General features: G+C 35.7%; 10 protein-coding genes and 1 long non-coding RNA gene across 23 annotated transcripts in view; 5 read left to right on the top strand and 6 right to left on the bottom strand.

Annotated features, from left to right (window-relative positions):
* The window catches only part of LOC125679532 (microspherule protein 1-like), a 16,295-nt gene extending 9,730 nt beyond the window's left edge, over positions 1–6,565 (top strand). Inside the window, exons 8-13 of the mRNA XM_048918811.2 lie at positions 281–356; positions 473–501; positions 913–1,005; positions 2,880–2,962; positions 4,316–4,531; positions 6,020–6,565. Of these exons, the coding sequence (XP_048774768.2) occupies positions 281–356; positions 473–501; positions 913–1,005; positions 2,880–2,962; positions 4,316–4,531; positions 6,020–6,106 (584 nt within the window). The 3' untranslated portion in view covers positions 6,107–6,565. The remainder of the gene's footprint in view (positions 1–280; positions 357–472; positions 502–912; positions 1,006–2,879; positions 2,963–4,315; positions 4,532–6,019) is intronic.
* Positions 6,566–11,880: 5,315 nt separating this feature from the next.
* LOC125679916 (uncharacterized) lies at positions 11,881–12,453 on the bottom strand. The gene has a single exon (XM_048919367.2). It carries the CDS (start codon positions 12,451–12,453, stop codon positions 11,881–11,883), a length of 573 nt encoding a protein of 190 aa, XP_048775324.2.
* Positions 12,454–45,048: 32,595 nt separating this feature from the next.
* Positions 45,049–49,185, bottom strand: LOC125680777 (actin-5-like). Its single transcript, XM_048920545.2, has 2 exons — positions 48,802–49,185; positions 45,049–46,775 (listed from the first exon to the last, which is right to left on the bottom strand). Exons 1-2 carry the CDS (start codon positions 48,925–48,927, stop codon positions 45,771–45,773), a joined length of 1,131 nt encoding a protein of 376 aa, XP_048776502.2. The 5' UTR covers positions 48,928–49,185; the 3' UTR covers positions 45,049–45,770.
* A 4,150-nt stretch (positions 49,186–53,335) lies between these two features.
* LOC130046417 (actin, cytoplasmic-like) lies at positions 53,336–58,014 on the bottom strand. Its single transcript, XM_056153963.1, has 2 exons — positions 57,854–58,014; positions 53,336–55,376 (listed from the first exon to the last, which is right to left on the bottom strand). The coding sequence occupies exons 1-2, from the start codon at positions 57,977–57,979 to the stop codon at positions 54,372–54,374; spliced, it is 1,131 nt and encodes a 376-aa protein (XP_056009938.1). The 5' UTR covers positions 57,980–58,014; the 3' UTR covers positions 53,336–54,371.
* Positions 58,015–63,275: 5,261 nt separating this feature from the next.
* Positions 63,276–67,840, top strand: LOC125680778 (actin, cytoplasmic-like). The gene is made up of 2 exons (XM_048920547.2): positions 63,276–63,722; positions 65,801–67,840. The coding sequence occupies exons 1-2, from the start codon at positions 63,597–63,599 to the stop codon at positions 66,803–66,805; spliced, it is 1,131 nt and encodes a 376-aa protein (XP_048776504.2). The 5' UTR covers positions 63,276–63,596; the 3' UTR covers positions 66,806–67,840.
* Positions 67,841–71,205: 3,365 nt separating this feature from the next.
* On the top strand, positions 71,206–73,756 carry LOC125680776 (uncharacterized). Its single transcript, XM_048920544.2, has 7 exons — positions 71,206–71,359; positions 71,541–71,777; positions 71,864–72,022; positions 72,370–72,561; positions 72,653–72,836; positions 72,923–73,137; positions 73,463–73,756. Exons 1-7 carry the CDS (start codon positions 71,314–71,316, stop codon positions 73,600–73,602), a joined length of 1,173 nt encoding a protein of 390 aa, XP_048776501.2. The 5' UTR covers positions 71,206–71,313; the 3' UTR covers positions 73,603–73,756.
* Positions 73,757–78,292: 4,536 nt separating this feature from the next.
* LOC125680774 (serine-rich adhesin for platelets-like) lies at positions 78,293–158,806 on the bottom strand. Of its 3 annotated transcripts, none has more exons than XM_056153959.1 (36): positions 157,975–158,806; positions 126,956–127,030; positions 124,425–125,040; positions 116,550–121,709; positions 114,904–115,355; positions 103,235–103,308; positions 102,413–102,574; positions 99,978–101,422; positions 97,918–98,094; positions 97,255–97,473; positions 96,149–96,796; positions 94,983–95,115; positions 94,492–94,509; positions 93,733–93,976; positions 92,401–93,145; positions 89,404–89,571; positions 88,855–89,090; positions 88,410–88,463; positions 87,654–87,749; positions 86,459–86,684; positions 86,146–86,300; positions 85,616–85,911; positions 85,365–85,509; positions 85,066–85,211; positions 84,737–84,893; positions 84,109–84,275; positions 83,872–83,981; positions 83,210–83,379; positions 82,696–82,847; positions 82,212–82,525; positions 81,950–82,089; positions 81,512–81,667; positions 81,182–81,340; positions 80,890–81,011; positions 80,566–80,721; positions 78,293–79,980 (listed from the first exon to the last, which is right to left on the bottom strand). In XM_056153959.1, exons 1-36 carry the CDS (start codon positions 158,141–158,143, stop codon positions 79,894–79,896), a joined length of 13,749 nt encoding a protein of 4,582 aa, XP_056009934.1. In that variant the 5' UTR covers positions 158,144–158,806; the 3' UTR covers positions 78,293–79,893. The 3 variants fall into 3 exon arrangements, with proteins under 3 accessions (XP_056009934.1, XP_048776496.2, XP_056009935.1); XM_048920539.2 differs by lacking the exon at positions 157,975–158,806 and adding an exon at positions 153,938–154,956; XM_056153960.1 differs by lacking the exon at positions 157,975–158,806 and adding an exon at positions 153,938–154,956 and having other exon boundaries at positions 124,503–125,040.
* On the top strand, positions 123,160–134,306 carry LOC130051660 (uncharacterized). The gene is made up of 2 exons (XR_008799933.1): positions 123,160–124,092; positions 133,724–134,306. It is a non-coding gene; the product is annotated as an uncharacterized LOC130051660 (long non-coding RNA).
* Positions 145,132–147,067, bottom strand: LOC125672000 (uncharacterized). Of its 3 annotated transcripts, XR_007368804.2 has the most exons (3): positions 146,434–147,067; positions 146,075–146,199; positions 145,132–145,501 (listed from the first exon to the last, which is right to left on the bottom strand). XR_007368804.2 is itself a non-coding variant. In XM_056153961.1 (2 exons), exons 1-2 carry the CDS (start codon positions 146,870–146,872, stop codon positions 145,266–145,268), a joined length of 675 nt encoding a protein of 224 aa, XP_056009936.1. In that variant the 5' UTR covers positions 146,873–147,062; the 3' UTR covers positions 145,132–145,265. The 3 variants fall into 3 exon arrangements, 2 of the variants coding, with proteins under 2 accessions (XP_056009936.1, XP_056009937.1); XM_056153961.1 differs by lacking the exon at positions 146,075–146,199 and having other exon boundaries at positions 146,434–147,062; XM_056153962.1 differs by lacking the exon at positions 145,132–145,501 and having other exon boundaries at positions 145,527–146,199.
* A 7,091-nt stretch (positions 158,807–165,897) lies between the features above and the next one.
* Positions 165,898–176,739, top strand: LOC125680775 (innexin unc-9-like). Of its 3 annotated transcripts, XM_048920541.2 has the most exons (3): positions 165,898–165,965; positions 171,862–171,930; positions 172,969–176,739. In XM_048920541.2, coding segments are annotated over exons 2-3 (1,269 nt in total). In that variant the 5' UTR covers positions 165,898–165,965; positions 171,862–171,928; the 3' UTR covers positions 174,236–176,739. The 3 variants fall into 3 exon arrangements, with proteins under 3 accessions (XP_048776498.2, XP_048776497.2, XP_056009933.1); XM_048920540.2 differs by lacking the exon at positions 165,898–165,965 and having other exon boundaries at positions 171,782–171,930; XM_056153958.1 differs by lacking the exons at positions 165,898–165,965; positions 171,862–171,930 and adding an exon at positions 171,975–172,089.
* A 10,038-nt stretch (positions 176,740–186,777) lies between these two features.
* LOC125678218 (hyccin-like) overlaps positions 186,778–252,500 on the bottom strand; it is a 70,623-nt gene continuing 4,900 nt past the window's right edge. Inside the window, exons 1-14 of one of the 7 annotated variants that reach the window (XM_056153953.1) lie at positions 251,185–251,266; positions 238,546–238,611; positions 220,892–220,996; positions 217,711–217,845; positions 217,301–217,316; positions 216,842–216,969; positions 215,210–215,254; positions 198,883–198,963; positions 195,718–195,839; positions 192,259–192,354; positions 191,283–191,462; positions 188,168–188,255; positions 187,652–187,805; positions 186,778–187,416 (exon numbers count right to left, since the gene is read on the bottom strand). In XM_056153953.1, coding sequence (XP_056009928.1) covers positions 186,962–187,416; positions 187,652–187,805; positions 188,168–188,255; positions 191,283–191,462; positions 192,259–192,354; positions 195,718–195,839; positions 198,883–198,963; positions 215,210–215,254; positions 216,842–216,969; positions 217,301–217,316; positions 217,711–217,845; positions 220,892–220,996; positions 238,546–238,590 — 1,650 coding nt within the window. In that variant the 5' untranslated portion in view covers positions 238,591–238,611; positions 251,185–251,266 and the 3' untranslated portion in view covers positions 186,778–186,961. Of the gene's footprint in view, positions 187,417–187,651; positions 187,806–188,167; positions 188,256–191,282; positions 191,463–192,258; positions 192,355–195,717; positions 195,840–198,882; positions 198,964–215,209; positions 215,255–215,508; positions 215,594–216,434; positions 216,489–216,841; positions 216,970–217,300; positions 217,317–217,710; positions 217,846–220,891; positions 220,997–238,545; positions 238,612–247,613; positions 247,814–251,184; positions 251,267–252,500 lie in introns of those variants that run through there. The other 6 variants (XM_056153952.1, XM_056153955.1, XM_048916483.2 and 3 more) reach the window with 6 other exon arrangements.

Genomic DNA, 252,500 nt, shown 5'->3' with positions numbered 1-252,500 from the left:
TTTCAGACTTCTGCTCTGAGATGAAGCCATCATACATTCCAGCAGCAAAATTACTCACTATGTAACACCTACATTTATGTTATCTTTGCATGCCATTTGCTAAGTGTCTGATTCCTTGCTCTCATCTCCCCCTTGCTGTTTCATATTTCCAAAACCATTTTGATGATGTAAGAGAATGATTTTGATATAATGTAATAAATGTATCTAAAGTTGCTTTTTAAATCTCTCCACCAATAATAAACCACAGAGTATTCCTCTAATGACATTTTTCTTGGGACAGTTCAACCCATTCCTCGTGGTGATCATGTGCTGAATTTCTCTGATGCTGAGGAGATGATGAATGATGATGACCTGAAGTAAGATATTTTAAGTACATGTGTACTTACCAAGCTTTATTTTGTGGTGTTAGAGGTTTCATTTTAATCTAGAGGAGATTTTGTCTAATCAGAATTCACTGTTGCTTATCTTTTAGAGATACCAAAGATGATGTGCTTGAACAAGGTAATTTTTATTTGAATGACACATGTGTAGCAAGTACACAGATATTTGATTATCATTCAGAAAGTAGAGTATATACTCTACTGGCTCTGTGATATTTTTTATTATACTACAGTACTACTTGTGTAGATTTTTCTATACCTATTTTTGGATCACACACCCACACCCTCACACACATGTACACATGCATGCGTACACACACACATGTGCACACGCACGCACACACACACACACAGAGTGAAACAAAGCTATTTTAACAAGCTCTGGGAGATAAATTTTGCACAGGGTAAATAAACATGGTGAAAAAAGATGACAGGTGTTGGTTTAGACAGGTTTCGGTTTTGTTTGAAATTATCTTTTAATTGTTCTTCGCATGTAATTATAGGTACATCAATTTTGTGGTGTTTCTTGTAGAACTTTCTGTTGCTGACAGAAGGAATAAGAATGAAATTCGTCACTTAGAACAAGAGCTTCCAAAATGGCAGGTTTTGGTGGATAGTGTTACGGGTAAGTAATCAAATACCATTCAATGTCTTTTCTCTTTAGAGTAATGGACAGGCTTAACCCACTGCCACTTCTCTTCGAAATCCTTCATGTTTTGATTCTGGAAAATATGTGAATGCCAGAACTGGTGACAGTTTACAATTTGATCGACATTTTGACTCAAATATGCTTGAATATACGAAGCAGACACAAGAAAATCAACATTTACTTGTTATTAATTTATTTTCACATGTTCTCCATCCAGGGTTTGAATTATGCATTTATCTCTCTTAACAATAGAAATAGTCGAAAATTCAAAGTTGGAAAATTTGGCAAAGTTAATAAATATGCATTTTGGTTCTCGGAAAGCTTTTTGACATTTCAGTTTCATTCAAACATGTTTTTCTATTGCTATCATCAAGAATAATCTTTTGAACTTTGATAAAAAGCTTTTTGAGAACGAAAATGTGTGTTTATTAGTTTTTCCAAATTACCCAACTTCAGATTTCCAATTTTTTTCTACCACCAATAGAGATGCACACATAATTTAAATTTGGGACAGGGAACTTGTGAAAATGGATGAACAGTGAGTAAATGTTGATTTCCTTAAGACAGATGCATTAATGTTAAAGTTGTGAAAATAAACTTGACTGTTAAGTAAATCCAGACTTATTTGAGTGGAAATGGTCAAAGCATAATCCGGCACCAGTTCTGGTATTTACACGTTTTCCAGAATCAAAACATGAAGGTTTGTTAAGAGATGTGTATGTAGGCTAAGCCTACTTCTCTAAAGAGAATATTAAATTAATGCTTAACTAGGGTTTGTTACCATCTGAACACCGTTCTACACAATACACAAGTTAAAACAACAACAGTTTACAGTATGCTGATGGTGCACTATAATTAAAAGATATATTGATAAGTCACACAAAATTTGATTTGATATACTTTATGAAACATGACAGCAATTTCTTAAGAAGTGAAATTAAGAAGTCAATCACAGCCCTCTCTGTGAAATCTTAGAAAATTTAAAGTTTTAGCTCCTTACTATGTATTCTTTTCTGTGTTGTATACACCTTACTATGTATTCTGTTCTGTGTTGTGTACACCTTACTATGTATTCTGTTCTGTGTTGTACACACCTTACTATGTATTCTGTTCTGTGTTGTATACACCTTACTATGTATTCTGTTCTGTGTTGTACACACCTTACTATGTATTCTTGTGTTGTACACACCTCGCTATGTATTCTGTTCTGTGTTGTAAACACCTTACTATGTATTCTGTTCTGTGTTGTATACACCTTACTATGTATTCTGTTCTGTGTTGTACACACCTTACTATGTATTCTGTTCTGTGTTGTACACACCTTACTATGTATTCTGTTCTGTGTTGTATACACCTTACTATGTATTCTGTTCTGTGTTGTACACACCTTACTATGTATTCTGTTCTGTGTTGTACACACCTTACTATGTATTCTGTTCTGTGTTGTAAACACCTTACTATGTATTCTGTTCTGTGTTGTATACACCTTACTATGTATTCTGTTCTGTGTTGTATACACCTTATTATGTATTCTGTTCTGTGTTGTAAACACCTTACTATGTATTCTGTTCTGTGTTGTATACACCTTATTATGTATTCTGTTCTGTGTTGTAAACACCTTACTATGTATTCTGTTCTGTGTTGTACACACTTTACTATGTATTCTGTTCTGTGTTGTAAACACCTTTCTGTTTTCTTTTCTGTGTTGTACACACCTTACTATGTATTCTTGTGTTGTACACACCTTACTACATGTATGTATTCTTTTCTGTGATCTACAGATCACTGCATGCAATAAACATTGAAATACTGATGTGTATTGTTTGTTGACTATTGCTTGTGACTTGTAGGAATCAGTCCCCAGGACTTTGACAATCAGACTCTGGCAGTACTTCGAGGAAGACTTGTCCGGTACCTCATGAGATCTAAGGAGGTAAAGCCATGTGTACTATGAACATTATATTCATGGTAGTCCATACTACTGATATCATTCACTTTTGCATGGCTTAATTTACCAGGTTTAATTAAGATCACAGTATTAAGTACAGCTTCAATATAAGACCAAATAGATCCACAATAGGGATCTAGAGTTTCATGTAAGAATCAGGGTTTGAAATTAACTTTTTCAAGCACTAGTTTGTACAGACTAGTTTCTATTGATTTCACTAGTCTGCCCTTTATATCGTATAAGATGATAACAAATCTTTTTCTGCTTTCTGAAAAATTTCAAGGGAGGATTTAGTCATTGTAGTGTTTGTCCGTCCGTCTCGACTCATATCTCTTAAACCTCTCATCAGAAATTGATAATTGATCACAAATATTCCTTGAGACAAGGACTTTTGGACCAGGGTCTCTCAAGGTTATTGTGGTAAGGTCAAGGTCACTCAGAATATATAAAAGTTCCTTATTTCAACAGTTTTTGAACAGGTATTGATCATATATCATACAAATAAGTAATAGGCAAATGGCGTCAGACAAAGGTCACTCAAGGTCATTTTGTGAAGTCCAAGGTCAACTCAGAACATGTAACTTAAATATTAAAAAACCTTCATTTCAACAATAATTCAACAGTTATTCATCATATATCACACAAATGTGCAAATGGCTTTTGGAGAAATGTCTTGTATAAGAAAAAGGTTTCATATTTCAGCAGTTTTTGAACAGGTATTGATCATATATCACACAAATAAGTAATCAGAATCCTCATTTTTTGTTGTCGTTAGTTCAAACTTTAAAAAAGGATACTGGTGCAGAAAATGATTAACACATGCTTGATATTGAAATTGAGAAGTCTGAATGCACCGACATGTACATAAATCTAAATCAGGAATTTGGGAATGTCATCAAATTCAAAGTAAATCTGATTTGATTTTTCATTATATTTTGTTCATTTATTGTCAAAAAGACAAATACTCATTTTGTCACAATATTATGCTTTCCTATGATATGGAGATAGATGTATTGTATCATACTGGTGTCTCATATCATAAGGTCTGTGTATCATCTTACCCCTAGAATTAAGGAATAGATGAAAATCTTAAATATGTACTTGAAAGAATACTGGGTCGCTTGTTTTTATACACATACATATGTATACTGTAGGTTTTTATATTAAGTTGAAAGGTCAATGATTGAGAAACAAATATATTGAAACAGCATATTCATCACTGACAAAACATTTGTAAATGTAAATATTCCTGTATGACTCAGGTGAGTGTCATGGCCCATGGACCTCTTGTCTTCATTTGGAGTGTCTTTATTCAGTAGAGAATTGTTGTGATTTCAGATAACATTAGGGAGAGCCACCAAGGACAATCAAATAGATGTAGACTTGTCCCTCGAGGGACCAGCCTGGAAAATATCACGTCGACAAGGCATCATCAAACTCCGAAATAATGGAGATTTCTTCATTGCAAATGAGGGAAAGCGTCCTTTCTATGTCGATGGTAAAGCCATATTGGCTGGAAACAAACAGAAACTGAACAATAACTCGGTTGTGGAGGTAAGCTGTGGAAAACTCATTTCTTACAAGAATATTTGAAGATGGTCTATATTTACACAGCAGATAAAACACTGAAGTTATAAACTGACAGGAATCTTTATCCCTATAGTCAAATTAAACTACTAGTGAACTTTGTACTTCAGCCATGTCAAACCTAAGACATAAATAATATATTAGTGATTATTTCTTCACCAAAAAAAGAATCCTCACTATGTTGGCCCCAGGTGCCAAGCATAGGTCTTACTTACAGCACTTCACTGATAGTAGCTTGTGATTTCTCAATATGAGCGAAAAATTCTCAAAGGGGCATAAATCAGTAAACAAACAAAAATTTAATTCTTTATTATTCATTATTTGCAATTTTGCTTTAGGCTAATCACAGTGTGGTTGTTTTAAGGATGTTGGTTTCTGAGTATTAAAGTCTAAAAACATGTTTGCAAAGTACAGTTAATTCTTGAATTATCGCCACTCAATTCATCGCCATTTTTGTTATAACGCCACATTTTTCTAAGAACGTTTTTCCTATTACTTAAAATTCTCATTAAAATGCCAAATTCGCCATTGCCATTCACCACAGTATTTTTAGTACAAAAGTCTATATCAAGGTGTTAATTATCTCAATATTATCTCCATGGGTGCACGTGATCAGTGATGTGGAAAATTGGTCATTATCCATCTCTGGTGTACACCTGGGCAGAAGGAACCCAGTATTAAATAAACAAGATAATTATTTAAGATAATGAACTGTAGTTTTGTTGCTTTTACCTCATCGAAAAATATTTCAGTTTAGCTATGGCTTCGCCACAAAAGAGGTTTCTTTTGAATTTCTAAGGAAACAAGCAAATTTTTGCATACCACGGAGAGCATTCGAAATGTACACAACAGGAAATCTCCAATTATTCTACTGTTTTATGGGAAAAGTCCATAAAAAGGAGAACAACGGGTGGTATTTTGGCTGCAAAGGGTGAAATACTCGTTGATCTTCATCCAGTTAATGGTGGCTCACCTACCAGGAAACAGCCATGCATTGCACTTGTATGTGTATTGTTTTGAAATGAAGCCTTACTATTGATAAAAATATTTTAATCATGTTAGAAAATTTGAAAAATAATTATGAGATATTTTTTCATAAAGTTTGTACGTATAGGAAAGATATACAAGAAAAGTAACTCTTTCTCCCCAAGATGGCAGATATTTAATTCAACGCCATATTCATTATAACTCCATAAATTCCAAAGAACAAAAGGTGGTGGTTTATCGAGAGTTGACTGTATATACTGTAATTCGCGAAATATAATACGCAGCTGTGTTTTAATATGCACCCCCTTCCCCGCCTTTGGGCCTGAAAATTGGGGGGGGGGGGGGGGCTGCACTTGTGTAGAAGAAAATTTGTGTCGGCATCTAGTCATTCAGACAAAGCAAGAAAATAATGAATCTGCATTTTAATATTATTAGGGGCCATAGTTTGACTTTACCTTTGAATTCCAGATCTCATGCCTTCGTTTCATCTTCCTGATAAATCAAGATCTGATTAATGTGATACGTGCTGAGTCTCAAAAACTCATTCCAACCTGAGGCTGAAGACATCAAGTCCCGTCATGCCTTGTGTAAATGTTCGGTAATAAATGTGATCAAACTGACGTCGCTGGCAGACGTGAGCAAGGCAGAAGATTCATAATTTTGTACCTTGCTTTCGTGAAACTGCAGGGATAGTAAGCCGTGCCCATCCATCAGTGGATCTGTCTGATAACTTTAGCCTAGTTGACAACATTGCAAAAACTTTTAGTTCAGTCTCAATATCTGGCATGTACTATTCCTTGTAACAATAACTAATGCTTGGTATTCTGTGAATTGTCTGTTTAGACCCTTTTTAATAGAGGCATTTTCATATTATATATGCTAGCTATGTAATGACAACATTGCATAGAAGGGTCAACCAATGTAAACCTGGTTTTTGGTATATGCTATTCTGTGTTCATGACACATGTTACGTTGATAAAATCCAAGTTGTGTTGATTAAAAGAATGAATTGTTGATGCGTTTTGCGTGCAATTTGTTGATATGAAAAATGGTTGCATTGTAAACTAGGTTTTGATGTCGATTATTTATCTATTAAATATTCCTGGCTCACGGGATTCAGAGTATTTAATTAGGCGGGTACATTCATGTCTGATGACATTAGTGCTACCCTCCTCCTTCCGTCCTAAAATGCATCATGGTTGTGGGAAAAGAGGATTCTATTTTTTTAGAATCTTGAAAATTGTTTTGAAACTGTATTAATTTCTAGAAGAAAAAAAAAATCGAAATTCATATATTGTAAATTTTATTTTCTTGTTTTATCTGAATTATAACTCAATTTCATTTGTTTATGAAAGTTAATATTTATGTACCATTGGGCGTCAGAAAAGGGGGAGCAACTCCAATATTTTCACATTACACCTGCAAAACATTCGGACAAAACCTCAAAGATTAACTTATGTGCCTCCTATTATCTCTGTCAGAATTATTTGAATACATCCGTACTATTTTGAATAATATGTACTCTCCACAGATGTTATCGGTCCCGTTTACGTCATTCAATCGATCTTTTTCTCTCGTCCGGAATGGACAAAAGTCGTTAAAGAACTTCACACATGTCGTGTGTGGATATCTGAAGGACGTCCTCGCGGTATGAACTTTACGTCAAATCGAGATGCATTTTGGAAACTAGCTAAACGCAGAAAACCCCGAACCTCGAGAATTTACCCCAAAATAGAAGACGACAATGGTCAGATACAAAGCAGTGAAAGTCTTTGCCTCTTATTTTGAAAGAATTTAAATTCCTTTAGAAGAGTAGAAGAGGAATATTTTGATTTTTTCAAATACGAGGATGAGAATAAATATTAGCAACATATATAAAAGAATGTGAGCTTGATGTTAGTGACTTACCGGGTGGTAAAATAAAAATTGAAAGAACTCGCATCAAGTATGAATAGTTTAAAGTTACGGAAAGCACTTGGCCTGGAGGTTATAAAACTTTTACCGTACTCATACTCAAACCCAGTCCTGTTTGTTCTGAGTACAACTCCGAGCAAGCTCTGAATCATACTCGAAAAATCTCGAGCATGTACAGTATATGGCCGTAAGTGAGTCATCATTTCATTTTTTCACTATATATTTCATTGAACAAACACGTATTGTGAAGTCAATATCAATCTGATTTCCATAAATTTTTCACTTTTATGCAAAATTGTTCAAATTTCTTTTTGTAGGATGCTAAGCAAGTTGTGATACAATGATCATTGAGAATTATTGATGAAATGATCAAGGCAAAATTTCTAATCTCAAAATACTAAATTTCAATTTCGCATTTGATGGCTGAAGATCACCATAACACCTACAGATAAACTTATTTTGAAATTATGTGAAGAAACTACAAATTTTTTTGTATTTTATGATATATTCCTAAAACTGAGCTACAAATAACATTGTATAAGATTATTCAATAAAAGCATTTTCAATGAAATATATAATGAAACAAGATGTGTTTGTGAAACACAAATGCCCCCGATAATGGCTAATTCCGAAGATGGCCAAGGTCACAAGGACAAATATCTTGGTACCAGTAGAAAGATCTTGTCACAAGAAATGCTCGTGAACAATATGAAAGCTCTAATATTTACCATTTAGAAGTTATGACCAATGTAAAAACAAAAAACAACTAAAAGTAGGTCAAATGTCAAGGTCAAAAGGTTTAGTACCAACGGAAAGATCTTGTCACAAGGAATACTCATTTGAAATATCAAAGCTCTATCACTTACTGTTCAAAAGTTATTAGCAAGATTAAAGTTTCAGACAGAATGACAGACAGGACAAAAACAATAACCCCCCCCCCCCCCCCCCCCCCCCCCCCCCCCCCCCCCCCCGATCTTCGATCTCAGGGGCATAAAAATGAAATTATGACTCACTTATGGCCAGATATTGTACTCCATTTGAGTATGAGAATAATTCTATAAAACTTTTATAACCTTACGTGCTCAAAAAAGTTTCTAGGTCATGATTCACTAACAAATGAGCATATTATTCACGATGGTAAAATTCTTACTTGTTGCCTTAATTCTGAGAACGTTCAATACCTGTAGTCATTGCATGCGGTCATCGTCGGAACCCACCACGGGTTTTCTCCATAAAATGCAGAGAAAACCCGTGGGATGCGGTAGATCTACTACATTCCACATGAATACAAAGGCAGTGACAAATTGAAAGCCATATGTAGACTATTAGTGATAGACCTACAATGTATATCTCTTTTTATTTGCCCTGGGTTTTTTGTTGTTTTTTTAGTGGGGGGGGGGGGGGGGGGGGTCAAAATATTTAAGAAACTAATTCTTTCTGATATCTCAAAGCATATACTCAATAACATGGTTTTCAAAAATATCTAGGTTGTTTAACAGCTTCATTCAATCTACAACTACAAGAGACAATTTTCCATAATATAGAACAGGGCAACATTGTCTATGTCAGCTTTTTGGATGACAGTAAGACTTTTGATACTGTTTGGAGGGATGACCTCGTGTTAAAAGTTATACAAGTTTGACTGAAGGGTAAAACCCGGTCACTAATCGAATCTTGTCATCGGGAATCATCGAGCTCTAGTAATTCTAAATATGTAAATTTAAATATCCCGTTATCCGGGATGCAAAATTTAGTTTTTATTGGCGGGTACATTCGTGTCTCATTGACAACAAAGTGTTACCCCCGTCCTTCCGTCATAAAAGCTGGCCTGGGTGTCTAAAAGTATTTGTATTTTCCCCCTATAATATTAAATAATGTTTTTAAGCAGTGTATTAATTTCTAGGTTAAAAAAAAATGAAATTCATTTATTGTGAATGCCATTAAACTTCATCAATACATTGTATTTATTTTCTTGTTATATTTGAATTATAACTCAATTTCATATGTGCATGAAAGTCAATAGTTACATTACTGGTCGTCAGAAAAAAGGGAAGCAATTCCAATATTTTTTTACATTACACCTGCAGAACATGCGGACAAAAATGATCCCGAATCCCCCAAAGATTAACTTATGTGTCTCCTATTATCTTCACGTTGCGCCATGCCTTCGCTAAGTTCCACATCTTATGGAATTTTATCTCGGGGTTCAAGCGATGTTTATAATCGCCTGTGATTCTCTCCATTTCCCTTCGTTGTGACTTTTCACTGGGAAAGGTTCTTCAAAATACAATATGTCAAATTCCTCAGCGGGAACCTTTCTGACTTAATTAAGTAATCACGTTGTCTATCCGTCTGTAATAATGTGATGCAACTTTTTTGTTTTTATCGTAAATAAGTAAATATATATGTTTGGTGTTCTTTTTTATACTTAAAAGAATGTTCTTTCATATTTCACTTTAGATATATAATATCTAAACATTTTAGAAAACTGTAGATATAAGGACGCTATATACCGTATATGATTTAGGATTAAAATTAAAGTATTGTTTTTTATATGAAAATTTGTTTCATAATAAATATGGTATAAAGGTATGCAACTCTTACATCACTACAAAAAAATTAAGACTGAAAATCTACATCTGAAAAATTTTGCAAAGTGGAACAGGGAAGAAAAGTTATTGCAGTTTTATCGGGAATGGGTAGACTACCTTATCTTATTCCTTTATTATAGCAATTTTCTCCTTGGGGCAAGTGGACACTTGGGGTATGTGGACACTTTTTGATAATATTGTTTTAAACACTGCAGTGGGCAAGAGTTAACAACCCTGTTCACCTCTAATGGTTAAGGAGGGAACAAGTGTGTAAACATTCTAGCCAGGGAAAATTCAAGGTCGGCTATAACATCTAGAAACGAGCGAGCAATGTTACTTCATCCATAAGTAATCTACACGAAACTATTTCTTAGTATTTTAATAGAATGGTACAATGCCATATCAACTTTTCAGTAAAATCTGTTAACCTTTCAGCAACATTTGAACAACCTGAATTGTTTTATCTACGCGGGTATGTTAAGGTCAATCTCGGGGAGATTTAGGTGGTAAAACCACGTATGTTTCATTTTTGGCCAATATTTATTGTAATGGGCCAAATTACGTCCTATGAAGATATTCCTCTTATAAACAAATAAACTTATGACGTGTTGTCTCAGTTTTATAAACAGTGTTGACATCAATGTATTTTTGCATTAGGTTGATTTTTATAGCGTCATTAATATATAAAGAATTTCATCTCACAGACAAAATGGCTACTGACGCTGTCAGATAGCGAATACTATACATAAACAAACAAAACATGACTTGAGACGCAAATGCCCGAATTCAAATAAAGTGCTTTGTTTTGTTTTTTAAATGAATAGATATTGTTTAAAAATATTGTACCAAATAACAAACAAAAAATGAGTATTTTATTGTTTTATAAGGGGGTTAATTAGGAGATATTTTTGCCTCTGCTGTTTTGAAAGTCACGTGATAATGAAAGCACATTCTGCGTATGGATGGAGATGCAGGTCATTTCGAAGATTTATAGTCTAGCATTTATGTATTAAAGTAATTAAGGGTGTTGTGTGACCCAGTAACCCGTGATTAACCCACAGACTTCCCTAAACATTACGCTGTACGACTGTATCTTTATATAATCGTCTTGAATGCTGTATGATGCGTCTGTCGCTGTCAATCTCAGATGCAAGAGTACCTCTTGGCGGGAACTGTCATCGGGGCAACCGGAAGCGGTCTACCAAACAGGTCGTACTGGGGAAGACTCCCCAGATACTACCCCTCACCCCCAACCCCCGTTTTCTCTGAAGGACGGATAAACGGGTCCAATCAGTAATCAAGGTGGGCGCGACACGCCCCCTCGGAGAGACTTATCCAAGGACACCGGAAGACTCCGGCAAAAGGGTCCCAGGTATAATCCCGGAAGAATTTAATTGAGACCTCTAAGGCCCCTACTCGGTGTGGATCAGGGACAACCCTGAGTCCCACACCCCCAAACAACTCCTAACGGGGAACCCCCCGAATTTATCCCCAGTGCAGAGCAGGACAGCCTGTCCTGGGTCACGCACCCTTGCCCGGTGGTAAAGGGAAATCCCCCTAAAATCCACCCCATGTGGACCAGGGTCACCCCTGGGTCTCACACCCAGACAAAAATTATAGGGGTAACAGAGTGACTCTCCGCCGTCTCCCGCCCTGGGACGAGGATTTGTCCCTCCGAGAGCGCTTGCGCTCCCTTCTCCAGCTCTTGGGGGAGAGCCCCCCCCCCCCCCCCCCCTCGGACTCAGCGTCACGTTGTCTCCTACAAAGAGGAAGAAGAGGGGGTGAGTCACCTGTACCCTTAGAGGAACAAGGGGAAACACATAACTATCCATTCTCTCTGCATCTTCCAGAGTCACTCCCACACTCTTCGCATGGAGTCCACTCCTCGCACCTGTCACTCTGAATCATTAACTTGCCATCGTCCGCCTGCCGGTAGAGACAATAGCGCGTTTTCCCCCGAGTTGGTACTCGAAGGTGCCTGCGAAGGCGCGCGGTGTTTACGCGGTCTTCCCCGTCCAAGCTTCTGGGTATGGGTAAGTCCTCCATCTTTGGGGTGCCACCTGGTTCCGACACGGCCTCTATGGGGGTACTTGAGTGGACTACAACATGACACAAGTCCCTTTCTGCTAGATACCTCTCCCTGGCATTAGCAAGCCAACGAGGTAAGTCGCGGTCATCACACTTCTTCATGCAGTCGTGGTTGACCAGCATTACTGTGGTCTTGGTCCTAACTCGGTAGAGGTGAGCACTAAGCTTATTGACCACCAAACTTGGACCCTTCCATGAGGGGCTGAGCTTACGACATTTCTCCTTCACGGTGGCTGTGTCCAGAACATAGACTATATCTCCCTCCTGATAGGCCAGAAACCTAACCCTAAGGTCGTAATCACGCCTCATGCATTCTTCTGTAGTCCGAAGTCGGGCTCGGGCTGTCTCGTGGGCTACCTGGATGGACTTTTCCAGATTCACTACATAATCCGCTAAGTCAAGTTCATCACCTCACATGGGGAACATACATCAAGTCTGCGGGAGTGTTAGTCTCCCTGCCCAGCATCAACTTATTGGCAGTAAACCCTGTGCTGCGGTTCACAGATGATCTCAGGGCGCCTGCTATATGTGCCAAGTGTATGTCCCAGCTATTTTGAGCCTTGTCTATGTAACATCTGACAGCGTCCATCAACGTCCGGTTGTATGGCTCAACTTGACCATTGGCCGAGGGGCAGTAAGGGGTTGTTCGTGCCTTGTTGATTTTCAGGAGCTCACAGACTGCTGCAAAGAGCTTGCTCTCAAAGTTGCGTCCTTGGTCGGTAAATACCTGGAACGAGCAACCGAACCTGGCAAAGAACAGGTTCACTGTCGCTGAGGCGGTCACTTCGGCTGTCTGGGAGGGGAGTGGCACGCACTCGACACACTTAGTGAATTGATCCACCATAACAACCACATTCATTGCCGCTGTCGGTCCTGGACAATGGGCCGAGAAAGTCCAAGTGCACTCTCTCCATGAGACCTCCGGCATGATATTTTATCTCTGCTCGAGCATGTCGCTTAGGATGCTTGTTCCTACTGCACGACCCACAAGTGCTCACAAAGCCTTCTACCTCCCTCATCATGCCATACCAGAAAAAGCGCTCCATAAGGCGGGCTTTAGTGCTGCTGATGGCCTGAAGCTGGGACATCATGGCACAGTCTAAGGACTTCCTCCCTCATTTCCTGGGGAATTACCAATAGCTGACGCTTCGGCTCTTCCTCCCCCATCAACTTCTAAAGGACTTGGTCCTCATCTGCCATGAAAAATTCCCTATCAATCCAGTAATTTTTCAGAGCCGGGCTCGCTAAGCACAGCTCTACCTCCGCCGGCTCTCCATCAGCCGACAACAATTGGCTAAATAGCTTCAAGTCAGAGTCCTGCTGTTGGCTCTGCATCATTTCCTCTGAGGTTATGCCCACGAGGGACAGGGAACCACTGCCAGAGTTGGTAAGCGTCCTAACAACAACTGGTATCTGGGAACATGTGAGCAGATGTACCTGGGCTCTGAACGGACCAGACGCCATGTTGTCACTCTCAAAGTCCACTGTCTGGCAGGGTGGCCCGAGAATCCGGGCTTAAACTGGGTCAAGTTGATAGCAGAGTCCCCGGCCATGCCAACTTCCTCGTCTGACGAAGGCTCTTTTGAGTAAGTCCAAGTTCCTGGGCGGGCAAGGGGAGCTACGTCATCAACATCCTCCACAAAGGTGTTCCATGCCTGATGAACCTTCATGCACATCAGGCAACCCCCGCAGGGCAAATCGCTGGGATGAATAGCAAAAGCGGCATTAGAGGCACATGATGAGTGCAGCAGTCTAGATATAGCATCGGCGTTAGTGTGACGCCGGCCTGGGAGGTGCTGTATTTCCATATTGTACTGGCTGAGCTCCTCTAGTCAACCGGCCAGCTGATCCTGAGGGGACTTGAAGTTCAGCAGCCAAATGAGACTATGGTGGTCTGTGCTGACCCTGAATCTTCTTCCCAGGAGGTAATGGCGGTACATGCGAGTAAACCTCAGAAGCTCCCTCCGCGTGATGCAGTACTTCCTCTGATCTCTATTCAGGCCAATGCTCCCGTAGGCTACTGGTTTCTCAACCCCATCCTTGATCTGGCTGAGCTCTGCCCCTATTGCCTCCCCTGATGCATACGTATCCAGTACAAACATTCCCTCTGCGATAGGCATGGACAGTGTGGGCGGGCTGGTGAGCGCTCTCTTTAAGGCATCGAATGCTGACCGCTGCTCTTGGCCCCATTCAAAGGGCTTTTTCCCCGTCACCTGATAAAGCGGGCTCGTTAACTGGGCATACCCAACTATAAAGGTCCGGTGGTAGTTCGCAAACTCAAGGAATCTTTCTACCTCCTTAACATTCGTTTGGGGAGCCCACTCTCTCACTGCGGTGATGTAGGATTCCCCCATCTCAATACCTTTTCCGCTGACTTGACGCCCCAAGAATTCAGCCTTGGTCTGGAAAAGCTCACGCTTCTTTGGTTTGAATTTCAGGTCGAACTCCCGGAATCTCCGGAACACCGCTCTCAAGTTATCCAAATGACCTTGAAAGTCTTTACCAAGGACTAATGCGTCATTCAGGAAGGCAAGGACTATACTCCACGTGAGCCCCCTTAACACCAGACTCATGGCACGGGAAAAGATCGCCGGTGCATTACACAATCCGAACCCCATGCGGACAAACTCGAAGACCCCATACTTCGTAACAAATAATCATGATTTGGTGAAAGGCTGAGTTGGCGTCAAGCTTCGAGAACCACACATTGCCTGTTAAAGTGTCTAAACACTCATCGATAAGGGACAGTAGGAATAGGTCCCTCCGGATAACATCGTTAAGTTTACGGTAGTCTAGGCACCACCGAACGTGCCCGTCCTTTTTCCTGATCAGCACGGGGGCGGAGGCCCACTCTGACACCGAGGGCTGGATCACACCTGCGTCCAACATCTTCTTATGATGTGCTTCCTCCTCACCCGCGAAGAATAGCGGGGTGCGCCTCATCCTCTCCTTAACTGGACGAGCATCCCCCATGCTCCAGAGCCGTTAAATTGCCAAAGTCGAATTCCCCCTTAGCGAATACGTCCTGGAATTCGTTGAGCAGGTCTGCGAGCATCCATCTCTCCTCCGAGGTCAGTTCCTTAGACGAACGATCAAGGAGGTCCTTCAAGTGTTCGGGGACCTCAGCCCCCAACTCGTTGTGAGGGTAGGTCACACTACAAACATTCCGGACAGGGTCAGTAGTCGGCGCCCGCAGTCCGGTCTCCGAGGCTGAGCTTATCACACTGCCCTCTGGGATGGATACGTCCTCGTCAGAGGCGTTAATAATGCAGGACACTGCTGTCCCCCTCCCCCGGCATGATAAGTGTGCGGCACCAGGAAGACGTCCGAGAGTCCTGTGATCTGAGAGCTAACAACAAAATCTTCGAACTCCTTATCCAAACGACAAGGGCATAGGACGACTGAAGCAGCTGGGTCCCTGATAGACTTCGTAACTGAGACCTGGGCCTCCTGCCCCCCCCCCCCTTCCTGGGCGTCCGAACGTCATAGGGACCTTCTCCTCTCCCAAGGTCATTGTGCCATGCTCCAAGTCTAAATGAGCCTTCTGTTGATGGACAAACTCCATGCCTAGCAACATTTGGTCCTGCAGGGGGGCCACATACAGATCAACATTATGTTTTGTGCCTCCAAGGCGGACTCCCACAGGGCCGATGATGAAGCCCCTCATGCTGGCATTTTCCCCTGCCTGAACCAAGGTCACGTGCTGTTTGATGGGAGGCTTGGGGTCGAGCTCCTTGTAGACCCGGGTGGACAACACACTTACTTCTGCCTCAGTGTCTATCATTGCCTGTAGTCTCACTCCCTGAACTACCATTTCAACCATGAATCCAATGGTTGGACGTATCTGCCCTATTGGCACAGGCGAGTCCTCACGGGATTCTCCCGCATACCGGAATGGCATATCAACTGTTCCGCTCTCGGCTCAGCCACTGACCACCCCAGCCCACATTCCTCATGGGGTTGATCCTGTGTCCTAACTGGCTCCAGACACTCACTAGGCTTGGCGCGGGGTCCGCGCCTACCTGCTCCTCCTGAATGGGCGAGGGCTCCAGATCCGGCAAGTCCTCAGAATCCTCCGGAAAATTCCCCCCGTTCCCCTGGTTCACTGCCCCGAATCCTGGCAGTTCCGGCACCATGATATCCTCAGGATGCCTCTGTGAACCTCACTTGGAGTGTGCCCTTCCTGGAACGGCGCATACAGAAAGGCGCCTGCCTGTGTCCTCCTGCAAACCGACTTGTCCCCGTGCGAGCATCGGACGGCCCTGACCTAACTGGGGAACGCTCTGGAGTCAGCATCCTGACTTCCTGCTGCGTAGGCCCTCCACTAGACTGTGGCTGGCGGGTCTTGGCTCCTCGCTCCCTTGTGCAGGAAGGACTTTCCCGTCATACCACAAATCCTTGTACTTCCCGTGCCCGTCACGTCTCCCCCTGCCCTAGGATACTGGGAGGTGGGCATGTGGGGCACCGGAGCGGGCCCCTGGGCCAACGGTCCTCTAACCCACAGGCCGTTGTGCCAGGATAAGCGGAGAATCCCTGTTGTTGATAGAGTGGAATCAACATGGTAGGGTGGGGCATAGGTGTGTTAGCGTACCCGCCAAGCGTGGGAAGTACCAAGTGCTGGGGATGGGGGGTATTCCCCCAACCCAAGGATTTTGCACATGTGAAGGGTGGGCATGTGTGGGTGGGGACCCTGTAAGCAGATCAAAGCTCTGGCTGGCCTGTGGCGGGGGTGGCAATTCCCATAGGAAATCCCTGGCTCCGAAAATGGGGCGACTAGGGGATACTGTCTGGGAGCGGGACGCTGTGAGCGTGAATCTAAGCCCCCATGGGGGTAAACTCTGACTAAGTTGGCCTACAGCCTGATCGTCAGCCTATGAGCAAGGGAATGGGGCCGAAAATCTCCGTGACCCTGGAGCATAGGGATGCAGGGAGGGGGTATGATGTTCCGGGAGAGTCCCTGAACTAAGTCCATAATCATAATCGTCCCCTAACTGGGGTGAACCTTGCCAAGACATTTGGAATAACTAACCACCATGGGGGATAAGAAACCATCCTCCCATCTATTCCATTCCCTAGACCCCGAGGTGTCAAGTCCAGAGCCTTTTTTGGGTGAATCTAATCCAATTAAATTCTCTGGTGAGTCACGTCGGACGTATACCCCAATCTGAGCTGTCATCCTACCCAGAGCCTAACTGAGTGCCAGAAAACCTCACTCCCCCTCCTGGGGCACCCCTAAACCTACCACCCCTCCCTGAAACAGGAAGGCAAGGACGGCATGACTAAGGGATCGCCGTCAACCAAGGATCTACTTTGGGAAAATGGCTCTAACCAGGGGTCTGACATACCATCATAAGCCCTCCCCCCTAACCCCATGGGTTATCAAATCTAACTGAGGGTAACTGCGAAAGCGTAGGAGTACGACGCGTGAACGCGTGGGTGTCTGGGTGGACTCGTAATCCCAATCCAGACAACGCTTCATCAATAGATGTATCCATAATACACAAAAATGCAAATGTCAATAATCTAAATTGATTCGGTAATTAAATGATAAATCCTAAGTTAATCACAAAAAATCTAAATTTAATTCAAAGTAAAAAAAAAATGTCCAAGTCTAACTTAGACTTCCCGCCAATATGGCGTCTAACCAGCATGGTGTGGAAAAACATCAAAATATAAATCCACCAGGGTTAGCCTGTGGCTCCACATTGGGCGCCAATAAAGTATTTAAGGGTTTTATGTGTCCCAGTAACCCGTGAGTAACCCACAGACTTCCCTAAACATTACGCTGTACGACTGTATCTTTATATAATCTTCTTGAATGCTGTATGATGCGTCTGTCGCTGTCAAACTCAGGTGCAACAGTACCTCTTGGCGGGAACTGTCATCCGGGCAATCGGAATCGGTCTACCAAACTGGTCGTACTGGGGAAGACTCCCTAGATACTACAGTATCAAATGTCAACATAATTTTAAAAAATATTAATTTGAAAGCAGCAAGACCTATTTGGTCAGATAATTTGCCTAGATTAATTAAAACAGTCCCATTCATATTAGCAGTGTCCACTTACCCCAAAGAAAAAAATGGCGCTGGCCAGTGATAGCGGTGGACATTCACCTGAGAAGATTTTTGTCGAGCTACAAAGTGCAGGAATTAGTACACTACCTGTAAGTAATGAGCAACCTTGTGTAAGTTATTCTTGATCACAAACTGATAGTGTTTTCGTATTGTCCTGAAAATACTGCAATAGTGGATGCGGTCATCGGTGGAATGAGCAGAAGTGTGAGTGACAATCAAGTGTATAGTCCTAATGTCAATGATAACTCCGTTGTGTGCAACTCTGACTATACATCTTTTGATAGTGCTCTTCAGAACCTCCCTAAAGACTTGTATGTGCAAAAATTGCTAGAGTTGATATCTAATAATGAACAATCAATTGTAGAATACAGAAATGTCTTACTTGCTAAACTAAGAATATACAGGGGTGTCCATCAGGGAAACTCATCACAAGAAAAACAACCAAAAGCAGCCCCAGTACCACTAAATAAGCTAGACAATGGGGATAGCTCATATCTCTCAAATGTGTTTGACAAATCCAAACTGGAAACAACTATTTCTCTAAACCAGTCGCTAGTTGAACTACGTTCGTTATCCCAGACCTTATTGCAGAGGGTAAATCAACTTGAACAAGCTCAATGCGATAGTATAAAAACCATACAGTCTCTCAAGAAGACAATAGCAGAACTAGCCTTATCAGATGTGGTTGAAAAACTTAGATGTGGATTTACTGCACATGCCACTGGATGTGAGACTTGTCGCAAAACTACTAAATCACACTTAAGAAGTCTGGATGGCCTAGATTTTACAGAATATGAAGTGTTAAACAAACGGTATAATGCCGAAATAGGTAGGCTTCTACAGAAACAAATTTCGGAAATGAAAACACAAAAACCATATGCATCTACCATTTCCCCATCCAGGGCCCCTTCTCTACCCAATACGGAATTGAAAGGGACTTCACACGTGACCGAATATACTAGCAATACCTGTATAGACAATATAAACAATGCTGTCTGTGTTCATCCCCCGTATTCGTGACACAGTTACTACTGACCATGTTGATATTATTGAAACAACCACAGCAAATGTAAACAATCGTCACATCATAAGCGAAAATCAAACAAATAATACGAACACGAACGACAGTGGTGACAAAGCAAATAGCCTGTCCAACAAGCGACTACACAATGCTGAAGGTGTTCGATTGGCCGAATCGTCTAACATTACAAACACTGCAGGATCACAACCAATGCGAATAACAAAGCTGCACGTTCGATCGAATATCAATCCGAGCACTCGTGCACCGCCGGTGATGTGAACATCTTTGAAGGTGAAACGTACAAACGGAATGCGAGATACTACATCTCCGGAATAGGACACAGATCTATACGACTTGGTATGGTGAATTTTCTTAAGCGAAAAGGAATTTCAGTCTCTCACCTTGTGTTTTTCAAACCGAAACATCCAGGCTCTCGTCGTAATGATAAAATAAACGTAGCACCCTCCGATGCTCAAATCGTGAAGATGCCGGGCTTCTGGCCTCGCGGAATATCCTGTCGACCATGGCTAAGTGAAAGAGAATGGGAGAACAAGATCACTCGCAAGAAGGCAGAAAATAGCGATAACGTAGTGGGTGAAAACTGGGAGTCAGAACATAGTGGTGTTGACTAACCATAATTTGTGTGTTACTCTGCTATGTTTGCTGCTTTTTGATTTATTTATATGCCTCAAAACATTAGTATATTGTCTTGGAATGTACGCGGCGTTATATCGTCGTCATTATGTTTATGTGATATGCTCGTTCAGACCAACTGTGACATTGCTGTAATATGTGAGCATAAGCTCAAGTCTACTTGTTTAAGTTACTTAGATACAATAAGTCAAGGTTACTGTAGTATTGTATGTATAGAAAATAGTGCTATTAATGACAATAATGCACTTCAAAAATCTACCTTTCTGGAAAAAGGTGGAGTAGGTATCATGTATAAGAGAAATATACAATTCTCAGTTCTTGAAGTTCCAGATATTCATTCCAGTCGTATTATTGGTATACATGTAGTACTAAAGCGTAAACATTATCGCTCGCTATATATTTTTGGTGTGTATCTCCCATCTGATAATAACGTACAGTCATATGTCAACGAACTGAATTTACTTGAAGCTCTGTTTCATATGGTGATGTTCTAATTGGTGGTGACTTCAATGCTAGCTGTAAAGACAATGACCATCTTCGCTGTAAAAGGCCCTGAAAGATGGCATTGTTCGCAGTGATTGGGGATGCCCTGACACTCATTTTAGTACAACAGGTTCAAAACACACATTTATTCAGACACGCTCTACATTAGACTATATCTTTTGTAACAAGGCCTTGTGTAATCATGTGATTAATTACCATGTATACGAAGAGGGTTCATTTAGTTCCACATCTGATCATCTCCCGATTTATATGAACCTCGGTACTGATATCAAAACCCATGTTTGCATGAACCTAACACCTCCCTTCCAGCCTGGCATAAGGTAGATTACTGTAAGTTCAAAGAGTATGAAAACTATGTTGGTGATCATAGTAAAATGTTTTTGGACAGAAAGTTAAATATTGTCGAGGAGATTCATTTTGCCTCGATCGTAACACATTGTTACATCCTGCTGCATCTGCATCTCTGTATATCCCCAATACAAGATACAAACACTTTTTGAAGCGCAAGTGGAAGTCACGAGTTAAACAATTGCATGATACGGAGCGTCGTTTACGAAAATCATGCTTCTTACAAAAATTACAAGCATGCAAAACGAAACTTTCGAAATGAACTCAATGTTGAGCATGAACGATATATGTCCAATACGTTTAAAGATATAGACGAAGCTTCAGAATGTGATGTTCGACTCTTTTAGAAATTGATAAAACGTTTGCGTCCATGGAACACACGTACATACCTAGTGATAGAATTCAACGGTTGTTCGTACGACGACCCGTCAGGTGTAACTTTAGCTTTTGCAAAGCATTTTTATGATATCTACAATCCACAAGAAAATGATAGCATCGATTCGGACTTCTTTCACGACATCGAAACATCATATAGTAATTTGGAAGGCAGTCTTATATCCTGTTCTTCACCTTGTCCTGGTGGTTCTGTGACCGTCGACGAAATATGCCAAATCCTCTGTGATCTCAAACGAAGAAAACCTCCGGTCTTGACCGTATTCAGAACGAACATTTCATATATGGTGGTATTCAGTTAGGTAAATGCATCACCTACCTTTTCAATGCTGTCATAGAAATAGGACGGGTTCGATCATGCTGGAAAATACTTGATCATTCCCATCTATAAAGGTAGTAACAAACCAAGGAAGTCCCCCGACAGTAACAGACCCATAGCCCTTCTTCCATGCCTCCTTAAAATCTTTGAAAAGTTGTTACTAACCCGAATTCGGACTGTTATCCAGCCTTTAATAAATTTTCCAAATGAACAACAGCAAGGTTTTCAACAAAATCTTGGGTGTATAACCGCGTCCTTCAACCTTCAAGAGACGATTTACCACAATATAGAACAGGGGAATCCCGTCCATGTAGCCTTTCTTGATACACAGAAGGTATTTGACACTGTATGGCTACATGGTCTAATGTGCAAACTACACAGGATTGGGATTTCGGGTTGTATATGCAGTCTAATAAACGATTGTTGTGTAAACACATCGTTCTCTGTCGTTGTTAACCAAGTCAGTTCAGATTGGTTTCCAATTTCACAAGGTGTTAGACAGGGTGGTCTTTTGTCAACCTTTCTCTACCTTGTATTTATCGACGACTTGCTGCACGAAATTCAAAATATGTGTACAAATACTGGTATTTTCAATATCACAAGCTCTAATCCAACGCTTGCGGATGACATTTGTTGTGTTGCGCTCACCCCGCATGGATTACAGAAAATTCTACGCAAAATATACGAGTATTCAACAAAATGGCGTTTTACATTCAATGCAAACAAATCCAATGTACTCTATTTTTATCCAAAAAGGGCATATTATACGGTCACATTATCTTGGCACCTAAGCAAGAATGTCATTCACTCTTCCAAGGAATACACGCACCTGGAAATTTTACTGAATTCCACATTTGATCCCAGTAGCAGAACATCGAATGCTTGCATTAAAGGACGCCAAAGTTATTTTGCACTAAAAACATCCGAACAGCTCAACCCAATCACTATATCCAAGCTATTTAAGAAGGTAGTTCTCCCCCTGTATTATATGGATGCGAACTCTGGTGCGACCTATGAAGAAAAGATGTCGATACTCTCAACACATTCCAACATTTTATTGCAAAACACGCAATGGGTCTTCATCAGCAAACCAGATCGGATATGTGTGTGAAAGCTTCCTGGGTCTACTTTCTATTACTGCGGAGATTGGCATCAAGAAACTGCAATTTTTTGGACGTCTTCGTGAACTGGACACTAATTATCTCACAAAGCGCATATTCCTCACTCGTCTATTTTCGTATATGATGAACCCCTGAGCCAGACATCGCGGATTTATTCAGGACATCATGCCTCCAGGGGCGAATCCAGGAACTGTGGTTTGGGGGGGGAGCACCACTTTATGAGGCAGGGGGTCTGGAGGCCGCCTTGAGGCCCCCAATGGGTTCAAGGTAAAGCTCTGGTGGGCCCCCGGAAGCTCCTGGATTTTACAGACTTTATAGCGCTTAGAAATATGTCTCCTATTTAATCATTTGTACTATTTTCTATCATTACTTATAAGGTGAAATTAATAAAATGACGCAAATTTTAGGGGTTTTCCGAAAAAATTAAGTTTTCCCAATAAAGTAAATCAAGAAATCAAAAGATTGTGTCACTTATCTCTCCGAGAATGGAAGAAATTATTGCTTCTTTGATCGTTTAGTACATTTTTCTAAAGAAGATACCACGATTTACCTTAAATTTGAAATTTTTAGGGGGGGGGGGGTGCGCCGGCTGCGCCCCCCCCCCCCTTAAATCCGCCACTGGCCTCTATTGACCAAATATAATTTGTACCCCGCTTTAACTCGATATCTTGAAAGTGGTGCCTCCTCCTTAAAATCAGAGTGGAAAAGATCTTTTAAATCCTCTGTCATCACTTACCATTCCGATTCCAGACGACAACGCATGCGTGCTGATCCTGACTTTGCCCGATTTATCATTCTTTGCGATGGGAAACCTCAAACTCTGTTATGGAATATTCCGCACAATAATAACGAGATTCTTCTGTGCAAGTTTATTGTAAAATTATGGACTCTTCTGGATACACCACCCGAAATTTGCTCACTGTGCGCGAGACCTTTCACGAATGTGTTTGAACACGTATCCACTACCTGTTCTGAAATAACTCTATAGGTGACAGGGGACAGTTTATTTGGTTCTGAAACATGTGGGTAAGGGGTATACATCAAAGTCAGATTATGACAGACTAATGAAAAATCTTATTTCCCTTTTATGTCAATACTTGTATTTCATATTGGTGTAGTTATTAAATCATGACCCTAAATTACATGTAATCTATAAATGCTGGTGCTGGTGCACAAAACATGTTCTGAGCAGGTACCCCCTTTTTCTCTCATTTGGACTAATCCGCACTACTCCCACACCATCACAGTACCAAGCATGGGGATTTAGACACTATGCACAATCAAGAACCCTATCTGCCCTTCTTAAAAATCTACCTTTCATATGGGGCCATCCACCTTCGCTCTCAGCTACAGACCTTTTGCTGGACCCCGCATGTTTTCATCGGAATTTCTTCAGCAACTGACCACGTGTCTTAGTTTCGTATTTGCACCCATCTATATGCTAGGAATCATGGTGACACCTACATGTTGTATATCAACATTTTTATTAAGCACTTAGCTACATTTGACATGCATCCTAAAATTATTGTATACATTTTTACATATGTAATATCACTTCAAATATGGGGTATTTCCATTTTATTACAACCAGGCCCATAGTGCGAAACTGTCCCCTGCTACCATATCGCGACGCCTGGTGGGAAACTCTAATTGAAGACTTTGATATTTCTCTGGCTGCCGACCTATGTGAGTTGTCCCAATATGACTTGTATTTATTTATCCTCGGCGCAAGAAGCATGATCCCAAACTTCCCGGATTTTGACATTCCAGAGCTACATCTTCTGAACTTTCGTTTTATAAGAGATGCAGCAGCAATGTATTATAACAAACTTCGAGTTACACTGTAACTAAATCTTGTAACTTGTTGTTTAGGTATTTTTGTATTCTTCCTCTCTTCCATTTGTAATTACTTGTATTCCTCATTTGCACATGTCTTCATTAATGCACTACCATTGTACTTGTAAAAATCTCCATCTGGAGGAAAGAAAGAAAGGAATTTCGCATTTGATGGATGAAGATCACCACAACACATACAGATAAACTTATTTTGAAATTATGTGAAGAAACTACAAACAATTTTGTATTTTATGATTATATATCCCTAAAAATGAGCTACAAATACATTACCTAAGATTATAAAAAAAAGAAGACATTTTCAATGAAATATATAGTGAAAAAATGAAATGATGACTCACTAATGGCCAGATATTGTACTCCATTTGAGTTTGAGAATTTTGTAAAAATAATTATAACCTTATGTGCTCAAAAAAGTTTCTAGGTCATGATTCACTAACAAATGAGCATATTATTCACGATGGTAAAATTCTTACTCGCTGCCTTAATTCTGAGAACGTTCAATACAGTCATTGCATGTGGTCATCGTCGGAACCCACGGGTTTTCTCTCCGTAAAATGCAGTTTAACGGAGAGAAAACCCGTGGGATGCGGTACTATCCCACATGAATACAAAGGCGGTGACAAATCGAAAGTCACATGTAGACTATTAGTGATAGACCTACAATGTATATCCCTTTTGCCCTGCTTTTTTTTTTCCCTTCAAAATATTTAAGAAACTGATTTTTTCTGATATCTCATATTCAACTCTGGTATCAAAGCATTTTTCAAATACTCAATAACTTGGTTTTCAAAAACATCTAGGATGTTTCACAGCTTCATTCAATCTAAAAGTAAAAGAGACAATTTTCCATATCATTATATACCGGGTAGCTAATAAATAGTCTATTGTAAAATCTGGAGAATGTTAGCGGTCAATATTTTGAGAATTTATCGAACGCTAACTTTGCGTAAATTGTGCATTTTTACAGCCAACTCGTGCAAATATCCACCAATATAAGTTCAATAACCCTGTGATATAGAATAGGGCAACATCTATGTCGGCTATATACTGTTAACTGCAACGTGTTGCGTATACGTTTTGGGGTACTAAAATCCCGAGTATATTACGATACCAAAATATACATCGGGTTCGTATCCTCTATATAAAAGATTATACTGACAAGAAAACTTCTCTATGAACATCAAGGAAATTGCATAAAATATAGAGAGGTTTATGAACAATATGCTTCATGCGGCTTATTTCGTTATACCATTTCTTTTTTTAATTCATTTGTTTCTCTTTCATATGTTCATGTCTATATCAACATTTTAACAAAACATGTGCCCTAATTATTATCAATATTATTTGCGAAATTAAATATTACCATCATGTTATTATAGCATCTAACATCAAGACGTTGCAGGCAATGCTGGACAGTAAAATACACGATTTTCTCGTAGAGCGTTGCAAATAACAGGAGTATACACTGTATATATATAGGGCGGCGATTCTTATTTTCTCGGTTAGGAATCAATATAAAATGTACATAATGGGGAAGTTTCCCCGGGAAGAGGGTTTTCTTGGGGGTACCATATCAGAGAAAACGGGGCTTTGTTTCTTTGGGGGGGGGGGGGGGGGGGTCTAGCTAAATAAGTTTATTAGACGGAATAAAGCCCTTCTCTATAACTCACGCGTTGCATGCATCGCTCCACAGTAAAACCACCGATTTATGAAAATCAACGCGTGAGTTGTAGAGAAGGGCTTTATTCCGTCTAATAAACTTATTTAGCTTGATCCCCCAAAAAGAAACCAAGCCCCGTTTTCTCTCTATGTACATTTTATATTGATTCCTAACGGAGGAAATAAGAATCGTCACCCTATATAGACTCCTGTTATTTGCAACGCTCTATACGAGAAAATTTGTCATTTATTGTGGAGCATTAGCCTACACAACGTCTTGATGTTAGATGCTATAATAGCATGATGGTAATATTTTAATTTCGTAAACAATCTTTATGATAATTAGGGCACATGTTTTGTTAACATGTTGATATAGACATGTACATATGAAAGAGGATACAAATGAATTTAAAAAAAAAAAGAAATGGTATAACGAAATAAGCCGCTTGAAGCATACGATATTGTTCATGAATATTTCTATTTTTGTGCAATTTCTTTGATATTCATATCGAAATTTTTTCTTGTCAGTTTAATCTCTTATAGAGAATATGAACCCGATGTATATTTTGGTATCGTAATTCATTATATAGCTAATAAATAGTCTATTATAAAATATGTGTCAAAGCATTTATAATAGACTATATTTATTAGCTATATAATAAATAGCCACATTGTTTATGTCAGCTTTTTGGATGAATGACTTTTGATACTGTTTGGATGGATGACCTCGTATTAGAAGTTATACGGGTAATACCCGGTCACATTTCTAGTCATGTCATCACCAGTCATCCAGCTCTATTATCGTATCAATCTTTATGTGCATTATTAATGTTCCCGTTATCCGGGATGCAAAATTAGTTTTTATTGGTGGAACATCCGTGTCCCGACCTTCCGAAGTAAACATTGAGTAAAGTGTGTAAAAGAATTTCAATTTTTTTCCCCATAATATTAAATAATGTTTTTAGGCAGAGTATTAATTTCTAGGTAAAAAATGAAATTCATTTATTGTGAATGCCATTAAAGTTCATCAATACATTGTATTTATTTTCTTGTTATATTTGAATTATAACTCAATTTCATATGTGCATGAAAGTCAATAGTTACATTACTGGTCGTCAGAAAAAAGGGAAGCAATTCCAATATTTTTACATTACACCTGCAGAACATTCGGACAAAAATGATACCGAATCCCCCAAAGATTAACTTATGTGTCTCCTATTATCTTTACGTTGCGTCATGCCTTCGCTAAACTTCCACATCTTATGGAATTTTATCTCGGGGTTCAATTGAATCCAAGCGCTGTGATCCATCTTACTCTTCTATTGTTAACATTTCTCGCCATCATTTCCCTTCGTTCCGACCTTTCGCTGGGAAAGGTTCTCCAAAATACAATATGTCAAATTCCTTAGCGGGAACCTTTCTGACTTAATTAAGTAATCACTTTGTCTATCCGTCTGTAAAAGTGTAGTGCAACTTTTTTGTTTTTATGGTAAATAAGTAAATATATATGTTTGGTTTTTTATACTTAAGAAGATGTTCTTTCATATTTTACTTTAGATATCTAATATCTAAACATTTTAGAAAACTTTAAATTTAAGGACTCTAAATACCGTATATAATTTAGCATTAAAATTAAAGTATTGTTTAATATATGAAAATTTGTTTCATAATAAATACGGTATAAAGGTATGCAACTCTTACATCACTACAAAAAAAATTGAGACTGAAAATCTACATCTGAAAAAATTGTGTAAATTGGAAAGGGAAGAAAAGTTAATGCAATTTTATCGGGGGATGGTTAGACTACCTTATTTTATTCCTTTATTATAGCAATTTTCTCCTAGCCTACTGGTATAGGCTTTTAGCATGCCAGAAAACTGTTATATATAGTGCAATGTGCTTACAAGAAATAGTGATCTTGGATATATGTGTAAGAAAATGGATATAATATGACCAGTACCGTCTAATGTAAATCAATGAAATTGATAACTAATTAAAAAAAAAAAAAATAATTTTGATTATGTGTCGAGCAAACTTAACATATTTCTACTTTTTGAAAGAAAAAAAAATGAAATTGACGAGTAATTATTTTAAAGTTTTGAACAAAAGAAGATTTTATGTAATTAATTTAGAATAAGTACACATAATATATCTGAAGAAATTGGAAGATATGAAGATCATCGAACTGAGCAAATAACTCGAACAAAATGGGATTAAAAAGTTACAAAATACACAAATAATGTTTTTTTTTTTTTTGTTTTTTTTTTTTTTCTTTGTTTTTTTTTTTCAAACACTCATTGTCGATGAAGTTATGGTAATGTGGTAATGCTGTAAGTATAAAATTAGTCTTATTTTCAATCAAAGACCCACATGCAGATGCAGGCCAAAATTAGTCTGGCAGCGAATACAAGACATGAAAATGATAGTACGTGTAACAATAGACCCGCCACATATAATTTCAACTGTTCATTGGTTTCCTTAATTTCCTTTGATAAAGGTATTCTGTAGGAGTTAAAGTATGGATAGTCTATCTGGAAAAAAAACAACAACAAAACAAAAACAAAACCCAACCCAACACTTAGATAATATTCATCGTCGATATAGCCACGGTTACTGAGTCCGGTAGTGCCTATGCTCTGCCTCCGACATAGTGTGAACGTAGACAATATAGGCGTGGCTTGCGACGATGGATGACATTGTATACACAGTCGTTTGTAGTGTTTCTACACCAAGGTATCTACCAAGTAAGTGTTTAAAAAAAAAAAATTCATCAAGGGCTTAATGTATTTTAAAGTATTTTTCAATAATTTCTTAGGAAAAAAAAAGAATTGGGTTCAGTTGTGTTGGACGGGCTGCTAACCGGTGCCTATTCACGGGCGCGATCCCACTACTGCAGAACACGAGGACTTCTGCCTGCTGTGTTTCCACCCTGGGCCTGTACGTCCCTCCTTAGACAACCTGGACACCCTGGGCTCCCCCGAGGTGACCATATTGATGCCCTGCTTAGCGCGGACGCCCGATCGACATAAGTCGCCGGAGAGCAGGACCCCCGCCCTCAAACTGTCCACCAACTCTGACCTCCAAGTAGCTAGATTACAGGAGCACACCACCACTCCCAGTCGATATATGATAAAAAATTAAGAAATATTAATTTAATAATTGGTTGGGTTGACATTTATAAGACACTTTTCCCGTTGTCTAAACGTAAGGAGTCTGTTGTATTGCTAGTGTATGTATTTGAGTATATCACTCTCTGATTAAAAATGCTCGGACTGCCACGTGTACAGAGATAGTGTAAATACCACGGAAGTTCCGGCCTCTGACTATAACGTTATAGTAGCTACATGTATATCATTCGATGCTTGCTTAATTTACAAGTAGTATAAACCAAGAAATACAGAAATACACTCATGAAAACCATGTTAGATCATTGTTCCACATTCCATTTTAAATCACCTACACAGAAACTTCCATATAAACTTTATAGCCTAACAATCGAAGTTACATCGGCGGTTCGTACTTATATAAAGCAATCACTGGAATTAATTAAGAAATAAAAGTTCAACATCGTGTAATAAATTAGTAAATTTCTTACATCTATTGCATATTGATATTATATGCGAGTATATATGTATGTATGTATATATATATATATCTATGTGTGTGTGTGTGTGTGTGTGTGTGTGTGTATTATATATATAATAATATATATATGTATGTATATATATATATGTGTGTGTGTGTGTATGTATGTATATATATGTATGTGTGTGTATATATACTGTATATGTATATATATATATATATGTATGTATATATATGTATGTGTGGAAGCATATGTACGTACATGTATATATATTTATCTAAGTGTTCGTGGTTTCTAATCTGTTTATTTGTTTGCTTGACCCATATGGGTGTAACTTTTTTCCCTACATCCCTCAGTCAGTTTCTCTAAGACGATGTATAGTTTTACACTCTTGTTAGTTCTTATACTTCTTACCTTCCCGTTTCAGACGGGATCCAAAATTAATTTAATTAACTTGGGGAACCGGTAGGAAACATTATAGTTTGCACTCCGTTCCGTTCCTCTCTGTCTGTCAGTAAACCATAAAGTGTCCAATATTGGGTTCGTCAGTTAATTTCAGCACAAGTAAAAGTGTCTATTAAAACATTAATTTTTATTTGAAGTAATTTATTTTTCAAAAAAAAAAAGCTTGCAAATCTTTAAATTGCTAATCAAATACCATTATTTCTTGTATTTTATAAATTGAATTTGTAAATTATTTTTAGAGTATTTTAATTTTTTTTTTTATCTAAATATGCTTGTTAAAGGGAAGTAATTTAAAAAGATTAATGGGGAAAATAAATCGTATGATGTTGTGGTTTTTTTTTCAATACTATGTAGTTTTTTAATCGATATTAGACATTATTATCCCCCTTTTTTTAAATAAAAGACGTGTCCAAGAAGGGTCTATGACCACTCAATGAAGACAACTCATCAAAAAATTTCATTGCTAGTAGTTGGAGGAGACAATTCATTGACGCTCATCGAAACTAGTCTAGAAAAAGAAAAAGAAAAAAGACAAATAATAATTAATCTCGTTTATGGTTTCCCTTACCTCATTTATCGTCGACTGCCCTATTTCGGTGACTGACCAGAATCGGTGAACTTTTGTTTACGTGTGCGTGTTGTCGTTTCCGGGTGTAGATTGCGTCATCAATTTAACCGTACGAAGTGTTTGCAAACATATTAGGGTACGTCTTCAATTTTTTCTCCCGAAAATGAACTACCAGAAGGAGAATATGCAAAAAGTCAACACGAGCACCCCAAAAATAAGCCCATTTACTGCAGTATTACTTTTTCAAGCCAAACTTCAAATTGATATTTTAAAAGTCGCCTATAGATCTATCAAAAGTCTAGAATTCTACACTATGTTGTTTTATTCATTAACGTTTAGTTGCACATTCCTCCTGTATATACGTTTTTTAACAGTTGCAAACTTTTGGCAAACCTATATTAACGATGGTCACCGAAATAGGTGACGTCACCGTTTTAGGAGCACAAAGTGACATGTTTTTATATTATAATTATTCAAATGTCGGAGGATACGCCAAGCTGCACTGAAGCACGAAAAGCGTGTATAATATGTCATCTTAAAAAAAAAACCATGGCTAACCTTGTGCGTTCATACAGCATAGGCGTAGCTTGGGTTCGAATATTACCGAGGCAGGGGGTCTGAAGCTATCGACATTTTAACAACGTAAAAGGTGTTCGGTTTTTTTTACCGAGGCAGCTGCCTCGGTTGCCTCAATGGAAGCTACGCCACTGTACAGGTTCTGGACAACACTCAATGGAGTAACGGGACGTCTTCCGTTTCAATGTTATCTCGTCATGTTTCAAACTTCATGTACGTCTACCAGTAAAGGTTCGCTTAAAGTGTTGTACATCCTCAGCATAACACTTCGCAGCTGCGCAAATATAGTCGTCATCTATGAGTTGTCTTTCTTTGACTTTAGTTGCTTCGGTCCAGTATCGGTCCACGGACACTGAGTAAGTATATAGGTTTTGTTTAGTTGCAGAACTGTAGCTCTCTGAGAAAATATTGGGACAGATCACATCTTTGAACTGCCCCAATATTTTCTCAGAAACCTATGTACAGTTCTGCAGCTTCATATTGTCAGTCTTGTTTTATCAGATTTGTAGTTCAGCAATTTCATGAATTTGGATGCATTTTGGTATTATCAAAATTTTTCCTAAAAGATTTTACCATGATTTTTATAACCAGAAACAATTCAATTTTAATTCTCACTATAAAAAAGCATCAATAATACTATCATTTACGTACCCTGGTAAGAGCACTTAAATCTGAAGTGTTAAAGATATATATAGATATATGAAATATCATTTCATGATAATCTATAAAATAAATTTTTAAGTACTCTTATTAAGGTGTCAATGGGGAATCTTTTAGTACTAATTCAAAAATATTTGATACAGTTCATTCCTTCATTGAAAAAAAAAGTATAAGATTCAGTATTTGATACAGTTGTTAAACATGTATGTCCATTTAATGTACTCACTCAATACTTCACTGTATACAGCTAAACATATTTTCAGAATCCAAAATATTGTATGTATTATTATATTCTTACCATACCTGGAACATAGATGTATCTCCCTTTTTTTTTTTTTTTTTATAATTGTTTCATTTTTTCTCTCTTATTTATAAACCTTTTTTTTCTTCAATCATTTTGTTATACTTTCTATATTCTGTCATATAACTGACCTTTGACCTATGGAGGCACTGTGCCTGCTGCCTAATCTTATTTATGTACATGTATGTATTTTCTATATATACATGAATAAAATACTGTGCAAATCAAATTAAATGATTTTTGTTTAGGTTTCAACATTATACATATGTGTGCGGTTAAAATTGCAGCTTAATACGCAAGTTGTCCAATATATATATAGTTCTTTCCCTTTGTTGAACTCTTACGCACAATGAGACGCAAAACATGCATGTTTTCGTCCACATGCGGTGAGTACAAATGGAATTCGTATATTGCCTAAAGGATCATGCAACAACCCAAACTGCTGGGGCACACAATTTTAGTAAGTTTATGAGTATTTGATAATAAAATAGCTCAAACAAAAATCGATAATCAATATCACTTGTGCAGAAGTCTGAGAAGAGGGAATAAATGATAATTGCATATTTAATTTAATGGCCTAATTCAAACAGATATTATTCATGACATGGTCAGTTAAATGTATACTAACGTCTTATATAAACAAAATTTACGCTTTCATAACTTTTATCTCAAGCTTATTTACATAGCCAGTTTATATCAAACATCATTGCATGACGTTTAAAAACTGAAACATTATTTATTCCCAAATCAGATTACAGCATGTATTACTTAAGTTTTTCCACCAGATTTCATTATCAAAATACAGTTGAATACGGGACGTTCCGGGGGGGGGGGGGGGGGGGGGGTCAGGGCAAAATGGAGACTAATATGCGACCAACAGATCATTGTCTCTTAATTTTTTTTTTACGCCCCTCTAAATGGAAATCCTAAATCCGCCCATGCTTAAAAGACAATTTCCATTGAAGAAGCTAATGTTGAAGTACCATTGATATCATGATGGTATGCAAATGAAGCAAACATGGAGACTAATATGCGACCAACAGATCATTGTCTCTTAATTTTTTTTTACGCCCCTCTAAATGGAAATCCTAAATCCGCCCATGCTTAAAAGACAATTTCCATTGAAGAAGCTAATGTTGAAGTACCATTGATATCATGATGGTATGCAAATGAAGCAAACATGGAGACTAATATGCGACCAACAGATCATTGTCTCTTAATTTTTTTTTTACGCCCCTCTAAATGGAAATCCTAAATCCGCCCATGCTTAAAAGACAATTTCCATTGAAGAAGCTAATGTTGAAGTACCATTGATATCATGATGGTATGCAAATGAAGCAAACATGAGTATTATTAGATTTTGAATTTCAATAGATTGCATTTGTTAAACCAAACCATCTCCACAAATCAATGGGTTATTGATTCGTTACCTCGCATTATGGTAGGGGTATTCCAAATACAATTTTTAAAAAATTCATGCAAGTATTTAGAATAGTTTGATGTTACTTTGAATACACAGTTCAAGAAAAAATTGTTTGTCGCTCTCGGAATGCAGACGATTGGTTTATACTAATAAGGCTGAATTACTGAAAAACTCAAACAGAGACAAACAACGAATTACCCCATTTAAAATATACAGATAATAATGGTGACAACAAAATAGCTTTCTCAGATTCTGAGAAAATAGATATATTAATTAAATATTTTTCCTCCATCTCAAATATTACAAGTGTAGATAAGACTTTGCCTGAAATGTATATGCAATGTCATGAAATAATAGATTCTATTGCGATAGAAGAACATGAAGTTATTGATATAATTTCCGTTTTGCCAGTCAACAAGGCCATTGGACCCGATCGTATCAGTCATAAAATGTTAAAGTCAACAATATATACAATATGTAAGCCTCTGTATTTGCATTTTTAAAAACAAATCACTGTCTGAAAATACATTTCCCAGTTGTTGGAAAATAGCCCATATGCTACCTCTTTTCAAGAAAGAGGACTCTTCACTTTCATCAAATTGCAGACCATTTCTTATGAAGGGTAATCGTGTTCAAAAATCCAAGCATGTAAACTTGTTATCCAAACTTGCAACCGTGTTCATTTTTCAGTTTCAGCTATATATATATATATATATATATATATATATATATATATATGTAACTCAGGGGGTGTACGTTATGTTTCTCAGAAATGTAAACCTCGGTGTTGTACTCTTCATTTGTGTAATCGTTTGATTTCTTATTTTACATTTCTCTTTATAAAAATGCATCATTGTTTCCGAAGTTATACGCGGTCATCCCTACAGTATTTCCGTTTGTAGACTTAGTATTTACATAGCTGTACCTTACAACATCGCATCTTACACATTACAAGTCAACAAATGTTTGTCGAATTTCGATATGACCATATATGGAAGACAACGGAAATTCACGAATACTACCGAGAACCGAAAGAAAATCAATGTGTTTCACGACGGTATTCGCGCGAGATTGTACGTACTTTGGTGAAACGTCACCAATAAACAATATATTTTCTAGAATAATTGTTAACGTACTTTAAAAATTCGAAAAATTAATCATAATAAAGTCATATCTATTAGATCTAAAATAACTTACATATCTAATTACATTACAAATTTTACGAGGCACAACTGGACTGAAATTACACATTAGTTTGGTAGGCTATTTTTTCTTCAATCATATCTAGGGCTAATTTTTAAAAGATAAAATCCAAATAAGTATATTTTTTCATTATAATATGTAACAATATGTAAGGAAGTTGTCAGAAATTTAACTGAACTTAATTTTTGTTGCACAAAGAATGGCAAAGAGTATCAGGCACATAGTGTGGCTTTTCTAAAAAAAAAAAAAAAAAAGGGGGGGGTGGGGGGGGGGGGAGACAGAGGAGTAGTCGTCTAAAATTCTTGATAATCTACCAAAAAAAGAGGGACCCCCTCCCAACACCCATAAAATATGTTGTCTATTCTAAACTAACAGCCTAAGGGAGGGGGAGGGGGCTTAGTCCTTTAATTCATTATTTACTACAATGTACACGTAGTGGGGGGTGTCATCCAATATACCTTAGTTTCTATGTGAAAATAACTTTGCACGTAAAAATAACGGAAAATCAATTTTATAAAAATCAAAAATGTCCCCATTCTGGTTTAACATGAAATCAAGGATATCAAATGTGATTATTTAGTCAAACAACTTCTTTGAGACTTCATCTCCCACAAAATTTATAAAGAGGAACACTTTAGCAGAGATGGGATGCCCCTCATTGATTTTGGGAAAAACTGTTTCTACCACAGCATTCTTTCAGCCTTTTGACTGGCCCAGTGAAGTGCAGTATCACATGACTTCTGCACCTTTAATATTACATACACATACGTATAGGCGACCTCGGGTGATAACCCTACTAAGAACTGATAATTTCTTATGTCTCCCTGCTAAACAGTCCATAATTGTATATAAACAAATAACCTTCAATTTTCATTTTTTAAAAATTCTAAAAAATTACAACATTTATATCTGAATCATTTAGGCATGTTTTATTAGATATTCATATCATGCACCAAATCACAGCGAAATTTGGACTCTAGAATCCTTTATTTGCAAGCAAAATATTTTTTTTTTATATCATTCTGGGAAAAATCATCAAAAAATGATATAAAATAATTGAGAGCTTGTTTCATTCTTTCGATGGTGAAATCATACTTCATAAGAGGTGTTTTAACGAGCCATTAAATAAAATCTTAGTGTAATGAGCTACCTCAACCGGTGCAAAATATTTGTACTAGGATTTTAGATCCATACATATTAAACGTTAGGCCTACATGTCTCTGCACATGCACAGCACGAAATTATATGCTTATTATTAGACGTTGGTGTAAATTCATTCTTTGTAATCTCACGAGTGTTGTACGTTATAATATATGTGTAAATCAGATCATTTTCTGTTTGTAATGCGTACCGTTGATACTGTGACATGCGTCGATTAGTCTTTTTATATAAAAACTTAACAAATTCGAGATGCACATGCGTTGTCAATTTTGGCGCGTGCGCAATAGCCTAATCCTAAAGATGGGGAATTCTTTCGGTTCTCGGTAATAATCTTGGATTTCCGTTGTCTTTCCATATATGGTCATCGAAATTCGACAAACATGTAAACTTGACATGTGTTGACTTATAACGTGTAAGATGCGATGTTGTTAGGTACAACTATGTAAATATTAAGTCTACAAACGGAAATACTGTAGGGATGACCGCGAATAACTTAGGAAACAATGATGCATTTTTATAAAGAGAAATGTAAAATAAGAAATCAAACGATTACACAAATTTTCTGAGAAACATAACGTACACCCCTGAGTTACACACACACACACACACACACATATATATATATATATAGCTGAAACTGAAAAATGAACACGGTTGCAGGTTTGGATTAACAAGTTTTTGAACACGATTACCCTCCATAATTTCTCTATTAAAGGGACTGATTCACGATTTTCCTCCAAATTTTGTTTTTCACTTTAAATGATCAAAATCTACAGTCTAATATGTTTAGAAGCTTTCTCACAAAAAAAATCCAGGATCTTCATTATGACAGAAACTCATTATAGAGAGTTTATTATTTGTTTTGAAAACAATGATTGGGGTGTGTTATTGTATACGGGGTTTTCAAAATAAATGGATTCTGATCCAAGTTTATTATATTTATCACATCTCGAGTATACTTTAGGTAAAATGTGCCATTTAAAAGTTAAAATTTGTGATTGTACAAAATGAAGATGCTCTAAATTACAAGATTAATTGACGTTTCGCTGGTTTGTTTGTTTACATAAAAAGACTGGAGTCTGTGTTTACATAACACAGAATTAAAGCTAAAATATTGCTTTTATCCTTGCATTCAGACAGTCCAAATTTTGGTTGTCAACATTAAATGAGCTATATTTTTCATTTTTGACATCAAAATTGAAAAAACATTTCTTTCAAAAAACGTGAACCAGTCCCTTTAAGTAAGATCCCGGATCCCCATGGGACCATAGGCTGTAGATGTGCTGGAATGTCTCTATTCAAAATAATCTCAGCGAGATTCGTCGAGGTTGGATATTTAAACTGATACCTCCGACGAATCTCAAACAAGTGTCACACAAAGTGATTCGGGAAATCATGTCTGAATTTCGGCTTCTTGTTGCGATTAAAATGGGCTACACTGAATTTCTTGTCTGCTTAAACTTTTTGCCTCATTAAGACATTCTATTAACTGCCTATATCACGATGAAACATGCATTTCTTACCTTTACATAGTGTAAATACCACAGTAAATAAAGTTGGCTAGTTTTTCCAGCCGTTGCAAATGGCCACCATTTGATTTGATACCTTTTCAACGCTGAAGAGTTCCCATAGTCTATTTTATGATAGTTTGTACTACGACTCGAGATACAGAACGTTCTGAATGACAGTTACTTTACACTAAACATTTAAGCATAAAGATTAAAAGCAATGAAAAGAAAACAGTAATTTTTAACCAAACTATTCGATGGCGTCTTAATAGAAAGAACAAATTATTATGAAGTCCCTTTCGGTATAAAAATAACAAAGTATACCTATCTACATCAACCAAAAAGAAAAACAAATTAAAGATTGCGGTCGTCATAAAATAAATGGTATGGTCATAATACGCAAAACTTTGAGGTCTTTGTATCATTCAATTTGCTTCTCCGAGTATGCAACAATATTTCACAACTGGTTACTCACATGTAATGATTCAAATCATTATTGTACCGCAGATGAAGAGACGTTCCTATGCCAATGAGGGATTTTAGGAAAAAAATTGGGTGTCATCACTTTCACAGCTAATGCCCCTTGAAGGAAAAAGCCCGATGGTGTGGGGGGGGGGGGGGGTTCTAGGATTTCAGTATAGGGTTGTTAAATAATGTGGGTTCAAACGTCAGGTGCCTGTGATGTCGGCGCTTGACGAACGAACACTTTCCATGTTTGATGCTGCGCCGGTCCGGGATCTAGAATCAAATCGGTTGCGAAATAAGCGTCCTAACCACTAGATGTAGACTTTCGCAACTAAACTTTTTTGAATTCTGCACATGCTCAAAATGTACACATATTCCCTTTCTCCCATTCTTTAGACCACAAATATCATTAACAATGATTTGCAATATAAAAGGGGAAAAAAACATACCACACACTTGACAGGTGGGAGGCGTAAAATATTTTCGAAAATGGTTGAACTGATTCCCACAGGTATTCCTCTACCACCTTCGCAAACCACGGGTTATTGTTTCTTTCCATTCCACAATGGTTTGCGACGATGTTCCTCTACCTGTGTCACAGTTTCTCCTGGCAGAACATCCTGAATCCGCCTCTAAACTAGATTAATATTTGTATGTTATTGCATGATTAACAAGTTTGGTTTGTATATGCGAGATTTTTTTTTAATTCGTCAAAATGCAGGATGATTATTAGAGTTCCTTCCCTTTTATTGAATCTAATGATGATAAGACTAGGAGAGATATATATCTTTTTCAAAATCAGCTTTATCAAAATTTTACAATTATTTAATTTCTTGGAATTTTCAAGTTAAAATGTGAAAAAAAATTCATTATTGATTAAATGATGTAAAAATTATAATTATTTGTTTATATACAATATTGGGACATTATTTTGGATTAAATAAATCAGAGGAAACGTCACTTTTGTGCTTACGGACGGACGTGGGTGATTCCAGTATTACGATCCTAATTGGACTAATACTACCCGCTTAATTTCAATTTTGTATCCCGTCTAACGGGAAATACATTAAAATGCAAAGATAGAAAGGTGTGGTGCTAGTGTGTTTATATTTAATTCAGAGCATTAAAAAAAATCCATGAAAACAAAAATATATCAAAGGATGCTAAATTATATTAAACAATGCTTTATATGTAGGTTCATACTATATTAGTATATAGGTCCCTGGTTCATACCTATTGTAAAGCTAAGTCTAAGGAATTTCCTTTCTTATTATGACATGAAATTATGGGTATTGAATATTGATGGTTTTGACCAAATACAAGTACGTAAAATATTAAAGATGCTAGGCTAGTGTTTTATTACGACCAGCAAACAACACTAAATATTGACACCACATGTCTTTTGAAACAGTCTCTCAGTAAAGAGTATGTTTATAGTGTATTAAAAGTTGCGTCCCTTCGTTGCATGTATAAAACTAAGCAATATAAAACCATTACAGTAAATTGAATTTTAAATTCCTTTTATGTATACGATAATAGTAAATAAATATGATATATACCTAAAATGACAAAATTAAATCAATTTTTTTAAAATATATTTTCTAATTTTTTTTTTATAGTTTTGATAACTTTTAATAGATGAAAAATCAATAAAATAAATTTTAAATAACACTTCTACATAGTACAGACAGAACGGGCCAAAAACTAGTATTCTGAAACACGAATGCTACCCGTAGAAAGATCTAATTTTGTATTCCGTCAATCTCTGACGGGAGAAATGTGTCAGGAAATTGTAAATAGGATGAATATCGAGAACGTCTATCTGTTGACGCAGTCGGGGATAGATTACGTGAAAGTTTGTTGCCAACTATCTGACAGACTGACAATAACCTAGAGAGGGGGTATGAAGCCCTTTCCCTCCCCATGAACTGTGATAAATTTAATATCATTTGGGTACAATCTGATTAAAATCAGCTCCTCGATCCGCTCCTTTATTTCTTTTGATTTGTCGCTACTCGACATAAGCATTTCTGTCAATTATCAAGATTGTTTCAACACTTTTTAAAGGAAATTGAACAGTCCAAATGAAATATTTTACTCATCAATATCTTGGTTATTTTCCTTAATAAGATTGAGTGTTAACTTATGTACAGTAAAATGTACTAATATTTCTATGTAATATTTCATTACAGTAATGCTCAGTAAAACGTATAATTCAAGTTCTAAACTACGCTCATTGTAAAACATTAAGTTACATATCCATGTCTAATGTAATCTTATTATCCATGTACAGCTAACCCAAATAACAACTGCTCTACATATCTTAAGACAAACCAGTGACCACAAATACTGACAATAACTACTATTAGCCCATAAACATAACCTTGATCTGTATAACTGATACTGTACACGTTCAGATAAACACTCAGAATAACTACATGCCCTTAAATTAATTTAAAAATCCACAGCTTTAACTGTAGATATCTAACAAAAACTAACTGCATCCAAGGACACAGCAATCATACCGGTTTTATGCTGGCGGGTTTCCTAAAACACAGTATGAGAAATGAGGTTTGGAGATTTTGGGCAAAAGCATAATTTCATATGTAGCAAGTCAACGCCATTAAAACAAAAGCGAGATTCATGTAGCTAGTTTAATGATCACTTCATGGTAATTTTTCATATTTTTGAGTTTTATAAATGTTTATTAGATAATAAATACCCCTGCATCCATTTTTTTTTAATGTATGGGTAGGTATTTATGGAATTTAAAGACTAGCGGACATGCTCTTCATTTATGTTAAAAGAAAATATTCAAAGTTATGTCTTTAAACATCAAGGAAATTTCGAAAATAAAATTTTGATGTAATTTTTAATTTCATTAAGTAGAGGTTGCAGCGATATAGTTGAGCTAATTGACTGGTTTGTTTGTTCAGGGTTATTTTATTATTATTATCATTAATATTTTGTTCAATTGTTTTCTGTTCATATCTGATATTGGTATTTGTAACAGGGTGGGGGCGGACTAGAACTTGTGAAAAAAATCAGACCAGATTGATAATTCGATCAAGCCTGAGTGTCATTCTCAAATGAAATCCAATTATCAATAATATTAATCATAATAAAACGTCTATAATACTTTTTAAGTTGTCAATTTCTGAATGATTTTTGTGCTCAGGCGATAGGGGTTTGACACAATAGAAACAAGAGGTGGGGTCTAGCACATTCATTTTAAAATATATTCGCGAATCCTATCCTGAAATAAGCATTCGTTTTTATTAGCTCACCTGAGCTGAAAGCTCAAGTGAGCTTTTCTGATCGCCTGTTGCCCATCGTCTGTCTGTCCGTCTGTAAACTTTTTACATTTTCGAACTCTTTTCCAGAACCACTGGGCCAATTATAACCAAGCTTGGTCGAAAGAATCCTTGGGTGAAGAGCTTTCAAGTTTGTTCAAATAAAGGGCCATACCCCCTTCAAATGCTTCAAAATGGCTTCAAAATCATAGAAATGCAAAAATAGGGTGGGGTTATTTAAAAATCTTCTTCTCAAGAACCACGGGGCCAGAAGAACTGACATTTACATGAAAGCTTCCTGACATAGTGCAGATTTAAGTTTGTTAAAATCATGGCCCCCGGGGGTAGGATGGGGCCACAATAGGGGGTCAAAGTTTTACATACAAATAAATAGGGAAAATCTTTAAAAATCTTCTTTTCAAAAACTACATGTACTGTGCCAGGAAAGTGGAAATTTACATCAAAGCTTTCTGACATAATACAGATTGAAGTTTGTTAAATCATGGCCCCCGGGGGTAAGATGAGGCGATAATAGGGAATCAAAGTTTTACATACAAATATATAGGGAAAATCTTTAAAAATCTTCTTCTCAAAAACTACTGGGTCAGAAAAGTGGAAATGTACATGAAAGCTTCCTGACATAGTGCAGATTCAAATTTGTTAAAATCATGACCCCCGGGAGTAAGATGAGGTGACAATAGGGGATCAAAGTTTTACATACAAGTGTATAGGAAAATCTTGAAAAATCTTCTTCTCAAGAACCACCGAGCCAGAAAAGCTGGGATTTACATGAAAGCTTCCTGACATAGTGCAGATTCAAGTTTGTTAAACTCATGACCCCTGGGGTTAGGATGGGGCCACAATAGGGGATCAAAGTTTTACATAACTAATAAATAGAAGAAAAAAAATCTTTCAAAATTGTCTCCTTAAGAACCATTAGGCTAAAGAAGTTTACATTTGCACAAAAGCTTCCTGATATAGTGCAGAGTGAAGTTTGTAAAAATCATGGTCCCCGGGGGTAAGATGGGGCCACAGTAGGGGATCAAAATTTACATACAAATATATAGGGAAAACATTAAACTTCTGAAAAATCACTGGCCAGAAAAGTTTACATTTACATGAAAGCTTTCATGACATAGTGCATATTCAATTTTGCAAAAATCATGGCCCCTAGGAGTAGGTTGGGGCCACAATAGGGATCAAAGTTTTGCATGCGAATATATATAGGAAAAATCTTTAAATATGAGCCAAGGTGACTCAGGTGAGCGATGTGGCCCATGGACCTCTTCGTTTGAACATTTGCGACCCTGTAGTATAACTTAAATTATTGAAACCTAGAAACAAGCGTCGATTTCTAAACATATCCTTTCCACAGTCATAGCATTAAACTGTGTAATATTCAAAAACAGAGATTGAGACCCCCTCCCCCAGTGCTGGGACCCAAGGGGATATCATTGACATATTTGGAATGCATTGTAAGAATCGGTTGTAAAAATTAAAACGGTCGGCCTTTTTCTGTCTAATTTTATATATGAAATACGCGGCAAGCATATACGACTTTCATTAAACCATTTCCCCGGATTTCCATACGTATCCTTCACATTCGACCGGTGTGAGTTACGCTTAATAGGCACACACACACAGTCTAGGCGTTAACAGTAAAAGAAAACTCAATAAAAGGTGACAAAAGAAAAGACGGAAGAATGGTAAAAAAAAATTACACCCAAAATGCAAAAAAGAACAAGAGGCCCACAGGCCTTATCGGTCACCTGAGTACAAGTGAAACATTTTCACTACTCCCACGGGCTATGAAATCTATCCCAAAAAAATCCTGTTCTGAATATCTAAGCTAAATTTCAACATTCAGCAAAAGTATAAAACAAGGTGTGTTCTTACAACTTCAATACCCTCATAAGTGCATACACTGATGAAAGTCTTCATATAATAGGTGTATTAACATTAAAAGATATGACTAATTTAGACCCATCCTAGAGTGAAAACCCTGGGTTGTGAAATTCACCATTTTTTATACATTTTTTTCCTGCTATTCCTTAGTATGCATTTAGATTTTACATAGCATCAACAAACTTACACATGAACACTATATGCTAAGTTTGGCCCCACCCTGGGGTCAGAACCCCTACCCCGGGGATCATGAAATTTACAATTTTGGTAGAAGCCTTCCTGCTTTACATCTTAATGAATTTAGTTTTTCTTAAACATGTGCGGTTCTAGAGAAGAAGATTTTTTAACTTTGGTCAATTTTGGGTAGTTTTTGCCCTGCTTCTAAAGTCCCAGGGGTGCAGGAATCCTGAAATTTACAATTTATGCCCCCTTGTTCCAAAGATGCTTGAAACCAAATTTGAAAAGAATTGGAATTATAGTTATGAAGAAGAAGTTAAAAATGTATATTGTTCACACATTTAATAACTGACCATTTTGGCCCCACCCTGATACCAAAACTCCTACCCCTGGGATCATCAAATTTACAATTTTGGTAAAGGACTACCTGTTCTTTTTAAATATCTATTTAGTTTTAATATAGTATCAATAGCACTAAAGAAAATGTTCTTTAAGTGTTTTACACATAAACACTATATATATATGTATCAAGATTGGCCCCGTCCTGGGGTCAGAACCCGTACCCCAAGGATAATGAAATTTACAATTTTGATAGAGGCCTTCCTGCTTTACATCACCATGCATTTAGTTTTTCTTAAACAAGTGCGGTTCTTGAGAAGAAGATTTTTGAAAATTGGTCAATTGGGGCAGTTTTTGCCCCGCCCCTAAGGCCCCAGGGGTGCAGGAGTCCTGGAATTTACACTTTATGTCCCCCTTCTTCCAAAGATGCTTCATACCAAATATAAAAAGAATTGGATTGGTAGTTATCAAGAAGAAGTTAAAAAATGTTCAGTTGTTAACGGACGACAACCAATTGCAAAAGGTCACTTGAGTTTACTCAGGTGACCTAAAAAAAAACTTCATAATTTTCTTGATGCAGAGTGTGAATTGATACAATGGTTCATATTTATTGAAGATTTTTTTTCTAACACCCCCTCCCTCCTTTAGAGGAGCATTCTTCAAAATCGTCGGCCATCGAAAGGATATACCATGAAATTAAATTTAAACTACACCACACGAATTAATCAGCGGCAGTTGTGACGACGCATCTTCACATTATATATATTTTTTATTTTTTTTATGAAGAGTGAAACCAATTCCCACGTGATTTCTCAATGTTTGATACTGTGACATGGATTTTGAAAGAAGCCCTACAAAAGTTCTGTGATCTGGCATAATTTTTCTTTGATTTCAATATGTTTTGCTTTCAAATCATTTCAGTAAAAAAAAATTGCAGGATGTATCTTTAAAAGTATAGGTCCATCATGTAATTATTTTCGCATGTTGCATATTATTACTACTCAGTTGTTCTAAGAGAAAATGCTTTTATCACAAAGACTTCAGGAAATCCTCTGATCCTGCTCAATTTTCGAAAAAATGAAACACTCTGGGTTTGATCTAAAGTGACAAAAAACGATATTTTTACAGGTAGGGTGAGGTGTTTTCCCCCCTTTTTGACCAGTTTTCCTCTGATTTCTCAGGAATTCAGTCACATCCCTGTGAGTATAACACGACGAGACGAGCACAATGAATATGCAAGTGCCGCGTGCCATACACATCCGTATCCGTGAAAGGAACCTGAATATTTTGCACCCTGCCTAGAAAGACACACGAGACAGTATATTTAATATTCATATAGAAATTTATTCATTAAGACAAATAACTTTCCATCTTCAGCATAAATTTCAATTTTTTTGTTCGAAAAGTGCAACTTGAGTAAATATGATACATGTGTATATCTTATACCAAAATAAATGTCATAAGATAATACGAGAGAAACCTTTAAGAATGGGAAAGAAAACCATACTTTACATTTTTATAATGATAATAAAAATAGATGAAAAGTCAATTTAAATTCAATAATGAAAGTCGGAGGAAAGGAAGAAGCGAAAAAGTATATTGCATGATACAAGAAGATTGATATTGTACAGTAAATACATAGATCAGACACATAGATATTTCTACGTACGGTAGAATTACACGGAAATTGGTAACTTCGTGTCAATCATTGTAAAATTCAACTGTTGATGGTAAATATTATTCATATATTTTATTTCTAAATTGCCATGGTCTTAAACGATACTTATTTTTGAGATGGGATGCATAGTTACAATATCTCTAGGTATTACGTGCATTGTGAAACCAAATCGTACACGAATATGTAAAAATAATTCATATTCTCATCACAGACAACGTATTTCATCTAAATTCGTCATACAATTGTGACATAATTCATTATATCTGCAAAAGTACAGACTAACATAGCCATATGTCAACCATTTCGAAGTAATATAACATTAGAAAATGATCATCCAATGATTACGTCGAACACTTATGACGTCAGATTAGAAGCACTTCCTGTGGACAATAGCTGGACCAGATTCGTCGTACTCTTGTTTATTGATCCACATCTGCTGGAAGGTGGACAGAGAAGCAAGGATGGAACCACCGATCCAGACGGAATATTTCCTCTCTGGTGGGGCAATGATCCTAATCTTCATTGTGCTAGGAGCTAAAGCTGTGATTTCTTTTTGCATACGATCAGCAATACCAGGGTACATGGTTGAACCACCAGATAATACCGTGTTCGAGTACAATTCTTTGCGGATATCGACATCACACTTCATGATACTGTTGTATGTGGTTTCATGGATACCAGAAGATTCCATTCCAAGAAAAGCAGGTTGAAACAACGCCTCTGGACACCTAAAACGCTCGTTACCAATGGTGATGACCTGACCGTCTGGAAGTTCGTAGCTCTTCTCCATGGACGATGAAGACGTAGAAGTCGCCATTTCTTGTTCGAAGTCCAAAGCAACATAGCACAACTTCTCTTTGATGTCTCTGACAATTTCTCTTTCCGCTGTATTTACGAAAGAGTAACCACGTTCTGTGAGAATCTTCATGAGGTAATCGGTCAGATCACGTCCGGCGAGATCTAGTCTCATGATGGCGTGGGGAAGGGAGTAACCTTCGTAGATGGGAACTGTGTGAGATACACCGTCTCCAGAGTCGAGCACTATGCCAGTTGTACGACCAGCACCATATAGTGAAAGTACGGCCTGGATAGAAACATACATGGCGGGAGAGTTGAAAGTTTCGAACAAGATCTGTGTCATCTTTTCTCTGTTGGCTTTGGGATTGAGTGGGGCCTCGGTCAGGAGGACGGGGTGTTCCTCGGGGGCCACACGGAGTTCATTGTAGAAGGTGTGGTGCCAGATCTTCTCCATGTCGTCCCAGTTGGTGACGATACCGTGTTCAATGGGGTACTTGAGGGTGAGGATTCCTCTCTTGCTCTGGGCCTCGTCTCCTATATAGCTGTCCTTCTGACCCATGCCAACCATGACACCCTGAAATATATGGTTATCATATTAACGATTAATTACGTCTTACTTGTAATGTCAAATGATCGATATCGAGACTGGAATTTCTAAGGGATAAATACAAGATCATCAGTATACAATTATTGACATTTTTAGATCAATACAATGCTTTAGCAACTCAAGAAGTACACTATACACCGAGCGGAGGGGGGAATGATGAATATTGTCCTAAAGCATCGTATTGGCCAGGAAACGTCAATAACTTCTATTTTCAAAACATCGAAACAGGGTAATATATAGACCATCAACTCTATACTCGGTCGGCTATCTTGATATACAACTTCACTGTAAAACATAGTCGAAAATGATTAGTAACGCGAGTTTTTGTATACAATTCATTTATGACTAAATGATTCAAAACATTTAAACCGGCTAATAAAGCAACGAAACTAATCGGTCAACTTTTGATCGGGCTCAATGTTACTAGTATATACATGTAATATCAACAATTATTACTCAAATTCGGGATAAAAATTACCCTTTTTTTAGCACGCTTTAAATAGTGCACGATAGTCGAAAGTGAGTTGAAATGTTGAAACATGGGTTTTCATCGAGTGACTAAATATGATAATCAATCGCCTCAATTTTGTTTTCAATTCATTTTTCGTTGGATAATGTTATATTCATCTCGAAGACACGTGCATGTAGATGTAACTCTTTTTGTTGGATCACGGGCAATCAGAAAGCACGGAATCATTCGATCATACTTGTATGATGGTATTCAATATCCCTTGTCCTGGGTACGTATACTGAATTTGGTAACGGCATATATTGCGATACAAAACTGCATAAAGGAAACAAGAATTCTAAAATTATTACAGTTCTTGATTCTTGAATAAGCGTATTGATTTCTAAGCAATCTCACCTGTAGCTGTAGAACTGTAGCTCTCCGGAAAAAAAATTGACCGGTCTGTCAACATAATTTTTTTTCGGAGAGCTACAGTTCTGCATCTATCTCACGTGATACCAAAATGTTATACATGTATTCTGAAGTAGCTTTATCTCAACACAATCTAATTGAAATTAGATGTTGGATCCGCTTGCATACTCGCTACACAAACATCTAAAAACATCCCATAGAGGGTCACGTCAGAGGTCAAATTCGGTATCACTCTAGACTTATCGGCTTCAACAAACATTCAATGATTTTGCCAGCGGTGATTTCATTGGTCAATCGAATTTGACCTCTGACGTGACCCTCTACGGGATGTTGTTAGATGTTTGTGTAGCGATTATGCGAGCGGATCCAACATCTAATTTTAATTAGATTGATCTCAACAAAAAGAAAAAGCGGAGGGAGGAGGGAGCGGTTCACGGTTTTTTGGGTGTTTTTCTTTTTTTTTGTTTTAGGGGGGGGGGTGGTTGCCTTTTTTTTTTTTTAATTTTTTTTTTTTTTGAAAAAAAACAACTTTTCGTATTTGATATTTGATGTAAAAAAAAAAAAAAATTAAGATATAACTCATTTAAAGTTAACCAAATTTGGACCTTTTTAATAATGAAGGACAAGGGTAATATCTTAGCCTTAACTCTGTGTTAAGTAAACAAAATTTGAGCCTTGTTTATGTTTATAAACAAATTGGTGAAATGTTAATTTTGTAATTTAAAGCATCCTTATTTTTCACAAAGAAAATTTTTTAATGACATATTTTTGATACCTAAAGAATACTTGAAATGTGATATATATCATCAAGTTAGATCGATATTCGATAACCATACATTTTTCTAAATTTTGTAAAAAAAAAAAAATAAATAAATAAATAAATAAAATAACATACCTTACCTTAATCTTTGTTTTAAACACAGCAAACATAGGCAGAAGTGAAAAACAAAATGTTGGGGGGAATCTTTAACACAAGACGATATTTAGATACATGGATTCATTTATAGATATTTTTCACTCAAGTTACGAGATTAAAAAAAAAAATTCTTGATACGAATTGACATTCGTAAATTTAAAATAAGAATGATAAAAATCAAATTTTGATTATCTTACGTGATGTCTTGGACGTCCAATAATAGAAGGAAACACGGCCCTGGGGGCATCGTCTCCGGCGAATCCGGCCTTGCACATTCCGGACCCATTGTCAATAACTAACGCAGCAATATCGCCATCAACCATTTTCACAAGATTTGGTTTCTATAAGTTAAGTTGAATGTGTCTTGAATTCGAGAAGCTTCTATTTCCTCGAGTATCGGTCTAACCATTATATATACACCAAACTACAGAAGATCACATGTCCTTACGTTTCGTAAATTGGGTCCATATATGGCAAGTATTCATTATTTCGCAAATAGGATCCATATGGCAAGTTTGGGTCCAAATATGGGAATCATACCATATAGGGACCGTGTTTAGTTCGGTTCATAAAATACGCCACGACAGAGACTTTTAAAAGTTGTCACAGGTAAAAATAGATGAAGATAACCATGGCTCGATAATATGAGTAGTGAATCAGGATATGATATATAGTTCATCATAATGAAGTATGTATTCTCCTAAACTTATTGATGTCATATTTATTGTTATGCAAATTAAATTATTGTTTACCTGATGAGCATGTGCTTATTTTTTCATTGATTAGTAAATGTGAATCAGACTTCTGTTTTATTTTAAGTCATAACATGTGCATAATTACAGTATTATTGCATTAAGTGCTGTACAACAATTACTAAATAATATGATCATTTAGAATTTTAAGAAATATTTTCTGTTTCGTTTGGAGTTTATTAAAACCCGTTTAAGGTATATATCTTACTGTAATGAATGAAAATAGCTAGGTCATCGGTATTTATAGACTCGCTAGTCATAGTGTAATAGCTAGCACAAACGACTATTTGCTAATGGATCTACATGTTAATACGGTCTAACACGTACAAAAAAAAAAAAAAAAAAAGCCAGTTCGGACACAAATTCCTACCCCTCTATTAGTATTACAAATACAGATTTATTTTGAGATATTAATTCGGTTTTCCATTATTTTGTAAGTAAGCAAATCTCTAAATTCGTTATTTTTGTTAGTATTTCTACAATTTTATTATTCTAAAACTGTATATAGGATTGCTAAACTGATGATCTATATTGAATTACATGTACAATATTACAAGTAGGTCGAAATATAAATTTCAATTTTCATTTATTTTTTTTCGAAACCCAATGTTGCCGCAAAGATGTATGACAATTCAGATGTTCCCCACAAGTGACCTTGGCCTATTACATTTAACGTTGAAAATTGATAGGAAAACGGATATTAGTGTAAGGTGTCATATCCAGCAAGTTGGATAAGGACTGTGGCTTAAGATATTGTACAGTTTGGGAACTTTTAGCTCACCTGAGCTGAAAGCTCAAGTGAGCTTTTCTCATCGCCTGTTGTCCGTCGTCTGTCCGTCTGTAAACTTTTTACATCTTCGACTTCATCGCCAATTTCAACCAAACTTGGCAAAAAGCATCCTTGGGTGAAAGGCTTTCAAGTTCAAATGAAGGACCATGACCCATTTAAAGGGCAGATAATTACAAAAAATGCAAACATAGGGTGGGGTCATTTAAAAATCTTCTTTTAAAAAAAACCTAAGCCAGAAGAGCTGAAATTCATATGAAACCTTCCTGACATAGTGCAAATTCAAATTTGTGAAAATCATGATCCTCGGGGGTAGGATGGGGTAACAATAGGGGATCAACGTTTTATGTGCGAATATATTTGGAAAATCTTTGAAAATTTTCTTCTCAAGAACTACTGGACTAGTAAAATACAAATTGACATGAACGGTTCCTGATATAGTGCAGGTTCAACTTTGTGAAAATCATGATCCTCGGGGGTAGGATGGGGTAACAATAGGGGATCAACGTTTTATGTGCGAATATATTTGGAAAATCTTTGAAAATTTTCTTCTCAAGAACTACTGGACTAGTAAAATACAAATTGACATGAACGGTTCCTGATATAGTGCAGGTTCAACTTTGTTAAAATCATGACCCTCGGGGGTAGGATGGGGCCACAATAGGGGATCAAAGTTTTACATACAAATTTACAGGGAAAATCTTTAAAAAGTCTTCTTCTCAAGAACTACTGGGCTAGGAAAGTACATTTACATGAAAGCTTCCTGACATAGTGGAAATTCAAGTTTGTCAAAATCATGACTCTGGGGGTAGTTTGGGGCCACAATAGAGGATCAAAGTTTTACATACTAATATATAGGGAAAATCTTTTAAAATCTTCTTATCAAGAACCAAAGGGCCAGAAGAGCTGAAATTCATATGAAAGCTTCCTTACATAGTGCAGAATCAATATTGTAAAAAGCATTGACCCTGGGGGTAGGTTGGGGCCACAATAGGGATCAAAGTTTTACATGTGAATATATATAGATAATCTATCATATATATTCTTGCTGCATATGTCAAAGATGCATTGCGTATTCTGTCGGACAAGTAGAGCAGCGTCACCTAAGCGCACATTAAGTGCTAGATCTGGCCGAAGCTGAAAGTAAATTTCCAGACATGAATTATGAAGGATTGCTCCGAGATCTGGTGAAGGCGTCAGTCCAAATATTCAGCCAAGCCGAATATCAGCCGAGATTAATCATCGTGACCATGGTGAAAAGATTCAGTAACGCAGGGTTTCTAGATTTTTGAAGCGATCGATCGATTTATTTTTCTCAAAAACAACATAAATTAGAGCTTTCTTTGTCTAACATATATCGCACAAAATGTACAGAAGTATTAAGAAACAGAATATGCCCCATACTTTGAATGAAAGTAGTAACTTTTCTCAAACACTCGTGTTTAATATCGAGTACCTACGAAAATTCGCACGGATGTTTGCTTCATGGGCTGAATTCAAGGTTTGAAACAATTTGAGAAAGAACCATGATAATATGTCACAAGAATATAAAAAGACATTCAATTTCTTACTAAATTGGGAGTCATAATAGTCTTTATTTTGATAAAATGCTTGAAAATGAAAATAACGCAGGGCAAGAATCCTGACATTAACAATTTAGGTCCCCCTTGTCCAAATCATGCTTCATACTAAATTTGAGAAGAATTGGAATGGTAGTTACCAAGAATTTAAAAAAAAAAATTGTTAATACATCTAATAACTGACCATTTTGGCCCCACCTTGATACCAAAACCCCTATCTATGGGATCATTAAATCTACAATTTTGGTAAAGGACAACCTGTTCTTTCTAAATATCCATTTAATTTCAGTTTAGTATCAATAGCAGCAAAGAAGATGTTATTTAAGTGTTTTAAAGATAAACATTATATACAAATTTGCTCTGGGGTCAGAACGTCTACCACGGGAATCATGAAATTTACAATCTTGGTAGAAGCCTCCCTGTTCTACATCACTAGCAATCTAATTAAAATCATGTCTTCTCTAACCGTTACACTGGAGAAGGATCTGACAGCATTGCATTTGAGGTAATGTTATTGACCCTAGTCTCATGAATAATTCAATAAATATTCAACCAATAACAATAGCTTGACAAGAAATTAAGAACCAATCAGGGATCGTTTTACTGAATCGTATTCGGATTGTAAGTTAACAAAAATGGCGTCGATCCATGAAAAGTTTAAACAAATCCAAAATATCAGTTTTAAAGGAAGAGCAAATATTTTATCATTTCCATTATTGTTGAAATATATTTTTGTGGCATTCTAAAATCGCTCATGGCTGCTGTCATCTTCTTCGAATATTCTACCGTGCTTCTCGGTAATTATTGATTGATTGATTGTATATTGTTTAACATCCCTCTCGAAAAAATTTCACTCATATGGAAACGTCACCATTGCCGGTGAAGGGCTGCAACATTTAGAACTATGCTCGGCGCTTACGGCCTTTGAGGAGGGAGGGATCTTTATCGTGCCACACCTACAGTGACACGGGGCCTCGGTTTTTGCGGTCTCATCCGAAGAACCGCCCCATTTAGTCGCCTCTTACGACAAGCAAGGGGTACTGAGGACCTATTTTAACCCGGATCCCCACGATATCGGTAATTATTGACATGCACATGATAAATACCAAGTATGTTCCGATATCACAGCAAAATTTTCATGTTAGCGAAAGGCGTCATTTGATTGGTCAAGTGTAGAAGGTGAAATAGCATGACCTCAAATGCAATGCTGTCAGATCTTTCTCAAGTGTAACGGTTAGAGAAAATCTTATTTTAATTAGATTGTGTCATTATGTACTAGTATTTAGTTTTTCTTACACGTGTGGTTGTAGAGAACATTTTTGAAAAATGGTCAATTTTTGTCCCGCCCTAATGCCACAGGGGTGCAGGAGTCCTGATATTTACATTGTATGTCCCCATGCTTCATGACAAATTTGAAAAGAATTGGAATGGTGGTTATAAAGCAGAAGTTCAAAATGTTCAATTGTAAACGCACGACGGACGACAGCCCATTGTAATAGATAACTTGAGTTTAAGATCCTCACAAAGGAAATCTTCAGTTCTGTACTACATCCGGTCCATTCATTGTTACAAACTCTCAAAGTCAGACAGAAAAATGAATATCAAAAATATAATCCATACAGCATGTTTGGTTGCATGCGTTATTTATTCTTATGATATTACAGATATTAAGACAATTTTTATATTCCACAAGCGTATAGAAAATAAAACTAACATCTACAAAAGTTTGAAATATAGTTCAAAACGCTCTTGTGCTGGTTTTTACACTGTTTTATGTCCATGATGGGAATGGCACTGTCTGCATGGACAACTTTGTACATATATTCATATATAAATGAAAGAAAAGAGGTGTGCTTTTATATAAATTGATAAATCTTATGACACAAAAAATAATATTCAAATAACACCCTTCCACAACACTGCGAACGTAACAGTCATTTAAACAATGAACCATGGTTTGTTGGTGTACTGGACAACGGAATTATGAAAACTTAAATGACGCTCACAAGTGCGTGGTGCAGATTTTTCTACAATGCTGGCGACCATCATCTTTCCCAATAATGACTTCAAAAACACAAATTGATCTGACTGAAATTGAACGCGTGCTTTGGATCTATGATATACGTGTTTACAACCAAAGAAACATTAAAGACATGACGTAACATAATTTTTTGATTAGCGACGAAAGTTCGATCGGAAGTCTCTTTCTTTTAGATTCGTGTGGTAATTCACAAAAAATTACCAAGAAAATTTACATTTAATTTTTGATTCGTCAGTTTTTTCAAAATATTTCGGATCATGGAAAATATTGGCACCAGCTATCCTTTTCAAAGTCTCGACAGTCGACACGAGGCCCACCCTGATAGAGGTTTGACGTTGTGCTAAGCACTGCCGACTGCTGTACACATCATTTACATATGAACTTTAAACTCGACAACGAAGTTGATAAAAACATTCTATTGAATGTAAATATTTACAGCTATAGATCAAAATGTATTTTACAGCTTTTGATTACATGTTTCTGTTGTTCTGTAACCCCACGATATAAGTACATGCATATTCAATATTAACTGTAAATATTGATCGATATAATATAGCCATTTAAAAGAAACCATCTGAAAAAGATGGCAACACTTTGTGACGTCGGTTTAAAAGCACTTCCTGTGGACAATACACGGACCTGATTCGTCGTATTCCTGTTTAGTGATCCACATCTGCTGGAAGGTGGACAGAGAAGCAAGGATGGAACCACCCATCCAGACGGAGTATTTCCTTTCTGGTGGGGCAATGACCTTAATCTTCATTGTACTAGGAGCTAAAGCTGTGATTTCTTTTTGCATACGATCAGCAATACCAGGGTACATGGTTGAACCACCAGATAATACCGTGTTCGAGTACAAATCTTTGCGGATATCGACATCACACTTCATGATACTGTTATATGTACTTTCATGGATACCAGAAGATTCCATTCCAAGAAAAGCAGGTTGAAACAACGCCTCTGGACACCTAAAACGCTCGTTACCAATGGTGATGACCTGACCGTCTGGAAGTTCGTAGCTCTTTTCTATGGACGATGAGGACGCAGAAGTTGCCATTTCTTGTTCGAAGTCCAAAGCAACATAGCACAACTTCTCTTTGATGTCTCTGACAATTTCTCTTTCCGCTGTATTTACGAAAGAGTAACCACGTTCTGTGAGAATCTTCATGAGATAATCGGTCAGATCACGTCCAGCGAGATCTAGTCTCAGGATGGCGTGGGGAAGTGCGTAACCTTCGTAGATGGGAACTGTGTGAGATACTCCGTCTCCAGAGTCGAGCACTATGCCAGTTGTACGACCAGCACCATATAGTGAAAGTACGGCCTGAATAGAAACATACATGGCGGGAGAGTTGAAAGTTTCGAACATGATCTGTGTCATCTTTTCTCTGTTGGCTTTGGGATTGAGTGGGGCCTCGGTCAGGAGGACGGGATGTTCCTCAGGGGCCACACGGAGTTCATTGTAGAAGGTGTGGTGCCAGATCTTCTCCATGTCGTCCCAGTTGGTGACGATACCGTGTTCAATGGGGTACTTGAGGGTGAGGATTCCTCTCTTGCTCTGGGCCTCGTCTCCTATATAGCTGTCCTTCTGACCCATGCCAATCATGACACCCTGAAATATGGTTATGATATCAAAGATTAATTACGTCATAATGTGAAATGGTCGATATCGAGGCTGGAATTCCTAAGGGATGAATACAAGATCATCAGTATACAATTATTGACATTTTTAGGCCAATGCGATTCTTTAGCTACTACACCGAGCGGAGGAGGACTTTATGAATACTGTCCTTCTCAGGTAGCTAAAGCGTCATATTGGCGGAAAAACGTCAATAATTATTGTTTTGTCATATAATTGAATAATCCAATATATGGAAACCAACGACACTATACCTGTTCGGTCATCTTTATATACAACTAAACTGTAACACATAGTCGAAAGTGATTAGAAACGCGAGTTTTTGTATACAATGTATGATTTAAAAATGATTTAAACATTTATATTGGCTACTAAATCAAAGAAAACGACCTGATCGGTCATCTTTACATTGGGATCAATATTACTATATAAATCAACTATTATTACTAAAATTCGTGATAAACGTTACCCCCATTTTCACACATTTTAGTGCAAGATAGTCAACAGTGAATAGAAACGCGAGTTTCATAACTGTTTACATATGTATATAAGAAAAAGAATAAATGGAGACAAATAGCATTATAGCCTTATGCATTATATTGGAAGAGGCACCTCCACTCTGACCATCTATTTTCAAACAAATCCTAACAGTACATTTTCCTATGGAAAAACTAATAATTATTAAGATATAAAAGGACATCATTAAATATAATTGTATTATTGTTTCTTGACACTTGAAATATATTTCTTAACTAATAAGATAATCAGATTTAAACCAACATCTATATCTACATCACCAAGAATAACATTACATGCATTGAACATAACTACATGTATTTTTCTCGGATAAAATCTTTCAAAGATGACCAAATTATTTTAAGGAAGTCAGCTCCTGATGATTTGAGCAAAACTACGCAGGATGCTTCAACTAAGTATACTGATCCCATTGGTGCAAACTTATTACACATCTATTACTGAACTCTATCCCGTTGAAAATTTTTGTGTCAATTCATCAATTCAAATTTTGAAAGGGTTTAGCAGGGGTTATATTTTGTGGCGAAAGGATTGATTAATCAAAAAGTTCTAAATCTGCATGATATTGCAGTTTCTGTTTCATCCAATATATCTTTAAGATATTTTTATACTCGTATACGTGTGTTTCAGTTTTATAATTTATGATACAAATAGTTCAGACTTCAAATGTTGTAATCTATTGATTCGGTTGATATATTTAAATTTTTCAAACAGAACACCGATTTTCAAAAAAGTTTAAATTAATTTACTCGGAATTTTGCATAAAATTCAGTAATTTTGCCAATAATTAAAAAATTTGATCTTTAACCCCCACTTTTTTAGTTCTATTTTAAGACTAGACCTTGAAAATTATGTGAAATTTTAGAAATTGAAATTACTCCTAATTTGTCCTTTTAATATCAAGTACAGAAAGGTCATTATTTATTTCCATTCCTTGTATTAAACTTTATGATCATAATTGTTAGAAGACATGATTATATATCTGTTTCATGTGGTGACACCAACAGACAAATCAAGTTTAATTGAATAAATCTTGAGTCAATCTTAAGTGCAAAAAGGTCATGTTAGAAAACTGTAGCTCAATAACAAGCATTGCGACCCCAGTTTTTCCTAATTCTTCTTCAATGTATAAAAGATACAGTTCCCAAAAATTTACATTACTCCCTATCTCAGGTGCGAACCTCTTTAACGTTAGAATTTTAAAGTTATTACAGTTCTTGAATAAGCTGTTGATTTCTAAGCAATCTCACTTAGCTTTATTTCAACACAAATTCTTAAAGGGACCGGTTTACGGTTTTTGTTGTTGGTCTTTTAAAAATACTTTTCATATTTGATGTTGAACATAAAAAAATATAACTCACTTAGTGTAAACAACCAAAATTTGGACCTTCTTAATGCAAGGATAAGAACGATATTTTAGTCTGTGTTACGTAAACAAGACTCGCACCTTATTGATGTTTACACACAAACTCGTGAAATGTTATGTTGTAATTTAAGGCATCCTGATTTTGCATTTTAAATGATACATTTTTAATACCTAAACACAACTTGAAATGTGAAATACATGTATATCATAAACTTAGATTGTTAACCATGCATTTTCAAAACTTTGTAAACAATAACATACTTCTATCTTTGTTTACACAAAAAATAATAAACTCTATGATGAGATTATGTCGTAATGCATCACCTTATTTGTCTTTCCTTTGTGAAAACTTTTAAAAACATTAGACAGTAGATAAGTGAAAAACTAAATTTTTGGAGAAATCATGAATTTAACACAATACGGACATGTAGATACATAGATTCATTTATAGATATTTTTCTCTTAAGTTACGAGATTAAACTTTTTTTTCCTTGATACTAATTGGCATTCGTAATTCTAAAAGATAAAAATAATATTTTCATTATCTTACTTGATGTCTTGGACGTCCAATAATAGAGGGAAACACGGCCCTGGGGGCATCGTCTCCGGCGAATCCGGCCTTGCACATTCCGGACCCATTGTCAATAACTAACGCAGCAATATCGTCATCAGCCATTGTCACAAGATTTGGTTTCTATAAGTTAAGTTGAATGTGTCTTGAATTGGTAGATCTTCTATTTCCTCGAGTATCGGTCTAACCATTATATATACACCAAACTACAGAAGATCACATGTCCTTATGTTTCGTACATTGGGCCCATATATGGCAAGTATTCATTATTTCGTAAATTGGGTTCATATATGGGAATCATTCCTTATAGGAATCGTTTTGGTTCGGTTCATAAAATACACCACGACAGAGACTTTTAAAAGTTGTCACAGGTAAAAATAGATGAAGAAAACCATGGCTCGATAATATGAGTAGTGAATCAGGATATGATATATAGTTTATCATAATGAAGTATGTATTCTCCTAAACTTATTGATGTCATATTCATTGTTATGCAAATTAAATTATTGTTTACCGAATGAGTGTTTGCTTATTTTGTTCATTGATTAGTGAATTGAAGCAGACTTCTTTTATATACGTCATAACATGTACATATTACAGTATCATTGCAATAAGTGGTGTACAACAATTAACAGATGATATGATCATTTAGAATTTTAAGCAATATTAAGCAATTGTACTGTTTCGTATGGAGTGTATTAAAATCCGAATAAGGTATCTTACTGTAATGACTGAAAATAGGCCATCGGTATTTATACAATCGCTAGTCATAGCATAATATTTTTCGCTTGCACAAAGGAGTTCTAATACGGACTTACACGTAAAAAAAAGTTCTCGGAAACGAATTCCTACCCCTCTATTAGTTTTACAAATTTTTTATCTAAGGATACTAATTCCTTTTCAATTATTCTGTCAGTAAAGAAATCTCTGGATACGTTGTTTTCTCTGTTTTTTATGCTGTTTTTTTTTTAGTACTTCTACAATTCTATTATTCTAAAACCGTAAATAGGATTGCTAAACTGATGATCTATATTGAATTACATCTACTGTATTACATGTAGGTCGTAATATAATTTCAATTTTCATTTAAAAAAACACCGTACCTTAACCTTTCCTCAAAGAGAGAAAAAATTATTCCGAAATGATGGCGATCGCTCACAGCGTGACAATTCAGATGTTCCTGCACGTGACCTTGACCTTTTATATTTAACCTTGAAAATCAATAGGAAGTCAGATATTTGTGGAAGGTGTCATATCCAAGCAAGTTGGATAATGATAAGAGCTGTGGATTAAATTACTGTAGACAATTCTTGGAGACTATTTTATGATAATTCTTTTTTCACGGTTGTTTATTTTCCTTGTCAAGAATTTTCAGACAGTTGTTAACTCAACTTCTTCCTAGTTACCCCCTCCTTTTGAATACAAGAGGTCAATAAGGCCACATCGCTCACCCGAGCCACCTTGGCCTTACGGTTGTTCAAGGTCAACACCAAAGTATAACGAAGTTTTGCCATATATCGAATCTATATACAAAATAAGAAAGCCCTACCTTAAATAGTTCTGGAAATTTTAGATAGGTCAGGTCTTTCTTAAAGGTCAAACTCCAAGGTCAAAAGATCAAACACAATTGTTTCACAATGTCTTGCCATAGTGAATCTCTATTAAAATATGAAAACCATACCTAAAATAGTTTCTGATATACTTAATAGGTTATGTTTTCTTAAAAGTAAGCTAAACTCAGAGCACAAGGTCAAAAAATATGATATGAAATGAAAGCTCTTGCAATAAGAAATCTTTATACAAGATATGAAAGATCTACCTGAGATAATTCTGGACATATTGAATAAGTAAGGTTTTTATCATGGTTTAATTTCCACGTCAAGGTCGCAAGATCACACATCATTGGATCACATGAAAGGCCTTGACATAAGGAATGTATATACAAATTATAAAACCCCTAGCTGAAATAGTTCAAGAGATATTTTAAAAATATTTCATACGTGTATAAATATCAAAATATAAAACTTTTATCCCCTATTGTGGCCCCACCCTACCCCCAGGGGCCATGATTTTAACAAACTTGAATCTACACTATGTCAGGAAGTTTTCATCTAAATTTCAACTTTTCTGGCTCAGTGGTTCTTGAGAAGAATATCTTTAGATGACCTTATCCTATTTTTGCATTTTTGTGATTATCTCTCATTTGAAAGTAGCATGGCGCTTCATTTAAACAAATCACCTAAGTTTGGTTGAAATTGTCCCGCTGGTTCTGGAAAAGAAGATTTTTAAAAATTTGTCAGTGTATTGTCGTTATAATCTCCCCTTGGATAAGGGTGTTGCCCTTCATTTGAACAAACTTGAATCCCCTTCACCCAGTGATGCTTTTTACCAAATTTGTTTTAATTGACCGAGTGGTTCTGGTGACAAAGCATCCTTAGGTGAAATAGTATACAAATAGTCACTCTGGTATGCAAGGAATTTCCGAGTTTCCAGTCCAGCAATCGTGACCTATTAAAGCCAAGACCAATCCGATAAGCAGCAATTGAGTAGTGAATCTTGGATAAGAAATATGGTTTCAATCTTGATCACAGGAGTGAACCTACGATCGTACATTACACGAGCAAACGACCATACAACCTCATCGTAACTCTCTAACATGGAATCTACTTAATTTATGGGCAGATTTTATTTGTCCAAAATCGGCTCAAAACTGTGAAAGATAATGCTGCCATAAGAGAGTATCTAAAACAACTGAGGTCATGACCTCTGAACCATATACATGTATATTCCTGCTGTAAATATCACGATGCATTGATAACTATGATGGATAAGTGCCCTGGGGGTCATCTCAATCCCCATAAAATTTTTTTACTTCAAATACATTTAAAATGGTGGAGATTCCAACCCTTAAAGCAAATATATTCTTGTTGCACGATGCACTGAACACCAGGTTTTTGTTTGTCATTTTTTCCACCCAATTTGCTCCTCGTGGTAAAAAAGAAAATTATTAAAACTTATTGCACAGAGAAAGGACCACCAATCATCTCCCAAAAGATGATTTGGCTACTGCAAAAAATGTATGGGCAGGTTTTATTTATTGAAAAAAGTCCTTTTTCGACCCCCAATTGGGCTACAGGGTGAAAATGAAAATTCCAAAACCTTATTGCACATATACAGGACACCACCAATCATCTTCCAAAAGATGATTTGGCTACTGTATAATATGTAAGAGGAGCTCTGGGAACAAAGTTTTCGTAGAAAAACGTCGTTTTCGACCGTATTTGCCCCCTCCCCTCCTCCCAGGTGAAAATGAAAATTACAAAACTTTATTACACATCTGCAGGACACCATCAATCAATTTGGCGATTACGTAAAATGTATGAGGAGTTCTGGGAACTAGTTTTTTTTTTTAAATAAAACTTTGTTCATTTACCCCTATCTTGCCTCCAGGGTTAAATTGAAATTTTCGAATCCTTACTGCACATCTACAGGACACCACCTATGATATTCTAAAAAGATCAATTGGTTACTGCTTTAGAAAGTGTCGGTATAATAAACCGGTGGAAAAAATGACGGAACACATTGCAATCGTTCTTGCCACTTTTATAAAATATATTGAAATCATCCAAATCCTTGGCATGAAATGTTGAAGATAACGAACAGTGATCAATCTCATAACTCCTATAGAGAATACAAAATTAAGAGTAGGGCAAACACGGACCCCTGGACACATCAGGTGCCTAGGAGGAGTCAGCATCTCCTGTTGATCGGTCAAACCCGCCGTAAGCCATATATTTCGATTAAGTAAACGGAGTAATCCATAGTCAACATCAGTGTGTAAAGAAGCCTAACAATTGGTATGAGATACGTCAGACAACATTTGACCCAATAAAGGGTTGTATTGGTAAATCAGATCGTTATAACGACCATAAAATTTGCAAAATGCTGACTTTAATCCAGATTGTTTAAACCACTGTAACATCAACTCATTTGTCAATAGCCTGTCTCGATTTAAAAACTGATCATACGCAAAACAAGCTCTTGTGTATCGAATCAGTTGAGAAACATAAACAACATATGCAGGTGATTATGGAATATTGCTACATAGATATGGGAAGCTGACGATGAGGAAACTGAAGTCATCCCATTTGTCATAAAGTCGAGTTGTTAGTTTGCCGTTAACATCTATGTTCATTCAGATATCTAAGTATGAAGCAGCTGTCGAAGACTATGTGGTGTCTTTTATTTCACTGGGATATATCGAATCGAAATATGAACGAAAATGATTATTGTAAATAGATAAACGTCGTCAATATATCTAAGTGTCAAGTTGAAGGCTACAGCAAGAGATTTTTTTCTCGAAAGAAGTTTTGAAATAAATTCTGCCTCGTAAGAATATAAAAACAGGTTAGCTAAAGGAGCACAACTCGTGCCCACGGAAATTCTAACAGACTGGTGGAAGACCTGGTCACTAAATACTAGGATGATGTTGTCAATGAGGAACTCCAGCATCTTTTTTATATCATCTTCAGAGTACTTGTGCGTAGAATCAGATAGGTGTATAACAAAGTAATTTTTTGAATGACTGATCACTAGATATGAATATTTCCCTTTTCATTGAAGAAGCAACTGTCTATATGTCAAAAAGTCTAGTCTTTTACTTATTGCGAGTAATGGTTGTAAGTGTTGAAAATTCATACGTTTTGATGTTGTTGATTTGGGAAAAAAAGATTTAAATTTTTTTTTTATTTTTTTTTTTTTTTGAATCCACATTCGATTCACACCTTTTCTGGCATATGTTGTGGCACAATATGTTTGAAGTTTCTCCTTAACAGCATGCAGTTAATATTTTCGTAAGGAGTAAATATTGGGTTTTGGTAGAACATTTACTGGATCCAGCAATGTATCTCTGTTTGAAAGGGATTTTGTGAAGTTTAGGAAATCCAGTATCAATATGACAACTCATGTTATTCGTCCCATTGATTGGGATATCAAAGTGTTTAAAACTGAAGCATGGTTTTGAGGAATTTTATGTTTGAAAGAGGAGTTGGAGTATAAGTAGGATTGCCAAATGTGGAATTATTGCCATATATATATATATATATATATATAATTTGGCAATGTAATACTAACATTTTCAAACAACGCAGGTGATTGCACAGATAAAGGCTGTATATACCACAGACACTTGTTTCTGTAAATAAGTTATGACCTCTGTATACTAATAATACAGAGGTAATAACTCATTTAAACAGAAACAAGTACCTGTGGTATATATACGTACATTATGAGAAGTACGAAAAAGGGCATGTTACTCTCTTCACCCTGACAGCAATCTTTCTAAAAATACTGATATTACTTCAAGATACCTTATTTGGATTTTAAGTTGGCATTTAAATATCCAAAAATGGATGAAGTTCACTGCTATGCACATATCTAAAGTTACTGGTAGTTACGTGTTATCCTCAATTTAGTTCTTTTTATTTATTTTTGCACATGACACAAAATACTCCGATCAATACCCCGATCCATCGTGGTCCCTATTAGGAATACTTGCCATATATGGATCTGCTTTACGAAACTTAAGGACATATAATCACCCGTTGTTTAACTGTAGTTTAACGTATATAATGGCTAGATCGCTTCCGGAGGAAACAGAAGATTCACCAATTTGAGACAGATTAAACTTAATTAAATAAGTTATAACATAAATCTTGTGACAATGGTTGATGACGATATTGCTGCGTTAGTTATTGACAATGGGTCCGGAATGTGCAAGGCCGGATTCGGCGGAGATGATGCCCCCAGGGCCGTGTTTCCCTCTATTATTGGACGTCCAAGACATCAAGTAAGATAATGAAAATATGATTTTAATTTATCAATTACATTTTAAGTTGTCTGTAATTTCCTATTTTTTATGTTACCTGTTAGAAAATATATATCTATAGAAATCATACGAGAGTCTACTGCTGCACATGGTAGATACATGTACTTACGAATCATTTACAAATAACAATATGAATGATGAAATACATGTATACGGATGTACATGTTTTGCATGTAGACGTATTGTAAAACACGATCATTCACTACGTAATTCAACTTCTAACAAATACGACGAATGTTTGAAGTTTTTTAATGATAGAGTAATTAAATAGGTTTTGTACATGGGTCTGTGACGAGAAGTAAAAATTCAACCGATAAAAACACTTTCGATGAAAAAATACCTATTTCAAAACTAGATTGAAGCAGATTTTATGCATATTATATACTCGAATTAAATTGATAATTGCCTAAACGAATTATATAAATCTATTTAAAGAAGCATTTTCTTTACTGAGTACTGGTACTACTCGAGAATGATTGTTTCGTGTGTAAAATTAGATGAATTTTCTGAAGACTTTTCTCGATAAGTTGACTTGAATTTAAGTGTGGTCTATAGTGCATATATAAGAAAGTTTCGAAACAAGATACCTGAAAATATACTTAGTGTAAAATGACTTTGACCTTTAGGTTAGTAACTTTTAAAATCACTACATACTATATTTGCTTTAAAGGGACTAATTCACGATTTCCCCCAAAATTTTGTTTTTCCCTTTTAATGATCAAAATCTACTGTATAATGTGTTTAAAAGATTTCACATAAAAATTATGGTTATACATTATCACAGAAGCTAATTTTAGAGAGTTTATTATTTGTTTTGCAAACAAAGATTGCGGTATGTTATTGTTTACGAAATTTAAAAAGAAATGGATATCGATCTAAGTTTATTATATCTTTCACATTTCAAGCATTCTTTGGGTAAGATGTGTCATCTAAAATTAAAATTTGTGAGTATGCAAAATTAAGATGCTTTATATTACAAAATTAACATTTCACTGGTGTATTTGTTTACATGAAAAGACTCTAGTCTTTGTTTACATAACACAGAATTGCTTTTATTCTTGCGTTCAGAAGGTCAAAATTTTGGCTGTCCGCATTAAATCAGTTATATTAAAATGTTTAACATCAAAACTGAAAAAAAAAATTCAAAAATCGCGAACCAGTCCCTTTAACAAAAAATTCACGCGAAGTTCCATGAAAAAGTAATTAGGCATATACACGTGTGAAACAGAGCAGAGGGAATTTATACATGTACAATGACGACGGATGCGAGATGATCCAAAATTTATCAGATAAAATGAAATGTAAGGAGCCACCTTAACGCTAAAATACATACATCAGGGTGTTAATTATTCATACAGGTGGGGAATTGTGATATAGATGTGTTGTACATGTAGAGCATCAAAAGTAAGCTTCGTGTATCTATACTGCTCCGGTATCAATACTGCTCCCGGTATCTATACTGTTTTCTTTGTGATGACCCTTTGAAGCCCCAGTGTGTTGATTTCCCCATATACACTGTACATGTACACTTTTGGATGTAAATATTTTCGTGCAAAATAAAAGGTCAACGGGCGGGAACTATGGAAATTAACATGCATTTCAATTTTTATTGGGCAGTATTTTTTATTATTATTATTATATTCATTTTTATTTCAAATACTGTATAGATAAAAGGAATCATTATTTGTTTTTGTTTGTAGGAGTGATTAACAAGAATGGAAAATGTGATGATTTACATAACGACAAAGCCGTTATGGATAAATTATCACGTTTTCCAATGTAGTTAATCACTTCATATACCCAATAAACTAGACATTAATTTCTTATACAATCTGAAATTAACGAATGCAGTCCTGTGCCATTTATAAAAGGCACATAGAGTTATATATAACTCCCTCGAAACAGCCCGTTGGTTTCAACTGAAACTGTCTACAAGTCTTTAAAAAACCGATTTGACACAAAGATATATATTACATTATAATTTATCTTCAATGAACACCAAATAAACTTCAGCTGCACATGGGTCGCTCTGATTTCAGGGTGTCATGGTTGGCATGGGTCAGAAGGACAGCTATATAGGAGACGAGGCCCAGAGCAAGAGAGGAATCCTCACCCTCAAGTACCCCATTGAACACGGTATCGTCACCAACTGGGACGACATGGAGAAGATCTGGCATCACACCTTCTACAATGAACTCCGTGTGGCCCCCGAGGAACATCCCGTCCTCCTGACCGAGGCCCCACTCAATCCCAAAGCCAACAGAGAAAAGATGACACAGATCATGTTCGAAACTTTCAATTCTCCCGCCATGTATGTTTCTATCCAGGCCGTACTTTCACTATACGGTGCTGGTCGTACAACTGGCATAGTGCTCGACTCTGGAGACGGTGTATCTCACGCAGTTCCCATCTACGAAGGTTACGCACTTCCCCACGCCATCCTGAGACTAGATCTCGCTGGACGTGATCTGACCGATTACCTCATGAAAATTCTCACAGAACGTGGTTACTCTTTCGTAAATACAGCGGAAAGAGAAATTGTCAGAGACATCAAAGAGAAGTTGTGCTATGTTGCTTTGGACTTCGAACAAGAAATGGCAACTTCTGCGTCCTCATCGTCCATAGAAAAGAGCTACGAACTTCCAGATGGTCAGGTCATCACCATTGGTAACGAGCGTTTTAGGTGTCCAGAGGCGTTGTTTCAACCTGCTTTTCTTGGGATGGAATCTTCTGGTATCCATGAAAGCACATATAACAGTATCATGAAGTGTGATTTCGATATCCGCAAAGATTTGTACTCGAACACGGTATTATCTGGTGGTTCAACCATGTACCCTGGTATTGCTGATCGTATGCAAAAAGAAATCACAGCTTTAGCTCCTAGCACAATGAAGATTAAGGTCATTGCCCCACCAGAAAGGAAATACTCCGTCTGGATCGGTGGTTCCGTCCTTGCTTCTCTGTCCACCTTCCAGCAAATGTGGATCACTAAACAGGAATACGATGAATCTGGTCCAGCTATTGTCCACAGGAAGTGCTTTTAAACTGACGTCACGAAGTGTTGCCATCTTTCTCAGATAGTTTAATTCTTTTAAATGGCTATATCATATCGCTTAATATTTTTCAGTAAATATATATTGAATATACATGTACTTATATCGCGGGGTTACCGAACAACGGAAATGTAATTAAGTGTACACGTACACAGTATGTCGTAAAATATACTTATATCGCGGAGTTACAGAATTAAAGAAAAATGTAATTATGAACTTCGTCGTCGAGTTTAAAGTTCGTATGTAAATGATGTGTACAGCAGACGGCAGTGCTTAGCACAACGTCAAACCTCTATCTAGGGTGAGCCTCGTGTCGACTGTCGAGACTTTGAAAAGGATAGCTGGTGCCAATATTTTCCTTGATCCGAAATATTTTGAGAAAACTGACAAACCAAAAATTAAATGTAAATTTTCTTGGTAATTTTCAGTGAATTACCACACCAATCTAAAAGAAAGAGACTTCCGATCGAACTTTCGCCGCAAATCAAAAAATCATGTTACCTCTTTATAGTTTCTACCTAAAAAACGCGTTCTACAGTCATCAATTTGTGTTTTTGAAGTCATTATTGGGAAAGATGATGGTCGCCAGCATTGTAAGAAAATCTGCATCACTCATCTTCATCACGCACTTGTGAGCGTCAATTAAGTTTTGGATAATTCTGTTGTCCAGTACACCAACAAACCATGGTTCATTGTTTAAATGACTGTTACGTTCGAAGTGTTGTGAAATGGTGATACATGTAAATAGATACCGTATGTTTATTTGATTTTTGTGCCATAAGATTTATCAATTTATTTAAAAGCACATCTTTTTTTCCATTTATGTTTGAATATGTATACAAAGTTGTCCATGGAGACACTTTATCTTTGACAGTGCCATTCACACCACGGACATAAATCATACAACAGTGTAAAAACAGCACAAGAGCGCTTTGAACTATATTTCAAACTTTTGTAGATGTTTGTATTATTTTCTGTACGCTTGTGGAATATAAAAATTGTCTTAATATCTGTAATATCATAAGAATAAATAACGCATGCAACCAAACATACTGTATGGATTATATTTTTGATATTTTTGTTATGTCTGACTTTGAGTTTGTAACAAGGAATGAACCGGATGTAATACAGATACAGAAATGTAACATCTAAGATTTCCTATGTGAAAAGACCTTTTCTTAACATGTTTATGGACAATATAACGACGTTTCTGCAAACATTTTAGCTTAAAACAGCATTGCACTATAAAATTAATCTCATACAGTTAGACTTTTCAAAATTGCTTGTGTTTTTAGTTCATCAGAGCTGAAAGTTCATCATAAGCTTTCCTGATCATCTATATCCGTCCGTCTGTCCATAAACTTAGGTTTGTTTAACTGAAAGCTTTCTAATATAGTTCAGATTCAAGTTTGTTCAAATCATAGCCCCTGGGGTAGGGTGGGGCCACAATAGGGAATTAAAGTTTAACATGCGAATATATAGGGGGGAAATCTTTAAAATATTCATCTCAAGAATCACTGGGCCAGAAAAAATTACATTTACCCTAAAGATTCCCGACAGTGCAGATTGAAGTTTGTTTTAAACATGAACCCCTCCCGGGGATGGGGGTGGGGTAGGTTGGGAACACAATAAGGAAGCAAAGTTTTACATGCGAATATGTAGGAAAAAATCTTCTCCTAAAGAACTACTGGGCCAAAATTTTTAGAATTTACATGTAATTAAACTTCTTGACATAGAGTAGATTCAAGTTTGTTAAAATCATGATCCCCGGGGGTAAGGTTGGGCCACAATAAGGGATCAAAGTTTTACATGCAGCTTTATAGGAAAAATATTTTAGAACAGGACCATAGTTAACATTGTAAATTTATATGCACGCATCCCCAGGTAGTGTAGATTCAGGTTTCTTCAAATTGTGGCCCCTAGAAGTAGGGTGGAGCCATAAAAGGGGATCCAAGTTTTACATGTGGATTATAGGGAAACATCTTTAAAAATCTCAACAACAACAGGACCATGGTTAGTCATAGAGGTATGCAAGTATCTTCAGGTAGTTCAATCAAAGGTTTTCAATTCAGGGGCCCTGGGGGTAGGGTGGGGTCACAATAGGAGATCAAAGTTTATATTTATGTAGGAAATTAATTTCAGAAAGTTCTTGTCAAGAGTAGGAGGGCAACACTATTTATACCATATGCAAATGTTCGCAAGTTGTGTGGATTCAAGTATTTTATGTCGGGGACATGTTGTTTCGTCCTGTTTGTCTGTCTGTTCGAAACTTTTACCTTGCTCACAACTTTTTGATGGTGATTGATCGATCTCTTCTATTTTATATGTACATTTATTGTGACAAGACCTTTGTATTTGGTACCTTGTGACCTTTCAGTTTGAGCTACTTTTAAGAAAACCTAAGCTATTCAATATCCTCTGAAATATTTATAGGTACATGTAAGTATTCATATATATTCCTTTTGATAAGGCCTTACATTTCATACATGATCTTTGACCTTGTGATCTTCACCTTGGAGTTTGACCCAGATTTCAAAACTTTAATCCAACTTATAACTTTTGAATTGTGAGCGATAGGGCCCTTACAGCACAGGCACCTGAAGTGTGGATAGCTTGTTTAGATCTTATGAACACCCCCCCCCCCCCTTTCTAGAAATAAGAAAGAAATCATTATTTTTATACAGAACCAATAATTTATCCAAAATATGTTATTTCCCCGCCGATCGCCCTCATAAGTCGTTCTTAATATTCAGTTTCAACCTTCTGTAAGCTTTAGAGATGACCACTTGTGACATATATTAGTATCTGATGAGGGTGATCGATGGGGAAATAACGTATTTTGGATAAATTATTGGTTCTGTATAAAAATAATTTCTTTCTAGAAGGGGGGGGGGGGGTTGGTTCATAAGATCTATACAAGCTATCCACACTTCAGTTGCTTGTGTCTGACATGTCACATATGCATTCCTTGTGACAAGATCTTTTTCAGTGCAAAGTATCTCTCGTTGTGACTTTGGCCTTGGAGTTTGATATCTTTTAAGAAAACCTAACTGAGACAATATCTTCTGAACTGTTTACGTGCTTGAACAGGAAAAAAAATTCTAAGATAGCATGTCATCAAGGTAAATTCTTCGCACTGTATATTCTTTATGGCAAAACCATTCATTTGATGCCATGTTATTTAACAATGTGACCTTGACCTTGGAATGTGACTTACTTTTAGGAATACATAATATACTCAATATCTCTTAGATATTTTGTATATAAATTTCTTATTGCAAAGCTTTTCATTCCATGCCATAATCTACGACCGTATAATCCAGAACAACAAGGTCATATTGAAACAAGTTTGGTTATGTCGTGATGTTTTGGGGCTAGGTTGGGGCTACAATATGGGTTCAATTTTTTCATGGGAATAAATATTGGGAGAGAAAAAACAACCAACAAATCTTTAAAAATCACAACAGCAGAACCAATGTGACGCAAGTGAACGATGTGTCTCATGGGCCTTTTTGTTTCAATATATTCAGTAGTGACGAAATTACAAGTAAAATTAATGGAGTTTCGGTGACATGTGACTGTCTATTGTCGCTCACGGAAATGGCCGAGTAGGTAAGATTGCTCAAATATTAGGTCTGTTGACAACCATTGTTCGGTGGTATTCTATAGTACACAAGAAAATTGACTAATCTCTACACGTTGTTAGAAAACTGAATTTACACATATTTGACATTTTGCGAATTTCATATCACGAATAGCAACTTTTGCGAACATGTTATATTTTTCACCTAGCAGTGCATTTAATAGCTCGTTTGGTAACATGGGTCACATATCTAATTACCCGTATAATTCCTACTGCAATCCTTATGAAAAAGGGAACGTATACCCTTTGTCAGTGGCAGATCCAGTAATTCCTGAGCGGTGGAAAGCATAGTTTAAAAGGCTGGATGTTTGGGGGCTGTCTTGATGCCCAATGGATCCAGTGCAAAGCCCTGGGTAGGGCCCAAGGGACAAAAACCCCTGAATTGGGCCAAGAATTAGTACTTGAACATGCTTGTTGTGCTCAGCACTGGATCCGCCACTTTCATTGTTAAGAGGAGATTTATACAAATTGAATAATTGGCAATATTCGAGCTCATCAGCCGGTAAATCATAGTTTTTACCCTGCAGAAGAGATCCATGCAAGGATTTACATTTATGGATTTTATCAGTTTCACTGATGTGCATTTTCTTGTATCAGTTGGTTAAACCTCAAACACATTGAATTTAAAGCTTTATTTCTATAACCTTAGGAGTGGATGTACACTGTTATGAAATACATAAATGTATTTAAGAATTATTTCCTTAAAATCCCTCTCAACCAAAATGTGTGGGTCATCAAATTCTAATAGCCAATCGTTACTCAGCACGACTCCGGGTAAGGTATAAAAAGGTGAGCACAACTGAGTGCGTGTACTTCGAGACGACAGGTAATCAACGTCGCATTGGAGAAGCTAAGCATGGAGTTCCTGAAAGTCCTCGTGGTTTTGGTCGTAGCTGTTCACGGTAAGAACTTTTTTCTCACTATTTTCCCCATGATTTCAAGTGTATCGGGAATTATTGAGGTTTATTGAAAGATTACACAATTCGAACACGCACGAAATGGAGTGCACGTAATGCCAGTATACAAATGATTTAACATGAAAGACATCTCTTTTGTTCACTAAAACTTTCCAGTCTCATGCAGGTTCGCTCTCAAAGCCAATTAGTTCTGAGGATGAGCTACGTGTCATCGTCGGACAACTAGAGAGGCAGGTGGCAAGTTTAAGGCAGTATGTGGTCGACAAGAATATGCCAGAGTACTCGTTGAGCGGGGCCGGTCCATTGCTCGAGTCTACGCCAGAATTCCCCTTCTCCGGCACGGAAATGTTTGGAAAACTTCTGAGACCATACTTCAGTAGTTTCCCAGATGGACCATATACATGCAAGGTCTTCCAATCCTAAAAGAACATGAAATAAAGCTTGAATGATGGAATATGTAGATTTTATGCATTTCAAAACATTTTTCAGCGGAGGTGTCCTTAACGCCAGATGACATTATGACAATGCTGAAATCGTGGTACAGCGTTGACCAGACGTTTAAAGAACGGACATTCTTCAATGTTGCACGAGAGATCTTGAATGCACATTTCCAGTGCGCAACTACAAAAATCAACCAGATGGTTTACTGTGAGTAATTGTGACGTAATTTGCCATCTCCGTAAATGGCAGATATACAATGTATATATGAAAGAAATGCTTCTTTATATACACTACACATGTATATCATTTTATGCTGCAGTGAAAGACTAAACGTACTGCAATATAAATTTGAAGGCTTAAGCGTACCTAACACTTGGGAAGATCTTTAAAAAAAAATTGGCAGCTGCAATATGACCGTGTATTTACATGAACGAAACTCCTGTTTTATATGCATCTTGTATGGTACTGCTACATTTTTCAATACTCGGTATGTTCGCTTTGTATTGTCACAGATGTCTGAAGCTCATTTAAATCATGGCATGTTCTTCATCCAGATGTTTTGAAGGAACAAGCACGTGCGATGACTGAGGATGACCAGAACATGAACACGCGTGCGAGGAAGATTCTCGAGAACTGGATAACGGATACAGCCACTGTGGACAAGGTCACCCAGAAAATTGTTATGTCGGCGCATAGACATACTTATGGAGAAATTATGGACAACATTCGATATTTCCAATTCAAAGGTTGCACAGCAGTAAATTATCAAATATTGGACATTTCAACAGAAACATTGAAATTAAAACATTTTACACGTAAATTTGTACATTGTTTCAGATATCGTGCAATTCCTTGGAAAAATTAAACTGTTCCTATGGAAAGCCAGGCAAAATAACTGGACGCCACTCACTGATGAGAAACTAAATCAACTTTTGACAGACCATGACTTCGTCTTTAAATGCCCGAGCGTAAATGATTTATGGGAATTCCACCAAGAAATTGCAAGCACTTTTCAAGAAAGGTAAGGTGACATTTTTCTTCAAAAACAGAACGGCATTCTAATCGTAGATGTTAATGTTATGGAAAATGACGATTAAAATTATACAGGTTTTCTGTTGCCAAACCCTTCCATGAGGCAGAGACTTGGCTTAACAAAGTTCTACCCACATACATGAGCACTGAGGCCACCCATGCTGTCACTGCAATCCTTCAAGTGTACAAGGATTACATCAAGTCGGCAATGCAGCACTTCCAAGAAGTCGAGGACCACATGACCACCAGAAACACGGCAGACATCATGGACTTTATGTCCAAATTTCTTTGTAAGTAGTTTCGAATACCGATTATACATATAAGATTTCCGACCATGTACTCGTTGCTGGACAGGGAACAAACAAGAATTGCATATTTGTATAATGCAGCGAAAACGTGTTTGTATCAGATCTTTCACTTGCAAATCATTATCAAAGTAATGTACGTTTGGTGCATGTATATGTATATGCGTATATATATACATATATATATATATATATATATATATATATATATATATATATATATATGCAATGTAAGCTGGCGTTTCTATTTCCTCGATTGCAGTATAGCAATAAAATACGCCCACTTTTAATTATATCTATGAAATTGCAGCACCACATCAACTCCAATATCTACAGTCCACCTTTGAATTCCTTAATGTGGATACCAGCAACGTCATGGAAGCGAACGAGAGTCGTGAAAGTAATAGACGTTCTGAGCGTAGATGCACCGACTTTGACAGATGTGCATGAGGCGAATTCCTGGACTGTACGAAAGCGTCACGTGATGCTGCTCGAACCTGTGATACTTGACTAACCATGTGGAAAAGGGTTCCTGATTAAGTTGTCTGGCCCTTTCCAGGTGCTTTTTCAAGAACTTTCGAAAAATAAAATATTAAACACTTGATTAATTTGTAGTTATTATTCGACAACAATACATGAAAATATATAATCAAATGCATCCACCGTATGAAGGAGTATGTATTTGACAGTGCATTGTTTTGGAAACCACGATTGATCTCTGAATATTCAGTATAGATAACTGTATAGATAATTCAATCTTGTAATAAGGTTGTATCGTGATTTTGCTCATATTGAATAGAATACAAAAAAATTCAACCCATTTTCACATTTGAAGACCGATGACATGGAGCGCCAAATTAACATAAACTCAAATAATTGAAGACATCTTCAATTATTTGAAGATATCATTAATTCATTTGATGCGCGCAACAATTGAATTAAAGATCTCTTCAAATAATTAATGTCTTCAATTCTGAATTATTGCGCGCATTAAATGAATTGATGATAGCATTAATTCTTCTGCTGAATTGATGCGCGCTTTAATTGAATTAATGATCTCTTCAAATGAATTAATGATGTCAACAATTGAATTGATGCGCGCTACAATTCAATTAAAGAGAGCAATAATTGAATTGATGCGCGCATTAATTCATTTGAGAGCAATGATGGATTTAATGCGCGTATTAATTCAATTATTGCTCTCTTCAATTGAATTAATGATATCTTTAATTCATTTGAAGAGAGCAATAATTCTTTTAGAGAGCAACTAAATAATTAAAGATATCTTCAATTCAACATATCCACAATTGAATTAATGATCTCTTTAATTGAATTGTTGCTCTCTTTAAAAGAATTGATGCGCGCATTAATTCCTTATACAAAAGCATTGTAAATAATTAAAGATATCTTCAATTGAATTAAAGAGATCATCAAATTATTTATACCGAGCTCTAAATCACTTATTGCGAGCAATATTTCTACGAAATTAATGCTCTCATCAAATGAATTGAAGAGAGCAATAATTGAATTAATGCGCGCATTAAATCAATTATTGCTCATTAATTCAATTGATGAGAGCATTAATTCAATTGATGAGAGCAATAATTGAATTGAAGCGCGCATTAATTCATTTGATGAGAGCAATAATTGATTTAATGCGCGCATTAATTCAATTAAAGAGAGCAATAATTGAATTGATATCTTCAAATAATTGAAGATATCTTCAATTATTTGAGTTTATGTTAATTTGGCGCTCCATACGATGAACTTGTTTTTCTTCGAATGTTGGATGGACATATATACGAACAACGAATATTGGAACTAGTATATATATGCTAGCTATTGACTTTCACGGATGTTGACAATGGGCAGTCGTTTTGTGGAAGGAAACTTTTTAAAGGTAGCTCATTACACCAAAATTTTATTAAATGGCGTAGTTGATGCAGGTTTTATCAAATACTAAAAATCTTCGCTGTTATTTGGTGCATGATGTGAATATCTAATAAAACATGCCTAAAAGACCGGATGTATAAAATTTCTAATTTTTAAGACAAAATATTTATGAAAGTTGAAAACGTTGATATTTTTTAAATCTACGGATAAAATCTTCAAAAAACATGTCGGTTAGACATTCCGTTTCAATTTCTTTTTCTATATATTCGATGCATCTCATTTCTGATATAAAATTTCGGATTTGATTGCCATATTCAAACGAGAGGAAAGTATGCTCTGTTCATTAAGGAATTAAGTTTCCTTTATAAAATCCTTTAATTTGCAAACCATTTTTACATCACGCGAATAATCTCGTTAACCAAAAGAGATCTCTTTAAACAAGAGATCTCTTTACCTAGGGAGATATCTTTCTGAGAGATATCTCTTAAAGATAGAGATATTATCTAGCGTAAAGCATATCTCGCTATCAATGTAAAGAGATATCTCTTTAAATTAAACAAACCCTCAGTAATCATAATGACCCGCCATTAATATGTAACCCTATTTTACATGATCTTGTGTAAAAATGGCGGAAAAGGTTAAAGAGGTGGTTGGGGTAACATTATCAAGTTGCCGAGAGGCTGTAAATGTAAACCCAGCCTAGCTCACATATTTTATCAATTTATTGTCTTTGTTTTACGTTACCTGTATGAAAGGTGAAGATAACGAACAGTGATCAATCTCATAACTCCTATAAGCAATACAAAATAGATAGTTGGGCAAACGCGGACCCCTGGACCCACCAGAGGTGGGATCAGGTGCCTAGGAGTCCCCTGTTGACCGGTCACACCCGCCGTGAGACCCCCTGATCAGGTAAATGGAGTTAAACGTAGTCAAAATCAGTGTGCCAGGAACGGCCTAACAATCGGTATGGAACATGCCAGACAGCATTTGACTCAATGATAGGATGTATTGACGAACTAGATCGTTATAACGACCATAGAATTTGCGAAATGTTGACTTCAATCGGGACTGTTGAAACCACTGTACCATCAATTTGTTTGTCAGTAGCTTGCCTGGATTTAAAAACTGACTATACGCAGAACAAGCTCTTGCGTATCAAATCAGTTGAGAGATATAAACACCATATGCAGGTGATAATGGAATATTGCTACATAAATATGGGAAGTTGACGATAGAGAAGCTGAAATCATTCCGTTTGTCATACAGTTGAGTTGTCAGTTTACACTTCACATGCGGTAAGCACAATATCTTTGCCCGGGATTGCAGCCATCATGGTAAGATTTGCTTTGGCGGGCTTCCGGTGTTGGGAGAATTCTTTTTAAGTATTCAAAGTAATTAAAAAAATTTGGAAAGAAGAGAGAGAGAGAGAGAGAGAGAGAGAGAGAGAGAGAGAGAGATTGTCTGAATCTTCGAAATTGCGGTTTCACGAAGTTTTACACAAAATTCACAAATATGTCGATCAAAATCAAAGAAGCTTGCATGCAGATATACTCGTACTAAAGTCATGGTCCGGGAGTCAAATCTTGATTCGATAATAATTTTATTTATGATAGTTTTATATACTCTCATATTCAAGATGATTTTTGAATTTGAATGGAAGACGACTTTCAGTTTCGTTTGAATTGTTATGATTTCATTTCGTCTATTTTAACGTCCTTCAAGAATTTATGGTGCATATCGAGACGTCACCAGCTGTACATAGTTATGTGTTACAAATCTGTGCATGGCGCTCTGCAGGACGGTAGCTGTGCGGGTTCTATACTGTGCACCCGTCTTTCTCACACGAGAAAACCCTCACTATCTCTCTGTACCTCATTATCGCGCCTGTGGCTTGCACCTTTACTGATTTACCTAAAAAAATCTCTCTATACTTTGTCTTAAAATAGTAAAATCACTTAAACAAGAGGCCCATGGGCCACATCGCTCACCTGAGTCACCTTGGCTCTTATTTAAAGATTTTCCCTATAAATTCGCATGTAAAACTTTGATCCCTATTGTGGCCCCAACCTACTCCCAGGGGCCATTATTTTTTCAAAATGACTATGTCATGAAGCTTTCACATGAATGTAAACTTTTCTGGCCCAGTTCTTTTTCATTCAGAAGATTTTCCCTATATATTTGTATGTAAAACTTTGATCCCGCCTCATCTGACCCCCAGGGGCCATGATTTTAACAAACTTGAATCTGCACTATGTCAAAAAGCTTTCATGTAAATCTCAGCTTTTCTGGCTCGGTGGTTCTTGAGAAAAAGATTTAAAAAAAGATTTTTCCTATATATTTGTATGTAAGACTTTGATCCCCTATTGTGGCCCCATCCAACCCCCCCCCCCCCCCCCCCCCCCCCCGGGGGGGGGGAGGGGGGGGCATGATTTTAACAAACTTGAATCTGCACTATGTCAGGAAGCTTTCATGTAAATTTCAGCTTTTCTGGCTCAGTGGTTCTTGAGAAGATTTTTAAATGACCCCACCCAATTTTTGTAATAATCTCCCCTTTGAAAGGGACATGGCCTTTCATTTGAACAAACTTGAAAGCCCTTCACCCAAGGATGCTTTGGCCAAGTTTGGTTGAAATTGGCCCAGTGGTTCTGGAGAAGTCGAAAATGTAAAAAGTGTAGACAGACGACGGACAACAGGCGATCAGAAAAGCTCACTTGAGCTTTCAGCTCAGGTGAGCTAAAAATCTGAAAAAGTTTATTTTATTAAAATCGCCAGTAGTAACACTGCCATAGTAGGAGGTGTACTGAAGCGCTCTGCACATAATGCTATATAATATACTCCAATATGGTCAATACTTAAACTTATCATCCTTCAAAATAATACAGTCAATTTGATTGGTCAAGGGCTGGTCACGTGAAGGGAGACAATTCGTGATGTCTCCCTCACGTGCAAGGGTGACAACTGTCTTGTCTCCCTTTAGAAGATGAATTCTAATGACAAATGAGAATTGAAAATATGCAGGATCATTAACTTCGGCGTCAACATTAATGGTCATAGTTAACAATTGAGAAGAAAAATATTCCCATTCTAATGCAGTTTTGCATTTCACTTGATGTTTGCGTTTTGTTTTGAAATACGTTACGAAATGTTTACGTTTCACGTGATTCTCCTGTGACGTCACAATTGAAAGCTTTCTCTTGTTTAACTTTCTCAAACCCATATAGGGAAAAAACAATGCCAGGGCATAATCTTTGTTAACAATTTAATTTGGAAGCACTTTTTCTTATACAAAAAAAATATACATACAATAACATTATACACGTATACAAACAGATAAAAGGGAGATAATCTACCACTAAAGAAGGATCACAGTTGCTTAAGGAATTGCTAGCATCAAATATATAGCCACATAAATCTCATCATCACAAAAGTCTCCGTGACCTCATGACCTTTAGCTCTGTCCCTGACCTTTCTCACACAGACTCTTTTCCATAAAATACACATAAAAATAATCTTGACCATACCTATATTAACTTTTGCATGAAAATGGTTGTTCATGTATTTTGTTATATAGATAATCAAATGAACTTGTATTTCCAAATTAAGAACTGGCCAATGGTTTGGTAGTTGTACGTTAAACTATATAAAAAGGATTTCATATAATCACAAGAATCCAACATAAAAAAGATACCACTACATTCTCTTTCACAAAAGAGGGACAAGTATTTTGGCTCATAGTACTCAGTGCAGATGAAAAGAATAATTCTATTAACACCCCAAAGCTTTCCTTCTAGCACAGAATATCAGCTAACTGGGTTTGTAAGAGTTGTCTGAACAATCTCTGAACATCTAACACAACAATTAAAATATCAAATATATTAGCAAATAAGCAGGAAACTACCATAGGAACTGTTGGCCATTAATTTGATAAAGTGGCTTTGGGCAGTGAAAAATATACATCTTAAATTGCTACTGGAAAGAACAAAAGAAAAAATATCATTCCTTAAATAATAAAAAAAAAAGGTTCTGAGTAGGAATATATTCAATGTCATGAACAGAAAGAAAATTGCATAAGGAATTTGAATGGTTGGTTGATCACTGCACATAAATTCTTAGAAAAAATGAATGTACAAGACAATGGACATTCGATGCAACAATCAGAATAGATTAGATGGACATTTGGCTACAATGACCTCTCTCACACACACATACACACACACATATATAAGACAGCACCAGTCACCCAGCCTTGCTGGGTTTAGAGGAAATTCTGTACATCTTTGGTACACTAACATACATGAAAGACATTTCTCTTTTTTATTGCAATTTATAGCAGGGCAAAACAATTGTGTAGTTTGTTAATAAAAGATCACTGTGAGTCAAGACTTGTTACTTTTCTAAGGACACATGGCTGAGGTTTAAGATTTTGCTTCGGTTGATCATTTCACAGCCATAGGTTTGTAATACAGTCAAAAATCCATAAAATATGGAAAAATCAATATAATGCCACCAAACTGAAATGCTATTCAACTTCATCAAAACATTTATGACTAGTTCTTTCTAATATATCGAATGGACTGCTTGTCATTGAATTTGTTAAGAATTGAACACTCTGCTCACTGTTTTATGTGATAAAATTCTTCAAAGTTAGAAATAACTTAATCTGTGATGAAGCTGGTGCATCGTAGAGATTTTCGTAGTATAATTCAGAAATGTAATTGTCTTCACACTTGTCCAAGATAACCTGAACAACGAATATGGATTTCTTGTTTCAGTAGAGGAATCATTTGTAGTTCTGGATTGGCTTTATGATGCGAGTTTCCAGTTCTAGTCTATTGTCCCCAGTGATTAAAACAGCCCAACTTGTTGTTTGATTTTGTCTTGTTTCCACTGTGGTAGGTTGTAAAATTCGTCACGGGAGATTTCCATTATTTCCTGAATAAAAAATTTACCATATAAATCATGGGGAAATATGAAAATAAAAGTATGTTCTCTGACCAAAGTGAAAATGTTGACACTACACACAATGCAAGAGTTTTCTAAGTAATATTCAGGGTATATCTTTGAATGAGTGCATCTTCTGATATCAGAAGATACTCCAAATATTACATAGAGATTGAATTGCCTATAATAAGCATTGTTATGTTTCCACTAACATCCAAGACAAAATTACGGTAGATAGGTAGGAAATGAATTATATAAATTTGTTTTCAAACTTCAGATTTTGATCACAATCTCCTTACAGGTATATTGAACATAATAAGAGGCTGATTTTTCACTATCAATCTACTTTATATACATCTGAAGAAGGTACCAAAAACAATGTTTATTGAACAATTCATTAATAAAAAAAAGTTTTAGGGTTGGTCAGATTAATGGAAACACAGCAATTTACATTTTAGGCCTTTAATTTATGAGAAAAACTTAGAATATCCGTACACTGAAATTATTGTTTAAATGGGATCGCATAACTGAAGGCAGATGCAGTGTATAAAAACTTGAGTCATCGAAAGAACTTACTTCAAACTCCTCATCATCGAGATAAGATTCGAGACGTTTAGGGTCGACACCATCAGGAAGTTCTTCCTCCATTAGTTCCTCATATGTGTAGCGATCCTTCATCACTTTCTCCAAAATGTGCTCGAGGGGGGTCATTTCTCCGTCCACTTTACCTTCCTGTATTACAAAGATAGACAGCTGTAGTGTGCACAAAATCACCTATATACCCTTAATTCATCCATCTAGTGAAACTTTGACAAAAGACAGGTTAACAAGAAAAATTCCAAGAATAAGTTGGTGCATCAAAGAAAGCTAATTATATGACTGAACTTCGAAGTGCCTTACCCTGAGATTAAGAGATTTGGCAGATTCATCCACATCCCAGTATGGAAAGAGATTGGTAAAATCCAGAGGCTCCAGTCCTCCATACACTGCCACAGCTTTAGGAGGCTTCTCTGGATTTTTCTCTGTAAAAAAGGATAAAAATCAAATTTCTTTTGAATCTAATTTATGGAAATTTGTATAGATGGAATCTTCTAACTACTAGTATATAACAAACAAGTATATTTGAATGTAATTTTAACATTTTGAAGTAGCCTTGATGACATTTTCTGCATATCATGAACAGTTGCTTTACCTTTACAGTAGTGGATGGCAGTTTCTATTGCACACTTTCTGTCTACACTGAAGCGAGATCTAGCAGAGCCTGTGTGGATATTCTCCACCTCAGCATCTGCCTCTGGCCACCAGCCATGCCACAGATACACAATGCTGTCATCATCCACCAAAAACAGACCTGTAATTCAAGGCAAAACGTAACACAGTGTTTGTGTTGGTGAACCCTGAATGAAGACTTGCTGTTACACAATAGACAATGCTACACAGTAATGGTGCAGTTTTAACAGTCCATACATTTGTGGCTTTGTATGTCGGCATAAGATTTTTGTTAAAAAGATTCGGTTCATACCTGGTTGAGAGACATTGTAAAGGTCTGCTTGGAAAACAGGAAATGGGGTGTTGAGATCTGGTGTTCTTGATGAATTGAGGATTTCGTGAACTTCAAAAGTTCCTGAGGCACTAGTCATGTGGAATACTCTCAATGTGTTATCATATGGGGTTGGATCTACAAAGACATAAAACAATCATCAAAAGTTGGTTGGTTGTGTTCTTTTTTCTTTTTTGACCAGAAACCACAATTTCATTTACCAATTCTTCATATCTTCCTTTTTAATTAATCATAAGTTCTGAGATCTTTGAAAGTTAGTCAAATAGCATCTTTGCTAGCCAAGTGTCTGATTTGCTTACTCTCATCTCCTGTAAGTGAATCGGACACTTGGCTAGCGAAGATGGTCAAATAGAGGAGTAGGTATTTGTAAGTTCAGGGCTTTGCTGACTGTAAACTTACCAGTGAGGTGAGAGCAGTAGAGTGACCTTGTGTTGGCCTTGACCCCTAAGGCAGACCAAAACTCAGGTTTCTCAGATCCTTCCTCCATTTCAGTGATTAATATGTAGCACCCCTCTGTAACCCCTACTTCCAGTGGACATCTGCAAGGAATAAAAAGCTACAATTACAGTACTTGAAAAACTCGATACCAATGAATATCAGAATATTTTCTGCAAACTTTATGTTTGTACATGTACCGTATTAATTGTCTCTTATGACTTACTTTTCTTTTAACCTCTCTGCTGCCTTAGAGGCCATATTTCTGCAATGAGCTGGAGCCTTGCAGCCATGCCATACAAACAAAAGACCTGATTTAATATTCAGCACTATGAAAGAAGCTCTACTCCGAAGCCTGTTGGCCCCCATTGGTATCTCAATCAGACAGATCTCATTTTCATATTCGCCCCGCACACAGTAACAGCGCCACGCTCCCTGAGTGTTGGTGGCCTCATCCTCACGTTTCCCTATGTGTGTTATCATTCTTCCTTTAAACAAATTCAGGAAACACGGCATCTCTTTACCCTCTGCTATTCGAACCTAAAGAAAAAAGTCAAAAATAATTATCTAACACACCTACAATTCAAACAGCAACTAAACTGTAGAATTTGATTGTGGGTACATATACAGTAATGCTTCAGCAGAGGCAGCAAAAACACTCAGTTCATCATACAAATCACAAAATCCCCAACCAAGGTATAGATGTCTACCTGAGGACCCCTCTCTTCATCCAGTTCCACTGTCATGAGAGCAGATGCTCCCTTTTCATTGATGGTTGAATTCTTTCCTTGCCAGAAGAAATATGCACATCTTTCTCGACCGACTAAAGATCTGCGAGACTGTGTTCCCTTTAAGTTTGTTCCTGTAAAATATAAAGTGTACATGTATATTCTGTTTAACTGAGAGTGTTCCAAGCAACATGTGTTCCTTGTGATGGCATCATTATTCATGGTATGTATTAAATGACACATATGCAAGGAAAAGACTACCTTAATAATAAAATTCAATCTCAAACAGTGTGACAAATGGACAGACAGACGGACAGGTGGACAGACAAAGCAACTTGCAAATGTTGTAATGCTCTGCAGGTGTTATATAGACATATGGACAATCATGCACAGGACTTCACAAATGTATAAACGGCTTGCTTTCCAAATACATCATTCTATTCATCCATTAGCAACTTTCCCCTTTGTTACAATCAATACAGAGAACTAGAATTACCTTTGTTTGTAATCATGTACTGCCATCTGACAACATAAGTGTCTCCATCGTGAAATTGACCAAAACTAAGCTCGGGCATTTTATAGCGTTCGTATTCTAAAACATGCCACACAGAGACCCCTAGTGTCACAATGTCCTGCTCTCTTACAAAGCCATCCATGTCCTCAGCCCTGAAAAAGTCAGTAAAATTTATCAGTGTTAAACCGTTTTCAAGATTTCAAGAACAAACTACATCTACATGAAGACTACTTGCAGCAGAATGAGCATACAAGGCACTATTACACACAATCTCTCATGCTACCACTCAAACAGAGAATACAATCAGAGGTCTGCTAAGGCCTTACCATACAAGGCACTATTACACACAATCTCTCATGCTACCACTCAAACAGAGAATACATCGGAGGTCTGCTAAGGCCTTACCATACAAGGCACTATTACACACAATCTCTCATGCTACCACTCAAACAGAGAATACATCGGAGGTCTGCTAAGGCCTTACCATACAAGGCACTATTACACACAATCTCTCATGCTACCACTCAAACAGAGAATACAATCGGAGGTCTGCTAAGGCCTTACCATACAAGGCACTATTACACACAATCTCTCATGTTACCACTCAAACAGAGAATACAATCAGAGGTTTGCTAAGGCCTTACCAAACATTGCCTCTGCCAACATTGGAGCCTTCCAGCACAAGAGATACTGGGTCTTTGTTCACAGGGATCATCAGCATGGCATTGTACGGTTTCAATTCTGTCAGATCACTCTGAAAATGTTGACAATTTGGTAAATATGGGGAACAATATATGCTGATGCTTTGATTTTGATCGGTTATGTTATCCAGCAGTGATCATAAATTTAAAATCTGAAAATTCAGTTATTCTTGTATCAACCTTGCTTCCTGTATCCAGGCTTTTGACCTTAATGAGACGTGAAGTGTCCGGCCAATCAGAGAATTTCTCTCTGAACAAGATGGTCTCCATATTTTGGTTCACTTTACCAAACAAACCCCAGGATGGTCTCTCTTTTCCGACTGAAGGCATGCCACCCATCTCTTCAGCTGTTTAACAAGAAAACATTAAAATATCTGAATTTGACCTCCATCATAAATACAAATTTGTCTAAATTTAAGGGAGGCATATCAAGTTCTCTATTCAAGACATGTTTTGAGGTGAATATGGAAAGCAGACATTCAACAGTGACAATACTATCTCCATGGAGGCTCCATTCCATCCAAAGAACAAAATAAAACTTCCAAAAACAGGTATCTTTCAACTTTCAAATTCTTTTCTAGGGTAAAATACAGGTAAAAAGCTGGATGTTTTGAATGCATATTTGTTAGTGACTGTAACAAAACTGGCCTCAGCAACATGACAGCACTCAACTTAAACTTGCCTAAAATTTCACAACATCAAATTCTAGTAATTTTGGTGAATGTTAATAGGCATATTTAACAATCAATGAACGACCAGGCAATTAAAGGCCTGACAGTACTGAAACAAAACAAGGGTGACAACTCACTGGACAGTGGGGACATTGGGTTTATGTCACATGCACTGTAGTCATAACCTTTCTCATACAACTGTCGAGCGAGCTTGACGCCCATTTTACGCCTATCTGGCTTAACTGCTTTTCCTTGCCAAACATAGAGTTCTGTGCCAAAATCAAAGACCAATACCTGAAAAAGAAAAATGCCAAGATGTTGAAGTCTGAAACTGCAGTAAACCCACTTTATTCCTCTGGATATGCTTTCCAAACTAAGGAATTTGATTATTTTCAAAGAAATTTGTAAGCATACATATATTTCTACACAATGAAATTGTTTAATCTGTACAAGTCAGCCCACTCACTTGATCTTTCTTGAGCATTTCCTGTTTAGGCTGACACCCCCAGTACTCCTGGTATGGCACTAAGGAGTTGTTCTCCAGTTTATATACCATGTTGGAGGCCATGATATGGTTTTCATAAAGCTCATCCTCTTCTGGTGGTCCAGCAGCTACAACAGGGCAAATATATATCATGTGAATGGTACTGCTTCATATTAATGTATTGTGTACACATACAAAATTCATACAATTTACTGACCAACAACAAAAAATTTAAAATCATTTTGAAGTGAAAGAAGTTACTTTCAAGTGTAACCACTTACATGATATAGTTTTGAGGCCTCCTATGGCAGACCAGAATTTCTTGCCTGGCCCAAGGTGTTGTCTTTTCTCGTCTACTGTTTCCACCATAGGTGCCTTTGTTCCAAGGTCTTTCTTTTGGATAATGAAGGTGGCAATATCAGCAGCCTGCATGAAACATGTAAAATATTTTTCAAATAATCCAATCAGCAATAAAATTCCAGTACTCTTTTAAAAAAAATCAGAGTCATAAAACAAACTCTTCTTTCCATACCTTTGCCTTTTCGATGACATTGGAGAATTCTCCCACCCAATTAATGACCTTGTCGGGTGTGACCAGTATGTAACAGTCTCCGCTGTTAATGGATTTAGCACATGGCTCCACAAGGCGAACCTGAATCCTGCGTCGACCTTTGACATGAATAAGCATAAGATCCTTGTAGGGGTCAAGACGAGAGGGAAAATTGGAACTAGATGATTCAGCAGTTTTGCGAAGGGCCACACTAGCAAAGTTCTCCTTGCTAGCTAGGCCAGCCAATGCTGCCTCAGCAAATCCAGCTTTGTCTGCAACTAAAGGTGTAGAGGATATTCAGATTTCTGAATGAATGACAAATAGATGTACATTTTTGAAATTGAAGTGGAACAATTAAATTGAGTTCTTCAAAGAAATTAAAATATTTTCATTAGAAATTGTCACATCAGTGTGCCAAGTCTGTGTCTTCAAGTTTAAAAAAAAAAATTTGCTGGTTCCACTAAGCCCATAAAAGTTTTTAGATATTGATATAAGACTGAATTCTGCTTTACTTTTTTCTTTTTGTTTGCGCCTGATCTCTAATTCAGCATATCCCATCTTGACCTCCTCATACTCTAACTTGACCTCAACGGATGTTGTCTTCAGTGGGTTCCTAACTGAGGCAGTGTGCTTACGTTTGGGACGAATTTTTCTCATGGTTGGCAACCTAACAAAATAATGCATACACTAAGAAAAGAACTGCAACATCTTCATTGAATATTACAAAACCTATAAAACAATTGACATTTTGAATTGGTTTCATGGTTAAGCTTTCAAGTCTTGACTGAATAACTCTAATGATTTTCATCATCAAGATCAACCTACATGTCATTGGCGATGATAAAAAGTTCATTAAAGTCTTCAACAGAGACGTCAATTTTCTCCTGAACCTCCACGCTTTCTGACGACTGCCTGAAGAACGATTTCAGCTGGTCATCATCCATTGATGGAATTTCCACTTTCACGGGTTCTTTGACTTCCTCGGTCACCATGGAAACAGCAACAGTTACTTCCTTAGGTTTGGTCTCTGATTCAGTCTCTACAGGAGGACCTGACATAATAGATTAATACTATTGTTCAAAACATTGTAAAGAATATCAATTTATGGTGATCCTTTGAATGTAATACCGTATAGTGTTTTTTTTCCACAGGTCTAAAATTTGACAATTTGCTGGCTCAAAAGTATGCTAATAACGGAACAAATTTTGGCGGACAAGAAAGAGTTACCCGGTATCTCTCTTGCAAATAGTGAAGTCGTAATTGGGTGCATATTTGGCGAGTGAAATTTTGGCGGAAAGCTATCCAATTGCTAAAATAAGCCAAATTTATCACCCCGCAGAAAAAACCTGCTATACAGTAGTTGATTATTCATATTTCATATGATATTATTCAGAGAGAAAGACAATTTTCGCGTAAATCTACCTTGCTCAACACTATCTCTTTTCACAAAAATATTCATGAGAACACTATCTTCACATACAGGTATACAGTTCTCCAAAAATAAAAAGTGATCTTACACAAACTAATTCTTATATGAAACATATGAAAAAGTACAATGCTACATGTATCTTCTACAATCATTATCACATGAATCACCAAGCAGGAGCTTAATAATCTAATCTAAAAAATAAATAAAAGTGTACAAAAATACATACACAATTTTGTTATTCAGAGTGCATGTATACATAAAATGACTGTTTAGCAAATTTTATTCACCACCAAGAAAGCAATTAGTGCAAATTTAGTGCCAATAGATACAAAGTATGGTAAAATCATAATATTTTCTATATTCCAGCCCACATTAAATATAATAATTGCGTAGATATATGAAATGATAAATATATGTGATATGATGAGTTGAAGTAAATTATTTATGCTTTGTATAATCTATTATTTTATAGTTATAGAATCTTTTTTATATATGCAGGGTTACTTTTACCTGTTTGGTTTTTTTTTTTACCTCCGTGGTTTCCAATTTTTGTGAGCTTCCATATTGCTAAGTTATTTTGTGTGGTCTTACCTGATATAATGGTCTTTGGAAGGGGAATTTTTGGCAAGTCTCTAGTGGGGGTTGAAGGTGATATGATATCAGATGACCCAGATTCGGATTCCGAGTCTGTAAAAATGAATTCATAGTGCTCCGTGTGTTAGGTGATGTTGACACAAGCTATGGCTGATACACATTAATGATGTGAAACCAACTCCCATTTCTTTTCCAAAGCATTTCATTACTCAATAATTCTTTTAAAAATGATTTTCTCCAAACCTGTATGCCATTGTCTTACAAACTATAATAGATTTAAAATCTGACATTTTTCTGAAACTTGATGAGAAATGTTTTGAAATGCTGGGAGTCTAACAACAGTGACTAGCTGATTATATAATTAAAGCAAGCACATCATTCTTGGACACCTATGTGACTTTCTCACGATGATATATGATACACCCATAGCCCCTGGCATTCAAACCAATGTTCTACATATGCTTTATTCATTACAAATACTATCTACTATTCCCCATGCTTTCCTCAAAGAAAAATGTTGTTTTAAATTTTCAATAATGCTAATGAAAATGATTGAAATTCCATTAATTCTGATTTCCCTCTCAGTTATCTGCCCTTTGATGGAGAGCTGATAAGAAGCTGTGACAGTTCACAGCACACAGTATATCATTAGTTCTCACAGCACACTTTTTCTGGCTTATATATGAATGAGTGTCTGAATAGCACCAAAATAAATTAAAAAGTAATGAAGATCATTACAGTCTGTCTCAGTACCTCTCTTTGTTCTCTCTCGGAGTTTCTTCATAAGGGGACTTTCCTCAACCTGACCTGTAGAAAATGAAATTGTACTTAGTAATGCAGCTAGTAGGACCCATTTCATTACACAGTTTATAGGGAACTAATAGTGATGGTCCATTGTGGTAGCTTTCTAGTTTCATTTCTTTAATCTATAAGGAGAAAAGAATCAAAACAATATTACAGTACTTTTACATCCATCTGAAAATGGATAAACAAAAGATTTCCATTACATGTTTTAAGCTATAAATTCAGTAAAGATGACAGATTTAACAAAATATCATAAGTGCCATTTCAAGAGGGAGAGCATTTGATTTCCCTTGTGTAAACAAAGATGTACATCTTTTCTTCCATAATATGGTACATAAATTCTCCGGCACTGAACATAGTACTGTAAAGGGAAAATTCACATTCCAACACTTACCAGCCAATTTGTGGGCCACCGTGAACCTCACAGCATCCTTCTCTTCCACCCTGCCCTTCCAGCCAATCTTCGAGGTCTCGAGCAGGTTCAGACGGTCAGCGATGCTACTAGGGCGGGAAAGCTCCAGCCCTTTCTTCTCTCGGAGTTTGACCTCCACTTCACCTGCTTGAAGTTCGCTAGGCTTGGACACCCTCTTCTTCCAATCTTCTTCTCCACTTTGCTTCAACTGGCTAAGTCTACAAAAATCATAATTATGATGTATCCATTCATATTGAAGCATTAATTCATGTAATCAATGTTTGAAGGATTCACTTATTTCTATGCTATATCATGTTAAAATTTTCTAGCATTTACATTACATTTTAGAACATGTACATGTCCTAATTTAGTACTTTGTGTCCTAGTTAAGTATCTGCACTAACAATGCACTCCAGTCTTCAGTATGCACCTGACTAAGTATGTCAAAACTAAACATTTCCTGTATCTTAGGTGAAAATATCTGCTTGATTCAATTCTTCCTTGGAAAATAACATGTTATTTAAGAGTTACCTGTCCTTGACGGAGATTTTGACCTCAGACTGTCCTTCTTCCTCTGCCTTCCGCTTCTCCTCTGGGGTGATGGGCTGGGTCTTGTGACGTGTGGCCCCATATCGGAGTTTAGGGGAACCCTCCGGGGATTTCTCTGGTGACGTTTTGTCATTTGGCTGGGTTAGGAATCTGCACAAAAAATAAAATTGCATATATAATATTATTTTTTACAATTCTTGATCACAAAGGTCTTGGGGAGTACAAAATCCTATAGAAAATTTAAAAAAAAAACCTGACTAGTGGAGTTATGAACATAATGAAAAATGTATTTTGATGCTAAGGTGGAAATATATTTCTAAAGCTATGATGGAAATATCGTATATTTCTCTAATGATCATAAGTAACCTATGTATTTCAGTTGCTTATTATTAAATTCAAAAAGTAGAAACATATTTTTAAAAAAAAACCTTTTTGCATTAAAATCTACCCTTCGATGATACACATGCTTTGCATTTCTACAATATTTATGCATTTTGTCCTATTGACCTAATAATATTTAATAAATTTTGTCACTGTATTGTTAATAGAATAATATCTGTCCATGCACATATTGATCGACATCATCATACCTAGTAAACAATGTGCAACAAATAAAAGCACACTGATAAAAACAAAATTGCATAAGAATGATTTATATCAATACTGTTCTACATGCATCAGATCAAGTGCCTTGTTGTACAAAGTTCAATGGTACAAATCATCACCATAAACCTCTATCTTAACACCTGACAATACACACACAAGGAACAAACAAACCTTTTGGGTGAAGATTGAGGTTTTGATTCCAATTTTGATGTTTTCGCCTTACTTGATTTTGATTCAAATTTCAAAATGAGATTCGCGATCATCTCCTGTCCAAACTTAGGCATGGTCACAAAACGTTATGTATTTAAACTACCAAAACATCCGTTTTTGTACCAAAACACACAAAGGAAAAGTCACATGGTGTAAATTAGTCTTCATCATGTTAATTTTTCTCACACATTTTATTTACTGCTCCTTAATGCTGCACTGGTTTACAAAACAGCACTTGCATAAAGACTTCCGAACTGTGTTAACTGCAGTCTTCTTAGGGGCTAACCTCACATCCCCACATCCGATGACAAGTACACACTCTAGCCACCAGATTGATCAATCCTGCTTACATTGCACAATGAATACACACAAAAAGTGTGCTGAGTTTTTGCCACGCTCTTTTAATACAGGAAACAAACTATAAGTCCTTCACAAAATCAATGTACTTCCTCTTCAATGTCTATCTATTCAAGATCTACCAATTGTCTGTTGCAATCTCGTAACATATAACAATCTCATGGACTCTGCACTTATAATTCTACATTTCTGATGTTCCTACATAAAACACTTAATCAAACCAAATAAAAACTCATCCACAAGCATTTCCTCTCTTCCTGTCGATATATATAGCCTTCTCTATATACTTATAGTAAAACTTCGTGCAAATTAAATTAATGACACCCGACTAACTAACAAGTGTTGTCCATATATATTTCCTGTTGTCCTTAAATAAGCATGAAATTCCCACTTCCTCAGGCTAATCAGAATGACTTATGACCTTGTAATAGTCCAGTCGTTCTTTGTACTCTCTGAGTATATAACTTTGATGTACTCCTAGGTAAACTAATAAACTTGATTGCAGTTCAATACGGCTATCACTTAATACATGGTGTACTATGTATCATGAGGCCATCCACAGGAAGTTTGTTGACATAAGATGGTGAAGAGTGCCTGGCCTTAGGTCCCAGGAAAGAAAACAGCTTTGTGTGAATGAATAAGCCTTATCAAACACACACACCTAACTAAGTCTTCTTTTCAGTCCCTCACTTATTTATGAGATGTTTAAAAATGCCACACAATTAATGGACGGTTTTCCTACAAGTGTGTGTAAATTTCCATTTTCCCATCAATCAATGATTTATCATACATTACTTAACAGTCACATATATAATCTGGCTATGGCATATTCACAAGGTTTGTGGTGTCCTAGCTGCATAGGCCAGATTATGCATGTATGTAGTATTATGAGTAAGATTAATTTCATCACAAATGCTGCACAAGCAAAATATATCTCATCAGACCAGATCCATTGTGTTCATCACCGGGGGAAAATTAAAGGATTTGTATTCCGAGTCTTTTATCATCAGAGCAATCTTGAAATGGAATAGTGTTGTTCCTGAATCTATACTTACAGATAAATAGGGAAAAAAAACATAACCATGTTTATCTTTAATTCTCAGTCACTAACACCATTAGTCACAGCGAACTCCAAACAAGAGGGCCCAATACAAATGTGAAAAGTTCACTCAAAATCTTTGAGATCTGAAATATGTATTTTTCAAATTTCAGACCTAGTGTGACAAAACTAAAATATTGAGCTCTTTCTTGTAATTTGATGTCAGAATAACAGTCTTTATTGCCTACCATAATTTTTTCACTGAAAATGTCTATTCCACTTGCATGTCTTTCAATTCTAAAAACATCCTGCACATTGGAGAATGTGAATAAGTTTCTAGGATTGACCTACTTTTGAGATGAATATGTACAATATAAATAAGTTATGTATGCTATTAAAAATGAGCACTTTTACATCAAAAGTTTAAAAATCTGGGAAAAGTGTACATTTATGATGTCATATCTTAGGATCAACAACATTTTCTATTAACTAACATATACCAAAAACTGTGCACACACTTAGTTTCTTCATCAAAATAAAATAAACTTTGTTTGAAAAAAAGTTGAAAGCCATTTTGGGTTAAACTAGGCCCATGCCATACAGAGTCCTTTAAAACAATTTTTAAAGTTGAATTCATCCCTAGTTAAGCTTGCTTCAGAAAATTGGAAAATATTAAGCATTTCAGAGGGATACAAAACATATCTTACACTTTGATTAACTTGATTATTGCCACCTTCAAACGGCATTTCACAAGAAATTGTTCTCACCTCTCTTGCTGTTTGCGGTCTTTTCTTCTCCTTATGGACGAGGCACAACCTCCTGCTGACTTTCGTTCTGGTGAGGGGGACTTTTTATCCAATCCTTTTACTTCCTCTACATTAGAGTCCACCATTTCCTTAACACAAGACTCCCCTACTTCCTCCTCCTTCTTTAAAATTCCATGAACACTTGCGTCCTCCTTATGACCGGATGTTTTAAGCACTCCCTTTTCAGGTTCAAATTTTGGTACCTCAAAGCTGCTTCCCTTTAAAACACTTTTCTCAGGCTCCTCTTTATGCACCTCAAAGGTACTGTCTTTCAATACTCCTTTTTCAGGTTCAGATTTTTTCACCTCAAAAGTACTCTCTTTCTTCAGAATCCCCTTAGGTTCTGAGTCACTCCCAGGGTCCTCGATTCCAGAGGACCTCAGCACTCCTTTGACGATTTCCTCCTGGACTCCTGCTTTTTCCTCTACAACCTCCTCCTCTTTTCCTCCAGGTGTCTTCAGGATACTTTTCTGCTCTGTTGCATGACTTTGACTGGTGGATTTTAATATACTCCTATGTTCCTCTCTCTCCAACATGATTCGCTTGAGTTCCTCGTGAGTTTCTACGTGATGATGTTTGAGAATGCCTCGAGGTTCATCTCCTCCTTTACCATTGTCAGCTCTGAGGATGCCCTTCACATCGCTTTCTGATTTTGACATGCTCTTGCTTAGTGGTTTCTCTACAGTCTTGCTGCCCATTGGTCCTTCTGCAAAGTATGCAAATAAAGAAACAAGACTTTAAAATTTTCTTAAGGAAGTATGAATGGAAATATTTATTATGTGCTTTAAGATTTTTATGAATATTGACATGTCCTACTTTGTAGAAAAAAAGAAATACATTTAGTCTTCCTGTCTGAGTTTGGACAAATAATTTTACTACTTGATTTCAGTGTCATTATAGCTACTGGAGTGAAGACATGAATTTCTCTGAAAAGCCACAAGGTAATATCATTTCTAAAGTAAATCATGACTTCACAAAATTTAAATGACTTGAAACTGAAAGTGGAAGAATACATGAACATTCTGACCAGTTTTAAAAGAAAATTTAAAAAAAATTGCTTGGAATATATGGTTTTTTATTTGCTGACAATTCCTTAATTAGCAACAGTGCTGTTTTACAAAATTAAATATTAATATTTCAAATATGGTATAAATTAATAAATCCTTTATTTTGTGTAATTTTCCTTTTATCCTTTATTCACTATTTACTGCTATGTGTATTTCTGTAATCTGCTGAGACATTTACAACATGTGAGAATTATCTATGAACACACCCTCTCCTCTGTCAACTAACCTTTCTCTGAGCCGGGTTTGCTGAGATCTGAAGAGGATTGGCACTTATCTGACAGATCTACGCTTGAGCCTTGTCTTGAGTTTGGCTGAGACATGACTATCTCTGCATGTTGAGCCATGAGTTCCCTCTGGGCTGCCAGGGACAGACCTTGCATGAGTTCTGGGTCGGGTGGCTTGACCATACTCATGGCCAGTGGAGATATTCTATACTGTGCTGCTTTCTCCACTTCCTCGATGGTCACCGGCTAGGAAAGAAAATAAACAAGTCAGTTGATTAATAAAATGAAACAGTGCGGGGTCAACCTGTCTGTCACAGTATAGACTTGTTGATACAAGGCACAAATTACACACATGTCTGACAAAATGAAATAAAGGTTACCTTGTCATAAATTTAATGGAAATTCTATCTACCAGCATGGAAGGTTGTCATAAAGAATAAATAACATCAGACCTTCATATCTCACATAAGGTCAAGAGTTATGACTGATAGGATGAATAGATTTTGCTACACACTGACCAGGTGGTCGAAAATATCTTATATTGCTTTAGGTACGACATTACATGATTGATCTATAAATGTAGATGTTCTTATGGTACTCTGAAGTTAATTACAGATACATGCTGTATATAAAAATAATGAATACTGTAAGAAAATCAAATCATATCTTAGTCATTCCCTTGTTTGCAAGGCAGATTGAAATGAATGCAGGAAAAAGGAGATTTACATATTTCATGATATATACATATAATAATCAATTACCTTTTTATATCCTACTTCCTGTCATGAGAAAGATGCAAATTATGTCAAATTGCATGCACCATCCAAACTAGGTCATACTGGTAACAAGGTCATGGGAAAAACTGACACCCCCCCCCCCCTCCAATCATTAAACTCTAATATATGCAGACACATGATTACACTGTTTATACATAGCAGGTCGTAGCACTACAAAATGTAACATAAATACTTTGTTTACAACAGTGATCATCAACCCTGGTGGCCATAAACTTTTCTGTTCAGAGATAATTTAATCTTTATTTCATTCAAACTAAACAAATATGTATTATAAATAAGGAGACATGAAATTCCTTTCAAATGTTCAAAAGGTACTAAATAAGTAAAAGGAATCCAAACAGCCTTAAGCTTTGATAATTGTAGTTTGCAGATGAGCAGACCTAGCCCCTTGGTAACCAGCCTTTCTATATAGTATGTATACACATTTTGATTATATTCAGATAGTGGTCACTTACCTGAGTATTGAACCTTGAAGTGAGCTGTTTGCGGTTTCTCCTCCTGATGACAGGGGGGTCAACTTTAGGGGGCGTCTTCTCCTGCTGTTCCTTCAAACTGGAGAAAAGTTTCACCTTCTCTGCCAAGCTCCGTCTAGATTTGGCAACAAATACAAAATATGATGAAAGGAATGTTTTTAAACAATTAACACCTGTACATGACCTACATTTGAAAGCATATGCATGTATGTTTACAAGAACACCTGTGTTATAATTATGTCAAAATTTAATATTTTTTACATTAAAAATAAGTAAAAATATCTTCAGCCATGAAAAGAACTCGGTCAAATTAACATGTGTTCTTTATCCAATTATACTCCCAAAATACCTGTATTAATATGAGACCTTTATATAGGTATACGCTTACACTAACTAGTTTCAGCTGTTTTGATAACTCATATTTCACAAATGGAGATTAATTGGGTCTCCAAGCGGAATAGAATGCCCATGCCCCAATGAATACTTTCCAATGTCCCTGGTGCCAGTGTTCTCTGACACCGATATAAATCTCAGTCGAATAACAGGGAGGTCATATCTTTGCAATGCCTGTCATATCTTGACCAAAAAATATGAAACCTTGTTCACCTATCAACCAAAAAAATTGCCCTATATCATTTTTTAATGTTGGGTATAGATAACTCTTTATTGACACTAAATCGTGTGGGTCTCCTTATGCATCAGTAGTTCATTATTTTGATATCCAATATTTTTCTTGCATGTTTGGTAATGTCATTCTATCTTCCCTTTTTCAAAAATGATTTTAATGATAAACTGTATTATTATTTGCCCTGTTAGGAGAAATTTCTGAGGGTGTTCTTATGAGAAGGTGCATAAACATTTCAATTAATACTTCAAAGCACTGTGAAACAATAGTATTTGGTTATCAAATTCTTTTTTTTTTTTGTTGTTGCTTATTCATGAAAAAAATTTCCTTATTCAATTCTATACATAAAGACACTTCCATTTACATAAAGCAGCAGAGTAGTGGAAGTTAAACATATAAACAACAGAGTGCAAAAATCAGAAGTTACATGTAGCACTAGAGTACGCAAAGCACTTACAAATGAAAATAAAAAAAAGATAATGTGATTCAAGCATGCTCAATAAGCTTGCAAAGCCCAACCAACCTAGCAGCATCATCAGTTTTTTCTTCTTCCTCTTGCTGCGATTTTTCAGATTCTGATTTCCCACCATCAGCAATCTCTGCAGCCGATTTGACTTCCTCTTCCGTGACAGGCTGTGTCTGACATCGCTCTCGCTTCTTCCTGTCTATGTACCTCTTTGCCCCGCTAGCAGAAGGCTTGGGCTTGTCTGGTTTAGACTTTTCCACAATGGTGGTAAACATGGATGCTTTAGCAGACACACTCAATCTGGCTGGGTCATCTTCGTGAGTGTCAAGCTCTAGACTCAAGCTTCGAAGGCTCTCTTCCGAGGCTTGAGATTCAAAACTATCACAGTAATTTTCAACATCTGATGACCCTGACAAAATACCAGAGTCTGCCTTAGAGTCCCTTGCTCCTGACCAATCAGATTTCTTTCTCAGTCCTGCCATTCCAATTGACTCCCCTTCCGGAATGGCATTCAGTTCTGCTGCAGTAATTGGTAAAGTCTTATGGCGTTCACTTCGAGATCTTCTTAATTTTTCTCGGGGTAAATGTTGAGGAAACTCGCTTTTCTTTCCTGGTATTTGCTTGGTGTCTTTTTGGAGTAATTCAAATGCATTTTTGGATGCCTTTCCTAAAACTTCACGTCTAAAATCAGCAACTGATTGTAAACTGTAAAATAGCAAACAACAAAAGCTACCCCCAAAAATCTAAAACACAACACCCCACAGATATCCACTTCCCTAGACCCTAATATCACAACTATTATGTGCATAAGAAAATGATATGTAAAAATATATCAAGGACTAAGAATCAAGTTGGAAGCAAAAATTTAGATTTTTCCGTGTAAATTTCTAATATTTCCTATATTACATGTATGATAACTCTCTGATACAATAAAGCATTAACTCAGAAGAAAGTCGTCAGATTGTAAAAGTATTATTAATGAAGCATTATGAATTTCTTGAAATACAAGTACTAAAAAAACACAGTGACAATGTTACACAACAATATACACTTATTGCATATATATGCACAAAATTAACATTATCTATTTAATGGGTAGCAAAAGCACAATACACATCTCATATATCACATAATGATCAGCGATGACATAAATTGATAATTACCCATCAGCCGCCTGAATTTCCTCCAAGGTGACTGGCTGAGTTCGAGTTCTCCAATCGTCCCTCTTGCGTTTCTGGAAGACTTGGCGTTTCTCTGCTAAGTTGCCCACTTTGTGGCCCCGCTCAGCAAGGTTGCTGAGTTTCTGGATGAGTTGCTCTCCACACAGGGAGGCTGAACTTTGTTCCTCAGTGCTCTGAGAGTGGGGAGTTAAGCTACCAGTCCTGTATAAAACACAAACGGGTTTATTGTTAATATGCAAAGGCAACGTCTACATTCACAGTATATCTCCACAAGAAATGTCACAGGTGCCTAAGTCTGACATTCTTCCTCCACTAAAAGAAAAAGCTCTGACTGCAGAATCTGGCACCGGTACAAGTGAGAAGAATACTAAGATAAAAAGCAGAAGACGTTATTCTGTGATGCAATGTGTCAATCACCGAGAAAGTAATTTGTGAAGGTCTGCAAGTGATTCCTCCCCATAATTTAATGAGGACAATAATCTTTCAACGTATATTTATACACTTGCCAACTTCATGTAGTATAAACAGACAATAAATCCGGTTTTTTTATCTGACAATTTCGAGAATTCTATGATCTTTTGTTACCAGTAAATATAACCAGTCTGTACCATTCTGGTATAATTCAAAGACAAGAGTTATGCTTACCTCCCCTTAAAGGCAGATTTTGGAGTTGCAGCCCCTGATTTAGCTCTGGGAGTTATAGGGCATGATTTGGCTTCCTCCAGTTTATTCTGCATGTGGTAAATCCTCTCCTGCATAGATAGCTTAGGTGTGCCACCATCATCCTCAGCATTGTTACCACCCCGATGTTCATGCTCTCTCCTATTAAACCCAATGAAAGTTACTGAACAACAAGCATAGATGGCAAATGAACAGAGAACCTAGCCATTAATATCTGAATGTAAGATTTCTATGTAGATTTCTATTTTTCACCAGGCTTACTCTTTGATGATATGTGATGAATCCTTGTGAGATTTTCTGCGAGTTCTGGAGAACTGGCAGAATAGAATACTGACTACCAGCAGTAGAAGACAGACACCAATCATATCAGTCATAATTGTCAGTTTCCTCTGAACTCCTCACCATAAGCTACACAGGTACACAAACTGTACATGTACAGTACTCAACTTTTCCTTGATTCACAAATACCGCTATCCTATTTTCACAATATATCAAAAAACTTGTTTGTGTGAGAGTAAGACCATATCATATGTAATTTTCAACAGAGTCATAGTCACAATGTTACAATGATTAAGTTTATTTTCTACTAAATGTCTGGTGGTCTATACAGAGGAAGTGACTTCCGGAGGAGCCTCAACACTGTGTTGTGTACATATAAATACACCAGAACATGCTAAATACACATGCATGTTTATTTACTTGTACCTGACGTACATAAAATATCCTAATTCTTAACATATGCTTAAAGAGTGAAATGACGTTCAGAGAGTAGAACTAAGCTAAGAGGAAATCAACAATGGCATGAAAATTCAAGCGGGATAACCCTAGACAATATATATAGCATATCAGCGAAGCTGAGTGGTCAATGAAGGGTACTGTCCATATCTTTCAAACAGACAAACAGAAATGCTTCATATTATCATAAATTGGATCCCCTACTGCCTCCTTTACTGTGTTTTCAAATGAACAAGGAAGTAACCAAAACCAACTTGATTAGCAACAATTTAGCAACTTATTGACCTTATAGATCACAAGAAACCGTACATCTGCCACTGTTACACACAAAAATAAATCTACTGGCATTAACTGAACACAACATGTTTTGTTTTTTATATCTCACAGGGTTAGTGACACATATGGACAGAAGAGTCAATTAAAATGACAGTGAGACAAAAATAGATTCTGAGCATGATGGTTTATTTTCCCCTGCTGATGACATCACAGAGACCAGTTCTGCGATCTATATATAGATAGAACGGTCTTTAAGTATAATTTTTTTCTACAAAGAACTGGGTTCATTTATAATTTATTCTACATCATTTTTTTGGAATGCCTCAATGTGCAGCTATGTAAAGCAGCCATGAAGGCTTAATTAATCAAGTTGTACTTCTTCTATGAGATCCAAGCTACACAGAGGTACGAGTACAAAGTTTTAAACTGTATCAGATGGTGCCCATGTTACGTTCCACAGAAAATTCATACTCACGACGAAATATTTCTGGCGATCAGCATCTTTAGCATACCAAATAAACATACCCGAAAGGTACAAGAGAAAAGGTAGACACTGTTAAGCGTTTGAATAATTAGCAACAAAGATGTACTAACGGAAACTGATAGTGTTAGGGAAATCCAACATGTACTTCAATATGTTTAACAGAAACACAACCTCTTTGAATAAAAACTTTTTCTGAATTAAAAATTTGCATGATTTGATCTAAATATACTGATACAGATAGGTTTACAGCCAAAATATATTTATTAACTATAGAATCATATCATCTCCATGCCAGATATAATGTAAAACAAACTCTGTAGTATAATTCAGTGTGTTACTTGTTTGGATCTCTATGGCAACATCAATACTCAAAATCAAGAACGATAAGCAATTTTCTACACGATTGCGGGCTTTTATTTATTTTACACTTTTTAAATCATTCTGTATATTTTTGAAAACAATTACACTGTTTTTAAAAAATAGTTTCCAATGACATTTATGCTAAAAATGTAATATAGATCCTTCTCACCTGAGAGTTTCTTGAATATCACTAGCAACATCTGAAGGTTTATCATCTACATTTTCATCACTATCATCATCTTGTTCTTTTTTCCTTCTCTGTAAAATGCTGGCTAATTCTTTGTCCACAATAACACTGGATTTCATAGACTTGGTCCTCTTTAGAATTCCTTTGGGACGCTCTGTGTCCTTGGCCCCATACGACTCTGCACGGCGAACGATAGACGATTTGGATGAAGATGTAGATTGCTTGTTAGAAGACAACACATTGTCTTTACAAGGTGACACAGATGATCTGAGAGATCTAAGCGGTGATATTTCCTTATCTGATTCTTTCTCAGAAAGTTCTGAAGATTTGATATTAGACACAACATGAGGCATTGCTGATGCTGCTGGTACATCAGTTTTCACGGGTTTAGTCCTCTCACCTGACTTGTCAGTATCTGTACTAAGTTTGTGTTCTGGTGGATGCGTTTTTGCAGTGGTCACTAATGAGCTGACACTACTGCTTACCTCTGACACAGATGGAGTGACTGTGTCTTGTTTGGCCTCTGTTTTCTGTGCAGGTGCCAAAGATGAGTGTACTGATTTATTTACTTTGTTATCACTAACAACTTTTGGTGTAACAATCTGTTGCTGTGAGCTTTGATCATAGTCTTTGTTTATTGTCTTGATCTCTTCAGGTATTTTGGAATCAGTTTCCGTTTTCCTCACTTTCAATATATTTGCCACTTCAGTGTCTGTGATGATGTCCTCAGTCTTTTGGTAAGGTTTAAAACGATTATCAATATTATTTTGTTCTCCAGATTTTGAAGAATCACTCTCATTAAGTCTTGCTTTCAACACAGAAGCAACTTGTGAATCACTTATAACTTCATCCACCTCGGCTAGTTTGTGAATTTGGTCTTCCTTTTCAATTTTGTTGCTGTAAATTTGTTCCTTTTCCAATTTTTGACCTTGGATTTGTTGATCAGTAACCACTTTGTGGCGTTTGTTCAGAATGGCTGCAAGTTCTGGATTTGGGGTTGCCATGGTTTCTGTATCTTCATCCACTGGAGTATCTAGAATAGTTTCAGGACTGCATCGCTTGCGCATAAAATCCGATTTGAAACTCTCAGATCTCTGCACTGGTTTCCGCTCGTCTGGAGATGGTAATTTTTTAACTCTTAAACTTTGAGTCCTTTCAGGAGTTCTGCGACTGTCCGATTCGTCACTGCTGCCGACGGCACAAGCTTCCTGACGACGTAGATTCACTTTTCTCCTTGGCGACAAATCTCCTAATTCACCACTAGAGCGATCTGAACCTGAAAATTTCTGTAACAAAGAGGAAAAATCATTTTTTCTCCTAACTATGGGAATATGCTTGGGTGCTGCCTCTTCTGGTTTCTTAGCTGTCTTGGAATCTGTCTTTTTGTCTCCAAACTCCCCTGAGAATCTGTTGATGACTGATGAGACCTAAAATGCCGAAGTCATTGGTGAGTCACATGCAAAACATGCTTTTAATACATTCACTCTGTGCAAGACACTTCACTATATCAATGCATATCTATTAAGATTGAAATTATGGGGGGAAAATGAAAGAAAATCAAAGTAAACACAAGCAGTTAGCATCAATCGTAAAACACAATCTCTATCAGTGATATAGATGCTAAATCAATACATAATTTCTGATAAAGCCTTTCCCATGCCTCAAACTCATTTTCAGCCATGACTTGTCAATAAAACAACATCTGCATCAGATTGCATTACATACTACATTAAAACATGCATCCTTGTGTCTTTCTACCGGAATGACTCATTGCTTTCTAATGCTCTTCCGAAAAATCCTCAAATCTATGCAAATTTTGATTAACTGTCTAGAGGTCAACACAAGAAATAACGAATGACATGCCACGCAATAAAACTTTTGTCACCTTGTGTGAAACAAATCATCAGTTTAAGGACAATGTCTTCTTAAAGGGCTGTCTAATTTTAAGAGCACCAAAATAAGATTACTAAATCAGATACAGGATTGGGCTGTATTATTTAAAAGACAGGTATTTCATATGAATGATTACATTTGTTTAAATAACCCAGGTGTCAACAAGGTGCCTCTCCTAATCAAACACATTAAAAACAAGGAACTCCATTCATAGCCAATTTTGATAACTATATATGGGTGCAATGTATGAAATCACTATATTTGGAAGTCTTCAACCATATCATGAGTCATTCCAGGGTAAATTGTAATACTACTTTGTGCTTATCAGTGAATTTTTCATTAACTTTTTAGAGGAAATGCATGAATTTAGTAGGCAAAAGTATAAACTCAATCATGAAACATCTAAGACCTCATGCCAAAACCTTTGCCCCCCTCCCTCCTTCCCCTTCTTGCCAGTGTGGGACAAGCTGACCTGGATGCCTGTAGAACCTGTTCCTAAACTGGAAGAGCATATGAATTCTTACCTTAGATGGGATTGAGAATTTGGAGGGCAAAATGGAGTTTAAAACAGAGGATCTGCCAGACTGTGAATGGTGGTGCTCAGCAACTATCCTGTTGTCATGGTGATGTGAATTCACAAAATTGTTAGTAACACTGTGCTTGGGTAGGTGATTAGTCGTGAAATCCTACAGAAAAAAGGTAAAAAAAACAAAACAAACATTTTAGCACCCAGAACTGAAATGTGCACCAATGTAGCGATGGATATATATCTACAATGAAAACATGCCACATGCTTTCTATTTTAAAAGACAAATGCACCAGAATTTTGATTTACAAAATGCAGATGACCCAGAAATTCAATTTTAACATATATAAACCAAGGAACCCTATACTCAAACAAATATTTACATTCATTTAAACTTCATCAAAATGTTTACCTTTGAAAGCATGTTGAAGAAAAGTCTTGAGATTTCATACAGATAAAATATACATCAAGCATCTGATCACAGGAATTCAACACATTAGAATGAATAAAAACCGCACAAACTGCATTTCACAGGTATAATTTTCCATTTGACGTCTACATTCAACATGCGTCAGCTATAGGCATATTGTAACGTGACATAAAACACTGAAAAATTTATCTTGGTGTAGGAGTTTAGGTGATTTACAAAATACGACAAGAAATGAGTCAAAGTTTAAGGTGGGACATCACACTTGAGTGAAACCCTCTTTCATCCAAACAAACAGACACATAAATTTCTTTCTCTGTAAATAAAAACTTTATAATTGCTGTGAATGTTGAGTGCAATAGCACATAAGACACTACAAATAATGGAACTCACAGGTGAAGCAGACGTCTCCCGTGTCCTTACATCTGAGTCATTTCTGTGTTTATCCAGACCCCTACGTCCAACATCTGAAAGACAGAAGGAATTACAATGTTCAGGTAACAAAAATAAAAACACAACAATATTGACCTAAATATATCAGCATGAAATCCTCTTTAATACAAACCTGTTAAACCTGTCAAGATCATAAAAAACCCTTTACTGTATATAAATAACGTACTTCCCCATTGAACTTCTCTCTTCAATTCCAATAAATAAATTTATGAATTTCCAGCATTGCTTCTCCCTATCATCTCATGGAATCACAGATGGCGTCATTTTTCTCCAACCAAGATGAATTTAGACATCAAAATTTGTAATAATCCTCCACAACCTTTCGTCATTAGGGTAAAATTTTGTAATCAATGAATGTAGAAAGGCTGAACACCAACATAACACAGCATTAAATACCTGATCTTGTATCGGCACAGACTGCCGATTTCTGAGCTTTAAAAAAAAAAAAAACCAATCAATACTTCGACAGCAGAAGGTCGAGGTGAAATAAACATTAACAACACAATCATGAGAGAGGCTTCAGAAATGTTTTGAAGGAAATTCTTTGTCAGGTGTGATACAGCCTTGAGGGGTGCTCCTCCTTTGTTAAGAAACCAGAGGTGACTCTATCACTTCTCTAAACACAACAGTTTGCAATTTGAGACTCAGAAGCCAATTTTCATCAATAGCAACTAATTTTTTTGTTCAGGACTATTTTACAACTCGAGTTTCAAAATTCTGAGTCTTCATATTTCAATGAAATCACCTTTACAAGAATTATATATCTACTTAATCATGCGGGTGAACTTGTTCTCTTTTTAAAAAAGATATTAAACAGATAATGGAAACTTTTATCCCGTAAATTTCAATAGTAAAACATAAAACATACAATGGGAGATCCTTGACTGCACAATCTAGATAGATTAATGTGCTAATTAATGTTTCACATCAAAATATCATTGCTATACATGTACTATATCTTTAAATTTTTTTCCCCTAGACACACAATTCCATAGAAGCTGGCTCCGTCACAAACTACATATGCAGTTCATTATCAGTATTGCTCATCATAACTAATACAACACAATGCAAAAGAAGATCTCTGACTAATCAAATATTTGTTTATACTTTAAGCCTTATCATAGTCAAATTTTCCTATCTTTCCTTTCTTTTGAAATTTGATATTTCAATGCAGGTCAACAGTGTGCAACTGAAGATTTCAAAATGAGAACTTGATTATCATACTGACTTTTGATTTGACATTCAATCATTTGGACATGTAAGATTTTTTTCATTGTGCTTGACTAGCTGCCTTGAAATACTCAAATTGATTAAACTTTTCACATGATTAATGCATCTTCACTCACCAAAATAACCAAACAGGGTGAATATCCAATACAGCCACTCATACACTCTCCACAAGAAAGCACGGACTTCCATTTTAAACAAAATTGTCTTCCCTCAATTCCAAATTTGTGTATAAAAATCTAGTGTAACTTTTACATATTTAATGCCAGTTTATTTAGATATGTATCGCGGTGTCCATTTGCACAATGACTTTCCAGTTGTGAACCAGTCAAATTCACGATATAAAATGTCTTTTTAATATATCCAGCCTTAGTTGCCGAGAAACATGTACAATAGTACACTCTAAAATCTTACACTGCCCATCAATTGGTGCATGTTAAATAAGAGTCTCCAGTCATACGGAATATGATTATTCCACGGATCACTTCCGAATGCCTTTAGGAGGTCGATCGAGCGCACACCTTGGTCATTTCAAGAAGCCTTAATATCAACAAGTCGTGGTCTGAAGAATAGCAGCTGATTCGTAACTTCAACAATTCTGTGTCTGGTACTTCATCAAATGATTATCAAGTTGTTATTTTATCTGCTATTTTTCTTTCTTTCATGCATTCTTACACATTTCAGAAGCTCTATTAAATGGCAGAGGTCCTGCTATGAACACAACAGACCTTAACTAATTTTTCCACTACAGATTATCAACTGATCTCCTTATCTAAATAGATAATCTGTCAAGAGTTATAGGATAATCCACTGTAGACAATTCTCTCCTTTAGTGCCTATTGTCCTCTCATTAGTATATCTGTCAAAAGTGTCCAGTGACTGCAATACATCTTCTATGGTAGACATGTCATGAAGCCTAAAAATGATCACGACATTTCCACAGGACAAGGTTGACCGCACAGTTTGTTCAAAATAATGACTAGATTGCAAGTTCTGTGTAATTATGGAAAATGTGTATGCCACACAGTTATTACATCAAAACTCAGGTGTTTGGCAGGTAGACAGCAGAGTCAATCCAACATTAATATGTATCTCCTACATTAACATTCTATTACAATCATTCCTCGATAAATAATGAAGTTATTTCCTCATAACCTCCATCTGTTTCCACCAAGATCCAAGACAGATGGTTTTAAAAGAATAACCACACAGTAACGTTCACAAATGTTAATTGTCAGCCTTTTTCTTTGGTAATGAACATTTGCTGTAATTCTCAGTAATTTGCCAAAACAACATAAGAATCCCAGAAGACACTTATCTATAACATCTCAAAACTCCACAGCAAGATGAAGAAGTATAGTGACAATTCTTCTGGATCTTGTACATTAACAATTGTCTGCAATCCTCCTTGTTCAATATACACATCCAAAGATAACTCTACCAAGAACACCAAAAAGCAGGGTTATATAGACTGAGCTGAACCACAAGGTCCAGGTCTGGATGACATTTGTGGACTTTTAATTGACAACATAATCAGCCAATGATTAATGAGCCAGCAATACCAAAAAAACTTCTGCATGCAATGGTTTCAAAATCCAACCCCTTCTATGAAATCTTACAGGACAAAGATTGTGACAATAAAACTGGTGCCATTCATGAAAGGAGAATTTTTGATAATCTTCAGGTCAAAAGAAATTCCGAACTAAAAATGAATAAGGTTTGCAAAATCTGTCAGCAAAATTCATTTCCAGTCCTAAATCACTTTATCCTTCCACTTGATGGAATTACTGTGCTCCAACAAGAACCAGTTGTCCGTGGATTTCCCCAGCGTTTCTCCGGGTTCGTTGCTTAACAGTACACTCCAATGAAGAGTGGCACGAGAAGAAACTCCTGGATTAACTTTGTAATTATCTTTGATCCTACTGCACAAAAGCTGACAATTTAAAATCCTTTTATTCATATACCTATGAAAATATCTTCTTAGACTTCCACAGTATATAAGCTCTCCACAGCCTTGGCTTTTATAAACATTAAAAACTTAAGCCATTTCTTTTAATAACACCATGCAATTTCACACTACGAGAACGATTGAAGTATATCTTAACCATGCAATCCAAGTTTGTTGATGCCTATTTACATATATTCTTGGGCCACGAAATTGTAGATAATCAATTACAATTCTTTTTCCTTCCAGGTATTAAAAAAACAAAACTAGCTCGCGTCACATAAATCCAATGACCCAATTTTCTGCTTAAATAGCTAGAATGAAAAGAAATACGAATTTCTTCACATTTGAAAATCACTAGTCAAGACATTCACGAAACTTTGTTGAAACTGAGGACTGAAAATGGGTGGACACAAATCTTTATTCTCAAAAAAATGTATTCTCTGTCATTAAGAAGTGACCTCTATGATAAAATATGTGAAAATAAATATTCATGAGTTTTAGCTGCATTCCAATATCCTCACAATGGGCATATAAACCAAGACACCTGTGTTATTAAATGATGTTAGGTAAAATGTGAACACTTGACACCCTCAAGATATCACAAAAACATAAAAATACAAATATCAGAGTAACATTGCAGCATATTATGAAATTACAGAATTATGAAAATAAAAATGATGAATGCTTTCTATAGAAAATTAAAAATGCAGTTCAAAGCATTTATTGCAAATTTTTATACCTACCACAAATGACTAACCAAGCAGTACTTAAATAACGAATTCTGAGAGGTGAATCATTAAGAAACCAATGTTACAACAAAGAAATTAACGTACTTGTGATAAATGTAAAACAAGGCACAAATCACCTGGTACAACAGTTTATAAGATTTTGATGTTTTTCTACTAATTTAATCTTACTGGGGAGCCATTGTACAAAGGGAGTGTATTTTTACATGGCTTTGTTAAATCTGTTGTGAACATTGAGAGACATCTCCACCATGTACTAATGTTAAGAAAACTGGACAGTCTGCCCAAACGTTTTTAAATCACAGCATTTAAATTTTTTTTATAGGTTTGATGATTGTCTGTGGGGTCACTTGGTCCATTTGCATACTCGTACATGCATCAATTAACTCACATCTGCATAGTTGTTATGGTTCAAGTTGACATTTGGAATTTAAATGTGTGAACAGTGTATGTCATACCATATATCTTTCACTATTCAGCATAATGTACATAGTATAAATCCACCAAGTCACTAAATGTGCAGAATCTTGTATCACAAAGAGAGATAACTCTAGACAGAAGCACGCGTACTTACCTGAGTTAATGGGGCTGTATTTTGGCTTGCTTAGTATCAGAGTAAAAGTAGAGCGGAATATTTCTGTATGCATCTTGAATTCATATACACCCTGATAATCCAACCATACATCAAATAATGAATCTTCATTAATTAAATATCTGTATGCATTCACATACAATTTCACTAATCCTTTTTTTTTGTGTGTGCCACATGAAAATTTTTTATCCCATCAGGTGCACAGATATCCCCTGCATCTCGTTTTTTAGGCTACTCCAATCAAAAACACATATATATGCACCAACTGAATTAAAGAAGATCAAATGTTGACACCAGGCCACATAAAAGGCTTGTTCCTTTGTACAATCGTGCATTTCACCTAAGATACACAGGTGAGTTGACTTTAGGGAGGGCGATCCACGCAGTGTCCGCGTTGGGTGGAATTGAGTAATATACTGTCACTACAGGCTTGTTTTATAATCAATAAACAATATGTAAACAGACATTATCAGGCAGTATCTAAATCCCTGGTGACGACTACACCCCACAGGCATTCCGACCCTGGGGACACTATCTTTTTAGGCACTGGTCTTTTAGTTGACAATTCATCAGATTTATGACAAAGGAACTGGGCCATTGAGTTGTCAAAAAGAACACTAAACCCCAATATGATACATTTATCTATACATATTTTAACACTTTAGAAATGCATTATTCCATGATGAAATTACTATTTTATCTCTATTCTCACACCTGAGGAAGCCTCAGCTATAAATAAAGGTGCCTGGTGTAGGTAATAGATTTTGTGTGTGGTCTAAATCATTGCACACACTTAATTCAAGGACTGCCAATGCTTTTTTTCAACAGATACTAACTGATGGCAACAATTTAAACCTTATTGTTTACATCAGTTCATTCATGATGACAGATTTCTGGTCAGATGTATGTTAACTGCACACGTCATTATACAAATGATAATACACATCATATTGTACATAGCAACTGAACTTTAAATTCTGTTAACCCATTTACATGATCAAGACTATTATACCATGAAGAAAATATTTATACAAAATACTACTTTTGAAAATGAGAAAAATTTTGATACAAGGTTAGCAACCAACACCTGTTTATGTGAATGAAAGGAAGTTTTATGCCATTTATAGACAGTTCATATTACAATTCTGCTTTATCCAACATGAACATCGGAACTAAATCATCTGTAGATTAACATATATGGACAGCAACAACTGCCTGTCCACTTGCCGGTGGAATTTTAATCCACATTATAATGCCTGGTCATTTTTAAGCACGGAGAGGGTGTAAAGCTTACCATAAGACTGACTCAAGTGCGAGACAAGTACTGGCTGAAGATCAGTTCCGGAATGAGGGTGACTCATGAAAAACCCTCTCAGCCATCAGCCATACTGGCACAAAAAATGGCCATAGAAAATCCAATACAGACAAAGAAACCCTGATAGTCATGTACTTAATAAATTATGAATGCAACCATGAAGTTGGTACAGAAAAACAATTCAGCAATTGAGGTAGCTATGCAGGGTGGAGGATTGCATTTTAAAAAGAGCATACCTTAAATAACGCAAAACATGGTTCCATGTAGAAATTGTGCTGCCTGTGAAATTTTACATCACATTTCTATACATGCAGCTAGTTAGTTATCACAGTTTCTCCATTTCTCTAAAGCTTCTTGTGTTCGATCAAAGATAACTTATGTCAGTGAAAGTTGGAAATTAATCTAAATCTGCACACAAAAAATCTCCAAAGATAACGCATCTGCAGTTTCTTTCCAGAAGTTCTGGTTTGGGCTAGGATAAAACCACATAATTTTAAAACCAAAGCTACTTCCTACTAGAAATTGAATGTCTCATACAAATATCAAATTCTGGATTTAAAAAGAAAAGGTAGAAAAAAAATCCTGTTTACGTTTGTCTCCACCATGCCTATCCATTACACACCAATCCTAAACAAATGTCGGATCCACAAGATTCATTTCCAAGTAATTTTCATAACAACTAAAAAAGTCCAACAAATTTGAACAAACACCTGCTTAAATTTTCATGTGGCACAATAGAAATCATGGCATTCCTTCATGTCCCAACATATGAAATGGTGTTCAATCAGTGACAGAAAACACAGCTGGTCAACTTCAGCTATTACACAACTGTCACATATAAAAATTCAATATTTCTGCATTGTAAACAACATGTAGATTGAATCGTTTTTATAATGGGTTTCCCTCTTGTAGATAACCATAAAAATCAATCATCTTTAAAAAAAAGCTGTCCTCTGAGATCATAGGCCAACATATTTGTATGCTATGATTTCATCTTCTTTGTATTGTTATGAGTAGCAATCTATCGAGACTGGGAGCATGACCTATGACCTGTATAACGATGATGAAGATGACAGGACAATGTCATGAAATGTCCATCAAAGAACGAACTCGATAACTTACGAATCTGTTGCTTTGTCTGTGTTGATGTTTGGTTTTAAGATACCTGTACACTGTTTGCTAGTCTTTTGTTTGTTTGCTTTCATTTCAGTGTTCTTTTTCTTTTAGTTTTATTTAGGGGGGGGGGGGCTGGGCTTAAAAGTCAACAGAATAAATTTCATTTTCTTGATACTAAAATATCACTTGCATCATTGCTTCTGCAACTTACATCACAAATTCACAGGTTCAATTCAGAGAAAATTCACATTAGGGTTGAGACACTTGTGTGGGTGGGTGAAGTATGACCTTGACCTGATTCTCGTACATATCCCTGTGTGTCTTAAAAGTTTGGCCCCCTCTAACCTCTTGACTAAGCCCAGAAACACAGCCTATATTTACTTAAGCTATCACAATTCAAACAATGAAAATTGATTTCTGATGGTAATTAAAGTATTTACCTCCTACAAAATATCTACCCAGGTGATAAAATAATCAATGAAACTGTCAAGTTCAACAGGCCTTCAGTTCTGATCAAACATTCTAACATCAAAATTAATGTAATAATGTCAATATTTTTCAATTTATGGTATTGGATCAAATCTCTGATGACCCATGCCCTCTATCGAGTGTCATGGAAAGGATTTGATGCAATATCAGTAAAAACAAAAATGCTCCTGTAGAGCTGTATTATAAAAATTTCAACGGACGACCTTTTAAAATCCACAAACTTTGTTACTTATCAATTTCATATTGCACATCAATAGAAGGATCTCAATCAATGAATACCTTTTTGAGGGGGTTGTAAAAAACCAACCACTTGTATATATGTATTTAGCAATTTTTGAAATAGAGTTTTTTAACGATCTAATCTGCAAATTAATTTCTGGATCAAATATTAGGAAAGGTCTTAATGAACATCTGCAACAGAACTCATCAGTAACCATTCCACTTAGAGATGCAAAATATATGTGATTTAAAATGCACCAACCTCATGCACTCAACATGAATGCCCTCTCCATGCTAACAGATGGCAAGAGTCATATGGGTGGTACCTTTGATAAAGGATGAAAAAATTTCAAAGTGCTCCAAGCTACTTATTTAGGACAATAATAGTGTATCCTGATGAAAAGGAGTGACTCGTCGCTATACTTGGCTTGATAACACACAAGATTTCACAGACTGATTGCCTGTGTCCTTGAGTGTAAAAAACCCTAAACTGAAAACGAAGTGCAGACACAAGGTGTAGATCTACTTTCATTCACACTGTGTCCCATAAAAACATTTTTAACAAGTTTTGACAAAATATATGCAAATGTGCTTCAGTTGCAAAACTTCGTGAATGAAATTCGCTTGTCATTAATTTCATATGCTAAATAACAAAATCCTGGCAAAATGTATGTAATATATTGCTTTGTAGCCTGCTGTGTGGGTAGGTTTTGTATTGGTAACCCCCTCTCATTTTCCATCTGACGATAAGGCGACTCAATGGACCTTGAGGGTTCTCCCGCAATGAAAGAATATCTCTTCAAGTACGAACTTTATACATTAATATAATACACATACAACATATAATTTTATACAATCGATGCCTACATCAAACACATTGTCAAGACTTTCCTGAAACCCCTGTCTCTTAAAAGAAAATTATTTGAACAATTACTTTCCCAACACAGACTGCAGTAATAAACATCCTACAAAAAGCAGTTGTTTTTGTACATCATTGCAGATACCTGGCCCTCTTGAACAAAAAATGACAACTTGATCCACTAAAATTTTGGCTGAAACATAACAGTTTTCAATTTTCTGCGAGTATAATTTACAGTCACGCAAGATGACATCTAGCCTTTCTATCTGTTAATCTCATGTCTTGAATAGAAAGACACAAAACCTCTAAAAATCAGGGAGTGATACTTTTTATAAAACTTTGAACAAATAATAGGTCCCAAAACATATATCTTCTTCCCGTGAAAAACTGAATTGAACTAGTGTTTCCAATCCCTTTGTCAAAACTGGCAATAAACTGGCTGGTTATGCAAATAATTCAGCTTGTGCATTGAAACTCAGAATTCAAATATATATGATAGCTATCTGCAGGTATGAAATTAACATGAGAAGATATATGGAAAACTGCTTTTGCTAAATGGCTGAATCAGTTGTGCATTTTACAGCTCCACATACATGTATATACAGCGTGTACTATCTCTACATGAAAGTAACAATGGACTCCAGCAGAGTTTTGTAAGCACCCATTAAAAATTCATTCAGGTTTTTTTTTATACCAAGGTCTATAGGGTATAGCAATTGTCACTGAAAATGAAAACTTCAAAACTTATTTACTTTTGGGGTTAAGCTTTCAATTTTACGCTTCAATTTTTCCTCTACCCTCTAATAATACTCTGTTATACAAAAAGTTCTATCGCTTGAAATTTATTTAAGCTTTCAGAGAAACGCCTGCCTTTTGGAAAACGATTACTTAGAAAGTTTACAGAACTCATTGTATTAAATGTGAATTTGGAAGGACTACAGACTGTATATCAATAAAAAAAAATTGGAATTTCTAAAAATACATTCAAACTTCTTTTTTTTTTAAATTACTTTTTATAAAGGTATGCATTATAAAGTTAAATTACTTAACTTTAAGATTCCAAACATCAAAACTTTGGAAATGAAAAAAATACATACACTGTATTTTTGAATCAATTAAAGAAAAACTTACCACAACATCCCTTCAAAAAGCCAGTAAAGAGGTCTTGCAAAAAGTTTTAAAAAGCATCTATTGGTGTACAGTCACCAGAAAATGATGTGCATAATGCATTGATAACACACAATCAAAACATTTCACTCCACTAATATCAATGCTGTTCAAATATTAAAGCATGCAATCACCTGATCTGACAATCCAATATGAGGTATTCATTTTCCAGTTTGATCAGAACTTTCTATTGTAATTTTACTCTTTAGAAATCAGTAATCCCGAGGATCAAGTACATCCATCCATAAATATCCTGTTCAAATGAGGCTTTAAAGATAATTTCTATGCTATTTAAACTGTAACCTTTTCCCCTATGACCTGTGACACCATCTACGGTATTTAAAGAGAGAAAAATGTCCTTTTGTTCATGACCAAGATCTCAAAAAGTAAATATAATCAATATTTTGTGTTTTACTGCTTACGTACAACAAAATTGGACATTTTGTTGAGTTCAGCAATGGACAGACTAGACAATTTGGTTGTCAATATATAAAAAAAAAAAATTAATAATCAAAAGAAAAAATCAGATTAATCTTTTTCAAGAAACTAGACCAATGCAATGTTGGCATCATAAAATTGTTCAGATGTTTGGTGAATGATACACTTTCATCCATGCTGTATCAACTGCACACCAACTGAGTTTCACTTTCTGTAAGATATGATCACACAAGAATGTTACCAAACCAGGGATTGATTTAGATAAAATTTATTACAAATATTTAGTAGTTTAATTCCCCCATGAGAAAATTGCCCTCTAAATTCAACACATTCCAAATAAAACTACTGCATAAAAAAATCCCTGTTCAATTCTGGGAAAAATAAAGAGAAATCCTGTTGATTCTGAATTTTTTACCAAAAATAATGATCCTGCATGTTTTCTGGGTCTCCTATAATGCTTCGAAAATTTTTAAAACCAATTTTATTTAAGGTTTTTTGTTGTTGTTATTTTTTGTGAACCTACTTAAATTTTTCAGAAAGGTTATAATCTCCCTCAATCTAGATTAATTTGAGCAAACAGCCACACGATGGATAGAAGTATGAAAACACTGACCCATTACATTACACTTCACATGAAATGTTGCATGTCCTATCACTAAAATATAAACCCTATACACTTTGCATTCCACTAGAAACTTCAATTTATGGTATCAATATTTCCTACCTGCATTTTATGCATAAAATGAACTTGCTTTCTCACTTAATGCAAGCAATCCCAGAACACTTTAAACCACAGACTTTGACAAAAGAATACACAAAGTTAACAAAAAGGCTGCACTTAAGTCACCAAAAGCCAAGATGCAATTTAGGCAACATGTCATTAACAAACTTATAATTAGGAAACCAAGTAAATTCACCTGTACGAAAATCTCATTCAACATTGAATACACCTAATTTATGGGCCATTAGTGAAGTACTTAACTCAGTTAAATGTTTCAAATTAATTGGATTTACCTGAACTTAACTTGGCCATTTCATTACTGATGACCAACATTGACAACAAAAACATCCACCTCTGCTTTGGGGTCTTCAAGAGTTGCTTAAGTATGAAAATTGTAAGCACAACTTGCAAGCAGAGTATTCCCTAACAATCACACATGTACCCAGCTTAAACTGCTAGGTTATATTCTCCAACTTGTTTCATGACAACATCCATCTCCATACACCAAGTTTTTACACTTGCCCCCCTCTCTTGTACAAGTATACTGTATGTGTGGGTACATTAGCAGGATTCTTATCTTAGCACCTTTGGTGGTGAAGCTAGAGTGCTAATTGATGATTGCATTATTATATGAAAATCTCTCCATTAGCGCTCAATCATGATTATGCTTAATACTGCATCAGACCCAATCATGGCAAATTTTAAATACACAAAATAAGTATTTTCTCTTGATTTTCACTAAAAATATTCATGCATCAAACACGAGTCTCACCTTGGTCCGCCTGTTGTCCGGCATTGAGCTGTGATTTTCTCATGGCCGTCTTGTCCTTCCTCCTCTTCTTCAGTTCGTTCTCTGCAATCTGCTCCTCTGACAGAATTTCACAAGTTGAAGTTGCTGGAATTACCTCCCCTAATGATGGAGTTATTTCTCTTGAAGTCTGATGTATTTCCTCAGGTGATTTGGTTTGAAGATTTGATAAACTATGTGAAGGAGTTTTGTCAGTTGAAAGTTGATGGGTAGGCTGAGTGATGAGTTGAATAGAAGTTGAGCTGGTATCCTGTAGTTCATTTGCAGAAATGTTAGCAGTTGGTTGGGTTGAAGCTGAGCTGATGTTTGGGGTTTTATTTGTAGAAATGTCTTTCACATGTTTTTCGTCCAAGGTTACGGGTGTCTGATTTGGTATGTCTGCCTTAAGATGACTGGTTTTATCCAATTTTAATTTTCTAAACAAAATTGATACACACATATCAGATCAATGTTCTCATTTTTCTCATGCATTAATAATAGTAAATCAATTGAAATTCCATCACGTTGGACATTGTGTGAAATACGATCATGACATCAGTACGGGTATCTAGGGAAAAACCAAGATACCGGAAAAGGCTGCAAATCTAAGTCAAAGTAATGCATGGATAAAAAAAATTTAATTTTAATCAATATCATGGGTTTTTGGAAAAGATATATGCTAATGGCAAAGAAATATTAGAAACACAACAGGAAAACAAAATTTCAGGTAAAAAGAAAAAATGCATGAAAACAACATTTGCATGATGCAAAAACTTTTCTATAGTACTTACATATTTCGGAAAAAAGGCTGTGAATAAAAACAGATTTCTAGTGAGCTGGAAGCAGCTGATTCTCTTTCTTCACAAATTGGCATATTGGCAAATCTCTAAACCTGATAATTCTTTCTGTTCTCAATACATGACATTGACCAAAGAATTTGCAGCTTTTTACCAGTGATGGAAACCTCATTGTGTGAGATCATAATTAACAGCCAAACATATGGTTTACACATCAAATAGAGTTATTCCCCTTTTCAAATGCTTTGCAGTGTAAAAGCTAATGAAAGTTGAAATTTTACACAGGTTTTAACTTTTGAAACGAATGGCATTTCAACAAAACAGGATTCATTCAATTCAATCTTTTATGGATGATGGATTATGAGATGTTTGAAACTGAGCCAAACTTTCTCTTTCACCCACTCTACAGCCAAATAATCTTTAGCATCCATAAATACCTACAATGTTCGGCTAATTTTGATTTTCTCCAGAAGTAAACGATTATCGAGTCTAAGCCTAATTCTCTGGATTTCAGGATGTCATAAAATCTTAAAAATGAAGTGAATACATAAAATTTATCTGTAGTTTGATCAATTTACACTAACCAATTATTTTATTTTTATATACCAAAGAGCTAATACTTTTAATCTCTGTGTAAAAAAAACTATAAAAATATTTACACTAGATAGATAATTAAAAGAAAGTTTTATTTTTGAAAGATAAAAACCTTTTCATCATTGCAGAGCTACAGGGGAAACGAATATATAGAATACCAACACTTCATTTTCCAGACTGTCAAGATTCCAAGTACAACTTCAATTTCACTCATGTAAATCCTGAAAAAGTATCACATACCTATCAAAACTTTCCGAACTACTTGAGAGTTCCTTGGTGGGCTTAGAATGGGCTTGTTTAGCCCGCATGTGAAGCCCCTCTCTCAAATGCCCAGGTTCTGCTTTTTTGTCCACCTTATGGACACCCCAGGGATCATTTGTCTCAATGTCCGACAGATAGTCCACATTCTCCATCAGTAAATCGTCTAGGTTTGTTTCTGGAGACTTCATGAGAATGCTACGAATGTCATCTTTGGATGGCTTGTCAGAACTTCCTGATTTCAGCTCTCTCTCACTGATTGTCTTACTTCTGTGGACGGATGCCTTTCCTGATTTATCTGACAATGACTTGCTGTGACGGATTTTGAGTGACCTTTTCTTTACTGGTTTAGCACCTTCTTCAACATGTTTCTTTGAATGGGCCATTTCTACATTTTTCTCCTGCACGACTTCCTCAGCTTGAAAGGTATCGGTTTTTTGTTTGACTTCTGCTTTTGCTAACCAGTCTTGTTTAGAAACTGGTTCAGGATTCAGCACCATCTCCGTTCTGGGTAGATCATATTTCAAAGCAGATTCTGGTTCAGGTGTAGTGCGAGACCTTGGCACGTTTTCGGTTTCTGATGGTTTAGATTTGGACGTCTCGTATGCCAGTTCCTCTGTCACTGATACTTGTTTGAATGTTTGTTGTGTAACTGCAGCTTTTGACACTATATCAGGTTTTAACACTGTATCTGCACTGAGCACCATTTCTTCTCTTGAAGTATCAAATTTTAATACAGATTCCGACTCCGGTACGATTCCTAGATTTGGCACATTTTCAGGTTTAGGTGATGATTCTGATTTAAACACACTTTCAGTACAAGATTCAGTGAGAGTTTTAGTAGGGACCATAAACTGGGACTCTAAAGTTTCCTGTAGTTCTGCTGCATGGGGTTTATCTAATTTTGATTGAGCAATATCAGTCCTTGTTTGTTTACTTTGGACACCAGAAATATCAAGATTTTGTACCATTTCAAATCTTGACTCCAAGTTATCTTGCCGAGACAATTTCTTGGGTTGATCCAGAAGTGTGTGGCTTGGCAGCTGTGTTTTAGGCCTTTTCACCTCTGTCGTGTTCTGTTTAACAGATGCTTCCGTACCTGTGATTGCAGTTGCTTTTCTTGGCACATTTTGTGTGGATAAAAGTTTCTGAGAGGTGTCATGTTTTTCTGATTTCTCTTTTGTTGCTTGTGGAGTTAAAACTTTAGCATCACTCTGAATTTCACCATCGGTTTTCGTTTTACCTGGTGAGAATGATGCTCTGGATCTAACAGGACTACGCCTTCTCAACTTAGTTAAGCGAGAAGTTGTTTTCTTTGCAGCATCTATTTCTGGTGACTTGATATCTTTAGCACCCTCTGTGACAGAGGTAATTGGATACATTTTAGTTGAGCTTTGAGAGGTACCATTTGGTTCACCTTTTTCTTGTGATTTAAGTTTAGATAAATCACTTTTCATTGCAACACTTTGAGACACTGGAGTTTTGTCTGGTTTTTGGCTTACAGGTTGTGAGACAGTTTTTGTGGCCGGTGCTTTCCTCTCCAATTGACTAGAAGTTATGTCAGACTTTGATAAGCTATCTGGCTTTGCAGGTAAATAATCCTTAGAATGAACATTAGACAGAACAGATTTGCTGTCACTTTTTTCAACACTTTTTGAAGTCATCATGGAAGTATGTGGCTTCCCACCAAATACTCTAGCATGAGCAATTTGAGGTTCTGGGACTGAAGCACTCTTTGATGAAGTTCTAGACACTATGTCACTTTTCTGTTGAGACAGATCATTATCACTTTCTGTTTTACTGGATACACTCTCTGATGGGGAGCCTGCCCCAAGTGCTGAGGGAATAGAAGGAAGTTGTCTCCTCTTTTTCTGAGCTTTAATGGCATCGTACTCACCTCTATCTTTCTCCATTTTCTTGGACTTCTCAGTGCTGACTAATGGAGATTCCTGCTTTGAATCCGTAGTGGAAGCAAAGTCTGTTCCAAACATAAACTTCTGCTTTGGTTCAGGTTTGGAGAAGGCTTGTTTGGCCTTACTTATGTCAAAAGAAATTTCCTCCGAGACACTGGGTTCTTCAGATGACAGGGTAGTGGACAAGGCAGATGTAGATACCACTTCCTCTGAGGATGTAGATGTGTCAAAAAGTGGAGAATTTTCTGCCTCGGTTACAGACTGTCTCTTTGTTTTGGCCTCTGAGAAATCAGTTCCAAACAAATATCTTTGTTTCAGTTTCTCTAAAGAGGAATCATCTCCTAAGCTTTTTCTGTCAGAACTTGCTGAACTTCTTCTGCTACCTCCCTCACGAGGTGAATCTGTGAGTGATCTTCTGTGCCATATTTTAATGTCTTCATCTTCACTGGTCTTCTTCTCAAACATCTTTCTGTTCTGTGCTATTTTCATTTTAAGGGGAATTTCCTTACCAGACTCATCAAATGAACTCATTTGCACATCAGATGATTCTTTCTCCTGTTCATCAAGGGAACCTGTTGTGGATTTCTGTGTTGACAAATCCTCCCTCAAGCTCTTTGACCTAGCAACTGGAGATGAAAATTTCTGTGGAGACCCCTCTCTCATGCTTTTTGATCTTCCCAATGATCCATCACCATCTTCCCTTGCTGCAGTAAACAGTGAAGGCACAATATCTTTTCCACTGCTGCTTTCCCTTGGTTCACTAAACATGGTGGCAAGGTGTGCTAGCTGTTTCTTTCTTTCCTCTTTGTATCTGGCTATCCTTTCAGCTCTAGATATTTGGTTCATATCAACAGAAAATGTGGAAGGAAAACCTAATCCTGACTGACTTTCATCAATACTTTTTGGTTTCTTTGTCTCCGTTTCATTTGCCTTTTCATCTATTTTTCCCAAGGATGTTTTTGACTTTTCTGTGGAGAACTTTGGTGTAACAGTTGTAGATACAACCGAATCTGTTGTTTTATTCAAATTCTGTTCCTTTTTATCAACTATTGCAGCAGCTTTCTTGACCAAAAGGCTACTAACATCTGTAGTTTTTGATCTACCATAAACATGTTGAAATTTTGGACTTTTCACTTTTTCAGTGTCCTTAGGAGAAATTTCTGATGTTGTCCTCATTGTAGAGTCTACCTTCTTGATTTGTTTAGAATCAGTGTCTTTAGGAGAAATTTCTGATGCAGCCTTCATTGTAGAGTCTACCTTTTTCATTTGCTTAGAATCAGTGTCTTTAGGAGAAATTTCTGATGTTGTCCTCATTGTAGAGTCTACCTTCTTGATTTGTTTAGAATCAGTGTCTTTAGGAGAAATTTCTGATGTTGTTTTCATTGTAGAGTCTACCTTCTTCATTTGTTTAAAATCGGTGTCTTTAGGAGAAATTTCTGATGCAGTCTTCATTGTAGAGTCTGCCTTCTTGATTTGTTTAGAATCCGAGTCTTTCACTTTAAGACTTTCTTTAGTTTCTCCTTTCACTGACTTGGCACTTGAGAACTGTTCATGAGGTGTTTTATCTGTATCAGTAGATACCCTTGTTTTGAGCACTGGTGAGGATTTCTCCTCTAAAGGTTTACTGAATGTTTTAGAACTCTTCTCCTCATTTGATTCACTAGTATGTTTCCTCTCGGATCGGACACTCTTGGGATCCTCAAACAAAAGGTCACTCATATGTTTAACAAGTGATGGCCCTTCTTGTCCATGGTGTCTTGCTCTTCCTAGCCGAATGGCCCGTTTTGATGGCGTTTTCTCCACCTCTGGTTTTTTCTCACCCTCAGGTTGACTGTCCTTATATAGCTGAACATTTGTCTGCACCTTTTCCTGATTACTTTTGCTGTAATACTTTGACAAATTATCATCAGTTCCTACACTGCTAGTTTTTGTGGTTTCAATTTTTACCCTTTCCTCCTTAGAGTCAGTAGATGACAACTTTTTTGTGGAATAAATACTCTTAGTTGCTTTGCTGTCAGTTTCAGTATTTGATTTTGAGACAGTAAGTTTTGGCACATTTACAGTATTCTGTACGGGTTCAGCGTCCTTCTGTTTCACAGAATCACGCAAATTTTCAATATGAGAGCGAGAAGATACAAGAATTTTCCTCTTAGAAGAATCCTGACGATTTTGCTCAACGTTATCCTGTTTCAAACGTTCACCATGCACTTGCTCTGGTTTTATTTCATCACTCTGTTGTACAGAATTTTTCAAGCTTTTGATACTTGCTAGATTTTTCCGAACACTGTCTTTAACATTATCTCCAGTTTCTTCTTTTGAGTCCGGTGTTTCTTTTTGTCTCAGGCACTCGTGTAGAGCTTTAGCTGAACTCCATTCTAAGGGCTGGCTGGTTTCTCTGCTTCTACTTCCTGACTCTTGTGAAATATCTGAGGCTCCATCCAGCGATTCCTTCAACTGGTCTCTTTTCCTCACTGCATCTCTGTATCTTGATCTCAATAGGGGACTGTCACTTGTTAGCAAAAGTTGTTTAATAGCATCAGCATCCACTGATTTAGGTCGCTCTAATTTTTCCAAAAGGTTTCTTCTTCTGACTTCCTGTTCACGAGTTTGAACAGCTGTTTGATCTTTTGCTTGTGTGGGGATCTGTTCACCTGACGAAACATGTTCATGAGCTTGTAAACTCAGTTTTTCACTTTCCTCCTTTGCTTTTTCTGCTTCTCTTTTTTCTCTTTCTAATTTTCTTTGTCTCCAAGGTGACAAATGAGATGATTCAGTAGAGTCTTTATTTCCGAAATTATCCTTTTCACTGGATCCGAAATCGGGCTTCTCCAGGCTGTCCTTGGTACTTCCAAGCCTTCCCGGAGAATTCCCAGAACTTCCTCTCTTCCATCGCTCACTGAAAGAAGCACTTTTTAAGGATTCTACAGAATCATCCACAGAAGAGAACACTGGTTTTTCAAGGTCAAAGCTCTCACTGGTTTCACTAGGTTTTCTTGTTTCTGATCCATACATCTCAAAGCTTCCTTTGATCTGAGTTTTCCCAGATGGAGGTTCCTTTTTGTCGTTTCTGCTGCGGTACCTTAGGCTCCGAGATCGGATTTCCTGGAGGTCCACATCCTTGCTTTGTGTCGGCGTATCATCTTCCAGTGGTTTGTAACGTTCATATGGAGATCTCACTTTTCTAGATATTTGAGTTTCACTTTGCTTCATATCCTCATTTTCTCCATACCTAAAATGCAATGTATACAAAAATTAAAATGTCAAAATGTAGGTAATTTTAATAAGAATATATTTGTGGTTTTATATTTTATCAAAATTATCAAATAGACTGATCATATCAATTAAACGCGTATATCCTTACTAACCCGATTTCTTAAAAAACAAAACAATTAAAATCAAATGTGTATTGCAAATATCTTAACAACTTATAGGGGGTGGGATTCTTTTTATCTTTCATATCTGTTTTTCCTTGTTACCAAACATTTTCTTTGTTAATCGGGCTCTCTATGTAACAGTTATCCAACAATCCAATCTTATCATCACTAGTGTTGAAAAGTTTATCATAAACCAATTCACCTGGCACCTTCCAAAGAGGCCTTGCATGGGATTCCAAGCCTCTCTATATCACCCATACAATGAACCAGATTCAAAGCATAATTCTATTCAATCCGTCAAGCTTACACTTTCTACATATATTTTGGATTTTAAAAAACCAACAAGAAATTATTCAAGAAAAACTTCTGACTGGCTGTTGGCTGTGATACAAAACTTGTCAAGAATTTCAGCCACTGGACAACTATAGGTCCATAGGTCTAGACCAACTCAGAGTGTAACCTACGCCCCCTTCTTGCCACTCAGACCTTTAAACAGTGTGTATCAATTTCTCTTTAGTCTATCAGTTCCTCCGCCTTCTGACTAAAAGTGTGCAGATCACAGCACTAACTTGTGTACTTAATAAAACCAAAAATGTCTCTATTTTCTCTACCTTTAAAATAGGCTGGTCTGAAATTGACTATAAATCAAGATAAATGGAAAAATAAATTAATGTTCTGTAAAAATAAACCAAGAAAACTGGCAATAACCAAGCTACAAAGATAGACAATAAAAATGTCCCATTACTGCAGGTAAAAACAAACGGCTATTCCTTGACAGGTGCACAGGTTTTTGTTTGTATGCACTGCATACAACTCAATCACGCCACCTTTTGGTTCACGGTACACCTTCAGGGAGCGGAGATGATTCTTCATTAAACACTTCAGTGTTGTTTTTTTTTTTCCTTCCCTTTCTTCACTGCAAATTGATTGCTGTTTGTCATTACATTTTGTTGTAGAGGAATTTTGATGAAAATCTCTCTGCATAAAATCCCACCGTGAAAGATGTCTCATTACAATAATTAGTATGTCTACATTTTTAAGATTGAATCATTTTTAAGTTTTAAAAAGGTCTAGATAATTTTATCAACTGTATTCTCAGCCCTTAGAAAAGAGGCAGCAATTATGTCTGAAGATGACACAGGTATTTCATCTTAAAAAGTTATTTAACAGGCAAGAATATTATCACCTTTTATTCTCTAAACAACCTAGATCATCTTGTTGATAATTTGTGAAAAATAATATGCAGTGTTATTGTTTGAATTTTGTCTTTAGGGGTTATTTGGGTTTAAGACCCGTTTTTATTTATCCTCCTAACTGTTTTGTACAAACAAAGCTTTTGTGTTTCTCCACGATGGCAGAGGATATATTATTCAGCTTATGAGAAAGAAATCGTCTCTTCCTAATGACCAAGCTTCATTGTGACAAATATTTGACTGCACTTAGAAATCCTAATCTTAAGTATGCCTTATAAGGACAATGAACTATCAAATTCTAACTTAGTATGTCATTTCTCATCAAAACTCGTGTATCTACTTCCATTCAATAGCTTTACGATGTTAATATTAATTTACTTTTTAAGGTTTTTAAGTGACATTTCCAATCTGAATGAGAACACTTTTGACACCTATCAAATTAATTTTCTTTATAAAAAGTATTTTCATCCTGCTAAAGAGTTTCTTGATTTACCTTATTTCTTGACAATGAAGTATTAAATGTGACACGAGAGAAACCTAATGAAAGGTAGTCCACCTACAACAGGTGATCAGGCAAATGATTGAAAATGCACTGTATTAGCTCAAGTTTGTGTATTAGCTCAAGTTTGTGTATTAGCTCAAGTTTGTGTATTAGCTCAAGTTTGGCTTCTTTGGGAAACAGAAAATAGTATTGAGCAAAGTCTGCATTGGTTTCCAAGTTATATCCAGTAGTAACAGATCATTTCCCTGGCTATGTCCGCTAACATGACTTTTTGTAGAGAGTGATAGACAATGCTTGATGGATCTCTCCTACAGCCAGGTAGAAGTTCCTCAACAATACTACTTACTCTATGTCATCACAACACATGCATGTGTGCACTTAAGTGTTTATATATCTGTGTGTTTTTTAATCTTATCTTATTTTTATCTTTTATTTCATTTCATTTCTGCATGTATATTTTTGTCCAATATCGTGTAAGGAGTACAGGAAATTTAACGAAGACAGCTATAGGAGTAGATGCAATAGTCAGCGACCCGTTTACAGGTACTGAACCACTCATTCCTTATACATGTAGATTACCATGGTTTCATCATTTTCATTCTTTACATGGTCATGCTAGACCACGAAATCAATGATCGACAGAGCACAATTTTTGTCCAGAAAGGAAGAAATAGTCTGTCCACAAAAATCATGCATCAACAAAACTGCATTTGTTGATAAATCTACGAATATCTGATGACCACAAAAACTAATGAAAACTGTGTCAGGTTAACCACTTTTGACCTGACACTAGCCTTGTCAGATCACTTTTGACCAGTGTCTGACCCTGTCAGACCAATTTTGACCAGTGTCTGGCTTTTTCCAACAGTCTGTACCTTGTGGAGTGTTGGGGCTTGATGTCACTCCCCCCATAACTGCTTGAGCTGTTGTCATGACTATGGGTATCCCCATACCTTGATTTATCACTGGAAGTGCCCCTGTAACTCGTTCCAAACTCACTGGCTCCACCATATTTTGATCCCAACTCTATGGAGGAACCATATTTAGATCGTGTGTCACTAGAACTGCCATATTTTGATCCTAAATCACTAGAGCCGTATTTAGATCCGACATGTACATCACTGGAGCCACCATACTTTGTTCTAAAGTCTGTGTGACTACCACCATATTTTAAACTTGAGTCTGTGGAACCACCATATCTTTTCCCAGTTTCTAAGGAGCCACCATATGTTGATCCAATTTCTGAAGAACCACCATATTTTGTTCCAGTATCATAACTGCCATAGGAAGCATGTCTCTGTGGTCTTTGACTTGGCTGGTAACCACTTTTATGTCCATATGATGAACCTAATACTTGAGAGCCTGAACTTGAACCAGTACTGTATGAACGAACTGCTGAGGATTGTGGGTAGTCATATCCTCCAGTATATTTGGACATAATTTCATAAGTGTGGGGATCTAAGCTACTAGCATAGCCATTGTAGGAAGGACCTGCAATAGAAAAAGACTTGTTTTTAGCATTGACCATCAGAACAAGAGCAATTCTATGTTGAAATACATTACATGTTTTCAACAAAACATTCAGTTTCATGCTTATAATAGCTAAATACTTGGATAATTTCAACCAGTTTCACTATCAGAAACTGATAGGAGAAGCCTGCAAAGTAAATGAATGTGACAGAGTATAATGTAATAGAAAGCAACATAGCTTTATGGCAACCCTTGTGCTAGACGAAAATATTCTATACATCAGACACAGAGAATGGAGAACAAGACTTTTTAGTTGTTGTATACCAAAGTGAAAAAGAAGTAAAGGTTTGATCATCCCACAAACAGACAAACTGACAAACTACACGGGCACTACTGCTTCAACAAAACAAGAACAGATTTCTTCAAAGAATGGCAAAGAGACCTAGGACATCCTACCACACAAACTCTAACCAATGTTTTCTCATTAGCAGTCCTGGATAATGCAAACTAACTGTCTATATACATTAAGGACTATACAGATAGACAGAACTAGGTAGACATAGAAACCATCTACCTATCTAAGAGTACAATCATTTGGCAAGTGATGAGAAATTGTTTATGAGATATTATACATAGGAACATGCAGACATACAAACAGTTCCTACATATCACGATTGGATAGGAACCAAGTTACATAAACCTGAGGGGCTCCACAAAACGAGGAGTCTCTCCGCCACTTACACAAACCTGAGGGGCTCCACAAAACAGGGAGTTTCTCCGCCACTTACACGTTATAGATTTAGGGAAGACTCCATACAGATCCACAAATAAAGATGTGTTTTAAATATATATCCTCCCACCCCCAAACTCTGATGACTACAGCTGTATATATATAGGAATAAAATCCCTGTTTTACATATGTATATTGTGACACATTTCATACACATGTACTGCATAGATCTGATCTAATTTACTTTTTGAATGAGGTCTGCAAATTAAGATTCCGTGTATCAAAATCAGCAATGTGTCATATAGCCAGAAGAATTTTCCAACATTGGTTGAGAGTTGAGATTTTTTGACATTGGTTGAGAGTTGAGACAAATCCTTTCGATAATTAACACAAGTTTCAAGAAATCCTTGCATTACAAAATTAGGACCATACATGAGTTTATACTTCCAATGCCCATTCTGTTCATCTTTTCTGAAAGATCAATGTTTGGGGAGAGCACTGAATGATTACTTTTTGAAATTTACGCTGGAATGAATGTCATACTGAGGCAAACAAACCATACTCTAACCCTGCAAGATTCCTTGAGTGAATTCAAAATGGTAATCATTTAGCTTATACATGTATCTAAATATTATTTACAAATGAATTTTACAACTTCAAAATTCAAGAATTTTCACTTTTCATCAGTGAACATAATGCAACACTGAACAGCCATTAAAACCCCAAGGTAAAGGTCACAAGGTCAAAAAGGAAAAGTCTTGTCACAAGGAATACATATGTGAAATATGAAAGCCATATCACCATCCATTCAAAGGTTATGGCCAAAGTCAAAGGTTTTGTTGACAAACAGACAAAAAACTATATGCCCCTGGGATCTCCAATCACAGGGGCATAAAAAGCATAAACTGTCCCAAACTTGGTTGAGTCATATATATAAACAAATTCTTAGAATTTATTCTTTTAAAATCCTGATGTTACAAATCTGTTCCTTGGCTGTTATAATGTGCTGATTAATAGCAAACCAATTTATATGTCAGTATAAGTTGTTTTGATGAATGCCGAGTACAATCAGTTAGTTGGGGATATATTCTGAGCATGGAAAAATGCATGTTACATCTCAAATCAACTTAGTATATATACATAGTAATTATCTGTGTAGTGAAATCAGGCACATGGACATGCAGATAGATGAACTTTTAAATTTACCTGAATAATCATGATTGGAGTATGTGGAGTATGGGAGGTCTGTGCTTCCCGGCCGGCTGATGTACCGTCGGCGACCTATAAAGAAATCCAACATTGTAACTAACTCTCTATAAATGTACATGTAATTCAAAGAAACATACATACAAAATGAAATCCTACAAGATCTAAGAAATGATGGATCCCAGAAATGATGAATTTCTATAGAACAGGAAACCATCAATTTTGAAAACTTTAAAACATTTACTGAAAGGTATACAAATAAACTATAAATTTCTGGGGAGATTTTTTTTTTTCAACAATACCTACAACACATTTCAGGGATCGAAGTTTGCAATAAATGACACAGATGTTACAAATGACAGCCATTTTGTCATCTGAAGGTTGGTCAACTCTATCATAACACAGAGTCAGAAATATACACAAACAAAAACTGTAAATCAAAATAAATGGGAGCGTTTGAACCCAGTGCTTTTTAATCTACCCAATGTTGACACTAGTATTTCTTTGCAGTAAAAAAATAATTCTATAAGTCCTATGCTTAAATGTTTGGGTCACGATACAAGATCAAAATCGGCTATGAACATATCTACACTAGATGAATAGGATAGCTTTGACCAATGTTCATTGACGTATGAAAGGCACAGATGAACTCGGCACACCTATATACATATAGATAGAAATCGCTTAGGATTTCCAGTCCTTTATATGGCAATGTTACATCTGACATTTCTGACATCTGACAGATGGCCAACACAACCAAATATCTTCAAAAGCCACCCTGAGCACCACGTATTTGGGTCGATTGGGTACACGTTCACATGATACACTCAAACACTGTTAACTTTGGTGCTACCTCACGTCAACTTGTAAAGTCATATGGGCCACCTCACGTCAACTTGTAAAGTCATCTTGATGATCATTAAATTTGCACGAATTACAATCAGTTGTATGACATGGTATAGTCTCAATCTATCCATGTTGCTGCATGACTATTAAGGGGGGGGGGGGGTGTGTGTTTAAACTACTCATTTCGTTGACAGCTTTTACATTGCTGTATCCGGCAATGAGTATAATATGAAATGGAAAGATTACAGACCTAGGCTGTTAATTCTGCGTAATATTATACAAACAAATGTAATGTTTGTGAAAACTATGTATCGCTGATAAATCGAACAAGGCAAGATAGCAGAAAATACAAGTGCTTTACAATAAACTTTAAGGGAAAAGACAATACAGTACAAAACTAGAAATCACCTTTACATTCGATGGGAATGGCTAATATTAAAAACTGAAATTACATTTTTAAGATTTTCAGACAGAACTAATTTGATTGGTTTAATTGGTCAGATGAACGAAATTTGTGTCCCTTCTGCAGGACCCCATCTGCATTTCCCTTCTAAAAGCATTGTGATGTCACAATCAAATGTCAAGAGATTTAAACAAAGTATACTGAAGTGCAAAATTCTGTTGTAGATTCAGTAAAATAAACAATTTATTGCATGAATTTTTGGGCGTTGCCCTCCAAGACTATTGCATTTTCTCAGGTGAATAATGCTGTCTATACCCCTCACTGTCATGCAATAAATGTAAAATATCCTAAAATGATGGTAAGCAACCTCATTACAAATGAAATGTTTTAAAATTCTATAGCTTTTGTACTTTGCAAGCAAGATACATGATGATGCATGGCAATGCAGACTTCCCATAATAATTCACACAGATTTTCTCGAGATCATTTATTTCCAAGCTTGTCACTACCAGTTCTGTGAGTAACGCTTAACCATCGACATGCAAAATAATAAGCATTAATTTATACAGAATACAGGTGTCTTCAAGTGAATCATCCGTCTACCCACGCGGGTACAAAAAAATTTCAATGGCCTGATCAAGATAACAAGATTATGCTAACAGTAAGACACCAAGATTATGGGACATGATGTTTACCTAAATATTCAAGGTTTAGTTTCCTTATGATTGAACGTATTTTGCAACATCAGCAAGGCACCATTATTGACATTATGGTGCATTACTAAGTCATAATATGGTAGCAAAAACCTTTATCAATCTATCAAAGCCACAAAGGTGATATGCCTACAGGAAATCGCAAGTTTGCAGTGCTAAGCCAAAAACTCATCAAATCAGTTTTGTTTTTTCATGATATGGGATCAGGATCGATATCTTTCACAAAACATTTTTATCATGCAAATACATCAATGTTGCTATTTATAGTCCCCTCTCAAACAAGCAGCTTTCAATAAGATGTGTTAGTTCCAACAACTGATCAAGCTTGGGAGCATTCTGCAGAACACAAGGTAGACAAAATCCCTGGAGCTTGAGCATTAAGAGAAAGAAGATGTGCTACCTGATAAAAATCCCACCTCATCGGAGCATTGTAACAGTAACTTATCAGAAAACGAACACAGTACCGCTAATCATTTATGACGATTCAATATGAAGATGAATATAATACAAAAATCAGCCTTATGTGCCACCGGGCACGAAGAGGATAGGTAGTAGGTATAATACAAAAAACAGTAGCTCAGTGGTACAGTGTTTGCTTTGTAACCAGTGGGTATCAAGTTCGAGCCTCGTTCGTGCCTTTGCCACGTACGTTTAGTCAGAAACTAAGCAAAATTATATGTAAGAATTGCTCCTTCGTCAAATGCTCAGCGTTAGAAGTGAGAATCATGGGTCTTTTGGATATGACCTTAAAAAACGGAGGTCCCATGTCCCAGCATGCACTGCCACGATAAAGAACCCTCACTGCTATGGCCCTGAGCACTATAAGCATATAGGTCTAAATTTGTGGTATTAATTTACCTACAACTGGTGACGTCTCAACAAGATGAGTGAAAACTTCTTGAAGGGATGTAAAACAAAAAAACCAACAACAACCATGTTTGTACCAGACCACAAAATTACGTGTTCAAGAAATACAAGTTTAGTTGTTTCCATATTCATACCAGATCACAATATCGAGTCTTTAAGAAATACAATTTTTTGTCATAAAATAACACAAAGCTGCTTAATTTCTATAAAATTATACATGAACAAAATTGTATTTTTTGACATATCCACCAAAGAACAGAGATGCCTACATTGCATTTCACCCTAAAATAAAAGTACAAAATAAGACTGTGAAGTGTGTGATAAAGCGATTTTTCACCATGATGCATGTATTCTTGTGTCTATGACATCATGTACATGTACATCCATTTAGTTAATACACACACATATATAATTTTACAAAGAAAATACCTCTTTCTCATAAATTTTAATCAAATTACAGCATAATTAGTGACATAATTGTGAAGTCTAATTGGTACGGTAAATAAGTGCATGTCTTCAGCAGCAGGGAAAATGGACTGATTTCCACTTCTTACATGCATGCATCTTTTTATCTACTATAATCTAGTTTTTGATAGTTCTACCTTTTTAGGGCTGAAAAATATTGTAGATATTAATACCTACTTCTCTGATGCTCACAAAACTTTTAAAACCACGATGTGCCCCCCCCCCCCCCCCCCCCCCCCCCCAAAAAACCCTGTTCCTAACTTATCCTTATAAGGACGTCTGAGTGACTCACTGCTATTTTAAAACTCAGAAAATAAAATTAAGCACCCATCAACTTTCCAATTACATATTACATATCAAATTGTACAATCTGAAAATGATACACATGTATACAATAGTGGTTGTTTCCAGGTTCTACCTACCAAAGTAACACAATCTTGCTACTACGTGTTGTCCAGATACCTGATACAGTCAACGAAACACAAAACAAACATTCACAGCCTAACTGATGACTTGCAATATCACTGTTAAAAAGGTGTGAATTTTCATTACCAACACCAAAATAAGATTTAAATGAAGCACTCAACCATTAAATTTTTAAATCCTCTAGATTTTCTTATCATACATGTTGGTAATAATTATATTACATGCAATTGTCATACTTGCCTCATAGAGATAAGTTATTCAAGGACCTTGCGATGAAAGACTTTAATACGTAATCCAAACATTGAACAAAATTCGAATTCCTCATTATCAAACTAAGCAAATACAAAACCTATGTTGATTCAATCATCAAGAAGAGATGAATGAAATCCTGGAGACGAGTGCCCCAACAGCTTTCAGTGTCCACATATAAACTCCAATCCTATAACCTTACATACCCCATACACCTTGGATTAAAGCAAAACTTTCCTAAATAATGCACAACAATCAAGCTATTCACATATGTATGCACTTTATCTGAAGCGAGAAATTAAAGCAAAAATAACATTCCTGTCTTGTCAATGAATTTCTAAAACATTTAAAGGGTCTTGGAACCAAGTTACGGAGTTACTGTTCCTGAACAGAGGAAACTTCCCTTCTCAATAACAAATCTGCTAAATCATACTGCACATGCTCAGGATGTTAAACAAAAATATTATCTAAGCAACATCATCTGCAGTGTCCTTTACTTTACTGCAAAAAAAAAAAAAAAGAACTGACCTTGTTTATGTGTCACAATATTACGTGTCACATGCAAGTCTAATTTACACGATTTCCCTCAAAACTTTGACAGACTTTCACTTGGTCAGACACTGTAACAGGTTTTACTACAAAACCTCAACAAGGTCGTAAACACGTAATAATGTAATTGACATTCTGTTATGTACTCGTTTCTTTGATGGTCTCGAAAGCAATTACAGTATCAAATTTGATCTCACCTATATTTAAAAGCCTTATGTATCTACCTGAACATAGATTTCAAGGTACATGAACCTGTTTTGATCAATGTAGCATTGCTTTCCATTCATTATTGGATATCTCTTTAATCCTAAATGAGAATTCTGATTAAAGCTACTAAACTTTGATACTCTTGTCAGTAAATTGTACATATTTTATGTTAGCTTAGAATATTTTCTATAGCAAAGGTTATTGAGAAGCAATGAATGTAAACATGTTATAGTGTCATATATAAGCCCAGTGAAATTACATGTAATCTGTGTGTTAAGTGTACCAACAGGACATCCTTTATATGAAAAGGAGCAAGACTTCAAATGTATAATTTAAAGCAATTCCAAGTAAGCTTTAGATCCTATTGGTCACATAAGGCTTCAAATGCATAATTTAAAGCAATACACTAGTAAGTGGTCACTGAAACACAGGGGAATTCCCTCATACCCAGTTCAACTGTTTTAAATCAAAAAAAAATTCAAAACTCTGTAGCATATCATATTTCAGAGAGAATTTCAAAGACATTCACTGACTTCAAGCATCTGAACATACCTCAATTTCCCACTACAATCTATAATCTGACTTATAAATACCATTAGAACCAAAACTAAAAGTGACAATTGTTCTAGTTAGTTTTCAGCAATAGCTACACCTCCAGGAGGATCATGGAAACAAAATAACCCATCTCCTTACTTGGTCAAAACACATCTTCAATTATATATTTATATATATTGTTCCTATTTTCAAATGATTAATTAATCTATAACGATCGTTCAGTAGTGACCTTGACCTTAAATCTTGTAACCTAATCAATCTGAACACCAGTCTTATTGGTAGGAAATCTCTGTCACAAGACAGGCAGATCATACATGTGATATACTTCCAAGATCAGCCGGGAGACTCCCAGAAATGTCTCCCATCAGGAGTGGAAAATCTCCTGGAATCCCTCATTAAGGACATTTATTACACACAAGAAAATGGATGCATGAGTTGATCTATACTTTTGGCTAAGTTTGGTTCTAATAAGTACAAACATAAATTCTTAAAAATTAAGGGGCTTGTAAATTTTCTACGATGTTCAAAAGTTGAAATTTATTACCCTTTGTGTATAACTCTGCAAATTTTTCCCACTGTTTACAAGCAACGGGAATACATTGCATTTCATAAGATAAATTGTATTCATGTTACTTATAAAAACATGAATTTAATTTTAATTTTCATCATTTTTTTTTTTTAAATTTGTTTGTAGCAATTAAGAGTCATTTATGACCCAAATTTAAAGTGTCTTTCTTTTGATAAGAAAAAAGAAACTATTTGATGAGGAAACCGAGCCTGTGTTATTTTGATTGACTGGATTAGACATGCTCCGATGATCAGTGGATCAATGACTTGTGTTTGTTCAGTATATGACTATAATTACTAGTCTACTACAGAAAATAATTGCTTTGAATGAACTAATTAAATTTTAATGAATTAGTTCCACGGATTAAGTATTGTGACATATCTTCCTTCTCTCTCAGTTTCTCATATGCCATCTCGTATGAATGATGCAACACATCCTAGCTAGTATTACATACAAGACTAACTAATTAACTGGAAAAATCAGTTGAATAATGGATATGTATAATTACAGTTTATCCCAAATATTTTCTACATTGTCTATAAGTACAAAATGATTGTGTGAAGGTCATTGAGGGTGAAAATAATACCCATCAGAGTAATACACAATCTTTTTTATTTGTATATATATTTTTTTTTTTGTTCCCCTCCTAATATTTTTAAATTCAATGAACATTTAATCTTAAAACTATCAAAATGTGATTTTTGAAATTACATTGATATGATTATGAAGATTCATGAAATATGATCATATTGTCAAATGAATAGAACCAATTGCCTAAATCTTTGATACAGTAAAATTGTACTCGTTTTAAATCTTAAAGGTAAAAATTGGGTTGAAAACAACCGTTTTCATTACTTCATATGTCCAAAAGAGCCAATAAAAACCTCCAGGAAATGATCCCCAAATCTTCTGCATTTTAGATCATACCAATGTCCTAGATTTTGGATCAGACCAATCTCATGCACTGGATCCAAGACTGTATCACATGTATGGGCAGCGTCAGATAAAGTTAATGCTACAGGAATCCTGCATATTTGACACAGGACGTTCGAATCAATCAAATTGTGATTAAAATCAATCAAATTTAAGGAATTGTTTCCCCACTTTTGACTTTATTTGTGTGGGGTATATCACTGTGGTGTGTACGAGACATTGTCACATTCAGGAAATACACAAAACTCCCAGAGGTAAAAGTGTTTGCTAAGGTATGGGCCAACTATAGGTAACAGTTTTGTAATGGAGCCGACTTAAACAGAAGAAATTCAATGTCCAAGCCACAAAAACCTGGTATGTACATTGTCACTAACAGCAGTGATGCTCCAGTCAATAACGTTATGGGATACCTGCATTAACAGAAGAAAATTTCATGTCCAAGCAATTTCCCTACAGCAGGAGACTACAAAGTGTTCACATCAATACTGAAAACTTGTAAAATGTGTTGTCACTACATGTCTGATTCATATATCTTGCTTGATAAATGAGTATGTAACTTACAGCATTGATGTTCAAGTCATGAATGTTATGCATACCTGCTTTTAACCCTTTATAATACCATGGATAATAGAAGAAAAAAGGGTCTCATTTGTTTCGAAACTTCTGAGCCAATAATTCTTCTTGGTCAATTGCAAGAAATGAAAGAAGTGTTTGAAGTGTTTTTCCAGGGGATTCTGGATGCAAACGGTATATATAATATACTGTAAAACAAGCCCATTAACAAATTTGAACAGTCAAACTTTCTGAAAACATATGCCATTTGTAAAATCTCTCAACTAATGTGTTTATTTTGTATTAAGCTACAACCATCTTTTCTCTGGGATTTGGAGGCCTAAATTCCATAGTTTACATTGATCGGCAAATAAAACTATGCAACTGTTTGGTCCAATGTCAACTGATGCCATTATTAATGACCGCATCAAGCACAGAAAATCTAAGCAGAAGTTAAGTAGAAAGGGCACATGGTTAACCATTGTTTATATGCCCAAAGAAACCCCTGTAATTCAAGTCATCCAGTTTTTATTTCATCCTTCTTAAATTTTTCGCTCTTGTAATGTATAAACATTGAACAGGAATGCATCTCAGGACTTGATCTTGGTTTTTTGCCAGGCATTTAGGATCTGGATTGAGTTCTTCGATTGTATCATCAGCAAGAGACACTTTCATCTCTTGATTCTGAGCTTGTTTTTGTTATTGCGGCCTATGTATCTGCACTGAGCAGACTTATAGAGAAAGAGGATGCTAAACTGTCAGAAAGAGGTGCAACTTTCAGCATTCCTCTTCAAAGATTTTGTGTGATTGAGGTTATGTAAAATTTGGGGGGGAACACACAAAGCATGAGAGCCGCAATGCACATAAAATTCTACAAAATGTTTATCTCTTCACAGATCCTGAAGCCTTACCTGTCACGGCAAACATCATCTTAATGCACTATGTAATTTTTAGTGTTAAATCCTCCCACTCTCTAGTCTTTCACATTCTTAAGGTTTGTTTCAAATCTTTCACTTCAACAGCATATTGAAGATGATCAGCATGTCAGACAGAGATAATGAAATTTTAAAGACACACACAGTGAGAATCTATAATTCATGTCCATTATCTTTTTATACCACTAGTAATAATATTGTCTTAGTTCTTCATCCTGTGGCATCATTGATTTCTGAGAGGAGTCCATGTTTTAAAGCATATCTAACTCTGATAGAGAGCATCAGTCCCGCCTAAGTTATATGGTACATGATGGCACCTTCTTAATGTACAACACCTGTCAGGGCACCTTATCAAACGAGATCACCCTATTTGACCTACGAGGAATTACGGAAACGTAAACACTGCACCGCCATAATGTTACATCCTTAAGTGATTATAGAGGTAAAAGAGTCCATTAATGTGAGTAGTCCAGATCACAAAAATAATCCTCTATATAGTAATCCCAGTCACTGGCTTCTGTCTTTAACGTACTCTAGGACGACTTAAAAAACGTGGATTCTTCGACTGGAGTAGATCCTTTGTATCAATTATGTGCAGGATCACAAAACCACATTTTTTCAGCTTACATGGTCCGTAATATGACATCTGAATGTCTTTCTGTGTATTTTACACTGTTATTTTAGCATTACATTCAAGCTTTGAAAACAAGCCTTTGTATACTACTTCTAAAAACGTGCTGTGGGCTATAGCCCGGCTCCTAATCTATATCAAGAGTCACTGAACTGTCCAGCTAATGTCCATTAATTAATTCAAATGTTTTTCAAATGTGTCTGACCATAAAGTCTCCACATATACGTGATCTATTCACACCTCCGCCCTTGTATGTACATAAACCTCCACGTCAAGGCCACTGTGTCGAGTCTGTTGTGCTCCCTTACAGTAATAAGACAGGGTTTATCTAATTAAGAAGATAAGTGTCCCTTCTGGACGGCCCATAATGAAACAGTATGTGTGTGATCTAGTGTACTGTCCAGTATGTGAAACATTTCATTTCCTGACGAATTCACCTGTGACACTAATAAACAAATCCCCAGACTGTAAACCGGCATTTGCATGTGTTATCATTTAACATGGTCCAAACGTGGCCTGCTAATTTGCAAGTTCTTCCTGACTCTAACCTTTATCCCGTATAATATTTCCTCAACTCTAGTCCCCACACAAACAGACCAAATTTCCTCTGGTACTGTCTATGAGTGGGTAATTATCACCATAAAAGGTCTTCCCTTATACATACAAAAGCCGATTTCTGTACAAAAGACTAACTGTCATTTGAATTCTAATCTCGCACACAAATTGTGGTAGGCAATTTGGAATAAAAAAATTGAAAATTCCGTAGCCCAAAGACTTAATTATGTTTGAATGTTTCCGTAATTTAAATTACTCTAATTTTGGATGACATATCTTGAGTACAAATCTCGGATAATCTTAGACCAATATTACAGCCACATTTTTCTTATAGATAATCTATTAATTATTTAAACCACAATGCCTACAACAAAATGCTTTAATATGTAAAAGAATGTAAATATATTCATTTGCCCTTATGAACAACTGCCAATTCACAGATTCCTGTACCCTCTCATAACCTACAAATAATTTTGACCACAAGAATCACTTCTACTTGTTGAATGGTTGCAATAAAAAATTACAGCTTGAGAAGACATCAGTTCCACTTGCTTAATTTGTCAGCTGACAAAATTTTCATATCTTTCCTAAAATTGTGGCTCGTAAGTTTGAGTTCATTTGACTCCGCCACTCGGAAACAAAATCATATCTATACAAATGTAAACAAGATTATAAATTGGTAAGAGTTTGACAAGAACAATCTGGACTAGAATCACATTGTACATACAGGTATTCCTACTAAAGCAGAGCTACTGAATCTAACGATGAAAAGCTACAAATTAATCTTGTTTTTCACAAAGACTTTGAAAGTCATATCACCACATTATATATACTGCAAGTCACTCTCTATCATTTAGAACTTTATTTTTGTATAAATTCCAGGATTTAAATGGGTACCTTCCCCCCCCCCCCCCCCCCCCCCCCCATGACAACAAATGAATACTCCCCTTCCACAGTTGTGTACTTAGTTAGAGACGGTTGAACCATTAATCATGAGTGGGAAATTTAATTGAGTATGACATATATAATTGGAACCATAATGTTACGTAACATTTTTATTTATTTTGCTGCTTCTGTAAGATAATGTGCAGGCAATGTATATAAAAATAAAACTCTGTGTTCCTCCAGAAATATGATTTATGATTTTGTACATTCTTCAAAATAAAAACTTCATTTGCAAAAAAAAAAAAAAAAAAAAACCCGAAAAACAAAAAAACTGATATTTTGAATTACGATAACTACTCTGTAAAATTAGCATTTTATTTGCAGAAATGGGATAAATCACCTTCAAGACAGTCTATGAAGGTCATAAAAATGCAAAGTAATTTAAAGTTACTTGTGTATAGATCAAGTGACAGTCTGATGCGATGAAATCATGTCCATAAGGCCTTATCGGTCACCAGAGTATTCAAAGTATCACTAATCCCAAGGACTATGAAATCTAGAAATAATTGTGAGTGATGAAATTTAAGGCTTTACATAACATTATAAGTAACATTAACACGATTTGGACCTCTCTAAAAGTCAAAACCCTGGGGTTGCAAAATTCATAATTTTGGTACATCCTTTCCTGCTTTTCCTACATAATATGGACATAGTTTTAAACTGTACCAGCAAACTTAAAGAAGTCTTTCAAATGATAAAGACAATAAAGTGCACCGCCACGGCACATGATACGCCCGTCACATATTGTTAACAGTATAGATTGTACCCATTAAAACATTTTTTTTATATCACCTTAATTAAATGTCGCAGTGACCTTAAAGTAGGATGCGACACACCTTCTACCTAAGATGCATTAGTTGACCAATTTTGGTGATTCTAGGTCTAATAGTTTTCAAGTTATGAGCCGGATAAGTTTTTGCCATATATGGCCATATCTTCTTAATGAAAAGTCACAGTGACCTGGTTTTAATGTGCGACACACCTTCTACCCAAGATGTATCTACAGACAAAGTTTGATGATTCTAGGCCTTGTAGTATTTAAGTTACGGGTCGGACACGAAAAAGCTAATAGATGGACGGACAGACGGATATCTTCTTAATGAAAAGTCACAGTGACCTGGTTTTAATGTGCGACACACCTTCTACCCAAGATGTATCTACAGACAAAGTTTGATGATTCTAGGCCTTGTAGTATTTAAGTTACGGGTCGGACACGAAAAAGCTAACAGACGGACGGACAGACGGATATCTTCTTAATGAAAAGTCACAGTGACCTGGTTTTAATGTGCGACACACCTTCTACCCAAGATGTATCTACAGACAAAGTTTGATGATTCTAGGCCTTGTAGTATTTAAGTTACGGGTCGGACACGAAAAAGCTAACAGACGGACGGACAGACGGACGGACATGAACGCCATACCATAATACGTCCCGTCTTAAGACGGGCGTATAATAATCATTATAATAATTTTGCCTCCACCTCAGAACCAAACCCTTACCCCCTAGGATCATGAAATATAATTTTGAATAGTGATGTACCGATTGTCGCCGACTTTCGATTGTCGGTCGCTATAACTGAAACGATGTGAATAATCGATTGTCATTTCAAAAATTGAAAATCGCCAACGTGGGTATTTTTTAAAAAATAATTCGAATATTCCTGCTGCAACTTATCTAAAATCAAAAATGGCTGACGAAGCTGAATCATCCGATAAAATTGAATGATTGAATATTGTTTAACGTTTCTCTTGAGAATCTTTTACTCATATGGAGATGTCACCATTGCCGGTAAAGGCCTGCAAAATTTAGGCCTATGCTTGGCGCTTATAGTCTTTGAACAGGGAGGGATCTTTATCGTGCCACACCTGTTGTGACACGGGGCCTCGGCTTTTTGCCTCTTACAACAAAGATGGGGTAATGAGGCTCTATTCTAACCCGAATCCCTTAAGAACAACAAAAGTCGAGATATCTATCTCTATCCCGGGAAAATCAAATCGAAAGTATTGGATTATTAACTTCAAATTTCTAATTATGATTTTGGACATCTCCATATGAGTGGAAAAATTCTCAGGAGAGACGTTAAACAAGATACAATCAATCTAATGATTTAATTCTAATTAACTTAATATCTAGGGTAAAACATAAAGCAATCGAATATATTTATGCCATAAATTTGAAATCATTAAGATTTGATTATTTTTCGATTAATCAATCGAAAAGGTACATCCGATCATCGATTAATTTTTTTTTCCTGATTGCCCATCACTAATTTTGAAAAAGGATTACCTACTCCTTTTAAATATCTATCTAGTAGTATCAACAGCATTAAAGAAGATATTAGTATTATAAATGTTTTACACATATAGATACACTATATATATTAACAAGTTTGGCTCTGCCCTGGAGTCAGAACCTCTACCCTGGGGATCATGAAATTTACAATATGGTAGAGGCCTTCCTGCTCTACATTTAGTTTTTCTTAGTCTAAGAGATATGAGGTTGTAGAAAAGATTTTTAAAAATTGGACAATTTCTGACAGTTTTTGGCCTGCCCCTGAAGGCCCCGGGGGTATAGGAGTCCTGAAATTTATAATTTATGTCCCATTTGTCCCAAAGATGCTTCATACCAATTTGAAAAGAATTGGGATGGTAGTTATCAAGAAGTTAAAAATGTTCATTTGTTAATGCACTACAGCTGACACAGACCAATTTGTAATAGGTACCTAAAAACCCAATGACAAGATACTGAACTAGAAAAGCTAAATCTTATCATTTCTTTCAACTTACAAAACAACAAAATTTTGCCTTTATTAATATCATAGACCCTATATAAATATATAACCCATTATATTAACCATCATGATGGGTGTAAATGACCTTCATGACCCAAGTGCTAAATGTATATCTTGTACAGTTCAGAGCTTTGAGACATTACTTTAAGTTGTGGTCAGATGAACAAAGAGATCAACCGCAAACCATCAGAACAGCAAACCACCAGAGCCTTTCAGCCCAATCACTTGGCCATGCAGTGATCATGATAATATATATCAGATTTTAAGATATCCTCTCCACAAAATATAAAAGTGATTCACTATCACAACAGCAGTTGCCATTTTTATTTTTTTTTAAATTACACACATGACTTTGTGTAAATCAGGGCTGTGACTGAATTCCTCAGAAATCTGACAAAAACTTGTCAAAAATGAAGGAAAACACCCCACCCTCCCTGGAAAAATAACATTTTCTGTCACTTTAGATCAAACCCAAAGTGTTTCATTTTTTCAAAACTTGAGCCACCCAGAGGATTTCCTCTGAAAAGAGGAAAAATCACACCCCTGGTAACAGTAATATTGCAAACCTTTTCATATAATTAAGAAAATTAATTTCAAATATGTGGTAATCTTTGTCAAATGCATACATTAGTTGTACTGGTCAAAGTAGGTAAATTAAATTTATAACATGCCTGATGGAGAATATTCCATTCCTCTACTTCATAACACCCCCTGCATTCAGTGCACTTGACTTTGCTATGCTGTACTTATAACAATATAAACCAAGCAATAAATTGTTAGAAAATGTCTTTTTTCTATGCCCCCTACAAAGGACAATGCATGATCTTGCAACTCAATGTGGCTAGTTTCAAAAGAACAAAATACATTACATAACACAATTTATATAGAAACATGCTCTCACCTTCAAATAAACATCAATGTTTCACTTTGATTCTTCCATATTAAATGCAAGAACACAAATTTATTTCTGGTTCCAAAAACATGCTTTTAGCAACATGTGCAAATGAGAAATGAGTCATAATCAAACTCTGATAGAAATATATGAGAATTGAGAATTTCAAGCGGCCTCACATCCAGGGCAAAATGAATCATAATACTGGTACCACTTTCATTGAGTGAAGTTTTTTTTTTTTTTTTGCCTGCCATGAGGACTTAGGTAAATACTGTATGTACAGCTATCACGAGTGGCAATTACATGACAAAATTGCTCACACTAAAGACACAGGAAATCTCCACCAGAACCCTTGCCACTGAAACCTTCATATTTATGATATTCTTATTGCTTGCTGTTAGATAATGGTCTTGCATACAATTTTTTGTTAGAAAATAAACCATACATTGTGACTCACAAAACTGATATCAGAGCACCATATGAAACCAACTAATTGGGATTTAATCACACCTTGGAATTTGACACCATGAGGAAAAAAAGTTTATCTTTCCTAATAAACATTAGGACGCATAACCAAATTACCAGATAATTCTCAATGAATGCACTTTAAAAAGTACAAATAAATACTGTCCTGATTCTTAATGATACATAATTTGTCAAAGTATTCAGGTGAAAATGTTTGCACCTCCACAGTGAGGTTTAATAAAAACAAGTCGTAGATTAACTTACTTGACTCCAGCAGTGCTTTATCCCCAAATTCCTTTTTATATTGTGCAAAGAAGTAAGATTCTTTTAAACTCTCCATTGTACTATAGGTATATTCTGCAAAAACGTCTTATCCTTTCTTATAAGTCTGCTGCTCAATACTCTCAAAACCAAAATCCCTCATCGGGTTTAAACCTGTGTTATATTTCCTTTTTCCGCACCATCACTCCTGTAATTAGCTTCCAGATTCAACAAAAACATTCGATGATTTCGAGTTAATATTCCGTAAACAGAAACACAATAAATGCTGTCATTTGAACCTTCATCGTAAAAATTGGCAGAATATTAAAATATACAGAGCTCCGATTAACGTTGAAAGTCTCTCGATTTCTCTCTCCACGGTGAATGAACAGATTTACTCAATCACTTTTCCATGTGGTTCTTTTATACATAATGAGAGGTTTATTTAGAAAACCATTCAACACCTAAAACAATATTTACCCTGACCTCTACTATCCAGGCCAAACAAATTTGAAAAACTTCGCCAAAAATTAGTCTCCCTCATGTCCTTTACACTGTCCAAGATGTCCTCCATCTTTCTGCCACCTTCCATCACACATTAACAGTAAATTTTTCACTTAAAAAGGTCCATCTCGACACCAGGCACAGACTAAGTGTGTATTCCCTCTTTAACACACACAAACAGGCCATAATATATTCCATACAATTTAACTTCTCGCCATATACTTTTAAATGGCCAAAATAATCTATGTTGCTTAAAATGAAATTTTCATCTAAATTAGGAGTGAAGAGAAGTGATCTGCATATCTTTTCTACCAGCAATATATTAAATCCAGCTGTATACTAAGAAACTCAAACAGTGTCTGAGTGCAAAGACATGTAGAACCATATATATGATGTCGGCCTGTGACACATTGACATCAAAAGTTTTGACAGGTAAAACATCCCATTAGAATCAATACTTCTTGACATGATTTCTGGAGACCCCAGTCCTGTGTACACAACCAGATTACATTTATATGGATCAATAATGTATATTAAATCAACAATTTTTTATTCATATGATTGAAAACTTCCTTGAAATGGATTCAATATCATATATCTATATTAAAAACATTTTAATAAAATATAGATTTATTCTAAATCACGTTCATCCTAGCGGATTGCTACTGTATATCCACACCAACCTCCTATACATAGTCATTGATTAATTGATTCATAAAAATGAGTTTCTCTGTTGAGAATGCAGTTTAATGACACTTCTTCACTCTATTTTACAAAAAGATCAATTCTTTTAAAATCTTGATTACATAGATGTTCCTTTACTATATAAAACTTGTATATGTCTTACTTTGTATTACTTTTCACCTTTGCACACTTAGTATAATATCACCACTGATCTCAATAAAAATATAAAATGCAGTTAATTCATTCCTAAACAAACAAGAGCTTTGTGACTTGCAAACATTTTTTATCATCTAAAAACATAAAACTGAATACCAGAAGAAACGAGTAACAGATTTAACCACAACTGTTTTTTATATGTCTTACAATTTTAAAATCAGCAAATGCAGTGCTTTTTAAAAACTGTTGTTTTATCAACAACAATGTAAACTATCATTTAATCATTTGACACTGACATTAATATTATTTTGGTGGTTTTTTTTGTTGTTGGCAAAATGGCCAAGGAGAAGAATACTCCTACAATTATATAGGGGCATAACCCTGCAGTACGAAAAAAATCAAATATATAATATAAAACAGAATAAAACAGAAACATTTGAATATAGATAAGTATACATATCATAAAATAAAAGAACCTGTAGGTGGCTGGATCAGTAAGGCTTGTGGATTAACTAGGTTTGTAAATTATGGAGATTGATGTTGGAGACGGCAGACAGATATCGCATGTGAAAACAATTACCCAGAAGTCAACCTTCATCAGAATCCTCATCAAAGTCTTTCCTCATTCATTGACAATTGTCAGGAAATATTTCCTCAATTTCTGCTGTGGGTAAGTTTTTAGCAGAAAACTTCATAACAATCAGGTGTCATTATATATACTGGGAATCTTATCTACTACCACCACTTTCACAAATATAATATAAAATTTACTTTGTTTTTACTTGGCTATATGTCACAATCTTGTGTAAATCCATCAAGATGCAAATTGGCCATTGTAAACAAATAAAATTTTTATTGCACACAAACAATTCAAAAATAATGTTCTATAAAAACACCAGATATGAGACATTTAAGCCACTGGAGAAGAGTTTGAACAATTCATTAGTAACTGCCACCACATTTGTCAATAAATCCATCCAAAAGTGACCAAAAGAGCAAACAAAAAGCTGAAGCAATTCAGCTGAATTAATTTGATTTGGGTAAATAGAGGCCATGTTGACATTTTACCTCAGTAAAATTATCAGATCAGATGCACATATAGTTTAATACAGAAACCAATTAAACAGAACAACCTATGCCAACAGCAGCTATCAACCAATTAATGTTCTTTCTTATGTCCATACACACAGCTATCAAACTCATTTATCTTCTCTTCTGATGAGAAGATTACCAAAGTCATCAATTGTTACATAATCTTATCTATAAATTAATCCATCAAACATGGCTTTCCAGTTTGTGTCTAATTATTCTCAAACGAAAAGGCCCTTAACACAACAAAGCTGCTGTAACAAGTTAGTTAAATAGAACAATACACACTAGCAAACACTTGGAAGATGACTGTATTTAAGCTACATGTACCATTATACTGGCTGGGTTTTTTTATTTGGAGGTGTAAAATCTCATAAAATTATGAGATGTGTATATCAACAATTCTAACATATCAAATGGTTGTGAATTTGGCAATTCAGTATAACATGGCTTAAATCTGGTGGTGACGATTTTTACAATTTGGATCATATCACCAAATACAGCAATATCAGATTCCCACTCAAATCTGTTGGTACAGTGCAGTATTTCATCAAAATGTATACAATGTTCATCTCAATAAGGCCACAATTAAAAGAATGTTTGTTTCCCCTCCCCCGGGTCTAGTTTTTGAAACTGACCAGGCAGGCAGGTGATATTTTTTTTTTTTTTAAATTCATATAATTTTATATGTATTGTCGGAAAAAAAGCAGATCTGTCAAACAGGGCACTGATTGTCTTCAATGCTTAACATCTGGAGAAGAGAACATTTATACTACTATGTTGAGGATTGGTTGAGCTTCAATGTTTTATGTATTAAAATCCTGGAATGGCTTGCTGGCGTTGAATCTGTATGCTAATATGAATGCTCTGGATGTGTAATTTCTGTTTTCTTTACTCCGACATTTCTTTAAAAAACATTATTTAAAGAAATAAATGAAAATAAACAAAAAACATTTATTCTTGACTAGAAACAAGTAGAAACAAAAATCATAAACAACATGTTAAAAAGAATGACTTAGAGAGGATGAATATCAGACTAGAATTAACTGATTGTCAGACTAGAATTAACTATTTCTTAATTGGATTTTTCTTTGGGACTTCCAATTTTTTTGAACGACACAAGTCACAAACTGGCAGCACAACTTTAAAGTTTTTGCACAAGTCCTTGTCCTTTTGGATCTCTGTTGCAACACAATATGCACATATGTCTTTGCGGCCAACATCCGAGCTGTAGTATGCAAATTCAATGTGACTGGTACATGCAAGCTGGAGTCTTGTGAAAACTTTTCCGTGTAGAACATCCCCTGAAAGTGACAAAAAAAAAACAACACTTGTCAGAGAAAAAAATTGATTTTAATGTTTTTGTGCTCTTTATTTTCTTTTTCAGATTACCCAAGGTTAAATTCAAAGATTCATCCCTACTTCCATTACTTCAATGATACAAATATTATAAAGATGTTATCATTCAATGACTGTAAATATAAAGGCTGCCAAAAACATAATTTCCACAGATTGTGCATTTAATACTGAATGTCCTTTTGGAGAGTGAAAAAGGGGAATATGCATGGTAGATGCAAACATGTTTTATCCTGCACATGTATATAAGGCCTACAAAAAGCATTTAAATTTTTGAACAATGCAAGGATACAGATTGAATGTGGACAAACACACAAATCCAATTTCTGTTCTTCTGACATTTTGTCATTTGATTAAAAAGATTTGAACAGTGAATATTCATCTTAGTTCATGTATCCATTGTTTATGATATTGATCATCATGATGATAAACAAATGAACATACTTGTGCTTTGGTTCTGTCAGAAATGCCAGTCTTATTTAGTGTCATTTAATCACAATATTGTCAATAAATATACAAACCTTCTGGTGCTAAAATTGCCCCGCAAGTGTAGTCATATTTATCTGTTGTGTGCTTCAAGGCTCTTAAATCTCGAGGGAATTGGAGATACCCCTGTCCACCCCCTCACAAATGTATAGCTGCGACCCTATAAAATGTGAAAAAATGACAAAGTCCAATGTTGAAAAAAATTTGGGCAGCACTTCCCCTAGGAATTTACCGTTTTTACACCCCCTACCATAAATTTCCCCAGACCAAAAGTTTGGGAACATTGAAGAAAGAAATGAAATGGTGTGGGACAGACTCATTTATAACTTTAAGACATGAGCCATACACCATCTCAAACCTACTTGATAGAAATATAATAATGCATATAAATTACCTGTAAATCTGGGAGAGGCTTCATCAATCTTTTGAGGGAGCTTTGTCAGTGTGCTGGACTTTCTCATCAAAACATCGAAAGCTGTAGGACATGTAGGAGGATTTTGACCTTTTGGTACATTGTTATTTGGTTCTAAGTCTCTTATCACGTCAAATTGTACATATTTCAATTTTTTATCAAAGTTGTGAACCACTTGTATCTGTTCTTCAAAATTTGGCTCAAAAGTTACACCGTTGGCAAGTTTGTCCGACACGGTGACAGTTACTTCGTCCAACTTGTCTATGTTATGGTCGCCGTCCGCTGTCAAATCATTCAAAACCTCATTCCATGTACAGTGTTTGGAGAAACTGTAGAGTCTGTTGACTATTATGAGCACAACTTTAGATGTGTGTTTGTATTTTATCTTTACAGTAGACGACAACGCTATTCTGTCACCCATTTTTTCAAGTATCGATAAATCCCGGTAACTTCCGAAAAAAGCAGAAGTAACGTCTAGAACCGACACGGAGCGGACACGATTTTTTTACGGAAATAAAAAAAAAAAAACATCGCAATTTTTTGGCAAAAAAACTTTTGACCCGGGCCCTTTTTTTTGACCCGGTCGGGGCGAGGGGAAACAAACATATTTTTATTTTTGGCCTAACATTGTGAAATCTGTAACTGCATTTGCATAGTTTGTGATGTTTCATTGAATTCGTTAATATTCGAAGGCATTAATTTGGGGTTTATTTTTCCTTTCTAACCAAAAATCCTGCAGGTACATAAATTTGCAGACAGTAACCTTATATTCATTTCATTTTGTGGTCTTGCACAACCATAAAAAAAATATTGGTGTTCAAGAAATAATACATACTGTAAATAGGGTTATTTTCACTGCAGTTGAATTTTCATCCAAAGACAACTCTATGAACTTTTAAACAATAGGTCCATATTGCTAACCTGAGTCACCTTGGCCCTGCCATTGCTCAACTGTTGTGATTTTTAATAGATTTTTTTCCATCTTTATTCCCATGAAAAATTTTGACCCCATACTGTGGCCCCAACCTAGCCCCAAAGGATCACAACATAACTGAACATGAATTCACACAACATGGGGATGCCCCAACACCAATATGACTAACATGGCCTTGCTGTTCTGGATAAGCTCAAGGTGATAAGGTCATATATCATGGTAAAAAAAATGAAAGATCTTGCCATAAGAAATTTATATACAAAATATGAAAGCCCTACCTTTAAATAATTTAAGAAGATATCTAATAGATTGTTTTCTTAAAAATACGTCAAACCCCAAAGTCAAGGTTACAAGGTTAGAACTTTGATGTGAAAAAAAGTTTAGTAAAAAAGAATACATATATGACTTCAAAGCCCTAGCTGTCACTCACTATCCAAAAATTATCAGTAAGGTTAAAGTTGAATAGGTTAACTTTCCTTTAATGTGGATCAAACTCCAAGGTCAAGGTTACACAGTTAAATAAACTTAAAATTGTACCAAAGAAAAGGTCTTGTTACAAGGAATTATATATATGAGAGTTGTGAGCAAGGTTAAAGTTTCAGACAGACAGGACAAACCAATATACATCTGTACTCCAACTATTTTAGTAGCAAGGCGTAAAAAACACTTGAATCCACACATCTTGGGAACATTTGCATTTGGATACAAGTTAGTGTGGCTCTGCTATTCTTGAAAAGAATTTCTTTAAAGAGGTTCGCACCTTAGATTTGGAGTAATGTCAATTTTTTGGGATGAGTATTTTTTATTTCTACATTGAAGGAGAATTAGGAAATTAAAAAGAAAATCTGGGGTCACAATGCTTGTTATTGAGCTACAGTGTTCTAAACATGACTTTTTGCACTTAAAATTGACTTTTAGATTTATTCAATTAACTTGATTTGTCTGTTGGTGTCAACACAACATAATTTAACCAACAAAAATCAATCATTATGTAAAATAGATCCATAATAATGTCTTCTAACAATTAATACAGATAAAAAAAGTTTCATACAAGTAATGAAAATAAATTACCTTTTTGTACTTGATATGCAAAAAATTCACAATATCAAATTTGAGAGTTCTTTTAAAAAAAAAAAAAAAAAGAAGATATATTGGGAGTAATGTCAATTTCTAAAATTTCACATAATTTTCAAGGTTTTGTCTTCAGATTTAAAATGGAACTAAAAAAAAAAGTGGGGGTTAGAGATCAAATGTTTAAATTATTGGTGAAATTACTGAATTTTTATACAAAATTTCTAGTAAATTAATTCAAACTTTTTTTAAGAATCAGGTGTTCTGTTTAGAAAATATATCAACCAAATTTAATAAATTACAACATTTGAACTAGTTCCAAGACTCAACTACTTGTATCATAAATTATAAAACTGAAATGCACGTACAGGAGTATAAAAATAGAAGATATATACACTGTAGGATGAAACAGAAACTGTAATATCATGTAGATTTAGACCTTTTTGATTAATCAATCCCTCTGCCACAAAATAGAGTCCCTGCCAAACCCTTTCAAAATTTGAATTGACACAAAATTTTTCAACTGGATAGAGTTCAGTAATAGATGTGTAATATGTTTGCACCAATAGGATCAATATTGAACCACTAAATACTTAGTTGTAGCATCCTGTGCAGTTGTGCTCAAAAGCTCAGGAGCTAATTTCCTTAAATCAATTTCCTGTACATATTCCCATATAAAACTTGGATCTTCTATTGTAGCCCTACCCTACCCCCAGGACCCCTGTATGAACAAACTTGAATCAGAACTAACTGAAGATACTTGCATATCACCATGATCACTATGACTAATCATGGACCTGCTGTTGTTGAGATGAAGATTTTTAAAGATATCTCTCTATGAATTTCTCGTGTCAAATTTTTATCCCCTATTCAAGGGGCCATAATTTGAACAAACTTCAATCTGCACTTACCTAGGGATGCTTTCATATTAACATGAATAAATATGGTCCTGTTGCTCTTGAAAAGAAAACTCTAAACTATTTTTCCTATATATCTGCATGCAACTATTTCATCCCCTATTGTGACCCCATCCTTACCACAGGGACCATGATTTGAACAAACTTGAATCTACTCTCTGTCAGGAAGCTTTCATGTAAGTTTCAACTTTTCTGGTCCAGTGGTTCTTGAGAAGATTGTACCCCACCCTATTTTTGTGATTACCTCCCCTTTGAAGGGGCATAGCCCTTCATCTGAACAAACTTGAATCTCCTTCACCTAAGGATGATTTGTACCAAATTTGATTGAAATTGGCTGTGAAAAGTTTACAACAACGACTGACAGAATTTGATCAGAAAAGCTCACTTGAGCCTCCAGTTCAGGTAAGCTAAAAATTACAGAAAAAGACAACCACAGCCTTTGATAATATGGGAATAAAGTGGGTTTTCATAGATGAATTTAATACAGATTGGAAATTATATTTCATTTGGAAAGCATAGCAATAACTTGGGACAAATCAAAAGCTGTGTAAAATGTACATCATATTGCAATCTATGCAATCATTAGATTCTTGTGCAGTTTACTCATCTCTAATGTTCAAACCCTATTCAGAGCCCTAGAACTCTTGTTGCTCTATGGTTGAGATGCTATATATAGTTAGGATTCAACATCTGGTACTGTATATGAAGATATACCATGAAGAAAAAACAATTCCAGAGTGGGATAAACAGAGCCTATTATGTACAATATCACAGGAGACAAAGTATGATAGCAACAGGGTGCACATTCTGCACACAACCCTCTGAATCCACCACTGATTATTAAAAATGTTGCCATGGTAATCCAAGACACCAGCATCAAAATCAGAAATCTTTGACAGCCTAAACATCACATAGAGCTGCTAATCTCAGTTGTCAAGATAAATTTCAACAGCATTCCTCAGCAGGAATGTCGACATTTTTACACAGAGAACTATTTTTAAATGTTCACGGATTCTCTCAACTGTGCAATCAAATTCATGAAAATTTAGCACACTTATTATCTAAATCATTCTACGTGTATGGCAAAATACCCCAAAAATGATCAGTCATATTTTTTAATCATATAATATATCAAAATGCATACAGGTATTATAATTTTATGAGATCCATCATTTATCAATTTGAAAATGTGAGTAAATTTCTATTGTGAATTATTGGTAGAGATGACATGGCCTCCTAGAGTTCATTCAAAACAAACAAACAATCTATACCATTATTTAGATATGCATCAACATGTAAAAGTCAGAGGTGGCCCGAAGGACAACCACCTGTTACCTTAAACCCAGAGCCACTCAAAAATCCATAAACCAACAAATGGTGGTGATAATTACCATTATATTTAATACACAGCATGTATAAAAAAGCTCTGCTCATCAAAATGTCCATCTTCTAATCAGATCTGTGTAGTTTATAACTACAGGTGTGATTTTTATCCATTTCTAATGGGGTGATTTTTGCCCTTGATGGTGTGAGAAAGTTCACCAAGTGTGAAAGACCAGGAGTCTACATTTTATGACCATTTGAGGTCTAATAATCAAAAGAGTCAATTGACGGTCCTGGAGATCTCAATCTGATTAAAATCATCTCCTTAGGTTCGATCACATAGAGCTCTAGTCACAACCTTACTGTGAACGTAAACTGCAAGTGAACGTCTTTTCAAGATGATGGTACATTGTGTATGTTTGCCATTTCTGTTACAAGTACATACTGAAAATATATTAACCTCTAATAGCTTATATATACTTAGTACTTTAGTTAAAAGCTATCATATGCAGTGACTCTAAAAGCACATTTTTATGGAACAACTAACGTACACTTATTACCTGTCTCGTGTTAGTTACAAAAAAATAACATGAGATAGTCTCAATACAAATTTAAAGGATCAAGTAACATTTTTGTAGCAATATTCGTACAAAGGAAAACAATCATCCTGACAATTACGTTTTTCACAACATTGGAAAGACTTCTTACCTTACATAAAGCTACCTTCCTGAGAGAAATAGCAATCCCGCCACACTTGAAATTCAACAGGAAATAAATTGAATTTTAATTTCCTCCAAACTATTAACCTGATAGACATGTCAAATTGACATTTACATTACCAAATTTCTATTAATTAGTGACATTCAGTGCTTTAAAAAAGGGTTTCAGACCACTGATAGCCACTGTTGACAATAAACCCTACCCTTTTATCCTCTCAGCTTAATTTCCTCACCAGTAGTGAAAAGAAAATCTCCCTCTGTACACTTATAATTGATAAACAGAAGCCCGTGGCGTTATCAGACATCAACTGTCTACCATTCCTGAATTATAACATCTCCATGCCTAAAGCAGATTATACACCTATCACCTTCATTCTCAACTCAGCAAAGTCTGGAGAGAGAAAATATAAAACAAAAATGGTGCTATTTTTCATCACACAAATGTTTTATCATCACCTTCATGTTGGTTGGTTTGTCTGTGGGGTAGGTCACCCAGGTCAAAAGTCAGGAAATCCTCGGAGACAAGTTCTTTCATTGCCAAGCGTGATTTAAGTCAACTTCAATAGAGACCGAACTGTCGTCCACTCAGGACGGCATCAGGGCCCGGTCAAATAAAATTTCAGGTAGATCTTATCATTTTTGCATTATTTTAAAACAATCAAATATTATTCAGTCTTAATCAAATCAGTCCTTAAAAACATCATAGGTGTGTGTGTAAAACTTCAGTAGTGCATAATACATAGGCTCACCATTCGAATATTAGTGATGACAGAGTCATCTCCCTTTAAACTGCAGTGAAATAGCCTTTTAATAGTTCTTTGCCATTCAGTGAAGTTTCGACTATCAGTGTGAAAATGCAACTCCAGACAGACAATGTCACATATTGATGGACCTACGCTGGATAAAATCGCCACCAAACCTGAGTGACGAGTATTTTAGCAACACAAAATATTTAACAGCGATGATCTCCCATTAGATCTATAATAGCTGGTCGTTTCAGATTAACAACTAATGAGCATGACCAATCCATACTTAACATTTGCTTTAAGTAACAGCTAATGAGTAGATTTATAAGTAACAGCTAATGAGTAGATTTATATGTAACAGCTAATGAGTAGATTTATAAGTAACAGCTAATGAGTAGATTTATATGTAACAGCTAATGAGTAGATTTATATGTAACAGCTAATGAGTAGATTTATAAGTAACAGCTAATGAGTAGATTTATATGTAACAGCTAATGAGTAGATTTATATGTAACAGCTAATGAGTAGATTTATATGTAACAGCTAATGAGTAGATTTATAAGTAACAGCTAATGAGTAGATTTACGATTTGTTTTTCCTATATATACAATACGAAATCAGAGAAATATATTCAAACAAATACAAAATTTAAAGAATCACAGAAATTTTGAACAGATATAAAATATCTTAATAGATTATTGACTCTATACATAGAATGGCCCTCTTGGTACAAAATAGTGAGATTTGTAGTGTATGTGGGGAAAACCTTTACCCGCCACCGACGTAAATACTTGTAAATACCTCCATGAAGACGATCGTAACTTCCCAATTTAAAAGAGTTCCTATAAATACAGAAGCGCACAAAAGTGATCGCCAATTTATTACCAAAAAAAAAAAAAAACCACTTACCAGCCGGGTAAGAGTTGAGACTGATGTGACAAAGAGGATAGAAGATTATTTTTAATAATTAAAAAAAACCATAGATATATTGTAGGCTAATGTAGGAAAGGAGAAATGCAACGGACCAGTCAGGTGCTTTAGATGAGTTATTTGACCACCGGCGATTGAACCCGTCTGAACGTCACATATTTCCTTTAGTGTATACATCTTGAAGACAACCCACGATCTTTATCAGCAAGCATTTTCACCTGTGAGTTCCAGAGGCTGATCTACGGCACCAAATATAACAGGAAGGGAGAATATGCAAAGGACTGGACCGGGGTTTGAACCCGGGCCTCTAGTCAGATGTTTTAAACCAACTGATCTATCTGAGTGACCGCTGGTGGTTTTGTATCCGTCTGACCGCCAAACAATGAAGAGAGAGGGGGGGGGGGGGTGTTGAACTAGGTTTCTAAAGCCTTCGCCGGATCTTTAGAAATACAATCAGGTTTTATTGATATCAAACTAAGGGCGGGGTGGATCCAATGCACCCGGCGCCGTTACGAAAATCACGAAAATCACCCCGACCTAACGACCATCAAGACAGGGTGTAAAATGTGACGGTGTGAATTCTCACTTTTATTATCAGTTATTAGACTGAAAAATAACAGATTGATTGAAAACTTGGAACAAATACAAGAATCTCTATATTACACTGAATATTGTACGTTACAATACAAATCCCTCCCGACTAGTAGATGAAAGTTAACATTTCCAGATTCAACAATCAAGCCCCACCTTACAAACTTCAAAATATGGATGCAAAATAAATCAAATCGAAATGTCTCAAACAATAGAACGAAACAAATGACGACACGAGACAACATCGGGGCCTACCTTTCTTGTCAGCGTGAATGATTGGTCCCTGTGGTTTTTGGTAACGGTACTTGTCTGTCATTTTAATTTAGTTTCAAAAGTTAAATTGTGATTAGCATTGGTTAGATCTTTGTCACTGTTAGATGAATTTGAATTTTCAACTCGTTATCACACGTAGGGTGCATGATATTAGGATTTGACTGTACATGTGATGATGGTGGAAAATGACATGAGGGTAAAAACGCACCTGCTTACGTCACGTGACCCTCCAAAACACCACAGTAATAAGTTAAAATAACTAAATATTATTTTTTTGAATAAATATCCAATCAAGGTATGAAGCAGGACTCGAGGGTAAAACAATCCAGTTGTGGAAAATCCTAAAATCTTCACACGAGCTCCAGAAGTCTGCTCTTCACGCCATAGTGACAAGAGTAATTCTTGTACAGGAACCGTTGTCTTTTTAGGAAAGGAAAGAATGCACATGAGAGCACGTGTAAATATTCTTCGCCGAGTCAAAAACGAATCTTGTGAATGGTATGATAATCAGCATTGACGCAAAATGTTCGCACATCTAAACCCAGTGTGCAAGAAAGACTACGGTTCCACACCGAATTTCTTTCATTAATCACGATTTAGAATCGGTTGCGATAGTGAATTATGATTCCATGGTCTCCGTATGGTAAAAGGATAAATGTTTTAAAAAGCAAAATACTCCCCAACGTCTACTAAATACCATTCGAAGAAATAAACTGGAGCGTCGACCGAAAGCATATCGAAATTCCCCATATTACAATTTTTCGAAACAATTAACGTTGTGAAATCATGTGATTGTCAGGATCCTGTCCTCCCCACACAAGAGATGCAAGTAAACAGAAGAAACGTCTATCAAAACATTGGCATCAAACGAAAAAGAAGTTGTTTGTGTTTCGATGTAATACGTCTGCACCGAACTCCTCTGCAACCAACTCATTTATTTTTGCGTCTTAATGTTCTTCACTAATTTTTTGGCGTACCTGCAGTCGATAAGATGGAAAGGAATTTTGAATTATCGAGTATTGAAAACATGTTTTCGGAATCAATGCCGACCATATGTAAGTGTTACTGGTGCGTGCAACTTGTTGGGGAAAGGTGGGAATTAGATTTATTTAGACCGGATGATACTTCGATAGGAGTATGTGCAAGCAGAATCGTTATCACACGCCTGAAATAGCCTCGTCATTTTGTTAACAGTAAAACACGCGTTCGAAAGATTTACTCGAATACTGGTATATGTATGACATTATAAAAGTTTATGACAGTTGTCTCATGTAATCCTGATACTGAATATCAGACCCACATTTAAAGAAGTGATAAATATCGATATACATGTACAATGGACGATTAGCCCTCTCACGTTCTGGGGTTTAGTCATCTCCACCTTTTGGTGAGATTTTTCTTTTTGACAATTCTTATTAGGTTTACCCACCTATAGGCTCTGTATTGTGTACAGTAGAGATATAGTATATACATGTAGATGATTTGTAGATGATGGGATTGTTGTACATGACAGTGAAGGATGTACATGATTATGGATTGGATGTACATGATTATGGGATGTACATGATTATGGATTGGATATACAGTGTATATGATTATGGGTTGGATGTACTTGATTATGGTTGGATGCATATGATTATGGAATTGATGTACATAATTATGGGTTGGCTGTACATGATTATGGGTTGGATGTATATGATTATGGGTTGGCTGTACATGATTATGGGTTGGATGTATATGATTATGGGTTGGATGTATTTGATTAGGTTGGATGTACCATTGTACCTGATGTTGAATTGGATGTACATGATGTTCAGTTGGATTAACATGATAATGGGTTGGATGTATATATATCTACATGATTGTGGTTTGAATGTAAACATGTACATGGTTTGGGGTTGTTTGTACATGATTATAGATTGGATGTACATGATTATAAGATGGATGAGCATGATTTTGAATTGGGTGTATATGATTATGGGTTGGATGTACATGATTGTGGATTGGGTGTACATGATTTTGGATTGGGTGTACGTGATTATGGGTTGGATATACCGGTACATGATTATAGATTGGATGTACATGATTTTGGATTGGATATACTTAATAAGTTAATTATGATTGGATGTACCATTGTACCTGTGTTGAATTGGATGTACATGGTGTTGGCTTAAATGCACATGATGATGGCTTGTATATACATGATGTTAGGTTGGATGAACATGATGATGGGTTGGATGTATATTTGTACATGATTATGGGTGGGATGTACAATGTACATGATTATGGGTTGAATGTACATTGTTTTGGATTGGATGTACGTGATTATAGGTTGGATGTACATTATTTTGGATTGGCTGTACATGATTATAGGTTGGATGTACATGATTATAGGTTGGATGTACATGATTGTGGAGTGGATGAACCTGGTTATGGATTGGATGTACATGATTTGGGGTTGGATGTGCATGATGATAGGTTGGATGTACATGATTATGGGTTAGATACATGGTGGTAGATTTAATGTACATGATATGGGTTGGATGTACATGATTGTGGGTCGGATGTACATGATTATAGGTTGGATGTACATGGTTATGGGTTAGATACATGGTGGTAGATTTGATGTGCATGATATGGGTTGGATGTATATGATTATGGGTTGGATGTATATGATTGTGGGTCGGATGTTCATGATTATGGGTTGGATGTACATGATTATAGGTTGGATGTACATGATTATAGGTTGGATGTACATGATTATGGGTTGGATGTACATGATTATAGGTTGGATGTACATGATTATGGGTTAGATACATGGTGGTGGATTTAATGTACATGGTGACATATTGGAATGCATTCAAAGTCAGGAAAGTTATACCGTCGGGTTCCATATAAATCGAACTAATACAATTTGTACGAGCTACATTATTACATCATGCACAATATATAGACGAGTCGATGTAACAAAGGAACAGTTTCATTGATCCCAATATTTTAAAACCTTTCATATATAGAAAGATAGAGATAGATAAATAGAAAGATAGATAGAAAGAAAGATAGATATGTGTGTGGGTGTGTGCGAAATTTATTCACCCTCATATATCACCATCTAAGGAGTAGTGGGATAAACGGGCACCTGCAACTTGAGTAGATAGACCTGTTAAATCAAACAACTCTGTCGGATTAATGTTAATCGGATAATCCGATGTAAAAATATAAATGATATAAAGAATGTGGGAATTAACACTCATATAAAATATTCAACCGTGGTGAGATTATAAAGCCGAGCTCTGTACTGGAAGTCCCATACTTGTGTTGCGATTATCCTAAATAGCACAAATATTTTTGTATGGATTTGGGAGTAGGGCATATTAAAACAATTTCTAAACACAGCCTCTGAGTACAATTCAGATAACTTAAGATATGATGTCGAAATAGTTACGCTATTAAATCAGAAAGATTTAACTTGTTAGCTCGTTGTATTCTGTCGTGTATTTTCAAAATAACAATGGCTTGGTGTGGTTTTTTTAAACACTGATTGAATCCTTTTGGAGTTTATCTGTATTGTTAAAATTATCAAACTTTGAATGGATAATTTTCAAGGAATTTAATTAAGATTGAAAAATGCGGTTAGTTCCACAACGCGGTATGCAAGGGGGCAATAATAACAAAATAACTGAAATAATGAACCTAGACATGCAGCTGCAATTATCAATTTTAACAAGCTTACATAAATATTCTTTTTACTACCGACTTACATATTTTTCAAAAGGAGAAAAGACTGTGATCTTGTGGGCAATATAAAAATGAAACACCGGCCTGGAATCAGTAATATGTTGGCTATTTACATAGATCACATCGATCAAACCTTTGCATTCAAAATATGCACATACTGTCTTGTTTGAACATTCGCTTCTCGGAAGGTATTTTATAAAAACAGACCAAGAGAATGTCTCTCTCTCTCTCTCTCTCTCTCTCTCTCTCTCTCTCTCTCTCTCTCTCTCTCTCTCTCTTACCATCATAAGGATCGTAGTAGTCAGTGCAGTAGGGATTATACTGATAGTTTGATACGTGTCCCATGTTATCAATACTCAGCGGTTTGTACTGGACGTCTGTCAGCCTCCCGTTCACGAACGTGTAATGGCAACGCGATCGTCTGCTGTTCAAAACGGTTAAACTCTCCATTTCAACAAAGTTACGAACTTTCTTTTTTATTTTAAGTTTTCACATCACAGAAGTTGGAGATGTTCATTCACTACAGATAAAGGTAGCAAGGTCTCGTCAAATCATAACTTAGCGTTGCAGGTGAAACCGACACACGGTGGTAAAAAGATTTCAATAACGAACGTTTGATTGTGTAGACCTCAGTCATTATTCTTCCTGTACATACAAAAATCGAATCATCTGACAGAGATTGCCGACTCTTGGTCAAATACAGATAAAGACTTAATTAAATATCCCAGTCTTATGTCATGTCCCCAAAAGCCACAGGCATATATGCCGTTTTTTTGTTGTTTTTCTCTCTCTCAGAAGCTTGGCAAATTTATAACACTATCGACGGTATCCTCACAAAACACTTTTTGGCTATACAAATCACAATATACAATTCAATATATAATTCCACAGATGGTACACCCTACTCAACATTGTCACAAATATTATGTAAAAATGTCCTTAATTCCCCGGTACTACATACTACTTTTGTTCCCTTTTCCCGCTGTAAGTACAGCAGGAGTTATTGTTAATCAGCTTTTGACTAACAATGCCTTTCTTCCCAGCACATATCAATAGACCGAATAAGGGTAGGTTTTTTGCCCCTACACAATGCGTTGGACACACTTCGTGAAATGAGTCAAATGCGCTCGTTAATTAGACTATCTTAAAACTTGTCATACTATTTAAAACGTCTGTAAACGTGCTCAATGGGTTATTTCCGTGTATCTATTGTGTTGCAGTCCGATTACAATTAGTCGTTATTTGAAACTTCTACCCAAAATATGTACACTGGGGATCACAAAATTACAACAATTATTGGACGTTTTTAATGGATAATAACCTTTAGGGTACCGGAGTGAGTGTTTTTCTGTAACGACTGTTTTTTTCTAGCTTAGCTGTCTCCGTGAATGGATTGAAAGCATTTGACGACTTTATTAATCGTCTAATCGGTCAGAATGTATATTAATGTAGTGCGGAATCGATTTCGGGTAAGACGATACGAGAGATAGACCCTTGTTAAGTGCTTGTGCGGTCCGTACCATGATTTTGATCTAGAGTCAACAGACCTACAAAGATTCACCTTTATATCTTAAAGTTTAAAAAAAACCTTTCAGATCTATTTATCACTCACTAGTAATTTTAACAAACTTCTGACGTAAGACTTCACCACAAATTTAGGGAAACCGTTAACGAGCGACGAGCTAGACCTCCTCCCCATCACACTCGGACCTGAGTTGATTATTACATCGCTTAGGATGGTGAACATGTTGAAGTACCAAAGGTCGCGCCTACTCTGTTATCAATGTATATCAAACACTATACAGAGTAATTGTCTCCGATAGTTGTTTATTCAAATAAAAACAATCAAGTTATGTCTGTTTACAACATGTGATTAACAGAATACAAAGATGCATCTTCGTTAGCCAAGGGTTTACGGTCCGCTCCGCTCCCATAATTGGCTAGCGAAGATGACAAAGATGTGGCAACAGTAACTAATGGTCTACCTCTACCCCATGTAAACAAACAAACAAACCAAAAAACAATCAAACGAGACAAAACAAGAGGCCCATGGGCCACATCGCTCACCTGAGTCACCTTGGTCCATATCAGAAGATTTTCCATATCTATTTGCATGTAAAACCGTAGTCCCTATTATGGCCCCAAACATACCCCTGGAGGCCATGGTTTTTGCAAACTTGAATCTACACTATGTCAGAAAGCTTTCATGTAAATGTGAACTTCTTTGGCCCAATAGTTCTTGAGAAGAAGATTTTTAAAGATTTTCCCTATATATTTGTATGTAAAACTTTGATCCCCTATTGTGGCCCCATCCGACCCCCGGAGGCCATGATTTTAACAATTTAGAATCTGCACTACCTAATAAAGCTTATCTATAAATTTCATCTTTTCTGGCCCAGTGGTTCTTGAGAAGAAGATTGTTTAATGACTCTACCCTATTTTTACCTTTTCTTGATTATCTCCCCTTGGAAGGTGGCCTGACCCTTTATTTTAACAATTTAGAATTCCCTTTACCTAAGGATGTTTTGTGCCAACTTTGGTTGAAATTGGCCCAGTGGTTGTTGAGAAGAAGTTGAAAATGTGAAAAGTTTACAGACGGACGGACGCCGGAATACTGGTGATCAGAAAAGCTCACTTGAGCTTTCAGCTCAGGTGAGCTAAAAATCGGGTCTACGATACTCCAGTAAGATGCCTCTAGTCGGCTAGGGAGTAAGTCATTGTCGGTTGTAATTATACAATGAGACGACTATTGACCAATGTCCGTGTCTGAAACATTTACGGAAAAAGATCAGTATACCTGAAACAGAACAAAGACAGAACGGTCATAAGCGTATTTAGCTGCAGATCTGTAGCTCCCTGGAGAAATGTTGGCACAGGTCAGAAATCTGAATACTGGGACAGGTCAGAGATCTGTGTATCGAGACAGGTAAGAGATCTGTGTATTGGGAAAGGTCAGAGGTCTGTATATTGGGATAGGTCAGAAATCTGAATCCTGGGACAGGTCAGAGTTTTGTGTATTGGGACAGGTCAGAGATCTGTATATTGGCACAGGTCAGAAATCTGAATCCCGGGGCAGGTCAGAGATCTGTATATTGAGACAGGTCAGAGATCTGTGTATTGGGAAAGGTCAGAGGTCTGTATATTGGGATAGGTCGGAGATCTCTATATTGGGATCAGTCAGAGATATCTATATTGGGACAGGTCAGAGATCTGTGTATTGGGAAAGGTAAGAGATATGTATATTGGGATAGGTCAGAGTTCTGTTTATTGGGACAGGTCAGAGGTCTGCATATTGGCACAGGTCAGAAATCTGAATCCTGGGACAGGTCAGAGATCTGTATATTGAGACAGGTCAGAGATCTGTGTATTGGGAAAGGTCAGAGGTCTGTATATTGGGATAGGTCAGAGATCTCTATATTGGGATCGGTCAGAGATATCTATATTGGGACAGGTCAGAGATCTGTGTATTGGGAAAGGTAAGAGATATGTATATTGGGATAGGTCAGAGTTCTGTATATTGGGACAGGTCAGAATTCTGTATATTGGGACAGGTCAGAGTTCTGTGTATTGGGACAGGTCAGAGATCTGTATATTGGGATAGGTCAGAGTTCTGTATATTGGGACAAGTCAGAGATCTGTATATTGGGACAGGCCAGAGTTCTGTATATTGGGATAGGTCAGAGATCTCTATATTGGGATCGGTCAGAGATATCTATATTGGGACAGGTCAGAGATCTGTGTATTGGGAAAGGTAAGAGATATGTATATTGGGATAGGTCAGAGTTCTGTATATTGGGACAGGTCAGAATTCTGTATATTGGGACAGGTCAGAGATCTGTGTATTGGGAAAGGTAAGAGATATGTATATTGGGATAGGTCAGAGTTCTGTTTATTGGGACAGGTCAGAGGTCTGTATATTGGCACAGGTCAGAAATCTGAATCCTGGGACAGGTCAGAGATCTGTATATTGAGACAGGTCAGAGATGTGTGTATTGGGAAAGGTCAAAGGTCTGTATATTGGGATAGGTCAGAGATCTCTATATTGGGATCGGTCAGAGATATCTATATTGGGACAGGTCAGAGATCTGTGTATTGGGAAAGGTAAGAGATATGTATATTGGGATAGGTCAGAGTTCTGTATATTGGGACAGGTCAGAATTCTGTATATTGGGACAGGTCAGAGTTCTGTGTATTGGGACAGGTCAGAGATCTGTATATTGGGAAACGCCAGAGTTCTGTTTATTGGGACAGGTCAGAGATCTGTATATTGGGAAACGCCAGAGTTCTGTTTATTGGGACAGGTCAGAGTTCTGTATATTGGGACAGGTCAGAGATCTGTATATTGGGATAGGTCAGAGTTCTGTATATTGGGACAGGTCAGAGATCTATATATTGGGATAGGTCAGAGTTCTGTATATTGGGACAAGTCAGAGATCTGTATATTGGGACAGATCAGAGATCTGTGTATTTGGACAGGTCAGAGTTCTGTGTATTGAGACAGGTCAGAGTTCTGTGTATTGGGACAGGTCAGAGTTCTATGTATTGGGACAGGTCAGAGTTCTGTATATTGGGACAGGTCAGAGTTCTGTGTATTGGGACAGATCAGAGATCTTTGTATTGGGACAGATCAGGGATCTGTATATTGGGATAGGTCAGAGATCTGTATATTGGGATAGGTCAGAGATCTGTATATTGAGATAGGCCAGAGATCTGTATATTGGGACAGGTCAGAGATCTATATATTGGGATAGGTCAGAGATCTGTATATTGGGATAGGTCAGAGGTCTGTATATTGAGATAGGTCAGGGATCTCTATATTGAGATAGGTCAGAGATCTGTCCCAGTATTTTCACAGAGAGCTACAGATCTGCAGCAATAACGTATCATTTACACGATATATTCTGGAAATAATAGCAAATATGTCATTCTGATGAATAAGATACTTTAAATAATCTTTATCCAATAAAAGACAGGGGTTAATCAAGGACAGCCACATATATCAGCTGCTCTCAGTCTAGACTTCAACACGTACAAAGTATACTTAATTTTACAGTACATTTATCGATTTTCGAAAATTATAAGATATGTTTACCTAGAGTAGAAACATTAATGTCATTGCACCAACTTAATTACTTATGCCTACTACCTCTTTTGGGACATAGGCCTCCCAGGTCCCTTATCCTGTTCAATTTGTTTCAGTTCTTTCCATGTTTTTCCTATTCTTTTGGTGTCAGCCTCCTGGTATCTCCGCCAGGTGTTTCTTGGCCGATCCCTCTTACGATTCCCTTGGGGATTCCAAGGTAGTTCTTGCCTTGTGATGGCAGTAGCCTATGTGGCTTACGTAATAGAGTGTGCCCTATCCACCTTCATCTTCGGTTCAATATCTCCTCTTTGACTAGGGTTTGGTTTATTCTTTGCCACAGTTCGAAGTGGTTAGTTCACTTGAACTAAAAGCTCTAGTGAGCTATTCTGATCACCTTTTGTTTGTCGTCTGTTCGTCCGTTCGTAAACTTTTACCATTTTCATCTTCTTCTCCAGAACCACCGAGCCAACTTCAATCAAACTGGGCACAAATAACCCATGGGTGAAGGGGATTCAAGTTTGTTCAAACGAAGGCCCATGTCCCTTCAAAGGGGAGATCATCATGAAAATGGATGGAGTCATTTAAATATTATCTTCTCAAGAACTAATGGGCCAGAAAATTCAAATTCACATGAAAACTTCCATATATAATGCAGATTTAAGTTTGTTAAAATCATTACCTCCGGGGTAGGATGGGGCCACAACAGGTGATCAAAGCTTTGCATGGGAGTTTATAGGAAAAATCTCTAAAGAATCACTGAGCCAGAACTGTTCAAATTTACATGAAAGCTTTCTAACATAGTACAGATTCAAGTTTATTAAAACCATGGCCCCGGGGGTAGGGTGGGGCCACAATAGGGTATCAAAGATTTACATGCGAATATTCAAAAATCTTCTCAAGAACCATTGGACCAGAAAAGTTAAAATTTGCACGACAGCTTCCTGACGTAGTGCAGATTCAAATTTGTTAAAATCAATGACCCCAAGGGTAGGATGGGGTCACAATAGGGGATCAGAGTGTTATATACTGATATATAGAAAAATGTTTTAAAAATATATCTTGAACTATTTAATCTAGGGCTTTTATATTTTGTATATACATTCTTCATGGAAAGGCCTTTCATATAATGCTATGGTGTGTGATCTTGTGACCTTGTCCTGGAAGTTTGACCTACTTTTGTAAAAATCTGACCTATTCAAGATATCCTGAACTTTTTTATATCTTGTATGTATGTTTTTTTTATGACAAGACCTTTCATTTGATACCATGACCCTTGACCTTATAACCTTGAACTTGAAAGTTGACCTTCTTTTAAGAAAACATAACATAATAGATATATCTGGACCTATTGAAGGTGGGACTTTAATTATTTGTATATAGATAATTTGTACACAATGGTGTTTGATCTGTTAAGCTTGGAGTTTGACCTACTTTTGAAAAAAAAAATCCTGACCTATTCAATATCTCCTGAACTATTTGAGGTATGGCTTTCATATTTTGTATATTTAGATTCTTTATAGTTAAAAAAAAAAATTATTTCTTGAAATTTGACTTTGTGACTTTAACCTTGAAATTGGACCTACTTTTTAAATCTCTGACCTATTCAGTATCTCCATAAATATCTAAGTGCTGGGGTTGCCTCTTGTGTAGGCCCAGCACTGTGCGATAAGATGTAAAACCTGTCATTATGTAATCAGAGACATGTTCTATATGTCTCTGATATAATAAATAAATAATTATATGTCCATTGTAATCATTCAATGGGTAACTTTATCAAGCTGGTAGATGCAAAGCTCTATGCATACATCAGGCTATATACAAGTACTCCATACGCTTAGCTTGTCACCGATAGCCTCGGGCGGAATAGGTCGTAGTTCAATCGATTCGCCACGTATACAAAGGCTATTGGTATATATACACGCATCTTCACAAGTCAAGGGTTATTGAATCGTTACCTCGCACTAACGAGTGCGAGGTAACGAATCAATAACCCTTGACTTGTGAAGATGATATACACGTTGAACAGAACATATTCAAACATAATGCGATAAAATACATGTATGTTTTCAATAAAAACTGTTTTCAAAAACCGAAAAATTATATCATTCTGTTATGCTTAACTTTCCGGAAAAATAAATTGTCAAGTTTATATCGATAAGAACATTATTGTCTATCGACTGGGAGTGGTGGCGTGCTCCTGTAATCTAGCTACTTGGAGGTCAGAGTTGGTGGACAGTTTGAGGGCGGGGGTCCTGCTCTCCGCCGACTTATGTCGATCGGGCGTCCGCGCTAAGCAGGGCATCAATATGGTCACCTCGGGGGAGCCCAGGGTGTCCAGGTTGTCTAAGGAGGGACGTACAGGCCCAGGGTGGAAACACAGCAGGCAGAAGTCCTCGTGTTCTGCAGTAGTGGGATCGCGCCTGTGAATAGGTACCGGTTAGCAGCCCGTCCAACACAACTGAACCCAATTCTTTTTTCTTTCTTTCCCTTTTTGTCTTTCTTGTTCTTTTCTATCGATTTGGCATACCGCATTAATTTACACATGCTACAATATTAATTATTTACATATAAATTTACCCATGCTACAATATTAATGATGATACATAGTTTCAGTAAAATTCATTGGCAGTAGGTATAGAATGCCACAATTACAATATACGAGACTTTCAGTAGCAAGCACTTTGAAGTATTAATTAGGTTTGATTTTGACTTATAGGCCTAGGCCTAAATGCTTTTAATTAAAAAAGAAAGGAAAAAAATCCTTATTTCCAAATGGTAACATGTTTCAGTCTTCGATTTCAATTACATTTATAATTTAAAAGACTGTTTGAATTTATTTGAACAATTAATACAAATTATCTATTTGTAGCATGTCGCCTGCCCTTGGATTTTATTTTTTAGCCTACACGTTATGCTAACCTTGCTAGTGGTCTAAGAGAGATAACTCTAGTTTGGGTACACGAGAGACCAGAAAAAATACCACCAGACAAATATTTTTTACACCCATGAAAACATTTTCCCCATTGAATCATGATATTTTATTGAAGATTATCTACAAGAGAGAGAGAGAGAGAGAGAGAGAGAGAGAGAGAGAGAGAGTTTTGGCGCGAAAAAGTAGTTGGCATTAAATTGCGTGAACTTCCGGTGGAGCGTGAGATTGAAAATGTTCATGGGAATATTTTAGCAGAGGTAAAGTCAATGAAAAGTTTGCTTTTGGCCTTAGAAAAGTGACATGTGGTGATAATACTGTGACTAAGTCGCTTACACTTTAAAGGATTTTGAAATTTAGTATGAGTTTTGCTGAAAATATGATACTTCGGTGTGTCACGATAGGAAGCTCTTTGTTTGCTGCTTGCGCTGGTTTGCTGCTGAATCATAAATAGTTTCAGAGCAAACTTTTAAATAGGGTAGGTGAATTGGTTAATGCTTGTATTTATACAAATTTACAAAGAAGACCAGAGACATAAAAATTGTGCATTATATCAGCTGATCATATAGACCTAAGTAACATCGTGCATATACGACTTGGGTAAGATTTTTGTTTTTCTTGGTAATATAAAAGCCCCCACCCTCCTTTGTTTTTGTTTTATAAGATAAGGGGCAACTAGTCTATAGGAATCGTTATTTGTATGATTGTTTACATATTGTTGATTATTGATATACGGTTGAGTATCACTGCCTAAGAAGGGTACAGTACAGAGGTTTTTGTGAATATTGTTTTGACCTTGAGTCCGAGAAGGGCCACAAGAAATGTTCAAAAGTTTAAAACCAGAATCTTGTGAACAGAGAAAATAAATGAGTTTCTGGAGATGTTTGGTGCTGCATTCTTGTAGGATTTGTAGCCTCTGTTAGATTTTTGCTTAACCTCTAAAGAACTAAAAGCTAGAACATGTATTTTAACTAATTGATAAATTATGACTACTATATAGTCAGGAAGTGGAAGTCAAGATTTTTAATTTTCTCACGTAATCACCAGCGTGATACCAGTATTACTCATGTGAGACAGCCATGCAAGATTTTTCTGTTCAAAGTACACTGTTGCCATGTCATTGATTATGATGGTAACAGGTCGTTCCGGCCCCAAAACTAATCCGTCTCCTAGTCGTTCCGTCCTCAAGTCGTACCGTCCCTAGTTGATCCGGCCCCAGTCAATCCGGCCCCAAGGTTTATAAAGCTTTTACTGTCTTCTTATTTATAGTTAATGCTATAATTTTCATCCAAACATCAATATAATTATATTGTTTGTAGTGATTATAACCATGATTTAGATTAAAGATTTGTTTGTAACATGTACATGTGCGTGGCGTGTACGTTATCTGTTTGGAACACACTTAAGAGTTCTAGAATTTGTATTTATATCTTTTTTTTCAATTTGTAAGTGATAATTGTTATATGTTAAAGCAATACAAGCTGTAATTAACTGGCGGAACTATCACAGTAGTCTGCACCAATATTAACACCTATCGGCATGACTAATATAATCCTCATACCTACACATTTCATTTGTTTTAAAATACATGTATTACATCATGTAAATTTTGAGTATTAAAAGTATGAGGAAATAATAAATAACAAACGTGCCACTCAAATGAAATTTTGATAATGAATTAATTGTCAATAAAATTGTCTATGTTATTCTATTTGATCTTTTATTTTGAATTAAGTTAACTTGTATTGCTTTAACTGAAATTTGATGAATTGATACATTTTTTATTTATCATATTAAACAATGTTTCATCATTTATAAAACATAAATGTACTTCCCACCCCATTACATAAATTATAAACAGAAAATATCTATAAAACGTATATGGGGACGGACTGACTACAGTAATTGTGGCCGGAATGACTTGGGGCCGGATCGACAGGGGCCGGGTCGACTAGGGCCGGATTGACCGACATTCGATTATGATGTCATTGAAGAATTAAATTTCACTTTTGAAAATACATGAGGCTGGCATACTTCATGAAGCATGTTTGAAAATGGAATTTATATTTTTATGCCCCCGAGATCGAAGATCAGGGGGCATATTGTTTTTGTCCTGTCTGTCATTTTGTAATTCTGTCATTCTGTCTGAAACTTTAACCTTGCTAATAACTTTTGAACAGTAAGTGATAGAGCTTTGATATTTCACATGAGTATTCCTTGTGACAAGACCTTTCCGTGGGTACCAACATTTTTGACACCTTGATCTTGGAGTTTGACCTACTTTTTGAAAACTTTAACTTTGCTAATAACTTTTGATTTCACATGAGTATTCCTTGTGACAAGACCTTTACGTGGGTACCAACATTTTTGACCCTGTGACCTTGACCTTGGAGTTTGACCTACTTTTTGAAAACTTTAACCGTGCTAATAACCTTTGAACAGTAAGAGATGGAGCTTTGATATTTCACATGAGTATTCCTTGTTACAAGATCTTTCCGTTGGTATTGAACCTTTTGACCTTGACATTTGACCTACTTTAAATTTTTATGCCCCTCAGATGGAAGATCGGGGGGCATATTGTTTTTGTCCTGTCTGTCATTTTGTAATTCTGTCTGAAACTTTAACCTTGCTAATAACTTTTGAACAGTAAGAGATAGAGCTTTGATATTTCACATGAGTATTCCTTGTGACAAGACCTTTCCGTGGGTACCAACATTTTTGACCCCGTGACCTTGACCTTGGAGTTTGACCTACTTTTTGAAAACTTTAACCTTGCTAACAACTTTTGAACAGTAAGTGATAGAGCTTTGATATTTCACATGAGTATTCCTTGTTTCAAGATCTTTCCGTTGGTATTGAACCTTTTGACCTTGACATTTGACCTACTTTAAAAAAAATTTTTTTACATTGGTCATAACTTCTAAATGGTAAATATTAGAGCTTTCGTATTGTACATGAGTATTTCTTTTGACAAGATCTTTCTACTGGTACCAAGATATTTGCCCTTGTGACCTTGGCCATCTTCGGAATTGGCCATTATCGGGGGCATTTGTGTTTCACAAACACATCTTGTTTTATTTTATTTTATTTTTTTAATATTTTAAAAAATAAATAAATATGTGCCTTCAATGAAAATTTGATAGTTAAAGTGTTATACAATGTATTAATTGACAAAATGCCTGTGTATGCTGCACATATCCATAAAACTAAATAGAAATAACCCCCAAAATAATAAACATTTATTAACTACATGTAAGTACAAATTATATTGATCATTGATCGAAACAGTTCTTCCGATTATGACCGATTATTGATTAAGAATTTTTCCCAATTTTTCAACACTAAAGTATTTATAAAGTACATTTAAAAAATGCACAAAAATTGTTAGCGTCTAGTTGTATGGAATGGTGTAATGTCTTTCAACAACTCTTGTTTTAATCCTGTGGAAAGGTACCAGTAGATGAATGTTGTCGGGAATAGGATTTACTAAATTGAATTATGCAGGTAATAGGTTTAATGAAATTAAGTAATCACAAGAAATTGAGCACTGAATGATAGGGGTCAAAACCTCAGTCATTTTAACCATTTTACCAGTCTATGAAGTATTTCACTCTCTATCAGCAAGGATTTGTTGGTACCCAATACTTCTGAAAACTCTGCAGTTGAAATGAGGTAGGAGGTAGCTATCAAAATTTTAAAATTCATTCATTCTCTGGGTCGGGGGTCATTGTCCAGGGAGATCTATGAAATACTGAAAATGCATTATTTAATTAGTTACCTAATGGCTTAAGTTTGCTGAAGGGGACTGCTTGTTTTCTGTCCATCTGTCACATTTTCTACAGTTCTGGACCTTTTATCTCCATGTTTAGATTTAGGAAGCAGAACTTTGCATGACTGATTTTTACAAGATTTATGGGACTTTGTGCAATGTATAGATTTCTGGACTTCCCTGAAATATGATGTATTGTTATGTAATGAGTAGTACATGTGTAACATTAATTTTCATTTTGGTCACGGTTGACTTATTCTAATAAAAATTGTGAAACTTTGTTGGATGGCTGACTGAACTACTTTAATTTTTGTACTCTGTCTAGTTCTGTTAGGGACCCACATCGTCAGTGTGAACTTAACCCTATAGGAATCATTTTCGATCACTCTATCTGTCATCACTTACATTGTGACAATATATATATAGCATAATAGTTTTCAGCATATTTATATATATAAAGCTTTCATATTTTAAACGAAGGGAGTTGACAATTATTTTGAAAGGAAGACACATAGTTTTTGGGGTCATGAAGTTAAATCAGAGTAGATTAAATTTCATGATTTTTTGATGTAAATTATTAAAATAATTTAAAGCCCCCCCCCCCCCCCCCCCCCCACACACACACACACACCCAATCTTAAAATGGAAAGGCAACCCCAATTTTTTTTTTTAATAAATGATGAGATTAATTATATGATAAAGATTTGCCATATTATTCTGTTGATACATGGTCGAGATAAGTCTCAGTACTAATTTTAAAACGTTAAAAATTGAAATTCCCGCCATCTATAGAGGCTTCCATGAAGCGGAACTCTTTTGTATTCAAGACCACAAAAATCAATAATTTTGACGTCAGACCGTCTATTCTGGTTTTGATGAGATTCTAAGATCATCAAAGATGTGCACGTGGTAGATTATAAGAATACATTGTAAATAGGTGAATGCCAATTACACTATGCCAAGGGGAGATGTTAAAAAAGTTTTTTCCTCGAAATTCCTGACCCAACAAGGTTATTTAAAAATAAAATACTATGTAAACTGTGAATCCATCATTTGCGTATTGACAAGTTGATGTTTGAGACATGTACATGTATGAAGAAATTAGTACCATCTGCCTGGTCTGCAACTCGACTGAACATCTTTTTGTAAATTCCTCTTGCGAAAGAACGGGCTCAAATCTATACGACTCCAAACTTAACCAGAGTTTCTGAAAAGTGTCGGTAATGTCGGATTATCCGATAAAAGTAGTAAATGTCTGACACAAGTTACTTAATTGTCGGTCCTGATGGCCGATATAAGATCGGGATCGAAGTCCGTTTTTACAGGGGAAAATGGCGGCCATGTGGCACATAAATTTTAAAACCGATGCTAAATCCGGCAACGCATTGAAACGTAAACATGAGGAATCAGTTGTAAGGAACTACGAGGAGAAGAGAAACCGATTGTTTCAATCTGCCTGGCAATCTGAGAGACAATGGCTTTTGTTTGCAGCGGTTTTACCTACTGCTAAGTGACACAATTTGCTCCAAGTCGAAACTGACGAAATACCAACTACACCCAACTACACCCGGGCAAAAGTGAGAGAAAGAGTCTAGTTAAAACGATTGCAGAGGAAGATGAGAAAGAAGTTGAGAGGAATATACAGGATAGAGAGAGAAATGGAGGATGAGAGAAGTGGTGGGTGAGAGAGAAATAAAGCAAGAAAGTGACTGGATAGTGAAAGAGAGGAAGATTCATTCAGAGCGTAAGGAAGATGAGAAAGGGTATGAAAAGATAATTTATGAACTTATAGCTGAGATGGAGATTGAATACAATTACACATGTACTTGATTATAAATAAAGTTTATATAAACCTCAAAAGCGATGCATTTTTTCTGGACTGACAAAATTTTGTTTGGGCTGACACTCTTTCTAACAGTGTCAGACCAAATGTCTGACACTTGAAAAGAAATTTCAAGAACTTTGCTTAACTGTTCGTGACTTGTCACACTGAACACAAATTCTCGGAAGAGTTTCACTCATTCAATGTATCTAATGTACACGCCAGGGTTTGGTATGTGATAGGTGACCATTTATGTCCATGGGCCTCTTGTGAGAAGAAATGTCAAATGTCACTGGAAGAAAAAAAAAGCTGTTGAGTACAGGTTTTCTTTAAAAGTTCAACCTCTTTGTGTTTGAAAAAGGGTTTAAAATCCTCTGGGCAAAAAGCCAGTGACCATAATAAAAAGAGAAATCCTCTGTTAGTCCGTTTTGAATTGGGCTTAGGCAGAAAAGTGGTGTATTAACACCAGAGGACTCGTGAATCAGATGTGCTAGATTATTCGACTGGAGTGGATGTTATTTGACCCATGTCATGTGATGATTGCGTCATTTATTTTGTTTTGCAGGTCTGTTGGAGATGAAGCAATGTTTCATTAGTTTTGAATTGGACATTTAACAACACAGACTTCGAATATGTAAGTACTTTAGAAGTACAGGGCACTTCAGAGTCAATGTGCTGATCCAAACCATTTGTCAAAAAGCAAAAGAAGAAAATCTTGTGTTCAGTGAAATGATGATGTTAACATTGTTGATCCTAAAGACATTTTTTTAACTTAAAATTTATGGATTTCATGGTACCATTGCATCTTTGACTATCTGTTTTCCATTTACCCTTATCTCTCTGACCAGAATTTTACATGTTAACAACTTTGTTTCGTAAAAATTTTCTGGACCTCACTTCGCTGTGAAACTACATTATAATCATTACAAGACAATATTTCCCCTACTAATCTGTATATATATATGACGAAAATCTAAATGCAGGCCATGGACTGTTGGTAACCATAATAGTTCTACAGCCATGTAGATAGTGTGCTATGTATTATACAAAAGCAAATCTGAAATCAAAAAACCATTCAACTATTTAAATGTTGTGCAATTCAGAGTGCCTAGTCAATCAATATATACCATTGATATAGATATGTATACATATATATGTAGACATGTTTTTTGAAGTCCAATCAGTTAAGAAGTGTTAGATTTAAAAAAATATTTTATATGTTGTATTCCAAACTCAAGGCATTGTTCAGTTCCAAATTGTAAACAAAGAGAGAATATGTTTAAAATTACAGTTAACAAAGCTAGACCAATTAAGCATAATCACGATACAATTGTATTGTAACATGAACTGAAGAAAATTTGATATTTCAGTCTGGACATTAGCCATGGAAAATTAGATTTGCTAATTCTTTGCATATAATTGCTGGAGTTTACCATATACATTTGCTTGCATAAGTTAGACTTTGACTTAGAGCATTTATCACTAAAGAAAGCGATTGGACATTTTTAATCAAAATGTCAATGCCGGACAGAAGGTACAACTAATCTGTGATGATACTTTGGTTTTCTTTTTCTGTGTTAAGCAGGATTGATGCAGTTTGCCTCTCTCTTTCTCTCTCTCTCTCCTATATATATATATGTATATAAATTTTGTAATTTTATTTGTTTTGTAGGTTGAGTACAGTTTTAGGCAGCTTAGCAAGTTTCTCAAAGATCACAGGCAGCAGTGATGATGACTGGATCGACCGCCTTAACCACCTATGGACGGTAGTGATGTTGACTTTATTTGCTGTGGTGACGTCTTCTGGTCAGTATGCTGGTAACCCAATCGAGTGCTGGGTGCCAGCTGAATTCACCGGTGCATACACAACTTATGCCAAGTCTTACTGCTGGATCGCCAACACTTACTATGTCCCTCAGGAAGAACCTATCCCACACAAGGTAGCAGACAGATATGACCAGGAGCTCACCTACTACCAATGGATACCCATTATCCTCATGTTTCAGGCTTTCCTGTTCAAAGTACCAAATATTGTTTGGCGTATGCTTAATGGACAATCGGGAATTAACATCGAGAAGATAATCACACTCTCTGAGACTGGAATGCTGGGGGACCAAGACGACCGGATGAAAAACATATCTCATCTTGCCAAGTATCTTAATCGCTGGATACAGACCCATAGAGAATACAGATACAACTTCTTGGTCAAAATAAGGGAGAAATATTCCAATGTATTCTGCTTTTGCTGTGGAAAAAGAGATGGAACGTTTCTCACAGGGTTCTACATTTTTACAAAATTTTTATACTGTGCAAATGTTGTTGGACAGTTTTTCCTCCTTAATGCATTCATGGCTACTGATTTCAACATGTTTGGATTTGAAGTGATTGAAAATTTCATTTATGACAGGAATTGGAGAGAGTCTCCAAGATTTCCACGGGTGACACTGTGTGACTTCAAAATCCGCCAGCTTGCTAATATTCAAACTTTCACCGTGCAGTGTGTCTTGCCAATTAACCTCTTCAATGAAAAAATATTCATATTTCTTTGGTTTTGGTTTTTTCTTGTAGCAGCTTTATCATTTGGAAACCTATTCCACTGGATTTACCAAATAATATTTGGAGAAAATAAAGTCACATATGTCCGAAAACATCTCAAAGTAGCAGGTGAAATTCATACAAACTTCGACAAGAAACTCACAAGGAAATTTGCTGAACATTACCTGAGATCAGACGGGGTCTTTGTTTTGAGGATGGTTGGAAAGAACAGCTCTCCCATGTTTATAACAGACCTTGTTCAGTTACTGTGGAAAACTTTTAAAGAGGAGAACTGTTCTAGGAAACAAAGTGGAGTAGTGGAGGTTGAGGTGGAGACGCCATTAATGAATGGAAATTGTCACGTGGGAGATTTAGAACCCCCTTCTTTGAAAAGCAGACTTTGAAAATATTGTCCAGGTTGTCTTGTGCTAGACTTGATATGAGTTTTGATACCTTTATATATTTGGGTGAATTTGAATTTTTGGAATGAGAATCTCATTGTGTAAGCATTTTATTTTATACGTTTTAGTTACTGTTGAATGTTAGTGATACATAAGATAGAGCATGTTCAGTATTAATCGAATGTTGTGAATATTAACTCATTGTTTCTAGTCATATTGAAGGTGCTTGTACTAACTGTAGAAATCCTAGAGTAGTGTTACCATAGTTACTAGTCTAGTGTTGTGATTTGCCAGTTATATATTTTTTCCCCCTGTACAATTTATGTATGTAACTATTTTTTCCTCTTTTTTTTGTTGTCCCATTCTAGTGAAGTAATTTAAATAGTTTTGCTATTTCAGCTCCTGAGTTGTAAATGATATATATCTATAACTTGGCAAGGAGGAACTTATCTATTATACAAGTTAATGAAACTTGTCGCATTGATTCACGGACTTTCATTACACGGACCTCTCCTGATTTCTGATGTTTCATTTTGTCTACTTACTGCCACTTAATGCACTGCCCGAGTCCTCTATCACAGTAGTTGGTATATCTACACGGGCATTTTGTTTTTAATGTATATGACATGTATATGAATCATCGACTTGTTCAACATTTTAGTCTTTCGTTCATGATCACCCACCTAATGATTTCCTGCCATAGGACTTTGGTATATGATTTTGTTTTTTATTCAAGTCATTAAATGGACTAAATTCAAAGGAATAAACATTCCATTCTTATGCATTTAGCTCATAGTACTGTACTTTAAATGTAATTGATTTAAAAAAGAGTACAGATTACTTGTACTTTGCACTTGTTAATCAGCATTTAGATATGAACAATGCACACTCATTTGTGAATACGACCTGAAATTCTCTGTTTTTTTGTCTTGCCCAGGCTGCTTAGTGACTTCATAATTTAATGAATAACCATCGGTTGTAAATTATTGTAAAACATGGGATTGGTCACCAGTCAAAATTCTTATTGTCTTGTTTCGTCATCCATAAGTCATTTCTTGTGGCTGTGACAAATATTTTTTGGTTTATACTACATTGTAGTCAACAAGTACTCCTACAAGTAGGTACTGTGAAGACATCATGTCATGTGATCATCAAGTGACTTTTCCTGCTACCAACTACTGCGTTTAAAAGCATGGTATGGGTTCGTGTTACACAAGTGTGTAAATTTCATACTTGTCTAGCTCCATAGTATACTGAACAATTAACCTTCAACATCTTCATTTATCTCTTTATTCATTAAATGACATATTGCCTAACATGAATGATATTATCAGTATTGTAGTTTATAGGATTAAGACAGAAACAATGTCAGACCAAGACATTTTAATTTTTATCCAGGTTGATCTGTTCATCAGCACATCAGTTTGTGATCTTTAAGAGGTAGCTGATCATATAGAGGTAACATGGGGGATTCAAGATCAATCAACAGTTTGGATTGTAATGGAACAATGTTCTTCATTAATTATCTGTTAAAGGAGTGTTCATTCCTATTATGCGGATGATAATATAGCAACAATGAGATAAATTGGGTATGCTAAGTATATTTAAAAAACATCTCCTAATATCATATCATCTTGCTAAAGGTCTTCATTGTGCAAGCACCAACTGTAGAGGATTTCAGTTTTCAGTTTGATCATCAAGCTAACACTTCACTAGAAGATATAGTGGAGGCCAGAAATCAAACTGTTGTGAATCTTCAACAGAGAAAGACTGGTTTTCAAAAAATGGCTAGTGCAATATTGCTCTGAATCTTACACTTGACTCCAAAAGCAGAGTTCATCCACATAAACTGTGTTCCAAACAAACATGATCTCAAGGATTTTTGTGGTACAGAATTTGGAACAGATGGTTTTAATTTAATGCTTTACTTGTGTGCTTTCATTATATTTTAATGTGCACCAAAAACTAATTCCTCAATATGTGCAAGATCTCAAACAAATTTAACTTGTGGATACATGGGGCATTTGTATGTGAATGTTTTTGTGTATTCGTGTTGTGTTCTTGCATGATGTTAATGACCCTTTTGTTAAATGTAAGCTAGGTTAGGCTAATCAGATTATGAATTGTAACTCTTGTTTTTTCCTCCCCGCTTCCCAAAAGAGCTCGGATTGAACTAAATCCACACTTTAGCTGATTTTCTGCAACCTCCATTGTATTTTTGTAGTCATGTATGTAAATGTCAGGTATGTGAAAATCAGACCATGTGGTGATTTATGTAGCTAATTAATTGTAACAATAATACCAAAGGTCAAAAATGCAAATATGATTTTGGTATACATGTAATTGCATGATGAGCTACATGTTTGTTATTCAGTAACAGTATTAATAGTGTCTCATTTGTGAAACTGTTTTTAAATGACCATATAAAATTCAATGAATTTGGACCAAATACTCATTACATTCACAAAAAGGTTGCTCAATGAATAAAGCTGACATTTTTCTTTATACTTTGGTGTTTTGTGTTGAATGTTGGCAAAGTTTGCAGGTTTAAATGTTATGCAAGAGCTGCCATTGACAAGAAACTATGCAATGGCTTGATTTAGCAATGATGTCATGATTATACATACCCCTAATCCTAATTTTCCCTCAAGGCCATCTCTCCAAAAGTTCACATAGTGGTAAATTTCATAAATTTTACACAATACTTGGATAAGGCAGAGGGATTGCTTTGTCTTGACAGAGGTATAAGACATTAAATTTTTAGCTCACCTGAGCTGAATGCTTCAATTACATTGTAAACTTAACATTTTCAACTTTTGAGAACCACAAGCCAATTTCAACCAAACTTGCCCTAAAGTACCCTTGGGTAAAGGGGATTCAGACCAATTAAATGTCAGTTCACACTTTTTAAAAGGGAGATAATTGAAAATGTGGTATTTTTTAAAACAGGTCTCTTAAACCACTGGACCAGAAAAGACAAAAAATTGTGTGAAAGCTTCCTTATCAAGTAGATATTCAAAATTGTTCAAATAATGTGGGGGAGGGGGGGGGGGGGGCACTAGGGAAACATCTTTTTTATACCCCCCCCCCCTTTTGATAAAGAGGGAACATATTGTTTTGCACCAGTTGGTCAGTCCGTAGACCCAAATCTTCTCCACTCAATATTGGAAGAATCCTTTGCTTGACAGTTGCCAAACTTGGTACAATGGTTGCATGATATTCAATAACAATATAGTACTGTATTAAATCAGCTTCAGAAGAAATCTGATTGAATAATATTGCACTAATAACCATCCACTATTAAGACTATCCATCAATAATTACAATAAAGACTATCCACCAATCATAAATTCAACTATCCACCAGCCATTACAATTAAAACTTCCCACTAGCCAATACAATGAAGACTATCCATCATTCATTAAAACTAATACTATCCACCAGTCATTAAAACTTGAGACTATCCACCAGTCATCACAACTAAGGCTATCCACTGTTTGTTACAACTAAGTCTATCCACCTGTCATTACAACTAAGATAATCCACCAGTCATCACAACTAAGACTATCCACCATACATTATAACAAAAACTATCCACCAGTCATAACTACGACTATCCACCAGTCATCACAACTAAAACTATCCACTAATCATTTCAACTAAGACTATCCACCAGTCATTACAACTAAGACTATCCACTATTTGTTACAACTAGACTATCCAACATTCATTACAACTAAGACTATCCACTATTTGTTACAACTAAGACTATTCATCGGTCATTACAACTAAGATTATCTACCAATCATTACAACTAAGATTATACATCAGTCATTACAACTAAGACTATCCACTATTTGTTACAACTAAGACTATCCACCATTCATTACAACTGAGACTATCCATCAGTCATTACAACTAAGACTATCCACTATTTGTTACAACTAAGACTATCCACCATTCATTACAACTGAGACTATCCACCAGTCATTACAACTAAGACTATCCACTATTTGTTACAACTAAGACTATTCATCGGTCATTACAACTAGGCTACCCATCAGTCATTACAACTAAGATTATCCACCAGTCATTACAACTAAGATTATCCACCAGTCATTACAACTAAGATTATCCACCAGTCATTACAACTAAGATTATCCACCAGTCATTACAACTAAGACTATCCACTATTTGTTATACAACTAAGACTATTCATCGGTCAATTTACAACTAAGGCTACCCATCAGTCATTTCAACTAAGATTATCCACCAGTCATTACAACTAAGATTATCCACCATTCATTACAACTATCTACCAGTTATTATGAGTACATGTAAATGATTTACTTTTTGAATTGTAATGTTGGCGATGTGCACGTACATGTATGTAGCATTTTAAAATTAGTTTACTGGTACTACAATGTTTCTATATTCATGTACTATGAACGAGTAATTTAAATTTTTTAAAAAACCATTGGCATGTATTGAACTATATTGTGTACTCAAGGTCATTATAAATTTCATTCAAGGTTAAATGGCAAATTTTATAGATTCCTGGATACAACCCAAGACAGATTCTTATTTACAAGTGGGAAGTTTTGAGTGCATGCTCCCAAAAGAATGGTAAAACTGGCCTGGTATGATGGTGACAGAATTGTTTCTGCTACATGTTGCCACATTTTCAAGTTGTAGTCAGGAAATGCTAGTATACAGTACGTGCCTCTCTGACATTATTTTGACAATGGCATTCAGACTATACATATTTCCTTGTCCCATAAAAACCCACCTTCAAAAACTAAAGGTCAAAAAAGGTTGTGATTGTTGGAATAAAGTTGACAACCTCTCCTGTGATCCAGCATGGCTTTTCTGTGATTTTGAAATAACAACATGACAAACAACAAGTAAAGATGTATATAAAAACACAAGTCCAGGATCCCCACAGATTCTATGATCAATCATCTGCTAAGGTAGGTATACTTGCATGTTTACAAAAAATAAAGAAAGCAGCACTTTCTGAAATTTAATATGTATTTTGTGCAACATTCAGACTTGTATAGGATGTTTGATTTTCTATAGCTTTGCTGCAGCTCATTTAAATTTTGTTCAATGGCTTTAGTTCTTATATACGGGCAGTACTATTTGTAATTTTTTGTACTTTTGCATGTTTTATGTTTTCCTTTTCATATGCATAGAATAAAGTTGTATTAGAGGTTAATTTGGTTAGTAGAGTACCTGCATCATTTGCAATAAGTTCTAGGTTCAGGTCCCAGCCCTGCAGACATTTTTCTCTCTCTATTAATATTTGACACCCAACAAACTCGTCCATGGGTGTTTAGAAAGTCTCAGGAAGTAACCTCAAGAGAAGGGGGTGGGGGTATGTGTGTGTTAAGTATTACACCAGCTCATTCGATAACTTTGTAGAGAACACCTACAAGGTTTGCAGGAAGTCCTGGTTCTAGCTTAGGTTCAACTCACAGTCTAGTCCCTTCTGGTTGCACAGTTGATTCTCATATTCTGCAAACATCTGTATCTATGCCAACAGAAGTCCATTACATATGTTCAATAATGCTTTCTGCTCTGTTTCTATTGTATGTAAATCTGTTGATTTTTAGGCACCATGTCACATGGTACCTTTCCAATCTCTGTTCTGCTGGTCTGCAGTTTAAGCCAAGCAATTCTGGCAGGGTATGAAGGCAGGCCCCAGACCACGATGGAGGAAGCCTCTCTAGTAGGGATTGTAAGGGCAGTGCCGATCAGAAACCTTGTTCCCACCATTACTTCAGGGTGCTGTCCATGCCGTGCACCTAAAAGGATATACCCAGCGAGATACATCGTTATCAATAGGAATCCCGTGCCATCTCCCAGCCTGAATTTACCCACATTCCATGGTAGTTAGCCATTTTAGACTACAGTTACACACAGTATACTTTTTAACAGGAATGATATGGAACATCCATTTCAACTATTCACATCTTTCACAGACAAACACTCGCGCACACACATGTATGTGTGTAAATGTAGACCACATTTTTCTTTATTCAAATTTAAAATCATTAATTGTTATAACTGTAGTTATGCACTTACAATCTTTTATAGGAGCTATATTTTGGAGCATATTTCATGGGGTAATCCAATTTCACGAATTTAAACCTCAATGAAATAAACAATCTATACAAGGGCTGTTCGATATGTAATGTGTATTGTACCACAGCATGATAACGCTTTGCACGATTTTGTGGATGATGATACTCTTGAATAGCTCTATTCAATAACACGAGCCTTCAGCTCCACATAGTTTTAAACTTTAGTCACTTCAATAGAGCCAGTTGTTGACCACTTGTAAAAATGGTTGGGAAATGGGTTGAGAACATTGAAGAAATTATAGAGCTTATATAAAATTTCGCACAAAACTCGGTCATTCGATAATGCAGATTTTTACTGAATTTGGGGAAGTTTATGGGTCTGATAAGGTATATCTTACGAGATGGTTTGTAGGTGGAGAAAGAAATTTCTGATGGGCACGGAGTCTGTCAAAGATGCAGCAAAATCTGACCGACCTGCAACTGTAACAGGCAAGGCAAATGTTTCAAAAGTCAGGGAAATAATTGAAAGTGATGGCAGATACACGATTCATGATATTGCCAAAGCTGTTGGCATATCGCTATCGCGAGTGCATTTCATTTTGAAGCGTAATTTGAAAGTGTGAAAGATTTCGGCCAGATGGATACCGCATGTATTGACAGATGACCAAAAATGGTTACGAGTACAAACTGCTAAGCAATTGCTCAAAATGTTTCCCAAATTCAATCAAAGACAATTTGCAAACATTGTTACTGGTGACGAGAAACATGGGTTCACTATTTCAAACCAGTAAGAAAAATTGGAAACAAAATATGGCTAACTAAACACGATAGAAGGCCTGTAGTTGCCAAAAGAACCATAAGCACAAAGAAGGTTCTTTATTGCACATTTTCCTCATGTGATGGTATAGCCGTACAAATTTCGGTGCCAAATGGCAAAAGTGTTACAGGTTGGTATTACCGAGATGTTATACTAAAATTATCATAAACGACGCTCTGTGTCAGGATTTAGGCATGTTCGTCTACTTCATGATAATGCTCCATCACATACATCTGAGCTTGTGAAGCAATTTTTGAAGTCGGAGAAGGTTACCGTCTTGCCACACGCACCATACCCTCCAGATCTAGCCTCATGCGACCTTTTCCTTTTGGTCGTAGTTACAAGTCCCAGCAAGCCCTTGGTTCAGCCATCAGTCAGTGCCTCAGAGGTCTACCTAAATCAGCGTACCCCACCCCGACACATTTCAGAAATGGATTCAGAGATTGATTACGGCGTATTTCAAACTGCAGAGAGTACTTTGAAGGGATGTAATGTTCATTTCACCATTTGAGTCGAATGCTTTTGAGATTTCGTACAATACACATTACATATCGAACAGCCCTCGTACAATGTTTTTTAAGGTGCAGAAATGCCAGAGAAATTAATGGCATCTATGAAATATACCGTATCCAACAAAACTGAAAAATCTGAACAATCCATGAAAATTCCATAGTATTCTCTTATGTTCACAGCAGGTGCCCCATTGATGTCGCAGAAGCCTGAGCCTACTCCTGAAACAAGTGGTGGATCAAATGGTGGTGGTGATAGCTGAATACCTCTAAATAATTTTTTTTCTTTTGTACATGAGATTGTTGGTAAAAAAAAACCAAAACATTTACTTCTATGCAAGAAGTTGATAAATGATTACGAATCTCATTTTTAAGTATTTGTTAAACATTTTTGTGTATGTTGTATCTTATAGTCAATAAAGTTAGAAGATAATGTATAATTCATGATTTATTAAATACATGTACTTTGAGGCCTTCAAAGAGCAATAATCTCTAAGCTAAACTATCAATAACAATATACCATTATGTAAACCCTTATTCTGAATCATCAATACTTTTACATATGTCTAACACCTCACTACAAAAACTAAATTGTTCAAAACTGTATATAAATGTACTGAATTTAATTTAAAAGTGTGACTTTTGAAAAGGTATAATGCCATCAAATTTCTATAAATCTGACAAATAACAAATACAAACATATATACATGTACAATGCATATAGAATTTGAAAAATATGTAATAATAGTTATTGACTGAATATTGGAAAATATGCCCTCCCTCTGTCATTGTATGGAAATGGACCTCACGGCTCAGTCCTTTTTATCACGCAAAGACCTCGTGTGGTCTTAAATTCCCAATATTCAGTTAATAATCTATAATTAGCTCTGCAGACTAAACATTTAAGTCAAACTGGCTTGATTTCTTCCATGTCATTCTTGCCCAGTTCAGAACACAAACACAACAGTATTCTATGTTATGCATGCCAGTGTTGGTCTTCATGTCATGATCACAAAATCCACTGGCTTGACTTTAATGTTGTAGTAAAACTTTAATTGTATGCTTCCCTTCAAGGAGGAGGGACATAATGGTTTACAATTCTCCCTTGGTCAGTCAGTCGACCAAGCGTTGTCCACTAATCATCTTAAAAACTCTTTGATTGACAGACAGCATACACAGATCAACCATGATTACTTATGAAACCTATTGATTTCCAGGTCAAAAGACCAAAGGTCACGTTGTACAGATGTTGTCTGACCAAGAACCAAGAACTCATACTAATTTGATATAGTAATCAAACTTACTAGGCAGATTGGTCATGACTAGAAGATAACCCTAATTGATGTTGCTGAGGCTTTCTAGGGGGGAAGGGGAGAGTCCCCCTATCTTTTTATTGGAAAAAAGGTCATTCTTTGCCATTTTGGGGACTACAACCCCCTTTTCTTGGGCAGAAAAGGTACAAAGTTAGATTGCAAACCCTCTCTAAAAAATTTCTGGATCTGCTATTGTTAATTTCTAGCACGCATATAACAGTTATTGTTTGACTACAGAGCACCCTTAACCTAATTGCCAACTTCATAAGCAGGTTGGTCATGGCTAGGAAATTACCTCTACAGATTTTCAGGACTAAGGTCTCCGGGCTTTTTGTGTGTGCATATTAGCAATTGTTGTCTGACCCAAACTGAAAAAGCATTAACTACTCATCAAACTTCATAGTCAAACTGATCATCACTAGAAAATGATATCATTTGGTCTTCAGGTTAAAAGTTCACCAGTTTCTATGGTTTATTTCCCCCATGGCTACTCATCAATAATATCATATAATTATGCAAGGCAATTAAAAGATGTAGACCATCTCAAAGGTGTGTGTGTGTGTGTGTAGGGGGGGGGGGGCATAGGCAGAGTTTACTAGGATTTGAGAAAGCAGTTATAACATTAAAATTTATTGGATATTGCGGACATGAATACTTGTGTCACAGTTTCTATCTATAAAGTTGTTTGTTTGATAGATCTTTTTTCTCACTGAAATGCTGTTTCTTGAAGATTTTAGCCATAGATTTAAAAAATATTTACAAATGCTTATAATTTTCATAAATATCTTTTTATTCAATAAATTAGAACATCTATTAAAGTCTTCTATGCATCAAATCAGTGAAATTTGGACTCTATAAAATGTCTTATTTGCAAATAAAACACCTTTTTTTCTTCTGGAGAAATAAAAAATTCAACCAAAAATTGATATAAAATAACCAAGAGCTTGTATCACTTTTTTGGTGGTGAAATTATATTTCATACGAAATGTTTTAATGAGCCACAAAATTTTGTTGTAGCGATCCACCTTACTTAATAAACATGTATGAATTAACCTTTTTGTAGAAGACATTTTAAAGAAATATAGGTTTCAGGTATTATATTTCTGTCTTGAAGCATCTACAAAAATAATTCTATTTCTTGGAAAGTTGACCATTGTTTTGATATAGTTTTCATTAAGTTGACCATTGTTTTGATATAGTTTTCATTAAGTTGACCATTGTTTTGATATAGTTTTCATTAAGTTGACCATTGTTTTGATATAGTTTTCATTAAGTTGAAGACACAGCATATTAGAGGCGAGCCGATTCACAGATGATTTTTCTTCTTCTGAAGACGATAAGAAGACAAACATTTTCATACATAACATATGCTACTGATACATTACCGAGGCTAGAACATGCTAGAAGAAATCCAGCCATATTGTGGTGTACAAACAACCAGATGTTTTCACTTTCAGAAGCTGAGACATAGAAATGATCTGGAGACATTGAAGAGTGCACCTTCCACAGAGTATTATCAGCATTACGTATTACGCAACGTCACAAAGTGAATAAATGCCACAATTTTACTTTTTTCTAAAATAATAATTCTACGACCCTGTATGGTTAAAAGCAGAATACAATATTGCAATACCTTAGATGCATAAAATTGCCTAGTAAATTTTTGTGCATATCATGGCCCTGTAAAACACATTACCTATCATGTAAATGCCAACTTTTGTTCAAACACTGATATACAGAGGTTGCCTACCCTTACAAAGTCCTGATAGTGATAAGTATACAGGACATGTGACCTTTGCAAGGATTAAAGATTTGATAAAAAAGTTTGAATTTTGATATGATATCACAGTTCTCTAAAAGATAGACAATGTGTAATGAACACTGGACACTGCTCTGTTGAATAATGATCGGATGAAGATTATCCTCAATTTAAAAGTAACAACTAACAACTAGCCCCCCCCCCCCCCCCCCCCCCCCCCCCCATTCAGCGCTGGATATCCTTTGATTTCTGATGAAGTGTTTTGACATTTATATAATATTTCCATGGTGACTGGATTTACACTTACAGTTTAGAAATAGGTCCAAGGGCTACAATGCTCACCATGGAACCCCAATTGACATGACACACCAAGACCGATTATTGGGAAACTCTAAACATGAAGATGTTTGCACATAATAAAGTGTAGTCAACCACTTTGCAGGCATGGGGTCATAATTAGAACTTGATAATTTATACCACATGAGGATGCTGCAATATTATAATGCAGTTGGCTCTATATGACCCCCCCCCCCCCCCTGTAAAGGTATTAATGGCAGGCCCAGTATGACTCTCCCCCTCCCCCCCCCCCCCCCCCCCCCATAACAGTTGTTGGCCCTTTCATACCCCACCCCCTTCAAACACAGCCCAACTATTTAATAGCTTACATCAGAACACAGCAAAGCAGACTTAATTCTTAGGACAAAATGGTTTTTCAAACACAATTCGATTAAATTTCTGAATTAAATGAGGAACATAAATTTTTCATAACCACATTCACTACAAACAAGTTGTACTGTACATGCATGCATGAAGTAAGATTGCATACATAGTAAGAGTTATACAGTGTACACTGTACATGGCTAAGATCACAGAATGGAATGCCAACTTCACTGAAAGACAGAGTTGTAGCACAAAGAGGAGCACCTCACCTAATGTAAAGTTCCTGTCAAAAATGATGCACTTTCAACATACCTAACAAGAATTATACGTCTTCCAAATTTATGTATGTATATATATGTACATAAAGTGGTTTGTTAATACAAGAACAGTGTGCACCAATTTCTTTCTCAGCCCATCGGGTCAGATATACTTGTCTTTATTAAGTTATCTTTCTCTAATAAATCTATTATATATAATACATGTAATTCATTAAGTTCCTATTACCAGTCTCTGTTCGTGAGTGTAGAGTTGTCGAAAACCATCTGTCCTGTTGGCATATTAAAACTGACAATGTCTAACATAAATATTGATTATGTTGGCTCAAATGTCCAACAAAGGTTGCGATACTTTCACTTTAACAACGCATTTAATCATAAGTAAGCTAAAAATGCAAAAGTCCACGTCTGTTCGTATTGCTCTAGTTACATGTACGGGGTTATAACAGCATATCTGGAATGTAGACGCTATGATATGTAACCACTGCATGTAGGTAGATCCTGTATCATAAATATAGCCCGCTACAAACATTTTCACGAACATGAAAGTATGACGTGTATGTAGATGATGATCTACTGTAGTCAAAGACAAAAATGAAATAAAATAAATTGACCATTTATGTCTCTTGCATAAAGTTATCATCAATGTTAAATATAAGGCCCTACTTAGTGACCATAATTGCATGAAATTCATCAAAAGGTCAAGTTTTTTGGGCTGACCTTGGTTTGCTGGTCCAAATGACATACTGTCAAAAAAGTTTTCGATAACTCTGCTGCACGTGTAATATTACATTTGTAGAAACAGGAAAGAAAGAAAAGAAAAAGCAGTTTGTATAATCTGTTATCACATAAGACGATTTTATCCGAGAAACATAAGATGTATTGTTTTAATGTTTGTTTTTTATAAGATTAATACATTTTAGGTGATATTTGGATGAAAAGAAATACTGGATCTGAAAGTGTTACAAGCACATTCAGGCTAGAGATTCCAACCATTTATCAGTATTGGCCTGACAGAATTTTTTTGGAATCTGGGCATTGTGCCTTTCTTTTTGGCACACACTGTAAGAATGATATTTTGCAATTTTGTTTACCTCTGTAATATCCAAATGTGTGGAAACTTTCATTAAATGATATGATTTAATAAATATCTACATGTATTAACAATAAGAGATCAGAAAAACATACAAAAAGAATCTAACGACACATTCTGATCAACTATCACACATTACAACAATGGTTATCACCTTATTTTTATCTAAAAATATATTTTTATCATCCATAGCAGAAAACTAGCAATTATCAGAAGCCTATAAATTTGTGCTATAATTGTCTGAATTAACAGATGATCCTGATGGGTTTCGATTGTGTTCCTGAAGCTTAGCCTTCATATCTTTCCCAATACTGCTTGCCGATCTAGGTTTGGGAATCAGCGGAGATGACGTTTTATCGTCACTGTTGTCAAGGTCAACATTTTTTCGATTGTAGGATTGCATCTCCATGTTATCAACGACGATTCTCGAGTTGTTTTTCACAACAGCCACGTGAACCGAATCTGTTGTATCACCGTTTGACAAACTGGTTTTGTGCTCTGGTGCCTCCTTCTTTGGCTCCTTTAGTTTGGATTTGTCTCCCTTTAGTATTGCTTTAGCCAAGTTGAACTTGGAGGACTTTGATGCTGCCTTAGGGGAGATAACCTCTGGTGAGTCTTCATCAATAGTTGCTAGTTTGGCTGTATCCTCATCCTGGACTATGTTGATGTCATCTAAAAGTAAATGGAATGTGCAAAAATCGTGATAAATTTTTATTTTATGTTTATTAGAGTCTTCCTAATCTGTAACAATGATCTATTTCACTATAAACTTAACTGCTGCTTATTGCACAATCAAAAACACTGTTTGTGTAGCCTAATAAAAATAATTTGGCTTAATTTTGGAAAGGAAATCAGTTTTGATGCAAGATAAATGTAAATTCTGATAATGTTGTGTTCATCTGCCTACCTGGTAATTTCTTGGCTCTGAATGAAGCATTAGTAATGGCAGACTTGGAGATCGAGTGAGCAGAAGTGGATGGAGTGACTGCCATCATTCCTCTCAGACTGTTGCTGGAACTGGACAAGACAGTCTGCAGACTGTTGATCATCGCATTGGTCACCTGAAAATTTGAAGAAAAAAAATCACACATTATACACCATACCAATCTCTCAATTTACTCCACAAAAATCTACACAACACTGTAATTTCTTGAAAAGTGGGCACAGTAAAAGCCTAAGCTGATTAACTTGTAATGCACAGATTTTTGTAGTTTTTTTTAGGTTAAAGAAGACCACAAGATCAAGTAATCATAGAATTAATCTTTTATTTTTGAAGAGGTAGCTGTCCATACATTTGTACCAACAAAAATTATTTCTTTTTTTTACCAATTATGAATGAAACCACAGAATGATGATCATTGTTTGAGATGAACAACATGTGCTTTGAAGTTTGGAAAGTATTAGTCCTGTTACAGACACTGACCAGAATTACGTCTGCATACAGCTCGTAGCTGGCTCTATGATGAAGATCATAAATAGCTTTTAATCCCAAAGCTGGCTGGCTGTTAAACCTGTTCAAAGAGAGGGAAACTTAAGTATGCAAGAATTATCTCCTCTTGGGTCTTAGTATACACCAACTTAAATGAAATTTACATGGACATAAATTTATCAAATGATATCTAAATTGAAGCAGAGTTAATTTAAACAAGAGGCCCATGGGCTACATCGCTCACCTGAGTCACCTTGGCCCAGCTGTTCTACAGAATTTTATCCTTTTAATCTCATGACAAATTTTGACAACATATTATGACCCCAACCTAGACCCAAGGGGATGTTACACATGGGGATGCCTCAATATCAATATGACTATCATGGTCCTATTGGACTGGAGAAGATTTCCAATAGATTATTTTCCCCCCTATATTCAAGCATGATGTAAAATTTGATTCTGTCTTTGTCCCACCCTAACCCCAGGGGCCATAAAAAAGAACACCTGAATTCACAATGTTTGCATATTGATTTGATTTAGTGTAGCCCTGTTACTTTTGAAAATATTTTTTCTTCTTCAAATTTCCAATATATTCTCAATGTAAAACTTTGACTCCCCATTTATCGTACATACACACATAAAAGCCAACCCATGTATAAGTCAGTGACCATTTCTTCATAGAATTTTCTTTTAGGAATTTGACATTAACTTTTGTATAAGTCAGACTGAAATTTTTGATCAGATTGTCAGTCAATTATTAATACCTACATGTATTAGCAAGAGTTGTGTTTCTTTGTTGTATAAATTTTCTGATCATTGATCTTTATTAATGATAACCTCATGTTTAATGCACTGAATAAGAAAATAACTTTTTAAAAATAAAACTTATATATTTAAGAGAAAAAATTAATTATGAGATGTTCATTTCCCAAGCTATTGGTATTCAGTGTCCTAGCCAAGTACAGCAAGGTCAAATAAATGGATGATCAATTACTTACTGTAATTTAATCATAATAGATAACAGGTATGGATATCATTGCCTGCACCCCTTGAATTGTTTGACAATAACCATACTGTGGTATGTGTTTGTTTAATGGCACAAACATCTATTTATGAAAATGAAATGTAAATTAATAATAATAAAAAAACCCTAACATTTTCACACTGTTGATCTTAATACTGGTACTTAGTGAATATCTAGTGCACATTTCCATACATTGATTTAGAAAAATACAGAATATCGACGTATAATATTAATCAGATATCGACATATATTATTAATCAAAATATCGACATATATTATTAATCAATATATTGACGCATATTATTAATCAGAATATCGATGTATACTATTAATCAGAATATCGACATATATTATTAATCAGAATATCGACGTATATTATTAATCATAATACCAATGTATACTATTCTATTAATCAGAATATTGACGTATATTATTATTCAGAATATTGATGTATATTATTAATCATAATATCAACGTATACTATTTTATAATCAGAATATCATTAATCAGAATATCGACATATATAGTATTAATCATAATATCAACATTTACTATTTTATTAATCAGAATATCGACGTATATTATTAATCAGATTATCGACGTATATTATTAATCAGAATATTGATGTATATTACAAATCAGAATATCAATGTATATTATTAACCAGAATATCGACGTATATTATTAATAAGATGCATTATTCGTGAAATGTTTGCATAAAAAATGCTATATATTGACTTTAACTAATGTATGAAATGACAAATTATATATATTTTCATTTATAACAGCACAATGGTAAATACTCAGTATTTTTATCTAAACTATCATCCTTGTTAATTTGTTTCTTAGTAAACTGACATTAATGCTTAAATATATTCAAAAGTCGCAAATTAAGTTGCTTGACAAGAATTTTTTCCCCCGGAAATCGTATGTGTGTGTAAGTTGGACATAGACTTCAGACTCAAAATTTCACTCTCAAAAAAACCCCCGACCCTTTTGTGAGTATATACGGTAAGCCAATTCTAGTAAAATATAAATATGTACTATGCAATGCATAAATATTTTTAAAACATATCCTTATCTGTGGAATCTTGATCAAAGATTATTGTACATGTATTCCCACATAAAACTTTGATCCTCTATTGAGCTATTGAGGCCCTATCCTCCCCCCCCCCCCCCCCCCCCCCCCCCCCCCCCCCCCCCCCGGTCATGATTTAAAGAAGTACCTGAGGATATTTGCATATTAAGATGACAAATCATAGCCCTGCTTGTCTTGGGAAGATTTAAAAAGGAAAATTCTTCATACATTGCATCTTTTCAAGTAAAAATTCTATCACAAACGGTGACTCCACTTACACTCTGGGACCATAACCTGCACTACCTGAGAATGCTTATATATTGACATGACTAATCATGAACCTCTTGAGAAGATTTTCCCCAATAACTTCCCATATAAAACTTTGTTCCTTTATTGTGAGCCCCCCTCCCAAAGAACCATAATTTGAACAAACTTGAATCTACACTACCTGAGGATGCTTGCATATCAATATGACTAATCATGGCCCAAAGAAGATTTTTAGAGATTTTCCTTATATATCCATTATCATAACCCCATCCTACCCCCCTGGTCATGACTTGAACAATTTTGAATCCCCACTCAATAAGGTAGCTGCAGAACTGTAGGTCTCTAAAAAAGATTATGTTGACAGACCGGTCTGTCAGCATAATTTTTTTCGGAGAGCTACAGTTCTGCAGCTATCATTAAGGAAGCTTTCGCAAAAGTTTTGTCTTTTCTGGTCCAGTGCTTCTTGAGAAAATTTTTGAAAGATCTTCCCTTTGAAAGGGTGTGATCATTCATTTAAAAAAAAATTGAATTCCCTTTATCCATGGGTCAGTCAGTGGTTCTGGAGAAGAAGTCGAAAATGTATAAAGTTTATGAACAGGCAAAGAGACAGAGAGACAGACAGACAAATGATCAGAAAAACTCAACAACAACAAAAAACAAAAAAATTCAAAAAATGAAACAAACATAAAATAAAGAATTTTTAAGACCTTTCCAATAAAGATCAAAGAAATTGCACATACGTGACATAGTACAGGCCTGACAGCATCTCAATCATTAGGGAGGGGCTGATGGCCAGTCTAGGGGGTAGGTCCCCATACTGACTGTGACGCCTGACTGACTGAGGGGAGTCAGACAGGGAAAATGAGGCCTCCTCCTCCGTGTAAAGGTCAGCAAGATTCAGGAACCCAGTGGTTGCTATCCTGCAAAGAACAATCAAAGTACAGAAAGAAAAGAACTAATTATTGTAACCGCTGGTTTTTAAATCTGATATTGATTTATTTTCACTAAATTTGCACAGTTAACATTGAATCAATGAATTAATATATTCATTTATTTATTGTGCAGAGACAAATTTATATATAAATTTATTTACTATATTCAGAGAGAGTATGACTTAATGTATACATTTTTTAACCATTCTGATATGATCACCCATGACATAGAGCAAAAGATTATGGAAAACTTGCTCCGTTTCATATCAAGTGTATTTCTTTAAACAGTCTCATTATTTTATTTCAGTTAGATCTTACATTTGTACTGGATTAATCATCAATTTGTCTGAACATGTACTGCATGAAGTTTAAAACTTATGATTAAGAACCAGTAATATTTTCAAATTGCATGTAATCCTTCTCAAGATCTGAATTAATGACCTAAAGCATATAACAACAAAAAAGACCTCCACTCTCTTTACTTTCTTATATTGCTAATCTACGTTTCTCTTTTCATGTGTAGCTGGATAATCATTGGTAGAATTTAAGAATCACATCTGACCTTTAGTAATTACGATTTCCCATTAGTCTACCTTGAAATGCAATTTCCAGAAATCCCCGAGCCTAACCTACTAATCACTTCTTGTGCTGCTGTCTTCAAGAATCGAGAATTTCGGAGAGATTGACATGATATCAAGATTGAAAATTTGCTTGCACTAAAGTAGCTGTTAATTATAATTAATAATCCTAGCTTCAATCACTGCTTGAGTTATTGATTGCATACCTGGAGCAAGATTTACAGAACCAGTGATGGGACTGGCTTGTGAGCTCAGCGATCTCTGCCATGTATGTTTGGAGAATGTTGGACAGAATAGACTGCCTGAAAAAGATATTAAAAATCTTGTCTATAATAGGAGGATGAAAAAAAATCAATCTTTCCGATATAAAATGTCAACCAAATTCTAGAGCATGCACTAAATCAGGAGATAATTTTCCCCTTTCATAAGAATTCAAAACGAAAATTTCCTGAATACATTTATCTATCGTTTTCTGTTATATTTCAACTAAATAAGACATATATCCAAAGATCTGACTAACAAAAATTTTAGCTGTCAGACAGAAACTGAGAAGTATATTTAATTGCTCGGAGAAATAAGTTTCCAAAATGTCTATTTGGGAGAATATTTCGACATTTCTGCAAATCCATTAAAACTAAATGAATGTTGTTTCTATACAAACTGCACTTCATATTTCAACCAAGATGCAGAAAGAAAATATTCTTGATTGGATTCCCTGCAATATCCCCCTAAAAGAAAACGCAAGATGCAATTTACCAATCCATGCCACCTGATTTTCCCCCTAGTGAATGTTTGAATAGTCTGCAGAGATATGATTTACTCTCCTAATAAACTTGTCCATAAATTAAGGGTGGCCTTCATCTCTGACAAAAATTGTTTTGTGATTGCCTTGAGCCAAAACACAATAAAGGGATCAATGAGAACAAATTAACTCACTCGTGTATGAAATTTCTAGACGAGACATTTTTTCCTTCATTACAGAAGAAGGAACACACAATATGCCTCCAGAAGAAATCTCTCATCTATTGATTATGAAAACAGAGACGACACATGTAGATTTAGCCCACTAATCTGCAGCTGATATTAAGTAAAGGTATATCAATTTTGCAGCAATTATGGTCAAAGCAAATATATTGCTTATAATGAAGTATTCGGGAGAAAATTACTGAAATTCTAACTGCAACTAATAAGCTATTGTGTAAACGAAGCATATGTGTGCATCTTAACCTTATTGAGGAATTGATGCAGTTCATTTACTATCACTGCTAAGAACACCAAAACAAAATATCACTTTTAATTTAATTTAATTTTGAGCATTTAAAAAGAACATGAACAACTGATGATTCAAAGATAACAAGTGGCCATTGACAATATAGGTCTTCCAGTATCCTAAGCATCCCCCTAATGTCATCTCTTCCCTGCCATCAACCACTTGGTGTTAATAGTCTTTTAAGGTCTTCCGTCTACAGAGTAATGAGCACCTAGATTTATATCATTGACCAAGATGAGAGACAATGCTATATAATGCCATATCATCTGAGTCAGGAATGATAATCAGATATAAACACATTCATCTGAATGACAGATTACTGAAATTAACCAATGATCTGTCTGTAATAAGCCTGTGCTGTTTCATTGCTTTCATCACTGTGATAAGCAAGTCATCTTTCAACATGACATAAAAGTTTTTACTAAAACATAAGGGGAAAAAACCCACCAAAACCCAGAATTATTACAAAATATAGATATAAAGAATAAATGCCCATTTTGAATTATTGAGCATTTCGAAACAAAGAAAGCAATTAATCAACACTTCCATTATTATATACCCCCTCCCCCTCCTATAATACCAACTGAGCATTATTCCTTGAAAAAAATGACACCAGGGACGTATTTTATTTATATCCTGTTTATTGTAACAAGAAAGTGCTTTCTTTGTTGTTTCATCAGGTGATGAAGGTAGTAAGCATTGCAGTAAATATAGCATGTGATTATGGGCTACTTTAGAAAACTTAATTGTCTCTTTAAAAAAAAAAACTAACTTGACTTAGTTATAATAACATCTTCATAAGTAATTGGTTTGTTGGTTGTTATACATCTTGTTGAGAATTTTTCACTCATATTAAGATGTCACCAGCTGTAGGTGAAGTACCACAAATTAAGACCTATGCTTAGCACTCAGGGCAGTAGCAGTGAGGGTTCTTTAACATGCTAATGCCTGTCGTGACACAGGACCTCTGTTTTTAAGACTCGTAAGTCTTAAGTTAAGAATCACTTCTAAATGCCGAGTGTTTGCCAAAGGAGCAATCACTATGTATGTTTATGTCTTAGATTTGATTTGGTCATGGGATGAGCATGGCTCAAACTCACGACCTTCTGATTAAGAATCGAATGCTCTACCACTGAGCTACTGCAACCAGTCTCTTCACAAGTGAAAGCTTCACTTCTTCACCAGTGAAAGTGGGTCTACATTTCAATGATTTTCATAGAGATGTCAACATCTAGGAAGTGTATTAACCTAGAGTTAAGTGCACCATCTACATGCAATGTTGTTGTTGTTGTCGGTTCCTTTTTATTTCCATGCAGAATTACGGGTCAAGTCCACTCTGGTGGGCCCCCTTCCAGGTACTGGTATCTGGCTAGCTGCATGCATGGCTTTGTAATATCTCAAAATCTTCCATTATCGCCAATTTTCTAGGTATTGTTTTCTTACACTTTATACTTATGATATGTCATTTTGGGATATATTTTCTCCCTAGCAAAGCCAACCATTTATTTCCTAAAAGGCAACATTTAATAGTGTACACAATCATAAACCCAGCCACTAAATTGAATTACCAAGTTGTGACAAATAGCTCGATATACACATATGAAGGACAGGTACAATATACTAAACTATTGATAAAATCCTCCTCAGGGCTTTAACATTGATATGATCTTGTACCATAATGGTCATCGGTCACAGGAAGGGTGGTGAACTTCAATCAGTCACCTTCTTGCCACAATGATTGTACAATGTCGAGTTCATTTACAACCTGTCAGGTGACAGAATAGAGAAGTGGAGGAATTTTACTAAATCTTTCCAATCAATCTTTCATGAATTTAGAATGTACATTGTATTGCCTCTTTTTCTCAGGATACATCCATAATCATACTTGCATGTATCTACGCTAAGGGTCACGTACACATACAATGTATATATCATTGACAATTTTTTCACTTCTCAAGCAAAGGAAAGTCTTCATATTTCAGACACTTGATAAAAATATGATATATTTTTGTTGTCCTTTATTTTTGCTCTATATTTACTGTGAAGTACCAAAATAACACAAAAAGATCTACTACTTTGTGCACGAGTTGCACTGAACATTGACTTTACCATAAAAGGCCCATTACTACTGATCTGATGAATCTTACAGTATTTTGTTAAAGGGGGCAGTCTAAAACCCTGAAAATTTTGCTTCTTTAACTTTGACTATCTTTAGAAGTAATAAAATAGTTCTCAAGACATACTGCAAAGTCTTCACAATAATTATCATCTTACAAATCAAATGCTGCTATATGTGTGTTAGGAACTAACTCTACCTCACACCACAGACACAGCTCATTTGTTGCTAATTTTGCTCCCCTACAGAATTTTTCACAGTCTGATTCCTTAGACTCACCTGTTTTGTCCATTAATGGCTTCATACTGGGGTGGGGGCCCGCTGCACCACACTTCTGCCTCGCGGCGGTCCAATCTGGACAGGGCACTCTCAGTCAAAGAGATACTGCTGATACTCAAAGGCTATCAAAGACATTCAAATGTTTCATCACATTAAAACACGATCCTCAAGAAGGTCACAGTTTGAGACTGTTGACATGAAATATAAAGTCTACATTAAAGTTTATTTATTTGGAATACATAGTATGTAAAACATTTATGTAACTTGAAACCAATTTAATATGAGAAAAACAAGAATTTGTCCACAAACTTTGATATAGGGGTCATACATAATAAACCTGAAATAAATCTGGAAAATATTAATTGAATCTTGATCATGCATTAGCTTAATGATCATCATCTGTCAGTAATAACAGCAGCAATCAAACTCAAATGTCCACAAAAGGGCAACACCTTGACATAAAATCAACACATCTGCTGCCTTGACATAAAATCAACATGCCCACTTCCTTGACATAAAATTAACATGCCCACTGTTTTGACATAAAAACAACATGCCCACTTCCTTGACATAAATCAACATGCCCACTGCCTTGACATAAAATCAACATGCCCACTGCCTTGACTTAAAATCAACATACCCACTGCCTTGACTTAAAATCAACATGCCCACTGTTTTGACATAAAATCAACATGTCCACTGTTTTGACATAAAATCAACATGCCCACTGCCTCCACCAACCTTTCCCTAAACTACTTTAATGAAGATTTTTTTTTGTCAATTTGTTTCAGTATTGAGTTTGCATGAATGGTAATAAGGGTTTATTACAAGACTAATCAGACTCCAAAAATTACAGTGTTTCACAAGTATGTTCTATTTCCAAAATCATTACCACTTTGTACTACATCCACAATCATGAAAATGTGTATAAATGAGACAAGTATCGGAGTCCAATAGTGTTACAGATAAAAATGATTCTCCAAATGAATGTCTGGTGAAATGTCACACTTACAGATTTATGTTTCAGACTCTTACTAGGACGTACACTAATTCTTAAATTGATTACCATGTCAATGGCTGAACATGGTGAGTTGGTGAAAAAATCTTATGTAAATGTGGGAACCAAGAAGAAGCCGCATTACATCAATATCACCATACAGCTACAGTGTTGGGAATCACTTCAAATTTTATTAGTATCCCCGATCATCAAAGACTGATGATTAATAATTTGGAGATAAAACAAAATCAATTAATCAGAGTAAATTCAATTTGATGTTTCTAAACTGCCTTAAAGTCTAGTATTGGTACATATGAAGAATTTCGTATATGATCATATAGTCAAATATAATCTAAGACTTTATAGTATTCTAAATGACAAAGATCTTTAAAATTTGCTACAACAAGCTTAGATATTTTATCCATGGGATGCATATTTACTCATTTTTTTTATGTTTATGAATACAATGTACTTGAATATCCAACCTTCTTTTCAATTAAATGTTTTGAATTTTAAAATCAATAAGAATTCCAAGAGTGTTACTATTGCAATACATGTTCCCGATTGTCTCCCCAATCATGGAAATTTACAGAGAAGGTCGTAACTAAAGAGGGTCAGCCATCATGAAAATCGAACTTGCAGGTCTAAAAATTTCACTAGAAAGCTGAATAGTGAATTTCATAGCAATATTTTAAAGCATAATCTAAAAAGATGCAGGAAATGAATTTAATGCAAAGGGCAGTGACTCCTGTAAATGTGGGTATAGACCTTAGCGAAAGTTAAACTTTATATGTAGTTGTTCATCTGGTCAGGAAATTAACTTTCTTCCCAATGTCAAGGTGTCTTTAATCTGTGACCCATGTCCATAATAATTAATCTTTCAATTCATGTTAGACACTAACTTCCTTAACAGTATGTAGCCATGTCAAAACCATGATGTTGTCTGCTTTCAAAAGAAGAAGGTGTCAGAACTTTACACTATTCCTTGCCTGATTAGGGGAAGTCTGTTGATGGGTTAATTGATAATAAACCCTCTCTGACTTTGGAGGCTGAGAAAATTATCTAAATACCAAAAGAGTTCTTAATATAATCTTGAGACTAAATACCAACAAGCAACAAAATCCCAAGCCACAGAAAATCTTGTTGCTTTGTAAAACACTAGATCTTTCCACCAATCATCAAAAGTATATGACACTCTGGGATGGGAAATTACACAAGTGGTCTGAAATTTTGGCCAAGAATGATCCTGCTGTTAACTGATGATTGGACTGTCCCCGACCCATTCAATTAACCTGAGACTCCAATAAGGAAGGAGGATTAAAATTTATTGTCATGCAACTGTAGACGGTTTAATTACAGGATTACACCAATCCTTGTAATGAAGGCTTTCAATGAGGATCTGGAAGAGTTCATATATCAGCTGCAGGCTTTCCGTGTCTGAACTGAGTTGCTCTTACGAGTCCTATACCCATTCTCTGCAATGTTTCTTATAAATGTCTAGAGTTATTTTCTTTTTAGATGTGATAATGCAATTCTAATATATTTTTCCACGTTGTATAGTAAGCATGTTCACATGTATATAAGTGTTCATGATTGTTTCTCATTTTTGAGTTGACATCGGAACAGGACAACATCTCAAAGAAAATGATTTACCGAGGGCATCCCTTACATTACCATGAAACCTGACAAAGTAAACAGTTAGACATCGACAGTCACCATACAATTAACTCCTCCAAAATTCACGCATGCTAGCTACCAAGTTTCAAATGTGAAATGGTTTGTTTAGCCATGAGAGCTATAGCTGTGATACATCAATGTCTACCCAAGCAATGTCACTGATGATTTTCTACATTACGAAATTTCACTAGTTTCAGTCAAACAAATTTCCATGAAGGTTTTGTAGGGTGAGAGATACACATTGACTCTGCTATGCATAGATTTAATATTACTGTCACACTGCATTGAAGATAATCTGTTAAGGTATATAAATATTATTATACATGGGAAATAAAATCAAACTTTTGTCTGGAGGTAAATAAGAATATACCCCAGCCCATGTCACCTTGATACACTCTGAGGAAATATTCTAAAACAACCCAATTAAGTCAAATGTAGATATCGAACATAGTAGGTATTGAACATAGTAGGTATCGAACATATATACTGACCTCATGGTACAGGGAGGGCTGAGAAAATGTTGGAATGCGGAATGTCTTCACTTTTAGTCTTCCATCTGACGATGTTGTTTCCTGCAAATCAAAATCAAGTTCTAAATATCTGCATCTGGATATAAAATGTTGACAGCACAATGAGTTCTAGTGCACCTTAAACCAAAGAACCTGCAGCATTAACTCAACGTTTAGTCATATTCAAAATTACTTAAGAAGTATGTCATTTTATGACCAAAGTCAAAATAGTTATGGAGATTTAATTTGGACAACGTTGACATCATTAATTTTTTATTTCGCAAAACAGTTTTTGACCATACACACAATCTGATGATGCTAAAGTACACAATGTATTGTCTGTTTGATTTGTCATTTTGATTTATGGACTGGTAGGTAAGAAAAGTGTTAAGGAGGTTTGCTACACCAGAGAAATTTGATATGGATGAAAAGTGGAGGATATATGTACAACAATATTTTGAAATTGAAAACTTTCAAATTCACTTTATTTACTATTTAGTCAAAAAATACAGTTGTATAGTTGAAAGCAATGAGAAAAATTTAAAACCCCTGATGGACTCGAACACACGATCTACAGTTCAGCAGTCGGTGTGTTAACTTACTGAGCTACTCAGTTAGGTGAGAATTTTTTTAAATGTATAGACAAATATTGCTGATATTTATAACTTCCACCATGTTCTAAATGGAATTAGTCAGCCATTATGACGATGTAGAGTACCTCCTTAAAGAACTTACTTTTGGGGTAAAAATGTGATAAAATGACAAACAAGAAGCAAATCATGTTAACTAAATTTTTAAATAGAGCAAACATGTGACATATATACTTTGAATCTTTCTAATCTTGTTTTTTTTCTCCCTCCATCAAAAGGAGGGTAGTAACATTAAAATATGTCATTAACTGTCTGCTGCAAAATTGTGAAATCAATGACCACGCAGACACAAGAACTTGCCATGAAGATACATCCAGCTCAGTATTTCTTCTCGTCTCATAAAAAAGGTTGTAATTTGTTTAATGTACAATTATTTTAGCTTTAATCTCATTTGGGAGTAAGTAGACTGACTGCATGTAAAACATTGTATTAGACAAATTGAATCAATAACTAAGAACCATGTGTTTTCTTCATCCAATTACCTTACAAGCTTACGTCTCAATAATTACACAGAATGCCACTCTTCCACTGCGGCACGATTTCTTTTCTGCAATTTTTTAAATAATCATTTTTTTGAACTTTTTTTGAGGGGGAACTAGAAGAGATTCAATGCACTCCAGATATTGGACTAGATGTTGTCAATTAAATTCTGTGGGTTTGTCACAGAGAACTTTGATGGGTTTTAATTATGTTTCTATGATGGTATGAGTTGCACAAAATTGCTTGAAACCTCGTTATATTTGTAATAAACTGTCTCCATTTTCATATTATTTTTGCTTTATTACCTGGAATACAGAAATGAAAACTGTAAAGCATGATTCACTTGGAGTACATGTTGGAATTAATCACAAGCTACATTTCTAGACATTTTGTAAAATGCTGAAACATAACGAACAACTTTTAAATACAGTTTAGCTATGAAATCCAGAGTTACAGTTTCCAAATTTAATGAGACTCAGTATGAATGCAAATTAATGACCATCATTTGCCTTTGTTTCAATAATGCTGAAATATCTTTTGAACAACCCCAAATTAACAAAATTTGTAAGAAAGAATCTGCATGAACCTAACTTCCAAGGGCCGGGACAGGTTATACATGTATATGTACCCACAGAAGAAAACAAGTTAATGATGCACACTGCATGCTATCAAAAATTGGCCATCCACTCAATACCTAGTCATTTGCAGGTAATTATTTGTGCATTAATTTCTCTCCATTTTTACCCGATTTTCGCTTTCTTTGACTACTAACACAAGACCTTCTTCAATCAGAGAAAGACATGGGTAATATTTCACTTAAATGACTAACATGAGTTCTAGAAATATTAGAGGAAGTCATTATCTTGCCAATATGAATATCTTCCTTGGAGAATTTAATGAGCGGGCCTCCTAAACACTGCTGTATTTCTCAAGACAATCATAATCATTCAAGACAATGCACCGGCTGTCATCACAGTACCTTGATGATTCTGCATCTGAATGCTGATAATTATACCTTAATTGGTTCTGATTCATGGACATGAAATTTGAGAAGCTGTATCTTTAATAATAACATCTTATCATTTCTTCTTTATTCAGAGAAATTTTTCAGGTAAAATAAAGGAAATCCTTTTGGAGATCATATTTGTTTTTCTTTTAGTGTATTTTAGGCATTCAACCCATATAATATTATCGAAATCCACAGTTTATAAAACATTGCAATTAAAGACAAAATATCACGCTGGAATGTTTTGAATATGTGGGTTATTGCATATGAACTGTCTTTTCTTCATAAAACCTCATTTCTAATACCTTAAATGTATCTTTTTACCATAAAATTTTGTTTAAATTTATTACACATATATATTGTAAACTATAATGGATTTTATTCATTAATCAGAGGATTGACATTTTGAAAATCCTTGCAGTAAAACCTTTCGTATCCTAAAACTCCGTCTGAATGACAACAAGGTTTAAGTGGCCTGCTATTTCGTCTCTATGAAATATAAATTGGTTCTAATATGGGTTAAATACCTTTACACACTTTATCATTCCAATCAAAACTTATCTCATATCAATACTGACTTCATTTCTTTCAGTGTGCATTGTGTGTCTATATAACTCACAGTCTATGTCGTAATGTCTATTAAGACTAGTTGGCAACAGTATGTGCTTCAAATTTGAAAAGAATAACATCACATAATTGGCATACATGTAAAAATTACACATGCAGATTACTATAAAATACACAACACACACAAAAACTAAACAGTCCATGCATGTACTCAATATTCCTCCGGTAGGGTTGGAGTCACTTTTCCCTAGATATAGTCATCTTGCCCCATGCAGCCAGTGCCCTAAATTTTTTTTAGCAATGTACCAAATGCAAATAAAGAGAGCATTGAATACATTTCACTGATAATGCAGGCTTAGTACTTATGTAACACATTCACTGATAATGCAGGCTTAGTACTTATGTAACACATTCACTTATATAGTGGTATGAAGTGTTGAATATTCTACACAGGTATATAAGATGTCAGGTTGCATGGAATATATAAGATGTCAGGTTGCATGGAATATATAAGATGTCAGGTTGCATGGGATATATAAGATGTCAGGTTGCATGGAATATATAAGATGTCAGGTTGCATGGGATTTTCTAAATAAATGTAAAGATGAGGCTTTTATCCATCCATACATTCCTAAAATTTCCTCCATTGAATTGATTTATGGAGGAAATTGGCAGTCTGTACTTTGTAAACTTTATCAGCCAATCCAGTCCATGATCAAAAAAGTGTTTACTGAATATCAATTGTCCTCTAATGCACTTTTAATCTATTATCTAAAAACATTTAATAAGAGGTTGGGGTGCATGCAAAACATGAGTTAAAAGCCAAATAAAGTTGGCATATTTTACCTAAAAACAGTTGAAGATATCATTAAATTAACAATCATGATAATTGCAATTTGTTTTGACTTTCTGAATCTCCCTCTATACTTGTATTGTAAATTATCACTTGTACATTTGCATATGTGTGTGTACGTGTACTAATTCTATAAACATATTTGTTATTTTTGAATTACATGTACTTTAGAAGGTCCCGGGGAAAATAGCGTCAGTAATGCACTAATTGAGTCACCTTCTCTAAATAAAGTAGTATCATATTACATATACCAACACATGTAGTCTACTCTAGAATGATTCTAAAATTTGGGTGCAAGGTCATTCAACATACAGTTACACGTAATGCATAAATAAGTACATAGTTAAGTCTATTGCAAAACATGCACTAACAGTTGATTTTAAACTTTGGATTCTTTAATGTATGAGCAAAAAAAAAGTTCATTTTAAAACTCAACCATGTTTGTATTTGAAATTGAAAAAGATGAAAAAACCTCGAAGTTTGTGCAAATTTGTATATACATGTAATGATAGGTGCTCATCAATGCAGACCCTAGGGATCTTGTCAAATGTATACAGGGTGCTCATCAATATATCCTGCTTGGGCCCCCATGAAATGTATATGTAGTGCATATAGTCATTGGTCTCAAAAAATTACGGAGCAATCTTGCAATTGGAGGCAACATGGTTTTGAAGCGATTCCTTCCTATATCACAACACAGAGATAAATAACAGTTCCTACATGTTAGTGACATTAAGTCTGCACGGGAGAACACAAAAGAGACCACACAAGGCAACTACTGAAGCAGGCATCAAGGTTAGTTTAGTTGTTTTCTCTGCAAATCAGTGGTACAACTGCTGATAACTAAATTAATATCTAGCAATCCACCACTGATGAACAGAAAGCACAATGTTAGTAGATGCTGTATGATTCATTTCCCCATTCTGACCAAACAGCTCAAGGCAGGATTGTGGTCCCTGATTCATATGCTAATATATCTATCATCTTTATACACAAACTGACCATCCTTACCCTTAACATCAATGTTTACACTTCAATCGAGATTTTAGTTCAGGTGAGTTTCAGGTAAAAACCAACTAACTCTGTAACAGTTTAGCCCTCTGCTATTTCAAACAAGAACACTCTCAACCGTAAAAACCGACTCAACTCCTTTTAGAAAAAGATAATTTACAGAAGTTCTTCATACATGTACTTTAAGCAAAGCACTTTTACCTACGGCATGTTGAAGCCTCCCCTTGTTCAGTCACACAAACTGTAAAGCAATCATCATGTTCTTGACAACTTAGTTAGACACAAAAAAAAACCCCCACTGCCGACACCAATAGAGACCTCACACCTACCAACATCTAAGCACCATACAAAAAGCAGAAAAATCATGTCTGCATTGAAACAAAAAACTGTGAAGAAGACACGAATCTTTCTATGCCAATGCAGATGTCTAACTCCCGAAACACCTCAGACTTCACACCTCTCTCCACCAATACCCAGTGTGACAAATCAGTTTCACAGTTTACCAGGGGGTTATAGGAAAAACATGCCATCACCTCACAAGCAATGGCTGTGATGGCCAACCAGGTATATTCCCTGGATAATTACAGTCTGCAACCACAGGTAGTGAAATTACAGGTAGCACCCAGGTATCGTAGAGAACAATAGCTCACTTCAATAGTCAGCCCAGCCTATACAGCAGGAAGTAGTAGTGACAGTATATTGATACGATTATTGGACGTATCAAAAGGCATTGCATGTATTTTCAAACTAGCCTTATATTCACATGTACATTGGTAATTCAATTTGCATCAATATAAGTTACGAAGTTACTTATTAAGACCCCCAAATAGTTATTTGAAGTGCATTTCTTGATACAAAACATAGCATTTAAATTTTCATTACTTCTCTGACAATTCTTGAAAAACATACTAATCATTTATTTTAAAAAATTGATCACTAAGTAAACTTGAAATTATATTCCAAGATGATCAAATCCGTAAAAAACAAAATGCAGTTAATCAACACATTTCATTTGATTCATTACAAAAAAAAAAAATCCAAAGAAAACCTCAAATCTTTTATCACAGAGGTGTTGGAAAATTGCCTTTCTCTTTTTATTCCAAAGTTCTGTGGGTCAAACAATTACTTCCTCTAACCTAATGTGAATGGGATGTAATCAAAAGCGAAAAACCCTAACACTGATCAACTGCGGAAATTTGAAATATTCATATCGGTAATCTTTTCTCCAGTATTTGAACCGGGGCTGAAATGGCTGGCATTTCTTTGATCGGTGGATAGGCTTTGGGTTTCATTAATAATTCAAATTTAATCATGTATCTAGTTTAATGATCAAGCTGGTCTATTGACAAAAACACCAACCACTTAATGTGCAACATTCAAAATTTCCTACCAGCATTCAAGAAGAGTAGCCTATTTTCTTTTTTTCGATATATATATAATTATATAATCTTTGATAAAAAGAAGTCCGATAGAAACCTTTAGAACACTTGAAATATATTTTACTTAAATTGTAAGTTTTGGATTTTTTGGCCAAATTAAAATTTTCCCCATTTATGAACAAAATTGATGAAAAATTACAAGAAAGATAAAAATCGTTCACCTGAGCTTTGGCTACTTTAAAATAGAGAATAGCTGCATCCTTACCTGCCCTCATCCATCAGAACAAATGCATAATGACACGACATAGACAGTGTTTTCACGTAGACGACTCAATTCAATGAAGTGTGTTCCTATGGGAATAAAGTCCCTTTGGATTGATGGAAGTTACAAGTCTTGCAGCTATAATATACCACATTTAATTATCACCCTAAAACAGGTGGGATGAGGCTAGAAAATTATTCACCAATCAAAATACAGATCTAAGGCAGTTTCCATGGAAACCTGTATAAGGAAAAGTAGCCTAGGTAATATTTATATTACATGATAAGCAGCTATTATCATCCAACTCGACCATAAAAGGGTTCAAAAAGCCAAAGTATTGCAGCCAGTGGTAATTATGAGCTAATTAGCAAAGTCAAATTTCAATATGAGCAGTATGTGGTTGGGGAAAGATGGGAGTAATTTGGAAAATTGTCACACAATTCACAGGGGGAAAAAGAGAAAAGCTGTATGGTAGAGGTGATAATGAGCTTTACACCCAGAGTCCCCACAAACAGGTGTTCCACAGACTAAGCATCCCTAGAAAAGTTACCAACAGCATAAGCTGACCATCATTACCAATATTAACTAATAAAACTCATACAGAAAACAGATTTTCTGTATATTAGGAATATTTTACGTCTGTTGGGCTTCACGGTGTTCCCAGCAGACGCTTGGAACAATGGTCATCAAAATCACGAATTTCAATAGATTTTACTTCTCTATGAAATGGCTTTTACTCAATTTAAAAAGATGATTAAAACTGCAATTACTAGAAAATGAAGAGAAATTTATAGTATATATTTTAATGTTAATATATAGGCATTACTATACATTTACTCATTATAAACATTTTTTTTTTTAAATTTTGCTGTACATTGCACAAATCAAAATAAATATTCCATATATGGTTAATTTTTAAAAGTACATTACAAGTAATATAATAAAATAATGAATACACTTTAAAATGTTTTACCTTCCCTATTAACACAATTGAACTTGGCATCTATTTAAGAATCAGATTTATTGTACAACTTCTTAAGTCTTCGTGAACAATATCTACAGGTATGTACACAATCAATAACTTTTTCTTGTGCCTACTATTCTGTGTATATCTAATTCCTGTTACACAAGTACATGAAGTATGTAACATTATGATCCATGCAGGGTTTATTTTTCCTTATCTTTATATATCATATATATCAACCCACACATTTTTAAACTTTTCTCTCTGTGGGCATCAAATCAACCATATAATAGTATTATAAGTATCTTAAAAAGACCCCCCCCCCCCCTTATCAATCACCTGAGTGTTAGTTATAAGTACCCATCACTAGCTCCAAGGGCTATGAAATCTAGGAAATAAATTTCTGGTTTGCATATCTAAGCTTAATTCTAATACCATACAATATTTTTAGCAGAATACAAATTTAGTGAGTTTTCCTTAAATTATGGTTTTTTTTAGCAAGGCTAATTTTAGGGACTTTATACATTCCAAAAAAGATACAGCTATTACCTAAATAAATATTAGCAATAACTGTCGCTAATAATACCAAAATTAAATCCTCGCGGTAAACTTTCTGCTTATATGGTATTCAGCAACAGTATAAAACAAAATGTGTTCTTAAACCTTAAATGCCCCTGAAAGTGCCTATACTGATGAAAAACTTTACATAATATAGTTAACAATAACACAATATTATACATTTATTGCATGATAGTGAGGGAGATATGAAGATTTATTCACCCAAAAAAATCATATTCCCTGATCTTCTTATCTTCTGAACAATCATGCAATAAATTGTTTATTATACCGAAACAAAGCATCAAGACTACAAAAATGCATTTGAATTGGAGTCCACTCATCTATAGGCCTACATTGTATGTAGCTGAGATCGTCCTACCGGTAACACTGTGCCGTCAACATATTAGAAAGTACAAACAGTGAAATACAGTGATATGATAACCAGTTTTTGTATTTCCATTCTCCTTGATAGCTGATTTACTTGCTTGTTTTTGTATTTAAAACCAAAATCAGGCAATTTAACTATGTATCAGAGACCCGAATGTTTTGTTTTGTGCATTACGATCTATGAAAGTACAATGACTTGGACTTATTGTGACGTCACAATAAACTTATTTATTTTGACTTTAAATTTACGGAAAATTCACCAGGCTGCCCAAGGGGTGAAAGATGATGGGGAGATATGAAGTTCGAGAGGGAGATAAGAAGTTTTTTTATCATCCCTGGCACGTGTTTGTCTAGACCAATCAGATTACGCATTGCATAGAATTCCCATACTGAGGTATAATAAGATAATTTGTCCTAGAGTCAAAACCCTGGGGTTGCAAAATTTGACAATTTGGGTACATCCTTTTCTGATCTGCCTATAAATATGCATTTGGTGTATATATACTGTGTCAGCAAACTTAACCAAAACCCTTACCCCGGAGATCATAAAATTTACAATTTTGGTAGAGGCCTTCCTATAGAGAAGATTTTTCAAAACTGGTCAGTGTTTGACAGTTTTTACCCTGACCCTAAGGCCCCCGGGGTGCAGAAGCCCTGAAGTTTACAATTTATGTTCCTGTTATCCCAAATATGCTTCATACAAAATTTGGAAAGAACTGTGGAATGATTGTAACGGGAAGTATTTCAAATCCTTCTTATGAGAACATCAGTCCCTGTAAGTTAGAGAAACATATTTCCTTTTGTCCCGAATGTCAATGTTGGATACTAAAAGATAAAACAAACAGTCTCTGTGATTTGAATATAAATATAAACAATTTATTTTCTAAGTTAACATTAAAATATCATACAGTTACCAATAATACGTCCTACCCCTAGCCCTACGATGTTACGACTGACTTAAATCTACCTCTATTATCCATTATGTTTATGTTTACCTTGCAACGTCCCCGGCCCCGCACATGACACAACAGCAGTGACACCGGTGATGGCTATATATCATGTTAATTATAATTCTTACAAAATACACACCCATTACAATGATAGTTATCCAGAAGAAGTTTTTAAAAAAAAATTCAATTGTTCACACATTCAATAACTGACCATTTTGGCTCCACTCTGATACCAAAACCCCTACAATTTTGGTGAAGGACTATCTGCTCTTTTTAAATATTAATCTAGATTCACTTTTAGTATCATTAACACTAAAGAAGATGTTCACTATACATATCAAGTTTGGCTCTAGCTGCCATGGAGTCAGAACCTCTACCCTCGGGATAATGAAATTTACAATTTTGGTACAGTTTTTCTGCTCTATATCACTACCGGTATATATTTAGTTTTTCTTACAGATGTGCAATTGTAGAGATTTTTTAATACTGGTCAATTTTTAGCAGTTTTTGTCCCACCCCTAAGCTTAGCCTAAGGAGAGCAGGAGTCCTGAAACAATGAAAGAAAGTGGAAGAAAAGTGGTCACTAAAGAGCAAAAAATTTTCCCCACATGCTTTCCAATCTATTCAGACTGTATTCACAACATCATTGTCGATAACATAGTGCAGGGTCAAAGGTCAGGAAAAGAACACAAACATGAGAAAGCTGCATTATCCGGAGATGAAGTAACTCAGCAGTAATGGGAGAAACGTTGGAGTTATCAGTATCATACTTCACACAATGGACTTCATCTGCAAGATGATCATTTATTGGATTCCTGCCAAGTCCATGTTTTTAAATTCCATGTTTTTAACATATGTCAATAGAATCAAAATACTGTGGACTATAAAGAAATAAAACAAGAGACCCAAGGGCCTTATCAGTCACTTGAGTATTAGTTATATAAGTACCACTATTCCCACAGGCCTTATCAGTCACCTGAGTATTAGTTATATAAGTCCCACTAGTCCCACAGGCCTTATCAGTCACCTGAGTATTAGTTTAAAATACCACTAGTCCCAAAGGGCTATGGAATCTATATTAATAATTCTCCTGTTCTGCATATCAAAGCTAATTGTAATATTCAGCAGCAGTATAAATTAAACAAGATGCATTCTTAAAACACAAATGCACTGAAAGTGCCCATATCAATAAATTTAAAGCTTTACATAATAATACTATATTAACTATTTGGACCTAACCAAGAATCAGAACCCTGGGGTTGCAAAATTTACAATTTGGGTTCATACCTCTTTGCTTTTCCTAAATATGCATTTACTTTTACATAATATAATTGAAATTAAAGAAAAAGTCTTTCAAATGATGAAGGCATTTAATCACTATGATCATTTTGGCCCCATGCTGGTACTAAAACTCTACCCCTGGGATCATGAAAATTACAATGTTAGTAAATTTTAATTTCAATTAAGTAGCAATAACATAAAAGATGTTATTTAAAGGTTTAATATTAATTGACATACAAACACTATTATGCCAAGTTTGGCCCGGCTGCCCGGTAGTCAGAACTTCTACCCCAGGAATTATGAAATTTATAATTTTTGTAGAGGTTTTCCTGCTCTACATAACTGCATTTAGTTTTTCTTACAGGTATATGGTTGTAGAAAAGAACATATTTGAAAATTTGTCAATTTTTAGAAATTTTTGCCCCACCTCTAAGGCCCGCGGATGTCAGGAGTCCTGAAATTTACAATTTATACCCCCCTTGTCCAAAAAATGCATCATACATGTACTATATTTGAAAAGAATCCGAATAGCAGTTATCAAGAAGTTAAAAATGTTCAATTGTTAATGCATGATGACGAATACAGACCGATAACAATAGGTCACCTGAGTGACTCAATGACTAAATGCCTATCAACCTCAAGATGCATGGCCCATAGACTTACTTGATCTTGACTTATAGAAAATAAATTGTACAAATAATAAAGTGTATCAATGGTAAGGTCCTGTCTTTTAGACAGACTTTGACAAATTATGCAACAGCCACCAATCTGCTCATGGTGACTGGTTACATGGTTACAGTCTTGACCACTTGTACAGCCAATCAAACTTCATCCTCAGTACTACAGTACATGACAGAAAATGCTCCCAAAAGGAAGAGACAGGGAAGAGTTGGAAGAGGGGTAAGACTTTGATGTCCTCGATGAATAACCTGTTCCTTGCACTTAGGCAGTGGTTCACTAATGCCAGGACAACTCATGACTGTCATTAAGTCACATTCAAATGTGCTGCAGACATTGTAAATCATGCGTGTGTGAATACAGAACTACTTGATAAATATTGTACATCTATTTTAATGGCTGGGAATTCCAAAAGAAATATAAGTACGATGTAAATATAAGAAATAAATTTCAGATTTGAAAATACATGTATTGACGGTAATTCAGCAATGCTTCAAGCCAGCATACTTATCATGAAGTGCTATCATGCTTCATGAAGTTTATTTGCATGAAGCATCACAGTTCATATCTGACATGTATTTTCAAAAATAAAATTTATTTCTTTTATACCTGCAATATAAAAGGACATAGCACACCCTGTGATATACTGTTTTCTATTTCATGAAATAGATGAATTCAGTTGGTAAATGATGTGTTGGAAACTTTTGTGTGTTTATATTTTAAAGCCCCCCCCCCCACCCCCCCTTCATTTAGACATGACTTTAAACATGTCAGACAGCTTAAACACCAGCACAAAATGGCTGCTTAAAAAGACAACGTAACACACAGTGCAGGTGTACTAGGACTAGAACTACAGCCCTTTCTAGAAGTCTACGAGATTCAAGATTTGTCTGCTTTATATAATCATTATAAACAAATAAACAATATTTTACTCAGTGAGACACATTCAAAATTTCTTTATGGATAGTATGCTCGTGTATATGGAAACAGGAAGAAATTTTGTACAAAAACTACAGGTAACAAAGAGAGACAGCTTGTGAACACCTGTTTGAAACTTACATGGAGCTGAAGATGAGCATTAATGATACATCATCAACAGACCCATTAGCTATCCGCTGCAAACGAGATGCTAACTGCTGCAAAAACCTAGTTAATGATTACAGGTAGAATCTCTTTTTTTCCCTTTCACATGAATTTCACTGGTATAAACATAAATGGTATATACCACTTGATTTTCTTCAATATTGTGAAGTAGTATATTGAATAGATTCATGACATACATATGCCCACAGAGCATGGCATGCAGCTATATGAACATTAAGAAAAAACAGAAATTTTACAAAAAAATATACATGCAATTTCTTCAGAATCTTGTTGAATTAACAAGTGATCAACCAAGATTATTTATACACAGACTACTGTATAATAGTTCAAAACATCCTGTATAGGGGTTATAATGAGTCTTAAAACATAAAAAAACAAAACAGGTCTAAGTATAAAGCGCAAATGTTGAGCAAAATGATATCAAAATACTTTGAACATTATTTTGATCTGTTTTGAAGCATGTCCTCATCTTTACTTGAACTGAAGCTGAATATTTTGTTTCTCTGACAAAATTGGGAAAATCTGACTGAATCATTATGTCATACACTCTTATAAAGCACACATCATAATGGAATATCAATTAATCACAAAATTTACAGTCCTCATACTTTCATATCATGGAAAAAGTCTTGGAGTTAGGAATTGGTACACATGTTTTTTTTTGTTTTGGGACAAATATGAGTAATAAGCAAACTTTGCTCATAATGAAATCAACAAAAGAATTCGTTTTATTATTGCAAAACAAAAAGGATGATTCCAAAATTTACTTAAATTAAAAAATATCAGAAAGCCTTCCTTGAGCATTAAGAATCAATGTGCAGCTTGTACTCTATGATTTTAAACTCGATCTCCTTCCTAAACACTAACTGCACTTTCTAGAGGCAAACATTATTGAGTGGGCCTCTCAGGGAGATTTTTGTAAATTTTCTGCAGTTAATGTAAGATCCTTCAAACAAAAGCACAGAGTTGTTAAAACAATCTTTCTCATATCTAGCTTCAACCAATCTTTCAATTTTTTTTTAGACAAGTGTCAAAATTTATAACTTTCAATATTAAAGTGCCACGCCCCTGTACAGTATCCGAACTGTGATAACTAAAGTATCTGTTATCAAAGTGCCACGCCCCTGTACAGTATCCGAACTGTGATGACTAAAGTATCAGTTATCAAAGTGCCACACCCCTGTACAGTATCCGAACTGCGATAACTAAAGTATCAGTTATTAAAGTGCCACACCCCTGTAGATTACCAGAACTGTGATGACTAAAGTATCAGTTATTAAAGTGCCACGCCCCTGTACAGTATCCGAACTGTGATAACTAAAGTATCGGTTATTAAAGTGCCACACCCCTGTACAGTACCAGAACTGTGATGACTAAAGTATCAGTTATTAAAGTGCCACGCCCCTGTACAATATCCGAACTGTGATAACTAAAGTATCGGTTATTAAAGTGCCACGCCCCTGTACAGTATCCGAACTGTGATAACTAAAGTGTCAGTTATTAAAGTGCCACGCCCCTGTACAGTACCAGAACTGTGATGACTAAAGTATCAGTTATTAAAGTGCCACGCCCCTGTACAATACTCGAACTGTGATGACTAAAGTATCAGTTATTAAAGTGCCACGCCCCTGTACAATACTCGAACTGTGATGACTAAAGTATCAGTTATTAAAGTGCCACGCCCCTGTACAATACTCAAACTGTGATGACTAAAGTATCAGTTATTGAAGTGCCACGCCCCTGTACAGTATCCGAACTGTGATGACTAAAGTATCAGTTATTGAAGTGCCACGCCCCTGTACAGTACCCAAACTGTGATGACTAAGGAATCGGTTATTAAAGTGCCACGCCCCTGTATAGTACCAGAACTGTGATGACTAAAGTATCAGTTTTAGCGCAAGTAGATGCAACTGCGTTGCTTGCCTTCGATAAATTTCCAGTCAAACTCATGATGGACAGGTGTATGTATATTATTTAATTAAGCCTAATAAAATGTCTATCGAATTACTTTGTGCTTGCCACCTATACCATGTGGATATTAAAAGATGCAATTTTTCCTCAATCAGTCTAATGATTCAACATAATTTGTCAAAGGACACTAAAGTTTTTCTTACTTTCAAAATTCTGCTTTCATATTTAAGGAATCACTGTCTAGTTTGTTGAGCAGGTGAGGTAGTTTACTAACAACAGAAAACTTGATAATTTCATAACAGCAAAGTCATTTTACAATAATTGTCATGTTTTTGTCATGCGACGTGATTAGCTACAATGGAAAACTTGATAATTTGCATTATATTAAAAACATGTTATGAACAATTGTTATGTGAATATAAAACACAATTATTATTATTATTATAAACTGGTTGAGTGCAGTTAGAAATGAACTTTATTGTTTATTGTTTACCAAGAAGTTGGTAATTTAACCAATTTTCTTGTGGAACAGCATCAAAACGATGCATTTATACAAAGTTGTTTTAGTGCTTTCGAAAGTTCATCAAAATGTATATTATATAAAGAAATAGTTGATACATTTGGTTTACACAGACATCTTGTGAAGCGATTATTGCACAAGGAAAAGTCATTACTCACTATGTAAATATTGAATTTCTGCACATTCTTTGAATGTTGAAAATGGAAGGTACAAAAATTTACCTAGAATTGAATGCAAATGCTTACTTTTTAACTTGCTGGAAATAGAAGATGAGTTTCATTTTGTTATGATATGCCCGGCATTTTTTTTTATCTGTGTGAAAAATATCTTAAAACCTTCCTTTTCAAAATTGTACTACCTCTTAGTGTATATAATTTTAGAATTATTCAGAAGCTTCGTCAGTACTCATTGAAAGCTACAAAACAAAGAGAAGCTGTCATTAATGATGTTTCAATTTTGGTTACTTAAGATTTATTTCTGTCACAACTTTTTCTCCTGAAAATTATATGTTTACATATTGTAGTATTTCTGAGTCCTCTGTCATGTGCCTGTATTGTACACAGTGTACCTATGAGCCACAGGGCTTCTTTGGTGGTAAAAAAACCAAACATAGATCAGTTAATCATCTCACATACCCAACCCACTAGACAGTGTTTCCTTATATTTGAAATAAAATCAGCTTATCTAAATACTGCCTAATAGAAATAGAAATTGAAATACACATGACATTATATGCTAATTTCCATAGTTCCCGCCCACTTAGGTCATGCATTTGCATGCAAGTGAGAAATTTACATCCAGTAGTGCATATGGGGAACTTAACATTGGAACTTCAAAGGTTTAATTATCACAAGAAAACAAATGGAAATATTAATATTTTCTAATTAATCTAGCCCAGATCATATTGAAAAATAATTAATAAGTGAATTTGTAAGGTATATACCAATCAAATGGAATGGAATTTGTCAAAAGCAATTGATTTTTCGAATTTTAAAAATGAATAAAATTTCTGATTTTTTTAAAATGAATTTCCTACAATAGAAATACTACGTAGATTTAGAGCTTCAAATTTTAGATTACCTGTCGAGGCAGGACGGTGGTTAAACAATACCATGAAATGAAAGAGTATGCACCCTAGCTGACTGTAATAATAAAGATTTGGCTGATGGGTTTCATTGCTTATTTAAATGTACTGATGAAACTATTAAAAAAAAAAAATCAAGATTGCATGGAAAACTTGCATAAATATTATACAGATAGAACAGCATTTTGATTGTAAAAATGTTATTGTACTTAAAAGATTATGCAAATTTCTTATATCTATAAGAGAGAGGGCATGTCCTCCATGTTCACTGCATGCAATGTTCAATATTGTATTACATATCACAAATTACTTGCATTTGTATATATGTATACACATGTATTTATGATAGAATAAATAATTTTGATGTTGCTGGTGTCAATTACCCATGTCCCTATACTAATCTTATCTATGCTATGTAATTGTTGGTGAAATTCTCAGAGATAAACATACTACTGTCATTTAAATAATAGTTTAAGGGGTTCTGAAAATTAAAGGCGTGAAAAAACTGCCTCCTGTGGGATTTTAGGTGCATATTGACATGGATATTGAAAGTCGGCAGAATTTCGTAACCGTGATATTCCCAGCGAGATCAGGGGAGTTAACATGCGTGTAAAGGTAGTGATTATGTGGATCGATATACACAAGAACACCATTCACATCTTACCAGATTGTAGACTCCCAACAGGAATGCTTCAAGCCCTCTAACAGTCTGGAAAGAAATAAAGAAGAAGTAAAAACATTCACAATTTATGTAATTATCTTGCCACCAGAATTAACACCCTTTCTTCAAATAATGCTAAGACACCATCAATTTCCTTGCATTTGTCACTAAATGTTCAAGTTGACTAAGATTGACTTCCCAAGTAACATGCAAGTCATTAAAAATTCATTTTGCGGTGTTGCTAAATTTCAAAAATCTATTTTATCTAACTCGGTCAAAAAAAAAAGAAAAGAAAATGCAACCTTTTTCATGGACAACATGAACCAGTGATATGCTTTATAAAAAGAAATCAATCCATCATAAGCATTCAAGTTGTGCACTCGAAATAGTTCCTGAAAATTAGAAATTGTAATCTATTTCCTTTTAAGCTTATTTTCATACATTGAATGGAATTGAACATTTGAGATTCATTTCCTATGAAATCCATTGACTTTTCAAAAATACACAGTACATTTTAAAATTCACAAAAATTGATGGGAAATGATAAAGGAATAAATGTCTACTGGTAGGTTATCAGCATTACATTGGTTACTGTTTCCCCCACAATACATGTAACTTGGACATTTATGCCTTACATTTTTATTTAGTGAAAAAGACACCACCACCCCCCCCTCCCCATTTTTTTTAGTGCTGCATAAACTGTATAAGTATATACATGTTGGTTTTCATGTCAAGTTGAAAAATAAATTGCAGTACGTCACAATGCCTTCGTGGAGAAATGAAAGCAATAGTATAAGTTTATTATAGACAAAACATTGATGACTGTATAAATAAAATACCAAGAAATGTATGTGAAACAGGTGTCCTTTACCTCAAAATGAAACCCATATCAAAACAACTGTGTCTGTGAAACATTATCAAAATACCTTTGACCTATGACCTCTGGGGCATAAAACAGCCACCTGAGTGTAACAATACTATACTGACTATTTATAACACATTTTGTCTACTAGATGTCCTTGAGTGAAGAAGATTTGAAAATTGCAGCATTTGATAAGATTCCGATCCAATATCCCTCAGGTCCTTGGGGTGCAGTAACCATGACACTTACAATTTTAGTCCCCCTTACCCTAAAACTGACAGTCCCATGCAAAATTTGGTGGAAAATGGTCGTGTGCTTTAAGAGAAGATGATTATGTTCAAAGGACAGATATTGAAGGACACTTACCAAAGCAATAAGTGACCCAGCTGAAAAATTTAGCTTCATCACATTTGATACAAAAGAGATTTGTGTATATGTTGTTATGTTTTATGGGTCGACATCTGCAGCCTTGCTTTGTAACATATGGGTTTTTCCTCTCTGAATGTCAAACAAGAAACAACAAGGATATATGTTAAGTTTACTACAATATTTGTACCCAATGGAATCCTGCAATTTACAGTGCACTGCTGGGTTACATGTAAAACTCATCTGGATCTACATGTACATAATGCATATCTATATTAGCATACTCCCAAGATAAATCAGTAGACCAAGTTTGATGGAGCTAAGCCTTACAGTGTGCAAAATATGATCCGGACACATTTTGACTATTTATAGCCATAAAATTCCAAAATGAGGCCACAGTTACCTACTTTTGGTTCACAACACATCTTCCCCCTAAGATGCATCAACTGACCAAGTTTGAGGGTCTTGGACCTCACAGTGTGAAAGATATGATCCATATTGGTTCCGTAGTATTTAACAAGAAGAAGCTGAAAATCTTCAAAGGATTGTGCATGATTACGTGGACCCTAATTAAACTCAAAATTTCAAAGCTTTTTTAACCTTAAAAGAGATCATATCCATTACAGTTTCATATAATTTGTCTGATATTTACAATTGTTTGTAGTATACAGCCTCAAAAAAGACACAATTTCTCAATTCTATAGGTACCTGGTACATGTACTAGATTTAAGTTAAAATGCAGATTTTTGTGGATGTCTTTGTTTAAGAACACATACAGAACAGCTCTGGAGAAATATAATTTTTTTTAATATTACGTGTACTGGAAAAGATAAAAATCTGGTATAAAAATAAAGTTGCATCCAAACCTGCAGTCATTGTTTCCTTGAATAAAAGAAAACTACATGAAAAATAACCATTTTGTTTCAAAATACCACAAATAGCATTAAAATGTCATGTTTATGATGTCATAATTCTGGTTTTGTGTCATTTTTATCAAATGGAATATAACAACTCAGTTGCAATTTAAATTCTTGCACAAAACACACTTCATGTTGAAACTATAGTATACATGTTGATTTGGGTAGGCAAATAAAAGCCCTTATCATATATCGTCTTTTTAATTCACTGATGCCCAACAACGGATAGAACGAGATCGCAATAGGCCTCCTGAACATATGTTGGTGACCTAAACATCAAACTCATACAAAATAAAACTACATAAATCTTCCTGATTTTGCAACATGCAGGGTTTTGCAAGACTAGATGTCTTGGGTACCTTTTTCCCTGAGGTGCTCAGTGCAGACAGGTATGCCCATATAATGACTGGTATGAACTCCTTACTGAAGGCCTTCAGTCCGGATTCCCTGGATCTGTAAAACTCAAACAGCTGGTGACAGACAGGATCCAGAACCTAGACAAAGCAGTGGAGAAAAATTAACATATCATCATATTCTCTCATTGGTCAGCATCTTCAGTGGGCATAAAGATGGCCATAAGCTACTTTAGCTTGACATGTATATGCAGTTCTTGCATGTTGTATAACTAATTCATGATACAATATACAGTAAATCACATTCTATCATAAAATCATTAAAGGTACATCTACATGTATTTGCATATTATTGTTTTTTGAGACGGGTTTATTTATTTTTTTTTTTTTTTGTTGGCAAATTTCTAACACCTCTGAATCTATAGCCTAAATGAATTCTGTTTAAGCAATAGCTTATCAAGACACTTTCTCAGAAATAACCATGCAGTCAACAAATCAATGTCTACACAAATTTGAGAAACTTGTGTTAACCACAGAAATCGACCCTGACAAAAGTAACTTCGTGAAAAACACCCATTGTAAGTCACCAATTCTACCTACAATGTCTCTCTACAAAACAAATCAAAATCCCTTATTCCATTGAATTGATGCAAGCTGTTTTGTGGAAATATTTACTTGAATATAGAAAAATCTACAATACTCATATAAAAGTATTACAGTGCACCTCCATCACCTTCAATGTAATGCCATCTTGTCTCTACATACATGTATATTTCAAAAAGTAAAATACAGATTTTAATGATGAATTTAAAGTGTGTGGCTGTTCATGTTCCTGGAAGTCACATCTGTTAGTTCCTCAACAGAATTCTGTATCAAATATGGAATACTTCACTAGATGACTGTAATTTTGTTCCTGGTATCAGATGATCATACATAAAATCTACCTATACGATCGCAAAATGATCAAGCTGATAGCAGTCAATAACTAAGACCATGGTAAAATTCCACAAAATCTTTGCCCAGTTCCTATGGAAACCACAATATTTGATCTCATTACTGGTTTTCACTATTTTTAAGCAGCTTTTAAAGGGTGTAACTTAGATATGTAATTAATAGTTGAATCAATAAGTATTAGACATCACACACAGGTATCATATATCTCAGGTAGAAAAAAAAATCGAAAGTTGGAATTGAATAATAATAAATATGTCTGTAAAATATACATGTAGTATATTTATACATACTGGGTCACAGTAAGGCTTGCAGACAAAATATTGCTCATAGGATTGTTTGAGAAAAATTTGTAGCACAAGACATTGATAACAGTTGTCAGGAAATTTGCACTGGTCTAAAAAAAATATAGCCTCTCATTAAAATCAAAAGAATTACAGCATATTCAAATCTTACCAGGGGAACTTCATCCATTAAAATCTTTTGAATTTTCTTGGATGAACTAGACTAGACAATGAAGGTTGACATATATTCAATGCACAAATTTCCTATACCTAGATGATACATACAACGAGCTTCTGCTTAATTATACAGACATAAAAAAAACACACTCTTTAACCTATATAGGATGGTGAATAAAATTGTTACACCAAAAAGGGAACACTTCCATTGAAGACTCTGTTACTCAGTAATATGGTACAGCACAGTATGAATTTGATTTCAACTTCAAAGTTGAGTAGGTCATATATATTACTTTTCTACTAATTCAAAGTCTGTATTAAGCTTATAGGATTTAGGACTGAAAGTAACAAGAGGCCCATGGGCCATATCACTCACCTGATTCACCTTGGCCCTTTCGTTGTTCAGCTTTTGTGATTCATGACATTTAATTTCTATCAATCTTTATTCCCATGAAATATTTTGATCCCATGTTGTGACCCCCAACCTAGTCCCAAAAGATCACATCATAAATGAAAATGAATTCACATAATAAAGAGTTGCCTCAACACCAATGTGACTAACATGATCTTGCTGTTCTGGATAAGACAAAGGTCACAAGGTCATATATCATGGTATGATATGAAATACCTTGCCATAAGAAATCTGTGTACAAAACATGAAAGCTGTTTTAAATAGTTCAAGAGATATTGAATAAGTAAGATTTTTATCAAAAGTAGGTCAAACTTCCAGGTCAAGGTTACAAGGTCAAACACCAAAGTATAACAAGGTCTCGCCATAAAAAATCTAAAAACAAAATATCAAAGCCCTACCTTAAATAGTTTAAGAAATATTGAATAGGTTTTTTAAAAAGTAGGTTGAACTCCAAGGTCAAAATATCAAACACTATTGTGACACAAGCTCTTGTCATAAAGGACCTATATACAAAATATGAAAGCCCTACCTTAAATAGTTCTGGATATACTCAATAGGTTATAATTTCTTAAAAGTAGGTCAAACTCAAAGTTCAAGGTCACAAAGTCAAACGACATGAAATGAAATCTCTTGCCATAAGAAATTTATAAACAAGATATGAAAGATCTACTGTAAATAGTTCAGGACATATTGTATAGGTCAGATGTTTATCAAAAGTAAATCAAACTTCTGGGTCAAGGTCACAAGATCACACATGATTTTCCCTATATATTCACTTGAAAAACTTTGATCCCTTATCATGGCTCCATCCTACCCTTGTGGACCATGAATTGCACAAACTTGGATCTACTCTGTCAGGAAGCTTTCATGAAAATTTGAACTTTCCTGGCCCATTGGTTCTTGAGAAAAATATTTTTAAAGATTTTTGCTATATATTTGTATGTAAAACTTTGATCCCCTATTTTGGCCCCATCCAACCCCTGGGGGCCATGATTTTAACAAACTTAAATCAGCACTATGTCAGGAAGCTTTCATGTATATTTGAACTTTTCTAACCCAGTGATTCTTTAAATGACCCCACCCTATTTTTGCAATTTTTGTAATTATCTCCCCTTTGAAGAGGGAAAAGCCCTTCATTTGAACAAACTTCAATCCCCTTCACCCATGGATGCTTTATACCAAGTTTGATTGAAATTGGCCCAGCGGTTATGGAGAAAATGAAAATGTGAAAAGTTTAGGGACAGAGAGACAGAGACAAAATGTGAGCAGAAAAGCTCACTTGGAGCTAAAAATATCTCAACCGAACCCAATTTAGCTTGGGTTCTGTAGTTTCTATCAAGATTCTATTAAGTGGCACACAAACCTCGACATGAGGAAGCCTGTCAAACAAGCAGTACAGGTTACTGGTCAGTTCTTCGTTCTGTCGGACAGTGCTGGCATACGTGTGGATTTCACTGTCTGGCAGGGACTGCAGAAAAAAAGATTCATTAAGCAATTAGTATCTGACACAAGCATATAATCTACCAGTATATAGATGTGAACGTCATAGTCCATATTTTGACATCATAATACAACTGAAGTAGTATAGCGGATCCAAACTAGGAGTTTATTATGTTTAACAGAAAGTATAAACCCCCGTTTTTTCGTATCTGAAGATAGCAACTCCTTACACCTAGTTACCAGTTTCAACCTACTTCTTGGCATGCCTGGTGATACAAACACAGTTGTATCTTTGTTAGTTTAGGGTTAGTTTAGCATGCATGTATTTAGTATGACAAAAAATTCATTCTTGTACTTCTGTTAGGGCTGAAATGATATGCCTCCTTGACGATACGACACATATTGCAATACTTATACCACGATTCATTACTTTTAATAGTGAATACAATATAATTTACAGAAGAAACCAATATTTACATTGATGAAAAATTTGATTACCAAGATTCAAAATCGTAATTTTAAAAGCAAAATGTTTCCAAACTGCCAAACAGTAAGATGCCTGTTGGCTCTGTAGTTTAAACTGATGAAGTTCATTATTATTTTCATCAGATTCAAGGCAAACAACAGTCTGAACGTTATTTGACGTTATTTTGTCCCTCATGCAGGTAAAAATAATAAGTGCAGGCCAAACCTGATGTATTTTACTGAACCTGTTTGTAATAAACGTATTGAACTGAAAATCTAGGCAATGAATCAAGCATTGAATCAAGCGTTTTTATTGAACAGTATTGATATTTCAGTGAATCGTTTCAGCCCTAACTTACGTCTATAAAAATGTGTAGCTATAAGACATCAAATGATCTTAATGAACTTGATGAATTCTAGGCTTGTGAATGAATCTCAGTGTATCCTCACAACAACTACAAATGTCCCCCCCCCCCCCCCCCCCTCCCAAGGACCATAACTCTGACAATAGTTATTTGACTGGACCCATTCGAGTACTTGACATGCTTACTGTTATATCTAAATCCTTTTCAATTCAAAATGTACATGTATGACTGAAATACTGAGAGAAAACTGTGAATTGTTAAATGAGAGGCCCAAAGGCCTTATCGGTCACCTGAATACTAGTGAAAAAGTATCACTACTTCCATGGGCTATGAAATCTAGAAAAAAATTCCTGTTCTGAATATCTAAGCTAAATTCTAATGTTCACCAACAGTATAAAACAAGATGTGTTCTTAAAACTTCACTGCCCTCAAAAGTGCATACACTGATGAAAGGCTTTAAATAATAGGTGTATTAACATTAAAACATCAAAATATATGACTAATTTGGACTCATCCTAAAGTCATAGCCCTGGGTTGTGAAATTCACCATTTTTTGTACACCCTTTTCTGCTATTCCTAAGTATGCATTTAGATTTTATACAGTATCAGAAAACTTACATATAAATACTATATATACTAAGTTTGGCCCCATCCTGGGGTCAAAACCCTGACTCTGGGGAAAATCAAATTTATAATTTTGGTAAAAGACTACCTGCTCTATCCATTTAGTTTCAATTTAGTATCAAAAGCACTAAAGAAATTGTAATTTAAGTGTTTTACACATAAACACTAAATAACAAGTTTGGCCCCGCCCTGGGGTCAGAACCCCTGCCCCGGGGATCTTGAAATTTACAATTTTGGTAGAGGCCTTCCTGCTCTACATCACTATATGCATTTAGTTTTTCTTACATGTGTGTGGTTCTTGAGAAGAAGATTTTAAAAATTGGTCAATTTTGGGCAGTTTTTGTCCCGCCCCTAGGGCCCCAGGGGTGCTGGAGTCCTGAAGTTTACAATTTATGTCCCCCTTGTCCCAATGATGCTTCATACCAAATTTGAAAAGAATTGGACAGGTAGTTATTAAGAAGAAGTTAAAAATGTTCAATTGTTAACGCACAAAAACCATTATTGCAATAGGTCATCCGAGTTTACTCAGGCGACCTAAAAATTTCTAAGTACAAGGGACATAATTGAAAAAATTATCTGACCATAACCTTACAGTAACAAGACCTGAATATTCTCATGATATATCCCAAATTGAAAATCTCCATGTATGAGTGATAAAATGAGCAGAAACTATAAATTGTTTGTATTTTTCTAAGTCCAAGGGACATACCTCAAACTTTTTTTTACATGACCCAAATTTAACTTTTGTATCATTGTGATGTATCTATTTCCTAAATTCTAATACAAAATGTCCATTAATAACAGAGATAACAGATTAACAGAAAAAAAAATTCTGGAATTATAAGTGAATAATTTTCAAAGTTCAAGGGCAATAGCTTTTGTAACAAGAGTACCGCCAACAGTACATAATACACCCGTGAAAAGCTAATATATGGTGTTATTTTACATTATGATTTGTAGAACTGGGCTTCAAGTAGTATCAGCAACCATCAGGGTGTGAAATACTTTCTTTGCATCGAAAAAACAAGACCAATCATGTACTCTCTATGTAATATTTTCACTTGGCATAACCCTGATGTATGTGTATAAAGTTTGATGTCCTAGCCCCAACAGTTCGGTCTGTATCCTGCTACTACAACCTTGACCTTGAAAAACAATAGGGATCCTCCACTTGGCATAAAGTGTATTTGCACCAAGTTTGACAGTCCTAGCCCCAATAGTTTGGCCTGTATACTGCCTACAAGGTTTTCCTACTAAGTGATACCTTCACCTTTGACCTTGAAAAATAATTGGCATCTTCCTTTCATTATGGTGATCAAATGTATAAAGTTGTAAAAGCCTGGAGCTTACGGTTCGGTCTGTATCCTACACAAGGTCGGATAGAGGGACAGACAGACAGACAGATGGAGTGCCATTTGTCCCGTCTTCGACGAGTGTATAAAAATAGTCCATTAACATGAAACTCTGAAATATTTAATGATTGTGTTAAAGATTAAGATTCTGTATACAATATCTCACTGTATTGTTCTAATTTCCTCTTAAAATATGTAATTACTACAATGTACATGGGGATTATCACAAATTTTCAGCATTATCAAATCACTGTCATGCTTTTAAACAGAGATTTTTGAAGATTTTTATTATACGCATGTTCAATTCTCATCATACAAGGTCAAAACTGGAAACCAACACCTTGAAGATTAAATTGCCACAGATTCTCATGAGTGGATACCAAGTGGTATGCAATAGGGTCTGTATCCAAAGTACAAACTTCAAGAATTAAAGAGACCCCCAAATCATGAGAATGCAAGATAAATTTATTGGTTGACTGCTTTCAACCAGAAGGTGGGTGTCATCAGAACAAATATACACTTATTTCATTTACTGAAGTCAAAATTGCAGCCCGTACGTGTGCATATGGGAGGGGGGGGGGGGGGTATATTGAGTGTCCAAAACAATGACCCCCTGAGCATGGTAGAAAAAAAATTGCTTATTTTTACGCACTTTTAGTTGTGAAACAATAGATCTTTAATTTTTAATGGATTCCTAACAAAAATGCATGGTACGTGCCATACATATGTATATGGGGTGAAACCCTGGGGAAATTTCTACATGTAGCTGCACTCAGTCTAATGGAACAGGTAGCACGTACCTGAAACATATTACTTAATCGTATACATTTAAAGTGGATATTTCCTAAGTAGATTTGAATAAAACAAGTTTTAACCAACTGCTGGTATACATGTATACACGACTAACACAGCTAGTACTCTAATCAGAAAATATATCAAATACTTTAACACAGCTAGTACTCTAATCAGAAAATATATCAAATAATTTAACACAGCTAGTACTCCAATCAGAAAATATATCAAATAATTCAACATAGTTTTAATACACTGCTTTAAACAAACAATTTTTTTTTAGTATTTCTTTTCATCCATATGTTTTAAATAAAATTCAAGACATTGTGATTGTCATGTAAAGACTAATTTGTAATTCTACAATGGTTTTACAAGTGAAAATTTGGATGACAGACTCTGTCTTAATTTAACCTGAAATTCTATCCTCTGTATGTTATTATTACAGAACTGATCATACTCATACCTAGATGTGTTAAATTTACCATGACAACAAGACTATCCTCGATCTAATTACAGTTGCTGAGTCATATACATATCATAAATGTCTCTGCATGTATATCATAAACCATACTAGACTTTCTTTGCCTATGTAATATCAGTATTACAAATGTAAAATCATTAAATTTCGCATTTTTTTTATTTAACTATTTGATTTATTCTTCATATTATAACATCATAAAGTTCACTTTACGGACAAATAACATATCATCATAATGTTTTTTTGAAACATAAAGCAAAAAAATATTCAAAACATATTTCTTGTCTTTAAACTTAATTGTCTAGCCCGGTAGCTCAGTTACTTAAAGTGTATAATCTGTACATTTTGCAGGAATTTTATCCCCCCCACCCCCTCCTCAATTACTTTCCACTAAAACTGCATGTTTTCACAAAATATAATAAATCATATTCTCCACTTTCCATTCCGTTTTCTCTGCTTTGATATACATCCTTAATAGTTCATATACTCGTTTTGATGTACTAATTAGAACTTTATAATGATGTTTTTAAGACCTATATAGTAATATCAAATGTGAAAACATACACTTCAGAAAAAATGCCTTAATTGAATCATGGGATTTCGTGGCAGCTCAATTTTCGTAGATTTCTTGAGGTACACCTATCCCAAAATTTCAAAGCAAAATGAAAAACACAGTTGATACATGTTTCAATTAATGTACAGAAACCACATCCATGTGAACAGCATCCCAACAAAACTCCAAAATCTCCACAATCCATGCAAATTCGCCTCCATGAATCTAAATAATTCCCCGATACTTGATCAAACAGATTGTGGAATGTACTGTGTTAATTGTAATACTACGTTGTTGTAACATCAAAATACACTGTGGTGCCATCTCTACACAAAATCCATTCTTGAACACTATACATCTGCTAATGGTTGCAGGATAATCAAACAGTTGAAAATTGTTAAGAAGTAAATTTATTTTTGAAAATACACGAGGGCATGAACTGCAACGCTTTAACCCAGCATACTTCATAAAGCGCAGTAGTGCTTCATGAATAGTATGCTGGCACAAACTGTTGCTGTTCACATTTTACTTTCATTTCTGTTGGGAATATTACCATCCAATGAAATAGTTTATTCATTAAGAAATGAAACTTATAATAATTTTTTCTTTGATGCATTGTATCAAACGAAAAATTGGACAGAAAACTTACGCGCATTGATGAATTTAGAAATAAAACTTACTAAATGATTCCAAATTCATATGCGCATTGTTCACATTCATGAGGAGATGAATATCATTTCTATTGATAAAGATAATTCTTTCTCGACAGGACAGCCAGGCCTCGTCCTTGCTAAAGGTATGGTAAAAGACCAGGATACTAAAAACAAGAGGCCCATGGGCCACATCGCTCACCTGAACCACCTTGGCCCTGCCATTGTTTGGCTGTTGTGATTTTTAAAAAGATTTTTTTATCAATCTTTATTCCCATGAAAATTTTTGATCCCATATTGTGGCCCCAACCTAGCCCAAAAGGATCACAATATCACTGAAAATAAATACACATAACACAGATATGCACACCAGTATGACTAATATGATCTTGCAGTTCTGGATAAGACCAAGGTCACAAGATCATAGATCATGGTATTGTAACAAGTCGAGCGGACTCTTGTCACAAAATAAAAACTCCTTTGTCAGGCATGACAAGTTTTTATTGAGGATGGCAACAATCAAAAACAATAACAACGAATGAGATGCTGACCATTCAGACAGTATGTGACCCAGTAAAAAAAAGGGGGGGGTGAACTTGGATATCATTCTACAGTAAATATATTTAACGAGTATCTGCAAGCGACCATCGTTCTCGAACTCAAAGTAAAACAACTGTGCGTAAATAAGATCATAAATTATTGCCACTTTCAAGAACTTATTACTCAGGTTTTGCCGAAATAATTTAACATGCGTCAATCCGGACAGTCCTAACTATAAGGAAATCTAAATCTTGTAAATAAACTATATCTGACACTAAACTTCTTAAATGCCCTTAATATTCTACTACGATACCTCTAACTTATAAGACAAATTATTATGAGTAGCCTAAATTATTTCTAACAAGTATATTCCTAAACTGACTTTATTTTAGCTAAAAGCTTATCCGAACAAATAACGCCGAAAATCCGGACAACTCATTCCGGACAAGAATAACCTATGTGAACTTAGCTTTGTAAACTACTCTGGAATCCGAACAAATTATCCGGACAACTATTAAGACATAAACGTTAACTAACGAATAAAACTCTGAACTTGGAAACGATTAACTCCTAGAAATGTTCCGGTCATAAGCCCTAATTAATAACTCGAACTATAAATAAACAAACTACTACACTACATGACTGGAATAATATCTGTACTCGAAAACTGTCTTGTCCGGACACGCAAAGTCCTTATAGAAATTAGCATCATCCACTACAAGATTTATCATCTTGAATACCTTAGACTTTCTCTGAAGGTTTGGTTCTGAATGTGTCAACCCTAGGGATGAAGATTCAAGAGTGACGAGTTGCTGAAGCTGGGTTCCTAATATAACCTTCTATGACCAATCAGCGTTTGTCCTTTTTGTCCGGAAAATTTATACCCAATCCAAACGCTGTACGGATCTATGGAAATTCCGAACAGTTCCCAATTTCCGGACAAGCTGAATTAAAACCCTTTATTAACATTTAAGGAAGAGTATAAGGCCTTGTCCGGATTGCCTATATAATATTGACACTAAATTATGTAATTAGTTTAATGAATAAAAATATCTAAGATTACGTTATTTTGTTATAAAAATGAAGATTTGAATCTGGGCGCCTTCTAAAGTAGTGCGCGCAAGGATATATGTAAATACGGAAGTGTAACTTCACAACTTAGTGCGTTGATGAGATCGATAAAATAAGATAATAGTTCACCACCATAAGGTAAATATAGACAAAAATAGTGGTCAGCATCATTTTACATTAATTCATGGTAAAATTGATATACAACATAATTAAATGATAAAAAAATCAGATGGCAGAATCACAAGATGACATGATGAGTAGTGAAGCGGTCGCTCAGACGAGAGGACGCATGGTTTAACAACCAGAAGTTCGCGAGCGGTAAATATCAATTTCACTTGGAAATAAGTAATGACACAACTCCAGACTGCACAAAGTAGAATATCTGGTAATTATTAACAGTTGTAATTCAAGGTAAAGCGTTATTTTGCCGTATTTGCGAAAGAATTTAAAGAATAAAGTTTGTACACAAATGATCCAAAATGGGGATGTTGTCAAAACACGAACGGTATGACTATAAGTTATGTGAACGAAATCTGAAGTTAAAACAAGACATAATACATGCTGCTTAAACTCGATAAAATAATTTAGAATCAAGTACAATAATTATAATAAATCTTATCCAGAATGGACATACTTTAACATGAAAATTAGCACACGAGGTCTCATATGTTACAGTATAATACAAAAGACCTTTCCATAAGAAATCCATATACAAAATATGACAGCTCTATCTTGAACAGTTGAGGAGATGAATAGGTAAGATTTTTTATTAAAAGTAGGTCAAACTTCCAGGTCAAGGTCACAAGATTACACATCATTGCATCACATGAAAGGTCTTTTTGTAAAGGATGTATATACAAAATTTGAAAACCCTAGCTTAAATAGTTCCAGGGCTCGAAATTAACATATGCCCGTCAGTCTGGTGGACTGACTGACATTTGTTTTAGTCTATCTGATGGGACTGGTTAATTTTCTAAAGCATCATTTTGGAAAATATACTTGTGAAATTTTAAATACACACATTTGGCATGCTTCGATCTGTAGATATCAGACGAATCTGATTCGTAAATATACATCCCACATTTAAGTGTTACAATAGTCTGAGGCATATTGAGTTAAATTTCATTTTAATAACATAACGAAATACATGTATGTTTAATTATTTCTGGAAAACTCTGATGGACTGGTCAATTTTTCTGCGGACTGGTTGAAATTATACCCCATCAGTCCGGCTGGACTTGGGACATAGAAAGTTGTAGCTTCAAGCCCTGAGTTCAAGAAATATTTTTAAAGTGACATAGAAAGTTAGCTTCAAGCCCAGAGTTCTAGAAATATTTTTAAAGATTTTTCCCATATATCAGCATATAACACTTTCATCCCCTATAGTAGCCCCACCCTACCCTGGGGACTATGAATTGCACAAATTTGGATCTACTCTATGTGACAGGAAGTTTTCATGTAAATTTCCACTTTTCTGGCCCTGTGGATTTTGAAAAGATTCTCCCTGATACTATGTACTTGTATGTAAAACTTTGATCCCCTATAGTGGCCCCACCCTAATCTAAGGGACCATCAAATTTGAACTTTTCTGGCCTAGTGGTTTTTGAGAAGAAGATTTTTAAAGATTTTCCCTATATATTCCCATGAAAAACTTTGATTCCCTATTGTGGCCCCACTCTACGCCTGGAGAACATGATTTAGCAAACTTGAATCTGCACTTTGTCAGAGAGCTGCCATGTTTCCTGGCCTAGTGGTTCTTGAGAAAAAGATTTACTCTATATATTTGTATGTAAAACTTAAGCTTTCATATAATTGTAAACTTTTCTGGTCCCGTAGTTCTTGACAAGAAGATTTTTAGGTATTTTCCCTAAATATTCCTATGTAAAATTTTGATCCCCTATTGTGGCCCTATCCTATCCCCGGGGGCTATGATTTTAACAAACTTGAATCTGCACTATGTCAGATAGCTTTCAGGTAAATTTAAACTTTCCTGGGTCAGTGGCTCTTGAGAAAAAAGATTTTAAAAGAGTCTCCCTATGTATATTCCCATGTAATACCTTGATCCCTTCTGGCCCCACCTTACCCCCAGGAGCCAAAGTTGAATCTGCACTATGTCAGTAAGCTTCCATGTAAATCTTAACTTTCCTGGCCTAGTGGTTCTTAAGAAGATTTTTAAATGACTCCACCCTTTTTTGCATTTCTGTGATTATCTCCCCTTTGAAGAGGGCATGACCATTCATTTAAAAAAAAAAATTAAAATCCCAATCACCCAAGGATGCTTTGTACAAAGTTTGGATGAAATTGTCCTTGTGATTCTGGAGAAGATGATGAAAATGTGAAAAGTTTACGAACAGACGACAGACAAAAGGTGATCAGAATAGCTCACTTGAGCTTTCAGCTCAGGTGAGCTAAAGACAGGATGATTATGAGAAGAATGATGATGACTGTAGGTAAAATTGGAAATGAAAATATCTTTCTATGAACTTTAAAGAGACACTACAGCTCATTTTCCACATTTTAATGAAGTGTTTTTTAAACCATATATTGATAAAATGATAAAATTCATATCGATACTGACAATTTTGAACAATTGGGATGCATCAATTTACTCTCAACTGCTCTTTGAAGATCGTCCGGAATTCAAAGATTTCTTCATGCTGACTCGGACTTTTGAATGCTTATTTACATCACGTGGTTTTGAATGACAGCAAAGGTGTTGTGTCGGAAATTATCTAAATTCCCCTTCAAGGGGGTCCACACTCACCTTTCAAGTACATAAGATTTTTCCCTGCTCCTTATAATAACTAATTATAAATCATTATTTCAACAGAAACCCTTCCATGTTCCCATTGACCGATGTTTTTACAACTAACACGTGTCGTGTTCAGATAAAAATAGCACTTACTTTCAAACGTAGTGTCTTCGCAGCTAGTCTCAATGGCAGATTTAGGGGGCCAGTATCCCCCCTCCCTTTTTACGCCACAGATTGTGAATGAAAATCCAAATTTTGCACCCGAATGGCCGATTACTTTGGCTAATCTTTGATTTTCACACCCCTCTTCGGAAATCCTAGATCCGCCACTGAGTTACATGCGTTTCTCCGAGCTCTCTGTTTTCCAACGGTCATACTGATCCCAAGGTAAATTTATTTCACGCATGAGTTTTATCTCATTCTATTTTTACCTCTTTTCCCACAGAATCTGTCAAAATTCTAGATCTATCAACTACACTTTCTCTCACTGGACGACATGCTGCACTGTTTACTGTCTATGCGCATGCGTCTGAAGACTAAAAGGAGGAGACTCGATATTTTTTGTATAGGCCATCAAAAAGTATTAATTTTTACGTTAAAACGATAATTTTTAACTTTAGATAAGTGTTATTTTCGTAAAGTTCATACTTTCAACAATGCAACAATAATTGAGAAAGCGCTGGAAAAATTGTCATTTCATGATTTTTGCGCAAAATGAGCTGTAGTGTCTCTTTAAAGTTCTATTATACATGAGTTTGAATGCTTAGTGTCTGTATTTCCATCACTGAATGTCAGTGTCTGCATTTCCAGCACTGAATGTCAGTGTCAGCGTTTCCAGCATTGAATGTCAGTGTCAGCATTTCCATCATTGAATGTCAGTGTCTGCATTTCCAGCACTGCATGCCAGTGTCAGCATTTCCAGCATTGAATGTCAGTGTCTGCATTTCCAGCACTGCATGTCAGTGTCAGCATTTCCAGCATTGAATGTCAGTGTCAGTATTTCCAGCATTGAATGCCAGTGTCTGCATTTCCAGCATTGAATGTCAGTGTCAGCATTTCCAGCATTGAATGTCAGTGTCTGCATTTCCAGCACTGCATGTCAGTGTCAGCATTTCCAGTATTGAATGTCAGTGTCAGTATTTCCAGCATTGAATGCCAGTGTCTGCATTTCCAGCATTGAATGTCAGTGTCAGCATTTCCAGTATTGAATGTCAGTGTCAGCATTTCCAGCATTGAAGGTCAGTGTCTGTATTTCCAGCATTGAATGCCAGTGTCTGCATTTCCAGCACTGAATGTCAGTGTCAACATTTCCAGTATTGAATGTCAGCATTTCCAGCATTGAATGTCAGTGTCTATTTCCAGCATTGAAGGTCAGTGTCTGTATTTCCAGCATTGAATGTCAGTGTCAGCATTTCCAGCACCGAATGTCAGTGTCAACATTTCCGGTATTGAATGTCAGTGTCAGTATTTCCAGCATTGAATGTCAGTGTCTGCATTTCCAGCACTGCATGTCAGTGTCAGCATTTCCAGCATTGAATGTCAGTGTCTGCATTTCCAGCATTGCATGTCAGTGTCAACATTTCCAGTATTGAATGTCAGTGTCAACATTTCCAGTATTGAATGTCAGTGTCTGCATTTCCAGCACTGAATGTCAGTGTCAACATTTCCAGTATTGAATGTCAGTGTCTGCATTTCCAGCACTGAATGTCAGTGTCAACATTTCCAGTATTGAATGTCAGTGTCAGCATTTCCAGCATTGAATGTCAGTGTCAGCATTTCCAGTATTGAATGTCAGTGTCTGTATTTCCAGCATTGAATGTCAGTGTCTGCATTTCCAGCAGTGAGTGCTCAGTGGCTATATTTGAATTTCTAGCAAATAACATCAAATGAGAGCTAACAGGTTTACATAATTATGATACATCTATCTCTGTTACTGACCAAACATCTACCTCTGTTACTGACTGTACATCTACCTCTGTTACTGACTGTACATCTACCTCTGCTACTGACCGTACATCTCTCTCTGTTACTGACTGTACATCTACCTCTGTTACTGACCATACATCTACCTCTGTTACTGACCGTACATCTACCTCTGTTACTGACTGTACATCTACCTCTGTTACTGACCGTACATCTACCTCTGTTACTGACCGTACATCTACCTCTGTTACTGACTGTACATCTACCTCTGTTACTGACCGTACATCTACCTCTGTTACTGACCGTACATCTACCTCTGTTACTGACTGTACATCTACCTCTGTTACTGACCGTACATCCACCTCTGTTACTGACCATACATCTACCTCTGTTACTGACCGTACATCTACCTCTGTTACTGACTGTACATCTACCTCTGTTACTGACTATACATCTACATCTACTGACTGTACATCTACCTCTGTTACTGACTGTACATCTACCTCTGTTACTGACCATACATCTACCTCTGCTACTGACCGTACATCTCTCTCTGTTACTGACCATACATCTACCTCTGTTACTGACTGTACATCTACCTTTGTTACTGACCATACATCTACCTCTGTTACTGACCAAACATCTACCTCTGTTACTGACCAAACATCTACCTCTGTTACTGACTGTACATCTACCTCTGTTACTGACCGTACATCTACCTCTGTTACTGACCGTACATCTACCTCTGTTACTGACCGTACATCTACCTCTGTTACTGACTATACATCTACATCTACCTCTGTTACTGACTGTACATCTACCCCTGTTACTGACTGTACATCTACCTCTGTTACTGACTGTACATCTACCTCTGTTACTGACTATACATCTACCTCTGTTACTGACTGTACATCTACCTCTGTTACTGACTGTACATCTACCTCTGTTACTGACTGTACATCTACCTCTGTTACTGACTATACATCTACCTCTGTTACTGACTATACATCTACCTCTGTTACTGACTGTACATCTACCTCTGTTACTGAACATACATCTACCTCTGTTACTGACTGTACATCTACCTCTGTTACTGACTACATCTACCTCTGTTACTGACTGTACATCTACCTCTGTTACTGACCATACATCTACCTCTGTTACTGACTGTACATCTACCTCTGTTACTGACTGTACATCTACCTCTGTTACTGACCATACATCTACCTCTGTTACTGACTGTACATCTACCTCTGTTACTGATCATACATCTAACTTTGTTACTGAATATTACTGGTCATACAGATGATCAATTTCACGTAACAATTAACCCTGGCATGATTCAAACTTGCATACAAAGGGATTTTTAAATCCACAGGTCCCACCGGCAAATATTTCTAAAGTTCAGTGATAATTTGTATAACGTTAATGTGCAAACAATCAATTTGGAACTTTAACCTTTTTACATGCATGGTTTTTAAATGTCGTTGTGAAATCAACTAAGCGTTTGAATTTATGTATTTATATGAGTACATTCCAACACTTTTATGAATCTTTGCCCCATCCCTACGGTCCTGGGAGTGCAAGAGTCCTGAAATTTATAATTTATGTCCCCCTTGTCCCAAAGATGTTCCATACCAAAGCTAAAAAGAATCAGAAAGTTAGTAATAAAGAAAATAAAATATTCAATTGTTAATGTGTGACGGACGATGACGGGTGTAGACCAATAGCAATAGGTCACCTGAGTGACTCGCCTCCTTGTGCGTCAGCGTATTCATGCTGACCACTTTAGCTGAGGACTAACAATGGTGTCCCATCCTGTGACAGTCTATGAATCTTATCCTGGAAGTCTTCCATAACTAATGAAGGACTAAGGAATTGTATAAGGGAACACATTGACATATATGCATGGAACATGATTTAAAAGCAAAATTCTCATGTATCTCATGATTTTCATATAGCAATGGTTCGTATGAATATCTTACCTTCTGTGTACACGAGCATAGCAAATCTACACATCAATTATGGAGTAACATGACTACAATCTGTGGTATTAAAGGGTCAAATTCATGAAAATTCCTCAAAAACAGCTGACCTACTCTAGATTTATAAGGGTCAGAATTTGATAAAAAGGATCCTTTTTCTAGTATTGAGATTAACAGAAAAAAAGATCATTACTAGCCTATTACAGAAGTGATTCAGATTTCATATACAAATAAATACCTCTCTGTAGACTACATTATTTTAATCAATATGGCATTCTAAAAACTGCATTCCATTTTGGTTTTAGTCTTTAATTATGTGTATTTTGTTCTCCTTTCTTCGTGGAACTAGCTGTCAATGAATGTGGCTCATTTCATAATGAAACCACAGTAGGAAAGCTAGAGCACTAGATAGCTCATTAATAAGGGTTGTTAATTAACTCATATTTTTTATCCCGTGGGGATCTGGGTTACATTAGGTCGTTAGTACCCCTTTGTTTGTCGTAAGAAGCGACTAAATGGGGCGGTACTTCGGATGAGACCGCAAAACCGAGGTCCCGTGTCACAGCAGGTGTGGCACGATAAAATATCCCTCCCTTCTCAATGGCCATAAGCGCCAAGCATAGGCCTAAATTTTGCAGCCCTTCACCGGCGGTGGTGACGTCTCCATATGAGTGAAATATTCTCAAGAGGGACGTAAAACAATATTCAATCAATCAATCAACTCATGTTTTTCCTCAATATTTGAATTTTCTTGCCATCATTTTAACGTTCAGATGCAAAGTATACCTTCATCACTGAAACTCAGAATTAAATTTTAAAAATATAATTACCATAAATTTTGATACGAAGTTTTCTTTTTTATTTGTTGATTTTTTCCCTATTGTTAAATGTTATATAAACTTTAACATACTCTATCAGAGATGCATAAAAATGTGTGTCTGCCGTGTAAGAGGTTAAGTGGTGCATATGGTGATGATGGGTGGGAGTGCACCCTTCTGTACATGAATTCAATGCATTACTTTCCATTACTTTGACCTTACTTTCTTACCATTCACTACTACTAAAACAAGAGGCCCATGGGCCACATCGCTCAACTGAGACACCTTGGCCCATATTTAAAGATTTTTCCCTATATATTCGCAAGTAAAACTTTGATCCCAATTGTGGTCCCAACCTACCCCCAGGGGCCATGATATTTACAAACTTGAAACTGCACTATGTCAGGAAGCTTTCGTGTAAATGTAAACTACGGCCCAGTGGTTCTTTAGAAGATTTTCAAAGACTTTCTCTATATCTTTGTATGTAAAATTTTGATCCCCTATTGTGGCCCCATCCTACCCACAGGGGTCATGATTTTAACAAACTTGAACCTGCACTATGTAAGGAAGCTTTCATGTAAATATGTACTTTCCTAGTCCAGTGATTTTTGAAAAGAAGATTTTTAAAGATTTTCTTTATATATTTGTAATGTAAAACTTTGATCCCCATATTGTGGCCCCATCCTACCCCTGGGGGTAATAGTTTTAACACACTTGAACCTGCACTATGTAAGGAAGCTTTCATGTAAATTTGTACTTTCCTAACCCAGTGGTTCTTGAGAAGATTTTCTCTATATATTAGTATGTAAAACTTTGATCCCCATATTGTGGCCCCATCCTACCGCTGGGGATCATGGTTGTAACAAACTTGAACCTGCACTATGTCAGGAAGCTTTCATGTAAATTTCAGCTCTTCTGGCCCAGTGGTTCTTGAGAAGATGATTTTTAAATGATCCCACCCTATTTTTGCATTTTTGTAATTATCTCCCCTTTGAAGGGGGCACGCCCTTTCATTTGAACACATTTGAAAGCCCATCACCCAAGGATGTTTTTTGCCAAGTTTGATTGAAATTGGCCCAGTGGTTCTGGAGAAGAAGTCGAAACAAGAGGTCCATGAGCTGCATCGCTCACCTGAGTCACATCGCTCACCTGAGTCACCTTGGCTCATATTTAAAGATTTTTCCTATATATTTGCATGTAAAACTTTGATCCCTATTGTGGCCCCAACCTACTCCTGGGGGCTATGATTTTTACAAAATTGAATCTGTACTACAAGTGTATGTCATGAAGCTTTCATGTAAATGTAAACTTTTCGGGCCAGTGATTTTTTAGAAGATTTTTAATGATTTCCCCTAAATGATTGTATGTAAAATTTTGATCCCCTAATGTGGCCCCATCTTACCCCCAGGGACCATGATTTTTACAAACTTCAATCTGCACTATGTCAGGAAGCTTTTGTGCAAATTTAAACTTCTTTTGCCCAATGGTTCTTCAAGAGAAATTTTGTTTTAAATTTTTTCTATTTATTAGTTATGTAAAACTTTGATCCCCTATTGTGGCCCCATCCTAACCCTAAGGGACATGAGTTTAACAAACTTGAATCTGCACTATGTCAGGGAGGTTTCAGGTAAATCTCAACTTTTCTGGCTCAGTGGTTGTTGAGAAGATTTTTCAAGATTTTCCCCAATATATTTGTATGTAAAACTTTGATCCCCTAGTGTTGCCTCATCTTACTCCTGGGGGTCATGATTTTAACAAACTTGAATCAGCACTATATTAGAAAGCTTTCATGTAAATTTCCACTTTCTTGGCCCAGTAGTTTTTGAGAAGAAGATTTTAAAAGATTTTCCCTATATATTTGTATGTAAAGTTTTGATCCCCTATTGTCGCCTCATCTTACCCCTTGGGGCCAAGATTTTAACAAACTTGAATCTGCACTATGTCAGGAAGCTTTCATGTAAATTTCAGCTCTTCTGGCCCAGTGGTTCTTGATAAGATTTTTAAAGATTTTTTCATATATTTTTATGTAATACTTTGAGCCCCTATTGTGGTCCCATCCAACCCCGGGGAGGGGAGGGGGGCATGATTTTAACAAACTTGAATCTGCACTATGTCAGGAAGCTTTCATGTAAATTTCATCTCTTCTGGCCCAGTGGTCCTTGAGGAGAAGATTTTTAAATGACCCACCCTATTTTTGCATTTTTGTGATTATCTCCCCTTTGAAGGGGGCATGACCCTGCATTTAAACAAACTTGAAAGCCCTTCATCCAAGGGTGCTTTTGGCCAAGTTGGGTTTTAATTGGCCCAGTGATTCTGGAGAAGAAGTCGAAAATGTAAAAAGTTTACTGACAAACGGACAGACAGACGACGGACAATAGGTGATCAGAAAAGCTCACTTGAGCTTTCAGCTCAGGTGAGCTAAAAATATGAAAAGTTTACAGACAGACAATGGACAACAGGCGATCAGAAAATTTCACTTGACAAATAATTCTTTGTAGAATCACCTTACGTGTGTTAATTAATTCATTATATGTACTGGAACACGTGTTGTATGTCATGGTCCTCTTTAGAAATACATACAGCCATTGGTTACTATTAACATCATTACGTCATGAAACAGGTGTTCAAAAAGAGCATGATTTTTACACACAAGAAGGCCTTTCCTGTACACATGTATGCTTTACCCATTCCACCCACCGTTCACTTAGCATCACTGAAGGACTATACACAAGAAATCACGGATCTAGACTGGGTGTGGAATTGAAGTAATTACATTTGTGTGCTAATGAGGACAGCACCAGGCCAGGCTAGGATCATGAAACATCTTAATAAGCTTAAGTCAAAATCTGAATATTGTAATGAAATGATGGACTTGTAAAATTGTTATTCAATATTGCTTCATCAAATTTCTAGTTTCTGCTAGTTAGGAGTTTCAGTTCAAAAGTAATGAAAATTTTACAGGCGATTGAAATTTTGAATAAAAAGTCTTGAGTTTGTTACATGATCCCAATGCTCAAGAGCTAAACAACCAGCACGTAAGCCAAGACATTTCAATACTGTAACAATGTAATCTACATCAAAACTGCAGGGGCCAAAGTTGAAATCCTTTCCAGATCATTTCAATGGAACTGATATTTGAAAGATGATTCTCAGAAACACAGATTCAGAATGACCTGGTAGACTTCCTTTGTTGTTAATGTGAACTATACCTTGAATTCAGACAGCCATTCTCGAACAGCTCTTGGTAGAGTCATATTCAATTTCTACATGATCATCTGAAAATACATAGGATAATGCATGTACAGTTACAATATTCTACATCTATACAATTTTTCAGAGTTCTTGGTTTCTTGAAGTAAAATCTGGGTTCTGTTATACTTATTTCATCTTATTTCACTCTTGAAAACTTAGTAATCAGTATGAAACAGCCTTCATCACTTGTGATATCCCAACTCCTCCTTGTAATTATTAATTATGCAATTAAGAGGATTAATTTTAGCACTGAATAAGGAATGAAACATAGACATTAACTTCTAGTCTGCAATTTTAAGATGTGAAAGATAAGACGAGTCAATTTCTGCTGTCGTAAATTATGAAAACGAATCAAACCTGATTTTATCACAATGTGAGTATGGCAAGTACTGCACAACAATTTCTTATATAAGATCTGAGTAGTAAGACTGATCAACCTGTTACTGTAAAATCTGCACTGTACTGATCACGTTGCTAATTTCCTTTTCTGACTGTCTAATTAGTATTTAGTTTTTACATTGAAGATCCAATGAGGAATTTGACAATTTTGAATCAAAGCTCCTGAATTAATACACTAAACTGTGGGTAAATTGTGAGATAAATAATCCATCATTGTTTACGTGTGTGAGATGTAGAAATTCCACCTCTGGAACAAGATTCGCTGTATAGGAATTGGCAAGGCCTCATTCTAGACTGTGATTATCTTGTCCCCTTGGTAGAATCTTGTACTAATTCCTCATGAGTTAGTCATCAATTGGGATCAGACAGATGTCCAATCAGTACCTGCATCCTCATGGACAATGTCACTAGGGAAGGGGGGGGGGGGTGGTAAGAAAGAGCCTATGAGGAAGCTGGATTACATGAAATTTCATAAGTATACTTTATAGGAAATAAATTTCATTTTTGAAAATACATGAGGATATGAACTGCAACATTTCACATTGCAGTTAATCCCCTCGCATATTTCTAAAATTGAAGTTTGTTTCTTATAATTTTATTTTCATTTCTGTCAGAATTTGTATTCATATGCGAATTGTTTACAACTGCAACACATTCATGAGGAAATGGCTATCATTATAATTTGTAGAGACTTCAAAGGCAACAACAATTGAAATGTCAATATTAAACAGTATGGTTTGATTTCATGTACTTTTTAATGTGCATGAATGTTTTGTGTCATTGTCACATTTTACTGTTTTAGGTGTTCTTTCTGGGTATTGTTTACCCACAGTGATTTACCCTATTGCAGTCTTAGGGTGTCTGGAATATAGTACAACCTGGGGTAAATCCTTGTATACACAATGATTGGACCTGGATAATTAATAAAGCCAAATCATTAATCCGATAGATTGTGGATTCTTACTGAGCAACTTAAACAAGAGGCACATGGGCCACATCACTCACCTCAGTCACCTTGGTTCATATTTAAAGATTTTCCCTTTATCTTCACATGTAAAACTTTGATTCCCTATTGTGGCCCCACACTACCCCCAGGGACCATGACTTTAACAAAACTTGAATCTGCACTATGTCAAGAAACTTCCATGTAAATTTGAACTCTTTTGGCCAAGTGGTTCTCGTCAAGAAGATTTTCAAATGACCCACCCTATTTTTGCATTTTTGTGATGATCTCACCTTTGAGGGGAGCATGGCCCTTAATTCATTCACACTTGAATCCCCTTTATAGTCTAGTCAATCTAGCTCAAAAATGAGCAAAACCTCAAACTAATTGCAACAGAAATGAAATTTTGATTATTCATGCAAGAAAACACATGTAAACAACATATTAAAAATCGGCTTTTGTATTTCCATGGGAAAATTGGAATTTTGGGGTAAAAGGATGTGTTTTTTCATGAAAATCGCTAAAAACTGGAAATTGAAGAAAACGTCCATTTTATGTAACATACAGGGGGCTAAGGTTGTTCTCTCAGTTCAATTTTACACTTCCACTGTGTACAGTTCACGACAATGCTATTTAAAAAAAAAAAAAGAGGAGGGAGGGCAACCAATCTGTCTAAAAATTGACCTCTGTACGTAAAAATTTATCAACTTTGCATGTAATGATAAAAGGTGTAGAGCCATTATTGCTACGTGCCTGATAATTATATAAGTGATCATTTGAGTAATTGCAGTACAGTTCAGTCCATGTTTTTACTAGTGTCACAATTTGCCTTGCATTTACAACGAAAAACGTTCAAAAGTTTATCTGGCGCGACTTGTAATTTAGTTTTAACGGATACAAGAATTGCTGAAAGCAGTGATAAGCCCCAATTCGAAGGATCCAAATTAATCATTTCTTTAATAGTCCACTCTATGACTTAAAAAAATTATTGCAGTGCTCCTTTTCTGCAGCTGGAGTTAGTAGTTAGTGACAATGGCTGAACTTATAAAGATGATATTGTGTTAGACAATTCTTCACAAAGCAAATCTCCTTTAAGTGTCTCTATGGTATTCCATCGTACAAAGTTGATATAACATTGACACCAGAATATATCTTTTTCTCTATGAAATACTCATATAGGAAGGTGAAGATAACGAACAGTGATCCATCTCGTAACTCCTATAAGCAATACAAAATAGAGAGGTGGGCAAACACGGACCCCTGGATATACCAGAAGTGGGATCAGGTGCCTATGGGCTATAAGGAGTAAGCACCCCCTGTTGACCGGTCACACCTGCCGTGAGCTCCATATCTTAATAAGGCAAACGGAGTTACCCTTATTCATTATCATTGTGCCAAAAACGGCCTAACAATCTACATGAAACAAGTCAGACAGATTTGACCCAATGATAGGTTGTATTGGCAAAGTAGATTGTTATAACGACCATATAATCGCGAAATGTTGACTTTAAACGAAACAGTTGAAACCCCTTCACCATCAACTTGTTTGTCAGTAGCCTGCCTCCATTTAAAAACTAATCATATACAGAATTTTTTCGCGATTTGTCTACATTTTGACTATACAGGACCTGTTCCGATGCCGAACATTCTTGATGTTGTGTCGCATCCTGTGAATGCATGTAGAAAGGGCAAGGATTGACAAACTTTGTTTCCTAAAAAGACGTCTGGTTTTAACGATATTCTTCACTTAGGGGCAAGATCAAAAATTCAATGTCTCACAAAAAACTAAGTTCACATAGTTTTCACCAAGACACCCCCCCCCCTTTAAAACTTAATATGACAAATGTTGAAACTAATCGAATAACAAGAAAAGAAACGTACGATTATAAATAACACTCTGTATACCTTTTCTACTGTTTATTCACAAATGAAAGTGTACATTAAATCTATTAAATGTTCATTAATATATTTTAAATATTATGTGGTATTCAACAGTCGCTTGTCTTTTTCCTTTTTCCACTAAAGTGTAATCGATGTCGGATGACAGAAACTTGAGGGAGTTTTTAATCCCCTCCCCCTAACTAATGAATTTAAATTTTCATCCGACATTGATTTCGTCCCTTAGGGCAGTTATGTTTATTTCAGAGTTCGTTGCTATTTCTGTGCTTTATATATAGACATTTCAAACACAATGTACATTTTGTGTGATCCTCTAAAATTTACGATAAATAACTGTATCCCATTTCCATTCTCAATGATCGTGTGCCAGCGTGGCGAGAATTCCATCGTCATCGAAAACAAGTTTTGTCTTGAATAGATGGCCGGGCGGTCTAGCGCGCTATTTGCATGCTGCTAGGAGATGTGGTTCCGCAGGTCGTGAGCCCAAGACTAATTAGAAAGAGTAACTACTCGATTTTACATCAAATCATGATACTATGCGCAAGTGTTTACTTACATTGATTTTTATTATTTATATTTTCAATGTTTTATTATCATTATTATTACCCATGAATGACTCCCCAAACCTGAATTTGAAAAAGAAAAGCAAAAATATTTACTTACTGAGTTTATAAAAGTTTTTAATACAAAATGCTTGCTCAAATGATGAAGATACAAAATAACTGAAACTTTTAACCCGAATGGCTTTCCATACTTTCTTTTTTAACAACCGTAATTCCCCCTTGTAAATTAACACTAATTCTTTAAGATTTCATTTATAATTGATTATTCATAACTTCTAAAGTAAATATTGTGTTTTATAATTAAAATTAATTCAGTAGAGGGTCAAACAAAATATTTTGAAGCTTTATTCGCGAAAGTTCCCCGGGAATGGAAGTCAGCAAAGAATATGAGATGCTGAGCAATATTGTATGTATATAGAAGGTCTTAAAATCACCTTTTTAATACAACTGTTAAGCTGTTTAATCGCGTTTTTTATTACATGCACTTTAGATCGTCGTGTATAACTTTATTCCGATGACTGTCACAGTTAAGTTACTCCCCTTTACATGTACGGCGTGCCGTAAACACCACAAAATATCGATGGTTTACTAAAACATTTAAGTCTAAATTTTAAATATTTCCCATTGTCCGATTTTTTGTATGTTGTTAATCACGCTTTTGTTTATTAAATTCCGTCGAGTTTGTTTCTGTTGCAATTACTTTGAGGTGATTTGCTAGATTGACTAGACTATACCCATGGGTGATTTGTGCCAAATTTGATTGAAGATTTAAATGATGTCAAAATTTTTCTTTACTGATTCTTAATTATCTCCACTTCAAAAAGGGTGTGTGCAGCACTTCATCTGAACAAACTTTAATCCTCTTTACCCAAATACTGTAGATTCTTAAATATACGCAAGGAATTTATTATCATGTAATTTTGTGTGAGGCATCACTTGTGAAATAAAATTATTCGCTTTAACTTTTCTGTTGTTTAATTACAAATAAAAACTCGTTATTAACAGACCACACGAATTCATGTTCACGTGGTTTGACATATGCGAGAGATTTCGCCATATCAAGTACTCGCATAACATAGGGAATCCAAAGTATGCTTTGTGACATGTTTGGCTGAAATTCTCCCTGTGGTTCTGGAGAAGTCGAAGTGTTAAAAGTTTATGGACAGATGGACGCCAGTCAGTGATCTGAAAAGGTCACTTGAGATTTCAGCTCAGGTGAGCTAATAAAAGTATCTAAAGACTCAGTGAAAAATATTTTAGGAATGGTATAGTGGCAAAGTATTGAAACAGATGAAAAAGTCAGAGAACCCAATCCAGGCAAAATAGATTCAGGATTGGGTATCATGAAAAAAATCATGTGTCAGGAATATGGCTGCATGGTTGAAACATTTCAACATTTTAAGAGGAATGCAGATATATGAAATGGAATTCAAGTGGCAGGGATTCTTGCACTTGGTGAACCGACTGATTTAAGGGACAAGACACCTTGTGATTAAAACAGATCGATGTGGCAGGATTACGTGTCATCCTAATGACAGTTTAGATCAAAATACAATTTTATAATATTATATAATAATGCATGTTGAACATGAAATTCTAGACTGTATTATGTGCAATTTATATTAATATATTTACATTTAATACATTTTTTTCCCTTATCATCTCTGTTGCAGAGTTTATATGTCCATGATTTGTAAACCAGTTGGCAGTACTTGGCATGATGTTAAACTGTGCTTAGGATGGGTCATAATGATATGTTTATTGCCAAAACATTAAATATGTTCATTTCCTTTGATCTAAAATATTTTCTTGTCCTTTAATTACATAAACAACAAGATGTGTTTGTGAAACACAAATGCCCCCGATAATGGCCAATTATGAAGATGGCCAAGGTCACAAGGACAAATATCTTAGTACCAGTAGAAAGATCTTGTCACAAGAAATGCTCATGTACAATATGAAAGCTCTAATGTTTACCATTTAGAAGTTATGACCAATGATAATTTTTTTTAAAGTAGGTCAAATGTCAAGGTCAAAATGTTTAGTACCTACAGATAGTTCTTGTCACAAGGAATATTCATGTGAAATATCAAAGTTCTATCACTTACTGTTCAAAAGTTATAAGCAAGGTTAAAGTTTTCAAAAAGTAGGTCAAACTCCAAGGTCAAGGTCACAGGGTAAAAATGTTGGTACTCACGGAAAGGTCTTGTCACAAGGAATACTCATGTGAAATATCAAAGCTCTATCACTTACTGTTCAAAAGTTATTAGCAAGGTTAAAGTTTCATACAGAATGACAGACAGGACAAAAACAATTTTTGAAAAGAATTGGAATGCTAGTTATCAAGAAGTTAATCATAATCAATTGTTAAAGCACGATGGACAATGACGGACGCAGACCATATTGCAATACGTCACAGGAAGTACATCTTCGCTAGCCAAGGATTTTCCGTCCACTCTGCTCCCCAAAGGTTACAGTCGTATGTTCAACTATGTGGGGGAGTGAAGTGGACTGAAAACGCTTGGCTAACGAAGATGCAGGAAATAATGTTGAATTTAATCAGGTGATCTAAAAATCATGTGACCTTTGCTGTTCCATCTAGTGTTGTTACTTTACGTAATATGGTTGTAATTGCATACATAATAGACCTAAAAACATGTTCCACAGTCATTTCAGTTGGTGTTGATCTAAATATACACCATGAAATGTGTTTTTCTTGTAATCATTGGTGGAGATGACGGTTGCCAGCATTGAAGGAAAATTTGCATGACGTGCTTGTGTGCATCATTTAATTTCCCTACAATGCTGGCCAGCTTCCGTCACAACTCCAATGACAACAAAACCACACTTCATTATCTAATTAAAGGATTAAAAATATAGCTTGTGAATGATTTCAAAATATATTTTGTGCATGCTCTATAAATAAACTATGTGTATGATTTTTTGATACAATCTTTAGTACATGCTATCATTGAAATAGATTTCAACAATGATCTGAAAAACGAAACGAAATGTTACATGTATTTATAATTCATTTCATTTTATTTTGGTGATGAATTGAAAATCTGCAAAAACATAAAATGCCAATATCTTCAAAGCTAGGATTTAAGTGTTCAAGACTGAATTTGTCAAACATTTCCAACACCAAAATAACCCAATATATACAGCATTTGTGGTAAAAAGTAAACCAAAATCACAGACAAGAAAAGCATTATTCCAGGTGTTTAAAATTCCTTTGCGATTTACATATAAATATTAATAAGATACATGTAAGGGGTATAACTCTTCCAAACCAAGCAAAATTCCTGTTTGATTTGATTTTAAATACATGTATATTTTCATAAATTTGAACAGAAATTAAAGAAAATTAAGTGTAAATAGATACAAGGATTAATTTTGCTATTATTTGGGAGCTAGGTCACGAATCTTTTTTTGTAATATCCAAAAATTGTTTAGCAAATAACAAATTTTAACCTTGTCTAGTAATCAATATGCATATTGAAATATAAATGGAAATAGTTTTCCCCCCAGTTTTCAAGATATAAATACATTGAAATGGCAAAGGTTTACTATATATTGATCATGAATTAAATAACTGTCTAGCCATTTCCATTCTATTTCACTGTCTCATTGATGAGTATGCATCACAGCTATCAAATCCACTCTGCCCCCCTGAATCTTAACAACTGAATGTGAAAAAAAAGCCCAGCTTTGTGATAATATTCCTGCATTGCATATTACATTAGACACCCTTCAAACATATGACGGGGAAAATAGGAAGCAGTCTGAAATTGGTGGCGCACAGGGACTTGAGTTTGCACTGAACAAGCACATCATTTGTAACTATTGTCAACCAAAATGCAGCCGTGATCTTACTTAAAGCTGAACTCAAAACTGATCTAATTTTTCAGTCCTTCTTAGTTTTGTTCCAAGGATAATACTTCTTCATTGTGTTGAACCAATGCATTCTGATGGATTTTCTTGCTAAAAACCACAGGGTGCCTATCTAACATGTGTGATTGGACATTCGACACCCTATAGACATGAATCTGATGTCAAGTTATTTAAATAACTAATATTAGACCTGCTGTGAACTTGATGCAATTTTGATGAAGTGCCTACAAATAGATTGACCAATTTTTTTCTTCTTCAGTTTTAAGGGGGGATGTTCAATGGGGTATAACTCTTACTTTTGTCTTAAATTATCAGCTGTGTCTAACTTATCATACATTAAACTTAATAGGCAATACTTCAATACATCATTAATCATTAGTACAATACAAGTAAGTATTTATTTGTTTTCTTAAACTTAATAGGCAATACTTCAATTATATATCATTGATTATTGGTACAATGCAAGTATTTTTATTTTTTTAAATTTCTCTTTTATTATTTATTAACATACTAGGTAATAATCCAATATATCATTTATTTTTGGTACACTAAGTGGGTTCTTTTATTGGGGGGGGGGTGTTGGGTGTTAGGGGTGGGATGGGGTGTGTGGGTTATCTGCTCCTAATTCACATTCTATGGTGGGTTTATTAAATGCCTGGTAAGTATACACTTATAGGTAACCAGAGATCAGCTGAGTATTGACAGAGAATCTCAGCTGTTAGAGTGGGTTTGAATCCCTAAGGAGGCTATAATAATACTTATCTTTTACTTTGCATCTTGAAAACTAAGCTTGGATACCCTATCTATGGTTTGGATGCATTATTAGATTATAATTACTGGAGTAACATACTACACATGAAGTTCACTGCAAAAGATTGATTGATTGTATATTCTTTAACGTCCCACTCGAGTATTTTTCACTCACATACAGAAGTCACCATTGCCGGCGAAGGGCTGCAAAATTTAGGCCTATGCTCGGCTCTTACGGCCTTTGAGCAGGGAGGGATCTTTATCATGTCACACCTGCTGTGATGCAGGGCCTCGGATTATGCGGTCTCATCCGAAAGACCACCCCATTTAGTGCCCTCTTACGACAAGCAAGGGGAACTGAGGACCTATTCTAACACGTTCAGTAGGTATATCAAGCCTCGTTAATCTCATAATTTAGAATTCGATAGTAAGAAAACATGACTACTGAATTCTGAATCCCTTGGTTTATCCCTCTAAATCAATACAAGATACATTTCAAAATTTAGGACACTGTAAGCAAAATTTGCACTCATATGTATTAAAATTAATAGATAAATCATAATGATAATACACATACATGTGTTTCCAGGTCAGGAATCGGCAGTAAAATCCAGGACTGTATGACACTCAATTTTATTTGGCATCATTCATCAATGAACAGGTACTCCATTCATTCAATAATGCAACCATTTTTAACTGACTTGATCGTGATCTATAGACTGGTTGAATATAATAATATACACCAAACCTTCTTGGATAAATTCCAGCATGAATATTACGCAACTTTTAAATTGCCTTCATTTTTGAGTGTAGCACTGAAATTCTATACATATAATTATTTAATTTTCTCAAAATCTACTTACTCGGTGGGTGTAATTTAACAGAGATGCTACATCTTTTGATAAGCAAGAACGTAAACACAATATGCTAAAATTCTAAACGTGACCTTGTGCACATGGTAAGTCACTATCACTGTAACAATTTAATATATAACAAGAGGTACTGTGAGCAATGCTCACTAAGAATACCCCCCGCTTACCCCAATCTCCCAAAGGGTGTAGGTAATAGGTAAAACTTCAGTATTATGATCCAAAAGGTATCTAGGAACACAGCATCTCCATGCGATGAAAAAAGCCATTAAAGAATTTAAATGGAAACTATATTGCTACTTCGATGTCCAGTGTGCATGACCTTTGACCTTTTGACCCCAAAATTGATAGGGAACATCTTCATCCCATGGGTAGTCAATATGTATGATATGGTGACTGTAGGTGGAAAGGATAACGCTTTAGAGCCTGGAAACCATATTGCTACTTCAATGTCCAGTGCGTTTGACCTTTGACCTTTTGACCCCAAAATCGATAGGGAACATCTTCATCCCATGGGTAGTCCATATGTATGATATGGTGACTGTAGGTGGAAAGGATAATGCTTTAGAGCCCAGAAACCATATTGCTACCTCGATGTCCAGTGCGCTTGACCTTTGACCTTTTGACCCCAAAATCGATAGGGAACATCTTCATCCCATGGGTAGTCCATATGTATGATATGGTGACTGTAGGTGGAAAGGATAACGCTTTAGAGCCCGGAAACCATATTGCTACTTCGATGTCCAGTGCGCTTGACCTTTGACCTTTTGACCCCAAAATCGATAGGGAACATCTTCATCCCATGGGTAGTCCATATGTATGATATGGTGACTGTAGGTGGAAAGGATAACACTTTAGAGCCCGGAAACCATATTACTACTTCGATGTCCAGTGCACTTGACCTTTGACCTTTTGACCCCAAAATCGATAGGGAACATCTTCATCCCATGGGTAGTCCATATGTATGATATGGTGACTGTAGGTGGAAAGGATAACGCTTTAGAGTCCGGAAACCATTGCGTCTACAGACGGACGGACGGACAGACAGACGGACAACCCGATTCCAGTATACCCCCCCCCCCCCACAACTTGTTGCGGGGGGTATAATAAGACGTCTATGGGCCTTAATGGTCACCCGAGTATGCACATTTTTACTCTTTAGAAATCAATGTGTTACCTGTGTGCTTTTTATACTTTGCTCTAAATCATAGATATATTGGTATAACTATCATATATATATTTGATAATTCAGAATTGTTTTATACATGTAGGTAGGTAAGTTTTATCACATCAAAGCAAAGTACAATTTTCTATATATGAGTTTTAAAAGAGCAAAGAATTAAAGAGGGTTCATTATAGATAATCATGCAAACATTTTGCCTCCTTGATGTCCGATTTTCTAAGATATAATGCATTTTCAAAAATACAACCAACTTAGCTACACCCTAGGGCTTGAACCCTGAACCCAGGTGAATTTCAGTTTTGGTAGTCCTGAAGTAAAGATGAAGATTTTCCAAAATATAGATCTAATGCATTTTTAATACCGGTAAACTACTAACTTAGCTCCATCCGGCCTGGGGCATGAACCCTAACCCCAGGGGTCATGAATTTCAGTTTTCAGGTATAGGGTTCATTACTCATTACAATCATGCCAACAGTTTGACTGTTTGATGTCCAGAAGTAAAGAAGATTTTGTAAGATATGCATTTTCAATATATAACCAAATTAGCCCCACCCTGGGACGTAAGGCCTAAACCCGAGGGTCATGAATTTCACAATTTTAGTAAGGGGCTCATTGCCTATTATAATTATGCTAATATTAAGTGCCAGGGGTAGTTTGGCTGCCCAGCAGTACAGAAGAAGACTTTTAAAGATTAAATTCATTTTGATGGTTTGGCCACACCCCTCAGGCCCCAAGAAGGCAGGGTCCACGAAATTCACAATTTTTGTTCCTCGACACCTATAGATGTTAAACCAAAATTGGTTGAAATTGGTTAAGCCATTCCTGCAGGCAAGTTTACGATCAACGCAAGACGGACAAAAACAGACAGCAAAAGGTCACCTGAATGACTTGGGTGACCTAAAAGTTTTTGGGGATAACAATATCATACAGTACTATAAACAGAACAATTCATAAAACTGAGATGAGCTCACACACAATGCAAGAGAACTCATTTCAGTTTTGTGCATCGAAATCAGATCTGTATATAAACATCTACTCAGTTCAACCTCACATCTAAAATATAAACATCCTATGTCAATTTGACAATTACGGACTCAGTACAATAAAATTACACTACTCATTCTACACTACTAAACTGGTATAACTGCTAAATCATTATTTTATTGCAACACAATTGTACGTATGAAAATATGCCTCAGATTGAATTATATACAATTGTGCATGTACATCTATTAAATACATGTAACCGATATAAACACATCTATAGGAACACCACAAGGTAACCGATATAAACACATCTATAGGAACACCACAAGGTAACTGATATAAACATATCTATAGGAACACCACAAGGTAACTGATATAAACACATCTATAGGAACACCACAAGGTAACCGATATAAACACATCTATAGGAACACCACAAGGTAACTGATATAAACACATCTATAGGAACTCCACAAGGTAACCGATATAAACACATCTATAGGAACACCACAAGGTAACCGATATAAACACATCTATAGGAACACCACAAGGTAACTGATATAAACACATCTATAGGAACACCACAAGGTAACCGATATAAACACATCTATAGGAACACCACAAGGTAACTGATATAAACACATCTATAGGAACACCACAAGGTAACCGATATAAACACATCTATAGGAACACCACAAGGTAACCGATATAAACACATCTATAGGAACACCACAAGGTAACCGATATAAACACATCTATAGGAACTCCACAAGGTAACCGATATAAACACATCTATAGGAACACCACAAGGTAACCGATATAAACACATCTATAGGAACACCACAAGGTAACCGATATAAACACATCTATAGCAACACCACAAGGTAACCGATATAAACACATCTATAGCAACACCACAAGGTAACCGATATAAACACATCTATAGGAACACCACAAGGGGGGACACTGAAACACCCCTCTTTACCTGTTTCCACCACATCTACTATTTCTGCACGATTTATGTACTTATGCAGAATTGGTCTTTGTCGTTTTAATCTTTTAAAACCCTAGTCCTCATTTACTACAAAGACCATGTCTGCTGCACTTACTTTTACATGTATCACCAGTCTGTCTTTAAGCACTCTTCCTACAAATCATCTCAGGTCAGCAGTCACTCTACCAACTGTGTGGCCATGTGAAAATAAAGACTCTCAAAGCAATCCTGAATAGTGACTTCAAACTGAAAGTACTTTTCAGGTCTCTCTAGACTTTTCAAAACATCGCTGAATGGTATGTCAACCTTGCATATATGGCATCACAGTCAAACACAACCAATGACCAAAGGCAACTTGGAGGAAGTGTACAATATGAGTTAGAAATACTAGCAGTTTATATGTATAACCTTCTGAAATGATACATGTATTAAACGTCGAAACCAGGTCTCCCCCCCCCCCCCCCCCCCCCCCCCCCCCCCCAAGTTCATTTTAGTGTCTCCACTTGTGGTGTTATACAGGGTATAAGTGTCCGGGTATGTGATAGTAACTTGTTTAACTACTACACGACTCTAGTCAATTTGACTCACAACAAAGGATAAGAGAAAAGAGATATGCACAAAAATCTGAAATCATGAAGTGCTGGTCATATTGAAAATGTGTGTGAAACTGTCACTAAAACATTAAATAAATGCATACATGTGATACCTAATGATTTGTGCTCGAGTCTCACACTTTTTGAACTCATCTAAAACTCTCATGCTCAGGTAATGAATTATCTCATATTCCCAATATTTCATTGTCAATGTCTTTAAAATTATTGCATCTTGTATGAACTGAACCATATGAACTGAATAGTATGAAACCATCTACTCATCACATGCCCATCTTCCACAGGCAATCTACTTGTATGTGGATATTATAGCCAACATTATCAATTATTATAATTACTTACTTCAATTTACATTGATTAGGAAAGATAATATGAAATTAAAATCATTGTCACAATGATCTGTGTTTAAAAAGTCCATAAAATAATCAAATGAAACACTTGTTATTTTCAAACAATTAGACTCTGATTCAAAAACTAAAGAAGTGAAATTGATTAATAATTTTAACAAAGTACTTTTAGTTTGGGCAGAATTTACAAAGTCTGAAGAAATATCATTTAAAGTGATTTTCGATTGAAATAAAATAAACTTTTAATTAGCTTGGTCACAATATTCTGATTTACTTAGTCTGGCAAACTGGATCTGATTAATCATTAACTGGCTTGAGGTCAGAGTGATAAAAATAGAAACAACCTGCCACAGTTGATCACTAGTTCTGAAACCTGCAGCTCTCCAACAGGGAAGATGTATATTCAAAATTTTTGTCTTTTTGTGCAAAGTGAAATCAGTGTTTGCAACTAATGCTCATTCCAATGATTACAC

Source organism: Ostrea edulis, chromosome 2 (assembly GCF_947568905.1).
Source record: "Ostrea edulis chromosome 2, xbOstEdul1.1, whole genome shotgun sequence".
Taxonomy (NCBI): Eukaryota; Metazoa; Mollusca; class Bivalvia; order Ostreida; family Ostreidae; genus Ostrea; species Ostrea edulis.
The sequence above is the reverse complement of the archived record's forward strand: the minus strand, read 5'-3'. Positions and strand labels throughout refer to the sequence as shown.

Coding starts and splice junctions, on each gene's coding strand:
- LOC125679916 (XM_048919367.2), bottom strand. CDS start 12,453: ATGAGGCGTGATTACGACCTTAGGGTTAGGTTTCTGGCCTATCAGGAG.
- LOC125680777 (XM_048920545.2), bottom strand. CDS start 48,927: ATGGTTGATGGCGATATTGCTGCGTTAGTTATTGACAATGGGTCCGGA. Junction 46,776..48,801: donor TTGGACGTCCAAGACATCAC/GTAAGATAATCA, acceptor CATATATTTCAG/GGTGTCATGGTTGGCATGGG.
- LOC130046417 (XM_056153963.1), bottom strand. CDS start 57,979: ATGGCTGATGACGATATTGCTGCGTTAGTTATTGACAATGGGTCCGGA. Junction 55,377..57,853: donor TTGGACGTCCAAGACATCAA/GTAAGATAATGA, acceptor ACCATATTTCAG/GGTGTCATGATTGGCATGGG.
- LOC125680778 (XM_048920547.2), top strand. CDS start 63,597: ATGGTTGATGACGATATTGCTGCGTTAGTTATTGACAATGGGTCCGGA. Junction 63,723..65,800: donor TTGGACGTCCAAGACATCAA/GTAAGATAATGA, acceptor CTCTGATTTCAG/GGTGTCATGGTTGGCATGGG.
- LOC125680776 (XM_048920544.2), top strand. CDS start 71,314: ATGGAGTTCCTGAAAGTCCTCGTGGTTTTGGTCGTAGCTGTTCACG. Junction 72,023..72,369: donor AATCAACCAGATGGTTTACT/GTGAGTAATTGT, acceptor TTCTTCATCCAG/ATGTTTTGAAGGAACAAGCA. Junction 72,562..72,652: donor TCGATATTTCCAATTCAAAG/GTTGCACAGCAG, acceptor ACATTGTTTCAG/ATATCGTGCAATTCCTTGGA.
- LOC125672000 (XM_056153961.1), bottom strand. CDS start 146,872: ATGGGTGACAGAATAGCGTTGTCGTCTACTGTAAAGATAAAATACAAA. Junction 145,502..146,433: donor AGCCTCTCCCAGATTTACAG/GTAATTTATATG, acceptor TGTCACTTTCAG/GGGATGTTCTACACGGAAAA.
- LOC125680774 (XM_056153959.1), bottom strand. CDS start 158,143: ATGGAGAGTTTAACCGTTTTGAACAGCAGACGATCGCGTTGCCATTAC. Junction 115,356..116,549: donor AGTTCGGAAAGTTTTGATAG/GTATGTGATACT, acceptor AATTTTGTTTAG/AAAATTAAAATTGGATAAAA. Junction 102,575..103,234: donor GGGAGACGTCTGCTTCACCT/GTGAGTTCCATT, acceptor TTTTTTCTGTAG/GATTTCACGACTAATCACCT.